This window comes from Zonotrichia leucophrys, chromosome 5 (genome assembly GCF_028769735.1).
Source record: "Zonotrichia leucophrys gambelii isolate GWCS_2022_RI chromosome 5, RI_Zleu_2.0, whole genome shotgun sequence".
In the NCBI taxonomy this organism is placed as follows: domain Eukaryota; kingdom Metazoa; phylum Chordata; class Aves; order Passeriformes; family Passerellidae; genus Zonotrichia; species Zonotrichia leucophrys.
In genome coordinates, this window is record NC_088175.1 from 54,313,340 (window position 1) to 54,601,697 (window position 288,358).

Sequence of the window (288,358 nt, forward strand, 5' to 3'; positions counted from 1 at the left end):
AAAAAACCACCAAAGATCAGTGCTTCACTCAGCAGCATCAATACACTCTTTTTTTCCAGACCAGGCACTGAAAAGCACCACTAACCTAATGGGTGGTTATATGTGCCTCCCCTGGTGCAAATATTTAATGATCTATAGTGATGCGTTTCCAAAATACTATTTTAGGCAGCTTTGTGGGAGACGTTCTGGGTACAGGAAGGCACCTTCATCTTCTGAGGCTGCAAATCTGAGAAAGTAGTCAACAAATGATGAAGATAAGGTCATATTTGGAATCAAGACAAAATGAAGAGTAAGAGGTAGTGCCTAAGGAAATGGCTGTTAAGCTATTTAGAGTGCTTTCAATTGACAGTGCTCATTTTTTATCGTCCTGACTTGAAAAAGCCAAATGACAAAAAGCTCATTTGAGTTAGTCAGTGAGAAATCACGGCTGAAGCACTCAGGACAGAAAATTCCAGTGTTTATTTTAGCCCAAATTAGTTTGAAGGACATCTGAGAGGTAAATGATCATCACAATACATCCCATAATGGATACTCTGCTCTGATTTATCTGTGGCATTCCCTGAACATTGGGAAAAAAAAGAGAAAAGAGTTTGGAGATTTGTGGTAACATTTTAAAAAGCAAGAGAAGAAAGCAGCTATTTTTCCTGGCTCACTTCAGCCAGTAAAGAACTGATATTATAAACATTGTGATAAATGAAAGCAAAGAATTAAATTTTGCCTAATACCTGGGTGGACTCCCATGTTATTTCACTAGGAAGACTGCTAGTAGGACAATACATTGTATGTAATATAAAAATGGAGCTACTGAATGCCTTTTGAATTTCCTGCTGGTAATTTTTATTGTCAAAACTTCACATACAACTTCCACTGAACAGCAGCAGAACATAGCTTTTAACTGGAATTGTTGAGTATGTGTTTAGCAAAGAGTGAGTAGTAAATTATTCTGCTTATTTATTATTCAGATTAAGTCTTCCAGAAACATTTCCTATTCTATTAATTAATAATTTGAAAGCTACTCAATGCAGAAAGCTGTGAAGAGACAGCTTTTTTAAATGTGATTGTTTCGTGTGCAGAATGCAAAATGAAATTGCAAAAGTGCACATTTTTTTACTGATATATAATCAAGTAGCCCTGCTATTCATGGCCTCTGCTGTGCATCTTCACCAGCTATTCCTACTTTGTTGTGGATACCCACTCTTTACAGAAGCCAGACTGAAAATAATCTAAATACTAACATAGTGAATTACATAATGCATCAAATATTTCATATTTCTCCACAGCCTGGCTGAAATACACGTGCAAAAGCTGGCAAATTAGCTAACATTGCTGTAGTTACAATAGCCTGAGGATATAAGCCAGGCAAGATTTATTGGGAGACATGATACCTTTTATTACATCAAGGGATGCAGCTGGGGAAAAAAAAAAAAAATGAAGACACAAAGAATAATTCTGAATTATTAGCGTGCATGCACATACGTGCACACAGGCCAAGCAGACAGAGTTTAAAAGCCACAGAACGTGGATCTGTGTGCAGATTTAGTCTTTTTTGTTGCTGCTGTAGCGCAGAATTCCCATATTTCAGAAATCTCTGAGACGGCAGTGCTACGTCAGATGGATTATAATCAGTTCTGGGAGAGCTGAGCTTCCTCAGCCCCCATGGGCAGCGCTGAGAATTAAAAGCCACAATCTGTCCAGCTCCCTCTGTTCGCCAGTTGTAATTAAATAGACCTTCAAAATCTGTATTTTCCCCACAATATTTTGCATACAATTAAGGTTCTTTTAAAATTAGTTTGTCAAAGCATGTTTGGCTTCTATTTATAGCAAGACAGGGTTCCCGTTTGTTTCTCTAAGTACCCAGGAGCTCACGCTGCAGACTGATGTTTGGGATTACAACAAACTGTTTGAAAATTGTAAGCTGGCAGTCATTCCTGACATTAAGACAAATGCACCAGAAGTACATTCTCCTCACTCTTTTCTGACAGAATAAAAGGTATGCCAACTTATAAATAAAAGATTTAACCATGCTTGCAATTGCAAAATTTATGACTGCTCCTGCAAGCGTGTGTGGTCCAGTGGAATTCAACTCCCTGAACCAATCTTTTACAAAAAAAACACAGTAAACTTACTTCAGGCAAGAGAGCTGGTTTTTTTTATTTATGAGCATATAGTTAATATTACAAGCAGCTGTGAAAAGGAAGAGAAAGGAAATCAGAGCACGTGAAGCATAGGGACATTTCCAAATAGGTAAGCACAAATCTCAAAAAGAGGCTTTTAAAATTCAATTGAAAGCCCATTCTATATTGGATACTATTCAGAAAACTTGCAGTGTTTGGATAAACACATTTTTACAACGCCAGTAACCTGGCATAATTGGATAGTTTATAGCCATCAACACTCTCCCATTCGGTTTCTAGATGCATCATTCTTGTGAGCCCTTTATGTGAATACAAAAGCAAGGGAATGATGTAAATCCCAGCAAGTCTGCCACAAGCTCTCAAGACACTGAGGGACTGGGGGAAGCTGCAGCAGGGGAGCCCCACAGATCTTAAAGCCTCCTGAGCACACTGCACCACCTAGAAGTGTTGAACTCCAGCCAAAAGGAAAATAAAACTGAAAGAGGCGCCAGATGGGGATGTTTGCAAACTATAGGCAGTTCTTTACTTAAAAATACAATTCCATGCAACGATTGCTCACCCTGAGGCTCTGGATCCAGCACAAACTGTCTGCATGCTGTTCTGTACTAAACCACTTTGTGACTTTTTTTCCGTGCGCATGTGAACTGCTCAAACCAGAGATCCATCACTGTAAATTCATGGTATGGAGCCATATTTCCTGAATAACTAATAACAAATTAACTCCTGAAAGCTGCGATGTTATGCTGAAACCAGCATAACATTCCATTCTCATGCAGTGCTGGCCTGTGCCCTCGACTCTGAGGCTGCAGAATTTCCCCCCACCCCACTGCCAGTGCTTCTTCAAGAGAATCCCATCTGATACAAGCAAAAGCAGCACTGCAGCAGCCAGCCCACATATGCCACAATCTGGACAAAAAAAGGGGAGTTTACAGCTATTCTACAGCATCAAGGATACTGCTGCACAGAATAGAAGTACATCATACTAGTCATTTACTTGTGTGCTTCTCTCTGAGCATAAATTGGCACTTGCTACCCAGAGGAATCACCCTAGGTGTTTTGGAGTAGATTGAAATTCCTTTCTAAGGATTAGTCTGTGCAAAAGTCCTGCTGGGCAAACTGATTTTTCCATGTGCATTTTTCCATTTTGCCTATATTCAGTTTGATTACAGAGGATTGGAAATTTCTCATGGGATGGTGCTCATTGAAAATAGGTAATTGGGATAGCACAACTTGAGAAGCTTTGGAGCAGTAAGAATAAAGGCAAATGTTCTGTTTGTACCACTAGCACTGTGAAATCTTTTCATGGCTTTTCAAGTTTATTAGCCTGGTGGTAGACAGAAAAACTAGGTAATTAGGTAGGTAAAAAAGACTCTCAAATGTACAATTGCATTCCTAATAACTGCAATGGAAACAAGTCCCATTATAGCACTCAGTGGTCTGTGGCATCTTTCACCCAAGGTGTATTTCACCCTCCACGTTTGTGACTGAAATGCAGTAACTGTGAAAAACACAACTGCTCAATAATGCCAAGAAACCAGGTAATGTTTAGAGGGAGGAAGGAAAATGGATTTCTGCTCATTTTAGTCGATGCCAGCTTCAAGAGAGAAATTATCCAGAGTTCCCTTTTACCAGACCGTGCAGCTGGGGCCACATTCCACGTCACCAAGAACTCTGTAGGATCTGTAATTACTGATCCACCAGGGTTAGCCAAGAGCTCTCTCTGCCCATGCCATACCAGCCCCTAATTGTTGTCACAAATGGTTCAAGGCAGCCTATGGGTGTGCATATCCCCATACAGAGTAACTGCAGTTACCCACATTCTTATTTAGCCTCAATTTGGGGCTGTGTTTGTGCCCTTAGTCCCAGCCCACCTGGGCAGATGCACTGAATGGCCTCACAACAGTCTGCTCAGCAGAGAGCCGGCACAAAAAACACAACACAAGGCCCTTTTTCTATGCAATGGATGGGTTTTAAGAGGCAGGGCTCTCAGTTCCTGTCCCTATCAGGAATTTCCCTCTCAGAAATTGCACCTGTTCCCATTTCAAAGTCAGGTAAACATAATTTGTGTATGGTTTCAGTCTTTTTGTACATTGGAGCAAAACAGAAAGGAAACAACAAAATCCATGAGCAGTAGCAACTGAGAAGCCACAATACCAGAGGTCCAGCGCCTCTTACCTCCCTCCTGGGACAAGGATCTGCCCATCCTAAACTGAAACAAGGCTTAGATCTCACAGCCAGGGTACACATTCAGCATAGACCATCCCTAAATCTTGCTGTCCCTTGGCTGTATATGCAAGAATTTGCTGTAATCCTGTTTAACTGCTGACAGTGCCTGGATCACATTCCTATTTTTTTTACACTTGGCAGAACTCTCTGCATGCGTTACAATATACAGAGGGCACAGGTTTGACCATCTGGCCATAGATGTCAAACTGAGACATTTTCCAGTGGCAGCATCTGGTTGTTCCACAAAAAGCAGTGCGTTTGCAGCTTTGGGCCTGTTACTCAGTAGGGCTACAGATGCATGATCTGGGCTACCAGGTCTCCTTGCATTGCTTCTTTATAAGTCACCTTTAACTCTGTATTTTATTTTATTTTTTCTGTTTGTGAGACTCTGGACTAGCATATTTGTTTTGTGAAGGTTTAATAAGGAGGCATGTGAAACATACATAGACCAAGAGGAAATATGTTGTCCTGCATGGAGGCAGGAACAGGCAGGCTGAGAGCCTAATCTATAATTAACAGGCCATCCTCCAGCTGTGTAGCAACAATGCCCCTTAGGAGCCAAGGACAATACATGTGGCAAAATGATAACATTCAGACTGATTACAAAGCTGTCTATGCCTTCTAATGCCTGGCACGTGCCAAACACGCATGAAATTGGAATATTTCCTTAGCAGGCATTTCCAGTAAAAGAAAACACGAAGCCTAGATTTAAAGACTGAACCCTCTTTCTGTAAAAATCTCTGCAGAAATGCCCCACAGGATTTGTTCCTCCATCCTGAGCCATTTCATTCAGTGTGACGTTAGTGAATCACTGATGTACTTCAGAGTTTGAAGGACCAGCAGCCAGACTGTACTGAAGGCCAGGGAGAAAGTCACAAAAAATAAGCTAGTGGCCAAATCTGATGTGTCACTTTCATGCCATGTGAGGCAGTGACATCTTTTTAAATCATCTCTCAGGCAGACACACAGAGATATTTTTTTCAGAGCATCTGAAAGAATATATGTAATACCTGTGCATGTATTAGAATATATGTAATACATGTATAGGTATTGTACATTTGTTAGCACTTACACAGACCATAATTCATGTTCTAACACAGCCCAAAATTCACATTTTAACACTGTCACACACAGATTCTCTGCTAACTCTGCCATGGCAGCACAGCATGACTGCAGGGATTGCTTACCTGGGACTATTCTCCAAATCAGCCCAGCTGGGTTCCTGGGCCTGGGACAATGACAGTGACAATGACAATGACAATGACAATTCCACAGGGACCGTACAGTCCTTCTGCCAGGGGCAGGAGTGCACAGAGCACACAGAGAAGTTGTGGCAGAACGTTTGGGTGTGATTCTCTCGTGTCCTGTGCAGAAAAGGGAATGATATTTCACTGTTAAACCAGCAGGCCTAAAAGATGCAGCAGTGTGCAGGCTCCCAAGTGTCAGGAATAAATATGTCCCATTGGAGGACCAGGCTGATTCAAGAGCAGAAAAGATCTCTCCCCCACGTACAGATGCTGCTTGTCCTCCGCTGCAGAGAATCACAGCAGGAATTTTATGTTTGAACATATGGACGAGTTAGTCATGCCCTATCTACTCAGAGAAACAAACAGAGCCAGGTTGGATAGCTTGCAGGGCAGAACAGCTTTTCTTTTTTCTTTTTTTTCCCTATAACCCAGTAAAAGGCCACAATGGTGGCACTGAATTTCTATTTTAATCAGTTAACAGAAACAGTTTCTGATTGTCTGGCCAACTGGGGGCTAGAGAGATGGAAAATTTTACCACATATTATCTATCGCTGAATGGATTCTGTCCTTTCCAGCCTTCCTCCTAAGACAAGTGTTTTGCTTTTTTTTCCCCAGGAAAGCACTCTGTAAGTTGAATATTTTTATGAAAAGACTGAAATGTTTTCAGCAGAAGCTCACATTTCAAACCATACAAATTCAGTGTGCACTGAGCCCTGACAGGTCAAAGGGAACAGATGAAATCCACTTGGTACAGCACTGCAAATGTTGTACACTGTGCACAGAAACGTGTGACCTTTTCCTGGATGGAGATAATTAATTTTGGAGATATGACAAAGCTTGGGGAATGGATTCAGTATAACAATGGCAGCACTGCTAAACAACAAGCTGACTTCTAAAGAAGAATTAAAGAAGTGGTTATCAATTATTCATGACAGCTTAACTTGTTTATATCCTTTCCAGGCAGCATAGTGCATCTGCTTTATTATTCATCATAAACTGGCACCAGGACCATTTCATCTGATACACTGACTTCCAAATGTGATAGTGCTAACCCCAGAGAGAGCACAGAGGCCACAAAATCCATTTCTTACATATGTGTCATGCCTAGAGTTCACTGTGTTTATTTGGAGGGGACTCTTTAATCTGGAGTCTCCTGTGAATGTCTTATTTTCTATTCACTTTCAGAGATTGGGTGCAGCATAACATGAAGCATACACTGAATGAAAATATGGAAAGTGTCTTGTCATGGAGGGGCTTTGAAAAATGTCAGTTTGAAAAGCTGTACAGCTGACGGCTCTGCAGGTCCAATGGACACACCCTTCCCAGACCTGCAGCTTGTCTGTCAGGAGATTTCCTGAACTAATTCTCAGAATAATGTGTCTCAAAAAACATCCTCTCTTCTTATGTACTTTTTTGTGCTTATGAGCTTACTTTCCCCCCCTGTAAGTTTACTAAGTTTATTTTTCTTAGATTCTCTGGCATGCATCAAGGGTAATTTTGAGACCATAAATTGGTTGGCAGAAATGAAAGTTAGAAATAGAAATGATAGAAATGATGAAATTTATTTTTGGGACTAGATTAGAGAGACACAAAAATCTATATACCTTTAGATCACCAATTAAAGTCCGAATATGTCTCTTTGGCTCAGTTCCTGAATGCAATTCTTAATTTTGAGTTTGTCCAGAGAAGTATTCTCAGACAGCTGTAAAGATTTAACAAATTTTCCCAGAAGCAGAAATCTCAAGACTCCCATGTAGAAAACTGAGAACACAACAGGCCTTGTTAGTCTTACCTTCAGACCAGGGTGATAGCAAGCAGACACAAATGACAAGAAAAAATCCAAGGTATTTTTTTTTCTTTTACCATATTTTGATTTTTCTTTAAAACTTTTTTTTTAAGTACCCCTTGCTTTTCAGCGTGACTGTGGAGCTCAGGCTTTGCCCGTCTTCCTCATTGTTACTGGAAATGTGAAAAAAAACCAGCACAATTTATCTCACCCATCCTCAGCAACTCCTTCAGGGCCTTTTCTGTCCCAGTTCCCCCAGTTCCTAGATGTTTTCCCATCTTTTAGGGTTTGGGCAGATTTAATTGGACACTTGCTAGCACAGCTCCATTCCGCTCAGCTCAAGTTTCTGCCGCCGTCGCCATCACCGGAATCTCTGAACGTGGCGTCAGCAAGCACTCAGAAATTCAGAGCAGGATCAGAGTTTTAGTTTGAAACAAGGAAACCAGAGAGTCCTGAACTCACCGAGCAGTCCCAGAGCACATCACCCTGCCACAAACTCTCTCCGTACCTGCCACTGACCCACGAACATTTGCATTATTCATTGTCGCTAAGCGTATTTCTTCCACCAGCTGGTGGAATTTAGTGAGTGCAGAGGGAGACTTACTTGCTAAATTTTAACAGCTTTCCCAGGTATGTACAGAGCCCTTCTTGGTTCCTTGCAACACTTCAGTACAGGTTATGAATCTATTTCTTCAGTGCAACAATAAATGAAACAACACTAGGTGATGAAATGTTACCTTGTCGTCTACCACCCCCCCCAAAAAAAGAAAGAAAACAACACAAATAAACAATAAAAAACCCTGAAAACATGACATCCTAGGCATTTAAAGTTCAAAAAGTATCTTTTCAGCTTTTCAGAAGTCATGCCTCACACCTAAAAGGCCCATTTCAAAAAGAAGCATAACGAAAAAACCACACCAGACATTCTCAACTGAAATGAGATGGGAAAATGTCATAATCATTTCCTGTAAATACTCTGAATTTAAAGCAATGTCATTTTGACTACTGCACTCCTGTGAATAGGTTTAATGAACATGAACATTCAAGCAAAACGAATTTTAGTGACAATATTCATGAGCAGATTCCACACTGGAAAACAAACCAAAAGCAGCAAAAATTTTAATGTTGGTTTATATAGAATTGCGTAATTCAAAGTTTGTTTAGTTCTGGGGATACAAATTGAAGTTTCAAGCTACTAGGACTTGTCTTTGATCAACAGAAGTGAGATTCTGAGTTCGGCAACAAACAAACAGAGCATTCAGAGTAACTGCAAGCGGTTGATTTTTATGCCAGACTACTTCATGATCCATGTCCAGATGGATTTCTCTGGATTATTTTAGTGGTTATAGGGGGCTTATAGAAAAGATGGGAACAAGCTTTTCAGTAGGGCCTGGAGCAACAGGGCAAGGGACAATGGTTTTTAATTTAAAAGAGGGTGTATTCAGACCAGATACAGGAAATCAGTTTTTTACACTGAGGGGGTTGAAACACTGGCACAGGTTACTCAGAGAAGTGGGGGAGCCCCATCCCTGGAAACACTCAAGGCCAGCTTGGAAGGGGCTCTGAGCAATCTCCTCTGGCTGAGGAGGTCCCTGCTCATTCCAGGGGCGTTTCACTAGCAGAGCTTTAAAGGTCCTTTCCAACTCAAAATATTCCATGATTCTACCATTTAACTAACTGTCTTGGGTTAGAAATGCAAGATGCGGCTGGGGGTGTGTATTCCTTCCCCATCTGTCAGAGCTGGGGCAGTTCTCTGCTGTTCATTGGGCAGTTTTTTCTTTATCTCTCCCACAGCCAATCCTCCCTCCAGGAGATCTCTGCTGTCCATGGGCCATTCATTATTAATTATCTTTGGTTAATGGCCACTGAGTGTCCCTGCAGGGCTGATCCAATCCCAGCATCCCATGGGGAGATGCTCCGCCCAGGGGAGGAGCCAAGCATTCCTACCTGGATCCAATCTGAGCTTTGGGACACCCCAGCAGCCTTTGCCCCCTGCATTGCCAGAGGAGCAGCTTTCTGCTGCCCTGCATGGCCAGAGGGAGCCCAGGCCCATCTGCAGCAGCCCTGGAGCTGCAGAGGAAAACTCCCCCCTTGTGCAGGATCCCTGCTGCAGCAGAGCCACAGCTGGCACTGCAGGAGGGCTGAGCCCCCATGGATGGGGCTGGGACACCCCCTGGCACACAGGGGGCAGGGACTGCTTTGGCTCTGGCAGGGCTGTTTTGTATTATTGCATTTGTATTATTAATTTTCCTTATATAGAACTGTTATTCCTACTCCCATGTCTTTGCCTGAGAGCCTCTTAATTTCAAAATTACAATAAGTCAGAGGGAGGTGGTTTACATTTTGTATTTCAAGAGAGGCTCCTGTCTTCCTTGAGAGAAACCTGTCCTTCCAAACCAAGACACTAACTCCAACAAGAAATCTACAGGAATAGAGTACAGCTTTATTTCCCTTTTATGATTTCATTCGTAGAGACAGTCCTGATGTGACAACTCATTTTTCCTGTTAGTCCTGGGCATCCTGGGCTCTTACTGGTCTCAGGGAGCTCAGGAATTCCCAGTTTGGGGTGGCACAGACCTAAAGCCTGGAAGAGCTTTCCCTCCACCTGGCTCCCTGGTGTTCTCCACCCCAAACCATGCTTCCCTCTGCGTGTTCTGTCCCCCTCAGAGGCTTTGGAATTGTGAGTTCCAGCCGAGTCTGCCTTGCAATTCCCAGGGCTTGGGAGCCGCCTAGTGGAGTCCTCTGTGAGTCCTGAAATTCTGCCAGTCCTCCTCCTTATCACTGCTGTGATAAATAAGTATGATTCGTGCTGATAAAAATTGAAACAGTAATCAATATTGATACAGTAATTAATATTTGAAAATAATAAAACAGTTAATAGTTAAAAGTTGTAATGCCAAAGAAGAAAAAAAAAAGAAGAGCTCCACCCACCCCCCCTTCCCAGCAGATGTTCTTAAAGACCACAAAAAAGAAACTGAAGATACAGTTGCTAAAAATGACTAAGAACCTAGTTAAGTCCAAAAAAATGCTAATTATAAGAAACTTATTGCTTTAATATGTAAATGCAAAAATACGTTAGTCTTAGCTTACATTGTACTAGCTTAGTGCACATGTATAACCCAAAAGTGAATTAAAAGACAACAAAAAAAACTACAAAGCCTTCATCAGTGACAACCCCCAAAAACTTGTACGACCACCAAACCAAGTAGCAGCGCATGCGTAGTAAAAGTAATAATGAAAACTAAAACAGAAAAGTGACGAACCAAAAATAAAAAGAAATAGTATTGACACATAACATATAAAAAGTGACTTTTATTTAGCAAGCTTCTACGTAAAGTAGCAAAAGTCAAGAACCCTGCCCTCCGTACCCCGCAGTTGTTTTTACTTATGCGCTATTATTTAAACCAAATTATCCCTTGTTCATATATTTTCTAAACTATTTAATTAAAATTATTACTACTTTTAATATTGTTTAACCTTTTTATAATAAAATAATTAAACAAACATAACACTGCACTGCTGGCTGATACCACTCCCAGCACTGTGTGAACCCACAAAATGGGAGGGTTTTGGGAAAGCTGCAAAAGGCAGGCCTCAGAGACAGCAGAACTGGGATTGGAGCTAAGCAGCAGCCATGAGATTGGTCAGCAGAAAAATTATTTAAAAAGTAGAAAAGCAAGGACAAATAGAACAATGGTCTGTGTATTAACGCTTGTCTAGAATAACTCTCTAAGCTACAGAAAAGTTTAAATAGCAAGATATTCAGAGTCCTCTGTGAGTCCCATAATTCTGCCAGACCTGCTCCTTATCACTGCATTGCTGGCTGATACCACTCCCAGCACTGCTTTTACAGCTGAGCACCACAGAAGGACTTCACTTGGACTTCATGTCTTGGTCTTTTCTACAGAAATGGGAGTCACTTTCTAAGGTATAAAACTGAAGGGAAAAAACAAAAAGAAAAACAAAAAGGCAGTGACTGAACTGGAATTAAGTGCTGATTTCCTACTGTGACAAAGATATTTTCTAACCTCCCAGATCTCAGCATTAGACCTGTGGCCAGTAGTAACAAGGAACTTGGTTCTGCAGACCCAAGTCCCAACAAAATTAGAAAATACAGAAGTAGACCATGACAGTCCCTATACTACTAATATAAAACACCAGTCTGATTCATCAACATCAAAATCTATGAAAATAGGCAGCTGTAAACTAAACAAAATTGCAATCACACACAAAGTCCCACATGAGCACACAAGCACTGGGATATCACTGATGCATCAGGATGAGCAGCAGTTATTCTGATGCAGGGGTGTATAAAATAAGTAGAAAGCTCTGAATCAGAATCTGATTTTTACTTTCCATCTGTGATTGCTTTGCATGCTGAGGTTAATTAAGGATGAAAAACATAATTAACCTTGTTTTAAGCCACGGTGTAGTTTGGGAGTAAAATCTGGTGTATTTGTGCACTACTTGGATCTAAGTGACAGGAGTTGGGACTTCCCACTTGTTTCCAGGGCTGTAATAACACAGGACAAGGCATTAGGACAGCATCCATGGCTCAGGACAAGCCAAGGAAAAAGCCAAGGAAAAAGCGTGAGGGAGCCCTGGGAGTCAGGGATGTTCCCAAAGCTCAAAATTAAAAAATGTCTTGTGATTCCTGTGAGGAGCTGAGAAACCAGAGTGGGACTGGAGGAAAAAGAACCTGATTTGTTGTGGCACATCTCTAGTTATCCCACCTGAAATGACAAAAAGGAACTGACTTATAAAAAAACCAAAACAACAAAACATAGAATACAATCATATGAGTGAAATAATATCTTAAGGAAATGTCATTCTTCCCCCAAATCAAGTACACACTATGAACTGATTTCAACATTGCTTTTAAAACACATAAAGCTCCATCCAGCTATCTGAAATCAAAACCACAAACACAGATGGAGCTGAAAATGCCTATTTTTCCTTTGAAAATATCTAACAGCTGTTAAAACAGACACCAAATGGTAAAAAGGTGGAAAAAATACAGCAAAGAAGCAGCATTGACAGGAAAAAGATAACATCTCAGCCAGGGAGAGGACAAGAACAGTGAAAAGGCATATTCACCTACATTTATACACTTGTTTCCTTTTAAAGTTTGAGAGGCCTCTCAAATCAAGGGAGTAATGGTTATGAGAAAAAGAGTTCCTTGAGTTAAAAGCAAAGTTTTTGCTCTGTTAGTGTGTGATATCCTGTGCACTGGGACCAATGTCTTCCCAGGCATGCCAAAAAATCCTGCTTTAAATCACCATCAGTCATACCTATAGATATAGATTAGCTCTAGATACAGATTAGATCTATAGATATAGATATAGATATAGATATAGATATAGATATAGATATAGATATAGATATAGATATAGATATAGATATAGATATAGATATAGATATAGATAGATATAGATTAGATATATTTGTTTATTATACAGATTATATATAGCTGGTATATAACTATAGATGGTTATAGATTAGATATAGATATATTTGGTTTTTATACAGATTATATATATAACTGGTATATAACTACAGATAGCTACAGATTAGATATAGATATATTTGTTTATTATACAGATTATATATAGCTGGAAAAAAACCCATTTCTGTGTATATCTAGGCTGAAGAGAAGTGGAAAACATACAACAAACAAAGCAAAATAAATGTAAAAACCCAACAAAGCTCAGGACTTTACCAGGTGCTGTGGCTTTCCCAGAATTGTGCACTGGGCATGGACCAGCATTGCCATTGCCACTGGATCATGGTTTAATAAAGATGGGAATGCCCCGTTTGTAGAAATCCTTGGAAGGGTTTCTAGGATGATTTGTAGGAATCCTTCTGGTCTTTCAGCTGTGGGTGATTCTAAGAAATGACTGAGCAGCTTCACAGAATCTAACTCCATGTGCAGTATGTTTAAGCTTATCAAGGGGGTACAGCAGTTCAAGATATTTTACCTTTTAGATTATTTTCCCTGCCTTAAGATAAAGGGAAGAAATTATATATCTGTATCTTGGCTTCTTAATATGCATTCATGAAAGGAAGTTTGTAATTTTGAATTCCACAACCTTCATCTCCCAGTCATTAGCTGGGACAGATGTGAGACTCAGAGAACAACTCTGAAGGGTTCCAGGTTCACCTCAGAGGTAAGAAAAGGGATTTATTTTCCTACATTGCTCTTCCCTGGTGTTGCAGCTGATTATTTTGTGGAAAAGAATTTCCATATATTCCACAGGACAGAATCAAGGAAATTCAGACTTCCCAAGGTGTCTGCCCTCAGGTCAAGCTCTCTGTCCCCTCAAGCAGGAGCTCTGGAGTAAACTGAAATGTCACTGGACTGAAAAATCAAATATTAAACTCTCTGTGCATCACTGACTGTGCCTGTAAATAGGAGCTGGCAAATTGTGTGCCCCTCTTAGGGTGAAGCAATACTGAAATACAGAATACTGCTGTGTGCACTGGGGTGAAATTTGCCTGCAAAGCACACATAAGCACCGTGCAAAAACCAAACACACAGAGGAAAAAATCTGCCTGCTGTGGCACACACACACACTCTCTTGAATTCTGCAATCTTCACACAAGGCAGTTAAAAAGAAAAAGAAAGCTTGGTAAATGTGGTGAAAAATTTAAAAAAAAACTGTAGAAAAAGAAAAATGGGAGGGGGAAAAGTGAAGAGGTGGAGAATTCTGAGAAACAGAGGCGTCCAGCTTGGCTTCAGATACAAAGGCAGCTTTTTAAGCTCCTAGCACATGGTTTTCTAGCAAATAGTGTTCGCATGGCCATGAGTTTTTCCAAACAAGGCATTCAGTCAGGAAAATTATGAAATCAAATAAATACAAATTGCCTCCAATGCAGTAGGCTCATGTAAGTTAATTACAATTAATTTTTAAGTCAGACTAAGTAGAATTATAATTCCAAAAAAAGATGTCTGTCATAAACTCCACTGAATGGACACAGAGCTGTGTTAAGAGTATTGTTTTCAGCTGGAAAAGTAGTGTCAAGAGAAAAAGGAGGAGGAACTTCTTTTAAAAACAGTTTTATGTCTGGTTTCCAGGGCCACTGTAAATAGGCTGAATAGTGGAAGTGAAATGAGTTGCTTTAGGTGGATTTACAGGCACAGACACCAAGCACCAGAGCTGCCTGTGTTCCACCCACTGTGAATCCACTCTGACCTGCAAAGAGCACACTCTGCAGGATTGGTCACACGGGAAAGCAGATGGGAGGAGAAAAGAGGGGAAAATAAATTACTTTTATTTGTATTATTTAATAAAATTTGGCCTACAGGCTGGATGTGACTCAGTGCTGAACATCTGGGATTGATCATAGGATCACAAACTGAGAAGTAGTCATCTGGCTCCTAGAAATAAACACGTTCAGTCCCTCTGCCACAACGTTACTTCCTTAATGATAGAATGCAACAGCCATTTTAAGTCCTTTTAATCTTTTCAGCCACCGTACTTTTTAACTTTTTAGTAATTTTTACTATTATTTTTTCGCTTGAGATGACGGTAAATTGCATTTGACCTTGGACTGGCAGCGTTTGGGATTGCCCACAGAACTGATTCACCACTTTCCTCCAAAAGCCTTCTGGTGCCATGGCAGCCTTGCAGGTCCATTTCTTGCTGGTTCCATCCCTCATGAGCATCCTGGGAGCAGCACAGTACGTGATGCAGGATGCAGCCCTGCTGAGCTACATTGACCAGCGTTTTCTGTCTCTGGAGGTATGTGCCTGATGAATCCTTCTGCAGCAAAAAGAGGCTTGAAAGTGTGTGGATGTTCTGGGGCCACGACAGCCTGTATGATATATCAAATCAGGAGGGTGAATTTCCAGCTTTGTCCAATGGATGAGTAAAATTGTGGCTAAAACTTTAACTGTAATGATCCCAACTCATCGCATCGTTTATTGCAGGATAAAATTTCATAATGTTATGTTTTTATTCTAATTTTTTTTTTAAATGGCATCATTGAATTTAGCTAAAAATGCAAATGTTTATACAGAACTGTCACAGACCATCCTAGGGAGCAGTATAAACATATTTTCACCTGTAGAAGTGCTGTCAAGTATTTGTTAGCAAGGAGATAGAAATTTATCAGGTATTTTTCTCCTGTGTGCACCTGGAAGGGCAGTTTAAGACACATTCATGCAAACCAGCAGTGTATCTGCACTTCAAATAAACCCTTAATATCAGAGAGACTGAAATGCAGTCCTTTCAATTCCTTGAATTCCTTTCAATTACTTATATAAATGTACCACTTCTTGCTTTTTTCCTACAGTAAAAAGCTACCAGTACTGCAAAATACCTCTTCAGTATTGGTGTGTTACCATCATATATTGTTTATTTTTAATTATTGACACGTCCCTGGCTCCTGGCTTACATTTTCAGACTCACAGAGAAGCTTTAACTTGCCTGATTTGATGTCCCTTTCCATACAAAGCCCTCACTAGTCTTATCTTCTCAACACTGAAGGATTAACCTGATATTCTCTTCCTACTGTGTAGATGGAGATTTACATTTTCTTTGCCACTCTAGGAGTAGCTTCACCTGGCAATTTCTATTCCTTTGGCACCCATTAAAAATGAGGTAACCTGTGGCATTTGGTGCAAGGGGCACAAAAGGAACAGGACAGAGAAGTGAGGCAGATACTGATGACAGCACTTGAAAGCATTTAAAATAAAGGTTTTGTAGAAAGCAATTAAGCAACTTCCTGGGGGCTTATGGTCTTGTATAAATGGGGGAGAGAGGAGGTGGCACAGAAAGCACAGCTCACAAAGCAAACCAGCCAAAGATCTGCTCAAATTCCTCCTCTTCCCAAAGTGGCAGCTGAACTACTATTTTCAGGATACCTGTGAAGCAGCTGCATTGCAACAGAGAAACATATTTCTTACCTTTGAAAACACTGATAATTTGAATTTAGGTGCAAAGAAGTAGGTTTTTTGCTTTCTATGTTTGGGGGTGGTTGTTCTTTGTTTTTTTTTGTTGTTGTTGTTTTGGGTTGAGTTTTTTTTTTTTTTTTTAATACAGCTAATAATTTGAGGGAAAAAAAAAACAAAACAAAAAAAAAGAAACAACACAAAACTTCCTCAACTATAGCATTTCAGTATTCTCATTTTCACCTTAAAATGGGTGAAAAATAGCCACACTAGATTCTGCCTTGGTCAGAAGAGGTGTATCCATGTGAAATGCTCATGGCTGTAGATTTCCTGCAGAAAACTCTTTGAGGCTGCTTCACCAGCACAACTTCTCCGAGGACTTTTCCTGGGGAAGGCAGTGAGAAGCACAGAGAGAAGAAGAGAAAACAATTCTTGTCTCTATTCCCTGCTCCTGTTGTTTTTGCACATGTGGAATGTGTTATGGAGATTGTTTACCCAAAGTGATTTGTTCATTGGACACTGGTGAAGGTTGTTTTGATTCCTTGGCCAATTGGGTCAAAGCCGTGTCATGGCTGTCTCCAGACAGACACAGGGTTTTCTTTAGTATAGTATCTCTTTAGTATGTAATTTAGTATAGTACTAGTGTAATATTATAGCTTAATAAAGCATTTGTTCAGCCTCCTGAACCACGGAGTCATAGCACGTGTTGGGGTCGTCCTGAAATGACGTGTCAAGTCAAAAAAAATGTGGATTTTTGTCCAGATTTTTGAATTCTGTGCCAGTCTGAGGTGTTCTCCTCACACAGACACCCTGGGCTGGAATAGGTGGGTGCAGGGCACTGGGAAGGAGGGAGCAGCAGGGTTGTGAAAGTGACCATGAGCGAGGTCGCGATGCGCGCAGAATACCCACGTCTGTTCTCTTCCCATGTTCTGGCTGAAGAGGAGGCTGGAGAAGTGCAGCCAAGACCTGCTGGAATACGTGGATGAGTTCAGGGAGCTCTCCAAGGCGGCGCTGGCCCGCCTGGCAAGGCTGAGCACCGACAAGGCTGAGCTCAAGGAGGAGGTGGAGAATCTGCTCACGAGGGTCGAGCGCGCCCAGAGGGACATCGACTATTTCGGATCCATCACGGATTCCAACGCCTGCGTGGAAGTGCACGAGGACCTGCTGAAACAGCAGCTGCTGGAAGAGGCAGAGGAGAAAAAGAGGCTTAAACTCATGCTTAACGCAAGTAAGAGCAGTTTGTTTTTCAGAGCTTCGGTGTGAGCAGTCCCACGTGCGCGTGCTGGCGCAGGGATAAGAGATTTTCATCCGCAAGGGGGTTTGGGCTGTGTAAATGCAAGACTTATAAAACCCATGTATATGCAAAAAAGGGACGGGAGAGGGAGGGAGGAAAATACAGTTCAAACATTTACTTTGCAGAAAGTCTACTGTGTATCAAATTAATTCTTTGGAAGCTACTTTTTTATTATAAAATAAGGTAAAATCCTCTGGAGGTGTGATGTTGCAAAGTCCCAGAAAAACACATTTCTGAGTACTGCAGCTGTACTAAGGAAGTAATAGTGGTCTTTGCTTTTTGGACTAGGCAGGGTCAAAACCTCAAGTCAAAAGTAAATTCATGGGTTAATAAACTACTTCATTTACTTCCACAATTTTTACCAGCTTTACTATCCTGCTCTGTCATCCTTCCTTTCCTTGTCCCCTCCTTCAATAAGAGAGCACACTGGCTTGGCTGTCAGCAAAGCTTAGTTCTGATTTGTAAATTTGGTGTTATGGTACCTAGCATGAAAAATACATGCACAATCTATAATTTTTTTAAAACAAATGACATTTCTTAATTATCTTTGCCTTAAGAGGTTTTGGTATGGATGTAAACTATATATTACAGACAAATTTAAAGAAGACTTTTCATAGTAGTAAGAAATGAAGAGTAAATAATAAGAAACACAAACTGAAATTTTTAAAAAGTGAGTGAAAGAACTTTAGCATCATCAATTATACAATTCCACTGACTTCAGCAGAATGAGGTTGATTTAATTTTACACAGAAATTTACAATTTCTGCTTAGACTTTTTAAACAAATCAGTATTAATGCAGATGCTTACAGAAGCAATCACCTATTCTGCTTCTGAGTCTCCTCATACTCCACAATTCAGTGCTCTGAATATCAATAGTTCTGCTTTCCATTTAGAGAACTTTTGAACATCAGGCATTTTTTTCAGAGAGGAAAAAAATTGGAGATTTTTAAATTGACTGCAGTTAAGGCACTTTGAAAATTGTACCTTTCTGAGAGTTTCAGAGGGGAAAAATTACTTTACATTTTCCTTTGTTGGAAATTATTACTTTTAACTTTATTGTAGCAGCTCATGGTAACTTTACTTTCAATTTGTTCTCTACTGTCAGTACTAGTCAGATGCTTTTCCCATTGAATTTGATGTCAAAAGTATTCCCTGTGCAGATTTTACAGCACTTAGAAAAAGTAGGAAGATCCTCAACTCTAGAAAACAGCAGCTCTGCTCCTGTGCTTTCATGTCTTAACCAGACTCTATGATTATTTTTGCTGAGTCACTTCAAAAATCTAGCAGAAAGGAGGGTTTTTAAGTCCAGCTTTGTTACTGTGTTTGGGTCAAGTTCACACAGAAAATAACAATCAGACAAAAATCTGGTTATTTCCCCTGCAGAGGAAGATGCTGCTAAGGCTGCCTAGGGTTTTTGATTCAGCACCTTAATTTTTTTTAATCTATCTGATCAATAAATGTTAGGTTTGAGAGAGCTGTTGTGGCTTGCTCAGGGAAGGCACTTCCAGAGTGAGGACTCCTCTGAAGGAAAAAAAAAAATCCACTTTGTAGCAGCAATATCCAAAAGCTTTGATTAGAGGGTATCAGTGCACACAAATTACATAAAGATTGCTTTCTACAGGCAACTGGAGTCTTGCCACTGACTTCAATAGGTTCCTATCAGGCCAAGCAGGGGGGCTGGTTTTGCTTTCTGCATTTCATCTGCTGCCAGAACATCCTGCCTTGGAGCTTTGTTTGTCCTGTTTGCTGAAATGGCTGCACTCCACCGAAAGCAATTCTTTCAACTTCAAATGCTGCACCCTGTAATTTATGAGTGCCTTTGGTAAACAAGCTTGGTTAATATGCTTTGCAATAGTTTTGTTGTTTTTTTTTTTTTTCCTGGAAAGGATGCTGCTTGATAAAGATCTCAGAGTCTAAATGCCTGCGTCCTCCCAGGCTTGGTGCTTTCTGGTCTGAAACCTCCCTGCAGAGGGCACAGGAAATGTGAAGGAGCCAGAGCTGTGACTTGAGGCCAGTTTTAACCCTACAGGGGGGTAAAAGCTGGGTGGTTCCACCAGCCACGCTCCTGGCACAGGAATTGGCAGCACAGACACCACACCAGCTCCTTCAAAGGCCGCCTCAGAGCACGCACACCCCTGCTCGTGTGATCTATATTCTGTTCTTGCTCCTTTCTGTGCAGGTGTTGGGAAGGTGAATGGGAAGATAGCCCAGTTTTTTGGCTTTCCGTTATGCTGAACTGGTTTTTCTTTCTTTTTATACTATAAATGCATAAAAAAGAGGCTATCTGAGGATAAGACCAGTCCTGAAACAAAAATACTATACATGTAGATAATGGATTTTAATTTGTATGCCTCCAACAAGAAATAAATCTGATTACTTTACTGTGTTGATCTAAACCAGAAGTCAGTTCTCTGAAGTAAAAATTACAGCCCTGTAAACAGGCAGACAAGAATAATCACAAAATCACTAACTGTGCTCTTGGTCTCCTCTCAGACACAAAAATATCCAAATGTTTTGGATAACACTGGTGTAATAGAACAAAACCAAACACTCTACAGGTAGATGAAGATACTACAGTTTTATTAGCAAGAATATATAATAATAATATCATAATATTATTCAAATATAATATATATTAATACAGATTATATATTAATATATTATTGTATAATCATTAGAGAGAATGGTATATATAATATATATTGTTATATTGTTATTTTATATAATATTATTCAAATATATTCGAATATACTATAATATTATTCAAATATATGATATATGATATATTATTGAATAATCACTATATAATATATTATTGTATAATATCTAGTATATATTATTATATTGATATTTTATATAAATAATATTCAAATATATTCAAATATACTATAATATTATTCAAATATATTATATATTATATATAATTGTATACTCATTATATAATATATTCTTATATAATATATAATATATATTATTATATTGATATTTTATAAAAATATTATTCAAATATACTCAAATATACTATAATATTATTCAAATATATTATATATTATTATATAATCATAATAGAATATATTATTATATAATATATAGTATATATTATTATATTGATATTTATATAAATTTTATGAAATATATTCACATATACTATAATATTACTCAAATATAATATATAAAACTATTCTCAGCACTACTTACCAGCGCCACACTGCTGACACCTTTACTGATACATTGACTCTTTTTTGAGTCAATCACCTTTACTGATATATTGATGAATTAAAAGGACTCTAAGTAATTCAAATGAAAGAAACTCGAAAATTTACAGATATTCTAATTTTATTTTTCTTTGCCTTTGGTTATTTCCTTGCAGGCTGTGACCACATGCTTGCAGGTATTAGGTCCCTGAAGGTGGTTAAGAAGACTGGAGGAAAGCACGGCTCTTGGATGAAAGACCCCGGCAAAAAGCACGCCAAGATTTATTTATTAAGCGGCTCTGTGAATAACGTGGTTTTGGAATTTGCGAATATCATGGCTTTCATGGAGAACAACCAGACTCTGAAGGCTCGCAGAGTGCCCTTGCCAGTGCCCTGGGAAGGAACTGGCCACGTCATCTACCAGGGCTTCCTCTTCTACCACAGGCACGGCTCCTTGAACGAGATCGTGAAGTTCCACCTCCAGAGAAGGAGCGTGGCTGACCAGATGCTGCTGCCAGGGGCTGGGAGGGTTCCTGCCTACCAGCTCTCTCCACAGACAAAGATAGACCTGGCTCTGGATGAGCAGGGGCTGTGGGCCCTCCACGCAGAGCCAGAGACCGGGGGGAACATTGTCCTCACCAAAATCAACCCCGTGGCCATGGCGGTGGAGCACAGCTGGGACACGCCGTGCAGCAGCAGGGATGCTGAGGCAGCTTTCATGGCCTGCAACACCCTGCACGTGGTCTACAACTCTCCTTCTGGGGGCTCCTCCCGCATCCAGTGCGTTTATGACGTTTTGGGGGCTCTGAATGCTCACACAAACCCAGGACTGCATTTCCCAAAACGCCAGGGTGGCCACTCCAGCGTGCACTACAATCCTAAAGAGAAGCAGCTCTTCGCTTGGGGTGATGGGTCCCAGATCATTTACAAACTTCACACAGAGAAGAAAGTTTAAAACATTCAGCAGCTTTTCAAGCAGCCCTAAAAGCCACCAGTCCCAGGTGAACACAGCCTTTTATGTGTATTAAAGTTGCATTATACCCAGCTGTTACAACTTTCATCCATTTTACGTAACTCAAGACTTATGTACCCCAGTAATCTTAAAGCCCAATAAAGAACATGTGAAGACTGAATGAATATAAATTACATGATGACTAAATGCCACACATACACAACCCCTCCTGCCACCCTACCCCCAAATTAAAGTCTAAGGTTAATTTGAAAAAAAAAAAAAATAGCCCATTTCTGACACCTTCTCTTCCTATTGAAACTATGTTTTCTGTTTCAATGCCATGGAAATCAAATCAGAAATCCTTCCTGTCCAAAACACAGTCTGACACCCTTTCCTAGTCTGAAGATCACTATAGAAAGCCTTTTAGTAAGCAGTATAAAATCACATGCTTCCAGAGAAATTAGATATCAGTTTTAACAGGAGAGGTTTATTTTACCACAAAGTGTAGGAATAGGCAGCCCCACAAACATGGCTTATATTTAACATAGAACTCTCATACATCACATCAAGGCTACTCCTGTTCATTGAACCTCTAGAGTGTTTCCATGAAAATTCCACACTTCCTATCCATATAGCTGTAGAGACCACTGTGGATCCTGCCAGTATATTAGCTGCAGCCAAATATTCACTTTTTTCAGCTTCAAGGCACCACTTTTCACTATTTTGGAGCATATCGCTGTTTGCGTGTCAGAAGGAATGTTCCTAGGTGAGCTCTTCTGGGTCACACACCACTTTGGAAGGTTTTACATGTCACTTTTTGTTGTTATTGTCACTAGGTCTCTTTCAGCATCTACTTGTGAGGCATTTGCCCCAATGTTTCAGCTCCTGTTGGTTACAGCAGAATCTTTCTCATCCCATCCTCCATCTCCAGGAAAAGGTGGCTCAGGTGAGCAGGGCATGGCACTGCTCAGTCCTGGGTTTGGGAATCACAGACAGGCTCTAGGTATTTTTGTTTCAAAAATAATGTTTAAAATGTTCAATAATGTTTTAAAAAAGGCTTTTAATGTTAAATACAGGTATAGATTGTGGTTTTTTATTTATTTTAACGACAGCTGCATGTCTAATAGCAAACAAACAAACACACAAAAAAAAAACTCTGAAAAACCACAAATAATGGTACTTGAAAAGCAGTCCACAGCTGTTGCTACAGAAAAACCCATTTTGTTCATTACACTGAGAGAGCTGTTGTTCTGTTTAAAAATAGCTTCCAGAGAACAGCCAGACATCAGGGAATGATTTTGAAAAGGAGTTCCAGAGCACAATTAGGAGTGTATAGACTGCTGGGCTGCACCAGTGACACTCTGCCTTTGTCACCCTGAGCAGGGCTAGTGAGTGGGGCACAGCAGACAGAGGGTGCACAGCCAGAGACACCCCCAGGCTGCCAGGGGCGTGGGCTGGCACTGTTTTCCTGGCTCAAAGGCACAATTTGGCCTTTTATTCCTCCTCTGTAAAATTACAAACATGTAAAGGCCTGAAAATGGTATCAGCCGCCTCTGTGAGAACTTTTACTGGAAATTACATGTAACTTCCTTTATTTAAGAAATAAAGTCTTTGGGTGCAAATGTGGATTGAATCTGCTTTTTAGAAGAGGGGTTCTTGGGATGTGCTTCGTGCACAGACAAAAAACAGCTTAAATCACTTAAATCAGCGTTGCTCACACTCTTCCTGGAGCACAACACAGTCCAGGCCACTGGTGCTGCAGCAGGGAACAAGCTGGGTTGAGGTAGCACATGAATTTTGTGGCTGTAGTGGCAGCAGCATCTCTGGGCTTACAGCACCGGTGGCAGGTGAGGGATTCACATCTGTGAATTTGGTCTGCTCTGCTGATCAGTGAACATTCTTGTAAGAAAAAGGTGGCAGGCACTCTCCTCCAGCTTCCTGGTAATCTCTGAAATATGTATGATGATTTCATTAATTTTCATAACATAGCACACAAGCAGATATTTTTGAGAATGTCAGAAGAGACATTTGGTTACCTCCCGGATGACAAAGGGAAAAAAAAAAAAATGACTGCCTGTTCAGAAAGAGAAAGGAAAGAATGACAAATAACTGAATAATCTGCTCCAAGACAGCATCTCCAAAAGGCAAGGACAAAGGACTGTCAGGAGGCAGGAGACAGCCATGACAAGACTGCAGGAAAGAGGGCATTGACTTCCAGTTCAGGTAGATGATACCATTGTTACCATGGAAATGGAATTGGTACAAGGGGACCAACACAGAGGAGTCTTCATCAGGAACAAAAAGCACAAATGAGTTTATGACCTCCACCTTCACCATCTAGATAACATCCATTACTCTCCTTGTTATCCAAGTCCCTTTATGCTACACTTTCTCCATGTGCTCGCTTTGCCTGAACCACTGTGCTCATTCCATGTGAACCACTGGCTTTTTGCTTTTTTGGGAATTCGATGCCCTGTGCTCTGACAGCAGGATCACCATCCTCCCAACAACAGCAGCCCTCCTCAGTGCTTGGGCTGTGCTGCAGGTCCCTCACCCCTCAGTGACACTGCTGTCATCTCATCCTTTTCCTGCCCCTTTCCATTGTGAGAGCAGGTGTCGCTGCACAGATGCTCCTCATTTCCCTGCCCTCCATTCCCTCTGCCATCTCTGCCCCAGAAAGGTGGCTCAGGTCAGAATAACCTGCAGTGATCATGTCCTGTTTGCACTTGGAGCTGTCAGAATTATCACAGACAGAAAAGTTTTCAGCTCTCTCGGTTTATTGACACCCACGTGATGAATTTGAGCTTTCTGACATCCATGTGCTTTCTTATTTGGATTTTGTGGATACCAAGGATCTGTGCCTGCTAAAAACAACTTAGCCAGTAGAGCAGAGTGTGCTGCTAGGAGCATGCCAGTTTAACTGGGTTTATTTTCACTGTGCCCATCGGAGATAAGCTTATTTGGCAGAAAATAATCCTCCTGTCTCTTTTTTCCTCTTCATTCCCACCTGCCAGAGTCTGGAGGATGAGAGCCCCTTTTAGCATTCACTCAAGCAGGCACCATTTCAGAAAAACACACACTATATGTTTGTGACAGCTGGGTTTATCACTAAAAAATGCAACTGTTGTCACCCTGCTCTGTTATGGTGCATGTTTTTCCCCCTGTGCTGTTTCCCACTCAGTTGCATGGAAGCTCAGCAAAGAAACTGCAGAATCAAAACCATTAAAATGCAGCTCACTCTCCCAATACTGAAGAAATAGCTCCTCCTGAAGGCAGAAATCAGGACCTGTGGCTTTTTGAGTTGTTTGAACTTTCCCTGGGTTTCCGTTGCATAGAGGAAAATAACATTTTATTACACTTCCACCAGATTGAGCCCTGAGCCAGAAAAAGGAATGTGCAGAATCCCAGAATGAACAAAGCTGGAAAAGATCTCTGAGATTATCGAGTCCAATCTGTGACCAGGTACCATGACACCTCCAGGGATGGTGACTCCACCACCTCCCTGGGCAGCCCGTTCCAATGTCCAAACACCTTTCTGCTGGTGACATTTGGATATTACTCAGTCTCCTTTCCTGATGTTCATACTGGCATGGGTATCATTTGTCTCAGAATTTAGTTTTGCAAAATACATCAAAAGCCCTTGTTATTTTAAATAACTTTTTAGAATAATTTCCAACAAGTAAAACCTTTATGTGGAAAAGGTTAATAAAAGGACCTTCTTAACTGCTCCCTGTGCCAGTGTCATATTTATTGCAGATAACCATCTGATGTTGCACTCATTTGCCTTGGAAATATGATTGGCATAAGTCGTTGAAAAATGGAACATTTTATAATTCTTTTATCTGGGTACCCTTGTCCTATATTTGTGATAGATGATGTTAGAAATAATATTTTCATGAGGATGTCCAAGTAAAAATCCCTTTAATAGAGGATTATTACACTACATTGTTCTGTGACCTCAAAGTTAGTCATAATTTTCTTATTCTTACTAAGGAAAATGAAAGAATCCAACATGTGAACACTAATTGCTAATGCAACGAGTTAGATCATGAACATCTTATACATTTTTCTATTATCCAATCCTTTGTTATAATTAATCTTCTATGTAGAATTTTTGGGAGCAGGGCTTAAATTTTGTACTTCTCACATAATTCCTGAAACCCTCTGTAATTATTAACAAATAACCAGACAGAATTAAGTGCTTTAGTGGACTTTTTAAATATAGGTTTTTCAGACTATTTAATTTAAGCACTACGTGTGCTTTATCAGAACATTTAATTTAAAAAGTGCATATGAACAATGGCTTTTTCTTCTAAAGGCCTTATAGTGCTGGCATTATCACTTCAGCTGAGGGTTAGAAGACAAAGTGTCAGCATCATTTTCTGTGCACATTCTCAGTTTGAAGCCAGTAGCTGTTCCATGCAGACGGATGGCTCTCCTCAGAGGAGCTGCAAAGATTTACTTTGGCCTTATGCTCACAGTGTGTTTTTCCAAAAGCATTTTTAATGTGTCTGCAAGCTGCATCCTGCTTTCATGCCAGCTCTCCAGTGCCACATGTACAGCTGTGTCTGGGTTTGAAAAGATAGGTGGCTGCTAAGGAAGGCAGCAACATTCCTTGCAATGGAAAATGAAAACCCCCTCCCTCTGAATTATCATAATTTTGAAACTAAGGGGCTCTCAGGCAAAGATATGGGAGTAGGAATAACAGGTCTATATAAGGAAAATTAATAATACAAATGCAATAATACAAAAATAAAAATAAAACACTGCCAGAGTGAGAGCAGGAGCTGCCCCCTGTGTGTCAGGGGGGTGTCCCAGCCCCATCCATGGGGGCTCAGCCCTCCTGCAGTGCCAGCTGTGGCTCTGCTGCAGCAGGGATCCTGCACAAGGGGGGAGTTTTCCTCTGCAGCTCCAGGGCTGCTGCAGATGGGCCTGGGCTCCCTCTGGCCATGCAGGGCAGCAGAAAGCTGCTCCTCTGGCAATGCAGGGGGCAAAGGCTGCTGGGGTGTCCCAAAGCTCAGATTGGATCCAGGCAGGAATGCTTGGCTCCTCCCCTGGGCGGAGCATCTCCCCATGAGATGCTGGGATTGGATCAGCCATGCAGGGACACTCAGTGGCCATTAACCAAAGATAATTAATAATGAATGGCCCATGGACAGCAGAGATCTCCTGGAGGGAGGATTGGCTGTGGGAGAGATAAAGAAAAAACTGCCCAATGAACAGCAGAGAACTGCCCCAGCTCTGACAGATGGAAACAGAACACACACCCCCAGCCACATCTTGTATCCTAAGACAAGCTTGTGAAAACAGCTTTGGCACAAAAGGTACAAAATCTGCTGTAAAGATTTAGCTCCTCTTTATACAGATCCCAAAAAAAATTAGGGAAATGTCTGAAATCAGACATTTCAGTCCAGGCAGCAATCACCTCTGAAGTGTGTGCAGAACTTGTATCACTGTGAAAAACACAACCTCCTGTGAGGGCTTCTAAAAAGTTATATTTCAGTAATCATTTTAGCAAAAAAAGGAATTTTGCTGCATGCTATGAATTGCTCGTTTACTCCCCCAGTTTGAGAGCTAGTCAGTACATCCAGAAAAAGAAGCATTTCCTATTCTGTTGTTTGACCATAAAATGAAAACATAAATTTTCAGGATTAATGCCAGCAGTAAAGTCAAAAATATATTGCTCCAAGTTTAAAGAACTTGCACTCAAACAAACTGAAACAACCTCCAGGCTACCCTGAACCTCCAGGCTACCCTGAATCCTTATTTTTCCCCCGTGGCATTGCTATCCTAAGAAAAACAACATATTCACATTCGTGTAGCATATTTGTTACCACTACATTCCTAGTCAGTCTGGTAAACAAATAACTTACTAAATTTCAAAGAAATGTGTAATTTGTGGTTGGGAATTATAGAATCATTAAGGCTGGAGAAGAGCTCCGAGGTCATCAAGCTTTGCCCGAACGCTGCCATTCCACAAATAAACCACAGCACTGAGTGCCAAGGCTCCTCCTCCTTTGAACACATCCAGCTCCACCAGCTCCCTGGGCAGCTCCCCCCAATGTTTAACCATTCTTTCAGTGAAGACATTTCTTCCTAATGTTCAACCGGAACCTCCTAGTCAGTCTGGTAAACAAATAACTTACTAAATTTCAAAGAAATGTATAGGTTGTGGTTGGGAATTACAGAATCACTAAGGCTGGAGAAGAGCCCCAAGGTCATCGAGTCCAACCTTTGCCCGAAAGCTGCATTCCACAAATAAACCACAGCACTGAGTGCCAAGGCTCCTCCTCCTCCTTTGAGCACCTCCAGCCCCACCAGCTCCCTGAGCAGCTCCCCCAATGTTTAACCATTCTTTCAGTGAAGACATTTCTTTCTAATGTTCAAGCTGAACCTCCCCAGGTGCCACTTGAGGCCATTCTCTCTTCTCCTCTTGCAGGTGACCTGGGGGAGAGGACGAGCCCACCTGGCTCCAGCCTCCTGTCAGGCACTTCTAGAGAGTGAGATCTCCCTGAGTGTTCTCTTTTCCAGGCTAAACACCTCCAGTTCCCTCAGCTGGACTCTCCAGACCCTTGCCCAGCTCTGCTGCCCTTCTCTGGACTTACCCCAATGCCCCTCCTGCAGTGAGGGGCCCAGAGCTTTAAATATACCCTTGGAATAAATCTTTTCCTCAGCAAGTTTTTACTTAAAACAATGTTTGTTTTACTAACCGATGGGTATGAAGATTGCACTTTTTTCTCTCCAGGCAATTCAAAATATGTTGGCAATGGTCATATGCTTGTCTGTGTTTTGATGTTTGAAAAACAGATGAGATCTAATCTTTTTATGAGAAAACATTTGAGTTCTCCCCACCCACCTGATAAACCTCCATAGGTTTATCAGCCAGAGCAAAGCACTGACATCCAGCTGGGACAATTAAGTTGCAGTTTTCTTACTAGATATGATTTTATTGACTCCCTCTAATGGAGGAAGAGGGCAAGGATTGTGCTGCTTATCGTGTCCACAAGCAAATTTTTGGTGAAGTATTTATATTTACATTGTCTGATATTACTCACAACACCAAATTAACTTCAGCACTGTAAATGTCAGTACCCACAAACACTGCTTTTCATTTCAGCCCTGTTTGTGTCCAAACTAAAAGAGTTTGTGGGGCTGTTTGGTGAGGACATACAACATCACATGACTGACTAGCCAGCAAAACAGCAAGGAATGCTCAAAAACAAGATGTGAATACTTTTTTGAAAAGGAATGTGATGTGTACACAGAAAGAGGATGTCTGATGATGCAAAAGCAAAGCAGAAGCTAAATTCCTTATTCATTCCATTACTTCAGGAAAACAAATATCCCATCTGTGCCCTGGGTAAAGCCGGTGGTTTAGGCACTCCTATGGTGAACTAGGCTTTAGGAACCAAGGAGATTTTTAAATGAGCCTGAAAAAAGTCAACATCTTCCTAAACAGTTCAGCTAAAAGTCCCAGAAGAAATCTTAAGATCTTAAGAGCAGGAAAAAAAAATCATTTACAATAGCAAAAACATGAAACACTTCTAAGGCTGAATCCATGAGCCACAATTCAGATGTGGATCAGAAAACCACTAAGTCTATAGTTATGACAGAAATGCAGCTCTTGTCATCCCAGCAAGTTTTTGATACTGAGGTGCTTCCTTTGGCTGGACATAAATTCACACCAGGAAGAAAATAATGGTGATTAAAAATATGCAAAAAAGTTCTAGTTCCATATCAAGAGCAGAGCACATGTGCTGCAACAAATATGAGAACCACAATCAAGATGACTGACCATCATTATTTCCTGTTCAGAGAGGGTTTTGTGGGAGCTAGGAACCCCTATTTCATAATATTACAAGTCAAAGACAGAGTATGATAAGAAGCTGCAAAGAATGAAATACTGCATTATGATAAATACATCTCAAATTTTAGATTGGATCTGTGTAAAGAAAATTAAACTGCAAATTACCTGAAAAGGCTTGCTCACTGCCCAAATGTCAGGATTTACAGCACTCATAAATATCTTTTTCTATGATTAATTGTGTTTTTCCTTGAGCTAACAGAAAGCATGGCAAAGCACAGAAGCAAAGTTTCGGTTTTCAAACAGAGACAAGTTTATTTAGAGGCTTATGTAGCTGCAATCAGCATGGAATCACAAGAGGATTCAGAGGTCATGGGCAGTGAAACACAGGTTTTCTCAGTCAGTCAGAACTGAGATCAAGCTGAAAACAACCCTTCTGAGAGAGCTCCTGCTGGAATTAACTTGGTTCCCCACCAGCTCCAGTCTCAAGTTGGCAAAATGTGCATGAAGGCTGTACAGCTTCTACCCCTAAGGTGTAGTCCAGTTTCTAAGCCAGTTAATTTTAAGAAAGTAAAAACGAATCAGGAGACAATTTCCTGGTTGCTTCTAAAATGTAATGAAAGTATAGTGACCAGGGTATGGGCAGGCATCTACAAAACATCAAAACATGTGTGGAGCCCAAAGGCAGGGCAGAAGGGAAGAAGCTCTTTAGACAAAAAAAAAACAAAACAAAACAAAAAAAAAACAATAACAACAACAAAAAACCCAAAAAATCCAAACCAAAAAAAACCCACCCAAACAGAAACCCAAAACAAAACCCCAAAACAAAACAAAAAAAAAAACCACAAAAACAACACCAACAAAAAAAAAAAAAAAAAAAACCACAAAAAAAGCCCCACAAACTCTAAGAGCAAAGAACTGCTGAAAACCTGCAATCTGTTGGATAAACAAAACAGGTCTTAGGTGCTCAAGTCTCAGAAAAACGCCAGTTATCTCTGAGGGTAGAGAGAGGAACAAAGGAAATGGGAAAATGGCTAAAATTCAGATTTCAGAGAGGCAAGAAGGGTTCCCTGACAGAAAACTTGTATTGTGCAAAAACCAGGCCACGTTTCCCCAGGGAACCTGTAAATCCAGGAGTTCCCACTGCTCTGTCACTCAGGGTCAATTACTCACAATTTCCAGGCCATGCAAGCTCTGGATAACCCACGTGGGTTATCAGCTGCTGGATCCAAGACAAGCCCTGGAGATCAGGACCTGCTGCTTTTCCCTGCCCTTGGCTTGGGGTTTTCAGTGGGATTTTTGCTGTAATGGACCTTAATGACTGCTCTGGGACTGACACTTAGGGTGTGAACCAGCAGAGACTCAGCTCTGCAGCTGGCCACTCTTTAATCTGCCCTGTGAGGTGAATTCCCATCTCAACAAACAGCAGAAAACAGCAGAGCAGAGCTGAGCTTGGGCATGTGAGCAAGCTCCTGAGCGTCAGCTGAGCCCCAGGAGCTGACCCTGTCTGCTCTGGCTCCTGTTGGGGTTAGATGAAAGGGGCTTAGGCTAATCTTGCCTCCTGAGAGCCGGGACAAGTCCCAGCCCACAGCTCATTCCTGCAGCTCGGCCAGCACAGGGCATTCTGTCCCGTCACAGCCGAGCCAGGGCTGCCCCCAGGGCTGCCCCAAAACCAAAAGAGAAGGCATGAGCTGCTGCAGCTGGGTGTGGGGCTGCGGGAAAAGGGCTGAGAGAGAGCCACCACCCCCCTGACACACAGAGAGGAGCAAGGAACCACGCCATCAGGGCAAGAGACCCAGCTGGTGCCCTGCCTCCAAGCTGGCAGGTAAGCTGAACTCAGATTCTCTGCTGTTATGGTCTCTCTTGATGTTTGAAGGGACAGGTTTTCATGTGGATTTTTTTTTTTTTTTTAATAAGAAATACCTTTAAAAAAAAACCTGACTAGATTTTCTGAAGAGAAATTGTGACAAAGATATCTTTTCAGCTTAATAACATCTTCTGTAGCTCACAAGCCTTTCTAGCATGCTTTTCTTTGTATTCCCCACGACGAATTCAGACATTTGTTGAATCCCCCAGCGGTGTGACTAAACAAATCCCACGACTGAACATCACCACGGAACACCAGCTTGCATGGGGCTGTGTTCTCCACACCAATACACTCAGCCACACAGGGTGTAAATCCTGCATCTCCTGATGGTGAGAGCAAATGCAGATGTTGGAAACAGCTGTGCCTGCCTGAAAAGCCTGCAGCTGCCCCCCACCAGCTCTTGGTTCACTGAGGCAGGTTTGCCAACCGCAGAATTTATAAAATTTTGTTTACCTGCTCCACCCCCAAACCTCTCAGGGTTTAAATCTCTCTTATCGAGTGACTTAAAGGCTGAACACGAGATGGCGCCAAGTCCTCGCAGCAGCACCACCTAAATTTGGATAATTCCACCTGCCTCAGGTGGAATTCCGGTTGCAGCGAGCAACCTCATTCATGGCTTGCTTAAATGTTTTTTAAAATGCTGAATGAAAGACGCAACAGGCTGCTGAAAGGCTTTATTTAAGGACTGCACGTGTCAATGAAGTATTCTGGGATAAAATGGGAGGATTGGGGGAAAAGCCCCAAACTGCTCAACAAATATAGTTCTCTCTGGCAAAACCATCCACGTATTGAGGAATTTTTTTAAATTGTATCATATCTGTCCTAGTAAGAAGGCCTCTCTATCATGTGTTCTGCTAAATGATGACAGAGGAAAAATAAAATTCTGGTTTCGTATCAAGGAGCTGTAGCTAATGTGCAAAATCTCATTATTCTAGTTTCTAAATGCAGAATTTCTACTTTTATGCAGGGGCAAAACATCTCTATTCAAGCTCTCAACTTGAATGTTTCAAAGTCTTTCCTCCAAATAGAACAAACCACAGGCATACCTTAACCAGTTAAAAAAAGAAATTTTTCAAAGGGTAAGAGAAGGTTGTGCCAGAGGAAATTGGTGACGTGACTGGCCACAAATCTCAGCTAAAGATAAAGCAGGCTGCACTTTCTAGTGAGACAGAATGGATTAGCTGCATGGAGTCCATGGGGAAGGATCCTCCAACAAATTATTTCCTGTCTGCAGCTAATTTATCCCCATTTACAGGAAGGGAAACCCCTGAGCATTTCAATGGGTCACTTTTTTCCAAGAAAAGAGATTTCACAGTATTGCAGCTTTCACCATCCTGCATCATGATGTTTATTTGTTGTTTTAACGCTGGTGTTTCCCAGCCTGCAGCCTATGAGGGCTGTGATTTTGGGGGAAGCAGTGCAACCATACTGTGGCTAACTTTTGTTGTAGTCTTGGAGAAAAGATTTCATAAAGAAGGATGTGAAATCTTGTGAGAATTCTTGAGCAAATTGCTACTAAAATATCTGAGTGGTTGGGACCGAATTCAGACTACTTTAGCTGCAACTAATTCACTCTCCTTCATAAACAGGAAAATTACAGCTTCATAAAAACCTTTCAGCAAATATAACAGCAATTTGGAACATACTGAAAAGTGATGTATAAAAAGATGATTTTTTTTTTAAATTTCCTGCCTTAGAACCATGAGTTTCTACCCAGGGAGCACAGCCATTTAGAGCCTTCATCTCAGAGTCTGTTTTGGCCCTTGCCCCTCAGGGACTGTGATCCATTTTGCCACTTTTCTGCACAATCCACTAACAGGGCAAGCAGCACAAGGAAAAAAACCCTGGATGCACCAGCCTAAGCACCACCCAGGCACAATTGCAGGGTCAGGAACCTGGCCTGAACTGAAACTCAGCATTGCCAAAGTGACCCAAAATGTGACTGCGGCGCTGAGGAAGAGAAACTCGGTCAGGCCTGCTCAGTAACTTTCAAGAACATAAGAATAAACCCTGGTGATTAAATCTCATCAGGATGAGCTGTGGGAGATCTCACAGAGAACTTTGTTTTTTGGGATGGAAACAATGAAGATGGTTGGTAAAGCCCCAGTGCTCTGCTTTGGGGCTCCTGACTTGTTTTTCTCGTGGGTCTTTTCCGAGAAGGATGATTCTGCTCTCCCTGAATAAACCCCATTGTTGCACAAGAGAGGCAAAGACTCAGCACAATGCCAGCTTTGTGACAGTCATGGGTCTGCACCGCTGCAGCAAAGACACCACTCTCATGGAAGGGGCACTTCTGGAATGGTAATTAGCCAAGAGGCCAGCACAGCTGAGGGAGTGCCCCTGGAACCCACTGCAATGGCAGAGGTGCAGAACTGACTCACTTATTACAATGATAACAAACAGGACAGACAGGACCAACGAGCTAAAGGGAGCCCAGAATCAAGATTCTCTCTGCTTTCTGGTGGTGCAGCAGTATTGAGTCAAACACTAAAGAAGCAGAGCTGTAAAATCATGAACCATGAACAGACAGGGGCTTGTGCTGTGTGCTCAGCCTCCCTCTGCCCCTGCCTGCTCTTCCCAAGGGAGTGGCAGTAATTGCCTCCTCATTCCAGGCCCTTCCCCTGCACTGGGGCAAGGCCCTGCTCGCCTTCCCAGCCCTGCCTGATGCTGCTTCTCCCAAAAACTGGAGAGCAGCATGTGCCAGCAGGGGCTTGGCACTTCCAGGGCACGAATAAACCGTGCAGGAGGAGCCCTGCGCCAATGAGGCTCACAGGTGCTGCTTCTGTCATGGGCAAAGCTGTCCACACACCTGTGCTGTGAGCTGGGAAAAAGGAGGGGAAACTGGGCTGCTTTCAACCAAGTTTTGCCCAGATTGTTCTAAATTCCACTGACTCAATACTCACCGCCCAATAATTTTTGGTGTCGGTGTTATGAGAGATGCAAATGTTATCAACCTGTGTCATTTTCACCGCTCCTCTGCGTGGCCTGTTTAAGAGGGCTACCTCAAAGTTGGGACAAAAGACAAGAAACATTCAAAAGCCAAATTAATACACAGCCCGTGGATCCTTGCCAGGTTAAATTACTCTTTGGCGTGTTCAGAGATGTTTCAAAGGCATTCTACTTCACTTCCCATTTTCTCTCTCTCCCCCACCTTGGGCATGTCTGCTCTCTATGTCCAATCCTCTATCTGGAATATCTGGTATGTGATTCATAGCCTTGGTGTTTTGTGTAAATTTAAAGCAAATCTGAAATAACATGCAATTAATTCTTCCCAAGGTCAGAGAGTGGCTCAGCTGGCAACAGGAACAAGTTTTAACACCCCAAATACACTGGAAGATTATTCTAGGCAAAAAGAGATTCTAAAACTGAGAAGTGTTGTAAGTGACAAAACTGCCTTAAAAAAACACATGTATTTTAGACATGCTTGAACTATTTAGGTAAAAGATACCATAATGCCAGAAAAAAGACAGCAAACTATAGTGGTCGAAATAAAACCAATCCACAAAGAGTGAAAAGTGTGTGTTAATTGCGTTGTATACCTGTCTGGAATCTCTTTATCTCACTTTTTGCTAAGCAGTTACTTTTGTTTAGCCAGCTCCACGGAAAACTGACATCCCCAGGGCTGTGCTAGGGCAGCACAGGTGACCCCTTCGCTTAACAGAAACCCTTTATCAGATTTTTGCTCATCCAGGCGCCCCAATGATCACCAGGGAACTCCCAATGACCAAAACCCACAGCACTTTTAGTATTTTCAGGAGTGATCCTGGAATCTCTGGAGACAGAAGAAAAGATACACTTCACGAGCGTGTTTTTGTTTAACGTTTGTGTACTTGCAGCCTTCCTGCACTTGAGATTTTTTTTTCAGTAAAAAAAAACTCATTAGATCGTTGACTCCTGCTCAAAAACCAGCCTCTAATGCTGATTTTTTTTTTTTTTTTGCAAGTAAATGCTGATATGAAACAGCTATAACAATATAAATATGCTGTTATTTCACTAAGAGACTTAGAGCCGGCAAGAAGTGCTTTAAGTAGAGAAACACCTGATTTTTTAAAAAATCTTTGGAGCAGTCGGTGTTTTCCTCGGTCAATGCCCGTGTTAACCTGGAAAAACTCCGGGGGACGGGAAAACGCACCAAAAAAAAAACAAAACCAAAAACAAACAAACAAAAAAAAAAACCCAACAAAAAAACCCCACTAAAATAATACTTTCGATTCCAGCAATAGCGAAGCTGTGCAGAGAATTCCCGGAGCGCAGGAATTCCCTGGAGCACCTGCCCGTGCCGGGGGGGGCGCAGCGCCGGGCGCCGTCACTCGGGGGCGGCCCCGAGCGCGGCCGGGAACGGGAACACCGGGATCGGGACTGGAAAGGGAGAAAAGGGAAAGAGACCGGGACTGGAAAGGGATCGGGACCGGGACTGGAAAGAGCGGGCCCGGCTGTCCCGAGTATCGCGACTGTCCCGGAGCTGCGGAGGCAGCGCCGGGCACGATTAAGAAAAGGACCAGGAGCAGGACAAGGACCAGGACCAAGAGCAGGAGCAGAACCAGAAGCAGGACAAGGACCAGGACCAAAAGCAGGACCAGAATCAGGACCAGGTGAAGGAGAAGGACACGGAGCAGGATCAGGACCAGGTCAGCGGGCCCGGGGTGTCCGAGCGCGGCCGCTCTCGGCGCTGCTGCCGCAGCCGCTCCTGTTGCTCTCCCCGCTCCATCCCATCTCATCCAAAAGCAGCGGGGCTTTTAAACAGACGCTGCTCCCGCGAGGTAAATATTTATCCTCCCGAGCTGCAGTTGGACTGGCAGGTCGGTAAATAAAGCGCTTTGTTGGCGGAGGGCAGGGGGTTCAGCGAGCTGATGACACCCAGCTGCAGCCCGGCTCTCTAAGGTGGGAGCCCTCCCCTTCCTCCCCTCCCCAGGCTTTGGCAATCAACTATAAAAAAGCGGTGAAAAGAGGTTGTTTGGAGGCTGTTTGGGACAAAGTAGCTGGGAGATGGAGCTGTCTGTTCAAGCAGCACAGAGATAAGGAAGGTAAGGGCATGTCAGTGATTCCCCAGTCCCGTGGGCTAGCGCTGCTCTGATAAAAACACCTCCTCCTAACATTTGCAAGAAGGATAAGGAACCACCCTGCTTCGTGCATCATCCTCTGCTCAGCTTTGCATGGGGCAGGGGAAGATGCTGAGGATCATTTTGGCAGGTCTGGATGGACGGGGGTGTAGGGCAATGCCTGCTTTTGAAGATTTGTGTGTACCACACTTTGTATTTCCATATCCAGAAAACATAGTTTGCAATTTCAGATTTTTAATTTTAAGGTTGTGGATGGAGGGGGTTCACTGAGGAGTGCTTCTCTGGGGTTATTTTGTTGGGCTTTTTACTAAAACGAATATATGAACAAGTGCATAAAAGACTTCTTTCTGAAATTGCTGTGGAAATGTGGAAAGAGCAGGTGGGAGGGCAAAGAAAGCAGAATTCCAGCTTTCCATGTTTATTTATTGACTTTGCCTGTGTTCCTGATTTTTACTTGCATCTGCTGTTTGAACTTTAAACCAATGAATCTTTAAGTTTCTCTCCATCTTTCTAATGGAGAAATACTTTGACTAAAACTCAGTACACCAGGAAAGTGCAAGGTCAGACTGGGACAACCATAAGCAAATAAGGGTTGTTGGTTTTTAGATGATACGGGTTTTCCATCCACTTGCTTCTAATTCCAGTTGAGAACAATTGTAAAGGCCTCTTGAACCTGAAGGAAACCCAGTGTAAGTTAAAGAGGGGTAGAACTCAAAAGCACCCAGTTTTGTCTTGAGGACAGGTATAGCTTGGTACAAGAATATGAGGGGAAAAAAAATATGTTATAATAATATCATTTATAATGTACAAAGTAATTTCAAGTCCCCAGTAACAAGACTTAAGCTGAGGGATAACTCAAGACTGGTCTCACCACTGACTGCTGAAGTTTTTTTCTACTGTAGAGACACATGACATGCCTGTAACTCTTCTGAGCTAATGTTAGCATTGGTTTTGAAAGCTTAAATACTTTATTTACCTGAGCCAGGTAGTAATCAAACATCCTGACAAAACATACAGCAGCTTATCTGTCGCCCATCTGTGGCTCTGCCCTATGGGAAGCCCAAATTAAAGGAAGGGGTAGGGACTGGGTTGATGTGTGTGGCTGGAACGTGGTAGGAATTGGGCTGGGAGTGTTGTTCCCTGATTCCAGCTTCCCTGGCTGCTTTCATCTCCTGTCCCAGGAAGCAGAGGGATTAGAGGGATGGTGCAGAGGGCACTTTCTGCTGCTGCCATCCCTGTTTCACCCCTATCCACATGCAGATAAACAGGGGAGACAGGAAGGAGGCGGGAAAGGAAAGGTGAGATAATAAGAGTTATCTTCCCCTCACTCCTCCTGTATCTGATCTCACTTCATCTTTCTTCATGTGGTATCAGCAGTGTGGAAAAGGGATCAGGGTGTGTGTGTGTGTCCAGCAAAGGGAGAATGTTTGGGTGTAGGCACAGACCACAGAAGTGCTCTCTGGGCTCTTGGATGCATTCTCCCATTTTCCTGTCATGCTTGTTACACTGGGCTTCTCCAGGCAGACCATGCAGGCAGCAAAATGCGGCTCCATGTGGCAGAGAGAGTTGGAATGGAGCATGGGCCGGGGACAGATGGACAAGAGTAGAATGGAGACCTCGACAATCACCTTCCTCAACACGCTGATTGTGTCAGCAAACAGGCAGGAAAGGCAGAGGGACAATGTCCTGTGAGTGCAAAAGAGGAGAAAATGAAAACAGAACAAGAGGCACTGAGCGCCATCCTTGTTATTCCGTGTGCAGCTCTGCCCCCAGCCCTCATTTACCTCGCTTGTTTCCTCTTTGCCGCTTTCTGGTCTCTCTCCTCAAAACAAACAAACTCCCACAGATCCGTACAAGGCACTCATCCCCAGACACTGCTTTCACTCTGGTGAGGCCACTCAGGGGCAGACCAGAAACTCAGCTGGTTTTCCCTGCAGCTAAGGATTTGTTTGAGCTCAGGCAGCCTTGACCTGGTAAGATTAGCAAAGGACTGTGTTCACACAGGTAAAGCAAAAAAATCCACCTTCCTCCTGCTCCCTTCCCCAGAAAAGGCATTTACAGCAATAGGAGGAAACCTCCTGCTTGCTTTAGAAGTCTATAATGTGATGATTTAGTTTGTCAAAGCGGGGAGTGATAAATAAGGAAATGTGTTTCATGATAATGATCGCGCAGCGTAGGTGCAAAATCATTGAATGTGCTGTACAAAGATTTGTGTGTTTTCCAGAAATACCCAAGGGTGTGGAAATAGCAATGCAGCAGAAGATGACAATGTTTAGGGCAGTGGATTAGGACTGTCAGAAGTCACTTTTCTATCAGTGAAGTTGCATCACTCCAGTCTCTGGTGATGTTTCTCATTCCTTTTGCCACCCTATTCCCAGAGATCACTTCAACCTCTCTGGATATAACCTTGAAAATCTCCTAAGCTACTCAGGAGGGTTTAGCAGCAGCGGATGTCCCTGGAGGGACACCTGATCAGTTACCAGGGTTCTGTGGATATGTATGAAATAACTTTGCTTCAGTCAATACCCTGAGAATTGGAAAGACTGAGCACTAAATTAGGTTCTTTAAATTATCCCCAGTTTGCTTTTGTCTGTGCAGTGCTATCAACTCACCTGTTGCTTTGAAGCTGAAGAAACTGAGAGTCCCCCTTTGCTCAATCTGTTCTTTGCCTTTGTCTAGGTACCAGCTCTGAGGTGATGTCTTTGATAACCTGTGGCAGGTTGAATTTCCTCCCTTCTTCTTTCTTCCACCTTTACAACATTTTAGCTCTTCTTTTACCCAGATGCACATTAAGCAACAAAATAAAGGTGCTTCTTTCTTGTAGCTAGATGCCTCTGCCTGCGTGTTTTAGTGTGACATTTTTATTTCAAGTCTCTCTGACCTTGTAACATTACAGTTACCTTTTTTGTTTCCATCTTCACGTGTTTATTTTCTATAAAACCATTTCTCAGTAGCACTTTGCTCTTATCTGGTAATTCATTGATGCAGAGAACAAAGCAGTTAAATTACAAAGATAATTTCTTTCTGAAGCCAACATAAAAAGTAAATCCTGGTGGCACTGTTGCCAGTCTAGGTCAATTTGTGTTTATAATGTGCACCTGCCAAGTTCCAGTGTAGTGGTTTAGAGGATTTTAAGCACAACCTGGATTTTGAACTCTAATTTGATAACCTGTACAGCAAGTTTTTATGGCTGTTTTGTGGTTCACTAGTATTTCTGCAAAACCTGTGACTGAAACTTGCTGAGGGGAAAGAGCTGTATATTTTCATAGAGATCAAAAAGTAAAATGTGGTATCTTCAAATGCCTAAACCAGGGCTTTATTTATCTGCCAGATCATCAACAAACAAATGAGGAACCATTAGTGGTTTTCTCAACTCTGTGTATGTGATATATAAAATACATTCTGTGTTTCTCTGTTTAGTCAGATTTTCCGGGTTAAATCTGAAGTAGCTGAAGATAAAAGTTGAGGATTGAATACAGGTTAAAATAGAGCATTTAATAGAGGGGTAAAGATAAGAAACCTGGTGTGACCAGACAGTGTAATTCAAGGAATGGTAAATAATGGATCTGACTTCCAAAAAGTTGCAAGTATAAACTGGTGATCGTATGAGAAGCCATTGGCATATCACCCAAGGAAATGGTGATAAATCGATGGTGGTTTCCTGAAGCAGATGTGAATTTGGAGAAAACAGATCAGCTGATTCTCCTTCAATGAAACCTCGCATTGGTTTGGAGGGCTGAAATCAGACTGAACACCAAAGTCAAGAAAAAGACAGGTCCAAAGGATGCCTCTGTTCCAAGCCTTGCTTATCCAGTGCTGACTGTGAGTGTTGTTGCCATTAGAGCAACAGAAAGTGTGTGAATATTCATAGGGAATGATTCACTCCCTGCTTAGGTCTTCATAGTGTTTAAGATCAACAGATTGTGTGCCAGGTAAAGTAATTAGTGAAGATAAATCTAAGCTGTTGCATTTTAATCTGGATTTCCATCACTTAGAGTATGGGAACTCCTGTTTTACCTTATCCTCCTCTGAAAACAAGTCTGGTTGGTCTCTGCATTCAGAGGTGACTTTGCTGGGGTTGCCTCCTTTCTTCTCTATGTTCTGCTCCTACAAAAAAAAAAGAAAAAAGGAATTTTGTAATTTTATTTCCAATTTGCACTATTTTCAACCCAAAGTTTATTTCAGAAACCTTATTTGGACAGGGGAAGATATTTGCCAAGAGTCTCTTGAATGTAGTGAATCATATTTTTATTCCTCTACAGGGCAGATGGTAGCATCTGCTTTAATAAAGCATAATCAGAACATCTTATTCTAATGGCATTGCAGTAAGATTTATGAGTGGTTTCTGGGATGATCATAAAATAATGAGCATAATCCAATCAGCTCCCAAACAGAAGAATTCTGAGGTCTCACTCCAGACAAAAAAAATAAAAATCTCTAGCAAACACCTTGGGGAGATAACCCATTTTGTGTGGATAGGTAGGAAACGAGCACATACCACTTAGGAAAGTAGGATATGTTATTTTCTTAAAGAGTGTTCATTACATCTGAAGAAAATAAAAATCAAAATTAGTGAAGTCAATGTTTTCTTTTCTTGAAGTAATCTTCTGTAAATAAAATAGAAGTATATGTGCAAAATATTTTAGTATTAGTAGAAATTATTTTAAACTTGAAAATTTGAGTCACGGGCATCATAAATTAACTAGTTATTGCATTAAAACATTCTTCAATTCAGAAAGGTGAATGCATACAAAATAGAAATTTTACCTGAAACTGTAAGTACAATTCTCAATCTGCTCTGGCAGACTTTGTATGTATCAAAAGAAAATTAAATTAGAACTTTTGTCACTAAAAGAAAGCTATTCTAACAAGCTTTTGTGCAAGAAGAAGGTCTTCTCTGTTGTGAAAAATACTGAATAACCATCAGTAGTTACCCACACTATGCCCAGTGCAGTGCGGGCAACATTTCATAATAATTGTAAATGAGACAAAGATTGGAAAACTATTTTAGGAATTGTGGTCCGAATCTGTTTTGCCTTGATTGCCTTCTTCATTTTAATTAGGAAACTTGGTAGCATCTTCAGTTTCCTCTGCAGGTTGTGAAGCACAGCTGGTTCTCATTTAACTGGCAAAAGGCAGATTTTAGAAACCTGCTTTTTTACTTTTTTTTTTTTTTTAGCATGAGGAGAGGAGTTTGTGTTCAGAGTAAATGGTTTGTTATAAAAGGAATTCAAAGTCTAAAATGCGGCTGGGATTCGCCAGCCATTTTTAGTTTTTATTTAATCAAAGCTTCTGATTATCCAGGACTAATTGCAAGTGGGAGTAGCAGCTGCTCACTTTCTTTGGAAACCCAGATTTGGGTACTTAGAAGAGCTTCCAAATTAGTAGAGACTGATAAAAGTACCATACCAAGCAGAATGTTCATAAATATCATTTCACTGTAAATGAATTTTATTTGCTTTCCTTAACTAACGAGTAAACAGAATTGTTACATGTTTACAGCACAGTATTAAAGCAAAACTACCCCTTATCAATAAACAGTAATAGAGGAAAAAAAAGTCTTCATGACAGAGCTGTATTTTAGTGTTTGCCAATATCACCATTTTCTTCTTTTCAAGTAGGAATGGATAGGATCTGTATTATTTTGGAATTAATGAAACTGTCTCGAATATTTCCACTTGGAGGTTTAAAAACAACTGAAAAGAAGACTAAATCTCTTATAATAGCAAACCAAATTTTCCTTGCAAATTTAATAGAAGAGTACAAAGATGCCACAATTACTGATATGGAAGCAGACTTTGATCCATTTTCTGGAAAATTAAATAAACTGAAGAAACTGATAGTGAATTCTGATTCCCTTTTCTCTCCTGAAATAGAAGCAAATGATAACATTATCCAACAGATGGTCATTTTGATACTTTAGTCGTTTGTCTGTATTTTGTTTTGATTTTGATGCAAGTGGCCCCAAATGCAAGAAACTTCTGACAAACTTTTCATGCAGGCAAATCAGCTGGTTGCTGTTAGGGATTAAAGGGCTTTGCAAGTCATTAGCCTGAAATAATTTCATTTTGTGGCTGTATTAATAAGCAGGTCAAATAAAGGCATTGCTATCAAGCATTAAAATTCATGATTAATTTATTACCTCAGGGAACTCCACAGGTGTATTCACAGACCAAATAAATAGTAGTACTTTCAAATAGTTCTTAAAATTTCAACCATATGAAAGAGTTCTTGGGACTGGAAGTAACATGCAGTAGAGTTTTAGTTAGAATTTGATTTTTTTTTGTTTTGGCAAATCCTTTTGTGTCATTGTTCATGTTCAAGTTGTTAAATACTTATCAAAATACTTATCTGGGAAGAAGTCATCCTGTGTGTGTTCATTATAATGGTTTAACTTGTGGATTTTTCATGCCCTAAAAGTAGTGGGAATTCAGAGAATAAAAGGTTTCCTTTAAACATACCCCAGTGATGGATGATGCTGACAGCACCCTGAACTTCAGCTGTAAATACGTATAGAAAACCCAGGAGAGCACTGAGTTGATGACCGGGTCTGTTCCTAGGTCCAGCTTTTGCATTCAGTTGATTTGCAAAACTTCCAAAATCTTTCTGTGTCTTAGCAAATCTGTGAGCCAAAATGACAGACCTGGAATATGGAAACTTTGGAGACTTGGAAGGGGAGGCTTGAAAGTTTTACTGAACAATCAGTCAATATCTGGAAATGGCACGTACTTCCAGAGTTTTGCCAATTCAAAAAGGCTTCCTGCTGCATGGAACTGGGGCTTTGCTTTTTCTTATCTCTTTCTCAGTCCCTCATCTCATGTATAACATACAAATAGAAATTTACATTGATTTGGCTTATCCTTGCTAAGATGATTCGACATGGAAACATATTCATTTTTCATTTGTGTAGAACTTGGAAAGAATCCCTGGAAATGGTTGGCAGACGCTGCATGATGGGCTCTGTGGGTGGAAAGAACTTGAGAACACCTCTCACAGCTGGTACTAAAAGGTGCAATATTTTACAGGACAATACAGGACTCTTTTGTGTCCTGTGCCACAAAAAGAAGCAGCACAGTGAGCACTTCAGGACTCTTTTTAAGCTGATAAAATCTTTTCCCCAGGCACTCAAAATTGTATATACAATTGTTTTTTTATTCTATTATTGCTTGTTTTACTTGTTGTGATAGAGTCAAAACAGTAGCAGTGCACAAAGATGAGTGTGAGACACAAGAGCTGTCACAGACATCTTTTAGGAAAAATCCTTTCCTTAGGATCTTTTTCTCCTGAGAAGCTGAGAGGCCTCAGGAACAAAATGTAAACATTGATTATCTGCTGCTGTGGAATGCAACAGGTGCATCTGTGATTGGTCTCATGTGGTTGTTTCTAATTAATGGCCAATCACAGTCAGCTGGCTCGGGCTCTCTGAGACAGAAGCTTTTGTTATCATTCCTTTTCTGTTCTTAGCTAGCCTTCTGGTGAAACCTTTTCTTCTATTCTTTTAGTATAGTTTTAATGTAATATATATCATAAAATGATAAATCAAGCCTTCTAAAACATGGAGTCAGATCCACATCTCTTCCCTCATCCAAGAACCCCTGTGAACAGCGTCACAAAGACCTGAGCACTTGGGTGGGTTTTCAGGGAGGGGACTCCCTTAGCAGCCTTCCCTGGGTAAATATGTGTTTCTGTGAGCAAACACAGCCTCCATCAAACAGGTCACTGAGGAGGCCTGGGTATCTTGTCACACATGAATTGTGGCTGCTCCCTTTCCCTCTAAAGTCAGCTTCTGGTTTCAGTGCATGCCTGATCTGTCTCCAGTCACCTTGGCATTCACTTTTCCTGCAGGATTCACTGGAAAAACAAGGATAAAGGGTGGTGCATTCTTCTTAACCACCTGCAATAATGATTCTTCAGCTGGGGGATGTTTTATGTTCCTCTCACCTCTGTGAATCTTCTAAGTATTAAATGTTGCTCTTGGATGTCCAGAGCCACTCTTCTGTCTGTCTTGCAGCATTACCTATCTATATAAAGCCCTTTTTTTCAAAGTTAGAAAATCATGTTACTCCATTAAGTATGGAAAGCAATTATGATGGGAGGCTGGGATTTAACTTTAGTGTTTTAGTGATTTAACTTTCTTAGTGTTGGCCAGTTCTGCAGGGAGTAAATTGTCCCACATTCTGAATAGTGGAGGAGCAAAACCAACAAAATATGTCATTTCAAACCAAGGTTTTACTTGCTGTGAACAATTTTTGCCTCTTGGTGTCCAGGTGTTGGAATGATGAGTTACTTGTCTGTGGAGTTGTCTTGTTAAAGTTTAGGGCTTGATGTGATCGATGATCTCAGACTTGGGGAGAATTTAACAAAGCTTGAGGAGAAGGATGTACCACTGAGAGTGGGCACAAACAATGCAGAATTTACAGGCCATGGGGACTTTGGGCACAATTCCCAAGATAAGGAAGAAAGTAGCAAAGCCAGCTCAGCAACTGGTGCAGCTGTGCTCTGTGTGTGGGCTGGTCTCTGGCCCACCAGGTGAAATAACCTATTTGGGGGCAACAGTTACACCTATTCTTGAGGCAGAGAAAAAGGAAAAACTTAAATATAGCTTTTTTTCCCGAGGATATTTTCAGTAATCTTCAGGAAGCAATCTATATGGGAATGTTTTGTTTATAAGCACAGGCATTGAACTGGCACAGCTGTTAAAATTTATATTTTTGTTGATGTGCTGAGTAATGTGGGATGTGGAGCTTTTCATAGTGATCCATTTGCTGTTCAGCGCTTTTAATCCAAGCGGATTCAATTTTGATGAATTTGCTGTTTCTAGCAGAAGTATGTTTTTCTTCTCATTGTTTCCCACAGACACTTTCCTCAAAATAGCTACTGAAGCTTCAATTTATACAGAAGTGCTTGATACTGTCAGTTCCTGTTAGGATGAATTCAACATATTTGTATCCACAGATGCAGGTTGGGTAGTATCAGAGCAGCCTAGTGACTGTTATTTATAAATTGCTGCACAGAATGTTTCAAAGGGGGAAAAATACTGATGTGAAAATGAATTTTGCAAAGTCAAAAAGTTGACTTTTTAGCACACATTCTCAGTCTTTGCATCTAAAGCTGAGTTTAGACTTCCCAAGAGCCTTCATGTCATGTTTGTAAAGCTGAGGGAAATTCAGGAGAGAGCTTTATAATCAGAGTAACCCAAGAGTAGATAGTTTTGAAATAATAGATATTCGTAAGAAATATTTTTCTTACATGTGTCTATGTTGAGCTGTTTTTCTGTGCAGTCTAACCCAGACCTCAGGGTTTTTTTTACCTTAGATATCTTGTGGATGAGAATTACCTCTCTGGATTGCAGGAAATCAGTTTTCTAGCTCACCAACCCTGCCCTTTGTTCTGAGGTTCTGCTGCAGAAAAACCCAACTGGGGTCCCTGTGCATCCACTGGTGCCAATTCCTTCCCTGATCCTCACCCTTCCCAGTGCCTGCCCATGTTAAGCAGAATTTAGTGCTCTCCATTCTTCTAAACCTCCCGAGTGAGTTATTTCTGTAAAGATTCGTGGCTTTTACATGGAAACGTCCACACCTCCACCTGTGACATCATTTGTCACAGACATCTTTTATGAAAAATCCTTTCTTTAGGATTTTTTTCTCCTGAGAAGCTGAGAGGCCTCAGGAACAAAATGTAAACATTGATTATCTGCTGCTGTGGAATGCAACAGGTGCATCTGTGATTGGTCTCATGTGGTTGTTTCTAATTAATGGCCAATCACAGTCAGCTGGCTCAGACAGAGAGCCAAGCCACAAACCTTTGCTATCATTCTTTTCTATTCTATTCTTAGCCAGCCTTCTGATGAAATCCTTTCTTCTATTCTTTTAGTATAGTTTTAATGTAATATATGTCATAAAATAATAAATCAAGCCTTCTGAAACATGGAGTCAGATCCTCGTCTCTTCCCTCATCCAAGATCCCCTGTGAACACGGTCACAGTCATTCTTTCGCATCTTTCTGAAAATCAGAAATGCCCTGCACCTTGAACAATTCCCGTGGCATTCCAGAGGCTCCATGGGCTCTGCCAGCTCCCTGAGCAGCGTTTGCTCCTTGTTGGCAAGGCTGCTGATTTCTACAATGATCCTAAGGAACCGCAGAAACAGAGAAGGTTGGTGTCGGAACTCAGTGCATCCCTCTGGGTGTCCAGAGTTGCCAGGACCCCATCAGGGGGCTCAGAAACCCTGGCACACAGCCCAGAACACCTGGAGATTTGATTATGACCTGTGGAGCAAATTACCAGCTTTGTATGAGGGCCTGAAAGCCACACAGGTTTGAATAGTGTAATAACAAAATTATCACAGGGTGAAAATGTAGATTTTAGGATTTTTGGTACATTGTTTATGGGAACAAGATGGAGGAATCTGGATGTGTTCAGCCTTTCTTCTTCTTGTTCTCCATTTTCTGCAGTGATGTTGGCACTTTGGGATTGGTTTAGAGTAGAAGTGCACTGTCTAACATGGGTGATAGGTGTTGGGAATTAAGTGTAAATACGTATTTTGTAGTATATATATACATATATATACATATATATACTATATATACACACACATATATATATACACTATATATATATATATATATATATATGTAGTGTATATATATGTAGTTTGTAGTATAAAAAGACAACACTGCCCTGGGGGCGGTCAGAGTGCCCGAGCAGATCTCGGCTGGGCAGAAAGAAAATTTAATAGATAAGAATTAATAAACGACTTAAGAATGAGAACTGAAGAGCTCTGACTCGTTCTTTGGAGCAGAGACACCCTGCAAATCTTGGGGCTGCAATTAACAACCAAATACCTGAGATGTTGGAAAATTGGGCCTCCTGCATTTCTTTGGGATACAAAATCTTCTGGCCCTGTGTTAGCACTGTTTAGTTTGTCTAAATTTATAGGATTTTTGCAGCGACTAGCTTTGAAAAATTTTGCTTATCGTATCTACCTAATCTCTCTCCATTGCTGTCAAGGATTTGTCCTCTGCTTTACTCCAGGGCACAGTTAATTTGTGCATTAGTTCTGTGTTTACTTTTATTGTAATTCCTCACCTTCCAATTTACTGGAGCATGAATTTACTTACATGATTTGGGGTGTGGGGGGAAGGTGTGGTCTGAGCAGTTTCCCAGGCATTGGAGCTGGATTTCAGCAACTTCAAAGATCTCCTTGAAATTCTGACCTTCATGGAAGCAAATTCAGAGCTGTGACCTTGAGGCCAGTGAGACGGGAAGGAAAAATAATAAAAAAACCCCCACAGTTTATTTTAAATGTTGAAATTTTGAGGATTTAACTTTTCTTAGTTGCAAAACTCTCTGAACTAGATATGGACTGCAATACCAAATCTGACTTTTGTATGTGTTTATTTTAAGAGCAGAAATGTTCATATTTTGGCTCAGAGACTTTTCTCGCATGTATTTTATCAGGTTCAGCTGAAATTTATATCCAAACTATTTATTCATTGTGTTGCCTTTTTTTTGTTTTAATTTTAACTAATTAGGTGACAGAAAAGTGAACTGAAGTAATTAGACTTTTTGGACTTTTCATATTTTGGCTCAGAGGCTTTCCTCTTGTGTATTTTATCAGGTAGTGTTTTGTTCAGCTGAAGTTTATATCCAAACTATTTATTCATTGTGTTCCTTTTTTTTTTAATTTTAACTAATCAGATGACAGAAAAAGTTAACTAAAATAATTAGACTTTTTGGGCTTAATACAGTAACATTTAACTCAATTTTGACCTCAAGATTTGCAAAGTCAGAAGCTATACCATTTTTCCTTTATACTGCGTGTAACACAGAAAACTTCAGATATCTGATAACATGAAAATAAACGATGAAGGACCTTTTTAAGCTTTTATGGACAAAGTTTAAAGCAGCACTGAGGGCTGAAGGGCTTCCTGCAGTTGCTGGAAGTGTTACAGAGAGGGGCTGAAGAGAGCTCACTTTGCACATGCCATTCCGCCAGCGTCAGCTCTTAATTGTAAGGATGAGACGTTGTGCAAACATGAGTCAGGAAATTTGGTTATGGTACCAGGAGGAGCTGTAACTCAATATCCATCAGCCCTGGGGAGGAGCTGCTGTGAGCTGATCTGTGTTTTGAAGCATCAAGTATCAGTCAGATCTAGCATTTTTTTTAAAAGAGGGCTTTATTTTTTTCCTTTGCCTTCTGTTGCCCCCTCAGAATCGAAATTCTGGCTTGTATTAGCAAACTTAATGGGTTTATTTTTGAAAAGAGATGTTTGGTTTTGACTTGGCCACTTCATAGTGCAGTGAGTTTAGCTGAGTATTTTAAATCAAATTATTTAGCACATCATGTGCAAGGGCATTATTGCTTTTGGCTTGTTGCTCTGACTTTCATCAGTAACACACAAATATGGCTTTTACAGTGCCAAGGAGCTTCACTTCAGGATATCCCCTCCTATAAGGATCGCCAGCAGCTTGTTGAATAGAGACTTCAGCAGTTCTGACCCTTACCTGAAATGATTTGCTATCAGATCTTTGTTCAACTTTGGCTAATTGATATTTCTCTTTAGAGCTGCCCATTCTGCCTTCCTGTGGGCACTTCACACTTTCCAGTTCAAAATAAGCTTGTGGGTTTTTTTTTTTTTTTGTGAATTTATAACTTTTGTACCTGATGGAGCCACGAGCTGGAGGGATGAATCAATGGCTGTGCTCCTGTCTGGATGCTGCACACAGTGTGGCTGGGGGAAAAGAAAGGGGAAAAAAGGATGGACAGGTTTCTGCATTCCAGGGCAGGAGTCCTCTTGCAGCTGAAGGAAAGTTTGGAGGACTTCTGAGCTTACCCAAGGCACTTGATATTTCATTATGCCATTAAGTGCAAAGCAATGTAATACTCAGATCTGAGTGTTTAAAGAGTTTACAAGCATGTACTTATTCATCCTAGGAATAAAAAGGTGGTGGTGGTTAATTGTTACATGTGTCAGCTGAATGTCTGTGGCCCACAAATCCCTCTCACAAGGTCTGGATTTCTGGAGTTTCTACCAAAAAGCACACCCCTTGCAGTTGATAAAGTTGATAACCTCATTGATATGAGCAACCTTGGGAAAACATCTGAGTTGCAGGAGTTCATGTTGTTCATATTCTTATCTCTGAGCAGCTGCTGGTTCAAGCCAGCCATGAAAGATTCTAATTTAATTAAGGCTTTTCATCGTTCTGAAGAGCATCTTGCTCGCAGTGAAGATGTCTGTTAAATATTATGTTCCTTTGGACACAGTTAATTGTAGCTTTGCATAGAGAATGTAGGCTAAGAAATTTGCAAGGGATATTGGCTCTGAGCACTATAGTTCTGCCAAAGATTTTTCATTTTATTTGGAATGCAAATCTCAGATTAGGACGTACCGTGCAAAACTATCTTAGCAAAATAAATTTCAGGAATTCAGACCAGTTTGCTCTGTCTGCACTTCCTGGAAGATGTCATTACTTGGGCAATTAGAAAAAACAGGGTTGCAATATCTCTGTGGGCTGGGCTCTAAATTAATGTGAGCATGTGGCTTAGAAGGGATGATAATAATTTAGTCTTATGTCTGCTTAACAGTAAAACTTCAGCTATTAATAGCAAGGAATTTTCACTGGTCAGGCAAAAAATTAAATTCTTTTCTTCCTAGAGACCTGAAAAGGTGAGTAACCTGGTTCTTGTATTTTGCTGGCATATGAATTAATCTAATAAATCCTGAAGGTTAGAATTTGCCCATATTGAAGCTTGTACTGTAATGTGAGAGGTTGCTTTTAAATATAGGTATATATTTACATAAGTAAATAAGTCATGGTGCTCTGCATATGTTGATGTCATTCAGGAATGAAAACTGTAAAAAAATATTTGTAATTAAAATACCAGCAAACAGATGGATCCTCTTTGAGGGGCTGTTACAAGTGTCTTGTTATTTAATAATATTTTTCTTAAATCCATAGTTAAAGATATTTCTATAGAATTAGATCAGAAATGGTGGCTGAAAGCCCAGGAGATCTAACAAGCTCTTTTCATAATACTCAGAGCAGCCAAACTGTAAGGAGGGAGTGTCTGGGAAAGTGAGACTTGCCTGGAGCACACACAACAGGTCTGTCTAGAAAAAGATGTCAAGCAAGTAATATTACATTATCTCTCTGGAGCAAAGAACATTGCTTTCATTAATAAATCCTTGTTTGATCAGCAGGTTTTGCTATGGCTTAATGCAGTTAGGCAGCAAAGCCTCAGTGGGTGCAGGTGAGAAAACAGGCTGTGGAGGAGATTGGAGATTCACTTCTGGTGGAGTTTTTCAGCAAAACTTCCTGGGTTTTGCCAAGGCTTTGGTGGGAGGCTTTTCCATCAGTGAATTTTCAAGTTTGTAATGCAGTGTGTCAGCATTTCCTGTGCCTTTGTCACCACGAGTGATGAAACACCACATCAGATGTTAACAAGAAATGTAGCCCTGCATTCCTTGTTCGAACAGCCAGGCGCTGCTCCGGTGCTGTGCTGCTTTTATCGCAGATAAAACCATGGAGTGCAACCTAGAATTAGAAATTCAGTGCTACATTTAGCGTTTTTCAGCCTTTTTCTGCCTTCTAACTGTGAGCCAGAGATCTGCTGCCCTGGTTTCCCCACGCAGCTGGTGGCCACGCATTCCTGGGGCAGTGGCACCGGAGCCTTGGTGCCCCTCTGGCACCTGTTGGCCACCTGCAGGTGGATTTCCTGTCCCTGAGGTGATCATTCCCCGTGGGATGGCTGCTTTGAACTAGAGGAAGCGCTGCCAGGAACAGCTGGGAGGGCTTTGGTGGCCTGTGATGTCTCAACAGGAGATGGAGGTCTCCCAAAAACCAGCAAGCGGGAGCAGCAAAATCGAGGGGAGTGTCTGGAAAGTGTGAAAGAAAGCACTCTGAAATTTTAACTTTATATCAGCTGACTTAATGACTTTCCAGATTATTCTGAGCACAGTTTATGTGATTTCCAGTGCCATTAAACGAAATATTTGGGTGACGTGTACTTTGGTTAAATTTAGCATCGCTTGTACTCAAGAGATTGTTTTGACAAAAAAAACTGAGGGACCAAAAGCCATGGATTCATTTCCATTAATCTGAGCCTTGGGTGACAGTGAGGATGAGGCATTCTCACGCTGCTCTTCAGATCAATGTGATGTGAGGTTAAATTGTGGCTTACCCACTGTGACAAGCTGTAAATGGCAGAGTTCAAATGAGAATGCTGCAGCTCCTGACTCATTCCTGCTTCTGTCTCTCTGGGTCCTGGGCTTATCTACATTAACTGGAATCAACACAGGATGCTGATAACACAGAGGTTCTTAATAAATTAGCTTTCTTTGAGAAAAACCCATGTCTCAGGATTCTTAGCTTCCAAAAGAAAATAATTTTGGTTGGATGGTACAAATGTCCATTGTAACATTTATTTCAATTCAAACCCACTTGAATTCTTAGCAGGAGTAATCCCATGATAAACACATATTTGTGGCATTTCAGTAGCATTGGAATCATGGGGCATTTACACCATTAGAGTCCAGCAGCACCAGCTCACAAGCAGGGACTCATTCTGGAAGGTTTTTCTCCTTTTTTTATTTTGTTATCCCCAGTGTCAGGTGGTAACATGAATGTATTTAATCCTGTTTTATAGCAGCAGCAGTAAATTCAGAGAACTCATACCTGGGGCATTCTTGTTATTTGAACAGAAAAAATGGGATTTTTGGTATCATGGAAGAGATGATGAAAAGACTGAATGGGAATATAGAAAGGAGGAGTAAAAATTATTTCAGAATTTTCTTTACTCTCAAAAATCAAAAAGCAGAATTTCTACAGATTTCTGCTTGTAGGAAAGATGTTCTGCCCCATGTCTTCATTCCTTCATTAAACCTTAGTCAATCCTCTTTTTTTCCCCACATAGGAAAAGGCTGAAATGCACTGAACTTTGAATCTAGGAAACCATTGTTAAGAATGAGGAGCGGGAGAATCTTGGGCTTCCAGTATTTGAAATTCTTCGAGATTTTTTTATTTGCATTTGACTCTTTTAGTAAAATCTCTTTAAAAAAATGAATCAGAACTCCCAAGTCATCTATCAAGAACAGGATTTTTTTTTTTTTTTAGTTTTCTTATTATTGGGCTGTATTTTTGTGTCACTAGGCTATATTACTGAGCTGTAGCATGGATTTTGTTTGTGTAGCCCAATGCATAATGTGACAGTGACATACATTTTGCCATCAGGCTATTTAGTGTAACACATGTGGTTTATTCTGTCTTTTCAGTAGAGGGAGGAAAGATCTGAAGAAATCCCAGAGGATGGCTTCTGATGCCAGTCATATGCTGGAAGCAGCTTTGGAGCAAATGGATGACATCATTGCAGGTACAACAATGCATTGTTTTGCACCACACTGTCTTGAGATTCAACTATGTCTGGTTTGCCTTTTAATAATTGTTCCCAATTTATCAGGTTCTCTGACATGCAGACTTCACTATTTACACTCTGGTTCAATAGCTTTGTGGAGAAAGCTGAAAGCAAAATAAAGGAAGTAAAATAAACCCTAAAATTTCCCCTCAGACAGGTGAACATTGAAGTAAGAGAGGTTTACTTTGCTTTAATGCTCTGTGGTAACTAAAGCACATCCTCAGCCATGTGGCAACATCCAAATGTTAGTTTTGTATTTCAATATGAGTTTAAAAAGTTTTCACCAAGTCTTCTGGCTAGCTGCATAATATGTAACTGCATCAGACACCTGCACATAGAGATATATAAAAACATGTAAAAACAAAAATATCCATAACTTTTATTATGCCCTGGGGTTTGTGCTCACACACCATGCAGCAGGAGCTCCTTAAAGGAGTGTCAGGGTAGGGCCATGATCTCACTTGTGCACAATGGGAAGAATTCACTAAAGCTTTATGAATCTAAATAGGGATTTATGGGCTCACCCGAGCTGAGCCTTCTTCCCTGGTGATGGAGTCAATGGCATTGACTGACAATGGCAATGCAGCACAATGCAGTTGTGCTGCTCCTTGATCTTCTCCCTGCTCTTCAAGGAAAGCTTTCTGTCCAGAGACTGATATGGGGCTTTAAATGCCACCATCAGGCTACATCACTAGGGTTTGGTTTGTTTTTTGCATCTTCATATGAGTCTTTATTTTACATGTGCAAGACTGCAGAGATACACAGAACTGTAAATATGAATTGGGGATCGATATAACTGAAGTGACTTTTCACACTGATGGAAAAAGTTCTAGGCAAAGAGAAAAAATCACACATATATTTCCTTGTCCTGAGTGCAAAACCTTGTTCTAACAAGATTTTAACCAACAGAAGTTCACTGGGATTTTATTTTCTCACACCTAACAAAACACCATAGACAGGGAAGAATTGACCTTACCTCAGATGTACAAGGAAAGAATAAGACAAGCAAGTCCCAAACCATAATTCATAAACCAGAGAACTGCAATACTTTTTGGCCACTGGGATGCCATGGGAGCTGTGCTCAGAAATCTCCTGCACACAAATGGAACTCAGTGTCTCTCTTGTGTGGTGATTTATACCCAACTCTGCACTCACTGGGGACATCATGGATGCACTGGTGGTTCCCCTCTTCAGAAAAAGCAATTTAAATAGAGTGGCTCTTTTTCAAAGAGTCACTCTATTTAAATTGATTTTCAGATTAGAGCCTTGTTTTTTTCCAGGAGCTGTAAGTCGTGAGGCTATGGCAATAGGTGTTTAGTGCTGGGTGTTTTTTCATGGTATGGAAAGATAGCCTCCTAATATGTGGTAGAACTGATTAAGCAGCAATATGTGACAGCCTAAGAAAATAAAATTTTTTCCTAAGTTTCATGTCAGAAAAACAATTGAAGCCAGAAAACAGCTTTTCTTTTGGTTCAGAGGTTGGTTGGTTGATTTTAATATTCTTTTCCCTGCTCCTTTTTCAGATTGTGCCATGCCATTTCAGGGATTAATCTTGATAAATAAGGAATAAAATTAAATTTTCCCAGGCTTTCAAGTGATGACATCACTTTTACCCCCATCACTTGGCTGTCTTGGTGGTGTAGAACACTAATGCAGATGTTGGAGGAGCTGTTCCCTGGAAATCAGCTGATCACAGCTGTTCTGTGCTGGTAAAGTAAAAAGATTCAGGCATAAATAAACTCCAGTGGGTTTATTTCCACAGTGGTCATGAGCAACCATTCCAGGAGAGTTGACTTTGTGGCTTTGCATTGCTTATATTTTCAGTCTGATGTCCACTGATAGGCATCATAACATTGAGAACAGGCTTTTATAAAATATCTAATGGGAGAAGAAGCAAAATAATTTCCCAGACAGGGCATATGTCAAGCCTCATGGATGTTAATTGAATGCCTCCCATATTATTTCAGTTTTATATCTGCCTGTACTAACAAAGAAACATATTGATTTGTTCCCATACTTAGGGAAAAACTCAGTTGTTTGGAAAGGTTGTTGACCGACTTCTTTATTATTTTCTCTTGCCAGGAATAGATAAAACTTTTTAAGACAGGTTAAGTCTGTTGTCATTCTCCTCTAGCCAATGTTCTGTGTGTTCCAGAACAATTTCTTGAATATTCTGGCATGACTGAAGGACCAAGCAGATCTGCTGGAGTCTATACTTGGATACAGCTGTTATCCCAATTTGTCTGAAACTGAGGCACAGAATGGTAATTTTGAGTTTGACTCTCCCTAATTCAATCCAGTAAGCTTCTGTATGCAATTTGGGCAGGGACTGGAAAACAGGAATGGTCTCTTGTCCTGTGTGGTGGTGAGAGAAAATACAAGGCAGAAAACTCATTTGAAAGGATGACTGTAATGCTGTGCTGAAACTTTCTAACTTCCTTTGGTTACAAGCACGCAGAAACATCAGAGCAGAACAGTGAATGTAGTAAAGAAGAAGCTGACAGCAATTAGGAATTATTCAAACAATATACACAATCACACAATACATATGAAATTAGACAATTATCAAGAATTAAAACACTGTGTGTCATCCCACAGTCTGCAACAGCTGATAAGCCTCCAATCAGTGGAGAATTGGGAAATTGTATCCAGATAATGATTCTCCAAGCTCACTTTAAAAACAGGTTCAGCTGTCGTATTGGTAAGATCAAATGGCCAAGCGAAAATTATTTGAATATTGTTTTTGATGCAGAAAACATTTGGGTTTGTTGTCAAACATCCCATCCAGGTAGAGCTTCAAACGTGGGAAAAATCATCTGTACAAATGTAGCTGCTCTTAGTGTTGACAGAAAAAAGCAAAAAGTCATTTTTTAAGAGCTTGTGCTATTTCAATTCACTGTATCCAGAATCTATGGACATCTCCAGGATTCAAAGACCTAAGTTTACCTAAGTAAATTTAGGTAGCTGATAAAAAAGACATCTTATTTTGCAATGAGGCATGAGTGAGTACTGGGAGAGCCACACACTTCTGTTGGCCTCAGAAACTTCATCTTTAGGCACAAAGTTAGGATTGCTCCCATTTTAGAGAACTGGGAAGCCCAGAGATGTATATTAACTTCTGAAGCTTGAGTATAAATGTATATGTACGCATGCAAAAAGGGAGCATCCTAGCTCTTTAATCAGCCCTTGTTTCTTTTATTAAGAATAAATTATTATTCTTATTATCAATAAAACATTGGATTGTGGCCATTTAGGGTAAGAACTGGGTATATGCAAATACATATCACAAGTATTTATGGATCTGCACTTTTAGCCTTCCAATTCTAGAAGTCCTGCCCTGTGGTGGTGTTCACAGGGGTCCCAGGATGAGGGAAGAGATGAGAACCTTGACTCCATGTTTCAGAAGGCTGATTGATTATTTTATGATATATTATATTAAAGAAAATGATATATTAAAACTATATTAAAGAATAGAAAGGATTTAATCAGAAGGTTAGCAAGGAATAGAAGGAATGATAATAAAATCTTGTGACTGCTCACAGCCTCGACACAGGTGGCTGCCATTGGTCAAGTAAGAACAATTTCACATTCCGGGTAAACAAATCTCTAAATCACATTACAAAGCAGCAAAACATGGAGAAGCTGAAGCTTCCCAGCTTCTCAGGAGAAAAGATCCTACCAAAAGGATTTTTCATGGAATATGTCTGTGGCACCACCCCTTGCTCCAGGAGGTAACATCTCTCCTGCGTGATTCTGATGAATCCAGCCAAGAAGTCTCACTGCAGCCTGTGCTCATTCTCAGGGCAGCACAAAACCTATTAGCATGAGGGAGGGTTGTGAGGCAAGATTAACAAATTGAATTTCACTGGGCCTGATCAAATTTGACAGATAGGTCAGTGCTCCCAAGTCTTTTATGCCTCGGTACATCTGTACTGATAACCCGCCCTCATGGCTATATAAATTAGGCACGCTAAATGATTAGCCTTATTTGACTAAAATAGCAAAAAGGGATAATGTGATTGTCAATGCACATCACTTAGCCATTAGCTGGAGTGACTTGCACTCCAAACAGAGGTTTCCTCTAAAAAAAAGCACCATCTATCAGATCCATCTACTCATTCTTCATTCAAGGTGCGTGACTTTGGTGTTGTTTCCCTCTGAGCTTTAACCAAGTCATTACTTCTCCTTTTATGCAGCTTGTACCCATTTATTAAGGTATGTTTCTTTATAGGACTGTAGATTTTGGTTATTTTTCTGTGCAATACATCATAACAAATTAATACAGTTTTTATTTTCCTAATATTTTATATCAAACTGCTTCTTGCCACCATCAATTTGTAATTCCATCATTTCCCTTTGTGATTAATGTAAAATCTAAAAACTCCCATCACAATATATAGTTTGCTACAGTCTCTTCTAATTTACCAAGTCATCAGTGTAATTACTGAGTTCCCTTTTAACCAGAGCTCCTGCAATTATTGCTCACTGGAAAATAATGAGAAAGCTAAGTGTGTAATGACATAGGTCTGTATCAGTGCTTCAGTATTAGCACAGAAAGATTAAAAAGCCAATACAATTAAAAAGTTGAGCAAGGAGTATTCATGTTTGAATTCCCTTCTCCTGAGCTGGCAGAATGTTGGTGTTCAGCTCATGGCTTTGGCTGCTGTGTTAGAAACCCAGCCTTGCTGGAAAAGGGGCCTCCAGAGCAAATTGTACTTCAATTTAAACAGGCTTTTAGTTCAAGTTTACTGTATTTTCCTCATGGGATTTACCAGCCAGAATTTGCAGGAGGAGCTGTTAGTGGGGATTATTAAATCACCTCTAATAAGTGATTAGAACTTGGTTTCTACACAAAAAAAAAGAGCACTGCCACTCACTTGAACTCCTTTGGATGGGCTTTAGGTTCCGTGGAACCAAGTTTTCACTGAGTTCCTAGATAAATAAAAGGAAATCACAGTATTTCCTGGTGACCTCGTCCTTCACCCCTGAACAGCCACATGTCACCACAGCATTCATTCAGTCTCACAGCACTTCAGCTGAGGAGGATGGACACCTCTGTTCTGCTTCAGGAGGGATTGAAATTGTTCAGACCAGACAGAGAGCATTAATCCTATTTTTGTGTGCTGGGGAGGTGCTGGTGGGTCTCATTTGAAGTCCATGCTGGGTGACATGCAGCTGATGGGCACAGCTGGGACTGTGCAGAATGGCTAGAAAATAGTTTCTATTTGTTCTTTTCAGTTTGTTCGCTTCCAAACACTTTTATATTTTTATCACTTAAGTCCTTCCTATTCAAGGTTCACAACCCTTTCAAACTCAAAGTTTGGTTTCTATAGTAAAGGTATGGTATAACTTATTAATAGGAATGTTTGGAATTTCCAAAGGTTCCTATTATAAAGTTATACCATATTTCCATGGCATAACTTTATAATAGGAATCTTTGGAATTTCAACTTCGGAGCATTGAACTGACTATTTAAAATAATGATAAGCACAACAGAACAATTTAAATACTAAGGAATTTCCTTCATTGTAGATCAAAGTAATTGGACAAACAGCAGTTGCAGTGGTTTTTCTTGCATTTTCTAAGTAAATTACAATTGTGTTAAAAGGCTGTGCTTCAGTTATGATTAGTGCATTTCCTTTTTATTTTCTGTTATTTTTCAATCAATGATTTAGGCTATTTTTTTCTGAACAAAATAATATGCCTAGAGCACTTATGTACATTGTTACTGCTATGCGTTAAGTAAGGTGAGCATTTGTGAAGTTATAATATTGTGGCTTTTTTAACCATTAACTACAGTGTGTTTATGCATAGATCTTACAGCAAGAGAGATATAAAAAAGGAAATTACATAGAAAATTACTTGAAACAAGGTCTTTGGTAGGGGAATACATAAATTCCTGTCATAAAAGTTCCAGAAAACTTTGTGTCAAGAATGATGGGGGCTTGAGGGGGAAGGAAAGATAAAAATTGTGTGTGACCTCTAAATATCCAGGATATTAAAGGAGGAAACAAAAAAGCTGAACACAATATTTATGGCTTATAATTTGTGGGGTTTTATTTACTTGCCACTTAAAATTTGTTTAAGGTGCTGACATTTATTTTCAGATACTTGACTTCAGAAAAGCTGATTAGTTAATTCCTCAGATATCAACAATAACCTATTCATAGCAAAAAATATTTTAAGCATTTAAAAATAGAGCAGTTCATTGTTTTTCTATTTACTCAATTCATAGCACAGAGAGACTCTTTCCTATAAATACTTCATTATTATCTAAAAAACAGGTGTTTAAAATTGTTTGCTGTAGGGTCCTTTGAAGGTCCAAGTCAAACTGATTTACTGATCTATTTGGTCTTTAAGTTCCCTTGCTAGTGTTTCTGCCTTTCCAGCAAAACCACAAAATTAGAATTTTTTTTGAAAATGGGAGTTAAAACTAATTCAAAATGGAAAAATTCTTACAGTTTAAAAATGCTACTTTAAATTTTTTTATTCCTGACAAGAGATAGGTTTCCTCTAGTAGAAAACAGCAGAAATGCTGTAGTGCCCTGGACACTTACACCAACTTACCAAACTGCAGCAATGCATCTGCAATTATACCAAATAAACTCCACACATCAGTGCTGTTTTTACTGAGTTTTGAGGAAGGACTGAAAAGAAAAAGAAACATAAATAGCTGCAGATACAACATGGGGCAAAGAGAGGCAGTTAAACCATGATGGCCAAAAGCCCATGGGACTGAAAATCTGAGACACAAAGGTCCTTTTGTAGTTTGTATGATGTGATCTGTCCTTCAGTACATGAGTGAGTCAGTTCTTTAACAGGCAAGTGGACAGATTGCTAAGGTTTAAATTTAAAGGAGTTTGGTATCATTAAATTCAAAATTGTATCTTGTCCACTTCTTACTTTAAGCTAATGAAATTGATTTGAGAGTCTTTTTAAAAGTGAAAGCTGTGTGATTTTAGTGAAACAAGATTCCTTCACTTCCTCACAAACTGAATGATCTTACTACTGCTTATTACAAACAATTACAGATTTTGTGCTAGAAACACTGTTTTACTTAGACTAATGGTTTCACTGGCCCTAAATACACTCCTTTTTTATGTGTAATTAAAAAAAAGAGAGAGAGAAAATCCTTGCAAGTATTTTTTATTCTTTAATAAATGTGTTGATCCTGCTTTTCCTGTGCAATGGAGACAGCCTCAAACCTCCATCACAGCTGCATAATCCATCCTCCTTTTTTTTCCACCAGGCTGCTTAGCTTGTGTTTCTGGGTAGGAGAGACTTTCTTTGTTGTAGCTGTGTGTGCAGTCCCTAAAAGTGCTGCACATCACAGCTCAGCGTCTGGAAGCTTGTAGGAGAGAAGTTCTGAGTAATTACACCTATAATTTGCATAAGAAATTATAGACAGTTCCTGGAAATTGTCTGAAAGATTCTGTGTGTGATTGTAGGCAGAGCTGAGCTGAAAATCATCTGAGCTGCATGAAGCTCTCATCTGAATGTGGTCATTAGTGTTTTTAGGCTTGGAAATTTTTTCCCAGGGCTTCCTGCTAATCCAGCTTAATAGTTACTTTTCCCTGTAGTTAAAGATCTAAAAGCAGAGATTTGAGGAGAAGTGAATATGAGCTGTGATTCCAAACACACCGTTTGTGATGTATTCTGCATCACAGGAGGGGAAGAAAGGGTTGTGTGAGCTCCCTCTTCACTCCTTCTGCAGGAGGCTTAGGATCCAGGAGGCTGAAATATGTCCTGTCCAGCCCTTACTGCCAGTTTGCATAAATTCACATTTTCAAGGCTGTCTTCATGAGGAAAAGAAAACTCTGCTTCAGAGAACATTGCACTGTGTAATCTTGATGGAGGGAGGAAGAACTTGGACAACCTAGATGATCACTGAGTAAAAATTCAGGTAAAAAAATGTGTTCTCTAGCAGTGTAATGATTGACTGAAAGGCCAGAGGAAAAGTATGTTTATAACTTTATTCTAACCACTCTTGGTCAGATGTCATATTGTTACTGATGAATATTTTCACCTTTATAGAAAGTCATCCTTATCCAGCATAGATGTAGGTTTTGGTGTTTGCTGGGGGGCTTTTGTTGTTTTCTGCTGATTTGTGATCTAAAGGAGCCGGCATTCTTAGGAAAAAACTCTTTTTAACCACTGATGGCTGAGTTATACATTACCTGGAATTTTTTTTTTTTTTCAAACTCAGCCAGTTTGAGAATAAAAAAGTTGAGATCAGAAGTTAGGACACAAGGGGAAGTGAGAAATCAGACACAACACCTACTGCTAGGAGAGATGGAAGCTGTGTGATGGATGAATGCACACAACATGGGCTGAGGAGAGGGGTTTTCAACCTGGCAGGGCTTTTTCCTCTCTCTTTACTTGTGCCTGGTAACTTATTTTTGGAAGCTACTGTTGGCAGTGCTGTTTTCTGAATAGGTTATGTATTTGCCCAAAAGGAATGTTTCTTTGAAGCCATTCTGCTAATTGCAAGGAACTCTGAGAGAAAAATGTGCTTGCACAGTCAGGGTGGGAGAAATGAGTAACTTAAAAGTTGTTTTGCTTGTTTCATGACTTATTTTATTCTTTCTGCCTGCATATATTGTAGGCAGAAATGTAATGCCTGCTTTAACCTCCTTCACTCACTGACTGTTTGGGGAGGAGAGGAGGGAGCTACTTGGAATGTCTCAGTTTCAACACTTTTCCTCCCTTTCTTTCTTTTTTTTCCTGCTCTTCTAAAGTGAACATTCATGATGAGCAATTGTGTTCCAGGAGTACGCTAGGGGAAACCATGGTTTTGGGTTTTGTATAAACTTCATGACAAAAGATTCCCCTGTGTCCTGTTTACCCCTGGAAAAAGAAGTGAGGTGCAGGAAGACTGTGACTTGCTCAAGAAAAAAAGTTTTAGTCCTTTTGCAAAAGTTCAAAACTTTAATAATTTTTCCTGAGTATTGATAAAATTCTGGTGTTTGAACTGCATTCTTCCCCTCTTCAGTTATTTATAATAAAGCTGCACAGATAAGACAGCTGTTACTGGTGGAGAATGCTAGTAACAAATAATGTTGTGTGGCATCTCCTTTTTATTTTCATTAATCTGCAAAAATACCCAAATTCTTACTGTCTGGTGCTAAAACTTCATCTGCTTTGCAGCACAATGATGCCAAGGTTTAAAGCAAGGCAAAGAAATACAATTATTTACTCCTACACACTTCTGTTTTCCAGGGGGTGTTCTTTTGGTGAGCAGTGCAATCCTACTTAATATGAAACTACATGGAAAGCAAATAAGAGAAGCAAGCCTGTGATTCATTTGAATTTTTAGCAGTAAATCAGGAAGTTTTCTGAATTAAAATGCTGAGTTGGGCTCTGTATTTCTGCATTTCTGTCCCTAGCACCAAGTGCATTATTTGTTGCATTCAGAGGAGTTCTCCATTTTCCATTGCAGCCAGGAGAATAAAAGGGACCACGTTAGCAAACCAGTTTTAAAGTAATTCGGCATTTTGCAAAACGTGAGGATGCAGAGAATTCTGCCGGTCTGAACTGTCCATTGAAGAGCTTGGGATAACTCAAGGATGCCTATGAAGCATGCCCAGTCTCAGGAAATCACAGAATTCCTGGCTGGCTCTGCCTGTGCTCCAGCACTTTAGAAATTTTACCCTTTATAAAATCAGTTTCCTAAACGTGGCAGTCCATGTGTGTGCATGTTGTTTTCCCTGGTATTTTGGTAGAGGCAAATCAAATGAGGGCACAATGAAATGTGTGAATATCACTGACAGTGTACAATTACAATATAATTAACATAATATAATTAATATAATAACACTCATAACACATAATATTATTATAATTAATATAATATCACTTACATTATGTAATATCAACTGAATTTTCCTGCATCACCTGGGATTGTTTGCTGTGGAAAGCAGATGCTGCCAGGAGGGTTGTAGTTATGATAATGCAAGGATTGAGGCAAGAGGTGATACACAGTGACTCACAGTGGTACATTTGATGGAGGTGTTTATCTACCTAGCACAATCATCTGAACTCCTGAACAACTGTTTTAAATTGTATTTAGCTTGGGTTTTTTGGTTTTTTTTTTCACTCCTGAAGTATTTGTTGTGGTTCTGTAAGTTTATGTGGTTTTGTTTGGATTGGGTGGTTTGGTTTTTTTTTTGTTTTTTTCTCTTGCCTATAAATAAAAAAATATTCATGAAACTAGCTTGAAAAAAATCTATAGCAGAATGCTCCTTTCAATTTCTCCCTTTCCATAAATATTCTAAATTGCCAGTTCATGGAAGGGGTGGCCAACACAGCTGATTATGAAATAGCTTTGAATCCTGCCTGATTTTCTAGGGTGGAAAGTGCTTGCTAAGCAAAAAGGAGATATTGGCATGGAGTTTCCCAAAAGAGAGAGAAATGGCACAATAACCAAGGAATCAGTGCTGCTGAAGAAGTCAGGGTCACGTTATCAGTTTGTGTGTGCTGAATGAAAAGATGGCATTGGTTATATGATCCAAATGGCCCCTTACTCAATTTGGAAATCTGCTCTTTTTAGTTTAATAGTTTAATATTAATCTGCATTAGAAGATACAGTAACAAGCTGTGGCCTGAGTTGCTGAGAGCATAGAAATACATTAGAAAATGTCATTTAGGGGTTATAGAAAATAAGCCCTGCAGAGCAGACAGTTGATCCTCCCCTGAAAAGGAAGTAATTCAGGAAGCCAAGGCTGGTTTACAGGGTGAGGTTGGCTCCTGTGGCAGCTTTGGAGCACCGGATATTGAAGAAACTTTATCTTGCACATGGTCTTGGCCAGAAATTAAGATGAGATCTTGCACTTGAGGTATTAAAATAAACTCATAAGCAGCAGAGGTCAACAGGATCAAACAGAATATTCTGGGTCAGGAAACAGATTAAGGTAATATGGAGTGCTCCAGTAGTGAAAATGACTGTTGCTTTACCAAAATAAAAAAAGAAAAATCCTACTACACAGCCTTGAAAATTTTCCAGGAAGAGATTTTCATTATTTAAAATTGTCAAAACATGGATTGTATGGTAGAATTCAAGCCACACAATTTTTTGCAAAGACATGACAGACTACTTTGGGTGATTGAAAGATTTCTTGAAGAAAACCTGGTTAAGGTTATTTTAATTTTCCCAAAAGCTGCGAGTAAAATTAAGCATTCATTAAATGAGAGACCAAGTATGGTCTTTGTTCAAAAACTGGTTGACGTGGGGAACAATATTAGCATTAAATTATCAATTAGCAGTTTGATTAAAAGCTACTTTAGTTATTTCTGTGTCCTAGGACCTCCAGTGTTGGTGTATTCCTGAGATGTGTATCAGGCTGCAGGTAAAATGAAACACTGGGTTCAAACACAGTTTGCAATGCCCAGATCATGGGAGATAAATGACCACAGCAGGCAAACTAACACTGATTAATGTGAGGTACTGTGCATTCAAGAAGAAAATCTGAATTCCTTATACATTTTGACATCATGTTAGATACATCTGCTCAGGGGAAAAATAAATTTAGAAGGTTATTGTCAAAGTTTTTTGTTCCCTTTATTACTAACACATAAACTATGTTAAATACAGGAGTAAAAAGAAGAATAGCAAGAAGATTATTAAAATCCCTTTGTGTGCATCAATTATGTAGTCTACTAATGAATACTAAATGCTATGTGGAGCCAGTACAATGTGAATAATCAAAAACCAAAAAAAATCTCCCATTACATCAAATAGGAAGGGAAATTGTGATTTTTTTTTTTTTTTTATGCCAGAGAGAACATGAGTGAAGACATGTGTACAATCTATTATACACATGAGGAAATGAATTGTAAATAAAAAGTTCTAAAAGTAGAGCAAATAGAAATTTTCTACCTTACTGCTTCTTAGCACTGACTTAAATTTTCCTGGTCCATGAATAGGATCTGGTTTGTGTTTCTGGCATAGGAAAGAAGCCTTGGCAGTTTCTCTGCTATTGCTGCTCACTGGAGATCAAAATGAATGCTGCTAGCCCTCTCTGTCAATTTTCTACCAGTCCTAAATGACCCAGAGAATTTGTCTCTAATATTTCTCAAGCAGATGGGTTTTCCTGAAAAAATTAATAAATTGGTAACTTACTCTGGTACAGTTTTGTCAGTCTGTTAAGCTGCTCACTGTAAAAAAAAAAATCAACAAAGTATCAATGGAAATGTGTTTAATTATGATTTTGAATATGCAGATGTGGTTTTGGTTTGCCTCAGTTATTCATGGTTGTTGTATCCAGTCTCAGCTAAATATTGTGTGAACTAGAAATATGTAAATGGGTGAAGTCTGTTTTATATTTGCCAGCTAACACAGAGATGGTGTTCACCACATAAATACACTTGTGCACACAAATTTCAGGAGCAAACCAAGGCCTTTTTTTTGTTTTGTTTTGGGTTTTTTTCTTTATTTAATGTGAGTGAAATTTGAAGGTGACATGGAAGATCATTAAGAAATATTATTAGCTTTTAATTTTAGGGAACTAAATTACATTTTCTTGTTTGAGATTGTGAAGGGTTCATTTAGAGCAGTTGCTCTGGTGTCCTGTGGCTGAGGAAAAACTGAAGGTTGATTTACCTGGTGAGAGGCACACAAAAGTGAATTTGGAGACTCCATTTATGGTAGGATGCCATCAGGTGTCTGGTCAGAATTTTTTAATCAGTCAACAGCTGGAGCAAGGATTTTTTTTTTCTGTATCAAGGAGCAACCAAGTCATTACCTATCAATGGGTACAGCCTGTAACTTTCAAGCTGGTATTACACTGTATTACATGAGGCCATGTAATATCACATGGCCCCATGTAATATTACATGGCCCCGTGTAATATTATGCGATAGCACATGGCGCCATGAAATATTACATAGGGCCATGTAATATTACGCCATATCACATGGCCCCATGTAATATTACATGGGCCTATGTAATATTACACCATATCACATGGGTCCATGCTGTATTACATGGGTCCATGTAATATTACACCATATCACAGGGGGCCATGTAATATTATGCCATATCACATGTGTCCATGCTATATTACATGGGGCATGTAATATTGCGCCATACCACATGGGGCCATGTAATACTGCGCCATATCACATGGCCCCATGTAATATTTCATTGCCCCATGTAATATTACACCGTATCACATGGGGCCATGTTATATTACATGGGGCATGTAATATTAAGCCATATCACATGGGGCCCTGCTATATTACATGGCCCCATGTAATATTACATGCCCCCGTATAATATTCCGCCTTATTACATGGCCCCATGTAATATTACGCCATTACACATGGCCCCATCCTATATTACATGGGGCCATGTAATATTGCGCTATATCAAATACAAAAAATGCGTTTTGTCCAGCAATGGTCATTTATGTTTTTCCAGATCTGGTGACATCATCTATTTTCGTCCCAGTTTTTTGTCAGACAGCTGCATCAGTCATTCATTTCTTTGCAGTGTGAGGCCTTTCAGTGGTGTAGCTGAGAAGTTAGTGACATCTCATGGCAGCTGTGGAAAACTACAGGTGATTTGGGATAAGCTTTGGGATTTATAATTTGGACATTGCAAACGTGATCTAGGTCAAAAATCTTTTTTGATATGCGTGTACAAACCTCTTGCATTTGGTTCTCCAGATTTCATGACTTCTCTAGAGACTAATTCAGGTATTTCTAAGCCTGAAATGAAGGTTTTCAGCCTGGAGTGAAACTTTTCACTCTCAAGTCCAAATATTGTAGCATGCGGTACCTATTAATTTGCCACCCACAAAGCAATTATATGACATTATTGCCTCTCCTCACTTTGTTTTTCTTTAGGCACAAAGTCAGCCACAGAGTATGCTAATGGTGGTTATGATATTGTGTCACCTGCTCCATCAGTGTACCTGGGCACATTTCAAATTCTGCACCTCCTGGAAGATCTGAAGATGGCCCTGGAGATGCTGGAGGACCCTCAGGAGAAAGAAGCTCTGAGGAACCAAATCCCAGGGGCCACAGCACTGTGTCTGAGGGAGTGGTTTGAGGAGAACCTGGTGAGTTGCTATTTCAGCTTTTCCATTTTGTCTGCAAACAGGGTTGGGTCAAGTATTCCCATGCTTAAATCATTTCCAAAAAACCTGAAATCTGCATACTTAGAGAACTGCAGGGGGTGGTGAGCAATAACAGCTGAGGATATAACTGCTTTAAGTACTGATTTCTAAAGCAATGCAGATAGAGGAGTCGAAGAAGTAGATAAAAGACCTTATTTTGTCCTTTGGGGGGAGCAGAGATAGTAAAAATGAAGTACAAAAAAAGTTGCCATTTCTGTGGTTGGTTTTTTTTTTTTTTTAATATTGTTTGCTTTATTTCACTTTTTGCTGGAGATAACAAATTTATAACTATTTACAAAACTTCTAACTTGTAAACTGTCAGTTTAGAATAGAGTGGCATTGTCTGTTGAAGGGACAGATCCAGACTGGATGATCCTCATTCCCTTTTCCTTGCTGCATTGCCCTTGTTGTCAGTATTACAAATCTCCAAACCATCCTGTACACCAGGCAGGGGGGTAAAAGCAGGAAAGCCTTGGATTCTGAAGGGGACACACATTCCTCTTGGGATAGATGGGGAATAAACCTCTGACTACACTGGAAAAGGCTGAGGTTTACCAGGTGAAGAGATAGACCTCAAAAGAAGAGACTCCCTGGGTGTAAAGGAAGAGAAACACAAGATTCCCCTTCCCCAAACCTGCCACTGCCAGCATTCTGCCCAAAGTTTATTTTAGTGTATTTCAATTGTTGTATTCAACTGAAAAGTTACATAAAAGATTGCTTAATATCAGTAGCAGTATTTGAATTGCAACCAACATTGTATGGGAAATGTATGCAGCAAACAGTGGAGGGTGAAATAATTCCTTTGAGGTTTTATTGTTTTGAGCTGTTACAGGTTAAATAGCAGCTGTAAACAGAGAGGGATTTTCTTTTGTGAGTGATTAATTCCACATCTGTTTACTTTTGGGGTCCATGCATCTTCCTTTGCAGCTGGAGAGCTGCTCTAGCATGTCACTGAATAGCTTCAGAGACTACAGCAATTGCTCTGTTTCTAACATTTTACTCAAATGGGCACCAAAAATATTCCCAACTTATCCTGATTAGGCACCCATTAGAAACTAAAGATACAAAAAGCCATTCCATGTTCTTAAAAGCAAATAAGTATGCTTCTTTCAAGAAAAGTGTGTTGTTCTCCTTCACTTCAGTGTGTGGTCGAAAATTGTATCAAAAAATCATTTCAGCTGCCATGGCTAATCAAGAATACAAACAGTATTCTTGTACAAACTGATTGTTTCTTGTACAAAGAAACAAATAGTTTCTTTGCTGTTTATAGATACTACACCTGGTCTCACCTGCCTTCAGGTCCATAGCACCAAACTCTGGAATTTATCAGGCATCAAATGTCACCAAGTGATGTTTCAGATTGATTTAATTTCTATTCTATTTTTTTTTAAACCAGTGGTAACTTTAATATTCTTTGCCCGGTCTGCTCTAGGTGTGAGTACCAAAGATGTGGAAAAATTTAGAGATGCCTAGAATAGGAAAACTTTAGGCCTCATGTTTCATACCTGATATTACCTTCCCTATTAACTCTTTGGAGAGCAGCTGCTAAATTCCTTTTTCTTATGTAGCCAAGAATGATTTGGTGTTTCCTCTAAGATCAAGGCACAACATCTGTTGAACTAAAGATGTTCTTTTTCAAAAGGCCTTTTTTTTGTTTGTTTTTTTCCCTGTTTCTGGGGTCTGGGATATATGAAAAATTCAGGTTCCTGAGTTTACAGAATAACTGGGCACAGTAACTGTTCTGTCCCTGCTTTGAGATAGATGAAATAGGTTTGACGAAGTTAGCACTGAATTTAGAAAGATTGTGTGTCTTGTGGAATGAGCATTTTATAGTTGCAATCTTTTGGCATACCTAAAATGGCAGAAAACGTGATTAATTATAGACTTTTAAGTACTTAGGAATTGTATTAAAAACTTTTACCTTGAAGAGAATGTCTGAAGTGTTTTACATGGCTTTATGATTGTAAATTCTTTGGCCTTAAAAATGACACAAAGACCTAGGGATTATCTGGGAGAGTTTGTACAAAACAAATTCGTGGATAGTATCCGTGTTTCTTGTTAAATATTTCAGTGTTGGCAGTGGCCATGTGACCTGTCACAAAGCAGATAGTAATTTCATCATTAAAAATTAACTGCTGCAGCTACAATTTGGCTTTGTGAGCTACAAAAGGATGTATTTAGTTACAGTTTCATAACTCTAAATGGATTTCCACACTGTTCATTCTGGGTTTTATTCTATCTACCTTTATGCAATCCTTTTTTGAGTAAAGAGGAACACTTGTGTTCTTACAATGGACCTTAAGCCTCATTTTGAGGATTGCAAAACCTGATCTTCCTCCTAGTGGAACATCTATACCTAAAGCAAGCACTCCATCTTGTAGCTTTTTAGAATGACCCTCAAAATGCCAATGCTTGAAAACTCATTAGTATTTTCCTGATTATTCAACGGTTTTTTGGAAGCCTAACTCTGAAAATATTTCTAAATATTCTCAATTGGAGGAAATGGAGAGAAGAGCAGAAGAAATAGTAGAGGAGCATGCTGTAGAGGCAATTTTTAATAAATGTGGTTTGCCTTATGATATGTGCTGTGCTTTGTTTCTTTTGAGGATCCGTTCTTTAGTGGTAAAACCAGAGACTTTTTAGCAAGAAACAGGAAAATTCTTTACAGTCTTGGTTGCTAATAGCTCATAATTAGTGTTCAAAAGAGATTGTTTCCACTGTGGGTTAAAATCAAGGAATATTTTTCCCCAGTATCTTAACAAAGACTTGAATGAAAACAGTCAGGCCCAGTTCTGAATTCTGACTCGATGGAGCTTGTGGAGTTTGGAAGTTGCTTCAAAGTTTTATTTTAAGCATGTGTTAAAGTGCTCTGCTGAAACATAATCACTGGCCTCTCTATTTCACTTTTGTCCAAGATTCATTTCACAGGATCACCCTTCCAGAGGAGAGGCAGAAAATGACTGAATTCAGGGCACTTCCAGGCACTTGAAAACAGGCTTTTATGAAAGTATCAATAGCATTTTTCAGCAACAGCTGAGTGGGAAGGGAATGTATTCTGAGCAACACCAGTTCCAGTCATTTATCTGCTGGGAGATCTGGCTGCAGAACTCAGCTGCTGGGAGTCCTGATGGAAATATTTATAGCTGCATCTCCCCACTGCCAAGAGATACCAACACATGTTGGATTGAAAAGGGAGCAGCAGAGCCTGCTTGGGACAGTGTGGAAAAGCAGTCACTCCATAAGCATTCGTGTTTATTTTTGCCAGCTTGAAACATTAGATGGGTTCTGTTTTCTGAGAAGGAGTCAGAGCTGAAAGCTGAATGTCCCAGTCCTCCCTCTCGGTGAACTGGTGATGCAAGGAAGGCCTGGACTGCAAAATCTGCTCCTCTCAGGGCTCCCCAGGTGTTTCAGAGCAATGCACAGGACACCAGAGCCAGCAGACAGGTGCCCTTCATGGGTTCAGAAGTTTAGGAAAACCAGAGAATGCCTTGGAGACAGTGGAACTGCTGGTGCACAGACCCAGGCCTGTGCCCTTCTAAACCAGGCCTGATTTTTCCAAAGTTCTGTGGTTGCTTTGCCTGGGAACCAACCCCATCACCTCTGGCCGCTCTCAGGAGAAGTAAGGTCTCCTCTACATGAAGAACTGATAGAAATTTAAAAGAGTTTTGCAGTGGATAGGACTGATTTAGATCTCTTTCTTAAAATGTCATTTTCCTTCACCTTTGTAAGGATCAGTAATGTTTAACAGAGCCACCTCAAACTACAGTGAGCAGAAGTGCTTAAACAGGATTGAGTTGTGGCCTGAGGCTGAAAGCACTCATGGAAGACAGGTGGTATTCCTGCTATAACAGGAATATCATAAATATTATAAAAAACTTTATTTTATGTTAGTTTTCCAAGATTTCAAGATTTTCTCCTGACATCTATGAAGTGCAATCCTCAGCTATGTGGCCTACCCACACCTTGATGCTGTCAGTGAAATACTCTGTATGAAGCCAGGATTTTGTGCAGAAATTGCAAGTTATCCTTCAAAAATACACTTTCTTCAGTTCCATTTGTACAAGTCTCATTCAGCTCTTGGCTTCAGTGCCTTCCTTTGCACTAAGTGGCTGAATATCCCATTAATTCATCTCTCCTTCTGTGCCTGATGCTATTCATGGAGTCCTTTTTCCATCTTACCTTCTGATCTCACCACAATCTCCAGCTGCATACTTTTCACTGATTTAAATGTTACACACAGTATTCATTTAACAAACATTGGTGTATAAATGCATTTTTCAAGTGGAGCTACAGGAAACATTGGAAAATGTTTTTCATAAAGTAATTAACAGAGGGATTGGTGAGAGGGAATTGTTTCCTTAAACAATGGTGTTGACAGAAAAGGTGTAGAGGTTACACAGAGAAACTGAAGACAAAATTTCATTTTAAAAATTCCCTGTATTGATTTGGAGGCATTATTTGCACAATAGAAGAAGGGCATAACTTTGAAGTATTTCTCTGTTTAAACCCTATTCACATTTCACACAATCTGGATGGATAGCCTAACCTGTTGAAACTTGGTAAATTTTACTGGTTATGACAAACATAGCAATATTGTATCCAAACAAAGTTATTTCATTCTCTTTTGGATTAGTATGCTAATAACAGGAAACTAAATATTTTTTCAGCTTTTGTGACCATTCTAAAATGAGAAAAAAAACCACTTATTTTGGCCAAATTTTCTAAACTTGTTGACATCCTGTTCTTTTCCAGAAGTTGGAAACAACAGGCTTAATTTTCCTCAGTAATAAAATGCTTAAGAAAAAAAAGGAAAAGAATATTTGTCTATTCCTTATCAGAAATAAGGGCTTTTAAAGATCTATCTGCAGTTTATTCTATTTTGGGGGTTTTTTTTACTATTTTTTCCATTCCGAAATTTAGAAAAGAAAAATCTGATGTGCCATCATAGAGAGGAGAGGCAAACTGTTACCTGGTATTGTATTGGTGTCTATGCAAATATTTGGTAAATATCCTGTTTCAAGTGTCTCACATCCCCATTTATTGCAGCTTTAGTAGTTTCAGCAGTGCTTTGAAGCATTTGAGACAGGAAACTAAACCTGACTTATTGTAATGTGTTGCGTGGTAGGAAGAAAATAAATATCTTTAATTATTTTCTTTACATACCAGTGTACTCTGCAAATAACTGGGGAAGTGCTCGTAGTGATATTGATGCTCTGTTAAATAGGAAATATTTTTTAAAATTTCTGTGTGAAAACAGAAATCAGGTTTCTTACATTAAAAAAGCCTGTCTAACCCTGAGCCAAGTCTGATTCTTGATTTTCATCATCAAGGCCTTAGGATTGAGTGTGTCTTATGCTGGGAAAGAATTATTTGTTTGTGCATCTGCAAAATGTTATTTCTTGTCTGTTTCCCAGGATACTGTTTATTTTTTTTAAATTATCACAAGCATAAGCAAAGCAAGCATGCTCATCTACAGAATGCAGTGTATTTTTTAAAATTTTGTTCCAAGAGTTTCTCCTTTCTCTGTCACGTAGACATTGTCAGTCAGTCACAATTAATACTCTAAGACAATTTTTCTTGCTGGAAATATTTCATCTAGATTCCTGAAGCCATTTATGCCATGAAAAAGGGATTTCTCCCTCCATTATCTTCTACATAAATGGCCTGAGTTTCTCTATACACAAGTATTCCCATATTTTCTCTCTCTTTTTTCACTCTGAAGCCCTCACATTTTTCTGAACCATGAGAATAACACATGTGAATTGGCACAGTGAAAACATTTTCCCATTTAAAATCTGATCATAATCCCTTTGTTTCCAAAGCAGCCCAGACATTAGGATTGGGGAGAAAAACAAAATTTTAAAAAAACATATGCAGAGGAAGATATGTAGGAAAAGTTGATAATGATATAATAATAATAATAATAATAATAATAATAATAATAATAATAATGTATTATATTGGTTTAATTATTATTATTGCCTAAATAATATTTAATTAATATTACTATTAATTCATTGTTGCTTAATAATATTAATTTAATAGTGTTAATATTATTAATTTAATAATATTGAATCCATTCTTAACAATTAACATAATAATTCTTGGGAATTAGTAAAATTTTTAGCATGGTCATGCTCACTGGGCTCCCCTGACGAGGCTGGGAGGATGCAAACCTGGACACTTCATTTCTTGGCCTAAGAGAGCAAGTGTAAGTTCTTTTAATGTTTTCAGGGGCTGATGGGATTTTAAAATTGAAACCAGAACAATCTAGAAATTATTGATGAAGAGGAAGACCTGGAAGACTGCTCTGACTCCTCCTATTCCTTTGCCCTTTAATTTCCCAGGAGATTCAGAGACAATAGAAGAACAAGATTGACCATTTGCATTTGTGCTGCACCAAAACCTACATCTTATCACAAATAAAATGTAAAATTGCTAAAACAGTGCTACTAAATATAATTTTGGTGTCCATAGGGCCCTTGCTGGGTGGGAGAAAGAGGAGGAAAAGTGGTGGAAAAGCTCTGTGCTTCTTCAGCTCAGTGTTGGTAGAAGAGGGAAAACACCAGACAGTGCCTTTCCCTCCACAGCTCTAACAGGATTTCTGGGTGTTTTCTTGTCGCTTAACAGTGGAATGGAGGAACATCAGTGTAGCTGATCATTTAAAGCATTTTTGCTCTCAGTTTCAAAGCTCTTGCAGCACGTTTGTTTGCTGTTTAAAAGAGACTGCAAGCCTTGCTTGAAGTGTTTGACGTGCTGGCTAAAAGCAATGGCTCACTTAGCTGAGTGGGCTTTGTTTTTTACTTTACAGCACAAAAATGTGAAATTGCTAAAAGTTCTTGGGCTGGCACCTTTGGTGTCCTGCAAATGGAGTTTTTAGTCCAATCAAGGCTGGCAGCAGTCAGCAGTTTGCTATGGAAGTAGGGAACTGGCAAATAAACCCTGATGGGTTATCATACAGCTTATGGAGCATGTAAACTTTGCTAACTTGAAATATTTTACTACCCTACATTGTATTGCCATAATGTGTGTGTGTTCTTTTACTTTTGGGGACAGCACTGGAGAAAACAGACAATTTGATGGGGTCAAGAGAGCAAAAGCTGGATCAGCCTCTCTCTAGGGTAACACTTGAGGGTGGTGGTTCTGTAGTGGAACTTTGTTTTTCTTTGTTTTTAGCTCTCCACTGAGCCAGAAATCGGTGCTCAGTGAAGAGCTACACACAGACCTGAATTTCCTGAAAATAAGAAAAACATACAGTGGTAACCTGATGAAGCAATGTTGAGAGTGCAATGTGTTTTCCTTATTTTCCCATTGCCCAGAGAAGCTAACCTGCTTTCCCAGTGAAATGGAAAAGCATTCTAAGCAAATCTGGGGCAATAGATTTGCATTCAGCTGGTTTCTGAGAGTTTGAGGCCAAAGCTCAAGCAGGATGTAAAGTTCAGAATGCAGGTGACAGGCTCCCAGAGAGCATGTGACTGTCTGGAATGTATGCTGTCAACATTCTGGCTGATAAGATGCAGAAAATTCAGACACTCACCTTTTAATCAGGAAGAATGACTCACAGAAACCAAGGCTCCTTCTCATGATCTCCAGCACGAGTGACAAGGTAGAAGTAAGGTATGTTGTCATTTTTAATATTTTTCAAAGGGGAAAAGGATGCAGGTGCCACACTGGGGCACTAGATAGTTCAGTAACACAGTTTTTCGGTAGTTTTAAAAATTAAAAACACAATCATTAGCTGATAAAGAGTTGTGGAATGTTTTAAGAGAGGCATTTCCTTCTTCCCTGAATAAGACTGAAATGGGAGTCTTGGAGCCCATGCTTTGAAATGGATGAAATGTGGAACTTTAAGGTACCATAGTGGTGGTATTATGGGATATGCAAGCTGTGAGATAAAGCTGGATGTATTTTCTAGTCTCCATAATTAGATAACAAGGTTTTTTTGGGGAAAAAATGCTTTATACTGTTGGGCATTCTTGTTCAATGTCAAGACAACCCCGATTCAGTCTCCAGCTTGTCAGCCATGACATGTCAGCTGTCATGCACAGGGAAATGTACTCTATTAAGTAATTTATTTTTATTTTTTAATGCACTGTTGATGATGCATTAAGATTTTCTTCTAGATAGTATTAGCTATTCAAGAATAACTCCTCTCATCCATTTTCAGACAGCATAAAATAAGTATATTCTATGCTCAGGGCAACCCAAGTCAGATCTGTCTTGTAGCATTGCTTTTGGAAACAGGCAGGTCTTTTGTCCTCACATTTGCTGGTGATTTTAGATATCCCAGCACCTTTAGAAGCCTTGTAGCAGTGACAGAAAAAATTGTCATGTTTTTCTTGTCATGTAACTTTAGGTAAGAACAGATAATAAGTGTATGAAGGGAACTGAAAGTCCAGGTTTATATCCTTCTCTCTTACCTTGTGTTGTAGGAGGCTCTCAAAAGAGCCCCATCGGGTTAAAAGGACCAAGAATAGTTGAAATATTAAAAACCCACATCCCCTTGAAGAAATTTTGTCACATATTTGTGGCTTTCCCAGTCTGGAGTGTGGGGGGGTGCCCAAGTGAGGCTGGTCCCTGTAGGAAAGGCCTTCTACAGCTTCAGACTTTGAGTCCTTTGTGTATAACATAAGTACCACAGGCAGCTTTGGCACTGGTTCTTCCCAGCTGCTGGTTGGTGGCTCCCTAAGCCCAGGGGGCAGTCTGGCTGTAGGAGCTGAAGGCAGCGAGGAGATAAGCAAACATTCTGAGATGATCACAAAGGTTCCATGGGGGCAGCGGCCTTTGGGCCTGAGGAGGCATTGCCCAAGCAGCTGTCCTTGTGTGTGTAACAATCAGCTGCCTGGTTTAAGGCCAAAGCCACTTTGAACTAGGGGGAGAAACAACACTGGAAACCAGAGTTTTATTGGGAAAAATGAGGAGTTATGGATAACTGCTGTGTGGAGGCACTAGAGGACACCGCAAAACCAGGCAACACTTTAAACTTCCCTTCTTGCCAGAGCGCTGCGTTGCACACGTATTTATCTTGGTGTTGCAAGTTTGAAAAGTTGCCATGCTGTGAGATTTCAGCTTCAGCAGGAGCAGACAAATATCTTGGAAGGGTATCATCATCTTCTGTTAGGATGGAAAATCGCCTCGCTGGCAATAGCAGTGTTTATGGGATCATTATCTTATTCACAGGATCGTCCTTGAATTCCTCCCCTTTTATAATGTCTTTTGAGAGGACAGGCAAGTAATTCAAAGAGCAGAACTTATTTTTAGGTTTAGTCTGAGCCTGAAATAAATTGAGAAGGCTGAATAGTGTTACGATAAACAGGGAGCAGAACAGAGACAGGAAATAGGGGGTCTTTGGTAATGAGTTCCAGTCACTCTTGAAACAGAAAGCCAGAGAAAGCACTACTTGAGAATAGTTTCTCAGTGACAGCTTAATAATTTTTAGCTTGTTATTCAGCATTAAAGGGGAACAGTTCCTGCAGATTGATGCTGTTCTCGAAAGATCCTTTTTTAAAGATCATTTAGCAAGTTATCTTTTTAAAGTTTTTAGGCTTGCATTGTTCTTGCTGCAAACCGATCTGCTGTTTAAAAAAACCAGATGTTTGGGGGGGGAGCCTGAAGTTTATACAGTTGTGTGTTATATATACATCTGTGAGAAGCCTTTGGGATAAGCCTTGTGGGACAGGGGCAGGGGATTCTGCTTAAAATATGACCAGGCACTGAAAATTTCAGAAGTTGAGGGTTGAAAGGGGAAGAAATCACAGCTACATCCTGTAGAACAAAGCAGAGCGCTTGCTTCCAAAAGTTTCTTTTAACCCTGGGAATGTGACTGCTGAGATGGGCCCAAAGCATGGATGGTGAGATTGATATTTACAAGCACTTCACGTGGCTAAAGAGGGTAAGTGATTCGCTGGGCTTTGTTTGCTCTTTCTAAATGCACATTTAGCAAAATCTCAGTGAGGATTCTCTGCTTGGCGAAAAGAAACTCATACAGTGCCTCAGACTTTAAATGGTGTGAGTTTCTTCATGAGAGGTGAATCAAAGACGTGCCTTGGTGTAGGAGGAGGAGGCTTAGGGAGGGGGGGGAGAAAATCAGCTGTCTTTGTCTTTAAAAATGAAACTCTAGGATCAAACTTTGAGCAAATGGCAATAGATTCTGGCAAGTGCTCGTGCCTTCCGGGGATTGCAGTGCAGCAAAACAAATCCTGCATGGTAACATCATATAGCAAAAGAGAGGAGAGGCTCTTGTTTACCATGTTGTGCTTTAAAGGGAAAAGTTTTCTGCACCAGATCTCCACTTAAGTGATTCTTCATCGGGGTAGCTGTGTGAGAGACCTCTCGGGATGCCTTTGTCTCGGGTAAAAATGGTGGTGGTTTTCTTCTGTGCCTGTTACTCTGCTAAAAGGATGGGGTTTGTTTTTTTAAAGGCAAGGCTGTTAATTTTGTAAATTTTGTTGATGAACTGCCCAGACATAGATTGACTGCATGAAATTGTCTTTGTCTTCCTTTTTTTAAAAGTAAGTTTGTGCAGTTCTCTCATCACGTTGAAAAAAATCACTTTGTTTTTGCCAGCTTTTACGGTTTTTTATGATCTGAGTATTTATTTTTCAGTCTTAGAAAAATCCATTAATGGGATATGACTAGATCCCTCAGAATAGGCTGTTTTTTAAAATTAGAATATGGATTTGTGTGTCATGAAAGAAGCACATTCTCTCCTTATGCTTTAAAAATCTGTTTTAACCTGTGTGTACTTTTCCTGCAAATTCTTGCCTGTCTATATATATGCACACATGAATACAAATGCTCTCTTGGGTTTTTACTAGCTGTATAAACACAAAATATCTGTCAATTCTAATGTGAAATGTGATTAGGAGCATTTCTTGTGGGTAGTTTCTTGAATAAGTGTAAAATACCAACGATGTGTCGGTCCTTAATAAGAGCCTGAGCATCCTGAAGTTAATTTACCAAATATTTGCATCAGATTCTGGAAATTTCACATTTTTGGAGGGGATTAAATGGGAAGTGAGTGGATTGTGAAGAGGCAACAGGAAGTAGCTGCTGGTAACATTATACTCTTAGTTTAACCTGTGCTCTGTGCAGTTAAAGCTAATTATATATTTTAAAACACGTATTTTGAGCTCACATATTAATTTGCTATTTAAATAAGATTATGGATACAGCGTGTCTGCCACTTCTGCTTCCAGAAATTTCATTTCTGTGAAGACATGTTTGCTAACAAAGAGGTTAACGAGGTCTGCTGCCCTCAGCTTGAGGGCTGTGCTCAGAAAGGACGCGGTGTTCAAACGGAGCACGAGGTTTTACAGGAATTAACAATGCTCCTGCTGTTGCTGCATGTAATTCCCTTTATGTCAGGTACATATCAATAGAGAATATCAATACTGCTGCTTTTCCTTGCAAGCCCTAATTTAAAGGGGTGAGCACATGGGAGGGAAAGGAGGAGGACTGAGACTGATCCTGCATTGTTCCCAGGAGGACTTTAAGCAGTCTGCTCCCAAATTCCTTTGACAAGTGATTTAGAAACCAAAAAAGTTGAAACAATCTAAGCTGCTTGATCAGTCCTCCCGTCCAAGAATCCCAATGTCTCACAGAGTCTGGCACTGACTGTTACAGCACATAAAGATTTCAGTTTCTGCAATCATAAACTGTTGCTTTTTGGCTGATAATAAAATTGTGAGTTGCTTTCAGAGTAACATGTGGCATTTAACAGAGAATAACTGCAGCAGACTTCCATAAAGCCTTGGTGAAGTATGCCAGAGCTGGCTCAAATTTCATCATTAGCAGAAATCACTTCAGAGACCCAGATGGGTTTTGATGTTGCAGGGGTTGGCTAGGCTGGGTTTGTGTGGTATCTGTGGCTTGGACTGGGTTAGGGCAGCAAACAAAAACCAAAATCACGAGATCCGGGCAGGCAAAACAACAGATACAACTGCTATTTTCAAGTGCTTATAATGGAGGGTCTGGTTTTAAGCAGAATTCTTGTATAATAATGTGTACAGTGGCATCTTGCAACGGCAGCAGGGGAAAAAATATTATTTAGATCGAACTGAAATAATGTGTCACCACTCTCCAGCTCTTTCCACTGGACTTTATTGGTGTCCACATGACCTGTGGAAATGCTGGGCCAAGAGTGGCCAGAGGGATTAACAAAGTGGTGGCAGGAAAACCTGAGAGCATGTGGACAAGGAGGGAGGGCAGGGGATGTTCCTTGTGTATAAACATCGTGCTTTTAAATTCACAAATCCCTTGTGTATAAACATTGTGCTTTTAAATTCACAAATCCCTTGTGTATAAAGATCGTGCTTTTAAATTCACAAATCCCTTGTGTATAAACATCTGGGGGAAAGGTTTTTGCAGGTAATTAATACTGGGTTCTTCCACAGGGCCTGAGTGTGGACCTGTTAAAAGTTTCATTTGCAAACTAAGGGACTTGAGATACCCCCACTACCTGGAAGTGTCTGGTTTTTAACAAAGATTCTTTTGTTCTCCCAATGGACTTGGCTTAGAGGGTTCACATACAATTTTGTGTCCTTCTGTTGCTTTATTCTTATCTCTCCACCCAACCTTAATTAGAAGACACCATTCCAGATAAACACCATACAACCTATATCTTGGTACATAGACAAGTATTTATAGCCCAAAATGATTAACATAAATGCTAATATTACCTGCAAGCTGTGTGGCTCAGAGCTGATGGCTGGCCTGAAATTGGTGTACATTGGTTTTATGCCTTTCTTTTTTTTCTGGATGAGATTCTTAACCTGTACTAGCAAAAGGTAGGGTGATCAAACCCATGATGTAGCCATTAAATTCAAGATATTGAGGGTGAATCTTGTGGCTTCTGTAAGGATATTTTCTTTTAAGACATGTAACTGTCTGGAGGAAAAAAATAGGTATTTAGAAAAATTATCCAGATAAAATAAAAATATTTGTTTAAAAATTCATTTGCTTTAAGGACTACCAAAATTTACCTAGCTCTGTCTTTGCTTAGTTTCAGACTATGCACTGTCAGCTTTTTTCAAGTGACTGCTACTTTCATTTAAGCAACCAGTAACAATGGCAAATAAAAAATCCTGCTGTTGATTTACTAATTGCCTTCAGATGAAAGGCAAGTGTTATAGATCCAGAAATTGTGTTCCAGCCCTCTCCTCCTCCTCTGAGGTAACTGAGGGAATGCACATACACTGAGATGGGTGTGTGTCTGAGGTAGCACTAACATGCCAAGAGATTAAATTTTTGCTTCGACAGTCGGATGCAAATAAAAATGTTTACTGTGTAAGCTGCTCACTCATCATAACACAACTCCTTGTGACTCAGACCATAATTCTAGTGACCAAAAAGAGTGCTTTCCACAGAGGTGGAAAGACCATGCACTTGTAAATATTGTCAGCTCCAAATAGGCTGGGGAGAGAATGCAATGTGCATTTTCTGGTGTTGGAATGCAGTGCATTTTTTGTGGTAAAGCTGACTGCCTGGACTCTGCTGGCCATCCTCCTTGTTTTCAGCTTCTAAACTACAACAAAAAGCAGCATATCAAGCATGTCCCTAATCTTCCTCATTAATACAAGTATTATCATTACCACAGGAATCCTATGCAAGTATCAGTGGAGCAGAAGGTGATCCATGTGGCTGAGGAAGAGAGGAGGGTTATGACATAATCTGTCTCCTCACAGAGGCAGGTGATGTGTTGAAAAAGCTCACAAATCACCACTTTAAGTGACTGCCAGGTTTCTTTTCCCAGCTCCTCCCCTCTCCACAGCCCAGGGTGAGATCCATGATGTTGGTGACAAATTTCTGAGTCACAACTTGCTGACCAGCCTCAGAAGTTGGAGGGGTTAGGGTTAAAATGAGCTGTGTTGGAGATTCTTGGTGCTGAAAAGGCACACTTGAGGAGAACATCAACCGACCAACATTTCTTGCCAGATCCTTTGGTACTTTTGCTGGTTATCCCCATTTAAAATCAAAGCTATTGAGTTGTTCTCCAAAGTCTGAAATTTTGTGTGTCACATGAGAAGGAAAATTCAAGCCCTTTTCTTGGAAGAGGACTCAGTAATGACTGGATCATGTAAGTGATACTTCGACCTTCCCAGCAACTTTCCAGCATTATTTTCATATTAAATCAGTGAGCCAAAGAGAGATTTGGAAAATAAAAACGAAGAAGCTAAAGCAGGTGATGGAATGCATTATGACCCCCCCCCAAAAAAAAAAAAAGAAGAAAGGTTTCTTTTTCTTTTCTTTCTCTAGAACTGGGAGTTACAGCTGATTTTGAATTGTTCCAGGAAACTTTTTAGGTTAATATCTCTTGCCATCTGATGGGCAGTAAAGTATATCCAAAATTCAGAATTTCTAAGGAGACTGTAATACAGGTGCTCCAAGAAATTCTTTGCAGCTCCTGGCTTCCCATGGCTGGGACAGGTCACTCTTCAATGGGTAAAACCACACTTCAGTGGGATGTCCTGGCACAGAGTGGTGGTGGATGGTGCCACATCCAGCTGGGGACTGTCACCAGGGGTGTTCTCCAGGGATCAGTGTTGGACCCAGCCCTGTTTGGTGCCTTTATTGATGATCTGGATGAGGGGATGGAGTGCACACACAGTAAGGACAAAGATAACACTGAGCTGGGTGGGAGTGTTGATCTGCTGTAGGGCAGGAAGGCCCTGCAGAGGGATCTGGACAGGCTGGAGAGATGGGCCAAGGCCAGTGGTATGAGATTCAACAAGGCCAGGTTCTGGATGCTGTCCTTGGCTCACAACAACCCTGTGGAGCACTACAGGCTGGGGACAGAATGGCTGGGCAGAGAAAAGGACCTTGAGGGTACTGGCTGAGAAGGACTGAACATGAGCCAGCTGTGCCCAGGGGGCCAAGAGGGCCAATGGCACCTGAAATATTGTCCCCAGCAGGCCAACGGCACAGAAATAGTGTCCCCAGCAGGCCAATGGCACCTGAAATATTGTCCTCAGCAGGCCAGTGGCACAGAAATATTGTCCCCAGCAGGCCAGGGCAGTGGCTGTCCCCTGTGCTGGGCACTGCTGAGGCCAGGCCTCGAGTGCCGTGTCCAGCTCTGGGCCCCTCAGTTCTGGAAGGACACTGAGGGGCTGCAGTGGAGCTGGGAGGGTCTGGAGGGTAAAAGCCCTGTGAGAAGCAGTTGAGGGAGCTGGGGATGTTCAGCCTGGAGCAAAGGAGGCTCAGAGGTGACCTTATCACTCTCTAGAACTGCCTGACCAAGAGGATGGAGCAAGGTGGGGATCAGCCTCTCCTCCCAGGCAACCAGGGACGGGATGACAGAAATGGCTGAAATAGTGCCATGAGAGGTTCAGATTGGATGGTAGGAAAAATTTCATCACAAAAAGGGTGTAGACCATGGGGACAGACTGCCCAGGGAAATGTTGGAGACACCATTGCTGGAAGAGTTTAAAAAATGTGTAGATGTGGTACTTGAGGACATGGTTTTATGGTGAAAATGGTGGTGGTGCTGCTTGGACTTGATAATCTTAAAACTCTTTTGCAGTCTTAAGAATTCTATGATTCCTGTAGGCAAAGTATTTATGGCATGCAACTGATTTTTTATCTGCAGTAGTACTGCCATCAGCATATTTTTGGCTACCTTGCCTTAGCATATCTCCCCTTCTACTTTGTTATCATAAACATTTCTATGTGTTTTGTGCAATCTCTCTCATTCTTTCATTGGAGGAGGCATAGTTAACATATTTGGTTTATAATTTGTCTAGCCCATGCAACAGTTTGGTCAGTAATACTGGATCTTCTGAAGTAACAACTTTGTAGGAAATCCTGCAAATTCAGCCTTTTAGACCTGTGTGACCACATGACCAGTGTTCATTTATTGTTTGGGAGTTCTTGGAGCAAGCTGTGGTCTTGTGTTTTTTGTGCTGTGGGTCCTGTATTTATTTTCTGCTGCTACATGTGACATCTTGCTCAGTTTCCTCTCAGTCCTGGCTCTCACAACTGCAGAATGCTCCCCAGCCATCCACAGATGGCCTTGGTTCATGTTACACTGTTTTATCTTGTCTTTATACATGACACAAAGAATCACCGAGGCTCAAACAACTGTTGTACATCAATCAGACACTTTTATTTAGCAGGTCATTTTTCTGTCTACTGTACCTTCCTGTGCTTATCTGAGGCCTTTCTGGCTGACCTCACACCTGCATATTTAGAGCCACTTCTGTGAGGTCCTGATCCCTAAAACTTGGTCAAAACCTTGTGACAAAAGTATATTTTGAGAAGAGTTAACAGGTTCATCTTTTGATGATGAGTGCTGGTCAGTGAGGTGTGGTATGAGCACATTCTGTTTGCTGTGTCCCTGCTGGCCCCTTAAACAGGCACAAAAGACCAAGATTATTGAATTTAGAGGTGATTCTAGTTAAGGGCCTTGCAGCTATGGTTAAAACATGAGCCAGATGCAGGGGAAAGAGTATAAATAATAGAATGCAAGTCAGCACAGACTTGCTCAAAGTTATACATTTAAGCAGAAACAAAGAGTAAAAGCAGAATGAAGAATGGGCTGGCAGCTAAATAAAAGCATTTTAAACGGATCTGGAAGTTATAGGTCCTAGGCTGAAAATATATGAATTTTACTGTATGTTTAATATGGAAATAAATATGACCCAGGAGTCTGTGAAAAGGTTTTACCACTCAAGCCAGTTTCAGCTGGAGTCCTGTGTCTCCTCTTAAGCCTTTAATTTCAGAAGAAGTTGGGAAATAGTCAATGAAGAGGAACCAAAAGAAAGCAACAAAACGAATCTTGGAAAATTAATATCTGAGGAAAAGACAGAAAAACTCATATTTTCTTTCACAGCATGAAGAAGAACCTGATAATTAGAGATGTAGAGATAATCTTCAAATATATAAAAAATCTCTGAAGTGAATGGAAGGACCTATGTTTTAGTTTATGGTGGTATGATAACCATGAAGTTGAAGAGATGATTCAGATTGAGCACAAAGAAAAATGCTCTCATGGTGGGTAGGGAAGAAGTAGATGGAGGAGCTGTGAGTTCCATCCCTGGGTGTCTTTAGAAGAAGACAAAACAAGAATATTGCAAATATTCATTAGCCCTAGGGCGAAATAGTGAACCAGAAGATCTCTTCAGACATCTTTCAGCCTCTGTTTTTTGGTGCCATAGTGATCTTCTCAATTTCTTTCAAAATAATCAGAGACAAGGGTGCTTGGTTTCTCTCAGCTTACAAAGGTGCCACACTTGTATTCATTGCCACACTTATATCTAGTTCAGCACTTTATGGCTTGAAAAGCGTCTTTTGATAGGATAAAAATTTGGTTTCTTGATTTGAGTTAACTAGCACCATGTTTATTTTCAGCTTTTGTTTTAGGTTTGGGCCTGTTGGCCTCAGTATAGATTAAGAAGCTATAAATATATTTAATTTAAAAAAAAAATCTGTTCACAAATGTTGAGTTGAAAAGAAAAGGCATCTGGGGAGGAGGATTATAATTGTATTGGTGCCATTGTGCAAGTAACTATAAATGAGCAGTCAGCTGCAGTGGAGGGGAGCTCCTTGGATTCCTGTGTGAGCTGAAAATCCCGGCTGAGGGTTGTGTTCCCTGGCAGAAATGCAGTGCCTGCAGTGGAGCTGGGAAATCATCCTCTGGGGGCTCAGGTTACTTTTGATGCTCTGAGCAAGCAGCTCCTTTCCCACAATGTTGCAGGATGAACTGAGGAGACTCTTCTAAACTTAAAGAAATCCACATATATTTTTTTAATAGTGGCTTTTCTATGTGAAATAATAAAATTCATTGGAAATGGGGTATAAGAGTTAAGGACAGGCCATATTTTAAAAGGTTTTGCTCCCTAGAGCCTTTTAGAAGTCCCTAAGTAATTGGGTGGCTAAAGTAGCTCCTGATAAGAATTTGATCCTTTAAATAAATTTTTAGTTGCCAACAAAAAACTTTTGTTGTAATTTCTAGGAATAATACACCTATAGCAATTTTTACCACTTGACAATAAATACAAGATTCATTACTGTGGAGAATAGATATTTCAAATCAAATGGGTTTTGTTTCAATAAGATGGTATTCTCCATTGAAATTACAACTTTCTAGAAAATATCAGTCATATTCATTTACCACTTTTGAATGCTGTAAATGAGAGAGTATTCAGAATACAGCTTAAAAAGGGTAGATTCTTAATGTACATTATTTTTTAATGTACATTACAGGCTTAATACACATGAAATAAACAGTTCTGATCTATAGACACATTTTTTCATATTTTTTGTCTTGTAAGAACTGCTTAATATACAAAACTTTTCTTAATTGTTGCTTGAAACTTTAACTGCAAAAATTCTCACAGCACTTTTTTTTCCCTCCCAGTCACAGGTGAACCATCATTCATCCAATAATGAAACTTATCAAGAAAGGCTGGCACGATTAGAAGGTGATAAAGAGTCCCTCATCCTTCAGGTATGTCCAAAAGAGAGAAGAATTTTGTCTGCATAATTGATATCCAGCACATGAAAGCTGAAGTGGCAGAATATTTTCTGTCAAACAAATGTTAGCAGCTCACCAAATGTAGCTGATATTTAACCAGGAATTAATTTGTAATCTGTATAATCCCTCTAAATGATTCCATGGTGGGGTAACCTGGTGGAGGAGAGGGGTGTAACAGCAGTAAAAGTGGGGAGGAGTCGCAAAGGGATTAAAAATAATTCTGTCCCAGGCTACAGCTGGGTTGGTGGTTCTCATTCTAGGTTTGCTAGCTTGTGCCAATTTTCTAGGTTCTGTATGCCACTGTTTTTTTTAAATGAACCAGAAGATCATTAAAAGGTAGGTAGATGGAATTGGCATTTCCAAGATGTTTACACCAAAATTGTTTACATCTTCTAAAAGCTTAAGGGAGAGGGAACAAGGACAGAAAATTTGACAGTAAAATGCATGCCTAAGCTTTTCCAGGTTTCCTGTTTCTCAGTTTACCAAGCCTTTTTTCAAACAGATCCTGTGTCCCATGTAAGTTCTCCTCCTGGAGAAAACACATGTTGCGCAACTTCAAAAAAAAATTATTTTTCTGTGTATTTTTGCTGGTACTAAACTGTACATTCCATGCTTTTTAAAAACCTGAAGCTGGAGATAATTTAAATGGCCCTTGCATATCCTTTCCCTTCATGCTTTCAAATGCATATTATAAGCACATTATATTTATATCACACAAAGCTGAAGTGTGTTGGGTAGGTGTTCTCCCTGCTTTCAGTCACAAGTTTCTGTAAACGTGTCTTGTCCTGTATGTTCTGCTCACACTTGTGTTCATTTACTGAGCAGAAACCTCGCTGCTGTTGTTAAATAAACAATAAATGCTTTGAGACACAAGCTTTGGCTTGGTAGGATTTTTTTTTTTCTCCATTGCTGTTAAACTAAATTGCTATCACCAAATTTAGGAAAAAAAACCCCACCTGACTGAAAAACAATCTTCTGGTTGGAATTTAAGGGTGTGCCACAAATTCTCTTTACAACTGATATTTATTAGAATATCTTTTATATTTATTTAGAACACCATTTATTAACCAAGTGGTTGTTAACACTAAAAATTTGATTCCATTAGTAAAAGCAAACAGCTTCTCACACTGCACATTCCTGTTTTGGATGCATGAGCGGCTCATGAGTGGAGGGACAGTGAGGGGGCCACATCCAGGTGTTCCATCCAGAGCTGAGGGTGGGACTGGTGCCCCTGTGAGGGTCTCCTTTGTTCCCCACATTTCTGGGCATCAGCTTTTGTGGGTCTGACAGGTCCCTGCAGGCTGTGCCAGGCTCTGCTCTTCTTCTCTTTGTCCTGCAGGTTTTCAGGAACCATTTTTTATCCACACAAACAGGTACCCAGGAGAGTAGCCAGCCCAATGCACAAAACACAGGGGTTTATGACACCTTTTGGGACCTGCCTTTTTCTTAGACCTGCCTAATTCTTAGAAGGAATTGACTAAAATCAGAACTGGAAAATGTCTCTCTTGCATTTTACTCCCATCACTTCCACCCCCCATCAAACCCCAAACAATACCCCCCTTCCAAACCCCATCAAACAATATTTATGCATTTTCATTTTCCTTTTCTCCTTTCCTTTCCTTTCCTTTCCTTTCCTTTCCTTTCCTTTCCTTTCCTTTCCTTTCCTTTCCTTTCCTTTCCTTTCCTTTCCTTTCCTTTCCTTTCCTTTCCTTTCCTCTCCTTTCCTTTCCTTTCCTTTCCTTTCCTTTCCTTTCCTTCCTTTCCTTTCCTTTCTTTCCTTTCCTTTCCTTTCCTTTCCTTTCCTTCCCTTCCCTTCCTTCCCTTTCCTTCCCTTCCCTTCCTTCCTTTCCCTTCCCTTCCCTTCCCTTCCCTTCCCTTCCCTTCCCTTCCCTTCCCTTCCCTTCCCTTCCCTCCCTCCCTCCCTCCCCTCCCCTCCCCTCCCCTCCCTCCCTCCCCTCCCCTCCCCTCCCCTCTCCTCCCTCTCCTCCCTTTCTCCCTTTCCTCCTTTTTCCTCTTTCCTTTCCTTTCCTTTCCTCTTTCCTTTCCTTTTTCCTTTCCTTGAAATTTCCTGATCTGGAGGGAATATGAGGCTGGGAGCACTCCAGCCTGGCCTCAGACTTTCAAACCTTCCTAACGCTCCATTTTTAGCTAAGTGCTCGATGCCCCTCACTTTTACAGAAAATATATTGCCTGCAGGCCGAGTCTTGCAGGTGTTGCAAGACTCCTAAGGCAAGATGGAATTTCCAGCTTAGCATAAACTGGGATTTTGTTCTGGGTTCCTTGAAGAGCCTGGCAGATATGATCCTGGAAAGAGGGGAAAATATGAGCTCCAAGTGGCTGATGTGCCTCTCAGCCCAGCTGCTGGAACACACAGCACATGCTTCCAAAGCTGCTAAGCTTTCACTAAATTCCTTTGCAGGTCACGTATAAGATCCAGAGCTTTCTTTCCATGTTACAATGGTATTTAAACCTAACCTGAAGCTCTAAGTAAAGCTGGTTTTCTTTCTCTGGAACTTGCATCACACTGAAGCAGAGAATTCAGTTTGTCTCTTCATGCCTTCTGGCCTCACATGGGGATTTTTGTGTATCATCCTTCATTTAATGGGAAGAAAACAAAGTAGATGAGCAAAAGATTTCCTTGGAGGGAGTCCTCCTGCCCCAGCTTGGATGTGTCCCCCTGCCATCTGCCTCCACCCACTCCTTCCTATCAACTCTCATCCTGTACTCTGAGCTACAGACAACTCCTTTAATAGAAAAAAAATAGTCTTTTCCTTTTCTTTCTTTTTTCTGTGATTTTTTTTTTCCCAGGCATGCTTGGCATTGTGTCAGCAGGTAAAAGAAAGAGACATCTCCCTTTGCAGCTTCCCTGAAGCGAACTCGATTGTTCATTGGGTTTTAGATATGCTGTGTAGTGGATATATCTTAAAAGTGTCACTTCCACATGCTGTACATTTTTGTTTTGTTTTATTAATAAAGCTGTTACACGGTCAGATGTGAGAGCATATATAAGTTTTTGTTAATGCATTTTCTTCAAAATGGAGTTTAAACACCTTGGGCTCCTTTGTTTGTTTTAGATAATATTTTTCTAGAATAATCAAGGCTTTTTTATAAATAAATAATCACAATGAATATACAGAGTGTATAGTCTCCTTAACATAAGATTTATCCCTGAGATTTTTCCATATCTTTTCAACATTAGCCTGGGTGCAGTTGTTTTTTTTTCTTTTTTGCTTTGCAAGATTTGGGTTCAGCTGCTGGGCTTTTTTTATTGCACACTCACTTCTCTGTACCACCATACCCACAGTTCTTTACCAGGATTGCTTATTGCTTCTTTTGCTGGGGTTCATTGTCTGTGTCTCCCTGCTTTTGCTTTCATGTTTTGGCTTGCCAAAGCCTGGGATTCTTTGTTGGAATAGAACTTTGCCACAGCTAAAAGTTTCCTTTCACTCATTGCATTCTTCATAGCTTCAGAACTCTTTATTGATAGGTAATCTATCAATAAAGTTTTGTTCTTGTAAAGAACAAAGAAGGGAAGTAATTGGTTGGGTTGGGAAGGAACAGTTTTCCTATTTATCTGTTTTAGGGAGTGAAATGCCAGCAGAACCAGAAATGGCGATGCACGCTCCAAAACCACATAAAACATTTCCAGTGTGCTCTGTTCTTGCTTGTTCCTTTCCAATTCTCCAGAGTTTTGCATGAAGGGACCCAGGCTACCTATAGGTAGCTTTCCACCTCTCCTTGAAATGCCCTTTCTTTTTTTATATCAAAACAAAACAGTTGCAGGGGAGGGGAGATGAGAGGGCGGGGTTGGAGTGAAATAGAGGTAAGACTGCAAAACTTCTCTCTTGGTAGAGCAGGTTGCTGCAGTGCACAAGAATATTAAAGCATTTGAGGGCTTTAAAAGGGGAACTTCTTGTCAAAACGTGCGTTTGGATGTTATATGCATAAGGTAATTGAAGCTTATTTCCAGTCAGTTCAGTAGCACTGTGCTTCTCCTCTCAAATTGCAGGTGAGTGTTCTCACAGACCAGGTGGAAGCTCAAGGAGAGAAAATCCGGGACTTAGAAATCTGTCTGGAGGGGCACCAGTTGAAGCTGAATGCTACAGAAGAAATGCTCCAACAGGTAAAAATCTGGATTGCAGACCTTCTCCAGAGGTCAGGTGAGCACACATGGTCAGCTTCTCTGCGTGTGTGACTGCCTTTGGCAACAGGATAAGACAGGGAAGGAAAAAAACGCTTTTTTCTTTGTTCTCCTCCTGCTTTGCACTCTCCCCTCCAAGAAATGTTTCTTTGTTTTCCTGTTGCAGAAAAGTTTTACTGGCTGGTTGCATAATGCTGTACGTGGCAGCATGTAAAATGAAACTATTGTGTCTTATTTGAGCTGTGCTTATTTGGACACGGCTGAGTAACTGGTTAGACAGGTTAAATGTATCTAATACATGTAGGAGTTATAGAATTAAGAGGTTTTATTTAAATTCCTTCTGTTTTCCTATGGCTTTGAAGTTGAACAAGCTGCAATTTGGAATGAATTACTGTATCAAGTTCTGTTCTATAATCATTTTTGCTTAACTTTGGAGCTTTCCCCTTAGTTTGAGATGAGAAAATCAATATATAAAGACATTTTTTTCTTTATTTGAATCAACAGTTTCAGGCTATGTGATTTAATTTGTGCTCTTTGATGTCCTTTGCTGAGGGAGCAGAGCAAATGATAAATTAAATACCTTACAGAACTTGCAGGTCTATTGGTGCCGAAGTTCTTTCCCTGTACAATTTTCTGTGGTTGTAGATGCAAATTATCCATTGCTAATGCAGTACATAGATACCAAAAATTAATTTGAAACTGTAAATAAGCCTCAAAAATCTATGCCAGAATTTTTAAGGATACTGTTCTCTATGAGCTTAGTTTTTCTCCCCACACAAATATTGTGTGTTATAAATTTGCTATTTTAGTTCATGTGAGATACACAAGCTTTTTATGAACTAATCATAGCTTTAAATGATTATAAGGATCCTTGTGTATATGTATGTAAACAGCAGCAGTTTCTATAAGATAAAATTGTATTCTAAACATTTTAAATTACAATTCTCTGAGCTTCTTGAAAAACCTTCCATCTCACACAGTCCAAAATGCTTCCAGCTGGGCAAGGTTGTATTCTGAGGGGACAGCTTTAAAAATGCAGTGAGCGCATGTATTTTCTAGAACTCAAAGAACAGTGATTATTTAAGTTATGAAAAACTGTTTTCACTCTCCAGGAAGGCATTCCCAACAGAGTGCAGAAGCTCCCTGTTCCAGTCTAAAGCTGGATCATTGTTCTGTGACTTCTGCTAAAACTTCTTGGTCTTTCTCTGATTTAAAATGTTTTTTGCCCAGATAGTCTTCTGAGGAAACTGTGAACTTAAAGCCTTATTTACCAGAACACTGAGGTGTCTGAAATTAGAATATAATGCTGCAGGAACATTGCCATTTCAGTGAAAATGTTTGCATCTGCCTGTCTGGCCTTAGGCACGTGCACAAATCGCTTACAAAGCTGATCCTAAAGTGATAAACTGCAAAAGGCTGTACCAAAGCTAAAGAAGTCAGAGAATCTCCAGATGCGTCTAAAATAAACCTTAAATCTAAATTTTGGGGTAACTTTTGAGCAGCTGGAGTTGTTGTTTCTCCCAGTAGACAGTGGGTTTTGGGAAACCCAAGTGGGATCTCTCAGCAGTCAGAGAAGTTGTACATTCATTGTCTCAGCAGAGGATCCTTTTTAATATCATTTATTTTGAAGGTTCTCTTCTCCATTCACTTCTCCGTTCCATCTTTTGTTGAAAAGTTTATCCTCTGTGGGGTTTGAGCTGAGATTTGGGCAGAAGAGAATGACCTGATGATGGGGTGATCATGACATTCATGTCAGATATGTGGCCAGTGGATGTTTCTGCAGATAATTTGTCAAACGTAGAGTGAGTGTGTGGTTTCAGGGGTTTCAATAGATGAATCAGTCAGATTTTGGGGAGATTTGGGTTCAGATCTTCTCAGCCAGCAGCTGCTGCTGGTGTCCTGCTTTTCAGAATGCTTTCTGTTACCCTCTTGAGAGGCAGTGTAGTCTAAATTCAGATTTATTTCATGGTTCTGCTTCCTTATTTACAATATATTTGAACTCCACTGATTTTTCCTTTGTGAACTTAAGTCAGCTGCTGCCTCTGAGTGGAAAATGAAACAATAAAGATAAAGCCCTGTCTTTTTAATTTCAAGAACTATAAAAAGAGTGACTCATAATTAATTCTGTGCAAAAAAAAGCTTCAATAAAAAAAACCTATAAACTTTAAGATAACCTAATGATGGTATCTGGAAGTTCCACAGCAGAAAGGGTATCTAATGCCACCCTGCAAAGTAGTTTTTGCTGAATCTGTGCTAGCAGAGACTTGTCAGGGTGGGGTTACTGGCAAAAAATCCTTCTGGCTTATGATTTATGCCCCGTTGTTTTGAACTCTGCTACAAAGCGATCGTGGAACCACTTCTGAAACAGCAACTGGAATAAAAGTTACACAAATAACATGAAGTGGCTGTTCAGCATTTTGGGTGGGTATCTTGAATGTGGAGTAGCAGCAGCAGAGGAGAAGGGAGGAAAGATTCTCTGTTCATCCTTCTCCCTCCTCCTGACCGTGTTGCTCCTGCCACTGATTTGAGCCTGCCGTGCACAGCAAACCTTCTCCTCCACCACTGGGAGAAAGCTGACCTGGGGTTTGGGAGGAAGGGGCTGTTTTTGTGATGGCTGAGCCAAACAGCTCACAGGGAAGGTCCAGGTGTGGCAGAAGGGCAATGGAGAGATGTGCTTTGTCCTCACTGAGATGCCCTGGTGTGCACAGATAATGTGACGCTTAAAGCATCAAACACAATGTTTCACTTCTGAAAGGACACTTTTTCCACCACAGGTCGTAATGAAGAAAAGTGTTTCTCCACCTTGAAGGTGTCTGGGTTTTCTTCCTTCAAGAAAATGAATCAGGCCTTTTCAAAACTCATGAAAGTCAATGGCAAAACCTTAATTCAGTCCTGAAGTGTAATTCAGGTTTGGGCCAGGAAACAAGGTCATCTTTGGTAACAGAAAATGTTCTGGAACATGGCTGGCAGCAAGGCACAAGTTTAATTTCATGGAATTACCTTCCAGTGGGGCGTCTGTGCTGCTGCTGAATGTGTGAAGGACATGGAAAGTCTGGCCTGTGTGAACAGCTACCTGCCTTTCCCCTTGGCTCATTGTAAAGGAGATGTCTAGAAGTAAAATTAAAAAAAAAAAACTTCCTAGAATTATCCTAGGAAAACAATTTATGCTGTGACAGCCCATTTCCAGTATATCAACTGGTTTAAATTGTAAAGTTACAGCAAGTTTGAGCAATGATGTGTGTCTTGTTGTAAGTTACTTTGTGGCATTACTAAGTACTTTCTTCCAGTCAAGTTTAAGAAAGAATATTTTTTTTCTTTTTTTTTTTGGGGGGAGACGAGAGAGAGCCTTGGGGGAATGTCCTATCAACGTGTTGTAGAGTTGGAAACAGAAGTAATTTTTGCTCTATAAAGGACAATTCTGGTCTGAGGGGCAGAGTCTTTCCTGTACCTGACCTGAACCAAATCCCAAATCCTAGATGTGGTCTGACCATGTCCTTTTGCCTTCCAAATAATTCCTGACACATTCCAGGGGACTCTTGTTGGAGAGTTTTGTTGTGTGAGCACGATTGTGTCTTCAATCAAGTGGATTCTCTTGAAAAGTACAAAGGATTTGGTTTTAGGATTCTTTGTGCCTTATGAAAAAATACACATAAAACCTGAAATGCTTGGGTGTAAACGAGAGTGGATCTCTGTTCTTGTGTCGGTTTATGGCCCACTCCTGTCTGGGTGCAAGGGCCAGAGGAAGGTGTGCCAGACAGCGGAGAACCTTTTTAAAAAAGTGGATTAAAAGCATGCAGGGAGGAGCTGTGTCAGAGCAGGAACTTGAATCCAGCCCTGTTCAGTGTGTACCTGCTCTGGTTCTGCAGCTGTCTCATGCTCAGGGGAGCCAGAATCCTGCCTTGCTTGCAGGGTATAAATCTGGCGTGTATCTGTTTGCTCCTCAGGAACTTTGCTGGCTGGCAAAGACCATTCCTTCAACTTTCAGTTGCCTGAGTTATCTGATCTTAGATGAATTTCAGCACTTGTTTATAGCATGCAGGAGCTTCTTGCCAGCAGCTGGCTTAGTGTTTCAGATTTTGAAGTGTGCTCTGTGCTGCTCTGGTTGAGCTCTGAGTTTTCAGAGCATGCTCTCAAGCTGTGCAGCTCTATCTCTCCAGGTGAGCCCTCCACTTTGCTCTTTTGGAGTTAACGTGGGCAGGATCCAAGGGAGAGCAGATCCAAGGGCTGGTCAAGTTGGCAGGGCTATGGGAAGCTCTGTCCTCTCCCTGCCTTAACCATATAATGGGCAAATGATGAATTGGAGGGCTGTAATTCCCTGCCTGCTGCTGCCTTGCACCATTTCATGGTGATTGCACACGTACATCGCTCTCAGCTGTGCTTCCAGCTAAGCAAATATCTTATTTCTGCCACAGCTGACACACAGCTCTTGAGAAGTGCAGCCCTCATTAGGGGGGCTTCTGGCTGCGTTTGGCTTCCCAGGTAGGTAGATTGGTCTGTCTGTCTGTCTCTCTCAAGGACTTTAATAAGGGTGAAAAGTAAGGGTTTTTTCAAATGTTGTTTGTAGGGTGTGCAAGAGCAAAATGGGATCTTAGAGGTGTTTTCTTTCCTCTCCTCACTTGACTAAAATCTTACGTATGGTTTCTCAATCAGTGTATGGCATGACTCTTTCCTCTGTTTTGTGGAGAGCTAAATATCCTGGAATTTTCTGTACTTGCAGCTGAGAGCCTGAAAAATTATAGTGTCTTCTTGTCAAGCTATTTCTGTCATGTTACATTTTATAAACTGTTTTATAAGAATTGTGTATTTCCAAGACAATTAAATGTGAGAGTGAGGTATACAGCACTGGCTGCAGCTTCATTGGGAATATTGGAAAGGTTGATGAAGTACTTTAGGAGTATACAGTGAGTTTTAAAAAGTGTGTTGTGTTTGGAAATAGTTTGCTACTCTTTGATCTGTCTGGTACACATATATCACCACTTCTGCATGCCTCCTCAATTTTTAAAGATAAAAGTTTAGTTTAGAAAAAGATCTTTAAGAAGGAAAATTACACTTACATTGTATAATGTATAGTACATTTGAAAACTAAACACAAATATCTTGTTTCTAAAGAAGACTCCCTAGGATATGTTCTATGTCTGTTCTATTTTTCAGCTAAGATCCTCCTAAAGCTGCTACAGCCTAAATTACCATTTTGCCTGCCTTATATTTTCTTTTTTTCTTTTTGCTTTCAAACCAATAACATAAATTTGTATTTTCCTTTCTTACAATTGCATATTTATTCTGGCTGAATTCAAGTTGCATCATACCGCTGAAATACACTATAATTTCTCTGTAACAAAATGGTTCACATTCTTAATGAGCTGTTCACTGTGAGCATCTGCTTGAAGATGAGAATAATTGCTTCCAGATGTTCCCGTTTCAAGAGGAGACATTTACTTTAAATGGCACTTGCTTTCAAAGCACAAGTTAGGTCCTCTGGATGCAAGAGCAATTGTCAGCTGTTTTAAATCAGTGGAGCTCCATTGAAAACAAACTACGGCTAGTTAGCTGCTTTGTCTGTTTTAAGTCACGAGATTAAAGCCAGTTTACTCCAGCTGAGAATCTGATTCCCCGGCTTCAACGCGAATTGTAAAATTGTGTTTGAGCTGATTAAAAGCAAAGCAAACCCAAGCAGCTGCTTTTAGTGCTTGCTTGGAGCAGGTAGTGCCTCCACGTTCACGTTCACTCATGAGAGGAGTGCGAGTGTGGATTGCTCTCCACTGCATAACTGAGGGTAATTTAGGGGTCTGTAGGAAAAATAAGAAGTAATGCCAGATGGTGCACTCAAAGGACAGATCTTTTGTTTAAAATCCCTAGAGGGATGCTGCGGCTCCTTGCCTTATTAAGAAATATTCCTCCCATATCATGGAACACCATGTCAGTGTCCAAAAAAATTCTAAATGTTGTTTTAGCTCAAGAGTGTATAGAGTCTGTCTATGGGGCCAGAGTTGCCTCATCCTGCTCTTCTTTCTGATGTTCAGTGGCTTTATTTCATATCAAAGCTCCCATTTTTAACTCTGCCTTAACCTGCAGCAGTCTGCTGTTTTAACAGCTGTGCAGAGCCTGTTCCAGTATGGACTGAGATGTGCCTCTGAAACTCCTGCAAATTCGTGGTTTTCTGGAAGACAGAGGAGTTATTTGTAATTACAATTGTAATTTGTAATCACCTGTGTAGAAAGCAGCTCCTCCTGGGATTTCATTAAGTGACTGTCTCTTAGAGTTTTTCAATTAAAAAAAGTCCATGCAATATCTTTTCCTGATTAGGGCTTGATTTATTTCATTCGGAGAAGACAAAAAAGAAAAAAGCCAAAACCACAAGGCTACATTTCTGTTTATTTTCCCATCCATCCACAAATATCATTGCCAATGTCAGCAGGAATGGGCATGGCATTGGGAATAGTGAGTGGCTTAGATAATTGGTGTTGCAATACAGATGCAAGTTTAGTACTATTTTTAATTTGTGCAATATTCCCCACCAGACTAAAATAACTTACATGTAGAGCAGATTTTGAAATGAACCTTGACTCTGTAATCTTTGAAATAACCTTTGTGGCTTCTCTAAGCCATGGCCTACAATGTACTGTGCAGTTTGGGGCAGAGGAACAGATGAGAAAAGGCTGCTGGACGTGGTGATTTCTGATCCCTCAATAACATCAGTACAGATTAAGTGTGGCAACTTCAATTAAATTACTGCCATGTAATTCAAAGCACAGTCTGCTGTGACTCCTCGGTGTGATTCATGTGATCAACACACTAATGAGATTTATGAATTATCAAAAAATCTTTTAACCATTTGGAAGCCTACATTCTTTTGTTAAAAATAAATTTCATGCTTGGGAAATAAATAATGAATTTTTCAATAAGGCTTAAACTCCCGATGGGACTTTTTTATTTTTGAAAACAGAGGTGACAGAGGCATTTGATGTATGTAATACACTCTGTTAAATTTTGGGTGGTTTCTTGCCTTGGCTTTCCTGAGAAATGAAACATTCAGTGAAGGTGTGAATGTTGACCGTTCTCCAAACACACTGATACGACTCCATCCAAAGCATGTGTACTCTGCAATCTGCAAAACAAACTTGGGGCACACAGGCAAAAGCCACGAGCAGTTATTTCTCCTTTACAGTGTTTCTTAGTTTGGACACTGCCTTTTAGACTCCAGCTGGGACATTTCTTTCACTGCAGTTCCCTCCACACTGGGCAGCCCTCAAAAGCCATCAGGTGCTACATGGTGTGAGTTGCTCTTTATTGGTGTGGAGGTGTTGCTTGCATTTGCTACTCAGTTTGGGGTTAAGGTGCTCATTCTGCAGTCCATCCTTTATTGGATAACACTTGACAGGAAGGTCTACAAGGTAATCCTGAAGCATAACTTTGGCTGATGAGTGTTTTAGGAAGACGCCAGCTCTTTTGTAATGTGCCATTATGGAGGTTTGGGTTTGTTCAGCCTCAGTATTGTTTTTGATCTCATGTCTAGCCCAAGGATTAACTTTGCCACACATTTGCCTGAAATAAGGACTGGGACACTGTGGTTTGGTGATTAACACAGAACGTTCAGATGAAAATAACTGCAGCACTTGAGAAACACACTGAGGTTCAAACTGAGGGTTTAATATGGGCCTGCCAATAAAACACAGGGCAGTCTGTCAGTGCTCACATAAATAACTGGGGGAACCTTTCTGCTTTGCTTTCAGGAGCTGCTAAGTCGCACATCGCTGGAGACTCAGAAATTAGATCTGATGGCTGAAGTTTCAGACCTGAAGATTAAGCTGGTTGGTATGGAAAAGGAGCAGAGTGAATATGAAGAGAAACAGAACAAAGCTGAGGTGAGTTTCGTTCATTAGTTGTTTGAATTTTTTTTCCATGTCTGTGGTGTGTTGTCACACACCTGAGCTTTTGGGCTGAAATCAGCAGGGATTGGGATTTCCCATGCCTGCAGCACAGCCTGTGTCACTGATCCCATGAATTCAGGATTATGCATTTCAGGATGCGGTTTCTTTTCCTCTCTCTCATTATACTTCAGAGGTTGCTGTTTGGCTTTCATCAAGGCAAGATTCCTTTCCAGAAGCATTTATTGCAGTGGGTGTTCACTTAACCCTTTCCTTTCCCTGGGAGCTGCACTGACATGGCTGTGCCAGGCCTTCCATCATTTTTGTGGCAGAAAAGATTGTCAGCTCAGTAGTGTCAGAGGTGTCACAAGCACTGAGATCAGGGATTTTAATGTATTTGTGGCACTTGGGAGGGCATTTGCCTCAAATGTGTCTTCTTTCCCCTTGTGGCTGCATAATAAATAGGACAAAAATATATCATGGGCTGGAGGCAATTTCAGCCCTTACTCCCTTTCAGATGTGGAGAGCTCTGGACATCAAAGGAGCTTTGGGTTTTGCTGTATTGGTTAAGAAAGAGAATATAAAACAGGGAATTCATCTGAGCAACATCCATGTCATGGTGGTGAGCAGCAGGTGGGAGCTGGGGAGGAAAGCAATCGTGGAAGAGAGAAATTCATACAAATGTGTTGCTCTACTCAGTGGTCCTGTAAGAGGACCAGCCAGCAGGAGAGGACTGCCTGGAAAGGAAGGATTGCTGAGTCTGAGATTGATACATTGCTAACTGGAAAAAGAAAAACAACAAAACCACACCAAACTTTGTTCCATATTGACTTAGGAGGATTTGAATTCCAGGCAGCATTAGGAACTGTTTGCTCTCCACAACTCTGCTAGTGGGATAGGTGATAACTTGATTACTATGCATCAGTACTTTTCCTGCAATGACGTAGCTCGTTTTGGGTGTGTTTTTCTTTCAAGTTATTTATTCTCTGAAGTTTTCTTTAGAGATTCAAAGATAACATAAAGAGAGCAATTTTGGGCAGAGCTTTCAAGCCGGAGAGGCACCAGCTGCTGTTTTTACCACCTGTGGCCCTCCTGGTGCTCTTTCAGACATAATTGCCAGTGCCTTGTGTACAGAGAGGGCCCGAGCACTCTCAAGCTACCTGAAAATCTGAGCAGGTCTGAGCAGCTACAGATGGCAGCCTCCCAGTGCCTCCCATGAATGTAGAATACAGGGCTGAGGATGCCTGAATTATTGCAGAGCCAGCCTGGCTCTTGGAAAGCAGCAAAGATTTTTGGGTGCATTTTTATGGTCAGGATTTTTGGGTGCATTTTTATGGTCAGGATTTTTCGAGTGCCTGGGAGGTCTGGTGCTGTGAGCTGTGCAATGCTGCAAGGTGTGTGCCCCCTTGGGTGGGAAAGGTGAGCTCCAGCAGCCTGGATGCCTTTGGTGGTGGTGCTGGTGGTGCAAAGTGATAGGACACGTTCCTGCTGAGATGGAAAAAAGGATTCTAATCTGATGGAAAAGTTGAGAATCCTTGTGTGGAGTGTGGGCTGAATTATTTACTACCCCAAAGTGTGATTGGGTTTCTGGCATGTTGAAAGTTGCAAACCTTTGTGTGTGCAAAGTAAGGAAAGGTGTGGGAAACAAACAGCATTTTTGGTTTGCTGGTTGAGTTACTTGTGTATTTATTTCAGATTCTCCTGAATAAGCATTAATCCCATTTATCATGGGTTGCTTTCAATCAAATTAGATGCTTAGTTGAATTCTAATGGTTTAACCCTATTTCTGCTCCTTTTCCTGTAAATTATACTAATTTTTCAATACAGACACGATTTCAAACATCAGAATGAAATTTATTAATGTTCTTTACATTATTAGATTACAGCTGCTTAAATTTGGTCATATTTTGAGTGTTTTCCTGTACTCTTTGCCTCCACTGCCCAACTACATCTTTCTGATGAAGAAACCACTTTGACAAAAACAGTCTACCTGTAGTTTGCTCTTGGTTTTGGCATCTGGTAGTCAAACCATTTTAAATAGCTTGTTCAGATACTTCCTGGCTGACCCTGCTATTTCTAAATATAATAATGGGGCTTTAAAAGTTTTAAATTAAATGTGGCATTGCAGGATCATTCAGCTGAACCATGTTTTCTCTCTCTTCTAATTTTGTGTCGGCTTATTTCACAGCAGCTGTTTCCAGTCACGTAGAATTTATCTATAGAATTATTTTTCTGGTTGGGCTGGGAGGAAAGAAAGCAAATTAAGACATGCATCCAAATGCGTGTGAGTTTTAATGTGTAAGATTGGTTTCACTTTATCTTGTGCAGCTGTCATTTAGGTTTGGTTTTACTGAGCAGCAAAGAGTTCATCAAGCATCTCTAGCCTCCTCTCACAGGTATTGATTTCACACTGAATGCCACTTGTCTCTGGCCCTTCAAAAGTACATACTAAATATAAAGTGCCATTTATTTATATATATATTACAGGTGGGCCAGGAGAATAGCTGCTTGTACATGAACTATCTCACTCCTGGCTTTGTCACTGTAATTCCTTTTCTGGGGAATAAAGTCCTACTTTTGACACAGTAATGCTGTGAAGGTTTCTGGACTCTCACCTGAAGGGGTTGTGTGGCTTTTCTCTTACCTGAGAAGCCTCAGAAATTTTGAAAATGTGTTTTTCTTAATGGAGCAAGGTATGAGGAAGCAGCATTGTCATAAGATTGGTGGCTGCCCAGACGTCTGCTCTACCTGAACGTGGACAGAAGAGACTTTCTGTCTGTCCTGCTTCTTCCTTTTGTAGCATGGGATAAGTCTTTGGGTTTGGCTGCAAGCTGCTGGCAAGTATTTTGTGTCTCTTGCAGCTTCTGAATTAAATATCTAGTGCGAAGCTACTTGCAATTCCAAAGAAACCTGAGTCAGTGAGGCACTGACTCCCTCTGGGGAGCCTGGTGTGCTGTCTCATCTGAATCAAGGTGGTGTAGTTAGTGTTGATGGATGTTCATGCTGGGAAAGAGCCTCAAAAAGGCCTTGAAACTGAAACAATTGGGAAGTCACAGCTGGATAAGGGTTTCTATTGTAAATCAAAGGCGACTCCGAGGACACGGAGAGAATGATGAGGAGGACTCTATGGATATTAGAAGGTTAATTAATGACTTTATTATACTATTCTCTATACATCTTATCTAAACTGAATCTGTTAAGCATTCACTCTGCACACAACTGCTCACTCTGTACTGAGCCTTGTGACTCTCAGCTGACACACACACACAGAGCTGGCCCTGAGGAAACAAAACATCTTCACTTTGGACAAACAATCTCTGTATTGCATTCTACTTTGGTACAGCACAGGTACAGTGAGTGATAAGGAATTGTGTTTTCTCTTTCTCTGAGGTTCAGAGAATGTGAATCTCAGAAATCTTTGGGAATAACTGTGCCATGCTTTTCTCTGTGAAGAGAACAAGGGATTTGGATGTGTGTGTCCTGCCAGTCCCCATCCCCAGCTGGTGCTGCTCTGGGAGGTACCTGATTGTGGAGAGGATGGTAAAAAAAACCACAAACCTAATCCTCATTTATGCCCATTAAAGGTTTGCTGGGTGAAAGAGGATGAGCATCAGACATTATGATCCTGATTGAGCATAATATGTATAAAGTAAAATGTATGTAATGGGGCTTTTCTGAATTTCATCTTAAACAGTGAGCTAGGAAATGCTCAAATGTGTGGAACTCTTTTGTATGAGTTAGGTGAATCTTTGTGGATGTTTAAAGTTGACTGTGGATGCTGTTACTGCCCTGTCCTTGCTGTTCCCTAGCTCTAAGACTCCTGATTTTACTGCACAGTTGAGGTTACAAGAGGATTGTTGGCAACTCTGATAAAGAAAATAATAAAAAAATTATTTACCACATCATCTGTTGTTCTGTCCACTGAAATATTTTTCTTCTCCTTTGGAAGATGGATTAAGCTCCTCAAATTTGTTCCACCTGAGAAGATTGAGAAACCACAAAACTTATGTTACTAGTGTCCATGAAAGCTAAGAGAAAGGCATTTCAGACTCATGATGCCTGAAAAAATGCTCAGTGCTATTTGCTACAGAGCTGGGGAATTTAGGTGAAATATCACATAGATTTTCATACTTTGGTTTGCTTTCTAAGCTGGATTTTTGTGTGTGTGTGTATCACTGATACACACAAATCCAAGAAGCTGACCAGCAGACTGGTGCACTTTCAAATAATTACTTTTTCTTCTTTGTCATTCTCCTGATTTCTCCTGATTCTATTGCTTAACTCCCCCAACTCAAGATCCTGCCCAGATAGAGAGAGAGGTAACGGAGTTATTTTTCTGCCTCGTGCTAGACCTGGAAACAGAATTACTTTGCTGGTTATTATATATTATTATTCTGTGTATAAATTATCAAAGAGCAGGCTATGGCCCCAGCTGAGCACTTTGCAGTTTCTTCCTCCTGGGTGATTTGGAAGGGTAAATGAATGCAATCAAGTCCCATTTCAGCAGAAGTGTACCTCTGAGCCAGCATTTATAATATGTTCCAAATGATCCCTCACATGACTGTGAAACTTTCCAAAAAAAGTTTCTGATCTTAACTTCAGAGTCAGAATCATGAATTAGTCTGGAACGTAGATTCTGTTCCATGTAAACTGTGGCTTTGTGCAATATTCCAGGTTTATACTCATTTACATCAACTTTATCAGAAAGGAAACACATAATCTGTCTTTTTTTAGTTTGCCTTTGATGTGCTTCACATATTTCTTTGTGCTGCAACTGTAGAAACGTATTCTTTGCATCACTTTTTTTTCTCACCTGTATTTTTTTTTGTCTTTTTTTTTTCTCCCTTTCCTCCCCTGTTTTCAGTCAGTAGTGAACCTGATCAGTGACCTACAGGAGCAGATGTGTAGACTGCAGCTGGAAATTAATAGTAGGATCCAAGAAAGAAAGTCTCAAGATAGGAAAGCAGACTTGACCCCTAATGGTGCTCAAAGTGGTGCAAGATCAGTAGAGCCCCTGGGCCAGAAGAATTGCTCTCGGTGTGAAGTACGAGAAGCTCCCCTTGGCAGAAGCCTCTGTATTGCCTCTTCTCCCTCCTGCAGAAACTAAATTCCACTAACCAGAGCTGCCTTGGGAATGTTTTGGCATTAATCTTTGTGGCTTTCATTAGCAAAGAGTGAGAGTGCCATAAAAAAACGACCAGAAAAAAAAAATCTCACCCCAGGCTCTCCACCCCAATTACTGGGACAAATTTGGTCACCATTGATCTGCTAAAGCACAGAAATCTGTAAAACCCCTTTCAGATTTTTGACAGTTTCCATTTCACTTGTAAGTCTGCAGTGCTGGTGTGGTGTGGGTTTTTTTGGATTTAGGGGTTGAGATTTGTCTGATTTTGTGCAGCATGCTGGCATGGTTTGTAGTTTGCTGCTTTTCCTCATGATGATGCCACCCCAGCTGTGCTTGATGGTGTGGCCTAACCAATCCTCTGAACACAGATTATTGATTCCTGGATATCTTAAAAGCTTAACACAGGTATCAAATAATCTCAGCTAAGATTCTCTGATATGTACCCTTTCTTTTTCTAATTAAAAGAGACATAATAAAAATCATCTGCTGGTACTTTTAAAATAGAAAATCCATCACAGTTTTGTTTATTCCCTGCCATTAGCAGGTACCAGAATTTACATAACAGATCCTGGTTGTGTTTGATGAAACATGTGTCACATGGCAAAACAAAAGGTACTTTGCATAAATGGCTTCATATCACTGAAGGTGGAATGATGCTAGCACACCTAGAAAGAAACATTTTAATACTTCATTTCAAATCAGGTTGTTGCCACATTTCTTTGGTTAAAATTTGCATGCCCAGAACTCATAAGTAATCTTCTTGTATTGTGAGGGAGTTTTTCAGTAATTTCTCTCATATTTTTATATTGTAAAAATAACCATTCTGTGCGTTACACATATTTTGAAAATAGTGCTGTTGTTTCTGGGCTTGTTTTTGTGCAGACCTGCTTAATGGACTATTGGAACTACAGGCTTTAGATTAGAGAAATAATCTAAAAATCAAATCTAGAAGTCATCCCAAATAAATCTTCGTGTAATCCAAGATGTTAGTGTGGTGCTTGATGTATGTACTGCACAGGAGTCTAAAATTGGGTTACTCCTTCAAACTGTTCCTTTCCTCAGTTTATTTTAAGACATTTTGTCTTGTTAGAGCTCCATCAAGGTTTTAATAATATTGTTCTTTAGTGAGTAAGATACAATTCTGTCAAGGACTGAGAGAAGGGACATTTAAGGGACAGCTTCCTAGAGCAGGTCACAGTTTTTAGTGTGGCAGTTCAGTGTTGAATACTGTGTGGTTCATGCATGATCTGTAATTCAGGATGGGGAAAAATTAATATCTGCCAGAAAAACCTTACCTTTAATTTCCTTCTTCCTCTGCAGGGTTTGCTACAGGAACTCAGACACCTCAAAATTAAAGTGGAAGAACTGGAAAACGAAAGAAATCAATATGAGTGGAAATTGAAAGCAACCAAAGTAAGCATAATCCCTGGCATTTTCCAATGACAGGCATGTATCAGCTGGGAGGGGATATGCTCCATTTCTCATCAATATCTACTTATCTGGCATTTACCTTGTGCAGGGTAGCTGTGAAGTCAAGTTTTCTTTAACCATCTTTGGAATCAATATCTTAGCTGGAAGGTGGTGTAGCTTTCTTTGTGCCTTTTGCTCCCTCCATGCAGTTTTCAGTCTGGTACTTCCTGCAGTTCTTATTTTAGGAAACCACAAAAGGCATTTTGACTTGCAAAGAGCTGCTCAGAGAAAATGCCTCTTTGAAGGCCTCCTAGCCTTGATTTGTGTAATGGTGACAGGCCTCTGTGGGATGTACTTTCCTGAGGAGGCATGCAAAGTTTGTTGGGTGTTTGCTTACTATGGAATTTACTTTCACAGACATTAAGCCCAAAATACACCATTAGATCATCTGCTTTGACTTTGTGTATATCACACTGCACAGCTGCCTTACACTTTTGTTGACCTTAAGTCCTGCATAGCTGTTGGATATAATCTGGAGAAACTTGACATGTCAAACATTTAATCGTTTTCCTCAGCAATTAATTTTTCTAGTGGAACATTCGTACTGTTTTTTCTAGTTTGAATTTTTAGCCCTTTTCCACTGGATTAAAAAGCACCCTACAATTTTTCCTTCTTGTGCTGCAATCACATCTCCTTTCATTTGTGTAATAATCCCTGTTGATATGAATGGCTGACTCTTGACTTGTGGTTGAATCTTGGAGAAACATTTCAAAATTATTAAACTGAATTTTCTATTCAATGCTTGATAGCTTGATCCAGACATGACAAACAGCTATTATTTGTATTAGCATTTCTTTCTTTTGAGAATTCTTGGATGAATAACAGAATGTTGCTGCCATGTCTTTTTTTCTCATTAAGATAATAGTTCTTCAATCCGTGAAAATGTTTTCTCTGACGTGGTGGAGATGAACAGGCTTTGGGAAAATATTTTCTCAAGCAGTGTGTGGCCAGCTGCCAAGACAGAAATTATGGAAAAAGTAGGAGCAGAAGGAAAATAGGAAAGAAGAATCATAAGACCCACTGAGGGAGAGAAGGTGCAGGACTGGAAAGGAAGAGAAGTACACGGAAAGAGAGAGGAAGCATAAAAATAATGAGAGATAACAGGAATTAGATATTAAGGGAAAAGAAAGCCTTTGAAAGAGCTCTGAGGCTGAGTAGACCAGGGGAGGCAAATCCAGATGTGGTATTAAGAGGTCTGCAGGCTTTTGTCTTCCTGTTGTTCCAGCTTCTTAGATGAGCGATTGGAATAAATCCATGGCTGGATATAAAAAGCATATTAGTCATTGGGAAGTGTAGGAGCCCTTCAGAGAGGCAGCAAGGCAGATTCTTCTATTCCACATGGGATTTTAGGCAGAGCATTGATGTTATCCTGCAATCCAACTGCTTGCTTCCTGGTGAAAATAAGTTTATTAATCCATGTTTCTCCCTGTTTGGATAATGTCCTTTGGTGGTTTGCATCTTTCCTGCTTTATTTTATTTTGAGAAAGTGCTCATGGGGTTTTTTGTCCTTTTTCTTTGCTTTTTTCTTCCCTTTTTCCCCACCCCTTTTTTTTTTTTCCTTTTGTCCTTCATCTGCAAGGAAGCTTTGTGTGCCTTTACAGGGGAAATGTAGAATGTTGACACACAATGATTTTGAGACCTCTGAAGACAACCTTATCAAACCGCTGACTTACCAAAATCTGCTGCCGGTAGTTTTTCTCAAAAACACAAAAACCAGATTAGAATGACAGCATTTCAAGCTGAACAATCACAGAATTCTTCTCCCTCTGTCTTGTTGAGCTTTTTCATGTGGGGTTTTCCATGCAAATCAGGTGGCAGCCCTAAAACTCCAGTAAATGTAAATGAATATGGTATTCTGTTGCATGTGTGTGGTGGTTTTCCAGGCCGTGCTTTCCTTCAACCCTAGTTGCTTTTTTGAGAAAAAATAATTTTGTTATCTTGCAGAGAAGGCTCAGTATTAATAGATTCTCAGTTATACTAATAGGTAGTAACTAGGATTAAAAATAAAAATAAATAATATAATAAATAAAATAGAAAACCACCAGTATCTGTTTAAAAATCCTTTGCTATCTTTTAGAGGTCTCCATGCAAAGTTTGAGTTCCCTATAATAGTAGCAGTAGTAGTAGTAGTAGTAGTTGGTGGTGGTGGTTGGTTGTTGTTGTTGTTGTTGTACCAACTTTGTAGCATTGAGAGCTTTCCAGAGTTCCCTTACCTACATAAATCCTTGGAAATGTTTGTCTGCCTTTTCCAAGAGCTAATTGCTTGGGGAAAATTGAGCTTCTGTAATAGCAATAGCAGCATAAACATGTACAGTTGTCCTGGTGTTTGTGAAATATCCCAAGCTGATGACTGACCTCAATCACAGCCTCACTCAGACATCTCCTCCTTCCTGGGAAAGACTCACAGACAGTGGGTGGGGAAGTTGTTCTGACTTTGCTGTGCTCTTTTCCAGGCTGAGATAGCCCAGCTCCAGGAGCAGCTGGCTCTCAAAGATGCAGAGATAGAACGTTTGCAGAGTCAGCTCTCCAGGACCTCCTCATACACTGAAGTGGCAGAAAGAGGTAAGAGGAGGGAAAACAAAATTAAAAATTCAGAACCCTACTTTAAGTTTGCTTTGGTAGCAGCCTGGACACTGGGTTGCAAAGAGATACAAAGAAATGCAAGGATGGACTTAAAGTTTATTATGGGAGGAAAAGCAATGTAAGCAATGTCAATTCATTCTATGTTCTGGTAGAGGAGAGGCCTTTAATGTGTGAAATTCCATTCCAGTCTAGAGGCGGCACAAATTGAAATAAGTATCCTCAGGACCCTGAAACTTTTTCTGTTGGTGTTTTATTTGTAATTGTAAAGACTCATAGTAGTTTATTTTTCAGGTATACCTTGAAAATTTCTTTGAAACCAGTTTCTGGTTTACAAGGGAAAAAAGGGTCATGGTAGTAGCTAAGCCTAATGTTTCAATGTCCAAACATCCTAAAAGAGTCATTGCTTCCTTTCTTCATGGCTGTGTCTCATTCAGGCTCCCTGTCCATGAAAGTTTGCATTTTCAGTGTCCCTGCCAGCCTGGGCAGGTGATATTGCAGGTTTCTGTTTGTCTCTGTTGACACAGGTCAATGGCATGACAAACCAGTTTGTTTAGCCTTTGGTCTCAACCAGTGGTGCCACAGCTCTGAAATATTCCCTCCCTGGGGCTCCTGCCAACTGCTGGGCCAGGAGAACATGGAATTAGGGAATGGAATATGGAATTAGGGAATTAGAATATGGAATTTTTCCTCTGCAGCACCAGCCATGCAGGAGTGTTTGTGTGCAGTTCAGCACAGGGCATCAGCTTTGCTGCTCTAACAGCTTCTGTGGGTGTTAACTGAGGCTTCCCAAGACTGCCCTGGCTGGGATGTGAATTTCCATGTGCTGTGCTTCCCCCTGCCCAGGGCTCCCCAGGAACCTCCTCTGGTTCATTCCAACAGAGTGACTTAACATCTCCTTGTGGTGATCTCACCCAGCTGCAGAGCTTGTGCATGTAGAGAGCTGCATGTCTAACCAGAAAATTAGTTTGTCTAACAGCAGTGCTTGGTAGAGGAACCCTTCTACTAATGGAAATATGTATCTTCTGCAGGATTCCCAAATAATTGAGGATATTTCAAAGGAAAGATAGTGGTATGACAGTAAATCTAGAGCTCAGCAGCGTTCAGGTTCTAGCAGTGTGGTGAAACTGTCCTTGATTCCAGAGGCAGAAGAATCAAACCCTCTACAAAATCTGTGGGCTCTGTTCAAGGAAAGCACTTAGACTGTATTTGAATGGAAACAGTAACAATCCTTCTAGAAACAACCAACCAAACAAAAATTACTGATCGATCAGAATTTCAGGTGGTCTTCTCAAATAAAGTTGAAAAAATGATGTGAATGTACTTGTAGTATGCTAGAATGCATATCCTAATTAAATTGCAGGATTGATCTAATGTGTGCTTTTTCTACATACTTTACTTGACTCTCACCACTTCCCATCGTAGAGGAAGTTTATAGGAGAAGGCTAAAAGAAAAACGTAAGCCTTGCAATTCCCTTTTGGCTTTACCTCACTGTTCCTTTCACACCAATGTTAACTCAGATGCCTCCTGCAGCAATAATTCCATGTTTGTTTAGATTTGGCTGTCTAATTGTAACACACATGAGACGCTGCTTTCACTGCCTGCAGCAAGCAGACAGCTCCTTTCCCTGCTCAGGGAGATTTCACTGCAGAAATAAAGGTCAGAGGTGCACAAATCAAATTGTTGGACTTCAAAGGGATGTTGTCAAGGTTAACAGAGCCAAAACCTAACAATTGCTGGCTTTTATTTGCACGTATGTAAACCCCATTTAATAACAGAAAAGACAGCTTTAATTTAAAGCCTTTCTCTTTGGAGGGGAGGATTTAGGCTTTTTTATTTTTTAAATCATTGCATCAAAAAAATCATTGCATTTTTTTTTAAAGTCGGAATAGATGTCCCCATACTTGATGATGTTAATGAATACTGGAAGTAAAATTTGCTTTAGTGTGCCTAAATCTACCTTGACACCAGTCCTTTTTGAAGTCTAACATTTATAAAAATAAATTAGTAGGACTGTGATTTTTTTAAAAAGTCTCCCAGTTGCTTGCCCACTGCCTGCTGGCTTTAGTTTTTGATTTGGCTGTGCCTGTGCATGTCCTGTGTCTCTTCTTTGAGAAAACACCTGTGAGGTTCATGTACATCTTTTAAACTTAATCATTGCAAGGTGTGCACTTTCCAGAATCCCTGCAATAAAAACTAATTACAGCTTTTTCAAATAGTTTAGCTATGACATTGTGTGTTCAACTTTCATTTGTAAAACCTTTTTTCACAGATGGCTCTTTGGCAATGTTGATTTTCTTTCCCCTCTCTCCCTTCCTGCATCCGTTTTCACGGTTTTTTGGGAACAGTTGTGTCTGGTGTAATGTCAAAGCATGAATAGCTGGAGGTGGGAGTTACAACACAGGAACTATCTCAGTTTCTGTCTCCATCACACTTGGTTTGCTCAGGAAGGTTTGCTGGGACTATTGTTGTAGGGAAAAATGAGAGAATTGGTTCAGCAAAGTTAGGATGTGATTGACAACTCATCAGTTTCATAGAGGGTGTTTTAATTGACTTGATTTTAACATCGCTGGTTAACCTCTATCACTAAGTTGTGTGTGAGGAAATTCTCCATTAGCTCCTGATGTAGATTTAAACCAAGTTGCCCATACTGACACATTTAAGTAAATAACATTTTACAGAATTTCCTTCTATCAAACCAGGTTTTTGTTATTTTTCATTCCCAAATTCTTGAATGTACTTTAGCTACTTCTCAGATGGAATATATTTTCAATCCTACTTTAAATTATTTCCTTAAGTATACAACAGCAAACACACTGTCATCTTTTTTGAAAAATGAGCTTCTGTGGTTTTTTTCTTTTCCATTGCTTGATTGTCATAGTTAAAAATAGTGTCATGTAGTCTTTTGTAAGCAAAACCAGGATGTTTGTGTTGTGCAATACTTTTTATAGTTCAGCTTCTGTAAAAATCTACACTAAATGTAGTTTAGTGGTGCACTGGCCACCCCACTGACATAGTTTTGGTTATTAGTAAGAACATAGGGAAAGCATCACAAAACATCTATTTCCAGTAAACAGAACAAACCTTTTTTCTCTTACAACATTTTAAAACATTTTCAGACCAAGAAGTTCAGAGGTTGAAGATAGGAATGGAGACATTATTGGCTGCAAATGAAGAAAAGGTGAGGAAATAATCCTTGTTCTATGTGCTAAGAATGAAATTATGGTTTTGAGTCTCTGAAGTGTTCCAAATAACACACTTTCTGTAAGGACTAAATGAGAAAGGGGATTCATTCTTCAGGAGACTGTCGTTTTTGTGGTAACAAATCAAGCCATGGGATTTTTTTGGATGCTGGCATGCCCATATATGATCACATAGACAATAATTTGCATCCCTGAAAAGTTCCTTTAGCAAGTAGGGAATCCAGACAGGGAAACATTAGTTCTGGAGAACATTAATGTAGCTCATAACATTTATTTCTCAAAAAAAGCTGTAATGTCATACTCCTCTGGTTTCCTTACAACTATAATTTCATATTGTCCAGCAAATATTGTGCACAAAGGCAAAAAACATTCCTTACAAGGCATGTGAAGGACTGAGCCTGTTTTCATTAAAATCACAGAGATGTAGTACAGTGTTTCTGCAGTTAAAAATGAGGGATTTAAAATGTAATTTAATTTATTTCATGTTTTCCACAGGACCGTCGGATAGAGGAGCTGACACTACTGCTAAGCCAGTACAGGAGGGTCAAGGACATCATGATTGCAGCTCATGGTAAAATGGCTTGGGAATAATTTCCTGCTTTTATTTTTAGTTTATGTGGTGTTTCCTGTGACCATTTTGACCTGTGACCACCAGCCATGTTTCACAGCATAAAATGATCCCAGAGAGGGAGAACTCATTTTCCTTCCACTGAGGAAAACCCTGACAACTGACTGACGAAGTGAAGGGAGACAACCCATCTTAATTGATCAGCATCGAACTCCAGTTTATTGATTCAATCAGTCACTTTTTATAACAGTGTTAATTAAGCTCATACATATTGCAAAATCCAAGCTCATCATAGGTCACAGATTTAAACATTAATCCCTCCTTTTGTTTTCAATACCTGCGGTTTGTTATTGAAACCAAGATTTGTGTTCTCACCCTGATATGAAAGGTTCTCAAAACCTACTTTTACTTTCCCATACTTTATCCAAGGACAAGGTATTTACTTGTTATTGAAGACAGGCTTGAGAACTCTTGCTGTTTACAGAAACATGCTTTGAGAATTTGCTCCTCACAGCTGCCTTTTACTTTTCCATCAGCTGTATATTTTCATGGCCTTTTTTCCTTCAAGCCATGTCTGAGCAAAATTCTCCAACAACTGACAAAAGGCAAAACTGAAAACCCACATTGCTTTGCTGCACACAGCTCTGTGGTTTTAACTTCAAAATCTGAGGAGGGGGGGAAATAAATCTGTGTCCTATTTCTCCTATACAGTGTAGGAAGTGGAATGGGTTTTAGGACTGTCTCATTTGAAGTTGCCACCACAATTTTCAGCACTGGATTGAATCTGGGATACTTGACCTGAAAGGACAGTTTTGTTCCATGCACACCATCACATTAACAAGCAATAACAATATTTTTAGGCCTTGCATGGCAGAATGGAAACTTGTGTTTAACACACAAAAATTTGGAATGAGAGTGAATGTAATTAACACACAAAATCGAGAATGAGAGTAAATCTCTCTCTGAACATTCATTAAGTAAATAAATAAAAAGAAGCAAGGAGCAAGCCACGATGCTCTGGATTGCTGAGCTGATACTGCAGAGAGCAAGCTTTACCTGTTTCTCTCCCTTCCTACTCTCCAATGCTTTCAGGCTCTCCTGTCTCTGGTGGCTGTGAAGAGGAACTTGAGGCAACTTTCAGGAAGTGGAATCTTCTGAATAACTCTCAAGGGGAATTACTGAAAACAGAGGTACAGGTGTTCTACAAGCAGGTTCTGCTGCACAGATGATTTTTTGCTGTTTGTTTCTCTGTAGTAATGTGGGTGAGGGCTCAGCCCTGGCAGAGTTTTTGTTTTTATTGGTATGGGCACAGCAGATTCAGCAGAAGACACCAAAGCCACAGTATTGAAACTCTTGTGTCTTCCCCAGGCCTCTGCAGGAGAGTTGTCACCAGCTGTGCTCCCCCCAGTGCCACACAAAAACATGGAAATCAGGCAAGACCTTTCTCTCTCCTGTGGTGCTAAATTGTATTATTTACACTGTTTAACTGTTGGCATCTTCTCTTGACTGTTCTTGGCTTTGCTGCAGTTTGGGGCACTTCTGAAAGCTGTGGTTGTTGTGGAGGTTGGCAATGCTTGGATGTTTAAGTTTTAAATTATAGGGATAATTCAGCATTTTTATATCTCATACATTATATAATATGTATTTTGAATATGAATTAATATATTCTTATTATAATGAATATAGTAGTATATTAATATTATATATAATGAATATATTAATATTATAAATATATTATATTTATGAAAATATATATACTATATGTTCTATTATATTATGCTATATATTTGTGTTTATATTTATTTATATAAAATATGTTTTTACATGTATGTCTATATATAATATTTTAATATATTTATATGTAAATTTATTTCTATTTAAAGTGGAAGCAGTCCAGTACCTTCAAGTAATTTAACCTCTCAGCAGGAAGACTCTTTGGAAGTCACAAATAGGTAAGAATAAGTAACTTTCATCAAAATGTGAAACAATCTGCCTTTCTAAAATCCCTAAAGGTTGCACATGGCTTGCAGAGTTATTGCTATGCTTGTTAAGAGTTCCTAAAATCATCCAGAGTAACAAGGCTGCAGCTGCCCACTGGGCCTGGCTGCCTTCCACTGCTGCCCAGAGGATGCCTTGCTGCTCTTTCTGCCTTCATCCATTGCTGTTCTCAAAGTCATGATTTTCAGACTAAAAGCACAATAAAATAAACAAGTGTCTTAATTCTGAGCTATGTTTCATGCAGACATTGTATGTCTTATTCACGAGACAGTGGTGAGATGCAAACAAACCGTGTTTTATTGACTGCTGCTTCTTTGCCTGTGCCTTTTTTAAGGGCTCCACAGAAAAAAAAGTCCAGTAGTTTAGAAGACTTGCAGAGTGAATCCTTGGAAAAGGTTGGTTCATTTGTAATCACAGCTTCTGGTGTTTAATGTCACAGCTAAAAGACAAAGATCAAGTGTAAACATTTGTTTTTGTTATGCACACATTAACTTTAGCCATCACTAACTCTGTATGTGAGGAAAGAGCCCTAAAACAGCTCAGGTTCTTTCCCCCCCCCATTTCTAAGCTGGTTGAAACACCCATGTGGACACACCTTCAAATTCAGTTTTTGCCCTGAGAGAAAAATATTTAAGTGAAATACGAGAAATAATGAGGAGTCATTTTGTTAAACTGCAGTATTATTTTGTTTATAGGGGGTTTTTTTTATTTATTTTACTTCCAAAACACCAAAAATATTAAGGCAGCTAATCCTGAAAGTAGCTAAATGTTGGGACTGGGTATTTCCACACAGGATTCCTCTTTGGGTGTGTGCATGTAGCAGTGTTTTCCCTGAGCTGATACAAAAGGCATTCCTGAAATTGGCAGCAGCAGGAGCACCTCAAGGGCTTTAATTCCACTCCAGAATAAATCTTCCCAGTTTGCAAAGTCTTGTTACATTGTGGTCCACAGTCTTGTTTTGTCATTATGTACACTGACATTTTTCTACGCTTTTTAAATTCTGCTTTGTGAGACTGTTGTTTTTTTCTGTACCCAAATTAGGCTTAATATCAGGTGACCTAGACCCAGTAATGCCATTGAAACCAGATACCAGTCAAATGATTGCTCCAGTTCTTACATTTTAAAAAATTTTTCTTAAATGCTTTCATATATTTCTTGAATTGTTGGAGATGGTAGTGACCAAGTAGAATGAATTTTGTGAAATTTGTGCTGCGTTGATTTGATTGCAGTCACACATGTGACAAATCAGAACTCACATTTCATTCCATGGAGAACTGATGAAGGTTTTCCTGTCATAACTTTTAGTTATTTTCTTGTCTTAAACCAAAAATCTGAATTTGTCTCTGTGATGTGCTGTGATAAGGCTGGACCTACACATTTGTGCTGGAGTTATTCTGCCTTGCTCAAAGCTCAAAGTCCCTGACCTAACTGTGGTGGAATTTTTATCGCTTGGTTTCTGTCAGAGCTCTTTATGATTTCAGCTGGATCCATACAGGATTGTGTGTATTATTTAATGTCACTTGTTTTCATATTGGTCTGTTAAACAGCTGTTGTGTTCCCAGCTCAAAGCAACTCTAAAGGGACCACCCAGAAACCTGAAAATAGCAAAATTCCTTTGATCACAACAGAATGTAAACAGGAATTTTGTAGAGTGGGGAATGAACAAACACAATTAGTATTAAATATTGGATTGAGATGAAATTAAGAGGTCCTTGTAATATATTGTCCATACATTAAGCACCGTCTCTATAGCAGTAAGACTACATTTGATGTTCCATGTATGTATGTTAATACTAACATTTGTCTGTTGCTTTTTTCCACAAAACTTTGAAATTGCCCTCCCTGAAACTCCATAGTATGTAGATGGAAAACCAGCACAGCCTGTTGTAGAACAAGAGGTATATTAACTGCATCCTTCCCTAACAATTCTCTGGTGTGGTGTGATGTGCTGTGATGGTATGGCTGGTTTGCATTTTATATTCCTTTTCTCTTCAAAATGTTTGCATAGTTCCAGTGCTGACAAACAACACAGGGGGTAAAGATTTGAGAGGGAAATGTTTTGGTGTTTTACTTTTTATCTAGAAACTTGTTACATGCAGCTGAGGTCAGTCAGTCTCAGAATGCACGCTGCTGATGTGAGACACAATTTCTCTACTCTTTTTGGTACAAGTCAGGATGTACTCCTGCAGCTGCCAAAAAGGAGCAGGAGTTGAAGACCTGAGCAATCTGGCCTGCATTTGCAGTATCCAAAGAATCCTCTAGGCCTTGGAATAAGAACAGATAAAGCAGTGGTTATCTCATAGAATTTTTAATGTATCATCCTTCACAGACAATGTTTTGAAAATATTTTGTTGGAGTGGGGTTACTGAATAGAAGCACGCTGTGCTTTCCTGCGTGCTAAATATGGTTTGCCTATTTCCAGTGCAAAGTTTTCCTGTGAAACCTCCATTCTGACACTGAAACATTTCCCAGTGGGAGTTTATTCCAAAACACATATTGGATGTACTCACCCTAATAATGGCAGCTGGAGCTGCAGGTTCACTGGTGTCTCAAAAAGCATCCCTGTCCTGCAGCTTTCACCCACAGGGTTGTTTTGTCCATCTTTTCCTCTGGATTCAGTGTTGAAGAAATCCCAACAGACCATTTCCAAAACTGTAGGCAAAAGTACTCCTGTGAAACATGTGCTCTGCCTGGAAAATTAACTTCTTAGGCTCAAAGCCATCAGATTTATGGGAACATTTCATCTACCCTTGTAAAAGGAGCAAGGTGCCCAAGTAGATATCACTTGAATGCAAGGAAAATTAGGTTCTGTGATAGAACTGGCAATTATATTTAGCTGTAATTCTTAAAAATAAAAAAATCACATTTACAATTCTGTCTCTGCAAAGAGATTTTTGTCCTTACAAAAGTTAAATTTCTGTACCCTACCTTTGACTTTGATTCTTTTACTGTAATTAACGGTGGTAGGAAATACGTTTGTGGAAATTTGAGGTGTACAAATACTTTTGGGTTGAATTCCAGTGAAATAAAATTGTGAGGCAGAAACAGAGAAAGTCTGGTGGAAAATGGGGGAGAAAAAATGATCTGAGAAGTAACTAAACACATTTTTGGTGCTATCAAAGTTGACCTTAAAAAGATCAAACAATTAATTAGTGACAGGGTCCTGGAGGAAAGGGAGACAGCTAGAAAAATTCTTATGGCAAAACCAGGTAATATTTAACATATATTTTAAAGCAAGGCAGAGTGGATGAAGTGGGAGGAGCAGATGAGGGAAGGCAGGGCTGTGTCATAGCTAGGAAACCGTCAGCTGCTGGATGGGTTTAAATTGAGTTGTCTGTAAGCAGGAACATGCAGGGAGTGGAGTCATTTTGTACCATACTTTTTTCTCAGCTTTAAGAACATTGTGTAGCAGATTGCAGACGCTGTGAGCAGTTTGAATTTTGTACTTATTTTATCTTTCCCTCTTTTAAAAACAACAGAGTAAGCCAGTGGGGAAAGGCAGCAAGTACCAGACGCTGCCAGGAAAGCTGCCCCGAGCCCTGCAGAACGGGGAGCAGGGAATGTACAGCTCCCCAGAGGGATGTGGCACCAGTGACAACGATGACAGCAGCGTCCCTGGCCTGAGTATGTACCTGTGCCTCCCCCAGAGGGAGCATCCAAACTGTTTGAGGGGCTGGGATGGCATGGGATGGGATCTGCTGTGCCAGAACATTGCACTGTGATGTTCGCGTGGCTCACTTAGGGAATGTCTGCTATCTGTCTTCTCTTCAACTTTCTTTTTTCTTCTCTTTCTTCTCTTCTCTTCTCTTCTCTTCTCTTCTCTTCTCTTCTCTTCTCTTCTCTTCTCTTCTCTTCTCTTCTCTTCTCTCTCTTCTCTTCTCTTCTCTTCTCTTCTCTTCTCTTCTCTTCTCTTCTCTTCTCTTCTCTTCTCTTCTCTCTCTTCTCTTCTTTCTCTTCTCTTCTCTTCTCTCTCTTCTCTTCTCTTCACTTTCTTCTCTTCCTTCTCTTCTCTTCTCTTCTCTTCTCTTCTCTTCTCTTCTCTCTCTTCCCCTTCCCCTTCCCCTTCCCCTTCCCCTTCCCCTTTCCCTTCCCTTTCCCTTTCCCCTTCCCTTTCCCCTTCCCTTTCCTTCCCTTCCCTTTCCCCTTTCCTTTCCCTTCTTTCACCAGAAATAGTTCCATAACTCATGGCAGAATGAGGGATGGGTTTAATTTCGAGGGTGGTTTTTTTTTTCTGTTGCACCTGACAATACCACTTGAAACTTCATAGTACAACCATCAAAAACATGAAAATTTTGGGTAAAAATCTCTCTATCAGCACTGTTGGTTGCTTAGCTGTGGGGGAACCACTAGTGAAAATTTAATTTACTACATGCAGAAAAACATCTGTGGACTCTAGAATTACAAATATATTTCCACTCCACAGCCCTGTGGAATCCTGAATTAATTTCTTTTCAGTGGCACCTTAAGCACAGATTTGTTGACAGAAAGGTGTTAAGAGCGAGGCACAGCACCAGGTATTTTTAGGACTGAAGGAGCACAAGACTAACCCTTGTGATTCTGAAGTCTTCCTGCACTTTAAAAGTTACAGCAGGTTTTTTTTGTTTGCCTGTAGTGGTTTTTTTCTTCGGTGGGGGTTGGTAAATTTTAAGGCCTCGTGGTCCCTAAAGCTGCTGGCACACTGCAGTTTCAGGGTTGCAATAGGTTTTGGTTGTTTAGGGGGTTTTAAAGAGCAACTTTGCAGGCGACGCATGAGCCATGCTGAAGTGTCTTTAACTGCAGGATTATCCAAGGGTGGGTGAGCTTGAAAAAGAAAATGTTCTTTTTCTGGAAACAAGCAATGGCTTCTTAAATACACCAAGTTAAGAGAATTTTTTTCTGCAGGCTGGTTTGTTTCTTGCATGTGCAGTGAATTCATTCCACCTCCAATTCTGTATTTCAGAGCAATTTTTTGATGCAATCTCAGCCACTCCTTCATTTCAGATACTCTGCAGCTTTGTAGAGCTCTGTAGACTTTGCTTAAAGAGTTGAAACTTTCCAAGAATAGTTAGGAAAGCCCAAACAGATCCATTTCCATCCCTACCTGTTTCAGATGATCTGTACAGAGTTCCTGGGGCTTGTGCACACCAATGCATATTCACTTCCATATATAACTGCTTCTTTTGCTTTTTGTTTCTGCTCTAAATGCTTAGCTTAACTACTTTGCCCTCCTGTAACTTTATTTTGCTGGTGTTTTGTATCTTCTTTGCTTCTCCATCTGGCTTTCTGCTTCTTGGGATGACTGAAGATCGCGGCAGGAGTGTCAGTGCACCCGTGCTAGGTACTGTACCCAAACAAGATGCAACTTCAACACTCAGTTTGCTGCTTACTTTGGTTTTTTTCCTTTCCCTCTCCCTTTCCCTGTGAAATACTAATCCCAGCTGGGCCCTCTAGACTGAACTCCTTACATGCAGTACTGAAATGAAGTAATAGCTCCTGCTGTGTGGCGTTCACATGGGGTTTCTTTTGATGGTCCTTATTCCTGGTTTCATTCTGTTTTTACTGAATTTAGAAAAATTCCCACTGATTTTGATGGAGGAGCTGAGGTATTAAGAGTAGGCAGGAAGACTTTAAATTAATTTAAATAACATAATTAAATAGAAAAGACTGAAATAACAGAATTATTCAACCCAATGTTTTATTTTTTTTTTTAATTTTAATCAAATGTCCAGCTGTTTTTTCACCTTCTGAGCATGTTTGGCTTTTTTAAAAAAATAATGATTTTATAGGTATCTCTACTTTCGTGTCATGTCCTGCATTTAAACATCAGCCTCCCAGACAACAGCTTTATCAATAATGAGTATAAAATGTGACTATAATGCTGTTCTTTACCCAGGGGAAACAGAGAACATGGATGGTACAGTGGTCTCAGATGACCTCTCACCTTCGGGAACAGATTCAGGTCCACAATCTCCATGGGCTCCAGAAAACAGAAAGAGTCCAAAAGGGATCAAGAAAATCTGGGGAAAGTAAGGTCTTTTTATTATTATTATTATTATTCACTGTCAAAGCATTTCAGCTGAGAATTATCTACAATCATCTATAGCAAGAATAAACTAAAATTTGGGGAGCAAAAACAGCTCTGGGATTGCACAGGCGTGTCCTTTTGTACACAGGGGGGTGGAAAAAATGTTGGGAGTGTTCACAGCATCATGCTGGTGAAAGAAATAAGGCACTGCTGTCATCTTAATGCTATTAATTTAGCATGCCAGCAGTTTTATTAGCCATGAAAAATTAAATTGTAGCAATTTTCTTATTATGAATGACACTAGGTAAAGAAAAGGGGGGAAACAGAACAGAAGGAGCACTGTGTCTGTTTGATCTGCTTCAGCAACAGCAGCCATTTCCAAGTCTGCATTATTAATTGGATCAAAGTGCTCTGTGGAGCTCCTTTATTTTCCCCCAGAGTTAGATCCAGACTGAATTTCCTAGAACTCCTTCAGCTGCCTCTGGAATCTGGCAATTGCGGTTCCCAGGGAGATGCCCCGAGCTGTCAGCTGTCCCTGTAGTTTCCATGCAGAACAAACCAATGCTCTGTCAGCAGCTAACAGTCCTGTCGTGGCGCTCTTGTCTTGCAAGAATTCGAAGGACTCAGTCAGGTAACTTCCCTGCAGACGACCTGGGGCTGGCAGAGTTCCGGAGGGGAGGTCTGCGGGCAACAGCTGGACCGCGCTTATCCCGATCCAAGGACACCAAAGGCCAGAAGAGGTAACAGCTCCTCCTCCCCTCCCTGCTGCTGTTCCATGTGCCCAACAGCCAATCCCTCCTCTTGGGGGCTTTGCCCAAGCGTTTCGGTCCACGTGGAATTCCACAACAGCTGGAAAGAATTTTTCCTGGTAGCAAAAATCCATCCCCTCAAGCCTGCGCCCCTCCAGCTGCAAGTTGCAGCTGCTTGGTGGAGCGTCAGAAATTTCACCTTGTTAAAGAGCAAGGATAATAATTACCTCCTCGTCTGCATAACGATGAGGATTCAGCAATCCTCTTTTCCCTCTTTCCAAGCAGAAGATGGAAAATTCTTATTTGCCCTGCAGCTGTTCACAGGTTGTGTCTGGGCTGCAAAAATTCCCAGGACACCTCAGAACACAGCACACCAACAGATCCGCTGCTGTGCTGCCCCCGGCACACCCTGAGCTTTCCAGTATGGACATTCCTTCTTTCCTTTAAGGTTTTCCCAATGTTTCTTGTGCTTTTCAGCGACCACAATGCCCCCTTTGCTCAGTGGAGCACTGAAAGAGTTTGTAACTGGCTGGAGGACTTTGGCCTGGGCCAGTACGTGATTTTTGCCCGGCAGTGGGTGACATCAGGCCACACGCTGTTAACTGCCACTCCTCAGGACATGGAAAAGGTAATCACTGCTGATTCTGTCCCATCAGGCCCCTCCAAACCATTGGCTCTACCTTTCTGAAATCCACAGTGTCAATTTTCAGAGTTACCTCACGTGAGGAGAGGAGCCAGAGGCAGGGCAAATTTTTGTTAATGTTTTTTTTTTTTGTTCCAGGAAATGGGAATAAAGCATCCACTGCACAGGAAGAAATTGGTTTTGGCCATTAAAGCTATAAATGCAAAGCAAGATGAGAAGTCTGCACAACTTGATCATATCTGGGTGACACGTAAGTGTTTGGACTCTCCCAGGTTTGGTTGGGAAGGAATTTCTCCCACCTCTGCCCTATGACAGGGCAGCCTGATTCATGTTTAAACACTTACCAAGCACCTTTTAAAAAGCACCAAGTTTCCCCATAGAAGATTTGAAGATTTTTGTGTTGTTCTTGACATCCAAACGTACAGCTTGTGTTGTGTTCTTCCATGGGCAGCCCTGTCAGACATCAGGAAATCAAATGGGTGGGCTCAGGCTGGGAAGGGCTCCACTGTGCTGCAGAAGATGTGCTCCATCAGGTGTTGTAAAATCAAATATCACAGGGCTGCTGCTGTGGGCAGAGCTGGTTGGTGGGAATTGCTTTGAGGCTTCCCTCAGGAAAGGGAACAGGTAGCATGAGCCACCTGAATGCCTCAAAAGATGCCAGGCAAGAGGGGAGAAGGGTTTTATCCTCACCAATCTGGATTTGGTTCCCCATTGCTCTCATATCTGCAGGGTGGCTTGATGACATTGGCTTGCCTCAGTACAAAGACCAGTTTCATGAATCCAGAGTAGATGGGAGGATGTTGCAGTACTTAACTGTGGTAAGTACAGTCCCTTTTCCTCAGTTTTCTGAATAAGCAAAAACCTTTAAATTTTTCCTTTGAATGTGAGCAGTTAAAAGTTTTTTACAAGACAGAGACAGTGCCAGCAATCTCCTTTGTGCTGCCTAGTGCATGGAATTTGTTCCTCAGGTCCATAAAAAAAGTCACAGGTTAGGGCTAACTTCTGCAAAGTCCTTCTTTCAATGTCATGTAGCAAACCACAATTAAAAGTAAAATTACCTGTTTTATGTGTAACCTCTGGAGCTCGTTGTTCTCCACACCAAGCTGGCAACAGTATTCAGCAAAGTAATAGCAGTGTCATGGTTTGAGCCTGGCACAGAGCCAGTGCCCCCCCATGAAAATGCCTCACCCTGGTGTCTGCTGTGAGATGTGACCAGGAATAAGCAAAACAGGCTCTAACTTAAACATAAAGACCACTTTATTACTTAAACTACAGGGAAATAGGGAGAGACTATAAGGAAAAAAGAAGAAAAAAGAATTGAAAACCTTACAAAAAAACCATTTTCCTCCTCCCCACCACCTGACTTTCCCAATCCAATACATTCTCTCAAAACAACTGCCCAGCCTTGGCCCCACACGTTAGTATACTCAAACTGCAGTTCATGAAGAGGAAAGGAGTCCTTCTCGTTCCATAGGCTTCTCGTGGAGACACACTGAGAACCTCGTGTGCTTCCCTGTCACTTCGGCACCGCCCGGGGAAAAAAAAAGTCCTTTTGCCGCTTGTGACATGTTCCTTCCATGCCCAGTGCTCTCACCACCGAGACATGGATCAGAGCTGCTTTTCGGGTTGTCTTTCAAGGATGCCTTGTCTCACTCCAAAAAGGCACAGTCTCTGCTTTTGGGACAACTGTCCCCCCCATATTTTTCCAACCCCCTGGGGCCGGGGGGTCCTCACAAATGAACCCTCCTGGTTTTGAGGCACTGCCTCCCCCTAAATGCAGTCTGTGTCACAGGAACAACTGAGTCCATGGCTACAAGAAAAAGTCCAGCCAAAAGGCCACTCCAAATCATCTCTCCCCATCCAATCATCTCCACAATCTCCGGGCCAAGTCATCTCATCTCTCATCTCCCTTCTTATTCAGCTTCGAGGAGGATTAGCATTTTTGTAAGGCCCCAATCATGCAAGAAAGGGTTAAAAGTTTTCAGTCTCTGTCTGTCCTGGGACGAGATGATACTCCCACACGTGCTGCTGCTGCGGCCGGCCGGGCACTCTCTCCCTCCCCCCTTCTCCTCCTGGCTGGCTGCCATCACATTCGGTGCCGCCGGCTCTCTCTCTCTCTCTCTCTCTCCGGGGGGGGGGGGGGGGGGGGCCTGGCTGCCCGAGGGCTCGATGTCTCTTGGGGCTCCTCCACCCTTCCATCCTTGGAGCCCCCCGAAGCCCCCTCAACCCCATCTCTGTCCAGGCCCCGGGCCTACCACGTGGCTGGCCCCTCCCCCGCCCAGCAGCAGCGGGCCGGGCGGGGGAGAGAGATCTGAACTCCTCGCCCGACGATGTCCAAAAGAGGAAGTGCCAGGGCAGTGCCCTGCTTTTAACCCCTGTGTATTCTCGGAGGTGTGTCCAAACCCCACTGGCTACACCAGGTGTCAGTATGAAACCCAAAACCTTCATTGGTTTGACCACAGCTTCCCAGAATTCCCACTTCTTCCTGGTCAAACCATGACAAGCAGAAAATCCAGTGATCTGTACAGCCCTGACCACATTCACAGCACACCATGAGCCACACACAGCCACTGTTTTCTTCCCATTTTCCTGCCCAAATCTGGATAATTAAGGCCTGGATTTGCCTTAACATGCTACACTTCTACCTCCATTTTTAGCCAGGTCTTGCTGGGGTGCAATTTTAAAAAAAAAACCAAAAACCAACAACAGAACCCCCTCCAAACTTCCACCCTAACAAAACCCAAACCTTCTTTAAAGTATAAACTTCCATCTTCCCTAAACCACAGTTACTGCAGTGTTATATAAAGCTGCACAGCAAATTTAAACTCTTTCTTCTTGGCGAGAATATTTGTTTTTGGTGTGTGTTCTGTGGCACCTAAATGTGGTGGCATTCTCCTTCACAGAATGACCTTCTCTTCCTGAAAGTCACCAGTCAGCTGCATCACCTGAGTATTAAATGTGCCATTCACGTGCTGCACGTCAACAGCTTCAATCCCCACTGTCTGCGCAGGAGGCCGGTTGAGGAGGTAAAAGAATGTTGAAATAAATTAATTTAAGCAAGTACAAATTACCTGGACCCAGCCAAAAGCAGTGTACAGTGATACAACAGAATTGTTGTTTCTAGGGACTTGCACCTAAAGCAGCAGTTATGCCACTTATTAGTTGAACCTCATGTGTTTATCTTCAGAAGTTACTTGCATAGTGGGAAAAAAGTTAATTCATCTTCCAAAGAATGATTTGGAATGATTTGTCTTCACCTGACCTAATTTTTAAAATCTGTAAGGTTTCACTCGATCAGCACGGTTTTTTATTAGAATTAAACACTGTCAATAACCCTGTTGTCAAACATTCCCTTTTTATCCCTGTAATCCCTGCTGTTGTACTTCCTGTTGTCAAACATTCTCTTTTTATCCCTGTAATCTGCAATCTCTGCTGTTGTACTTCCTGTTGTCAAACATTCCCTTTTTATCCCTGTAATCTGCAATCCCTGCTGTTGTACTTCCTGTTGTCAAACATTCCCCTTTTATCCCTGTAATCTGCAATCCCTGCTGTTGTACTTCCTGTTGTCAAACATTCCCTTTTTATCCCTGTAATCTGTAATCCCTGGTGTTGTACTTCCCGTTGTCAAACATTCCCTTTTTATCCCTGTAATCTGCAATCTCTGCTGTTGTACTTCCTGTTGTCAAACATTCCCTTTTTATCCCTGTAATCCCTGCTGTTATACTTCCTGATGCAACACACGGGGGTTTCACCAGTATGAGACCAGGTCTGCTGTCTCATCAGAGACTGCTTGAAAGGGGCCTGGAGAGAAACAATCCCTCAGCCAGGGAAAAACAATGCCCTTCAGGAAGAGGAGGGAGGCTGTTTTTAGCTGTGCACAATCAGTGCAGGCTGTGGTGTCATCACCTTTTGTGGTTCCTCCCACAGAACAACGTCTCTCCTTCCGACGTGGTGCAGTGGTCCAACCACAGGGTGATGGAATGGCTCAGATCAGTGGATCTGGCAGAATATGCACCCAACCTTCGGGGCAGCGGAGTGCACGGGGGCCTGATCGTAAGAATTTACCATTTCACTACTAAAAAATTGACTGTTAATGTTGAAAATTCAGGCTGTAATATAAACTATCCTTTGTGTGATGTTCATCAAGCTGAAAGAAGCAGGCACATCTGCAATGTGGCCGTGTGATCAGGCCTTCTAAGGAGCCTCTTTGTCTGATCCACCTATCTTCATTCCACAAAGGAAAGCTAAAATAAAAAAGGAGCAGCTAAAACACTTTCTGTAATCAAAGCTGAGCTCTGCACAAGTGTGTGACAGCAGCACAGAAAAGGAAACCTCAACTGTGCTGTGCAAAAGTTGCTTTTTGATAAAGCATCCCTGAGTGTTTCTTTGAGTGATTTACCAGAACTCTGAACCACCCTGAAATCACAGCAGTCAGGAACGACATTTTTTTAATTCAAAGCATTCAGAACTATTGGCAGCTGAGTAATGTCAGTGTTCTGAAATACCATGATTCTACTGCTGCAGAATTTTTGCAAAAATGCAATGGTAGGAATCCTACTAAGATTAAGTTTTTACCCTGAGCAGAGCAGAAAATTCTGAAAGGAAACATGTTCAACCCAAACAAATGTATGGTTTGATGATAAATATAAACACATATTGATGGGTTTGATAATAAATATAAACACATGTTGATGGCTTTTATAATAAATATAAACACATATATGCCTGATCACGCTCAGCATTTTTTTCTTGGCTCCTTTCAGGTATTTCCCATTCAAACCCCAGCATCATGAGTGAGCTATAAAAGGTCTAATGTGAGCAGGTACTTAGTGAGAAATCCCCTGCTAAGCACTGTAGTGGTTTTTTATTGCAAATATTTCTATAAAAAGTAAACATCCTGCCCTTTGTCCAGATCCTGGAACCTCGCTTCAACGGTGACACGCTGGCCATGCTCCTGAACATCCCACCCCAAAAGACCCTCCTGCGGCGCCACCTCACCACCAACTTTAACGTGTTAATTGGGCCAGAGGCACAGCAAGAAAAAAGAGAAACCATGGAGTCAGCAGCATACACACCTCTGACCACCACTGCCAAAGTTCGGGTAGGTACTGCTGTCAAAAAGGAGATGTCCCTGTCAGACTGCTCCACTCTGAATTACACAGAAAGTAAGGAACAAAGGTGGGTAGGGAGAGGTGAATTCTAGGAGTGCTACATTTCCCTTAATTTTAGATGCCAGACCTTTTGCTATGTACCTGTTTCAGTCAGGTCCTGAAAACAACCAAGCAATCTGTTCTGCCTTTCCTTAGAAGGAGCATCATGCAAATGCATTTAATATCCACTGGAACTCCAATTTGAGAACAAATGTAGTTAATTCAGAATCTACATTCTTGAATGAGCAGGGTATAGCAGTAATTGAAAAAGGGGAGGATTTTAAATGTTTACAGAACAACTTTACTTGTTTTACTCAAACTACTTGTGTTGACTCCTTATTTTAGCCAAAGAAACTTGGATTTTCGCATTTTGGAAACTTAAGGAAAAAGAAGTTTGACGAATCAACAGACTACATTTGTCCTATGGATACAAGCCCAGCTGCTACAAATGGTACTTCGAAAAACTACGGTGGCTACAAAGGACTTAGTCCTTTCACTGACAGGGAACTGGATCAGGTGGGACAGACAGACTGATGCCATGCTCATCTCATCCTCTCCATGCATTCCAAAGCTTGCAAATAACCAAATGTTCCCCTATAACAAACTCTTTGCTACATCCGCATGAACTCACAGAGAAAAGTATTGGCTGTGGACACTGGAAAGAGTTCCAGACTAAGAATGTTGGGGTTTTTTTAATCAACATCATAATAAGCTCATCCACCCTCAAGCCCTTTTTCAGGACTATGACACCTTTACACTCTGAAGATCGAGGTATTTTGTCAATCAAGGGTGTGCTTGCAGGAAACATAAGACTTTTGTACTTCTAGCTTTCATAATTTTAGTATGGCACGCTATTTTATTTTCATTATCTTTATGGGTGGTTTTTAATGTAATAAATTCATTTGGACAAACTTGTACAAAGCTATTGAGTTATATTAAAGTACAACTGGATTGTATTTTTTAACAGACAGTAATCAGAGAATCCAACTGAATTTTTCTTTCATGGTGTACAGTGGGGAGTAGTTCTGCTTAGATAATATACATGAAGACAATGCATCAGCAATGAACAAATAAACCAATAGTTAATTCACTTTTGTAATGTAGTAGTGAACTTGTGAATGAAACTGTCTAGACATCATACAAAGAAATGATGATAAAACCCATCAAATTTTATTTCAACTTTGCTGTTGTGTAAAGGGATGTAAACCCTGAAAAACGGAGCGCTCCTGGAGCCTTGTGTGAACTTCAGCAACACACAAGAGCCACACAGAGGCAGCTGGAGCAAACTGGCCTTTCTCCAGTGACATAGAAACAGTTTAAGCCTAATAAGAGAATGGTCACAACCTTGAAAAGACTAACTGTGCAGGTAATCTTTTCATTTGCATGGTTCAGTGCATCTAACATCCCATTTGTGTTCACTGGCTAACCGGGGTCTTTTTCCATGTACTGCTTCTAAACAGGAGAATCCCAAACCCTGACTATGAGTGTGGATGTCCACTTGCTCAGCTAGGGGTTGTGAGGGAATGCATTAACTTTGAGCCAAGAATTGCACTGTGCAGTTGTTCAAGTGTGACAGAAAGCCTGGATTTTTCTCTAGGAGCATGGTCTGTCTATTAAGCATGATTTCTGAGCAGGAAATCACAATGCCCTAGAACTGGTGACATTCCTATGAAAAAAGAGGTAGGATTGTATCAAGGACTTCTTGCCTGTGAAAGCCTACCAGAAATAAGTAGTGTCAGACCATTCAGAAATTATTTTTCACTGATAGTATCAGTTAAGCTTTTTCTTTTTTCTGTGAATTAAAGGACAAGTTTAATGGAATCAATGTCTCTTAATCAGGATCCAGTCTTCCTATCATTAAATGCATTTTCACATACCTTGTAGCAGAGAGGCATTTTTGTTAAAGAGCTATTCAACTTACCCCAACTTCATTTGTCCAGGCACAGATCCCTCCCAAAGCTGCATGTAGAGTGAATAAAATTGCACATGCTGTCTGATTTGAACTAGTTGCTGACTGCTTTTACAGATGGAACACTCAGAAGGCACAGTAATGCAAATAGGGGCTCTTTCCCAAGGCATAACCCACCTCACGGTGAGTACCAGTTCCTCTCTTGCTCCAAAGTCACCCTTGTGCTCTGCTAAAACTCACTGAAAGTTGGTCTTTGCTGGTGGTAATGAACAGTAAGTGGGTCTCTGTTCTTGTTAAGTATCTCTTTGCAGTCTGGTGGCACATTCAGTCAAAAAAAAAAAATCCCTGCTTTTAAATTGCTCTAGAAATTAAGCTTTATTTAGGCCTCTAAGTTTTCATGAACTCTGATGTCTCTGACAAAATGACAGATATTCATCCCCTTACATGAAAACAATTCTTCAAAGATTTTACAGGTAAGCACCACCTCAGTCACAGCAGCTAGGAACGAGGTACAGACTTTTGAAAATTTACATGAGCTAAAACTCTGTGCAAAACCAAACACCTCACTTCTGCTTCTTCATTCCACAGAAGCCAATGTATTAAAAAAAAAAAAAAAAGTGATTGGAGGACATAATAAAGAATTATGAAATATATTTGAGTTGCATGCCAGACACATAATCTCTACAAGTTTCCCCACACAAAAAAAATTTATTTAAAGTTGTATTGAAGAAATTCCTTTTGATTGTGTGTGGCTCTCACCTCCGGTGTTGTGAGCCTGCAGCTGGGTCTCTGGGAGCACAGGCCTCTCATCAAACCCCCTCAGTCCTTCCCATCTTGCTCTTTCAGACGTTGCTGAGCCAGGATGAAATGCTGAATGACAGCAGGTTTTTAACACCCACCTTTGAAGACTGGAGATGATGCTTGAGCAGGACCAAGATCACAGCTGGTACCTCACGCCTGCAGGAGTGGCCAGGAGCAGCTGGATGCCGTGGAGCAGGAAAGCTTTGCCTTTTTCTGCCACTGCCACCTCCCACCTAGCACTTCCTACTGTCAGTGTAGCCACAGCTTACAGGTAACTCTCCTCTGTGCTGTTTTCCCACATCATGTAACAGGAAACAGGAGTTGGGAGAGGAGGGGGACTCAGATCCAGAGTCTGGAAAGCCAAGACTTGGCAATGCTTCTTTCATTCACTTGACTTTTACATGCTATGGTGATGTACTGTTAGGTGAAAGACCTTTTGTAATTTTTTATTTTTCTAATTAACTTGTAGTGCAGGAATCATTAACACATAATTGTACCACTGGGGCTAATCAGAGCTGAATGTTGGTGAGAGCAGCAGCAATGGCTCACTCACCACTTCTGTGGTCGTGCCAGACTGGTCACCAGAAAGGATTTCAATCTCTCCTCCCTTTCACTGGCACCTGTCCTGCCCTCTCTTTATCCAAGTCAGTGCACTGCAGGATGGGAAGAATGGAACACAGTGCTGTGCATCCAGCCCTTGCTTTTATTAGGATGACAAGCTGCCTTGTTCACAAATCCTTACCTAAGGCAAAAACAACTGCAGCAGGAAATTGTAACTCTGAGACTACCAGGAAATTACCAGAACAAAACAAAGATTTATTTCTTTAAAACACCTGACAAAATAAATCTTTTACTGCTGTACTGGGCTAGACAAGACTGTATCAGAGGGAAGTATGGCCTCTCACTTTCTGAGGGGCCCAGGGTGAAATTGTCCCCTCTACAGCACCAATTACTTGTGGCATTTGTTTGCATGTACATCTCCTGTATCAATGAGCCATTAACAAGCTCTCTTAGTAAACAGATAAATGCCAGGAAAAAAATCTCCTGAATTGTAAGCTCCAGGGCTGGCCACAGGATGCAGCAAGGGCTCTTTGAGAACCACCTGGGGTGGTTTTTACACGTGAGCCACCCTGGTCCTCACTTCACCAGCCTCTCATGGCACACCTTGCACTGTATGGTCAGCTGGAAGAAGATAAACACGATTTGATTGTCCACAGGGGTAAAATCAAGGCAAATTCTTTTCAATCACTGCCAAGTGAAAAAAAGGAATATTCAGAAAAATGAGAAGTAAGTCTTTAAATCTTTCAAATTACTGATGTTTTTTAAATTACTGATGTTTAATAAAAGCTATGAAATGTACCAGTCTGGCAATGCAGTCAGTGCTAGTGAGCAGCTCAGGTACCATGGTCATTTAAAATACTTTGTCAGGTCAATTAGCCAACAGACTTATTACAGCACTGCAAATGGGATTGGCTGCTCCAGCTGCCCTGGGATATTCCAAACACAACACTTCCTATTTTCTTTCAATGCTGTATTTGCAACTCAGTGTGTTGTTGTGCTAACTTGGCTGTGAATAGTCAATCCACAAAACAGTTGATTCTTCTTTTAAATATATGTAGTAAGAAATCCTAATTAGCATAACACTGGTATAAATGCTTATTTTTTGACTGTTATGAATAAATTCTGAATGTTCCCCTCTCTTTTGCTGACTGTGGAATGATTTAACACAAATCCATGTGGATGACATTTCCTCTTTATTTTTTTCCCCCTCAGAATTAATATTTTATACTAATTCCAGAGGTAAGACTAAGTAACTCCCATACAATTCCAGATGACTTCACAACTTCTTAGTATTAAAACACACAATGTAATTATGAAGTTATAAACCATAGAAATTATATCAAGGTGTTAAAAAACACACACACACACAATTGCTGCATTTCACATCAACTGTTCCTGTAGAAAAAGATGCAGTACTTCCAAAAATGGTACCAGGTGCCATCAGTGTCAGTAAGCAAATGTGCTGCTCTTGGGATAGCCCAGCTTGTCCAGGTTGGGCTGACAGGCAAACTGAATCATTGGTGGGGGCCCACACATGAGAATGAGGGTCTCACTGCCAGGGGGAGGCAGGTGGGCTTTCAGCATGTCCGCAGTGACAAAGCCAGAGCTGTACTTCCAGTCTGCAACAAAGAAATGAATTCAGTCACTCCGAATCTCTGTACAGGCTGAAACCTCTTTAAACCTCATTAAGCAGCTGCAGAATCAAGTTATGGCACCATCACTGCAAGCCAGGAAAGGGTCAAATCTCTCAGCTCAAACCTAGTGATCCCCTTCCACAGGATAACAAGGATTTGATTGCTAAGATACGGAGATCTTGAAACAATAAATTATAAAATTTAAAAGAAATGAGCAGGTAGGAATAAAAAGGAAGAGTGAATCAGCTTTTCCAGTGAAGAGGGGTCACCCAGTGGCAGGGAGAGGAATTGAGACCTGTACTTTTTTTATTTTTTTGGGATGGAGTGGTGAGGTGACAAAGTTTAATGTCACCAAGAGCTCTGCCATGTCGTTTAGTGATAAGAGAAAACAAATTAAAAGAGGAAATGCTAAACTGTTTCAAGCAGTAGTATTATTGAATGCATTTGCCATTTGAAGTGAGGCAAGAAGGAAACTTGCTTTAATCCATACACATGGCAGCTGTTTCACCAGAATCTAATCTGGAGCTGCTGCAAAACAAAGATGTGCACATAATATTTACAGGTATTAAACAATTTAGTGCCAACAGCATGCTAACATAACCTCATTTGGGAGACAGCCCAAAACAGAGCTGAACTTTTGATGAAGACCCCTAGAAACTGAATACATGAAAAGATGCACTGAGTAACACATCTGACCCAAATTATGAGCTCCTACTTTTTAAGTCCCTGGCTTAGATCCCTTTTTAAAACAGGGTGTGGGGTAAGGTTTGTTTCAAAGTGTAAGACAAGAACACTTGACATTACTCTGCTGTCCCCCTGAGCACAAGTGGAGCTCTGACAGGGATAAGCAAAGGCATTTCCACGTGTCCCTACCTTTTGGAGGTCTGTCCAGGGTGTACCACAGCACAAACTGCTCAGGATGCCTCTTGGCAATGTCTTCCAGCTCAGCTCTCAGCAAGATATCGTTTTCTGTCTGCAAAATGAGAGTGCTGGTTAGGTCCAAACCATCCCAGGAGCCCTCTGCTGGGAGCTCACAACAAATGCAATGATAAAAACTATGTAAATCAATAAAGTAATTGGTATTTTGTCCCCTCCATGGCAGCTATCATCAATACAGGCTTCTGTAAAGAACAACAAATGTGAGACTTACAGCCACCTAAACACAGTCCTAAAGATGGCAATTAGAAGGACTTTTTAATCCAGGCTAAAATCACGAGCTGGATTTGTTCCTGACCCTGGCAAATGTCCCTGGGCCAGCATGGTGAAGGTTAGCTGTACAAAAAGATTAGTGGAAACAAATCCTGTTTCCTTGAAATCAGTGAAGGACTAAGGTGAGCAGAGGGATCAGGATCTGGTTGCTGTATTTACTCCCTAATGTAGGAATTCAGTGAAACTGTGAGGAGACAGCTCAGTGTGAAGGAGTATGAAACATGGGCCATCAGTTTAAAAAGCTCAGAGGCCAGCAAAACCAAGTAGGCTACTAAAGAAGAACAAACAGATGGCTCAGGACACTCACCTGGTTAGCAAAAAGGAGGTAACATTTTGTGGAGTCCTTAGGATCATTTGTGATCTGACGGATCAGCTGCAACATAGGAGTTATTCCTGTTAAAAACCAAAATGGTTAAAGTGGGTATTTCTGTCCATGGCCACAGTTTCACTGTTACTGCTGCCTCCCTTCAGTCTTCAATGGGATCTCAGTCTGCACAAGGTTACACACCTCAGGATTTCTAATCCACATGGAGTGCAGGGATTGGGGTTTCTATTCTGACAAACAGTTCCAGCACAAGCCCAGAATTCTTGTATGCAGTGCTGTTCTCTTCAGGATTCTCCATCACATAATTTTACCCCTCAAGACATTCTCTTAAAATTCTTTTTGTCACTGATGAAGTGAGTTCTCTGAGGTCACAAGGTAAATTAGGATTCAAACCCCCAGGTTGCCACTCCCCAGGACTGAGCTCAAACCACTGGAATGCCTCAGAGTTGCCACCATGAAAAGAAATTAATGAAAAGAAATGCAGGTGTAAATACTCTGGTAGTCCTCACATATACCCAAAAGGCATTTTCATTCTCTAGACATGATGGGATTAGTTTTACCTGTTCCTCCAGCTATCATCCCAAGGTGCTTTGCAAACTTCTTCTCTGCTTCAGACTTCTTATTAGGCTTGATAAGAAAGGTACCTAGAAGACATATTCCAAACCTATAGGTACATAAGCTTCCAAACAAACATGGACACAAATTCCATGGGAATAAATTAACACAGGTGATCAATTAAGAAAAAAAATAATATTCTGGAAATCCCTCCCTTCTGATGAGATGGAGTCACCAGGAGAGAGGTCAGAGAAGTGCTGAGCATTCTGAGGTGAGACTGAAGTGCACAGCTCCTCTCAGTCAAGATCGGTGCAAAATCTTTCATGTGTGTCCTACAAGAGGATTACTTCTCTGAGCTTATTTCCTCACACTCAACTCAGACCTGATTTTAATTATGAAATGGAGCTGGCTCTCAGTCAGCTGGTTATTCAGTAACAGCACAGAGATCCTCAGAGGACATTTTAGGCCACAACCCCACTTGCTTAAGAAGCATCTGGAGCATCTCCCTCCATATGTATAGCTGAAGTATTTTATTTCCAGTGCAGACTTCTCAGTCACATAATGCAAGAGCAATTTTTTTCAGATTTATAGTCCCAGGAGTGAGGCACTCATCAGTTATTCTGCACACAAAGTACTATTTCCCATCATACCAACTCTGACAGGCTCATGGTCAAGTCTAGGAAAGGTGATTTTTCCTCTTTTCCACTTAGAAAAATATTCTCTACAGCTTCTGAAAATAACCAATACCTCTCTTTTGCTCTCCCACCTTTGTGTCACAGTACCTGTCCCCTTATAGACCAGGAGTCCATTTGGCCCTCTGAAATCAATGGTATCTCCAATCTTCATGTTATCTAGATACTGGGACATCTTCCCACCTTCTGGAAACTTGGGGTTCACATTTTTGTGGTAGACCTGTAAGAACAATTATTTGCACATTATCAACCACTACCTTTGCTGCAGACAGTATCTGTAGAACATAATTCTGCAAGTCTGAAATTCAACACCTGAGAAATAAATCCAGGCAATTCTTTGCTCTCAGTTATCTCTTGAGCCTTGCAACAGGAGGCACCAAAAAAAGGAAAATGTGCTATTGGGCACATGTCCCTCTGCTCCCTGCAATCAGGCAGGGTAACAGGGATGGGTGGCAGGCAGATTATGCACTGCTGCTCTCATTTCACTATTATGCCACCCCATTTCTGTGGGTGCTCCTTCTGAAAACAGCACTGCTGCATCTTTTCCTCCTAAACCTTTCCTAGTCAGCCACACAACAAGCCATACAACAGCTCTTTCAGCTTTCAAAGCGTGTAAGAAGCATTAAGCAGCTCATAACAATTCACCACCCTTGTAACACGGAGAACAGAACATGCAAAAAAATATTTTAAAAAAAGCCTGGATTTTTGCCTAAGGACAAATGCTATCATAGAAGAGAATCAGGAAATCCAGAAGTGCTGGGATCAGATAATCCTGCATCCCCTGGCTTAAAGGATTTCCCTTGTGTGACTTGTTTTCTGCTTAGAGCTGTTTGCATTAAGCAGTAGCAGCAGCACAGGCATCTAGAGGGAGAGAGATCAGTATCCATGCACTGCTCAGTAAAAGATATTAGGGAAATTCCCAAAGTACTGCCAGGGGAGCAATTCTCTCCTCCCTCTGCTCTTCCTCTGCCATCCCTCAGTGCCACACAGCAGATACACAGGACACAACTTACTATTCAAGGGCAATGAGGTGTTTGCCATGCAGTCACCCTATTTGAAAAATAGGAGATTTGATGAAAACGGAATTTAATAAAATTTGAATTAAAGACAACGAAATTTGATTACTAAATCAAAACAAACTATTTCACTAAAATGAAGCGCTCGCCCTCCTTCCAGTTAGCAACTCATCTCTAATAAAGGAAACCAAAACTTACCTTTATAATTAAATCAACATAACCTTTTGCCTCATCACTGGAAACGGGGGTATAGGCTCGAACCACCAGATTCCCATCAATTTTTGCAGAAAGGTAAACATGCTGGCCTGGGGAGAAAGAATTACAATCTGATTATCTTTTTCACCCCTGGAGGACAAGAGAGACAGGCAGGTATTGTAACCTGCTTGTGTAACACATGCAATGACAGAGAAAATCTTTGCCATACAAATGCTGCACCAAACATTCAGTTTCTTCTCCTTTTTCAGCACAGAGCAGGCATCTCCCAGGAAGTAATGCAGTTTCAGGATCTCATTCATAAATTCCTAAGAATGAACCTGGATAAACACATGCACTGCAGAGCACATCTCAGCTGGTTTACCATTTGTCTAGTTGATTCCATTACTCTTTTCCACACAAGCCAGAAGAGAGTGTGGAGAAAATCAGGCAGCATGCAAGGACATGCTCAGAGCATGGAATGGGATGACCCTGACACCTGCCAGGCAGCTCAGGGAACTGCCAACCAGTGCACAACAAACAGAGCCACATCTGCACATCAGAGAGAGACTTTCCCCCACACAGATTTTCACTGATTCAAGGTCCAAGGTTCAGTGCTATCAGTGTTCCAGGGTACAGGAAAGAAGGCCAATCCTAGGCTGAAATTCATGCTGCAGAACTCCAGATAAAGGTGCATGGAAATGTGTGTAATTCAAAGGGAAGTGCATGCACAGGAAAGGCTCTGAATATTTCAGAGTTGCCCCCTTTCTCCTTTACAATTATCTGTATTTGCCAAAACCATGAGGGCAATTGCCAATAGACTGAGGGGACCAGATGGAAGTAAAATGCAAATAAGAAATATGAAAAGGCTTTGACATTTACTACTACCCCTGCTTATATCCTGACTGGTGACAAATTCCATCAGGCTCAGTTCCATCTCACTGCTCCGTTTCTGACCTACACCACACAACTGGACAAAGCACCCACAAAAGATCAGAAATACAAGCCCTCTAGGAAACCTGACATTTCTCTCTGAGACAGCAGCATTTGGATGCAGCTTTCAACTCTCTGCTTTGCTGAGCCTTAAATTCACAGTCAGAAGTCCAAGAACTGTGAGAAACCAGAAATACAAGTAATTGTTTACAGTACTTACCTACAGGTAATCCTAATACATGATTCGTTGAGGGTAGCCCGAATCTGAATTTCTTAGTATCGTGACTGATTTCCTAAAAAATCCGAGGTTAGAATGAGGTCAGTATCACCACTACTTTGAATTTCAAACTCTATTCAACACAATATGCTTCAGCAAGCCTGCTCTTTGTTAGCATGCAAGCCAGATGCTGGGGAAGGACACAGAAACAGCTTTGAAAAACAAAGTAGAAATAACCAGGAGTCTCAGAAGCAGTCCTTACTTCCACAAGGAGTGGCTTTTGCCTGCCTGCACAATCCCTACAGCCTCTTTACATAGATAAAACCAGGAAACTCTGTGCCCAAGGCCAGTGAGCACATTGCATGTTTGCAGACAAAGATCAGGCAACACAGCCGTGCAGCAGCTCCGGGCTGGCTTCTCACGGTGCACCCAGGCCAGGATCCGAGGGAGGAACACAGCCAGCATGCAAACATGCAAAGCAGCGGGAACCAGCAGCTCGCAGCACGCCATAAACGCTTTTACACACCCTGCTCTACCCTGGGGGCATCACAGCGTGGCTGCGGGGGGCACAGCCATCCTTGGACGGCTCCGCGCCCTGCTCTGGGGATTCGATCCCTGGGGTAGCCCAGGGCCAAGAGCCTCCCGGACCAGCGCATCCACTGCCCTCGGAGCCCCGACGCCCCACGTCCCCAGAGCCCCGGGCACCTCCTTGTCCAGCAGCCGCAGCGGGTACTTGGCCAGCGGGTCCTGCAGGGTGACGGGGCCGCTCGGCCTCCGCGCCGTCCCTCGGAGCAGCAGCAGCAGCAGCGCCGACGCCGCCACCACGGCCACGGCGATGGCCACAGGCGCTCCCTGGCAGGAGAAGAAGGGCAGGCGGTGAGGGCACGGCGGCCCTGAGGGGCACGGCACGGCTCTCCCCAGCCCCAGCCCTGCCCTTACCGCAAATGCCTCCATGGCGGCCTCGCCCGCAGCTCCTGCGGCACCGGGCCCGCTCAGATTCCGCCTCCTGATCCTTCCTCGGGTTCCTCCTCCCGGTTCCGCCTCCTGATCCTCCCTCGCCTTCCTCCTCCCGGTTCCGCCTCCCGATCCTTCCTCGCGTTCCTCCTCCTGATCCTTCCTCGCGTTTCCTCCGTTCCTCTCGGTTCTCTCCTGTTCGCTCCTGATCCTCCCTCGCCTTCCTCCTCCCGGTTTCTCCTCCCGGTTCCGCCTCCTGATCCTTCCTCGGGTTCCTCCTCCCGGTTCCTCCTCCCCGTTGCTCGTCCCGGGCCGTGAGGGGAGCCCCGCTCCGCCCTCAGCCCGGGCGGGTCAGGCTGCCCCGGGAGCAGCGTTCTCGGTGTCACAGAATCGATGAGATTGGGAAAGAGCTCTGGGATCGCCGAGGCCAAAGTGTGACCAGACACCGCCGTGTCAAGCAGCCCGTGGCACTGAGTGCCGTGTCCGGCCTTTCCTTAAACACCTCCGGGGACAGGGACCCCGCGGGCAGCCCGTTCCAGTGCTTCACAGTTCTTTCTGCCAAGAAATAGAAAAGGAGGGTGTGAAAAATGCATGTGTTTTATGATTGGCTTTTCGTAAATATTTAAATGAATATTGTATGTGTTGTCTTAGAAAGTAATGTATTAAGGCTCTTAAGTACTGTGTTAAATATAGTTTTAGGTTATAACATAATGTTAAAATAGAAACTATGCTATGTAAGATACTTTTTTCTAAAGAGAGGACTTGCAGTGAGATAGCAGCCACAGGACACCTGAATCTTTCAGAGAAAAAGAATTTATTGCCCCATTATCAGGAGAAATTAACTTCTTCCTGCCTCGCTCAGCCAGGACAACACCATCAGGATTCAGAGGAAGAAGCTGACACTGCCCAGACAGAATCCTGTGTTTGAATGGAATTTATGCATCATGGATGAGGTGTATGAATATGCAACAGGTTATTGTTTTTAAGGGTTAATCCTTTGTTAACGTGGGTCCTTTTTCGGGCTCATGCTGCCCAGAAAAAGGTACCTGGACTGTCTGTAACTCTTTGTATTTATTGTCTCATATTGTCCTAATTCAATTTGTCCAAATTGTTGTTACTCTAATTGTATTACTATTTTTATAACCATTTTATTACTATTAAACTTTTAAAATTTTAAAAACAAGTGATTGGCGTTTTTCACAGAGGGCAACAAAGTCAAGCAGGTCAGTTCAGATAAGAAATAGCAGTATTTCTGTGCACCCAACATGTGGCAATCAATGGGATTCCTAAATGAGAAATAAACCTGCCCTTGTGCCACTTCTGGAAAAGTGCAAGGGAGATAAAGTGAGGGTAAAAGAAAAACAGGGAAGATCCAATGAGAATGGGGTTCTTTTGTTCTCTTGGGCAGACACACAGTGGGACAAGGATCAGGAAAGAAATATGAACCCTGTTGAAAGTAATTTTTTATTATTTTTTTAAGATGTGTTTGTTGGTTTTTTTTTTTTAACTAGGAAAAACACAAAAGACCAACAACAAGCCACCAAGCAAAAAGTTAGTGCCATAACAATCAAATCAAAAGCAGACATTTTAAGATAGAATTTAAGATAAGAATTTTCATAAGAGGTACCAATTTATCGCTGGATTCAATATCATCACAGCTGACATCACCTGTAGTTCTTCCCACACAATTTTTGCTGTTCTGAACACATCTACTTGAAATCCTTGTCTTAAATTAATAAACAGATGAAAGTCACTGTGTTCCTGTCAAGCAAAACAGAATAGCAGCCAAGAGATAATCCACATCTGCTCCCAGCATAAACTGATACAGTCAGCTAATGGCAACTTCACCACAACCAAACATTTACAGGCTTCTATGATAAAAATTTACAAAGGATATTTTCCTTCTATTTCTCTCTAAAGATCTTTTCAGAGGGCTTAGCAAAGATAGAGCACACATACTCTATCAATAATGTAACACAGCTGTTAATCTGAGTCACTGAATCTCAATTTGCCCATAATCCTTCCACTGTTAAGTATTTTCATAGCTTCACAAAAAACCTCATGCTCAAGATTTTGTGGGCTTTTGCCTCAAACTTTACAGTGAAGAGAAGAAAGTGGTGAAATATGTTTACCTTATTCATTGGAGAATAAAATCAGTGAGATTATTGTTTTCCCAGCTACAGAATAAAACTGAAAGTTTATAAAAGCTAAAGAACTAAAGTTCAAAACTAATAAAATTTAAAAAGGGACGTTTGCTGTCATCAAATGCTTGTATGGGAAAAACTCTCTAAATATTTTTGCCATTAATATCAACAAAAACCAAGTGAGATATTTTTCCTTCTAGTTATTATCGGGACCATTGAGTCAAAGAAGGATTATTCTTTTACTACCTGTTGTACTATCCTACTAATCTAGTTTTAAACACTACAGCTGAGAGCAGAAGGGTCTGCAAAGCTAATTGGAGCCTGTCACCACAGATTTCTGCATAAGCAGCCTTTTGGACATTAATTAAACTGCTAGTTACAAGTTAATGCATAGATTAATTAGGATAGCTATCAGCTCTTGCATGCTCCCTTGGCCTGCAACACCTGTCTTTTCAAACACTTTTGTTTAAACACCAAACAATTTGTAAAACCAGAAACTGTCTTAAAAACATGCTGCAGTATTTTTAGAGTCTCCAGCACTTACATTCAAGAACATGCTTGGCTCATGTGGCTTATTTTCCCTCTTTTCCCTTCTAAAATGGATTAACAGAGTGTCAGAAGGCTGCAGATAACTCGTGACTGCTCCAACACACACGTGGAAAGCCAGAGTCTCAGTCCAGGTAAATCAGCAGTAAATTCCCCAGAGTAAGTATCAGCTACTCTGGAATCTGTTCATCAGTCCAAGAAACCTGCATGCTCCCACCAAATTTTGTTTTCAATTATATTTGTGCTTTGGGAATGTTTTACAATGGGATCCATCAGAGCTGTTCTTTTTACAGTCACACAATGAAAATGGGGAGCTCTGAAAAAAACAGAATAAAGCAGGGTAAACCCTGCAAAGACCATCAATGAAGACAGGCTATAAACTTGTCAAAGTGGACTCAGCTGCCACCAGTGTCAGTTCCTGCTCCTCTTCTTCCTCCCAACCCTGAGAAATGAAGGTGCAAAGCCACAGCAGGGAAAACATTCATCCACACATGAAATGCAGTAGAGAGTGGGATAATAATAATAATACAACTGGAAGAAATAAGATTTTCAGAAGTTACTGCTGATTTAAGTTTGTTTCTTTTTTGGGCATTCAGCTGGGGATATTTTAAACAACCAAGATCTCAGGGAGTGCTGGACACCCAAATATAAAAATGACACCCTGGAAAAGACCTCAAATTAATAATCTAACAAGAGCTAAAGTATTCATTTAATGGTTGTTTTTGTTGTTTTTTTTTCATACATACCACTACTATTAGTATTCTTCTTGACCCAGTCAAAAAAAAAAAACCCTAATATTGGTGAATTCTCCTGGGTAGCTCTTCCTTCCACATGCCAAGCCCCAGCCAGTGATTCCATGGAGAGTGTAAAACCCTGAGCTGTCTCCTGAAGGACAAACTAATGGGCCTCCACAATCACCCTGTGAAAAACGCCAATCACTTGTTTTTAAATTTTTTAAAGTTTAATAAAAATAATAAAATGGTTACGAAAATAGCAATATAATTGGAGTAATAATAATTTGGACAATTTGGATTAGGACAATATGAGACAATAAAACAAAGAGTTACAGACAGTCCAGGTACCTTTTTCTGGGCAAAATAAGCCCAGAAAAGGGACCCACGTTAACAGAGAATTAACCCTTAAAAGCAACAGCCTGTTGCATATTCATACACCTCATCCATGATGCATAAATTCCATTCAAACACAGGATTCTGTCTGGGCAGTGTCAGCTTCTTCCTCTGAATCCTCACAGCATCTTCAGAGCTGAGCAAAGCAGGAAGAAGTTCATTTCTTCTGATAACAGAGCAATAAATTCTTTTTTCTGAAAGATTCAGGTTTCCTGTGGCTGCTATCTCAGTGCGAGTCCTCTCTTTGAAAAATGTATCTTGCACAGCATAGTTTCTATTTTAACATTTTGTTATAACCTAAAACTATATTTAACACACTACTTAAGATAATCAATACAGCATAACTAACATAACATATATAATATTCATTTAAATATTTACGAAAAGCCAATCATAAAATACACATTTTTCACAACCCTGCACAAGGACAAAGGAACCTTGTCCCGAGCCAACATCACTCCTGATGTTTTTAAAATCTCAGTCCAGCAAGGAGAGGTCCCAGGTTCCCTTTCTGGAACTCACCTGGCCCAAGGGCAACTCCTTGCCTTCCTGCAGAGAGAATCCTGCACAGATCATGCCCAGGGTCACTTTCCTGGGAAGGTTTATGTAATATGTCAGGCCCCAGGATGGGGACTTCCAGCTGCTGCATTTTTTCCCCTTTTCTCTGTCTTGAGTTAAAAGCCATCATCCAGTAGAGGCATGAATGAGTGGTTCCAGAAGAAAGCTTTACCCCTCTCCTTTTCAAATGGTCTCAATCTAAATTACCTGATTTCTCTCCTCCCACCCATATATCTGTTTTGCAATAGATACAGCTGTGCTGTCCATTAGCCTGTACAAATGTGTTCTTTGGTTGCTGACATAGTTACAAAAGAAAACAAAAAATCCTGGAAGCAAAAAATATCAATAATATTAACTTTTAGACAAAGTACCTTGAAAATTGTATCCAGAGTGGGAAACATACGTAAAATGAAATCTAACGTTCTACAGCAGATAGAGAAGGAATTCATGTTTCTTGAGAGAAACACAAGAAAATAAGAATCACATCCTCATATGTGTGTGTTTATAAATACACACCTTTATATTACAAAGTAGTTTAAAATAATGCAGTATTAAAGACCAGCTCTAAATTTCCCCTGCAGTATATGAGAAGTAATTGCCTTGAGCTACAGGTTGAAAAATAAAGAAATTCAGTACTTTTTTTAATGAACTGAAAGCAGGATTAACATGCCATATCACTCCAACATCTATTGTTCAAGCAGAAAAATATTTCTAGTGTAAGTGGGTTTCACTTTTTTCCCCTTATGGTTTTCTTCATTACAGATTTCTTTCTCCCTCCTTTTTCACCCTGTTGGTTTTTCCTGGAAAGTTTTTTTTGTTGTTGTTGTTGTCTAGATCGGGATATGTGTAGCCATTTATTTCTGTTGAACAAATCTAAAACTTGAATGGACAGCCTGGCAACTGAGTATTTCCCTCCAAAGCCCATATTTCTGCTAGAGGATCTTCATAAAACTGAGCTAGAGAGTGAAAACTTTTTAACATGCCTGTTCTCCAAAAACTAACATACAGACAAAAGGACTGCTGTTCCAGCAGAGAATGTGGTATTTAAAACACAGCCACAACATGCCCAAGCAGCAAAGGCTGCATACCTGCTTCAGGTGCACCCCACCCTGTGACCACACACATCCTCGAGGGCTCCAGCACCTCCTCCCTGGATGGGGGTGAATTCCAATTCACACAGAATTGTGTGAATTCCAAGAGCTCAGCCAGGGCAGTGTCAGAGTTAAAGTTTGGGTGTATAAAATTCTGCTTGATTGACGTTTTCTAGGAAAGCAAAGACATTGACATTTTCTGAGAGACTTGGGAGTGTGAGGCTTTAAGTAGCTTTGGTTTTATAAATTTCCAAGATGCCTTAAGAAGGGAACGCATTTAAAAGCAGCTCCAGAAACCACCAGCTTTCTGATATTAACAAGTCAAGATTTTGCATCTGTGACATGGAACATGCAGAAAACTCTATCCAGCAAGGGTAGGAAGAGAGCCTTGCAAAAAACATTTATCCAGTGCGAGCCAAGTGGCAACTTGTGCCCCTCTCACTCACATCCTCTGGGATTCTGAGCTTTGGAGCCCAGTGAAGGCACAGATCTGTGCTGACAGGCACCCAAAAGCTGTTGTGTAAATGCAGATTAGGATCAGCGTTCAGGCTGCTGGATTGCTTCATCATGGGGAATTTGGGAATCTGCATTAAAAACTATTTTGAAAAAGCGCGCGGCTGTGACAGCCCATCCTTGGGCAAGGACTGCTCCCCCACAGATGTGCTCATCTGCAATTTGCACGCTGGGCTGCAAATTGTAAAGTGTGCAAAGGCCACGAGGAGGGCACAGCTTCTTCACCTCCAGTTTTCCCACTGAAGAGGCACCTGCGCTGATTTGAAGGCATTCCACAAGCATCCCCTGAAACAGAAAGCGCTGATGTTCCAAGGAGTCTTTAGAGGTTAGGTTAACACTGGGAGAAGTAAAGAACATTCCAGTTAAGGGCAACCCCACAGCTTTTCAAGCTCCCTTTTTCACTAAATCTTCCAATTTCTCTCATTTAATAGGATCCAAATGTTTAGACCACCATGAGGAGATGATCCTAGCAAAAACAGAGCTTCACCAAGATGAAAGCTAGCATTTACCTTCAGAAGTTTTGGCCTCAAACCTACAATGAACAGGGACTCATCCAGTTTTCTATAGACTACTAGAGGGGGAAAGGGCAGCTCTAAAATGCTGATTGTTATTTTCAATTACTCTGTAGTCTTTGCAATTGTTTTCACCGAGGGAAGTAGGTGTAAACTGACATACAAGCTGAATTGTTATTGGATAGCTGTACATCACTTAGCAATCTGAAGGAAACAAGAAAAATTAGGTTCTGCTAAAGTCAAAGCATGTAAATGTCACTGTGCATATTTTTATTTCCTCAAAATATCTTACTAAAAAAGTCTGGACCAACTGCAACCATTAGGTATTTTGAGAATTTATAGTCCAAAAGGTACTCTCTATTCCCATGAAGAAAGCATAACTGAGGTTGTCTTACCTGTTATAACCTTTATTTCTTCTTTAGTAACATTCATGTTTTCAAAATCTTCGTCTTTAGTTGAATTCAAAATATTTGAATCTAGCAAATGAGGGTTGTCAGTGTGTCTTGAGTAATATTTGTATTATAGAATAACTTTTATTTCCTTATTTGTTTTTGTAGAAGAAGCAGATTTCTCTTGTAGGGTTGTGTGCTATTACAGCATTAAAGTGCTATTTAAAGTGTGCCACAAACACAACTCCCAGCTTTTAGCCAGATTCATTGTTTGTCTTCACCATTCATTAGGTCTTTGTTTAATACCTGAAGAGGTTCACAATCCTTTTTTTTTTTCACTGAAATAATTTGTTAGATGAGAATCTCCTGGAGCAAAATAATTCTGAATATCCAGTGCACTGAAGAGGCCTTTGTGCTGCCCCGAGGAGGCATTTTCCCAAGTTTTTATTTAGTTTTCTGTTCCCTGTTAGATGAATCCTGCAAAGGTCTCTGTCTCATCAGGGTGGAAGACAACCAGCATCACAGCAGAGGAGCTGAAAATGGGGAAGCAAAGGCTCACTAAATAATTAACAGGTGCTTTTTAACCCTTCTCTCTTTCAACAGTGGGTGCACAATTTTCTGTATATTCCAGACAGGAAGGTAAAAAGCAACCATGAGGAAGAGATAGGCAGGCTGAGGCTGAAGGGCTGACCTGTTCCTGGCAGCTCAGAAGTTTCCTCATCAGAACAAGGAGTCTCTGGCATCATTTCACAACAATCTGTTGCAGCACCCACAAACTTCCTTACAAACGAAACACCCCAGCTATCTGATTTTCCCTAATCTAAGCACCAGCTTCAAGCAAGTGCTGAGAACAGTTTTTTGGGATAGGATTTCCTCTCATTCACTATGAGCCAAGTGGGAAAAAAAATTAAAAATTACATGAATGATGCTCTGGAGTGATGAACAGATTCTGAAAAGATGCCTTGGGTGCTTTGTGTGTGATCGTTCCTATAGACCCAAATTACTGTGCTATGTATTTTCTTCACTGGAACCAATTCAGAACTGCATTTCACACAGAATTTAAACACTCAAAAATTGTTCACTTCAATGTGGCTTTGCCTATCTAAGTTGAGAAGAATTAGCAAGACCTGCAAGCATTTTTCAAGGTACTGAAACTAGTACTGTAATATTACCTCAGACTCTACAAGCAAATTTACCTTGGTCAATAGGGCTAGTGAAAGTCATAAAATAAATAGAACATCCCCAAAATAAAAAATCAAAAGTCAAACCAATTTCCTCTTCTTTTCCCACATCTTCATACAGAGTCATGGCATCATAGGTCAAATCTTCACTCTCTTCTACTTCAAAAGACTGGTATGTAAGCTTTAAATTTAAAATTGAAAGAGTGAACCTTGTTTTGAAAGTCATATGGAAAAAATCCCAAGATCTGCAGGGTCTTTAGGATTGTGAGTGATTCCTGCAAGGTTTGGTTTCTGTGACATTCAGACCTCTCACAGGTGATACATAAATATTAAGTTTTCTAGAAGAATCTGTCATGATGAAATTTAACCCAGGAAATCCTATTTTACCTTAACCTAAAGGACAAACCTATCTGGGATGGATAGTGATTTCTCTTTCCTGCATCCAACAGCATCATTCATGCTCATGTTGCTTGATCTTGCACATTACTTGGTTTAAACTTACCAGGAAGAATATCTGGTGTAAGAGCTTTGTAGGTAATGGAAAATCTAGTTCCATAATCCTCATCATTAGGAACAAATTTCAGCCTTATGCTATTGGAGCCAATCAAAAGAGGTAATGCAAGATCTCCTCCACAGAATTTCCCTGAAACATAACATTAGAGAATAATCACTGTTCAAAGCCTTCAGTTACTTGAGAAAACTTGCATGTACCATTTTTAATACTTAGCTATCAAATTTTAGGATTAAAGGGAAATTTCCTATTCATCCTTCTACTTTCCTTATTAATCCATTAGCCCAGATAGATTCACGCTATTAAAAATTGAAAATCATTGACACCAGAAATGTGATGCAGTTCCCTACCAGGCATTTTCCAACCATTTCACCTCCCACCTCTTTTTCTTTTATTTCTTTTATTTATCCTGTGTCTCAATGTATCGATCAAGCAAGTGAAACAATCAGCCACCACCTCACTGGGTGCCCTTGCTGTTGGAATAAGGAGTGCTCTGACAGGTTATAGAGCTCAAAAATCTTTTCCAGCCTGAATGATTGTTTCAAAGAACGAGGGGACAAAAACTCACCCACAAGTCTGTCATCCTTTGAGCAGACTGATAAAGAATCATAGTCACAGAAAAAGGGGAAGAAACAAAGCCATGTGTAATTCCCTTCTGGCACAAATAGAGTCCATACACACAATCTGGAAGAAGAAATCAGTTCCCATTCATAAAAATGCAATCAAAACCTACACTTGCATGGGGAATATTCTCTGGGGGAAGACACTGTTTGCTCTGCTTACTGATGGTTTTGATAGAACTGTTCAGGCCTTCCAGGAAAATGTAATTCCCCTTCACTACTGCAGAGTTTTCCATCCTGAGCACTACAAAACGCTGTGAGTTAAATCGTAATGGAAGGAATTAGGTTTGACACATATGCAATCAGCTGTTCCACAAAAATCTCAAACATCTGGAGGATATTGTGAGACAGGGTTGCTGAGTTGCACTTTGTTTCTGCAGGCAGACTGATGCTGTGTTTTCTCTTTTCTTTTATTTGGAATTCTGGTAAATCAGCTTTAAACCCCATCCTCTGGGAGCAAGAATGAAGCCCTGCCAATGGACTCTCATTTTTTTGTAAATGGCAGTGCTTATTTCTTACCTTAAAGAAACTCTTGGCTACATGAAGATTTCAGCAGAAATAATTTTCAGTGAGGAAAAATGGATACCCCAGAGCATAACAAAAGTGTTCATGGCAGCCCATGTGAAATAATGCCCTTGGTTATGTTACAGCAGGAGACTTTTGCAACAGTTCAATGTGCTGCTAAAAATTACTTTAATAAAGGAAGCAGAAGCTTTCCTCTTTGGTCAAGTGTCAGCAGAAACCACAAAAATCATCTCCTCTTGCCCTTCCTTCTCCTGGCAAGGTAACCCAGTGAGAGCAGCATTTATCAACAACTCTGTAAACACAAACAAATTTAAGGAGGCAAGTACTTATTAGATTATTGCACCTGCAGCATCCTGGGAAGACCAACAAAAGCTGGCAAAAGTGTTTTCGAAAAGGTTTCCTCCTTTATAAATTCCAGCTATTTTGGGGAAGGCTTTTTATGCTTTAACGCAAATAAAATATATTGGGGGAAAGTAATGTACTCACCTGAGGGGCTTTTCACTTTCAGATCTAATGAAGGAGGGATAGGGAAGGGGGAGGAAAAAGAAGAATAAATTACTGCAGTTTCATGTTCACAATTTACTTCTGTCCATGTGAAATGGCACTGAGTCAACTCCCAGTGCTTTCTGGGGACACAGTGCCTACAATAAACTAGGGCTTAGAATCAAAACAAATTTGCAAGTTCAGGGAATGCTGACATTGAAATAAGCATTTCTGGAGTAGCCACCACCAGAAGGAACCATGCTTTGACAGGCCACCACTCAGTCTGAGCAGCACTTTTTCAGAAGCTAAACCCTTTTCATTTTTCTCTGACATTATGGGGGTTCCTTCTTTGAATCATCAATTGAAGATGGCTTCTAATAGGAAATTTTATTTTTCTCCTCCCATTTTCTTCTCTTCCCGTTGACTAAACCTCTTAAATAACCTTCCCTCAGTTTTTCAACTCTCTGTTTAAGTGTTGACACAGTCTTCAAATCCCTTTAAGGAAATTAGCCCAAACTAGAAGAAAATGTCAATTCAGTTTCTCATAACTCTCAGTAAAGCTCACCCCTGCCATTTATATCTCCAGCTCCATGACTTTGGCAGTGGTGCCTGATGGTCACACACTGCTCCTCACTACAGAGGGAATTCATGGCCTTTTGGGAAAAGCAAACAAAAGCACTTCTGAGCATGACTTGTCCCCATGTTGTTGTCAGATGAGTGATCCAACATGTTTTAGTTGAGAAAAATGGCGAGTGACTTCAAAGAAGTGCATATGAATCTGTGATACTTTCAACTGGTGAATTTCCACTTAAAAAAAAAAAGAAAAATTCCAATAAACATGCTAACTGGCTAGCTGCATAAAAGGATCATTCTTTAAAAAAAAAAAAAAAAAAAAGAAAAAGAAAAGGTCCAAGTAAGAGGTAAAGTGCATTTACAATGCTCTCAATTTGGTTTTGACAACTACCTGTCAGTAACACTCCAAGGGACTCTGAAATGCTGCAGTGCTTTGACAGGAAATCATGTAAGTGCTGTATCCTGAGAAAAGATAAAATTAAATAAAATGCTCCAAGACAGAGGATTTGCCACAAGCATTACTGCAGGGACTTCGTTACCAGCACAGCAGCATGCTGAGGTCTGGGAATATTCCCAGGGATCCTCTGTTGTAATGTTTGTTCTTCTCACCCCCTCTCCAGCTGCAGGCACATCCCATCCCCAGGAGATGACACCAGCAAGGCTCCGGCCCCCAGGCTTGCCTTGACAAAAAGGGGTCTACCAGCAAAATCCCAGGAGCCAGCCCTTGTATGGCTGAGGAAGCCTTAAAGAGCTTGTTGGGGTGTCTTTTGTGCCTTACTGAGAACCTGCAACAGAGGGGACAATGGGTTTTAAAAGAGCTGTAAAGACACACATTTTTGGGGTGTTTAGTCAGGATTGTCAAGAAGGGGAGAGAGATTAATTTCCTCATGGGTTCATCTCTGATGTGCTTGAGCATGTAAAAAAGGAGTGAGGAACAATCACTTAATCTTTATCCCACTTTTTTTCCTTCCTGTAATCCAATTCTTTCCAACATTAATTAATTTATCAAGTGTTCTTAAGTTAGAAAGCCCTAAGCATTATTGCAGTGGGGTACATTGCAAAATTGCTCTCAGGAACCTGTCCTACAACCCATACAATAATTAAAAAGGAATCATGTCATTAAGTGCGTTGCCCCATAGGGGACTTTTGAAAGAATTCCCACATCCAAACCTCCCAGTTTAGAGTGAATTTGTTTACTTTGTTTACAGTGCCAGCTGTGGCTCTGCTGCAGCAGGGATCCTGCACAAGGGGGGAGTTTTCCTCTGCAGCTCCAGGGCTGCTGCAGATGGGCCTGGGCTCCCTCTGGCCATGCAGGGCAGCAGAAAGCTGCTCCTCTGGCAATGCAGGGGGCAAAGGCTGCTGGGGTGTCCCAAAGCTCAGATTGGATCCAGGTAGGAATGCTTGGCTCCTCCCCTGGGCGGAGCATCTCCCCATGGGATGCTGGGATTGGATCAGCCCTGCAGGGACACTCAGTGGCCATTAACCAAAGATAATTAATAATGAATGGCCCATGGACAGCAGAGATCTCCTGCAGGGAGGATTGGCTGTGGGAGAGATAAAGAAAAAACTGCCCAATGAACAGGAGAGAACTGCCCCAGCTCTGACAGATGGAAACAGAACACACACCTCCATTTCCAGCCCAACACACCAAATTTAATAGAGCATGGTTCTTCCACACATCGTCACTGAAGTCTTTGCTGTAAAATACTGAAACCTCTCTGCAACTTTTTTTTTTGAGGCAAAATGAAATTACCATGGCATGCTTTGCTTGCAACTTACCCAGGCAGATCTACACATGGAAATAGAGCTCACATGGAGTGAATATCAGGTGCTATTTGCCCCAACAATTTCTACAGCTTTTTGAGGAGGCAAAACTTTATACTGCCTGCAAACTTTATACTTAGCCAATATTACAGACCTGAGAAACACACCACAAGTTTATAATGTTGTTGGCAGCATGCTCAGTGTTTTATTTTTTGGCCAAAGGCTTCCCAATAACTATCCCCCCAATCCACTATCAGTGACCAGCTTAACAATCATTTATGTGTTTATGCAATTCTAGTTTTTCATTCTTTCCCCTGCCAGTCAAAGGATAACAAACCCCTGCTTTTATTCTGAATATGCAGTTTTATAAGAATTGAATATAAACCCTGTCGTAGAAACTTTGAATTGCAGTTGGTTTGGGTTTTTTTCTGGCACAGATGCAGAAATTATTGAGTGCAGTTTTCCTACTAGTCCTGAGGTAATCTCCATTTCTGCCACTTCTGAAACCCGTGTGACCAACATGATTCCAGCACTAATCAAAAACTTTTTTAAAGCTGCATTTCTTCTGGGATTCATTTGTATTTTACAGGGACAAAACAAACCCTCCAGACCCCTAAACCAGTTCCATGTACAGCAGAGCTCTGAGCTCACCCACCACAACAGGAGGGCATAAAAACAAGAATAAACAATCCCTGTGGTTATGAGTGATGATACACGAGCCACTGATGTGGAATAGAAGATGGAGAAACAATGGGCAGATGGAGAAACAATCCAAATTGTATACTTTCTCACAAAACTCCTAAGTTTACAGTTTGGTCACAAGAAACAAACACAGTGCTCATTGGAATAGGCACTTGCAGGTTTCTCTATTTATCCTTTCTTTCTTGGTTTCTTTGTCAACGACCTTGGTAGGAAATTCTTTTGGAGTAAACATGGATCCTCTTATCAAACTTCTCTCTGGCTCACAGCAGTCACTGTAAAACCTCCTCCACAATTCCCCTTTTTTTTGTATTTTAGCCACAAACACAACTGCAAAGGACTTTGCAGGGCCCTTGCCAAAATCCAAGCAGACAGGGGAGACACAAAACGATGAAGACAACCAGCAGCAAAATCACCAACCCAGCTTCCAACAGACCACAGGCAAGGGTCAAATCCACCACAGCACCACTGATCTCCTTTGCTCAGAATCCCAGTGCAGAGCTGGCTCTGTGTCCCAAAGCTTTGCAGCGAGAAAAACAAAGCCATGGAATCACTAACTGTCCCAAACTGTTTTAGCAGGCAGAGCCTGTTCCTGCTGGCCCCAAAATAATGGCAGATTAATAAAACATTAATCAATGTTAGTCAGCCTGGGCTGTCCCTGCTTTTGCTGTGCACTGGGAGAATGAAATGCTCGTAAAACCAAAGTGTGCTCAGCGCTGTAGAAATCAGTAGGAAAAAAAACAAGATTTAAATGGGATTGGTTTTTTGGGGTTTGGGTTTTTTTTTTTGTTTTTGTGCTTTGGTTTTTTTAAATACAATGAGCTGTGCTTTCGAGGGTCACATCCTAACAGTTTGCAAGGTCACTGCAGGAAAACTGGAAAACCTCTAAGCTCAATAAAATTCATGGTGTCATATTCTAAACAAGACACAATGTCTTGAAATATGAGACTTGATAAATCTTATAATTCATGCACTAATCTTCTGAATACAATTGTTCTTAACTGAAAACAGATTCGTTTTAACATGGAATTAATGTATTTATGTTTGGATAGTTGAGCAGGAATTTTGATTTTCCAACAAACTTATTTTTCAGCAGTTTTAATCTATTATAATTCCAATTACTCCAAGTTTGCTGTAACAACAACAAAAAAAATCAAATCTAATTCTCAAGGTAAGCCCATTATTCCCTGCCTTTTCCCCAAAAGCTTATGAAAGATCCTGAATGGCACCAGCAAAACACTCACCTCAGTTTTATTATGCTTTAAAAGCCACCATCCACCCTCACATTGAGGGAGGACAGCTTGGCATTCACCTTTTTTAGTCAGAACCTTCATGTTACTTCAAAGACCAATAAATTGAAAAGCTGAGGGAATTAAGGATTCTCAGTTCTTAAAATCACAACATTAAATACCTCTGCAATTCCCAACCATGTTTTTTCTCTCTCCCTCTGTGCAAATAAAGTCACATATCGAAGCCAAACCATGCTACAGCTTCACTTGGGATTCGTGGGTTTGGGATTCATGTACTTTTTTTGGACCATCAGAGGTCACTGATAAATATACCTGACTTGCAAAAGACAAACTACAAGATTTCAGCTCAATATTCCCACGTGAATCCTAGTTAATCCTGGTCTTCTAGTTCAGGATTATAGCTAAGTTTGGGTGAAAACTGCAAAAAAAGACCTACAAACAAAAAGTTTGCATTGCTCGCTGTGCTATCAATTCATTTTCCAGAAAATATCACATCCACAATTTTTCAGTCACCCAACCAAGCCTTTTATGGGGAGCAGATTGTTTGTCTGAAAATTTAGAAAATAAGTATTTATAAAAAGGTCAGAGACAAAAGCCAAAAGCCAGTATAATTTTGAACCTATGCGATTCCATCTATTAATAAAAACAGTGCTGACAGGTGCCTGTTTCTCTACCAAAGGCAAACTGACAGCCAAAAACCACCAGGCAAATCCTTCCCAAGTGATCCAAATCATCTGATGAGGGTTCTGGCAGTGCTTGCTGATCCCTGATGGCTTTAAACCACCCCAAAATTAGGCTGCTACCAAGAGGGCATTCTGCTCATTGCCCTCATGCCACACTCAGCCCTGGCCAGGCTCTGTGGAGACCTGGGCTGGTTTTATGGAGCTGGATTTGCTCTTGTAGCAGGATTGGTTTCTTGACCAAAGCTTTTTGCCAAAAATTGAATGCCAGTGACGATGCAAAGGAATGAATACATACCCTAGACAGAACCCAGCCTGTTCCTTTCCACGTGTCACTCACAATTTAAAGCATCAAAATCCATCATGAAATTCAGCTGGGCTGTTCTAGACACAGCCCTGTCCTCAGAGCAGATCCAGAATTTTCAGTTCTGTTCCAAGCTTGTGCTCCAAGCTCCTGCTCCTGGTGAATGAGTCTCAGCCAAGCATCCTGAAATGTTGAGGTACCACCTCTCACACTCCAGGCATGACGAAATCCCAGTTTTCCTCAGGGCTGAAGATCCCCAAAGGGCAGAGCAGCTTTGTGGGCTTTCAGCAGCACAGCAGGAGTTGAAAGTCACCCAGTAACTCTGGGGTTTGAAGAGGAAAAGTTGCTGTCAGCCCTGCAGAGCTTGGTGTGCTCTGTATCCTCCCAAGTGTTAGTGAGCCCCTCAGCTCAGGCTGCCCTGGATGCAGAGGGGAGGCTTTGAAAACTTCCTCCCTCACTGTTCCCATCTCAGCCACCCCAAACTGAAAAGGATGAGGGTTCTTGCCCTGAGTGGTGTTTTATTGCCTCCAATCAGCTCCAGCAAGCACGCAGAGGGAGCAGCAAAGCTGAAGGGTTGGATCTTGATAATGTTTTCACCTCACCCTCCTAAATTCTCCAGCTGGCCCATCAGGGCACAGAACAAAGTGCACAACAGCAAGAATGCCCAAAGGAGCGCTTGCGGCAAGAAGAACCCACAGAAACCCCCCCAGAACATTTGTTCTTTAATTCAGGATTTTGGATATGCATCAAGATCTGTTTGAGTCTCCTGGGCAATGAAAAAGGAGCACAATTTTAACACAAAATGCATTTTTTCATCCTGCAATGCTCAATAGTTGATGTACCAGCCAAAAGTCTCTGGTGACCAGGAATTGAAAGAAACAGCAGCTGCTGGCCTTTTCCCACTTTTCACTGCAGCTGCATTTTTCCATTTTCCAGTAAATGAGAATTACAGATACAGGCTCAGTTACTTACACCTGTGATGAGCAATTTTCCTTTTTGCAGCTAAGTCTCCTCCCAGACAGAATTTTTACCTTTCCAAGCAAACAAGACCAAAACCAAACAAGGCCAACAAAAGCAGAAACACTGCAGGCTATGGAGAGCACAATGCATTGATATCAGCCAAAGCTTCCCTTGGGTGGAGCCCAGCCTTACACTGGTTAATTAGGAAAGGACAAATGAAGGAAGAGAGAGGGAACAAGATTGTGCTTAGCTTAAGTATTTGCCCTGAATATCTCAAAATGCTTTGTAAGGACAGATCAATACTAATTGATATGTCCTTATTTCTGCTAATATTTGGCATATGGATTAAACAAATCAGCAGAAGTCAGAAGCAGGTTGGTCACTTAACTCCCAGCTTAGTTCCCTTGGGAATGTTTTGTGAAATGCAAAAGTCTTAATAGCACAGTGGCAGCTGCTCAAGGTAAACAGAAACCAAAAATAAAAAATCCAGTGCATCACCTGATTTTTGGAGAGCACAGTGGATACATTTCAATACTTTTAACATGGGTAAAGATTTACAGTATTACAGAATGTGCTCAAAATACAGAAAACGCCATCTCAGGCAGGCAGCAGTGAGATGAATCCTTGCAGATTTTTTCAGAAACATACTAAAATAAAATAAAATATATAAAATAAAAATAGACTAAAAATAAAAAATAAAATAAAAATAAAATAAAAAATAAAATAAAAAATAAAATAAAAAATAAAATAAAAAATAAAATAAAAAATAAAATAAAAAATAAAATAAAAAATAAAATAAAAAATAAAATTAAAAAAATAAAAAAAAGAGTTTTACATCAGCCTGGCTATACTGTCAGTCGTGTCTGCATTTCACATCACATCAAGACCAGGAGGTGAAAGGAGAGAACTGCAGGTGGCTCCAGGTATCCCTGCCCAGCCTGGTTCACATCTCCCTGCCTTGCTGGGAGATAGAGCTGAGCCCAAAGAGTAGGAAGAGATGGATGACCTGTCAAACAAGCTTTAAAGTCCATGAGAAGGAAGTCCAGGAGTAATCCATGTATTTGCTCCTGATCAGCCAAGTGAGAGCAGCTTCCCCTTTTACAGGAGTCTGTTTTGCTCTATTCCAGGCTGGGTCTCCATGGCTAAACCACTCATTTTCAATCACACAATCAAATGCAACCAAGAGCAGGTTCACAGCCCTCAAACCAGAAAGGAGGAAAGAACAAAGTCAAGAAGTATCATGCTCATAAAGTTATTTATGTTGTGCCAAAACTGTGGAAAGGTGGATTTAAAACTCTTCAAATTTGGGGTATTTTCAAGCTGAAAACTAGGGAGTGTGTTGGGATTGTAAAAGACTTCCAGGTACACAGTTCCCAGTTTTAAACATGGAGATGGAGACACAGAACAAGAGAGACGGAGGGGGGAACTGCAAAAAAGTTAAAATCAGAACTTTGTCTCCTGCTCCTGATGCTCCCAGAGCAATGTGAGACTGTGGGGAGCACAAGGAGCAAGCCATTCCAGAGAGATGGGGAAAGCCGGGCCAGACAGGATAAATGAACAAGGATGGGATATTTCCTCATTTCCAATTAAAATGCAGGCAGCAGCAGGATCTCCTGCGCTGACATTTGTCCTGCTGGTGGGATACACCCTCAGTAACCAGCGCTGGGAAAGGCAGCAGCCCTGTTCTGTCCCAGCTCTGCCATCAGATGGCAGAACAGCACCAGCTCTGCCACCGATGCGTGGATTAACTTCCCATGGTCTGCTTCAGTAACAGCCAGCTGTAAAAATCAACATAAAAATTGATCGTTTCCCATAAAAATAAATATTTTCGATAAAAATGTATTGTTTCCCTTGGCACTGCAAGGCAAAACCCATTCAAACACAGTGAGATGTTTAAAGCCTGGTCAGAAGGTTTCGTTCACCCTCCTTTCAGGGCTCTGTAGAAATTCATTTCAGCCTGGTTTTTGTGCTTGCAGAGAAAGCTTAAGGAAAGCTGAGGCACCTGCAAAATTCTCTGACCATAATGAGGAGCCACATGAGGCACATCAGTGATACACAGCCAGCACACATCTGGCTGCAGGGGTTTTGTTTTTGCCTGGTTTTGCCCATTTTGTGGCCATTCTCAATGAGGTGAGGGCGCAAGGGGCAGGAATTTCAAACCCTTTCTGTCCCACAGCAAACCTGAGCAGGATTCACCCTTGTGGATGCACTGACACAAAGTCATCTGGGTTTCAGCTGACTTAGAATTCTCCAGCTGGACCCATATTCCTATTTTTCCACTTTCATCACCAGACTCCTGATCACAAGCAGATTCTGCCACAGGAGACTTATGGCTGAGGTATTGCCAGCAATGAAACTCTGTTTTTTTTTCCTTTAGAGAACAGACTTTGTGCTACAGTAAATGCCACAGCAGGACGAGCAAGGGGAAGTAGAAAATGTTGGTCTTGAAGCCAAGGGGATTCCCTGTCTCTGCAACCGTCGGTGTAGCTGTAAATAATGAGGAGGAAATGAGAACTCTGCCTTAAAAATATTCAGTACTTTGAATATGCAAGCATGACTGAAAAAAGAATTGGGAAGGGAAGAGGCAAAAAACAATAGCAAAAATGCTGAATAGTGGAGCTACAAAAAAAAACCTGAAACACCCTTGTATTGTTTGTAAGAAATGTGATCATGCAAGCTGTGAAGCAGAGTCGTGGATGTGCAGCCATCCCAGCACACGCCTGCCTTGGAAGGGATGAATTTCAGCTGTCTCAGCAATATTTGGCAAAGCTGGGAGAGCTTAAGGGTGCAGGTTCCTCCTGTCAGGCCTGCAGGGACAGGGCAGGGCCAGGCCCCAGCTGCACGTTGCAACAAAACCACCGCAGAAGAGACTTAAAAGCTTAAAGAAGATGGAGCCAAAGGAGTTCCAGGGTGAAACTGCAGTGGGTGGAAAAGTGAACTGTGCCACTGCCTGAGTCTCTTGAGCAATCCAGCCAAGGGCTGCAGGCCTCTGAGGAACATCACGGCACCACAGAAACCACACCATGCTCAGAGACAGGAAGGCCTTGGCCTCTCACCAGCAGATGTGAGGCGTTCACACCATCAGCAGCAGCTGAAACCATCAGATTCTTTGCAATGGATTCCTCCTAAGGCAGGCAGGTGAGCTCCAATGCCAGCCCTCTCTCTTGGGGACACTCATTCCTGCCAGAGTGGCACGGGGAGATTTGGCCACCACGTTCATTCCTGCCCCAAAAACACCAAGGTGAACTCAACCAAGGCAGGCACAGTGTTCAGGTAAACTGGACAAGCTTTGCTCTCAGTTTGGTGTGAACAGGAGGCAGAATTGCACCACTACAAATTCTGTGCAAGCTCAAGACTTCGTGGCCATGGGGGTGGTGAACAGCCCTGTGCTGATGGTGCAAGAGCTCTGGCCAGTTCTGAAAAAAATCAAAAAGCCCAAAAAGGCCAGCCACACAACAAAGTAGACAGCAAATACTAACTCCCTGCAGAAAAAAACAGCTGAAACACACTGAACAGCAGCGTTTCTTTCACAACTTTGTGCACAATGCAACCCTTTTTATGCAGGAAAGTGCCATGTCAAGCCCTCAGAGCTGCAGCTCACAAATACTGCAGAATTTTGTGTCACTCTGTGCTGGTTTATACTGAATTAGCACACACCACTTTCTGCCCTGTTCCTTACCCTAATGTAATATGTATGGGGTTCCATCACTAATTCATGGTTTAGGAACTCTCTGCTTTCTCTAGAGCAAGGGTCAGGGGTAAACTGTAGTTTTTGGTATCTTTTCATGCAAAAAAAAACAAAAAAAACAAAACCAAACAACCAAACCAAAACAAAAGCCTCAGCACAGAAAGCCTGAGTTGGTACATTTGTGTCTGGGCAGGTGGATGAGTGGAAAGGGGGTAGGAGAGAAAAACAGTACAGCAAACTTCAGTGAGGCACATCCTTACCTCCAGAGTAATCTACCACAAAAAAAAAAAAAAAAAAGAAAAAAAAAAGAAAAAAAATACATAAACAAAATTCAAATTTTCACACTCCAGTATTTCTACCTGCAATGCTAGATGTTCTCTGTGGGCTTAGCAGGGTCTTTGGCAACAGGAGAGCCAAGCCAAACATTCCTGCAGCTTCAGGGCCCCTCTGAGCCTGCAGGAAAAGGATGCTGAGCTCAGAACTGCGAGGGGTTAATCTCCAATATTGCCATTGTGACAGCAGGAGAGAGGAGGCAGGGAAGGAGTGGTTACTGCCTAGGTGTGCTCGGGGTGAGTCACTTTTCAAACAGCAGAGTCAGTCACAGGCTGCAGGGCCCCAGAGCCCTCCCACAGGCCGGGATTCACCACTGAGCTCAGGAAGATTCTGGTCACAGCCTGATTTTCTGAGCCTTTGTCACTTGTGTGCTGTGTCCAGGCAAGGCTCTCCTGCCCAGACTGAGTTAAACATAAAATTGACACACACAGAGCAACTGTCTGGACTTAATGAAAGTGGGAAAACCTCAATAAAGAATCTGAGTTTTAATTTTAAGCTAATTTAACTTTAGCTTAAAACTTCTCAAACTTGAAATTTTATTTTTTTTCGTTATACTCATTCGTTCCTCGCTCTGAAATCCCCCGTACAAGATTCTGTTATTAAAGTGATACAATTAAATAAACAAAACTAGGATTTTGCATCACTTAGTGGTGCATGAGTGGCCACTGCAAAGGTTAGAATAGCAGAAAGGCTGAAATCATTAAAAAAAAGAAAGACAAAAAAAAAAATCAGTTCAGAACCCCTGAGATGCCACTCTTCTGTTGCCTATTTTACAGATATTTTTGACCATCTGGACACTCAAAAACTTCAGTAAGTACAACTGCAGCTGAGGTGCTACAGAGGAGTTACACACGAGTTTGAGAAGTCCAGCTGAGGCTCAATGATCTTGACTTCTTGGCCAGGGCAATGAGACCACAGGAAGCTCCATTTTGCCATAATTTGATTGCTGTGGGCACTCAGACATTCCAGCAAGCTCTGCAGACTTCACTCGTGCAAAGTTCTCTCCTACAGAGAGCTTATGAGCAAAAAGTGCAGCTTTTGGAATTAAAGCCTAAATTAAATCATCTGCTGCTGTGTAGCTTTAATTGGCCAAACCTCAAATGGCAGCTGAGCTGGGTGGTTTGCCTGTTTAGACACCTTTTTTTCCTTTCAGGAAACTTCCCTTGAACCAGAACGCTCCTCATACCCAACAAAATGTGGAATGTAGCAGCTCACAAGGGTGAAAGAAAGGTTTGGATTGAGAGGGAGCTCAGGGATGATCCCACTCCACCAATTTGCTCAAATTTGACCAAATTTGCTCAAAATTGACTCAAGGCCATCCAGCCTGGCCTTGAGTCAGTGGCAGAAGATGGTTTTGCCATTCAAATTCCCCTTGGCACAACATGTGTTCCCACAGGAGATCCCCTTTACTGCTTCCCTCACGCTCCTAATAATAATAATAATAATAATAATAATAATAATAATAATAATAATAATAATAATAACAATAGTAATAATAATAATAATAACAATAGTAATAATAATAACAATAGTAATAATTCAGTTTCCAGGAGCAGGCACCACCAGCAGAGCCCCCTGCCCATCACTGCTCACCCAAAGCTCTGCCCACTGTGGGGACACCTCCTCTTTTGGCTCACCCTCCCCGTGCCAATGAGTTGTCACTCCATAAAAAACCACACCACAGCAACAGCATCTGCAATATTCCTGTGAACAGGGTACCAGCACATTCCCTCGACCGCTGCTTAGCGCTGCATTCCAGCTGGCTTTAAAAATTAACTCTAGAGCAGAGCTGTGGGAAAAGGGAGACTAAAAGGCGTTTTTATCCCCTCCAATGTGTGCAGTTACAAGGTCCCAGGCTGTTTTCATTAACTGGCAGGAGGAGAGTGCCTGTCGTGCAATGCAACTGAAGCTGCTCCTGTACTTTCACCTCTCCATTTCTTGCTGCCTGCTCAAGCATGTGCAAAAAGCGCTTTTAAGCTCTGACACTGCCTCTCTCAGCAAAATCATTTTCCAATTTTCCAAGCTTTCAACCCCAACAGGAAAGAAACTACAGCCCACATCTCTTACTGCAGCCACAAAAAAGGCTCTTATGGCGTAATTTTTAATTTTTCACTCTTTGCTAATCCTTTCTATTCACAACTCAATTGCCCTGGAGCAGAACTTATTGACAACTTGTGCTCTCTGTTAGTAACTAAACCAGCCCAGGGCTGTAAGGCTCCAAAGTGCATTCAGTCCTCCTGGTAAGGGTGAAATGGAGCTCCAGCTCCTTGGAGCAGTGCAAATCCTCTTGTTCACCTTGCACTGCTTGTGCTTTAAAGATGAAATTTAAAAATTTAAGCTTTTGCTACAAAGATGGACATTGGAAACACTCATGCATTTGTGTATGCGTGTATATGTATATATATACACACACACATATATATATAGGTGTGTGTGTACTCATATATGCTTGTAAAACTTACACCCAAAAAAGAGAAAATTATGTAATTTAGAGGGCATGGTTTTTATTTGGAAGTTGGCACTAGCATTTTAATCTGCTATTTAACAATGAGTTAGAAAATATTTAATTTTAATACAGGCTAAATATCACAATGTATCATGTAGTCTGCAAACTGTTAAACTTCAATGAGTGTGAAAATTATTGCCTGTATAGATTGTTTTCTCAAGTACTTTTAAAGCACAACACTGGTAGCAGGCAGCACTTACAAACAGTCCCCTGAGGCAAAACTCTGCTGAAGAAGTTAATTACCAGGTGAGACTGACCTGGGCTCTGCTTCTCAGCTCCCAACAAACAACTGTTCTTCAGTCCTTCTTCTCCAAGGAAAAAGAAGTGAAAGCACAGCAGTGTCAGAAAATCTGAGTCTGAGTGCATATCAAGGGTAATTGCATGTCACTTCCTCAAAATAGTGAATATCGCTTTTCTAGTAAGCTTAATAAATGCTCAAAGCTTAATAAACAGCTCCAAGTGTTAGTGCACTGAAATCCAAGCAGAGCCTAACAACCCACATCACGTGTATGCAAATTATTTTAGCCCAAAGACATCCCAGACAGTGGCCAGGAGTCTGTTGTTCAGAACCTGCAATACACTCAAATTTCACTCACAGCCTTTGTGCCTTTTATCTTCCCCCAGATTGTTCATTTTGGCAGAAGAGAATTCAACAGCCTGAGACATCACCCCACAGCAATTTTACATTTAACTAAAACCAATTCCTGCAGGAGCAAAGATCAGTGTTTGCAATAGTTCATTAAAGTGTTTACTTCCCAACCACAATCTCGAGGGCAGTTACAATTTCCACCCTAAAGAAAAGGACAGCAGTAAAAAGATTTTAAGAGCAGTGATTTTCCATCTACCTTCCTTTTTAACTTTCCTTTTCCACTCTTCTTCCAGCCAGATGCAAATACTCCCAACAAGCTCTGCAAGTTTCATTTAATGCATTTGTATAAAATCAGACACTTTTTTACCACTGTCCCATTCCTTTAAGCACAAGTGTTTCTGGCTATCATAAGGCACCAGGGCAGAAGGCTTTAGGCAAAGCCTCAAGCAGCAATTTCTGCAAAAAGGCTGAAATTTTTCCTCCCATCTTCCAGCATCTCCCACCTGCATTCTGTGTCCGTCTCCATCTCTGCCTGACTTCCTACGGGATCCTGTGAAACTGCTGCTGCTGCTGGAGGGAGCCAGCAGCACTTTCTGAGAAGATGCAGCAGCCACCAGCTCCCAAAAGGCCAGAATGGAACAGGAGACACGCTGGGCAGCAGGAACCCTCAGTTTCAGGTGGTGGCAGCCCTTCCTTCAGCATCACTTGAGGCACAGCTGAACTCCTCCTGGCTCTGCTCTAAAGCCCCAGGCAGTTACTGTGCAACACCTGTGCCTTTTGGCAGCACCACCTGCTAATAATTACCTGTCCTAAACTCTCCCACCCGGGCTTCTAAAAATAACAAAGTGATCTCAACGCAGGAGCCAGCCCGTGTGGCATAGGTGGGGAGAGGAATTAAGAGAAAGGTGACCTGCACAAAGATTTCATGCTTTCATCATCCCTCGGGATGCAAGTCATCATCTTCACTTGTCAGGTTTCAACAGCTTTATGACAGCAAATGCAAAAAACATTTCAGTGTGGTGGCAACAACCCCTCAGGATTATGAAGGGTGTTACTGGGAGTGTGCAGGTGTCACTGGCTTTCCACTTGGAAAGTGGAAAAACACTCCAGAGTTTTTCTGGCTCTGAAGTGCCTGAGGAGATGGCTCCTTCATGCAAGTTATCTTACCATGCCACCACACTCCCAGCTTAACCCCAAAAGAAGCCTGCCAGAAAAGGGTTCATTGCTAAACCTGCATGCCAAGCACCTGGAAAGCTCCCACAAGTGAGAGGAGCTTCTTTTTCCAAGTTGTTCATTCGGCTTTCATGACAGCAACACTGATCACTGCTGGCTCCCAGGATAACAACATTTAAACAAGACAGAAAGCAAAACCCCCAAGTTTTCACCAGGATGGCTAAAGTGGCAAGACTGCATGAGTTTGAAACGAAGTAAAACAAGAAGTGCCAAGAAGAACTGGCAGATGTTTTTGCACTTAGTTTACAAGCAAAGTTATTTGATAGGTGTTAGGACAACCTTTAAAGAGAAAATCACCAATTGCTTCCTTATTCTGTGTCTCTGAGTTTTCAGAGCATTTCTCTTTTTACCAAGCCATATTAAAAATATTTCAGCTCATTAATTCAGACAAAACCAGTATTTTCTACCAGCAGATTCACTCCTATCAGTACTTCCCCTGCAGTCATGGCAGACACTGATAAATCAAACAGGGAGACCACTTAACCCTTGCAAACATGGAACTGCTCTCTGTCTCTCTAACCAGAGGACTGCTACAAAAAAGCCTTCACAGAACAGAAGTCCCTGCAGTATCTTCAGTATGTCCCATGGAATTTCAAGTCTCATTTCCTGCTGTTCGGACTCCTGAAATGCAGGAAGCAGCAAAGCAGCAGCTGCTCTATCCAAAGGGGACTTTCTGGGCTAAGTGCAGCACATTCCTATTAAAAATGGATAGACTTGGTTTTCAATTATGGGAGTTACCTTGCATGCATCTCTTTCCAAATCAAATATTTATCAGAGGAAAACCACGGGTGTCACTGACAAGGAGAGATTAGCTGTGACTTAAAACCACACACCTGGATTGAAAAGTGGTGAGACATGCTCTGCTTGCTAAATAACCTTAAAAATGCATGTGTGTTAGCCCAGGCAAATTAGAAGCCTTTCATTTGTTTCCAAGAAGTAGAATTTTAAAATAATAAAACTCCAAAGTGGCATTTTCCCTACAGTGCCTGGCATTAGTGAAGCTTTTACAGCCAAGAGCATCCAATCTTTTTGTCTCAAGTCAGCTGAGTGGGTGGCAAGAGCAGAGGCACCAATGGCAGCACCTGGGGTGGGCAAGGAAAACAAAGGAGCCAAGAGTTTTGAAGAGTTGGTTCACTCCATAAAATACATCAGTACCAGGACTTACTGAAGCATATTTAAATCCAGAGCTCAGGTTTTCCTTTTTGAAAAGCTTCCTCAGCAATAGGACATGGAACCCAAGGCCTGAGCAGGGAAGCTGCCTAGTGGATTGTCGGTGTTGCAAAGTGAAACAGAGGAAAAAGGTGATTATTGTGAGTCCCTCATAAATCTGGCCTGAAGTTCCCTTGAATCCTTCCCTTAGTTACTAAGCACAAGATTCTGAACCTATGTGCCTCATGCAGGTTTCTGACCTAATCTGGGAGAACCTTTATGAAACAGGAAAGGTAAGACAGATTTCAAAGATGGAGGCAAAAAAACCCCAACCAGTCTCTCTCAAAGTAAAGGTGATTTCACACAGCTGGAGAATACATGAGAACAAATATTAGCCATATTCAGCCTCCTTCTCCCTTAATTTAACCATTTCCTTTTGTTTCCACAGGTCTCTCCCACCCCACAATGTGACTGCTTTTGCAAAGTCTCTGCTTATTTTAAGCATTTGCCTTATGATTCTGAATCATACTGAGAAAGCTGTATACTAGAGGAAGTCAAGTCTCCTGGCTTTAGATTCTTGAATTCCACCCAAGTAGGTGCCTAAAACAGCAAGCACAACTATTTGTGTCCTGGACATCCAGTTCTGGGATAATTTCATCAGGAATGAAGGAAAGGATGAGCAGCTGAGTTTCATAAAGATAAAAATAATTCAATTCTATTATGCCATCTTGAATATGGATTAAGGCTGACATACAAAAGTTAACAGTGTCTAAGTACTGAATAATTTTCACAGAGGTGGCAAATCAGATGTTTGCTGATGAACACAGGAACAGCAGAGCTCCTTTCTGCTGCTGGTGGATTGGACTGCTGTTCCTACACAAAGGACACAACAGGAACTCCTACCAGAAGGGGCAAGGGCAATTTAAGATCTGATGCTCACTCTACACCCCAGAACATTGTAACTAAGTGGTGATTTTCGTTTCTCAACTTCTAAGGATCTATAGCAAGTTTCCTTATTTACCATATGTTCTTGAAGAAGTAAAAGGGGCCTTTCTTCTCCACGTCAGGCCACGAATTTTCCAAAAGTGAGAGTGGCTACAGAATGACAATCCTCACAGGTCTAGCAGTTCAATCAGAGTGATATTAAAGGCTTATGGTAACAATCCCAAGACTTGAGGTTAATGCCTGTAACTGAATCAAGAAGTAAAAAGTCCCATTCACCCTACCTAGGGCCCATGGCTCCAAGCATTCCAGAGCATTGGTGAGTTGGAACTTGTGCTTTCACCAATTAGCCACAGTTCTTCTTGCTTCCCATAGAAAGAATAAAAGCTGCTCGGAGCTGTCACTGCTCCATATTCCAGAAGAGACAGTTGCATAATTACTAATTACTAATTACCTATCAGTGAGTCACACTAGCTGTGGAGCAGGGAAAGCCAAGGCTCCTGCACTGAAGAGAAGCACTGGGATAACACGAAGCAGAAAAGCATTTATAAATATCTTGGAAGTGAAGCGGGGTTAAATTTAGTTTGAGATGGCAGAGCAGCAGCTCAGTTACACAACCTTTAACTGGAAGTGCTCTGCAGGCAGAAAGGAGGCCAGAGCTGCCTGAGGGGCTGAGCAATGCTCCACAAGAGAGGAAGGAAACCGGGAACTGAAAGTGCCAAGTGAGACCTGTGCTTCTACATTTATGATGGTAGGGCACTTCTTGAAAATCAGAGCTGACAATTGCCAGCAGCTCCACTGCTTCTGGAGATTTACCCAAACACACAGCCAGCGTCTCCAGGCCAGACAAAAACTGCTCGTGCTTCAGCACAGATTGACAAACAAAAATACACTTCAGTGCATTGCTCCAGAGCAGGGATTCTTTGCGGGCTTTTCTTCATTTCTGCTTTCAGCTCTGCTCAACAGGCTGGGAAATATCTACAGTTATGGGAAGTTTTACTTCCCAGCTCAATGCTGGGTGTTTCTCAATCCAAGTTACCTTTACAAACCTGTTCTTTGCTTCTCAACATCACAGGATTTAACACTGTACTATAAAGAAAGAGCAAAATGTTTAACAGCACAAGACATGGGACAGCATCTTAAAACGTTTTTGCTCTTTGCTTCCAAGTTTGAGATCAACAAAAACAATCTTGGTTTGGTTTTTTAGTCATAAAGGAAAGGTTAAGCTTAAAGCTGGCAGACCCCAAACCACAGCTTGCAGAGTTTTAGGATTGTATTATTGACAAAAAAGAGGAAGAATCTGTGAAAAATGAATATTCCAACAGATAAAAAACAAAAACCCACAGCATTTTGGTGATGCACTGACTTAATGCTACCTTTCCCTCCCTCACCACGAAATGCAGATGCCATAAATAACTGAAGTTCCTTGAAATGTTAATCCTAAAGCTTCTGCAAAACCACAGTACCGTTTTTAAACCATATGAAAATGCAGATGGGTTCATGCTATTGAAGTAAATGTGAAACTAACAGTACAAATGAACAAGCAATGACAGCAAGGGGAAAAGAGGCTGACACACAAACAGTCACCATGAGCAGGAACACCTCACCATGTGTTCTGATGAAGGATTAGATCCTGGGGGTTTGGTGGACTTTCTGGGGTTTAGGTTTTGGTTTGTGATTGTGAAGTTTCTCTGGTTTTTCAGTTTTGCTTTTTTCAAAATGCTCATGAATCAGTAACTTGATTTTCATAGTTCTCACAAAGGAAAAGAGCATGTTCATGTATATTGAGGTGGCATTTAAATTATCTTGGTATTTTCCACAAATTAGACTAAACAATATAAAAAGATACAATGAACACTGTAACAACACTTTCAAGGGATTTGTTTATTTTTGGTTTACAAACAAAGGCACCCAATATTTCTGTTTATGTCATATAAAAGCTCACAGATTTAGCATTTGTTTCCAAACATCTGTTCCTACAGCAGAGAAAAACATTACAGGAAAATGTCTTTTTTTTTTTTCCTGGTCCCCAATTTAAATACCAGTAACAGTTCAGTGATAATGTTGTTTCAGTCTGCTCCTCTTCCTATTAACCAGCTGATAACCCTCCTGTAGCTTGCTAGTCAAAACACTGAGTCTGCCTTCGTGGACCAAAATATAGTTCCAGTATATTCCTGACCAACATCCTTTATGTGCAACCACTGGTGTGAAGAACTGCAGGAGGACAGGGCTCCCATATGGAAAAAATCCAATAGTTCCAGGTAGAATTTCACAGACTGACCACAGGAAGTGACAAAACCAGCAGAAAAAATGTGACATTGAATCTACTGTCAGTTCAACAAGATGACTGATGAATTGGTGTAAAATACCAATAGGGCACAGAACAGTCTCCAAAGAGGGGAAAAAATGGATTTCTAAATTGGCAAATGTTTAGTGTAGAGGTTAAATAAGCTTAGGCTTAAAGTAATCCCTCTCTTTGTTATTTATCCAAAAGACTAAATTTCTAAGCAGTGTCTTGGACCAGAAGTAATGGGTTCATTGGCTCCATAGTTCATCTCAGTGTTAACAAATCAAGGTTACAAGTATCATGTTATAATGTTCATATATTACGTTTATAGTTAGAAACAACCAAAATTCCTAAGTGGATTGTTTCACAGAATAACTTTCAGAGTATGATGAAGTTACCTTTAGCAAACTTCAGCTACGTGCCAACATGGGACAAGGGGTGTCAGTGGACTGGAGGCCCCTCTGAATAAAGTCTAGAATTCAGGAATGCTTAAGGATACTTTCAGTCTAGTGAGATACTTGGGGAGGCAGCTAAAATGTCATACACTTACTGTATCTGTTAAAGTGTAACATCTCCAAGCACAGAAGCCTTAATTGATTTCAGCCACACTCAGAGGTCTCTCACACAAGGTGTGGTCCTGGACCATTTAGGCTTTTCATCACTAGCTTTGTATATACACCAGGAATTTAAAAAAGGAATTACAGCTTAACTACTTACTACAGAATATTTAGCTTCAACAAGGAAGCCATTATCTTTTCAAAATGAGATATACACCTGCAGGAAAGGTGCTCTCTTTAAAGTAAGAGTTTTTAGAAGAATAGCAAAATAAGTTCTTTACAAATTTAATTCAATAGGACAAAAAACTACCAAGGGCAAGTAAAATGTAGTTCTTGTGTAATTAAGTCATTATTTGCCTTTCCAGGCAGATTCAAGAACAAATTCATCAGTACAAACTGATTTGAATGAACAAACACTGGGCAAGGGTACTGGTCAGTGCATGAATTAGAGGAACACTACAGTGTTCTCACATCTGTGCAACCAAAATTTAAAGGGATCTTCATGTATTGCCTTGGATTAAAGAAAGGATTCAATCTTTTCCTACAACTTTCCATTTTTCCAAATGTCTTCCCTACTGAAACAAAGTAACATGCAGGAAAAAACCCAGATTTCTTCAGGTTTAAACCTAATAATTTAAGTTGTAAGATAGATGGAAGAACTGTTAACATCTCTTCATTTTGGAGCAAGGTGCATCTTACTCTGCTTGCCCGGTGAAATAAGGTTTTACTAGGACAGGGATGAAAAAGTGTGCTTGTGCATTGGTGTTGACCATGCATCGAATTTAACAGCTCAGAGATTTGGAAAAAAATATTAATTCTTGATGTATTTGCTAACATTGCTTACAACTTAAAAACAGGTGTATCTCTTAATGAAAGTCTACAGCTTGTCCTGCTACTATTACCAGCAATATAAATAGCAACCAAGCATAATAAATTCCTTTTCATTACATTTACCCTTTGAAGTCAGAAGTGCTAGCTCTGTGTTCTCAATAAAAAAAAATAAATCATTAAAAAGAAGACAGTCAATGAGTTTATTTACCCCTCTCTAGGTAACACTTCCTTTTATGTGCTCAATGCAAGGATCAATTCTGCTTTCAGAGTAGCAAATTGTTCATGCCGACACAAATGCAAGTTGGGCACAGCCAGGTTCAAGCACAGAACCGAATCACAAAGTGCATTCTGAAGCCCAGATCTACAAAAGGCCTTTCAGTAAATAAGGAAGGTTGGTTCATTTTTTAATTTCTTTTTTTTCTTTTAAAACAAAGGAGGCACCCTCGTTGCATCCCTACTTTGAGGGGAAGGGAAGAAGTGGCAAAACCTAAAGACAAATTACAAACGTTCTCAATTATTTTATTTCAGGAGATCCAGAGTCATTTGTACACTTTTGCAACTTGCAAAACCCTTCGTAATTTAGAAGAATTCAAATAAATAGGTCTACAGCAACTAGTATCTACTATGCCAATATTTATCTTGCTCAATGTGGAATAAAACTTAAAAAGAAAAAAAATCATGTTAAGGCAGATTCCAATCAAACACGTTCCAAATTGCACAGTTATGTTGGTCAGTGGTCTAATATGTCTTCCCCAGGTCAAAGAGTTAGAGTTATCTAAATGCTTTTCTAAGCCAATTCAGTGTGGCACTTGCCCTTGTTATTTGCTCCTTTTCCAGGAAGATACACAGCTAACATTACAAATACCATACCTCTTATTTCTCACCTCAATTAAAAATGAAATTATGCTTCACGAAATGTGAGATGACTACATGTTACAGGGTTTGTGCAGTTAGACCACCATATGCATAGATGTCCTAATGCTAAATTCTCTTCCTCAGTATCTCATTGTGCTGGAGGCTCTGAAGTAGGAGAGGAACTTGTAACACAGACTAACCACAAAGTACCAGATGTTTCTGGCCATTTGTGACCTCGCGATGAAGATGCGCCAGATCAGGATCACCAGGATCGTGTTGAAGCCGTAGCGAATGTTCCTCAACCTGGGGAGAAACAAAAGCCATCACAAAGGGCCAGCCTGCAAAGACTCTGAGGGAAAAGAACACCCTAAAAATTAATTTCTGGTGTAGAATACAACTTGTTTATCTGTTCATCTCAAGATACATTACGAGGAATGAGAGAAGTGAATAACAGAGAAGGCTTTTCACTGCTGAAAATATAACTGTAACCTGTTGCTCACCACATGTACTTCTGCTTTAAAATATAAATTTTATATATATATATAAAATTTATATTATTGCTATTATATATAAATTATATATATAATTTATATTCAAGAGCTGCTTGATGGAAACCTCCTAAAGCCAACATCACAGTGGTAACTTACCTATAGAAGGCTGCCAACCAAAAAATATTTAACACTCTGAACTTCCCCTTTCTCCACCATCTATTTAAAACTTAAATATGTAAAAATAACTGTAACTGCCACTGATAACAATAACCCAAAAAAACCCCAAAACGCCTCACCCCATTGTAAGAACTCATCAAATTTTCCAGATATTTCCACCCTCTTCACTGCAATTTCAAACTCCTTCCTTCTCAAGGAGCTACATTTAAAGTGCAGGATAAACTAAGTGACCTTTTAGAGCACTGTGCTTTTTAGCAATCTTCTCACCTGTAGAGATGGAAACGTCAAGAAAAACAGCACCCAGAATTTGCTCAGATTACTTAGAGCAATCTCTTTGGCTCAGTAGATCATGACAATTTATATTTTAAAGGCAGCTCTTTTCAGGGAAATCTTGCAAAACCTTGAAATCTTTATCCTTTATCTTGTTTACAGGTAAGGCTGGGTTCCTTTACAAATCTTATTTACAGAGAAAACCAGCTTAAATCTGTGTTACAAAAGCAATACTTTTCCACTTGAGGAACAAATCTACCCAGTGGTTCCCTAGAGAAAAATGTCACCTGAGCTGCCAAATCTGGTTAATTCTGAGGCAGCAGACTGCAAGTTCAGATTAGAGTTAAGAACTAGATGGTAATAAAAGAGACCAAATTAATACCTCAGAGCAAATGTAAGTCAGAATCTAAACCTCTTGCTAAACAATCCACTTACAAACTTTAGAGCTGGGGGCAACCAGAGGCTGCTCTAATACAAGATTATTTCTCGAGTCATTTTCACTATGATCCTTTGCACAAAGAACAGCAGCTATGTGATAATTTCTATTCACTTTTCAATGGCATCTAAAGAGAAATTTAATAAACCACCCAAACAAAACAACCCAGAAGGGACACTTGTTTAGCTATTTCCACAATTATCACAGATCCTATCTTTCAGAAGTATATTTGTCATTTTAACATAGACCAAACCCTTCCACAGCTGCAAATCCTTGTCTTTAGAATGACAACAACCTGGAGTCACAAATCACAACATGGATTGTTTCTCTTTGTACTATCAGGCTTGCAGACATGATGTAGCATTGCAGAACAAGATGATTTTTATTTCACTTTTAAAAAAGAGAAATCAAAGACTACAGCTGCCTTGATGAATCAGCCAAGAACAAAACATGGACAATTGTGCTTATAAAAGTCTGGACAGTACCAACCCATCCAAATGGCAGGAATTAAGTCACAGAGAAAAGGCCAAAGGAGGTCATCCTAGAGCACCAACAAAGTGTCCTGCTCTGAAGTGCAGAGTTTTGCCTGTTTATTTACCTGCCTCAAAAGATCACATTCCCAGAACAGCTATTGTTCTATTCAACTCCCCAAAGAAGCCACTCTGACCTGTGTAGCCACGAACCTTTGACCTTCCAAAAGATGCTTGGGTAAAATCAAAAACCTGAATTACAGTATCCACACCAGTGATCCCAGACTGATACTGTAACTATTAATTTTGGGGAGCAACTCAGGAACAACACATGTTTTTGAAAATGCTTCAGACCACTGGACTGGAACAGAAGAATTGTGGAGAACCTAAACAGTTGCTATGAAGAACAATTAAGTCATGACATGGAAAAGCAAATCTATGCAGGGCATAGAAAATATAAAATTAGACTTTAGGAAAAAAATTAGGATTATACTTACTTATTTAAGTGTTTCCTAGCTGCAGGGAGGCCTGACATTTCTTCATTCAGCACGTATTTCTTTGTTCCCAGGCAGTAATTTTCCATATACTCTGCCCAGTGTAGTTGTCGAACATCAAAATTAAATGTCTGCATAAGAGAAAAGCTTTCACTGTTAGCTGCCTAAAAATTCACCCCTATATCATTTAAATGAAAATAAATGTCTTTATTCCAGATAAATCCAATTTGCCTTTGACACAAGAAGGTTTTCCTATCCTTAATCCTAGAGACAGTCCAGATTTAGGTTCCATTTCTGATTCAACCACCAGCTTGTGACATAATCTCTTCCAAATTTCAATCACTTCATGCCTTATTTTCCCTCCACTTCTCAGTTTTCCCACTTCAACTGTCTGTAAGGAATTCCATTCTAAAAATAACTATTTCCTAGTAGGTTATTTATTTTTAAGCAACAAAATTATTCTAATATGCTCTAAAATAAACACTGCTCTGTGCCAAGTTCACTGTTTGGTAAGTGCAGGGTGCTGTTAGCTATGCTTAGAGTTGTACAGTTATATTTTAAATACTGTTACATTTTAAATATATTTAAATGCAGATTTACATCTAAATGCCTTCTTTAGCAGAAAAGATCACCATGATGAATTTGATTCACAAGTTTTAATGATGTATTGATTTCTTTGTCTCAAGATTCTACAGTAACAGTGTTTAAATCCCAACAAAATGCAGCAATTTGAAAATACTAACAGCTCAAATTGTCTGGCATTTTGGTTTTCAAGTTTTTCCTAAACTCGAGTTGCTAGGAGGAGGCAAGAGGACAGGAAGGAGTAGAAATACCATCCACACAAAAATCACCAAAAGCTATTTTATTTCCTCCATTTAGACAGCTTACTTAGGAATCTGGCAGCTTTTCTGGAATGTAACTACTGGAAAACACTTCAGCAGCAAAGACATCTCAAGAATGACAAAATTGTTCCAAATGCATAAGGGAATCTGAGCTTTTAGAACTTTAACTGGTAATTTTTATTCTGCTGAATACTAACCAACAAAGTCATAGCAGAAGGGAAGTTGAAATTCAGTTGGGGCACCTGAGCCATTGCTGGTGGAGGAGGTAGGGAAAATTTGGAGTAAAATTAAACCTGGGAAGAAACAACTTTTCCTCCTTCCTCAACAAACTGTCATCCTCGTGCCCTCCTTCATCTCCTCTTGTCACTGATGTAGCTTTTCCCACAGGCCTGGCTCATGTGAAAGGATCTGCCAGGAACTGCAGCATGAGCTCCTCCCAGCCCAGCTGCACTTTCCTTCCATCAGCTCCTTATTGTGCCTTGCACTGCTGAGCTGCTGCCCCCTCTCAGCCCCCACAGCCACTTGCCTTTTTGTCTTCAGGGCTCAGCTGGTTCATCAGCATGGTCATGTTCTCAGTGTTCCAGGTCCAAGAATTGCTGGTAAAGTACTCTAAAAACATCATGGACTTATGAAGACGTGTTATCGTCTTCATCATCCTGCAACCCGAGGCATGGAGCAGACATGTTACAGGGGTAAAGGGTAGTTCAAACAAGTGAAATAGGCAACAACATTTTGTACCCTCCAACCCCCTACTCCACCTCCAAAAATCCCATCTTGCCTAAAGCAAGATGTACCTAAAGCATATTATATTACATCAATAGGATATTTCTGCATAGTATTGAAGTGAAATTTGGCTGTTCAATCTCTGCATAAACCAGAAATTGTCACAATCCTTTTTTTCCCAATCCTGCTTCCCAGTGGAATTGTAAATTAACATTTTTTTTCTTTTTTATTAGGGGAAACAATATGTTGTCTTCTGCTGGTAACGCTTAGTTTGGGACAGGGAGATGGAAGCCTTTTGCCTTCAGCACACTGGAATGTTGAGCTGTACTCAGGAGTCTGGCTTGACAGAAGTCTCAGATTGCACAGAGCACAATGTCTGTGCAGGACCTTCCCTCACACAAGGGAGGAAGCTGCCCTGATCTTCCTGCACATTGTGCAAGACCACATCTCTGTGACAGAACAGCGGTTTTTGTCATGGTTACTAAGACATCAAGGCTTAAAACCACCAGCAGCAAAGGGCAGGAAAATATTTAAGGGCACAGACAGATCATGTTCTATGCTACTTCAAAATATGCAGAAATACCTTCCATCATCCTTTATTATGCAGAGGAAGAAACTCTATAAAATCATCACTTGGAATACAGAGAAATTATGTTATAAGGATCAATTTGGGCAAGTTTCTCTTTGATCATACAATCCAAAGTGGGCCAAAAAAAAAAAAAGTATGAATCATCCAGCCTCTCACATGCAAAGCTTCCACATTTGTGACAAGAAAATTGTTTCAAGGGTCTCAGTGCTAGAGATGGCCACTCAATTTTAAGAAGTACTAACTAGTACCACGTGGCCTAATGCTAATAAATTCCTGCTCTGGGTGCTTAAGGTATTTCCATCTCACAGAAATGGAAAACTGCTTCCAATTTGATCCTTATAGCAGGACATGGATCATTTCAAGCACAACAGTAAGGGGGGAGGCAAAGAAAGCGAAACCCACTACTAACAGGAAATGGTTTTCTGAAGGTAGATTTTGCCAAGAAAGATCACAGAAGCAATAAAAACAAACTTATTTTTCTCTGAAAGCTGCAATGCATTTGATGCACTCATACTTGTTGAAGGGATGTAGTACATTGTCCCAGAAACTCTTCTAAAGAGTATTTTGCATTGCATTAATGTCCCTTACTAGCAGCTGGCATCTCAGTATCTAAAACATTAAAATTTCCTCTTTTTCTTCTCACAGAATGGAATGGAGCAACACAAACCACAGAGACTACTGAAAAATGTAATCTCTAAAGCACAAAAAGCATATCTTTTTTTTTTAAACCTCATAGAAATATATCTACTAATTCAGAACTGACTTCAAGTGTTAGACCAGCAGCTGATTTTATTACTGAGCACCTCTAGGAGCTTTCAAACACCTGCTTAGATTTTCACCAGTTGGGCAAGGTGACACCAGTGAGGACTGAGTTGAACTGGAGCTCCCCTGATGCAGAAATAATTGGGAATATAAACTCTGCATCCAAAACATATCCTGTGCAACCAAGACTACACCGAACCAAAAAAAAAGGAATGTATGTTAGTTATGTCAAAAAATTAGGAAAATAACTCAAAACTTGGAAAGCAAAGATCTCACTGGTCAGACAAGCCAAAAAGACCTCAGAGCTTGGATAAAATTAGTGCCAAACAGCATTTAAGCCTTTTTGCAGAGCTCAGTCCACTGACAGCATGAAGATTATTTAACCTGACTTGCCCTTTTGAACCTTCCCAGTCTGTGCCCTTATGCTAAGCTGGACAAGCAGCTGAATTTTAGAGAGCTTTGGCTGCTACTGTTCAAAAACCTTGTGCCTCTGCAAAATACTAACTGAGCAATTGAATATCTGATTAGATAAGTGCATATTTTGAACTTGTTTCTGGACACTGACATTGGTTTTCATTCTTTTCTAAAAAAAAAAAAAAAAACTAACTAAATTTAAACTAATGCAAAACTCTGCTGGGATTCTTTTTGCCTCTGCTCATGGATATGACTTTAGAGCTTAGCTAAGCTGATTACAGAAAAAAAAAAAAGCTTAAAAGAGGGTTTTTTTCCCTCCCTCTCTCCAACTCAAATTGGATTTAGCAGCTGACCATAGAACCAGCTGATTCAACTCATCAAGGAAATATTTTTCTTTGTAGGGTTAATTTCTCTACCAGCCCAAAGAATCCAGTTCTGCACATTATCTCAGCTGCTTGATAAATGACAAAGCTGGAGGAAGTGGACCAAGTTTCTCTGTGACACTTTGCTGGCTTGCACTAAATCAACAGGAAACCTCACTTCTGTTTGAGGGGAGGAAAAAGCAGCCTGGTGACATTGAGAGATGTCAGCAATGAGTGGCCTTTGGTGGACACTGGTGTGGCTCAGCAGACTGAGCTGGAACTGCAATGGCAGCACACCTGACTCAAAACCCAGCACCAAGACACACAACGGAACTTTCTCCCTCACGTTTTGAAGGTTGGTTATTCCAAAAACAGCCATTGGACACAAGTCATAAATACCAACACCAAATATAACCAGTCAGTACAAGACCAAGCATTGCCTCACAGCTTCTTCATCAGCTGAGGACAGAAAAAAGCCAGCCCTGTGACCATCTCACAGACCTGAGCAGCCAGTCTGGCTGACTTGCACCCAGATTCAAGGTGGAATTTTGCCTCCTGCTTTTGCAGTCCTGACTGCCATCAAGACCAAGCACATTGCAACAGTTTGAGAAGCACATGACAGGAATTAAAAGTTTAAGCAAGTTAATTCAATTAACCATAAGTTAGGTGGGCTTGTTTCTGTATCAGACAATTCAAAGTGACCTGGCTTAAGGCTATAACTGCAATTTGAAGAAGTCTTGCACACAACTTATTGTCTCCATGTTAAAACAGTCCTGAAGTGAATCTACAGGCTGCCAGTCTGCAAGTCTCTGCAGAAGCATTACAGATAATTACTTTCTTTTAAAGACTCCTCTAAAAAACACAGAACAAGCTTTTAGATTTGTCTTTGTTCAGATTTTCACCAGGCTGTAAATTTTGAACTGTAAGACACACTACTGAATTCTTATCTTTTCTTTCCAGCAGCTCTGTGGTTGCTTTAAGCACACAATTTAAGCACTGTGAAGGTATAAAAATGTATTGATCTATTTAACATGATTTGCTTCTAATTCATTTCTGGTTTGTAAGACAGTAATTACATGAAAGATGCTTCCAGTTTTAAGAAGCTTTAAATTGAAATGACAAGATGTAAAAAGACCTAATTTCATACCTCACTCCATATATCAGCCACACCTTTCCTTTAGCTTTCTAAGAAGCAGTAACAGAAGAATTGCTGAAGAAATCTCTGAGCTACAATTTTAAATATTTCACGTCACATGCTATTTTCTCAGAGCAACTGGGAAGATCTGCTTGGTGTGCACTTTTAAAGGCTTTAACATTTGAAATATACCAAACTGCTTTTAAAAAACACACAGGTCTGTCATGCTAAGCACTATGGAAAGCCAGAGGAGCAAACTATGCTTTGTATTAAAGATAACTAGACAACTAGTAAGCTCTGCTATGCAACTACCAACAACACTACCTTTAAACTTCAATGCTAAGGTTTATTACCACTAGTTACAGAATTGCACAATGCTAGAGCATTATTTAGTATAAAATATGAAATCTTCATTATGCCAGTCCTTTTTGTACATGTTCTTTCTATACAAATTTGGAAGAAATACTACGTAGGTTATTTCTTCCTTCCCTTACCTTTTAATACTATCAGAGAATCGTTTAATTCAAGAACCTTCAACTAGATGCAAAAACAGCAAAAATATTTCCATTTTATCAAAAACATTGCTTCCACAAGTGAGGTGCAAAAAATTGACTCCCCATTGCAGAAAGATTACAATAGATAAATGCTTTGAAAATAGGAAGATTTTTTGTTTTAATTTTTATTATTACTAACATAATCATTTAATTCTGAAGGATCCTAGACCTGATCTATTTCTAGCTTCTTCCTTTTCTTCTACTTGATAAAATTTTTCATGTGATTGCAGTACAATATCCTGATGGTATGACAAGAGCACAGTGATTTCATTACTTATTTTTCTTGTAGAGACTTCAGTGTACTCAGCACAGAGAGGGCAAGCACCCACCCATGCAAAGGCAGGTTAGCAAAGTATTTGTATTTTCTTGTGCTCATTTTATTACATTTTTACTTATTTGCATTATTACTGTTGTTCTGCTAAATCACAGTGGAAAAGGTCACATTTTTAATTATGCCAGCCCTTCTTCATAGGAAACCCATCCAATCACTGTTATAGTAAGCTAAGTAGGAATATTCATATTAGTAAACATCTCTTTTTTATTCTGTAAGGTATTAATGTCACCAATTGCACCAGTAGTGACAAAAGTCCTAAATTCCATCTTCAGACATCAAGTAAGAACTCCAGGAAAAGCAAAAACAAGAATCAACACTCAATTCATATGTTAGAATATAAAACCTAAGCTAAATACTCTAAACTGCATGATTATTCACAGCCTCATTTTACTCCCACTGGTCAAATACTCAGCAGACCAGCTGCCTTTCAAAGCCTGACAAGATTCTGGCAGCACTCCTTCCCAGCCATGCAGAAGACAGGACATTGGCATTTATAGCATAACTATTTTAATGAGGGATGAAGTTTTCATATCTGTCAGGAAATTTCTATCAATTCTTATTAAAAATAATTTTAAAAATGCAAGAGAACCTGGAAGCTAGGATGTTTTATATACAATACCTTCTTTAGAGTTGAAAGTCTTTAAACTTTTTAATGTGGGAAGATTATTGTACAGACTGCCACTGCTGCTGCTTTAAGAATTACACTGTTGCAGCTGAGAGGTTTTCCCCTACAAACCATTTACACAGCTCCTTTCTACTCATCCAGGGCTGTAAAGACAGACCTAGACTACAGGACAACAAATGGATACCATTTGTATCAATACACTGTCATTACAGTGGAGGTTTTATAGTCTGAAGGCAAATGCTTATGAAAATGTAACACAAGAAATTAGTTAAGGCCACGTGGCTTTGCAAATCTGACACAAATTGAAGTGGCACCTTATATAGCTTCTACATGATTTAGTTTAGCCTAGTATTTTCACCACTTTAGTTAGCCAAATACTAGCCTAAATATTATAAACTGAATGGAATGTTGAGATGATACAAACCAACGTACCAGGTCAATTTGTATCATCTACAGGAATAATCTGCAATGAAAAGACCAGTCCCCCATTCCATTTTCAGTTTATAAAAGCAACAACAACCTTAACACAAGCCACCTCCTAGAGTTTAATGACTGACTAGGATTCTGATCCAAGACATCCCTTGGACAGCATTGCTAGGCCAGTCATTAAACTCTTCCAAATGCAGCCACTGGATTCTTATTGCTTAGTTAGTAAACCTAGATAGTGCCCAGGCCATGTCTTCTGTACAAGTCTCCACCACCTTATGGGCAAGATATTTTTAGCTCTGTCCCTCTTACCATGGTTTCCGACCTGTCAACATGAGCAAAACATCAAAGAAGAAAAACACTAAAAAGTTCTCTGCACACCGGCAGTAAAACAAGAGGGGGTTGTAGGAAAAAGTAAAGGCAGGTTCTCTCGCTACTTTTTCTAGTGGATATTTCTTGTAATTCTTACTCATGATGTTTTCTGTAGGAAAAAATAAGGATCAACATATTTTTAGTATTTATTTTCCAAGAATAAACATCACTTCTATATCTTTTAATTTTCTTGACTACTCAAACCCCCAGACTATCCAAGATCTATCTCATTTTTGCTAGAAAGTTCAAAGCCACTTTGAATTCCAGGACCTGTTCTCAGGAAAAAAGGTTGAGTTTTAGTCACAAAACATTCATGGGGAAAAAAAAATACCAAAAAAGTTAAAATCAACACACAACACAAGCGTAAGCATAGCTTCATTTAAAAGTCAGAGGAACAAACAAGGCAGAGCCAGTCACCATTACCTTGGGCTTCTTCCAGTAATCCTGAGGTAGGTATCATACAGGAATGCTGGGGCCTTATGGCTTACAGCAATCCAGTAATGATATAAAAGGTGATTGGAAGTTAGATTTACATTGGGCCGTCTGAAGGCCTGTTCGAGAGGGTTCCTCTTGAAAGTGGAAATTACATGGTATTCTGAGAAAGAAAAGTTGCACAACAGCTTCGATAATCACTATGTCAAATGTAATGCTTTTCTAAGTACATGACAGGGTACAGCATCAACAGGAGGGTCTTATTGAAATAACCACCCTAACTCTTCTACAATGCACAGTTATAAGCTTTTAACTTCAAATACTCTTGAACTGGTTCTCATTATAATCAAGAGATGGTTTATGCCCTCATCTTAATATTTCACTGCAGCTTCTCTCTTTCTGTTCCCTACCTTAGAAGTTGGTAGTTTCAAACACTGACAACAATTTCAGTTTATACAGCAAGTAAAGCTATTTAAATAGTTATCTATATTTCATGAAGAGGGTTATTCTGATCACTTGTGTAAAGAATTTTACAACAGATTGAGGACTCTGCAGTCATCTGAAGCGATTTGAAATTATATTTTCAACCAATTTATCCAAATTTGGGCATTAAGAAAAAAGCAATTAGGGTGGGACTCCATGAGAAAGTCTTGATAACACCTGTAAATTCAGTACATAACAGATATTGCAGGATCAGGGTTTTTAAAAGTTATGTGGAAATTCACCTCTCCTTTAAATCTCCTCTTATAACTTTATGCTGTTGTTTATAGACAGCACTTAAATACCTTGATTCACTTGGGATATAAGTGAAGTCAGCAATTCTCAAAGTTTAATTGAAGCAATAATGTTTGCAACTACAAATCCAGTAAAATGGGCAAAAGCAAGGAAAATGGATTTAAGTATTGAGGTTAGCTGAAAGAAAAAAATAATCTGAGTTTCAGAACTCAATTTCTAAGAAAACTGAAAACTAATAAATGGTTTTACTATGCCAAACAGCCTGCATTGCTCTTAACAACATTCACTGTTACAAAGCTGTTGGCCTGTGGGTTACATCTTAGTCAGGATATCTTAGAGTTGAAAACAAGTGGCCATATTTCCTTAAAGGCTACTCTTCCCTGTGCATGAATTGTTCAAGTGTCATGCAACAATCTGAATATTAAAAAAGCCACCTCAACCAACAATCCAAACACAAAGAGCTACACAAGGGCAAAACTATTACCAGACCTCTCAATTATGCAGATGTACAAAACATTTAATTGTGGGCTGCTTATTCATAAGTTTTTTCATATGTATTTATTGATGTTGGCATTACAGCCAGCATCACTGCTGCTCCTCTCCACACACTACCTGCACTCTGTGGATTAGGTCATGGCAGCAGCAAACAGAAAAATCAGTTCTCCCATAGTTTAAGTTAATAATGGAATAATAGTAACAAAGAAAAATACCAATAAGAACTAAATGAAATGCTGCAGGGGGAGGGGGGGAAGAATTAACAGTGGAAGCTAATGTGAAAGCACAGTTCACTGCAAAATTGAGAGGTATGGCTAAAATACCAGTTTCAAAAATAAAAATGCATTATGGTTTACTGATTATAACCTGTTTGATTTTCTTTTTGTATTAAGGTTAATGAGAAAAAAGAAACATGGCCTACCAACTTCACTCCAGTGGAAAGGATTGGTGCCACCTGTTGTACAGTTATACACCATGACTTTTTTTGGTCTGGGGAAAAAAAAGATAAAAGAGCAAGTTAGAAGAAAAACAACCTTTTGAAAATACAAACAGAACAGATGCCCAAAATTATGCTTCCCCTCAACAGCATCATTTCTATAAAGCAGAAAGCACAGTCTCATGGTGGATTTTTTGCTTTAGCATCTTCCAGTATTTTTCTCCTTCTTTAAATATCTTTATTATTATTTCAGAGAAGGCATCACCTATACTACTACAGCTTATATTGATTACAAACAAGAGAGAATTTTCAGACATATCTTTATAATATCAGTAGGTGATATCTTCCTCTGGCATAAGCAAGTTACCCTTTGAGACACTAAGCTGTCCTGAGGGAACAGCAGGACACTGATGAGGATTTCAATCCAAGACTGCTTTACTAAACACACAATATCATTTCCAAATATTCAGTGCTCTCTTTTGTCACTATTTATACCTGTTAATTGCAGAATACCAGGCTGCTGCAAGTGTGGTATTGACAACAACATCTATTGGGACAAGATCTGCTAATGCATCGTTGCAAGCTCTCATCGTTCGAAGAATTCCTTTTCCTGCCTTGAAGAACAAAACAACAAAGAGAGACAGAAGACCCAGCAGTAAAACATATGAAGCTTTTCTGCCTCCCAAAAGGAGGGGGAAAATTAAGTATATTCATTACTTACAGCAATGAAGAGACCACTAGGTCCATTGAAGTTATCAATCCAGCCCTATTGGGAAGGGGGAGAGGGAAAGGATTTGGTTAGAGCATACTGAAGTCAGCAGCTGCAAGTGAAAATCCGAGCAGTTTCTATACAGGTAAAGGGGTGGAGGAAAAGGAGACCAAAGAGGAGAAAGATTTTTAATTCCATGTTGCTAAATAAAGTTTTTCCATAGCAAATTCTGATGATGTAACAAGTGCTATGACTCAGACAAGAGATCTACAGGTAGGACACCATGGTTCTTCACAGAAAGATGTTTATCTACTTATTAGTGAATGAACTGCAATTACCCATAAAAATATTCAAGTTTACAAGTCTTTTTAGACTAGCAACTCAGGTGTTTTTCATTTTTCAACCAAAACACATTCTTGCTCAGTTTTGATGACAGTATTTAGACTCGTTATACTGTTATCAGTCATCCAGAAGCAACCAAGACACAACTTCACGGTCCAAGAGATTTTCCTCTACAAAGTTCACTGGATAAAGAGGCTCCCAGCGTGTACTACAGTCTACAGCAAGATGGCCAGGTGACAGCTCAGGGACTTACAGGAAAAGGCTCCTTCCAGCTGGCACCAATGATGGACGGCCTTACAATGGCAAGGTTTAAATTTGCACCTTCCTGCTGCACCACGGATTCAGCTAAGGCTTTTGTGTATGTGTAGGTATTAGGTCTTTTGCCTAACAGTTTAGGAGTAATATCGTTGACTAGGTCATCATCCATCCACCTAAAGAAACAAAACAAGAAGTAAGTGTAAATTACTGCATGCTGCTTCACTGGGGAGGTGGGGTGTGAAATGGTGTAGTTACCATGACTATTTTTTCCTCATTTAAACAAAAAGAGACACACACCTAAGCAAAAACAATTTTCTCAGAAAAATGAAGGATTGCATGTTCAGTGACCATCAAAAGAAGCATACTGGCATTTGTTTTTTGCCCTGAGAATTCATTTGTAACACACCAACTACAGAGCAAGCAGGACACTCATTTACAATAATCCAAATTCTCAAAGATGGAATGCAGACACAGCATATTAGTCTTTGGAACACAGGCTCACTGCATTATCTACAAAGTGATATCACTGCAAGGGAGTCCCAGCTGCATTACCAGCATCCCCTCCACCTTTGTGGTGGTGAGCAATCATATACCACTCCTGAAGCAAGCTGGTCAGTGTTTCTCCCTTTAAATTAATCAAATCTTGCAATTTCATCTTGCTTCCCAGTTCCTATTAAAAACCTAATAACCTTCAGTCACAGCACACAAATAAGCTGTGCCCCTGCAACTACTGCTGCTTTGGTGATCTTCACTGCAAAACAGGACTTGAATTTTATTTGCTTTGGTCTCTTAGTCACAGAAATGGAATTTATTGTTTTTCACCAATGTCATGTTCCAAAGTAGACACACACCAGACTCCTTTCATGATGTGAACAGGGTAGGAAGAGGGGTAGTGAAGGCTAGGGATCACTTTTATAACTTCACAAAAGCCTCCCCTCAGGAGTTCTAAAGCACACACAGCTGTCTTAGCCCACAACAAACAGTTTAAGTTACATTTGTCTCTTCACAAGTCAGATATTTAAAAATATGACTGTTTTGCAATCCCTCATTTTCTAAGTGTATTTAAAATCGATGTTATAAGAAAGGGCTGGCTCAATGTGCATTCCAGGTGGTAGCTCACTTGGTTTTAATGTTAGCATTCTTCCACCTAAAACCACAAGTTAAAGTAGGTATTTTAATTTTTAATTCGTTTTTTTCAGTTTCGTATTTCTCTTCCAAGAGGTGATATTTTGTACAAAAGGTAAGAATGAAGAGACTGATGTAGAGTTACATTACACTTATCCCACATTGTCACCTGTTTCAGAGTTTGACAGCTACTAAGTAAGACCTCAGGACAGTTAATATACACAAAAAAAGTACCAAATGAGTCATTTTTCCAACCCATAATGCCCAATCCAAGACTTAAAGCTACAGAAAACAGATTTTTAATGTCTGGACTCTCAATATACCTAACAGAACCACTTCTACAATAAGTAATATTATTTGAGCATCTCAGTCTCCTCTTGCCATGGCATTTAGGTGGATGTAGTAGAGACAGCTGTTTAAGGCACCTCAGCTTTATCTTTTCCTTCACAGTGCTGGTACCAGCACAAGTTATCAGCATCTCCTGATTCAGCCAATCATTCAGCTTATGAAAATGTAACTGTAAATGAAAGACTGGCACTCTCAGCACAGAGGAGGCACCATGTGAGCATCCCTCTCCTTCAGTACCCCTCCACACCCAGCTCAGCTTAAAGAAACCACAAACCTTAACCCATGTCCCTTACAGAGAAGGGGAGTGTCAGACATGCTGTCAGATCTATGGGACAGCATAAGATGACTCTTCATCTTTACAGCTCCTAACCATTTTTTGATACTTCAATTGTCACGGACATCTTTTCATAAAAATCCTTTCTTTAGGATTTTCCCTTCTGGGAAGCTGAGGCCCCAAAAAAGAATGTGAACAATGGTTATCTGCTGCTGTGGAATGCAACAGGTGCACCTGTGATTGGCCCATGTTGGATGTGTATAATTAATGGCCAATCAAGGACCGAGCTCTCTCTGGGACAGAGTCAGAGAGAGCTCCTTTGTTATTCATTCCTTTTCTATTCTTAGCTTAGCTAGCCTTCTGAGAACTTTCTCTCTATTCTTTTTAGCATAGTCATAATGTAATATATATCATAAAATAATAAATCAAGCCTTCTGAACATGAAGTCAACATTTTTGTCTCTCCCTTCATCCTGAAAACCCTTGTGACCACTGTGACATTCAATAGCAGGAAGAAAAAGGATACAGATTATCCAAATAAATTCATAAAACATAACACATACTCAAGGGAATCTATCAGTTTCTTAGGATCCACAGGAGGTGGGTACACGACTTCCTCGATCTGTTTCCGATTGCAATAGGCATAGGCAGTGGAAACGTGTGTGAACACCTCCAGATTCTTCATTCGTTGTGCCATGGACAGGAGCTGTTGTGTGGCAACCACATTTAACTGCACCGCATCTCTATTGATTCAACAGAAATGTCATTAGCAGAAAGCAAGACAAAAACAAGCAAAAATAAAATTCATTCCTAAAGGCCTCATTGGTGGGTATATAAAGCGTCCCTGAATTCTCCAACCAACCCCAAAAAAACAGCTTTGATACTTCCCTAATTTTCTGCTTAGAATAACATACCACAGTCCTAATCTAGAACACCTCCCAATGTTCAGAATAATGCTCCTTGCACCCTTTTCTTTCCAACTTCTTTTGATTTCCTCAATCTAAATCCCAATTGTACGTTTTCCAAAAAACATAAAGGAAATTATGCAACAACACCAAGCTTCCATAAGATGCACCTCTGAACTTCCAAGTTCAAGTTGAGAGAGGTCAACAACTTGGAGGCTTAGTGGGCCAGTAAGTTAGAGACTGGCATCTTCTTGTAGGATACCAAAAGGCTCCATGCAGGATGGAAGGAAGGGGAAAAAAAAAAGGCAAACCACCAAGAAGCACCTCTCCATTCCAGCTCCAGCACTGCTCATTCCTGTGTTTAAGGACACCAGAGCAGAGTAGGTGTATCTCTACAGCTCCCAGCAGATAACAGCTTGCTGACCAACTCCTATGATTATTTTATAGTTTACATCTTCTCTCCAGCCTACAGACTTGCTGTGGGCACCAGCTCCCTTGTACACAGAGTACTATCAAGTTTCAAGAGCACAGCTAAGCAACACTTTAAAGTCTTAAACACTTAAACACTTAAAAGTCTTTGCAAAAAAAGTGTTACATTAAAAGCAACAACAAACTCGGTATTCCCCCAAACAATCACTGATTTTCTGAATGCTTTATCTCACATTATTACTGAAATGGGGGACAGGAAAGGAGCATTATCCCAAAGCAATTAACATCAATGGTAACTAATTAGTTTGCTACCTCTTTCAACAAGTCAAAAGAGCTCATAATCCCAGCTGTGTGCACCACTTCTTGTTTTCATCTCTCTCCCTGTGCATCTACTTCTCCCCACTTCCTTCCAAAGCAAACCTCCATTATTAAGAAGGGACTTTTAAAAAAACAGGAAGAAAAGCTGAGCTGTATTCTCCTGTTTTTCTTATCAGGTAAGAGAGAAAGCACTAGAACCTCCCACACACAACTTTCCTCTGAAAATGTGCGTTCCTTTTCTAACAAGGCAGGCCAAAGGAATAGTTTGTGCTTACACCAGGAGGAAAACTGGCATTACTAGAGAGAACAGTAGATGTAGCTACAGGTTATTTGTAGCCTTTCTACCCTATTTGCAACACTGGGCAGACACTTGATTCACCCCCTCCCTTTGAGCACCATTGGTTTATCAGACCAGGGTAAACAGAATTTTAGACTCACCTTAGTTGTTCATTGAATCTGACTGTAGCAGCACAATGAAATATAATATTAATGCATTCTATAAGTTCTTCCTTGATTGGTTTACTAAGATCCAGTTCAGGCTGTGAAAGTTCACTCTCAACTACTATTATTTTTTCTTTGAAGTCTTGTTGCTCTTCTCTCAATCTGTCAAAGAGCTGTCAAAAATAACAGGACTATAAACTCAGTGAAGGTAAGAGAAACAATTCATTTAAGTGAAGAAAAATCCCACATTCTTTGTCTATGCCTTCTAACTTCTCAAGATCATCAGGAAGTTAGAACAGTGCATTAGCAATACCGTAAGAACATGTTACAGACTTCTCATAAACTATATTTTTTGTTTCCAACACAAGGAAAGGGAACAGTCTACCCACTTCCCAAGCTTGATAATAGCTATTCAAATTCTTATATAAGTCATGTTGGACTTTAGGTTTAGAAATCTTGCATTAAGATTTACAAATTTCAAGTGATTTAAGAAACACCACGCTTAAATTATGCCAGTCTTGGAGAACCACATTAGAACATCTGATTAAGCTTAATCAAATTGGTGTTCAATTCCCCCTGAAAAAAATCTCATCCAAATGATATTCCATCAAGAATTCTTCTCATAAATAGCTGTGTTCTAGCCAGGTGGCTTAACACACGGATCAAAATTCTTGCCTCATCTTATTTACACTCATTAGTATGCAAGCTCTCCTGAGCCACACAGTAGTGAGGCAATAAAACACCCTTGAAAGTTGCAGAAGAGCAGACCCTTCTTTACTGTCCAGGGGCCAATATCTTAAAACTGCTTCAACACCAGTCAATTATACTGTATTAAAACCATGGCAGTACTCTCTTTTTCCTGCCCAAGCATGTGGTTATACCAAATACAAATAGTCAAAGACATTTCCTTAAAGAATGACATTAATTAATTTTAAACTATAAATTAAGTCACCTAATGGTGCAGTTTCACAACACTTTAGGCAATATAAGCTTGCATTTCTACCACAGAGACTGCTCTATAATTTCTTTATTCCTGTTGCTTCTTTGACACTGGCAAGAGCAAGAAGCCCCAGAGCTGTGTGACCTAAAAAAGGTCCAGCTCTTTTTTTAGAGATGTTTATTCAGCCCAAACATGAGCTACTGCAACTCCTTGTGTGGCCACCTCAAGTAGCAGTGCTAATTCTACATGAGAACATGGTACATCTCCACTTTGAGGCTTGACTGCATTTTGCAAACATGAAGCTTCACTTTATAGGACAAAGTTGCCAAGACAGCATTTAAAGCCTCTGCAACTCTTATGGGTACAACAAACACTTCTTACCTGAGGGCAGAAACTTTGTGTGATTTTGAAAAATAAGCCTACTATGTTTTTGGTTGGAATGATGGCACCTTCCTCTGGGGAGCTGAAGCAACTGCCTGTTAACCACATTTATGTGTGATATTGCCTTATAACAGAAAAGCAGTACCATGGATGAGCTCTTCAAGAGCCAGTTTTTATTTTTCATACATCCATCACACCTGTTATATCCCTTTTCACAACCATAGTCATTATTCCCACACACCCCTTACTAGCACTGCCACCAGGACTAAGGAGAAGAAATACCTTGACTGCATGCAATACACATGGCAAATCAGCAGAGGAATTAGATACCTGAAGTCCAAAGAAAGTAGAAACCTCAACACTGTTTTGCTATTTGTAGCCCAGTTTATTTCACATTTATTTTATTTATCACCATGTTCACCCAATTAGACTTCAAACTCTTCAAGAAACAGAACATTGAAAGACCTCCACAACACTTAATGAGTCCTAAATTGTGAAGAACTACTGGCAGTGCCCTTGCAACTGGACAGCTTAAGACAATAGATCTTAAAGTTTTCATAGACTTTTTGGAAGAATCTTGATGACACCAAAGCCATTTAGACAATGGACTTTCAATCTTATCTAATAATTTGATAAAGACAGAACAAACATCTGGCCTGATTCTACATCTCTGCACAGATGAGCAACTCCACCCCTGCACGTTCCTGCCTCAAGCAGTAACAGGACTTCTGCTGGGAACCTGCTCCAGCAATAAGTGCTCACCAAGACTCAAAGCACATCAGATTTTTATCTCAATGGGAGCTAGAACAGACTACAAGCAGACTTTGACTCAAATTTAAAAGCCTTTTACAACAGGTTTCCTAAAAGCCATACTGAGCCTTACAGCTTACCAAAGCTGAAATCAGTCCACACTAGTGCTACTTCTCTGTCTGCCCAAATGCTCCCCATCTGTTTTGGGGTAATAGTGTATACAAAAAGTGGATTGAGAAATGTTTCCTTTTGCATCTCAGAGCTTAGCCTGGAGATCTTTTCTTTGTTTCAGGGCAGCAACAAACTGAAGGTTTTGTGTAGAGAGAACATGCAACTGAATTTTAAGACAGAACCCCACTGTAACTCATTCTGTTTTATGACATTGCACAAGACTACAGGAAGATGCTTTTTGAGCAATGAAATACAGTTTTTTGACTGGTTGCAGAAAATAATTAACTAGGGAAGAGCCATCCTCATATCTGCTATAATCCCAGCTAGTCAGAGTTGTAGAAATCCACTGCTGTACTTTAAACAACTTACCCCTAAGTGCATTCATAGCTCCTTATTGATTGCCCTCTAGCACCTTCTAAGGACACAATTTCTGCAGACTACATTGTATCTCAATGAAAAAATTAAACTGCTGACACCTGTGTTTCAGAAGAGAAAGGCCCAGATAGAAATAAACAAACTCTGCTTTAGCAAAATTCATGCTAGAAATCTCTCCTCATCCTTCCCATCATGAACAGGATACTCTCTAAGGAGAAAAATGGGCAACAGAGATGGATAATTCTACACTTAGTAAGAAAGGTCAGCCTAGCTCACCAAAATATCAAGGTAATGAGTCTCTTCAGGAGCCAAGCATTTCACCCAGCTTGCACAGAAAATCCTTCAGAGAGCCACTTGGAGAATTCCACAGCACAGACCTTCAGTGCCTTTCTAGCTGTCCCAGGCTGACCAATCTGCTAAGCCAAACATTTCTGTTCCACTTACAAATCTAAGTTCCCGTTGAGATGACACATTCTTATTTACTGCTAGATCCAGTAGCACATTCCAGAAAAAAAGAGAAGGCACAAGGTGAAAAAGTGACTTGCTTGAAATCTTTAAGAGTCTCAAACTGTCTTACAACTCCCAGTCCACTGCCTCTTGTACTTGATTTTATATTCTCTAACAAGCTCTGAAAGAGATTTTTACTTCTCATTTCTGCATTACAGCTGAACATCCTTCTCCTGAATTAAATACAGGATAATTTTCAACTACTGGCTTTGTTAGAGACCAACATCTTGAAGCAGCTATAGAAGCACTGCCAGGTCTTAGATTTTGTATTTCTGTTAGAACAACAACAACAAAAAAAATTAACAATAACATTTTGCTTTAGACAGACTGAAGTTGTTCTCAAAATGAAATGAGAACATCATAATGAAGGACAAAAATGAACTTTGTGAGCATATGACACATACCTTAGAGCTGGTAATCTCTTCTATTCGTGCTTCAGCTGTCTGTTTTGCTTTTTTTCTTACCAGTACATACACTGCCTTCACTTTAGGACAGGATCTGAGCAGCTTTTCCAAAAGCACTTTTCCCACAAAGCCTGTAGCTCCTGTCAGGAGGATGTTTTTTCCTTCATAGAATTCAGGAATGGAAACCATTGTGACCTTCACAAAAGATAAAATCAAAAAGTATGTTAAAGAACTTACAGATTCCAGATTTGCAGAAGACTGAATAATCATATCTGTGCTGTTTATACCTGAAAGAAATGCTTAACAGATTTTTTTACCTATACCCAGTACTCGAAGTCATCTTTTTTCACAACATTCTGAAAGATTCCCACAGGGTCACTGCAGTCATCCCAGATCTTGCAAACTGCTCCTGTTAACAGTGTTTTAAAGACTGAGATATCCACTCAGCCAGGAAAATAGCCCAACTTCAGTCTGGCTTTGCCTCTGTGTGCACAGTCCTTTACCACTCCAAGGGGCTGCTGCATGTGAACTAGAGGTTGCATCATTAAAATGTAATCACAAATGGATTCTTCAAACCCACTGACAGAAGACAGGGAGCCAAGCATCCCAATTGCTGCAATTTTGACAGTGCCAGCAGAGCCCTCTGTCACTGTTAGGATGAGCCTCCCTACCAATTAAACTAAACCAGAGAGAAGGTTGAGTTAGTTGTTTGGAATGGGATCTGATGGTTTTACACTGATTACAAAAAACCCATACAGATTCACAGATAAGAGTTTTCCAACTGCTTCATCCATGAAGTCATTTGGAAGGAAAAAAAACCAAACAATAAAGTCATTAGAATTCTCAACAAACTAAGATGTAACCACAAATACACCTCCTAATAAAATGAAGGGTAAGGGATTATTACTCAAATTCAGCACAAAGCTAGAAAGTGCTTTGGGTTTTGCTTCAGTTAGTAAGTTAACCTTGAGAGTCATGATTCTTTTCCCCTCCCTTTATCAGCCTCTTGGAAATGATATCATTTTTGCTAAGAGAAACTGAAATTCTTTTTGAGGACAAATATGGTATGTCTCACAATAAAGTGAGAACATGGCCTTTAGGATCAGTCACAGTGCATCATCCAGAGCTGCCATTCTTAAAATCATCTTTACTGTGACCTTAACCAGTTTACTTTCACTAGATAAGATGGTAGCATTATGATACACTTCCACCACATTTTACCAATCTTTCTGATTAGACTCATCAAAATCCTGAGCTGATGCAGTGATGTAGTAATTATAGTCCTATACAGCAGTTCCATGCAAATTGCCACAACCAAAACACTCCCACAAAGGGACCACGGAGAGTAACAGAATGTTCTGAGCTGGAAGGGACCCACAGGAATCATCCAGCTCTCAAGTGAGTGGCCCATAAGGGGATTGACCCCACAGCCTTGGTGTTATCAGCATCACACTGACCAGCTGAGCTCATCTGAGGGATAGAGTCCATAAAACCATGGAACTAAAAAAAAAAACCCCACAGAACTGAGAATCTTTAAACACAGATGGAATGCTTCTTAGGCAAATAAGGATTACAACACTGAATACCTTAACAGGGTGAGAACCTTTCTACACCTGCCACCCAGGAATAAAGGTGCAAAGAACTGAACTCAGTTCTTTCAAGACAGCAAGATCCTGCAAGCAGGGTCTTACCAGGGAATGCACAGAATGTATGTTAGGAGTGAACATCTAATTTGTCCTTTTTGCTTGAAAAGTAAGTAAATATTTTTGGAACACCTCTTTGTCAGGTACCCACCAGATCAAAGCAATTGTGCTCTGTTTTTCATGTGCTCATATCTCAACAGACTCTGAATAAGTTCCAAATGATTACTTGCTAGAAATGAGTTACTACCTACAAGTCTGGGTACCAAGTGCTATGTCAGATACTCCAAATCCTTCTTTTGACTCCCCTCTTTGAGAAGTGAAGCATCTAACAGCAGAGAGTAGGATACAGCAGCAAGTTTAGAGCAGAGCAAGCACTACTATTTCCACTAACCACAGTACATCACCTGGAATTGTTTCTTTGAAGGTCAAGAGAAAAAGCTATTTACATTAAAACACTTCCACCACACAATTAAGAGACTCTAATGCAAATCTGAAAGCACAGCTCCTGCCACAAAGCATGGAGTGCAAGACACAGCATGCTTATGAGTCATTTTTCCCTGTTCAGTTAAGGTACAGGCCTGCTGTCTTTACCATGGCTCAAAGTCACAGTTAATGCTCTTCAGGTATGTCTTCCCCATAACTTTTGTTTTCCTGGTCTTTGTGTACACCACTCACTTCCTCCTAAAGATCTGCATGATCACTCCCATGTAAAGGACAGGATTTCAGTTCCCTCAAAGAGGGAGGCAAAAACTCATGCAATCATTACTGCAGCAATTTTGTCACTAAGAATCAGTTTTGTTATGGTTCCTACATACCCTTCTTACTAATTTACCTAACTAGCCATAATTTCTATTTTTTACACTTTGAGACCCTATGAGAGTATCTAATGCTATCCATTCACCTGTCCTTCCTCAAAGAAAGGTTTAATCCTGCCTCTGACACAATGCAAACCTGCTTACATGGGCAGAGTCTTTGGCTACATCTACACAGAACCTTGGACAATACCCAGTACATGGCTATGGTCCAACACCTGCTTCTGAAAGCCATGAAAGCAATGAAAAGTTATGCTGTCAGTGGAAATACCTGTGTTGCTGTAGTCCAGCCTTTTAAGTGACTGCAAAATCTGACAAATATTTAAGCTCAGTGATGTAAAGAAAACTGGCACAAAATAGGTCAAAGTTTCCTGCTTCAATCATTTCTGATCATATTCCTTTGTGTAAGAGGCTGAAATCAGAATACCAGACCTACAAAACATCAACATCCAGAGCTATGATGAACCACAACGATGAAAGGGGTTCAATTAAAAAACCAGGACTATGCACAAATACATTCACACTTGGGAGGCAGCAACACTTATATGTTTACAGGCTAATTTTTTGGTTTTTTTAATGGATTGAGAAATATTTCCTTTAAGAAACTGTCAATCCCATTTCTCTGGTTCTCCAGCAACCAGACTTTGGTAGACCTTATTCATAGCAACTCCCCACACTGAGATTGTCTTCTACTTCCATTACTCTGGAAGACTCCAGCTAGAAAACATAACTGGTGACTTTTTCAGAAGTACACATTGTTGTCAACATTACAGCAATAAACACAGGGACTGTGAGGGAACTGCCTAAAAGCACCAAATTGGATTTAAAGGGTAAAAACCATGCATGGAATCTAGGTGTGAATGATCCAAGTCTGAATCCAGCAGCCTATGCTTTGCTAGGTTAGAAAGAAAGGTTATCTCAAGCACAGGGAAAGGAAAGAATGTTCCCATTCTCCACCTACCTTTCCCTGCCTTCTCCGAGAATGTATGTCCACATGCCAGTGAGCACAGCACTGCTGGCAACTCCTCATCTCTAACTCACAAGCTATAAAATATTACTTTTTAAAGTTCTTTACAGCAGCAAATTACTGAAGAATCACAGGATTGATAGGGTTGGAAGAACTATTTTATTAATTCTGTTTTTAAATAAAACAGTCAAGAAATACAGGAATAGTAGGAATGTAGTTCCTATCAGAAATTTAGTTTAGTCTCCAACACATAACAAGCTGGTACAAGTGCAAAAAATATATCTACCTTGCAAGGTACCACAGCAAAAACAAATTTAGCATGTTAAGGTTGTTAAGTGTCAGCAATCACTTTATCTATCTGGTTTAGAGCACATATGGTTTGTTTACAATATCTGTTAACAAGCAATACATATTGTCACCAGTTACCCAATCATCTGTTAACACCTACCTCTTCAAACACACACAGAGAATTCCTACCAAACATAAAATTGTCTAATCCACACTGTGGGATATCTAAAACCCTGTATTATAAACACCTTTTTGAGCTAATAAGCAATACAAGTCTAGAAAAAAGAAATTTGATAGTTGAAAGGCTTAATGAGAGTTCTGTAAAGAATTCACACTCTAGAAGAGAAATGCTCAAAACCCCCACATTACCCTGAGGTATAAACAGCCTTTGCTAGAGGAATCTTACTTGAAGCTGCTACAGGGATCCTTCTGAATTCCCAGGTTCAGGGCTAAGCCCACGGTGACACTTTGTAGATATGCTTGTATGAAGGATGCTGCCCTCTGATAAGTGAAGAGTTCATAAGCACTTCAGGAAAAAAAAAAGAAAAACCACCAGCAAACCAACACTCCAGGATCCTAGCCAACATTCCCCATCTTGCAAAAAATTCTCGTGTCCAAGGCTGAGCAAGTGCTTTTATGGAGCAAACAACAGCAGCTCTGTTTGCCTCCAGAGCTACTGCAGCAACATTGAACTCCCAGCTTCAGAGGGCTCTGACTCTCAAAACAAGGACAATTCTGTTTTTAACAGGAAAATGATCAGTTCCCAGATTTGTCCAAACACAGATCAAGATGCTTAAAGATGTGCTTTCCAAGTGCCAGGAAAGCCTGCTGCTGCAGTTCCACTAAATGTTTAAATGCTAAATCCAGCAGCCAGACAGTGTGCATGTGTGTCCTTGTTAGAGATTAAATGCTCTGTCTTCTGGTTTATCACTGACAAACATTAGGTCAACAGCATGCTCCCTCCAAATTCAATCCTATCAAGATTATTGCTCACAGGAAATGGAAAATGTGCATTTCCCAACCTCTCAAACATCAGCAACAAAACACAAAGTTCTGCAAAAACACAGCCCAACAAATCAATTTGCCCCTTCCCTCCGACAGCTTGAACCCAACACTAGCAGGAGTAAAAAGCAGAAAAAGTAAGGTGGTAGAAGTATTTTGTTTAGGTATATTCAGAAGATGAAATTTGTCCAGACATCAAATCTGAGTGCACCAAGTGTGTTTAAATACCACACACACTCCCCACTAGACAAAAATCATTACAGAAGTCCCACATACAGAGCTCCAATTGCCACATTACAAGGACACCATCACAAGCCAAAAAAAAATAAAAAATCTGGGAACTGGAAAGATTGGAGAGACTCGGGCAACAAAAGAAGTAATATTTAACTCATCTAAACAAGGTTACTGCCAGAAAGACAAGTCTGGGTCATGTCATATTATATCATATCATCATGTCTCAGTTCATCTGTGCCTTGTTGCCACAAAAGCAAATCAATGAATGCTATCAGCAGAATGCCCACATTTTCAAGCACCACAAGGGCCAATGACCTACCCTATGTGGCCAATACCCAGGCAGCATATCTCCAAAGGATACAGTCTGTTTGCCTTTGTGGTCCAAGGTTATAGCCATTGGGAAACCTTATCTGTGAAAGATACTGCTTTAAAGGATGAGTAGACTGTAAACTGCTTTGGGTGCAGGTTAACCCTAAAGCATACCTATTCCAAACTTCCCAATCACATGGAAGATGTGGGATTCTTCCCTCAGCTAGCAGAAGGACAGATTTATCCATGTTTTGGATTTCACCAGCATTCTTATCTACTCTCTGCAAGTTCATTTTCTTTACTAGCTGTAAGCCAGGGACCAAGAAAATGTAACACACCTCTAGGAGCTGGAAAACATAGTGGCAGGCTTGAAAGCTAATTAGAACAACTAAGTTTGGAAGAATTATCAAAATAGGCCCACTAATCCAACATCAACTAGCCAGTCTTTGGGTAATATGCCAGAGCTCAAGTGTCTCACGACACACTTTCCACACAATAATGGGGATGGATTCAGGGTAATACTGTGTTCTCTACATGTGAAATACAACAAAACTAAATCAATCTGAAGGACCAGGCCCAAAACTGCAGCATGGATAAACGCCACCAGAAGTCCCAAAACTCTATGGCAAACTTGTGGCTGACACCCAGTGATTTAAGAGAATTTCTGACTCAGTGATTTAAGAGAATTTCTGAAAAATAATAAGGCATTTCAAACTAGTTGAACATCTTCAGGATTGAAGACTAGAAAGAAACTTCCCAACTGCCAATGAAAAGATTTGTCCTCTTTAAATCATTTATCTAATGAAACACAATACCAGTTCGAGTAACCAATCTAGTTAGGTCAAAGTTTACATAGCTGAGTGTATAGCTCTGTGTACAAAAATAAAGTAGACTTGCTTTTCAAACAGTTCTCCTCACTATTCTTAACCACTGAAATATGCTAGATACTGAAAGTATGCCCTAGAATGTGTGCTCCTCAAGCTACATTCCTCCTGGATACATTACTACCTCTGGCAGCACATGCATTCAAGGGAAGGAGCATTATTAAATTGAATTAGGTGAGACTTAGCTAATACTGCATATGATCTCTTGAACAGCACTACAGACCATTAATATCAAAATTCACGTTGATAGCAGACACAGAAGTAGTTCTGTCACTTTCTTTTAGATGACAATGACAAAACCCAAGTACAGTATTCACTCAATTGCTTTGGGAAGGTGGTGAATTGGGACCAACCAACCCATGGCCACCCAATAACTTACCAGCAGAATTCAGCCCAACTCATCAACTGCTTCACCAAAGACACCCTTGTGAAATGAGATACTCTGAAGTGAGGGCTGTGCTCACAGCCATGGAGTGTTTAACCTCTTTTAGTCCTTTACTCTTACAGAGCAGAACCGGATTTCAATGTGGGCCACTGTTGAGTTGATCTCAGCAGAACTCTCCAGAGCTATTCAATGCCTGTGGTTACACAGATATTTCTCAAGCATGTGTTCACACACCTTCCTTCAGCCAAAGTTCTGATTGTACTACAAATTTCCACTTACTTGTGCCTATACTCAGAGGGATTCTGTACCAGATGACTTTGTAATTACTTCTTGGTAAGTAATCTGTTCACAAAGTACATACTAGGGAAGTCCCTTGCTTTGCTGTAAATATGTTTCTTTTACAGACAGTCCCTCCTGCAAAAATTAATTGGAACAAAGTAGGAGGTTTTTACAATCCCTTTATAATTAGGTTATAAGTTGACATTTTTCTAAATTGTTTACTGTTGGAGTCTAGTCATCAAGTGCACAGTGAAGAGGGAAAAAAAAGAAAAAAAAAAGTCTCTTTTGGCATAGTTAAACTCATTTCTCAAAATTGCACAGAAGGCAGAGATCAGGTCAGAAATTAAGCTATTCCAGAAAAGCATATCCCACATAAGAACATTAACTGTACTCCATCACCAGTTAATGTGAAAACATGTTTAACACACATGCAGGGAGAATCTTAAACAAATTATAGGAAATCAAGAGACAGGCAAATTCAAGATTTGGTGAACAGAAGCTGAGTTCCAGATCATTTTATCTAATTTAATTGGAAATCTGCATTAGAATCTCATTTGCACTTTTGGTTATGAAAAGGATTACAAGATAAAGCCTCACTGTTTATCAGAGTAGTTGCATAAATCATGGCTCTGACTTTGCATATATCATTACTCTTGAATTAACCCCTACAGGAGAACAGAGCCTGTCTGAAGGACACATCTACAACACAATGGGCAGAGCAGCACTCACAGCTGACTCTCCATCACTCAGTTTTTACTCACTGCCTTAGCAAAACAGGCCACAGGCATCACTTCAGCCTTCAGAGGAACCTGAAGGTGGAATATATCCACCTGATATCCAGCCCTGATTCTCATGGAACATTGCTGCAGCTACCACTGTGATACTGTCATTTTGCTGGGAGGGGAAAGCCAAAAATCAAGTAAATACAAGGGGGTGGGGGAACACACAACATTCAAGTGCTCAGCAGTTTGTCAAGTTTCAGTGATAAGAGACTTACAGTCTCTTTGTTTCAGGGTTAACTCCTTAATCTTGGTAATTAAAACCCAGATCCACCTTTTCATATATTGATCAGACAAGACAAGGATAACTACCCAAAACCTGCACCTGCAATTACATTCTGTTCAAACTTATTATTCACAAAGCAATTACAATTGGAATACTTAATCAAGAACAAAAAGCCCAGCTCTTATTCTTCTCATGTTTTAAATTACACAGAGGGCCTGAATCATGTTTTACGATAGACATTACACATTGAATTTAAAGTCCTAGGAAACAACACTTCCAGATTCCTCCCATACTTTTCCAAATCTCTTACAATTAAATGGTATTTTCTCTTCTATTATGTTCCTGCAGAAATTCACAATAATTCTTTTGAAACCTAAAAATTACTCATTTATCTGACAAGTGCTCTACCAAGTCCTATTTGAAACAATCACCTTCTAAAGGAAAAAAAACCACACTAGTTTACCCTTCCTTTGTTCCAATACATGTGGAACAAACAACAACAAAAAAATAAAAGCCTATTTCCACCATTTTCTTCCCTTTAAAAGTGACTTAAACAGACACTCAAAGCAAGTTGTACCAAGAGATTGCCTACCTGTCTTCCAAACAGGATGCTGGCAGCCTCCCTCCTCCTCCTCCTCCTGTTCAGGATGGCAGATACTGATCCTGTGCGGCGCCAAGAGCTCCAATCTTAACTCCTATTTATGCTAATGGATGTCCTGTCCTATCAATTAAGCCTCTTGCACAAGGGGCTCTACAAATTTACAAACATCAGGCTGAACAATGGCGCAGAAAGGTGTGAGGTCCTGTGTGCACACAGATGCCAACACCAACATCTGCTAAAAGCACGGCCTTTGTCACCACAGCGAGGGCACAAAGGGACAGGTGACATCTCTGGGGTCCCCACTACAGGACAGAGCTCAACAGAAACACAGTGCTCACTACAAAACACTCACAAGACCAAAAAAAACCCAACCAACCAAACAAAAAAACCCTGAATACTCAAATGTTTACATAATGCAAGTGCTCCACAGCACCTACCAAACTAGCCAAGCACAACTCTTGCTGATATTGGCTCCTTTTCAGAATTTTTAGCTTGCCACTCAGCAGCTCAGCTTCCTGCACACAAGTAGCAAGCAAACTACACGGAACATCCTCAAACACTGAATATTTTGTGACAAAAAACCAAACAGACACAACTTCCGGCTGAAGAAGCCAACCAAGCCTGAAGTCACTGCAACAATTCATGTCTCCAACAACACCCAGGACCTTCTTCACTCACTTCAACCTTCCACATGGCTCTAAAACCATTTTAGTTTGTGGTGCATCCCCTTCCTAGCACCGGAAACAATAACCCTTGTGAGGAACTGGGAGCTCCTCCAAGAGCTAGAACTGAAAACAGGAAGAGGACAGTAAACTCTTCACTTTGTAGCAGCCAGAAGTAGATTCAGTTTGGCCTTTTGGTATGGATGGCTACAGTTTTGCTTCAATGTTAAATTTTATCAACAAGTATCAGCAGCTAACAACTAAGATATGGACAGGCTGGGTTATTCTGGAACTATTAAAAAAAAAACAAACATTTATCCTGTCCAAAACTTACAGCCACGTTTAATTTAGAACAACTCCCCCAACGTGCTTTCATTGTTAAAATTGTGTCTAGTAAAGCTTCACTATACCTACAGCCCAGCAATAAAGACCAAGTACTTGCAGTAAAAAATGTAGAGAGAGATCTAGATCTGTCATTACTTTATAGCTCCGCAAGAGGTAGAGGTTAAAAAAAAACCATAAAAACATAACCCATAAAATTAATCTTTCCTATCCATCTATAGGTTTTTGATGGGGAAATGGCTGAAATTTAAGGCGCCGATATATGAGTGGAGAGTGAAAAACAAGGTAGAGAAGCTGAAGATCCTAGAAATCTACGATATACCTAGTATATAATTTCCAAATTGCTGAAATAATGGTATCTCATTTAAGAAGCACAGACGTGATACACAAATTGGGGATCAAGAAATACTGGCCTGCTCCAGTACAGATGGATGTCACAGATAGTAAAACTCCTACATGCTCCACTTCTTAATTATTACCGAAAGAGTTATTAAAATATTTAAAAAAAAAAAAAAAGCTCCAGTTGCTAGAGCCTTGAAGTAGGTTAAATGAAATTAAAGGTTTCTATTTTCATGGGAATCAAGCTGGTTTCGATTACAAGCTCGCTATCAACCACTGTATCCCTGCACTCAGCTACACATTAAACTTCACTCAGGGAAGCGCTTTGGAGGACCCGGCGGTTCCCGCTCCGAGGAGGACGGCGAGCCTCGCCCGGGGCCCGGCCGGAGGAAGGGCTCCGCGGTTCCCGATGGAGGGAGCGCTCCCGGCGCACGGAGCCGCGGGGCTGGGGCACGGCCCATCCCGGCTCTCCCGCACGCTCCCGCCGCTCTGAGAGCCAGAGGGACCGTGGCCTTCCCTGCGAGCCCATTCCGTGCGCCGGCCCCGCGGCACGGGCTGTGCCCGAGGGGAGCCGCCGGGCGCTGCGGCCGCGGCCAGCGGCAGCGCCGGGCAGGCAGGGCCGGGGCGGATGGTGGTACCCAGGCCCGGGCCCTGCGGCGGGCGGAGCGGGGGCTTTCGGCCTCGCCCACGCTCCCCGCTTCGCTGAGCATCGACCGCGGCCGCCGCGCTCCGCCGGCCCGGCCGCCACCACGACGCGCCCCGGAGCTCCGCGGCGCCCCCCATCCATTCACCTATCCATCCATCCATCCCTCCCTCCTTGCCGGAAAGGCGCGGCCGCCCCCTCCCCCAAGACCCCCCTCCCGGTCCGCGGGCGGGGTCGGCGCGGCCCGGCGCGGCTGCCGGTACCTGCTGCGGGCGGTGGCGGCGCGGCCCCGGCGCTGCCCGGCCCCGGCTGTGCCCGCCCGGCGCTCGCCGCCCCGAGGGTCCCGCACGGCGGCACCGCACGGCCGCTCCCGTTGGCCGCTGCGCGCGCGCTCCCCGCGCGCCCATTGGCCGCTCGCGCCGCCGCTCGCGGGACAGGGAGGGCGCGGATTGGCGGGCGCCTTTGGCCCCGCCCCCAGCGGCGCCGCGCGCGGGGGGCCGCGCGCTCCCCCCTCGCACCCACACGCAGCCGCACGCACCGAGGGTCACACACACAGACAGACACAGGGACACACACTGGGGATCACATACACAGACAGACACACGGACACACACCGAGAGTAATACACACAGACAGACACACAGACACACACCGAGGGTCACACACACAGAGGGTCATACACACAGACAGACACACCGAGGGTTATCCACACAGACACACACAGGCACACACAGAGGGTCGCACTCACAGACACACACACACATAGACACACACAGAGAGTCACACACACAGTCACACACACAGATGCACACACACAGACACAGACACGCACACTCACAGAGGGAGAGATGCACAGTGCACACAGAGGATCACACACACTCACACTCACACACACACATACACACTCACAGAGGGTCAGAGCACCCGGGGCTGCCGGAGCCCACAGGGCAAAGGCGGCACGACCCCGTACCAATGGCCGAGAATCGAGGAACCGTGGAGTGGTGGAACCACCAAGGCTGGGAGAGGCCTTTGAGAACACCAAGCCCAGCCACCAAGCCCTCACTGCTGCTGCAACCCCCAAAGCGCTGAGCTCAATTTTGGGATTATCAGATTGCCATTGATAGGCGCCGTATTTGTGTGCAAAAGTCACTGCGCTCCACTTGCCTCACTGTTTGTTACCAAATAGTGCAACGTGATGTTCTGGTGCTGTGCTGCCATGATGCCATGCCCTGCCACCATATGCCATTGGTTTCACAACTAAATATTGCATAGATGGACATGCATCAGCTGAACAAAAAAAAAAAAAAACAAAAAAAAAAAAAGAAGAGGCATTTAAAATTAGGAAACACCCTTTATAAACTCGTGTAACCTGTACTATCCAGATTACTGTACAAATAAGGTATTATATGAGAATTGTTGTAAGCACAGTCTTGGCTTATGCAAGGGCAGGTTGGTTTTTCAGAATGATTTGAGGGCCATGAGAATGAGAGCTCTGCTCACATCCTCCACAGCAGCCCAGTGATTATTTTATACTTATTTTTAGATATGTATTCTCATGATTTTTTCACTCCAGAGTAGTTACTCCTGGTACCTAGGTACTTCTTGACAGAGTATTTAGAATCACATAACTGCAAACTCCTCATCATAACTGTCTAGTGGACAGTTTTTCACAGACTGTCCCTTGGAAAACACCTGCTCACTGAAGCTGGGACATCATCCAATCATTCAGTCATAGGAAAACTAGCTCAGGCAGACAGAGATTAGAGTCTGAATCTCCCACAGTCCTGACAAAAAGTTTTACCATTTCGTTGTACCCTGCTACACACCAAGGGTCCCTTTTTTGTTGTATGGAAACCCTCACATGGGGTAGGCAGCCCTACAGACTGTGGGATGAGGCTTTTCCATTTCAGATTACCAAGAAAAGATTAGTCCATTGCAGGCACAGAATTGCAGTCAGTGCACATGAACTCTTAAGAAAAAAATTTAAAAAAAACCCCTCTAGTTGGAATATGTAAATTAAAGTTTCTCAGATTACTACAGCAGTTAAATTTAGGTAAATTTTACAGAAGTCACTCAGTAAAATGTGTCTGTGACCCCAAATGAAAGTCGTGGGGAATATCCCAGCAATATTTCAGTGTGGGAACAACAGTGTCATTTGTCCAGTCTGGTTTTTGAAAACAGCTAAAAATGGTGGTGGTTTCAAATTTGTCTCTAATAAATACCATGTCCTCTGATCATTGTAGTCCATTAATAAATTATAATGCAGTGACAGTGGATTAACTGATGTTCTCAGTATAAATTATTATTAATATTATTAATAACAATAATAATAAAGCAAATCAGATTTTTTCCAAGATTACTCTTTTAAAGTAACAATTAATTTATCTCTCCTAAATTATTTATCATCAGGAAAATGTCACAGTGACATTGTATCATGATGCATTTGCATTTTAATGTAGTAACATATGGTTACTTCTCAAAGAACCTACCAAACTGGTTATTCAAGGTAGCATTGTGAATTTTTCATTGCAGGAAAGAGAAGATATCAACACCAATGTGGCCTAGTCTGGGAACACTGAATAAATTATTAAAAAAAAAACCCAACCCAACCCTATTTGAAACTCTATTACCCAGCACAGAGATAGCGTGACATAAGGTTGTGGGAATCCATAGGTAAATAACTGCAAGTGCTTGCAAGGCAAAATCTTGGTTTGTTACCCATGAGAATGAGACAAACCCCTAAATGCTCACTATCGGGGGGGAAAAAAGATATCTGGATTGTATCTTTAAATTGATCCACTTCTCTACCCAATGCCAGCAGGTTGCTTCATTCACAGGAACCTTTTGGAGCTTTGCAGACTGCTTCATTATATCTCTCCAATTTTAAGCAAGGCCAACAATTGTAACAATTTTGTGTCCTTTATTGACAGCTCATAGAAATGTTTAATTTTGCACCCCCTACCTGGACAAGGTTCCCCAATCTCCTTCCCTGGACACTGACAGAGGTGTGAGAGGATGAGCACCAGACTCAAGCCACCAAGTATCAGCAGGACTTACAGCTGCACTACAGGGCACAGTGTTCATATGGAAACTTGGTTTTTCTGTGCATAACTTCACTTTTTACAAATATATACACTAGGTGCCTATGCATACACTGTTTACCTCAGGAACAGAGCTGCTTTTATGCAAACTGCAGTTGTGTTTCTTTGTTTCAGTCGCCTGTGGGCGCACCATGAAGTGTTTTGCATAAACCAAGGCACATTTTTACCCCGGCCTAGCTACTTGTGAAGGCCACAGGGATGCTCACTTCAATTCCTTGCTAAATGCAACCCATCTAATTAAGACATTTGCCAAGAGAAATGTCACTTTCTGTGCTGCCAGAGTAAAGGGCACAGGCAGGTTCTGTTCGGCGAGCTTGGACTCCTGTAATATTTCATCTGTGCTCACGCTGGAAGGGGCTAACAGCCACATGGACAGAAGGGGTTAATAAAGGATGCATTTGTGATGCAATGAGCATTGGCAGCTCTTGTCTCCATGTTGCACAGTCATATAGGCTGGAATTTGCAAACTTACTGAGAAAGGAACCATCCTACAGGAGCTCAGAACCTGCTTCAGTATGAGCAGTAACTAACACAGTCAAAGCTTGTTTGTTTTCTAATTTGAAGTACTATGGTTCAAAGATAAGGGTCTGACCAAAACTAGTTCAACCAGTTTAGGAAAAGAGCAGGAACTTATTTTTAGCTGTGGAATAAAGCTAGTTGGTGCATTTAAAGATATCTTTGGATTCAAAACAGGGCAAACACCTCATGAAGGAAAATTTGTGATTTTACTCTCCAAAGAGTCGATACAGTTTTTTGTCAAGTGACTCTTTTGTCTTTTACTAATGAATTAACTGATTGAGGATATTTATTTAGTGATCTGAGTGGGTTTTAAATTCTACCCTGAATATACTGCTTGTTAGATATCAGTGTACAAACAGGATGGGTAACAAATACATTGTTTGCAATTGAATGCATTCTGCTACCTTTTCTATGCTTTCCATCATAATGTGCTAATTCTTTAGAGTTTGGGAATGGCTGTGAGGATTATGATGTATATTCAGTAAAAATTACTGAATCAGAATGGAATGGACCTCTGCAGCTTGTCTAGCCCACCCTCTCTGCAGGTTCATCAGAGCTGCATCCAGCTGGGCATTGAGCATCCAAGAACAGAAACTCTACACCCACTCTGGGCAGCCTGTGCCAGTGTTTGACCTCCTTTGCAATAATAAAAAAAGGGTTTTCTTTTGTTTGAGTGGAAATTCCATATTTCTGTTTGTAGCCTCCTATCCTATCACTGGACGCTGCTGAGAAAAGTGTGTCTCTGCTGTCCCTTGCCCAGGGATTACCCACACAGCTCACAGTCAGTGCTGGCCCCTGCATCCCCAGGGCCTCTCCACAAAGCTGCTCTCCACCACTCTGTCCCCAGTCTGTACTGGGGCATTGGGGTTTTCCACCCCAGTGCAGGGCTTTGCATGCCTTTTGTTGAACTTTACAAGTTTCCTGTTGGCTGATTGTTATCTTTTCCTGCATGACTAAACACAAACATTATTTCTACTTTCGCGTCCTTGCCACGTCACTTACAGGCAGCAGAAATACCCGCCACGAGATCTGAATATGAAACTTCATTTCATTCTTCTTATTTTGAAAAAACTAATTAAAACACCTCTTAACTGTACTGGCCACTGTGCCAAGCCCTGCCATTTTTATTTATGTTTGATATTTCCTCCTTTCTTTTTCATTGCCTTTTGGCGTATCAATACACTTAATTATAGTTTAGTACACTGAGTATATTGATAAATGTGTGGGTGGTAGAAACAGTTGCTAGGAAAGGCTGACATCCATCAGGAGTGCTGCAGGGGGAAGGGAACCTTCAGAGGAACGATGGAGGTTTAGTTATAACTTGATCCTGTGAGCCTTGGCTCATTAATGCATTAAAAAAATGGGGCTCTCTGGGTCATATGACTAAAATAAAACAGTTTACAAAGAAAAACTTTTGTACAGAATAGACTTCTTGAAAGAACCTTCAGAGGCATTGAAGATGCAAAAGTTATTGCTCAATTATTTTCAGCAGACTGGCTGAAAAAAAAATAGCGAGGTATCTCTGTGAGGAGCAGAGAATTAAAGGGAACCGAATGGGCTCGTGGTGCTCAGCTGCCCCAGGCAGGGACTCACAGAAGCCCCTTTGTAAAATGACCAGGTGTGATCTTTCACACAGCTGTGCTTTGCTGCCTCTAACCTCCCTTTAATTGTCCTTCAGCTCTCAGACTGAACGTGTTTGCCAATACACACCTTTGTTTCCCTGCCAGCACCCGCCTTTTAAGCCAACAAACCACTCCTGCAGTGATACATTTGTAGGGAGCAATCTTACCCCATTTCAGCTTTCCTTTCACAGGACTAGAAGAACCGTGATCTGCAAGTTTTCTCTTGTGTAGAGAATCTCTTATCTATTCCAGGTGCCCATCTTTGCATATTTTTCAGATTAAATTTGTAATTTTATACAATATTCCAGGTAAAGGTTCACTGAGATCTTACATGGCAAAAAATATTTTCATGTCTCTACTGAAATCAGATCTCTCGATGGCAACTTGGGCTTATATTTGTTTTGGCATAGCTGCCTCATGCCAGCAGTTCACAAAAAGTGTGATTTTGAAGAGTATATTTTGAGTTCCTCTTCTGTCATGTCAAACTGAGGTTCTAGCACATAGTGGTGCTATTTGTTCCCAAACACAAAACTGCACATTTGTATAAAAATAAAATTTCTTCTCATTTCTAGCAATCTAAGCCACAGGCTCTTTTAGTATTAATTCTAATTGGTAGTCATTAATTATTTATGTTACAAGTGTTTCTTCACTTTATCAGTGAATTTTCATTATCATGTATCCAACAGTAACATTGCTTGCAGCTATTTCCTTTTATGTCAGCTCATTTCACGCTTCACTTTGCCTCTTTTTTCTATTTATTAGTTTTCCACATCAAAATGTTGGGAGCTACTTTTTTCTTATGCTTTGTAACTACATAATATACCCCAAGTTCTGATACTTTTGAATTCATGGTCAGCTCTCCCTTCTATTTCTGTTTTAGTTACCCTTTTCTTACATAAGTTGCATTATTTATCCTCAAGATGACAGACAATCACACCTGGCTCCCAAAAACAAGGGTGATCATTTCTCCCTCTGGGTAACTACCTAAACTTTACAAGCTTCTTACTGCCCATGATGATTGCTTCACAATTTTTCCTGATGTTCTAATAATCAGTTTAATAATATACTTTCATATAAGCAGAACATCCCACCTCAATGGTGTTTTCTCCAAAGACTTTCTCTTGAGCTGTCTGATTGTGCAGGTTCAGACTTATGAATGTATTTCTCATGCTTGCTCTGTTCGAAGGAAGCCATTTCATGCTTTCACCTGTGAAGCAATCCCTTCTTCAGACATAATCACTGTTTCAAAAGTCTGGAGTTCGTTGGTGGTTACTGTACTGTTTATCCTTTTGGTGATGTTGCATTGTACTCCTTGTGACTTGGCGTGACAAGGGCAGATCAGAAGCCTGAAGCAATCAGGGGTGAGGGCCCTCCTCACCAAAGGAGGATGCACAAGAGAGACCAGGGCGCTGTTGTGTTGTCTGGGGTCTCCATCCCCATCTCGAGGATGGAGAGCAGCACTGCAAGAGCTGGGACAGAGTTATGTGGGCCTTGATCAGATGAGAGGGATGGGTGAAGCCAGGTCCTGAAGATGATGATCCACATCACAGTGATGAGTTACCTTTGTGCCTTTGGAGAGCAGGCAATTGGGTTCACTCATTTTTTGTAGCCTGCATTGGATGAAAAGTGGATGAAGAGAAAATCCTGCTTGTTCTGCTGAGCCCAGGGACAGACTTGGTGAGACAAGGTGTATTGTGACTGCTGGCCACCAGTTTGCTCATGCAGTGCCACTGCCCGTGCCAACCCTGCCTGCTGGGATAGCTCAGAGAGCTGTTCCTTTGTCATCAGGAAAGTTACTTCTCCACAGCCCTGTACTAATTGCTGCTTCTAATTGCCCCATGCTTTCCACCCTAGAGTAATTTCAAAAAGTGTTACGCTTCTTTTGGTTTTACTCAGGTGGCCCAAGGAGCTGCTGATCCTGGTTGTAGTAAGGACAAAGTTAAATCTCTTGCAGAGTTTTCTGTGTTTTTCTGTTTTCTGAACTTGGAAAGATAGCTCGAGATGGCAAAAGCAAGTAGATAAAAAGCCAAGAAAGAAAAGTAATTAAAAAAAGAGAGGGGGAAAGGCAACAGAAAGTAGGGCAGGGAAGGATTTCAAACACAAAGATGTGTAGGTGGATGAGGAACAGCTGAAGACTGGCCATCACCAGCAAATGGAGTTGTAAAAACACTTGACTCGAAATAATTTGTGATGTGCCTTTGACTTTTTGGACTGTGGAGACAGAGAAGGTGTTTAGAAAACCCACTAGACATGGAAAGGGAGAATCATGTAAACTTTCCTTTATTTTGAGTATGAATCATTGAATGGATAAGGAAAAAATACATCTTCTCTCATAGCTGCACCGTCAACACTCAATTGATACAGTTATCTACAGAAGAAAGTTTTGTTATTCTTCATCAAGGTTTCCAGGCTGCCATAGCACAAACAGCCTGTAAGAAACAGCCTCAGACTCATGGCAAATTGCAGCTTCAAAGGTGAACAAGAACAAGATCCCTGCTGAAGACAAGATCCCTGGTTGTGTGTTAACCATGTGTTAGCATGTTGAAGTATGGAAAAATGCAAATCCTACCTTAGGAAACGACATCATGACAAAGCAAGTGTTGTGCTAAGTGATTCCTGTTGTGCCTGTGGAGGGGTTGCTCTGCCAGCATCTCTGGCCAGGGCCTGGAAACTGTCCCTAAAAATCTGCAGCAGATATAGCAGCACAAAGAAGAAAGGATCACTCTGGTGTATGCTTACCTTCTGGCTCTTAGGCACAGTCCCAGGACCCATTCTGAGATTGTTTTCTTTATTTACTTTATTTATTATCTAGAATCTCATGTGAGCCATTGAATGATATAACCTGGGATGTGATTTGAAATTTAAAATTAGTAAAATAGTTGTAGCAGTAGGAAAAAGACTATGCTCAGAAACTCTGGATCTTCATCTAAGTAACTTATTTACTTAAAGAGACCCACAAGTCAGCAAAAGCAAAACAAAATAGTGAAGGCCCACAAACAGGATTAGTACCTGTAATTAACTCATATGTGGCATTTTACTTTATGCCAGTGGTTGTACAGAGCAGAGTCCACACATGGTTTAAGATGCTACTGCAGTTCCAACAAATATTTGACATTGATTTGGAGCCATCAACCTTAGTGCCATTTGCAGTTTCCAGAAAATTTGTTGATGACATGTGAGTAGCACTGGAAGACAGAAGTTGGGTAGCAAGGAGAGCAACACCCTGCCTTTGTTTCTTACACTCTGCTTCCTTAAGCATCTGCTATTGGCCACAATTGGGGTAGCATTGAGAAAAGAAAATATTGGCTCATTTGCCAGTCATTATCTTCACTAATATCACAGAGCAGATCTACAATGGTTGGGCAATGTACTGTCTTTATGGGGTATGGTTGCAAGATGCCACTGATGTCAAGACACCCCAGATAAGATTAATATCTCATCAACCAATGAACTGTATGAATTCCAACACTGAAAAAGGCTTTGTCCAGATAGGTTACACTCAGCGGAACCACTATTCGAGAACTGTTACAATTCACCTTAGAATTATCCCTGTTAGAACAGAAAATAATATTCTTGGCCACATAGTAAATTCAAACTCTGCCAAGTGCACTGTTGTAACACTCACTGCCATGAAATTATTTCTTTAAGACACTTGAATTTACAGTCTGTGATTTAATAGCAGCTGTAATGTCACTACAATATTGCTGCAACCTCCAACGGGGCTTGACAACTAAGGCAGAGCAATCAGGTCTTCAGGGTCCCGAGGATACAGCCTTTTGGGGCAGAATTTAAGGACATGTTGGACACCTGTCAGGTGTTTCTGGCCCCAGCATTCAGTCCTAATCAGCCAGCAGGGTGTTCAGAAATGCCAAACACTGTAACAAACCCACAGTAGCTGTGGCACTTCCCAGAGGGGTCAAATCTAACGTGCTTTCACCGCAGCTATTGCCTGCAAATGCTCAACAACCCAGCAAACTCCATGTGCTGGAGTTAGAAAAAACACCTGCTCTGCCCATGAAGAATATGTAGAGGTTGTGTACTGCAGCCTGAGTACGTCAGCCTTGCTGTTTAAGCACCAATTCAGTGGTTATGCACAGCATCCAAAGATCCCTCACCTAAAATATCAGCCCAAATGCAATAGTCCTTACTCCAACAGACTGACCCAGCAGCAACTCTGAGCTGCGATCTCATTTTGGAGCAGCCTAAATATCCAGTAATACGGTGATTAAGGTGCCAGCAGGGGTGTTGTCAGGCCTGATTTCAGTCTTCAGTCGAGATGATGAGTGGCTTTAGTGCTAATTCCTTGTCCCATTGTCCATGAGAGTGACCTTGCCAGCAGGCTGCCATGCACCCAGCGTGCCAGTCTTCTGGAACCTCTCACTGCACTGTTTGCCTCTATACAAGAAATTCGTCAGAGCAGGGATGTGGATGAGAAGGCAGAATGTGGATTAGAAAACACTTCTTCTAACCAGGATTCCTCTAGGAGAGAAAACCAATCCCACTCTGCTAAGGAGAGCAGCACCTTTCTGCTCTTTGGGGTGTCAATTACATTTATCTCTGTTCTTGGCAGGAGCAGCCGGTGGGATTAAAGTTGAAGGCATTGCTTAGAGAGGCAGGGCTTGCAATCAGGAGCTGAGGCAGGCAGGGGCCTGAAAGGCAACGCTTCTGTAAACCTCATTCAGATCCATTTGGTGAGCTTTGAGGCTCAGCAGCAGAAGAAATCAAACTGGGCATTTCTTCTGTGGAACTGTTTAATAGCTGCTCTTATTCGACACTGGGTCAGTATCCCTGGTCTTTGGCCATACTGGAATTTTTTTTTCTTTTTCTTTATTGCTGCTTAACTCAGGACATTTTTTTTTCCCCAAAAGTCTTACGGCATAAAACATATTTATTACACATTATTTTGTACTTGAGTTTTTTCTGTCAAACCCTGGTTTCTGTGACAGGATATCAGCTGCATTTAGCTTAACTATTTCCATTAGTTAAACATCTTCGTATTTCTTGGAGTTTCATAGAAATGAAAGCTGTAGCACTTGGATTCACTAACTTTACCTGAAGGGCAGCAGTCCATTTTGTAGATAAAATGTGAAATAAATCAAGCCTGCATATTGTCTCAAAAAGGCTGAAGCTTTTCTTTAATTTCCTCCATGTCTCATTCAATTTCTTCATTCCCTTATCTTCTCTTTGTCCTACTAAACTAGGTGCTACAACCTCTTGGAATCTTTTAAAATCACAGAGAAAATTTTATTGGAAGGGACCTCATCTGGTTTGAGACCCCCCGAAAGCAGAAGCAACCCCAAGCTTTGACCAACTTCAAAAAATCTGTTTTCTGTGGCTGCAAACCCCCCTCCTTCTGCTACTCTGATTTACACTGATCCCATCTATTGTTTCTGTAAATGCTAATGCATGAGAAAGGAGCTGTGGTTGTTTGGGCATTAAGTAGACACTGCAAGCACAGAGCCCAAATGTTTGGTTTTGTTCTTTGCCTCGGTGTGTAGGTGGTGAGTTCTGATGAGCTTCTGTGAGCACAGGCTCGTGTACAACCATACCACTGTGGCTTCTGGAATTTCTAAGCCCTAAGTTACAATGCAGGTAAGAGCATGCAGCACTAACTTAGGACAAAATATATTACAGAGATATTGAAATGAATACCCAATCCAAGCATTACAAAACAAGAAAGCTCAGAAAAATAGAGAAGCAATGTCCTGATAGACCAACACAGCTCTGGGTGTCAGTGGTGACACCAGGCAGAAATCAGGGGAGTGGCAGTAAAGACACTTCAGCGTTTGGGATCTCTGGTTAAGTTCCATGGTGAAGCATGAAATGCCTCTGTCTGCTACATCACTGATGGGAGGAAGATAAGGCTGCAGACAGTTCTCAAAGCATGACCTGGTGGCTTTGTTGCTAGGGTCAAATGCTTGTCAGAGTTAGGGCACCATCAGCCAGCTGTGTGGGGAGCCACAGGCACAGCAATGTCTGCTTCCTTCCCTTAGGAATGCCACTAAACAGCACTGTGCCTCCAGTCTGAGGCCCAGGCAGAGCTGTGCTCTTCCCACTGCTCTTCTAAGAGCCCTTTGCCCACTGCAGGACTGTCCCTGTCCCTGTCCCTGTCCCTGTCCCTGTCCCTGTCCCTGTCCCTGGGGTGCCTGCTCAGGGACCCCTCACCGAGACCCCTGGGCAGGCTCCAGCAGGGGAAAGGCTCAGGGGAGAGCAGAGTGGAGCAGAGCAGAGCAGCCTAACCTGTAATGTGTTCTAGACCACCTGGCAGGCTGAAGAAGCCTCATCTCTCATCACCCAAGTAATTAGTTTGAGTGCAGTGCCGCGAGGGTGCAGCGACACCGACTCCAGTCCCGGGGTTAGCACAGCTGGCTGGGCTATCCGATAGCTCAGACTCTGCAGCACACACAGACAAGTACCTTCTAAGGGATGCTGGCCTAGTTATCTCTCCTCACAGTTTTTAACTCAAAGGAGTGCCTTTTTTTTCTGGAAGTCTGAAAAAAAACCAGTTTTATCTGTCTTTTGATTGTAAATGCTGCAGCAGAAACAGTCAAGAATTGAAAGCCTGTGTCCGGACAAAGTCACATTTTCTCTTCAATATGACGGAATCTAGGGAAAAAATCAGGTAATGAAAGTTTAGTCATGGAGCTAAGTAACAGTGATAGGCTTTCTCCACTGGTCAAGCTGCTGGAGGGTTTGGCTGCTCTTCAGTATCCCCATCCATGGGGATGGAAGGTCTGGGAATGCCTTTGGACCCATCAGCACAGATGTGAGATTGCAGCTCTCTTTAGCTTCTCTGTCTGTGCAGTCAGTGGGCAGGAGCTCTGAGCTCCACCACATGCACATCTTCAAGACATCTGGAACAGTCTCCTTGGCTTTTCCCCCATGTGTTTTTTAACACTTTCATTCCTATGTATCAGCTCTTTCAAAATTTTTTTGACTAATTTTGTTGTCCAGAACAGTTATGAAAGCCTACTTCTAGTCTCATGTACCCAAAATTGTACAAAGATATAAAGAGAAAACCTGTGTTTATTCTTCTTTCCTTATTTAAACATGTGAGACCATCTTTTAACATGATAGAGCTTATTTTTAACCCTGCTCTAATGCAAAACACAGTGAGTTTCTGTTAGATGACTTCAGCTTCATCAGGCTGAAAAATGTTTGTGTGTTGGTTAGGGTTATTTTCATTTTAGCTTTCACCTATCATATGCAACATACAGTTTTACCCATCTTCTCTTTCATGTAGCTCTTTAATCTTCTTTTGGGACAACTTGCAGTTGCTCTTTATCCCAGACATACTGGGACAATATTTCTTCATGAGTGCTCCCTGTTGCCATCCAGTCAAACATGCTATTGCTCGTTGTTATTGTTATGTTATTTTTTGGGCAGGCTAATCTTGGTCATAATTTATGTTTAGGGCCACAGCTTATCTCTTCACCAAATGCATTTGGTTTTGAAGTTCTGCAAGGGTTTACCCTGTTGCAGGGCATTCATTTTAGAAGGTCTGCCTTGCTGGGCTTGGCTGTATTCACCCTTTTGGTGCAACAGGAGTTTTCTGCTGCAGGCTGCTGGGTTTGATTAGTGCAGCCCTGCCCCTTAGCACCAAGTCAGCCTCACTTGGCAGTGTTTTCCAGGTTACCCAAATGACCAACACCCAACCCTCACAACTTCATTTACTCCAGTCTCTGGAATAATCCCACCACACCCATCAGCATCCTCTGTCCTTTCCTGAGCTGCCACCCTCAGGTTCTCTGGGATCTTATGTTATTCCAGAGCTGTGTCTGTCTGAATTTCATAGATTCTTGCATACTGGAGGCTGATTATTGCAGGGCTTTCTCCACAATACTGTGTTGTTTATAAACCCACTGCATTTGCAGGTCCTGAACCCTTTCTGACTGTGGTTTCCTCATGATGGGCAATATGGGATTCAGGGCCTGTCCTTTCTACCTTTCTACCTTTCTAGTAGTGGGAGACTTGGTCTTGGATGCAATTTAAAGTTATAAAATCCCAGCTGAATGCTGAAGAGTTCATATTTCAAGTAATAAAATATTCATTTGTTCCCACTGACATTTTAAAATGCATTAGAGAAGCATTTATGCTGATTCCCCCATTTGTTAAAACTTGTGTCTAGAAAACCCCCATCTGGATCATATTTACTCTGATTTCTTCTTTTAAAACTTTCACAGTGATGGCTCACCTGAGTGAAATGAAAATGCTGTGTTTTGAAACTGATTGTGATAGTGAAAATTTGATTTGAAAGTGTAAAATTGTTGTTGGAATACTCCAGATGGCTGCTGATGTTAAATAAAGCACTACTGCCTTGAAACAGAGAATCTTGTTCTTTGAGTGAGACAGATGCTTCAGAAAGTTGTTACTTGGCACACTTTGGTAAATATTAAAGAGATAATTTTGGGTGAAACCAGTAATTTTGTTGATAGAAATATCTCAAAAAATACAGAATTAATCATTGTAGAGTGGAGTTCTCTAGAAGGAAAACTCCAATTATGAATTCTTTCATAATTCTTAATAAACAAAAGAAAAAGCTCAATAAAATAGCTGATCTAATTTTCTTGTAAAATCCATTAGGATTTTAATCCTTTAGGAAAATGTCGTGGGTCAGGATGTATTTTCTTGCTAATGGTTTCGTGATGGAATCAGCACAGCACACTCTGAGGGAAATGCAGAGAAGTTGCTTTTAGGTGTGAGAAAGAAAACTTCGAGAGAAATTCTCAGTGTTGCCAGGTACAGAAGGAAGGTGTACAAATGTAACTGCCACAGAGTGCTCTGGGGAGAACAATTGATACAGGAAGCTCTAAACAATAACAGAGCCCACAGAGCTGCTGGAACTTGGGGGGTTTTAGGTATTTCTAGTTGTTCTGTGAGGATGAGGCAGTTTTTGGTTCACAGAATGTTTCCTCTGTGTTTAAGCCCTGCTGTGAGGGAAGAAGTGACAATGTTAGGGAGGACTCAGATCCTTGTTTTCCTGGCAGGCTTGAAATGTTAGAAAATAAGAGTAAGCTGATTATTTCTGCCAGGAAGAAAAAGATAAATATCAAAACTGAGTCAGAAAGGATCCTATATGCCACATCCAAAGCTGTGTTGCAGAGTCTGAACTGAAGGTAATCCAAGAGCCAACTTTGGAGCTTCACTAAGATTTGCTCACAGTGTGCTAGAACTCAGCTCTTTGCTTTCTGATGCCTGCAAGCCCACTTTCCTAATAAGAGCTGCAGACTAATTTCATAACTTGGAGGCTGATGGCATGTGACTTTTAGGTTCCCAAGACAAATGAAATGAAATCAGGCTCAGAATGAGCAGTTTTGCTCACAGATCCCTTTCTGCTGTGCCATGGCACTGGCTGATACAAACAAGGCCACAGTCACAGATGTGAGTGTGTTTGTGTTTGTGTACAATCCCACTTGCCATCTCTGCTCATTCAATAGTAAAGGTGAATACTCACTGGAAGACAAGTGGAAAAGTATGAAATTCCTTTTCTGAGCGTGCTGGTTTGCTCACATTGAAGGAATGGGCTGGACAGGATCACAGGTTGAGGAGAGTGTGCTTCATTGCAATGGCCAGCACATACCTGCTTGCAAATCTTTATCCTTTCTGGTGGATTTGGGTCCTTGGACTCAACAACATGAGGTTCATATTTCAGTTTTACTGGTAGTAAAGCTGAGGTACAGGAAATTTCACAGCTGAAGACTAAGCAGCCTGGGAAGAATAAGATTCAGGCTGCTAAACCCACAGCTGCTGCTCTTCTTTCTAAGCCAAACTGAATCTGACTCTGTCCTACATACATATAAAAACATTAGAGCGTTAGGTTTACCTAAAGGCTTTAGCTAATGGAGCCATGAATCCTGAAAAGCTGAAAACATGGAAAGGCTGCAGCTGAAAGTCCTACAGCCTTGGAGGGAAGTTGTATTTAGAAGAAAGAAATGTGTGTAGCATACTTATTCAAGAATTGCAGTAGTTTAAGGACTCTTTCGTAGAGGTAGTGGGGCACTTGAGTTGGTTCTGCTCTGTGGAATCAAAACTGTCCTTGTGTCCTCTCACACAAGACATGTATTTTTTGTTTGCCTCAGTCTGAAAGGTGACTCTTGTTGAAAACATTTATTGTCTCCCAGCAAACAGTGACAGTGCTGGGCAGGTTTTGCCCAGAGAGCAGAAAAGTAGCTGAAATGTCAGTTTTCTTTAATTCATTTTGCTCCATCCAATTTATTGTGGACAAGAAGTTGTATACTTAATAAAGCCATCCACTTAAGGGAATATCATGTCATATTTGTGATGAGCCACCCACAAGTAGAGCAAAGTGCATGTGTGAGATTGTTACTGATGAAAAAAATTGATGTTTATGACAATCAAGGATGTCTGTGCTATGTACTGACCCTAGAAAACAGAATCCACTGAAATGGATGCCCCAATATTTGTCAGAGTCATGCTAAACTAAGGTTATGCTTCTCAGGGAAACAATGAAGCTCATTCTTAGAAAGGAGGAAAGAAATGTCATTCAATTCACAAAGCTGACTCAGAAAATGACTGTGCATGTCATAAAGCATGTTCATGCAATTCTTGACATGGTTTACAGGCCTCAGCTCCTTCATTCCCACTGCCTTCAAACCACCTCATTAGCCTAACAGCAGTTCAGCACCAGAAACTGCCCCTGGCAGCACCAACCGCAGTGCCCTGACCCAGAGAAAGGTGCACATGGTGCACAATGTGATCCCTCAAGGCAAGGAGCTGCAGGAGCAGCTCCAGCTGAGCTCTGCTCATTAGTGCTTTCTGCCTGCGTGTGGCAGAGGCGCACAGACCCCGTGTTTGCTGCGCCTTAAACCTGCAAGTCATCATTCCCCCTGTCTGTGTGAGCTCTGGGCTTGCTCCTGTGCCACAGGGAGGGGATTGCAGCTCTGTGCCTGTCAGTGTGGGGAGAGAGAGAGTGCAAGGGCAGCTGCACAGCCTTCCCTCTCCTGGCATTCCACTCTCACCTCTGCTCCCTTTCTCCTGCTCTCTCCCCCTGCACAATGAGTGCGATCTGCCACCTCAGTTCTACATGCACGGAAAGCTATTGAACCATTTCTGAAAGAGAAATTTAATTTCTGTTATTGAGGATACTGCAATACATTGCTGCAAATAGTGTGGATAAACCTCCTAGGCAGAGGCATAGAGTTAGGGTGGCTTGGTTTATTGTTGAATAGAGGGTGGGTTGGGATGAGTAGGAAAATTCTGGCAACTACTTTTGTGCTGGAGTGGAGTAAGGCGGATACGGGGGTTGGCCCTTCTATTGCGGCTGGGAGTCATGGGTGGACTAAAGATATGCTAAAGATATTCCTGTTAAAAAAAAAAATCTAATCAGTACCTCTTATTCCTAGTGAAGTTTTATAAAAAAAAAATAAATTAGTTAATGAGATCTGTAATTCTACAGATGAGACTATATGAGGAGTGGAAATGTTTCAATAGACCTGTACCTTCCATTTGATTTTTCTTTTCAAACAAAGAATTCAGGATAGTAGTTGCTCCAACATCAAAGTCACCGCTGAATATTAATATTGGAACATGGATTTTCACAATTCTGTGTGCACCAATTTCCTGATGTGTTTGACTTCTGAAAGATGAAAAAGATTTGATGTCATGATTTAAGATGTCTTTTATCTTTGCAAGAACCATACAAGTTTTTCTTGTGCCAGAACTTTGTCTGGGGCTTTGCTGGGAATGCTTTCACAATTCTACTATGTTGAGGTGATTTAGTGTTTTGAATTATTTCAGGCAGAAGAGGTTGAAATTGATGATTTTGATCCAGCTCAGGATATCCTACAATGATTCCATGATTTTCTGTAAAGTGATTGATTTGAAAAGTGGCTAGTGGAGCAGATACTGGAGAACAGAAGTTAAATTATTCCTGAGGTCAGGTCACACAGCAAAAAATTCAATCCTAGAGCCATAGGGAACATATATTCCTGAGCATTCTCTTTGTACAGCTTTATTCACCAGCAGTGTCATGCAGAGTAAGAAGAGCAGCTCGTGAGCCTGGATTTCTCACAAAGGAAATAACATTTCATACAGTATTTTCTAGAATCTCTCACAATCTTCAAGTTTCATCTTTCTTTTCTTTATTAACCAGGGTTAGCACAGACTGCAGTCTCTGTTGCTTTTGTTCAATGCATTTGTGTATTAAAGGTAAAGGGCACAGTAAATGCCAGCTTTGTATAATTCACAGCTCTGATCTTGTGCTGCCTGAAAACAAATAGACTCTTTTTGTGTGGGAACAGTGACAGCCACATCCTGGTCTTCATCATAAGCAATTGAGTGTTCTTTTTTACCTAGAACTGGAACAGAAGCTTAAATCCAGGAAAAGAAGCAAAGGAATAAAGAATGGTGTGTCTCAATAGGGCTTAGTCTGATGCTGGCCTAGAAGGAAAGGAACCAGGTGAAATCTGCGAGGAAAGGAACCAGAGGAGCCCTGCATAATTGTCTATTATGCCCTGCATAATTATGCCCTGCATAATTATGTCTATTTTTTGCTGGGAGGGCAAAAAAAAGTTTAGGATGGATATTAAGTAACTACAAAAACTAGGCAAAACTTCTCACTCTGTAAGAGTCATTTCAGTTTCAGAGTCATCAGCAAGACAGTGCTGGCCTCCAAAAGGTTCCTCTGTTTCAATGTTAACCAAAATGCTCCTGTGTGTGTCACAGCTGCACGTGGCAGAGGAATTAGGGAGCAAATGGTGGGACTGAGAGAGCCTCTCACTGGTGAAGGACACCTGGAAAGGAATGTGCACGAGTGAGGTGGCCTGCTTGTTGAAAATAGAACAGGGTCCAGAAGAATTCACATCGTTTATAAATGATGTAAAAACTTGCCTCCTGCTCAAACACAATGCGCATGGTGAGAAATCTCTGAGACACATAAATCACCTCTACTTTCTGCCATAATGCTTGCATCATGTGAAGGGCAATGTTGAGTAGAAATATGCACAAACCACACAGGGAACAGTGGGCTTTGCCCTTACAGTAAAACATTGAGCTTCACAGCTAAACCCCTTTGCCTTTATTTTCCATTTTGTAATGCTGGGTGATCACCCATTTGGAATGATGTTATTTAACCATAAAGATATTATTTGACAAAGGACTTGAATTTTTTCAGACTTTTTACCTTTTTTATGAAGTATTGTGTTACTTTAGTGCTGGTTTTCCTAGAATTAAAAACCCTTCCTCAAGCCGTGTGGGGGACACCAGTGATCTGAAACTACCATATGGCACACTTGTATGCATTCCAGCAAGTTTTTTTCCTTGCTTTTTTGAAAATGTTGACAATTTTGACTTTGAGGGAAATGTTTAGCTATTTTTCATTAGTTTTGAGAGTTGTGATAAAAAGCTGTTTCATCTCAACGTGACAGCACCATCTAGAGGCAAATTACATAAACTGTAGCATAAACCTGTGCTAACTCCTTAGGTAATCATGTTTTCCTTCAGAATTCTAGGGGCTTTCAGAATTATGTTCAATAAACTTTTAATAAATATTCCCAAATTGACAAACACTCTCACACAATTACAATGCTGTTTGAGGTTTGCAGTTAGCCAGTTACCTACAGCTATCCAGGCAGAGAAAGGATCATTTCAGCTTGGTGGGTTCATCCACACCAGCTAGAATGATTGGCCCAAGCCATCCTGGCATCAATAGGAACATCTGAAGAGATTTTTTTAAGCTGCCAGGCCATGGTGAAGCTCCTGCCACAAGGCCTTCACCATGCTTCTTTATTCAGTAGCTGGAGTATTTAATGAAGCTTTTTTGCTTTTGCAGCTTCACCTAGCTGTGCAGAGATGCCTTAGGTACACATTTTATGGCATTACAGTCTGCTTTATAAACTCAGTGTTCCCACTGATAGTGATGCAGCAATTCTCAGAGGTTTTGAAGATTCCTTTAAATAAGGAGGATGAATTATTGAGCCTCTTGTTTCCATCCTCTGCGTGTCAGTATCTCCTTTTCTGCCATCACAAAGTAATGTAGTAATCCTAAGGTAGAAAAGATCTTAATATGATTATTAAAGTATTTACACTTTGTACTTCTAGTGCTTCCTAAGTGTTTGCTAAGGAGGATAAGATCTAAGTGGTCATGGATTTCTTTTTCTCTTAGGTTTTGTGCCTGGAAATCCTGTGACCTGCACACAGCACCTGCAGAGGATTGAAGATGTAGCTCAATATGTGGCTAAACTGGATTTAACTTCCTGTGCTAGGAACAAACATCACCTGACAAATGTCACAACATGCACTTGTCCCCACTCCTGGTAATTCCAGCAGAGAACAAAATTAACTTTGAATGTTGCAGGAGATTTAGGCCTTTTCTGGGATGGCAGTTGAAATTTGCTTAAAGGATAATTCCAGGTCTGAAGGATAATTCGAGGTTTGAAGGATAATTTCAGGTCTGAGGATACCAGAAGATGACTGAAAGCAAGGGTCTCCAGTACAAAACAGATTGGAAGGGACTGTTTCAAGAGCAGGCAGTGACAGAACAAGAAGGGAATGGCTTCAAACTGAAAGAGAGTAGGTTCTGATTAGATATTACAAAGAAATTCCTTGCTGGGAGGGTGACGAGGCACTGGCACAGGCTGCCCAGAGGAGTTGGTGCTGCCTCATCCCTGGAAATGTTCAAGGCCGGGCTGGATGAGGCTCTGAGCAGCCTGGTCTGGTGGAAGGTGGAACTGGATGAGCTTTAAGGCCCATTCCAGCCCAGGGCACTCTGTGATTTTCCAAGGATCAGATTTTATCCCTGAGGATATCTGTGGCTCTCCACAGGGAAACCAACATAAAAGTTTGTCATGGTTTCACCCCAGCTGGCAGCCCAGCCCCACACAGCTCCTTGCTCACTCCCACACCAGTGGGACTGGGGGGAGGAAATCAGAAGGGTAAAAGATACAAAAATCATGGGCTGAGATAAGGACACTTTAATGGGGAAAGGAACAGCCATGCACACAAAGCAAAGCAAAACAGAGAATTATTCCCTGCTTCCCATGGACAGGCTGGAGTTCGGCCTTCTCCAGGAGATCAAGACTCTGTCATGAGTAAAGGTGACTTGGGAAGGACAAACACCATCATCCCAAATACCCCCTTTTCCTTACTCTTCCCCCCACTTTATCCACTGCCCATGACACCACATGGTCTGGAATGTCCCTGTGGTCAGTGGGGTCCCCTGTCCTGGCTGTGTCCCCTCCCAGGCACCCCCAGCTCCCTCACCATGGGGCTCACAGACAGCAGAGAAGGCCTTGGCTCTGTGCAACAGCCACAGCAAAAACATCTCTGTGTGATCAGCCCTGTGTTCAGCACAAATCCAAACACAGCTCCACAGCAGCCACTGCAAAGAACATTAACTCTAGATGAACTAAAATTTTATTCTTATTGGGAAACAAAAAACTGTCAGGGTATTTGTTTTCTGCATGCCTTGGGTTTTAGGGGATGGTTTTTCTACTGGAACTAAGGAGGAACTAAGAAGAAAGTGGGAAAATTAACATAGATCAGTGGCTCTCAAGTTTTCTGCATTGGATCAAATTATATAGCTCAAGTCATAAGAAAGTGGAGAAAAAAACATTTTCAAAAGCTTGTCAATTGTATTCTTTAAAAGTATTAAAAGTTATATTTTCACAAAAACCACGTGACAGTTGTGAATTAGGAACAGTTTGGCACAATCTGTTTCAGACTGAACAGATCTTTGGACATTGCTGATTTCTGAGGTTAAGGCTTCACTACTGCATCAGAATCCTGATGTAAGTGCCATTGTGTAAGGCACTGTGTGAATCACTACCACTGCATCTTGCTCCTTACATCTGATTTCTCTCAAACACTTACACAATTTTCATATAGGTCCAGTTTCTGCTGTTTTTTTCTGTCCAGGAATCTGTCAGTCTTTGCTCTGCAGCTGATTAGAAATACTCCTGTGCCTGCTTAGTGCAGCTCAGTATTTGTGGTAGTGACCAGCTGGGAGGAGAAACCAACAGGGAGGTGGTAACATCCCAAAGCACTCTTTCTAAATCCGTAGGAGTTCACCTGTCAGCCCTTCAATTGAACAAGAGATCAGCCACATCCCAGTCCAGATTGAGCCTTTGTGCAACCACAGCTCATTGGCTCCATCAGGATTCCTGCAGGGTGAACCTGGCCCAGTTTCCCTTTGTTGTCACAGTGGCTGTGGGAAGGTTCTGTCACACCTGGGCTGCACCAAAGGCAGCGAGGGCAGCAGGCTGAGGGGTGACCCCACCTGCAGGGCTGCATCCATAAATCAAACCTTAAATCTGGGCTCCCAGGCTGAGGGGTGACCCCACCTGCAGGGCTGCATCCATAAATCAAACCTTAAATCTGGGCTCCCAGGCTGAGGGGTGACCCCACCTGCAGGGCTGCTCCAGTACCTGAAGGGAGCCTGCAAGAAAGGTGGGGAAAGAATATTTACAGGACACAGGGAATGGCTTCAAACTGGAAAAGGGGCAGGGTTTGATTTGGTATTAGGGAGAAATTCCTGCCTGTGAGGGTGGTGAGGCACTGGCACAGGTTCCCCACAGAAGCTGGTGCTGCCCATCCTTGGAAGTGCTCAGGAACAGGTTGGGTGGGGCACAGAGCAACCTGTGATAGCAGAAAGTGTCACTGTCCTTGGCTCTTGGATTAGAGACCTTTACAAGTCCCTTCCAACCCAATCCATACTACGATTCTATAATTCTATACTCTGTATTATTTGAGCAAATTGTTCAGATTCTTTTTTTTCTTAGGAATAGGGTTTTGGGCTGTTTTGTTCTCACAAATGTGGGAGATTTGTTTATCAACCACATGAATAAGGAACCCAATATTACTAGTGTCAGTAGCAGAAGCAAACCCATTCATTGTGCACCTGCTGGTCCTCCGTACCCAGGAGAGGGCAGCAGTAAGAGAAAAATATCTTTGTCATGTATTCTAGAATTGAAGAATACCCATGTAAAGCTGATAGGCAATTTCCCCTCAAGATTCTTACCATTCTTCCTCATTTCCCAGCAAGTAAACCCCTGTCCTTGTTAGTAGTGGGATTCTTGTAATTTTTATTGTGGATGTCATCAAAAGAAACAACCATTGAAAAGAAGGTCCCTAGGCCAAACATCAGTTAAACCCGAAGTTCCAGAACTTATGTCTAAGAGTTAGAGGAAGTTTCTTAGAAACCCATGGCCTCCCTAAAATGTCACCAGCTCCTCAGGGACACAATTTACAGGCCTTTTATTAAATTTAAACTTGTGTGGTTTTGAACAATGTGAGCCCATTGACGACGTCAGTACACTCACATCATATATCAGGATTTAATAAAAAACTTCCTTTGCTGAGGCTGAGCTTCCTGCTGTGCACCCCTGCCTCTGCAGCATTTAAAGAACTGTCTTTACTAGGGAATGCCTGCTCTCCTCCCAAAACAGAAAGCTGGGAATTTGATCTGTGGGCCAGATTCCCCTTCTGGGATCACTGGCACAGAGAACATTTCCCAGCAAGAGCGTTTGGCTTGTGGGAGCAGTGGAACCTCACACAAGAGTCTGCTTAAAACTACCAATAAAAAACCCCAACACCCTGGCAGTCTGGTTTCAAGAACCACCCAGGAAAATCTGGTCCATTGAATTTACACCGAAGGAAGCCACTTTTGGTCAGCAAACAGTTATTGAACATTTCAGGCACAGTGTGCATACACTGAGCAAAGAGAGCAGCATTACAAAGGGCTGCTTCTCCTTGCTGCGTGTGTGATTCGGTGTGATAAATACAAACCGCACCTCCTCCCGCATAATCTTTTGTCCTTTTGCTTTGTTTTTCTGGTTCTGAAAGAGATATCTGGAAAAATCAATTAGATGTACAGATGTAATGATAAGATGAGGCAAGAAAAGGGCATGGTAGGCAAAAAAAGACCTTTGTGATACCTCCACCTAAGCAGATCCACCCTTGATTGCAAATATTCATGACTAATGGCATCATTTTAATTATAATGGAGCACTTGTTGTTGAGATGTTGCTAATACATCAGATTTTCCAAAGCTTTTGCGTCCAAATGTTTTGCCAGTGCTTGCTGAAACTCCTTGAGCTGCAGTAGTTTTCTATGAAACTTGTCAAAGCCAACTTACAGCCAAAGTAATACATGATAAAAATCCTAAATGAGGTAAAACACATTGATGGAAAAGCTGTTTAATTGCACAAGTGTTCTTTACATAAATACTTTCACGTAAAATTTTTTTCCATGTCTGGATTCCTTTTCTGATGAAAACAGAAAGTGAGGGAACAAAATCCCTGAGGGAAACTCATGCACGGGTGGATGATACCTCTTGACAAGTGATATTCTTAGGAATACAGAAATTTATAAATCAGGTCATATTCAAGATCCTTCTTCTCTGTCTGCCACTTATTAGCATGTTCAAATAATTGTGAGAGATGAGTGAGGCAGAAACTCCTTTGTTTATGTTGGTTATTCTTGCAGTGGTTTCCATTTTAATTATTCAGGCAACCAATGTACCTAAATAAATCTGAGTGTTGTATAACACACCAGATTACCCAAAGAGCCTTTTTCAAAGAGAGATGCAACCTGCTCACTGTCCCCTGGAACAGAGGTTATTTCTATTCTACGTATTGACTATTTCAGGAGCCAGCCGGCCATTCTCGGCCACAGGCCCCCGGACACAAACCTCGGCCCTTTTCCCTGGCAACAAACTCACTCCGCTTCAGAATCGACGCCGAGATTGCAGGAGCCACTTGGCACTGTCAAACCAGCCTGATTCTGCACTGGTGCCAGCTTGGGTCTGGGAACCATCCTGCTTATTGTGGAATTTCAGGAGCCAGCCGGCCGCTCCGGCCACAGGCCCCAAACACTAACCACAGCCCTTTTCCCTGGCAAACAAAACTCACCTGCCTCGGTTCTTGATGGCAGATTGCAGGAGCCACTTGGCACTGTCAAACCAGCCTGAGTTGGCACTGGTGCCAGCTTGGGTCTGGGAAGCATCCTGCACAATGCAGAATTTCAGGAGCCAGCCGGCCACTCTGGGCCACAGGCCTCTGAAGCTGGGCTTCAGTGCTAGGCAGATCACAGACGGAGAAGAATGAAACATTAGTGAGTGGTGTCATTCCTTTTGGATCCTGACTGTGCAAAACTGAAAGCTTAGGACACTGCCTAGAGCTGAGAAGGAAAGAGCCCATAGCAGGTGTGTGCTTGCAGTTTTATGAGTGCAGTTGAAATTGTAGGCAGCAAGATGTTCCTTAGCTGGCACTTTTGTTAGCTCCATTTGTGACAGCGTTCACAGGGGTTTTCAGGTGAGGGAAGAGACGAGAATGCTGACTCTATGTTCAGAAGGCTTGATTTATTATTTTATCATAAATATTACATTAAAACTATACTAAAAAGAATGGAAGGAAAAGTTTCATCTCAGAAGGCTAGCTAAGCTAAGAATAGAAAGAAAAAGAATGCTAACAAAGGCAGCTGCCTCAGACTCCCTCTCCAAGTCACCTCTGCTGTGATTGTCCATTAATTAGAAACAAGTAGATGAGACCAACCACAGATGGACCTGTTGCATTCCACAGCAGCAGATAACCATTGTTTACATTTTGTTCCTGAAGCCTCTCAGATTCTCAGGAAGAAAAAATCCCAAGAAAAGGATTTTCACAAAAAGATGTCTGCGACACCGTTTTTGCCTGAAGTTTTCACGTTTGCTAGCGGGCTCTGAGACTGAAAAGACTGCAAGAGAGTTCTCTCACAATAAAAAAGGAAACTTTTTTTTTTTTTTTAAAGTATTACAACAGTGAAAAGCCACTGCTGTCTTTCATAGTCTGTTGGAGAATTTTGCTCAGACATGGCTTGAAGGAAAAAGGGCCATGAAAATATACAGCCGATGGAAGGCACGTTTTTATAAACAGCAGAGTTCTCAGGCAGTTTTCTCATAACAGGTGAACATTCTATCTTTGGCTGTTTTGGGAAAGTAAAAGTAGGTTTTGAGAACCTTTCATATCAGGGTGAGAACACAAATCTTGGTTTCAATAACAAACCACAGGTATTGAAAACAAAAGGAGGGATTAATGTTTAATCTGCGACCTATGATGAGCTCGGATTTTGTAATATGTATGAGCTTAATTAACACTGTTATAAAAAGTGACTGATTGAATCAATAAATCGGAGTTCGATGCTGATCAATTAGGATGGGTCGTCTCCGTTCACTTCAATTATAGTCCTTTTGCTGATTCTGGTGCTGTGTTGAATGCCTCAGACACAGAGCCACTCATCCAGCATGTGCTTTGCTCCTGCCACATTTTGCTGACAAAGCTCCAAGGAGAGCTTGGACTCTGCAGAAAACACACGAGTGTACCTAGAGCTGAGGAAAAACCGTGCACAAAACACAGTAGTTCTGTAGAGTAGACGTGCTGAGAAGCAGCAAAGCTGAATGCCACAGCTGGGCTTCAGTGCTGTCCAGATCACCTACGGAGAAGAATTAAGCTTCCATGTGTGAGCCTTCTCTCTTGCCCTTCTGTTTGGATCCTGACTGTGTGAAACTGAAAGCTTAGGACGATACCCAGGGCTGAGAAGGAAAGTGCCCATAGCAGGCGTGTGCTCGGAGTTTAATGGGTGTCGCAGACATCTTTTTCACTAAAAATCTTTTCTTTAGGATTTTCCCTTCTGGGAAGCTGAGGCCCCAGAAAAAGAATGTAAACAATGGTTATCTGCTGCTGTGGAATGCAACAGGTGCACCTGTGATTGGCCCATGTTGGATGTGTATAATTAATGGGCAATCAAGGACTGAGCTCTCTCTGGGACAGAGTGGGAGAGAGCTCCTTTGTTATCATTCTTTTTTTTTCTCTATTCTTAGCTTAGCTAGCCTTCTGAGAACTTTTCCTTCTATTTCTTTTTAGTATAGTTATAATGTAGTATATATATATATATTATAAAATAATAAATCAAGCTTTCTGATCATGAAATCAACATTCTCGCCCCTCTCTTCCCCTGCAAACCCTTGTGAGCACGGTCACAAATGGGTGCAGTTGAAACTGTAGGCAGCAAGCATCTTTGTCAGCTGGCACTTTTGTGAGCTCTGTTTTTGCCCGATATCTTCAAGTGTGTTAGCAGACTTGGGGTGAAAAGCTTTGTTAAGGTAAAGGAGTTCATTTTTTTCTTTGCATGTGGTGTAAAGAAGAGTATGCATTTAGAAGGGGAAGAACAGAGAAGCATTTTTTTCTGCACAGTAGATTTGAGAGCTGAGACGTTTGCAACTGGGCTCTGCACTCGGTGTGTTTCCGAGCTGGGCTGGCTGTGTTTCTCTCATTTAAGAGCAGACAGTGCCATCGTGTGTTTCTTTTTGACAAGCGCTGACAGTGCCCAGGAAAAAGGCAAGCACTTCCCTGTTTCTTTACTTGAGTTTCAGTTTTTGTCTTTGCCTCTCCTGAACAGTCATGGGTTTCCCTGACTATGAAATTCCAGTATGAAGTTTTATAATGAAATGGGGAGAATTTAAGGATTTGTTTAGCATAAAGTGTAGCATCACCTTTATTAGATTGATCTCAGAAATTACACATTTAGTTACTTTTTACTGTAACTAATAACACTTGTGCTTTTCACATTACTTTATTTTGATTTCTATGGTGGCAAATTCTAATCAGTAGTCAGTTTTATTATTGTTGACTCCTGAGGAAGGGACTTAGCTGTATAAAACCTGTATAAAAAGTTGTTATATAAAAAAATCACATCATGCTTTACAACATTGCTTGACTAGTTCTTGTATTTCATATTTGTCAAGATTTCTGCCATCATCTTCATTGTGTTTCCATTGCAATGCTCAAAGACAGCTATTCCATTTCTGGCCTAGAGCCTTAATTATATTTAGGCCTTGAGCCAGAGATAAGCCCATGCTAACAAAATGTTTGTGTGTATCTTGGAAACATAATTAGAATGGTCTTAACGGAGTTCATGTATTACATGTCATACAGACAAAACCAGCAGCCTTCTTCCCCAGAGCAAGTAATAACCCTTATCTGATTCATTCTCCAAAGAACTGCCAGATCCAAGAGCTATTTGATAACCAGTGAAATGGATTTTGCTGACAAAAGTAATTAACAAGTTTCCAATCCAATAAAAATATTTAGTGTGTGTACCTAAAAATCAATGGGACAATTCCTCTGTTGTAAACAGATGTTTGCTGGATTGAGGCTCCAAAGCTCAATGTATGTGGCGTGAAAGGTGTGGATATTGCTATGAATTACACAGGGGAAAAGTATTAATATTTAAGTCTTAATGGCCATATTAACTCTGTCTTCATGTGCAGATATACTTACATATTTTGATTGTTCTTGATGGTAGCATAAGTATATATTGATAATAATCTGTAAAATCGTGGAAATTCCATCATTAAGCTATTTTTTCTGGTTTTGTTGGAAAAAAATACTTCATTGTCTGTGGAGGCTGTGGTGACTCACAGTGTGGTTTAGTGTGTAGTTCTGACACACTGTGGTTACAAATGTCACTTGCAGAGAGTTTCTTCTCCAAGCAGCTACAGAAAGGGGCAAGACTTTATGGACGATTCTTGCTAAATGCTGCTTTTCCATTTTTTTTAGTTGGAATAACGCTGATGGATGGACATGATAAAGGGGAGAGAATGCTCCAATGCATTCGTCAAGTTTTCTGTTCATTAAAGCAGACAGAGAAAAAAGAATCAATTGAATGTTATCTCATCATCACCAAATGGGAAGTAGCACATGAGAGAAAAAGGTGGACCATAATCATATAGCCTACTCTTGGTTTTGAGTATTAAATGATGGAGAGATGGCAGAAGGGAGAAGAATGTAAGAGGAGTTTTATATTAATTTTGCCAAAAATAGATAAAATTTAGGCTACTTGGTAAGAAGCATTTACCATTAACATGGATGAAAGGCCTTAAGTACAAATACAGGTTCTTGTAACATATTTGGGTTTTGCTTTTCTTTGTTTTCCAACAAACATTCTTATTGTTATCCATTCCCAAAATTTTCAATTTTTTTTTTCTTTTAGCTTGCCCAGACCTGTCTTAGGAGTGATTTTAGTGAAATCAATACACTAAGTCATAATCTTACAATAGCTGTATAGATATTTGTGCTTCTATTTGTCAGGTTCAGAGAGTTCAACTTAAGCAACAGGTGTAGGGGAAAAAAAAGATCCTATGCCTCATAATCATATAGGATGTATAGGAAACTCTTTGACAAAGTAACACAATATTGATGCTGCTTTTTTTCACTGTTTTATTCCATCTAACTAAAGAAATTCACATGGTTTGTAGTGAATATTTTTAAAAGGTAAAAGTACAATTCTTTCAGTACTGACTAAAATTTCCTAATGTTGCATAAAAAATAGGTTGCTCAAACAGATTGCTCTTTTCTCTGCTTTGGTAAATCTTTGGAATGGAATACATATGGCTATGGTTTTTGCATTAAAATGGAGATATATATGTAGATGTATATATGCTCAATCTGCTGGAACAGCTTTCAAAGAAAATTGTGCCTGTTCTTTTTTAAATATAAAAATTGAATTATGTTTCCTTTTGATTTGAAGAAATTAGTGCTGCGCCAGTTGTCATAGAAACTGCAAATTAGAACAGTGTGTTGAAGATAACCATCAGTAGAAATTCTGAATATTGAATAGAATTTTCTTAAGTTTCTACCTGAATCTGTCAAGTATAGCAGCAGCAAGTTGATAGTTACTTAAGGCTTAATGGTAGCAATGGTTACTACTTAAGTAAAAGGCTACTCTGCATTTTCTGTCTACCTTCTATCAAACAAATACTGAATTATGTTTTCTGCCATTGAAAAAATCACTCTGATTTGTAACAGAGTACAGTTTATGCCCTCCAAACCAGAGAAAGATAGAAGTTGAAGATATTCTCCTACAGTTAGATGAAAATATTTGTTATGAGCATATGGCCTTATCTTTATATATGAAGTATAAAAATTGGGGTTTAAAATTCTATGCTGAGTATCTACATAGGCTCCAAAAATGTCCTAGCTGTCTGTAAAATATGCAAACAAGAATATTATCAGATCTGTAGCTCTAAATAATACAATTACAGACACTGATGAAGTAATTGGGTATGAAATTAGTGATTATATGATTGTGTGGAATTGTCTGATCTGATTTGCATGCTTGTCTGTTAAGAATTATGCATTTGAATAAAGCTTGGTAAATAATTCACACTTTATCCTATAGCTAGTTATTGTAACCTCATTTTTCTTGGTCTGCACTTGGCAGAAGTGCAGTATTTCCCTGAAATTAGCAATTTTTCAATAGCAATTACCTATATCAAGGATTAAGGTCTGATTTTTAAACTTTTCAATGTATAGCAACTACCATTCAATACCTGAAAAGTTTTAGTTAATTCTAATTGGTCAAACAAACCTCCTCCTTTTTCTCCTTTTCTCACCTGATTAAAACAATGCTTGGGTATAGAGTATTGGTGTGAGAACATGCTTTAAAACAGGCTTTCTGCCTGTTTTTAATATGCTCCCCTTGCCTCTAAATCACAGCCTTTGCTGTCCTGGAGTCAAAACAATTCATAGTGGAGAGTGGAAGTAAAGATCAGCAGCTTGGTTATTTGCCACAGGAAGTAAATGAAAATGAGTAAGGTGAAAATTAGTACTGCGAAAATGTTTTTATGGGTTTAACAGCAGAATTTGGCTCCAGGTAAATAATTAGATACCAGTGGGACTCATGGTATTTTAAGACATCTACTGCTGTAGATTGGGCAATTACTGGCAATTAATTGCAGAAACCACAGTGAATCTATTAATAATGCATAGGTTTGGCTACTGAGGTTTGCCACCAAAAGAGAAATCTGAATGAGGCAGTGCACTAGCAAAATGAAGGGAAGTGTGTGCAAGGCTCCTCCATGTGTATGTTTGCTATTCCCATCAGAATCTTGGGCCAGAACTAAAGGAACGCTGAATATTTCATAAAGGATCATATATCAGTTCCCAAAGGCTTGGAATGTGGAAACCAGACAGCCTTTTGGGAGCCTCAGTGCACAGGGGCCTTAAACTTTTGAAAGCAGTCGCAGAAATTTGGATTGCTCTCTTGAGTACTGTCAACATTTAATAACAAGGAAATAATGATAATTATTATATTAATTAAAATATATATAATTATTATATTAATATAAAATATATAATTAATAAAATTATTATATTAATTAAAATATATAATAATAATTAATAACAAGGAAATGCCAAAATAGAATTTGGTGGCAGGCAAGTGAGTATCACAATATTAATTTGATAGTCTATGAAAACACTGTATAATCTTTCCATTTTGGAATTCTGTATTTGTTGGTTTATATGCCAGAAAGGATATGTGTCCCCACAAGTTGTAGGATGTTTAAAAGACAGCAGATGGAGTTGCAATAATTTTCCTAATTCACAATGAAAAATGTTTAACACTATTCTTATGGTATTTCTTTGCTGGGAGACATATTTCAAGGGGAATCAGCATTCAAACAAAATCAACATTTTCTTGATGAAATGCATGGTAGCTTTAAAGAAAAATAAGGATTAAAAAACCTCAAAAACTAAAAAAATGGGCAAGTTTTGAAATAACTTTCTATCTCAAAGAGGAGAGGAAGGAATTATCCCAGTGAAATCTTCAATTTTGCTGTTGCAGTTCAAAGAATGAAGAGACCAAAGAGCTCTTTACTGTGTATCAAAGGATTGACAGCTTGGAGTTCAGACAGATCTGATCTAAGATTAATAAATATGCAAATGCTCAATCTTGAAAAAAACCCTTATAGAATCCAATCTTTAGCTTATGAAAATGAATGTTTGTTTGAAATGACTGGGGTATTTCAGCTTCATAAAGTGTCACATTGTAAAATTTGTTGAACTCAGACCACGTCAGGCTGCTGCAATCAGAAGATATTTCAGCAAACTCCAAATTACAAATACACACTCTTCTTGAGACAAGGAACCATTAGGAATATCAAGTGGAAAAAGAGGAGGTCAAAAAGATGCAAAGTGCCACTTATTTATGGCACATGATATTTTTGAAGCTGTGGCCTCACTTATTTCTCTTCACAAGTACTGCAGGTCACCCCTTCACGTTCTGAACAAGAAAAGAATGGGACTTAGCATTTGCTAAATGCTCTAGAACTGCAAATGGCTTTTCAAATGCTACACTGAGTCACACCAATCCCCTTTAATGTCAAATATTTGTTTATTGTGACCTCATTTTTTGCAAGTGGGTTCAGTCATTCTTCAAGGGAGAATGACCTGGCCAAAGTCACAGTGAGACAGGCTTAGCAGCTGGTCTGCAGGCCAAACAACTGAGCTAGCAGAAGAAGAAATTGATAAAATATGGGTTTATCCATAGCACAGAAGAAAGCAAGGCTGTTAGCATGGAAACCAATAAAACAGACACACAAGTGTATTTGCAATTAGAGCATAGGTGCCTTAGTGAGCAGCATATGTGGCTTAATAATTTGTTGTAAACTCTTGCCAATTAATTCTTGACGTTAATTGCTTTGTACCAATAAAATACAATAAGCTATTGCTTTGTCCAATTAATATAATGAACTGCTTTGATGTAACTAATGACTTAAGATCATGCTTTGTTAGGGGCATAAAACTTAAGAACAGCTTGTAATAAAAGAGAAGCCATTGCTGTGGCTGCACAAGTGTGTGTGTTTGTCCTGTGTCCATCTCTACCCCAACAAGCACAGTGCCAATTTTCAGCTCACCTTTGCTAGGATGATGCTCAAAGCTATATAAAATGGGGATGTCTTTTATGTCATAAAAATCTTATGCAAAATAACACAGAAACTTAATTTGCCTTTTACACTTACCTTAAAATAAAGTATCAGATGTCAGTCATCCATAACTAAATGTGGTGGGTTTTGCTTTTGAATAAAAATGGTTCTATTTTTGAAGAAAGATGTCATGTATTTTGAAAATATCTCCAAGCATTTTGTTGTCATAGCTCTTTAGCTTAAAAATAGACATTTCATTACCAGATTTTATCAGCTCTCCAGGCTGCAGTCAGGAAGTTCAGCAGAATGCAGCTGACAGTTACAGGTACTTTTTCTGGAGGGAATGTTCTCTACCTGTGGGCTTCATCTCAAGGTGTCATTCCAGGAATTTCTTTAAATTTATGAAGTGTTTTAATAGTTTATGCCCTGGTTTTCTCCCAGCTTGCACTCTTTCCTGTAATATAGGGGCAGGATGATGTATTTTGAGTATGGAGCATGCACAGTGCAAGAAGATTTTTATAAATCTTAAAATGTTAACAATATGGTTGTGAAATTTTTTTGGTTTTGTTTTTTGTTTTGAATTCCCATAGAACAGAAGATTTAATTCCTTTTATCATTTTCAGAGGGAGGAAATACTTTCAATCTTCCCACTTTAGTATAGTGGGGTCTCGTTCAAAATTTGGAGAGGTTTTATTTGAAATTTTTATGAAAGCTCACAATGTTTCTCTAAGTTCTTCATGTAGGTTTTATTATCAATGGATGTCTAATACTTTGTATATGTTGCCTTTTTATGAAGTCACTGGAGGGAAAAAGATGTATATACTGTCAGTGATAGTCTGCCATGTTTAGATTTGAATTTGTATCTTGAAAGGAAGGGCAAAGGGTGAAAAATCAATTTGTGGACCTTTTCACTGAGAAAATACTGCAGAGAAATGATTTCACTGTTGTCCATTGCTCATGAAGTGAAGCAGCTTAAAGAAATCTTTACAACCAAGGGAATCTTAAACCCAGTAAAGCAGGAAGCTGTGAAGCCATCCCTAGGTTAGAAAGGGAGGTTTCTAAAATTGGATTATTATTTAAACAAGTGTGCTTTAAGTCAGCAGTTGGATACTTCTTCTGAGTTCATGCATTTTGGTTAAAAAATGTAAAAATTGTCCCTCCTCATTGAAGTAACTGCTGATGTTGTAGGTTCAAGGTTTTAAGAAACAGCATTTTTGTTGACATCTTTTTTGCCTTTTTTGGTTTTGCAAAAACATGCACCAATGTTTTAGCAAATATTAAGTTCCTGTTAAAAAATATTCTGTCTTCTTCACTCCAGAAATACACATAAGAAACCAACCCCACACAGCTGCCTATGTGCCCCATAGAGAGATCATTTGAGTTCTGTTAGTTTGGATAGAATTGGTTAGAAACAAGGCTGGCTTTCTGCTTGTCTTTCCTTGATCTCTGAGGAAAAAATTGTGTATGCAGAGAAGCATTTTAAATTGTAAATTATTTCAGGTTTTCAACTGACTGGTTTGATATTTGATATCCTGTCATGATTCAAAGATGAGAGGATTAGGTTGAGCAAACCTTTCTTTTAGCAGCAGGTAAGCAGATAAGCAGTACAGTAAAGTAAGATGGGTACTGCAACTTAAGTAGGATTTTGTATTGGGTGAAATGATTTTTTCACAGTTACTCAATTTGAGATGCAGATCAGAAAAACAGGAGACGAATATAAGGATTTTTCTGTTTATGAAAAAACCTTTTTCTTCAATGTACGCATTTGAAATTTAACATGGATTTTGAATAAATAGGCATGCAAATGCTTTATCATAAGTAGAAAACTTGTGAAAATGCAATCCTAAGCCCATATTTTGAGTGTGCTAACCTAAAGGACACAATATAAATAAAAACTGAAATATTCCCTATAGCTGAGGGGATAAGAGACACCCAATAATCTTCCAGCAGGGCACAAAATTTGCAGAGACTGTGGGACAAAGCCAAACCTCCACAGATGATGTTCATGGAGAGACTAAACCAATTGGGTCAGGCTATTTCCAATATGGTAAAGGGAATGTGAAATTGGGGAGGAAATGGTGGAAATGGCTCTGAGCATGAAGAAATAAGGAAGAGAAGCCAAGCTTAACCAATGGCCACTCTCAGCCTTTGAAAAGTCCTTTTTGTAGAATGTGAACACACTGCCTGGAGAGGAGGTGCCACGAGAATTGTGGACATGAGTTGTAAAGAGGGTTTCCTTGACTTGGTCTAGATGTGTTCAGAATATTTCCTGTGAACTTTTTAATTCTTTTCCTGCGGCCTCTTAATGAAAGATGTTAATATTAAGATTTTAACAATTTTCTTTTTTAATATATTATTAATTGAAAATGCATATTCACAGTATCCCAGCATCCAGAGGTTCTCTGATTCGATGACAGTCAATTTTTTTTTAATGTGATTGTGACAAACTTTGATACCAGTTATTTTCATTTATTATTCAATAGCAAGCTTTTCTAGACTTTTTGTAAGTTAAAAAAAAAAAAAAGAAGAAAGACAACAACAACAAAACCACAAAAAAAATAAGAAAGGGATTTTCATTAAATCACATTTCACTTCTTGTAGTGAGATTGCTACACTGTATCACTCTTTATCTGCCCATTGAGACTGACTGATCCCACATTTAACATCCTTAAACTCTGTCATTCATTCTCAGTGAGCTTGGGATAGAACCTTAATTGCTAAAGCAACAAACCTTGGAAGCCTTCACAGCCAGTAATGAAATTCGCAAGGACGGGACTGGTTTGTCAGCATGAAGTGGCTTGGTGCCCCTTCTAATAATTGTAAATAATATCAGACTTTCCACCTATAGTTTAATTATGCGTTTTATATTACCATAGTTATATCTGTCATATTGTTATATCTGTGTAAACTTGTTGGTCTTAGAACTAAATTTAATTTGTTTATATTTTCCTTCTATTCTATTTATTTCAATAAATTGTGAAACCTGAGCCTAATCAGCCACCAGGCATTCAGTTCAACTGCACTTAATTTCTTGAGCAGAGCAAGCAGCCTATGATATCTGATAGGCCAAAATAGACATTTTATTAGTTTACATTTTGAATGCAGAGAGGATAAATAATTATAAATGCACTACAGTATGAAATGTCTAACTAAAAGGGTAGTTTCATGAAAAATATTGGAAGAGGCAATCTAATATATGTGCAAATGTATTCCAAGATCTGGATTTGGTTTTGTGTGCTTTAAAGGGGTGAGGAGTTGAAAGAGAAAGCAGTAAGAATTGTTCCATACTTGCTTCCCTTTTCCTTCTACTTGAGTAATGAAAACAGAACATATTCAGATCTGAGGAATGTTTTGACAATCATATAAATGCAACCAACATAAGGAAAAACTTGTCTCTGAGAAACAAGCTTCTGTTTATTTTTCTCAAACTGCTCCGCATACTAGCACAATACAAAATATGAGATTATTTGTTCCAGGAAATGTAGAGGAGTTTTTGCGATCAAATCTGTGCAAAACATATTATTTTAAGATAAATATATCAGATAGCTTACCCTGCTGGCCTTTATAGCTTTTAATAATTTTATATCCATCTCCCTGTTCCAACTTCTAGAAATTTACTTCAGGCTGTCATGACATTTCGATATCTGATGATCACAATATGATTGGTGCTGGTTTTAAGGAAGAACTCTTTCAGTATTCCAATTTCCTTAGTTTGTGACAAAGGCTTAAAATAAAACATACTAAAACGTCCCTTAACTTCCACTCTTACTGTAAAAGCTGCTGCATTCTTTGTGTCTCAGTAGAAGTATATGTAATCCCACAAGTCATTATGTACATATATATTTTCATACATTTAAGTAAATTATATTTGCTCCAGTGGGCCATTACATGCGTCAGACTGTTTGACTTCTGTAAAAGTCTTTGTAGGACTTTGTTCAGCTCTTGGTGAACACTTTATCATGTGGTTCTCATTAAAATAAGTGGACTCATTGAAATAATTTTAATTTCAGTGTAATTTAAATAGAATTGGGACGGGGTATCTTGGGATCCCAAGAGATAATAATGGACTGCATTTCAAAATCCTGCCCTGGAATCTTCATTGCAGAAGAAATTGTGTTACATCTGCTCTGACATAGTCCTGAACACAAGTGTGTATGCATAGAATTACAGCGAGAAGCTGAAAATTCATCTGCCAAAGCTGAAATTGCATCTAGAAAATTGGAGGGGATGGAGGGCACCTGAAGGCCTCCATTCAGCAGTGGTGATTCCAGTCATCAGCATCCATTGAGTCAACATTAACTCCTAAATATTCTCAGCTCTTTGGGTGCTAGATTAACACCTTGTGTTGCTTGGTGCTGCAGCACAGTGACTTACATTCCCCCTGTGTTGCAGGTACATTTCACTTGGCCTGAATTAAATGATCTTGAACCTGACTGCATCAAAATTTTGAATACTCATGCCATAATTATGTCTGGATCTAATTAAACTAGCTCAACTTTTTATATTCTCAATGAAGTAACAATATTGCTCCCCATCTGTGATTTGTTTTATGCGTAAATTTCACACATTTCTAGGTGGATTAAATAAATTGCAAAGATTAAAATAACAAACCTGAATCCCACTACTGTAGATTGTGGTACTATAGGAAAATTTCCAGAAGATGAGAGGAAAAACAGAGTAAGTAGAATCAGAAAAAATATCTTATAACTGGATTGACAAGTCAGATGTCATCCTTATGGTAAAGCTGATATTTTAACAACAGGCTCCCAGTGGGATGTTTGCCATATGTGAGGAAAGCATTATTCATATTTTAGAGAACATTTTTTCTCCTGATCAAGGGTGATGTTGGTGGAGACAGGAGATGAAACATTACCCAGAGCTGGCATGGTTGGCGCTATCTCCAGTGCATAAAACATAGGATTACACTGAACTCCAAAACTTTCTCTCTAAGGAAAGCCCTTGTCAAAATGAGCATAAAGAACAGTAACTAGAAGTGTTTATAATTTCATAAGAATCTAAGGAGAGACTAGGTTTTGGTCTGGCTCATTTTACTGTTTTAAGTTGCCCAATCTGTGCCTCAGATTGTAAAAGGAGGATTTCACTATCCATTGCATGGGGACCCAGGGTTAAGTAATTTATTCAGTATTTTGCATAGTTTAGTGTAACATAAATGCCAGCTGCATTTCAGGCCTTGTGTTGGCAGAATCTGTTAGGCCCTGACTTGTGAGAATTTTGCAGAAGGTAGTAAAAGATAGTAAGAATCCCTGCGTTGTGTGGTCTTTAGTGAAATTGGTCTAGAAAAGACATGAAGGAACTACATAACTTATTCCTTTTCCCTAGGATGAGACATACTATTCTTACAGATTTTTGACAAATCTGGTTTTCTCTGCAAATGGAGAATCACAGTTTTGCTGGGCAATGTTCTAATACTTCCCCAGTCTTTCTATCACTGAGTTTTATATACAGCCTGGTTTTAAAAACTCACCTCCCCTTTCCTGGATCTGAAACCTTCTTTTCTATCTCAGCCCCACACAGAGGTTTGTTAATTTCTTAATTTGAAACCTTGCCTTCTCTAATTCTTTCATTTTTGGACTGTTGAAAGCCCATTGCCTTTGTGTTTCCATATGTCATGCACTGTCTCCTCTTAGGATTCCAGTGCTCACATTTCTATTTTTTGGCTTTCCAAAGGAGACATTTTACTGTGAGAAGCTGGGTGGATTTTTGCTGGCTTTGTTTGCTGCTACAATAAAGACCTGCTTAAAGTTACTGTAGAGGGGTGCACATTCCATAAGCTGTGGCAATGATTAGTAAAGGAAATGTGACTGAAGTGGCTGAATCCTTTAGTGGATTCCCTTCCACATTTTACAGAATTTTATTGCTTCTATTGTTTTGAATTCTCCATTTAAAAATAAAAACTAATATTCTATTTTAGATATTCTGTTCAAAGGCTCTGAGCTTTTATTTCTGTGTAATATGCCTATTATGTGATACTCTGAACGTTATGAACTCCTCTTTCATTCTCTTAAAAGCAATTCCCTTTTTAATCTCTCATAATCTCACATCTTTCTTCCTAGATAGCTGGAAGAATTTTTACTGTGCAATGTCTCCCTGGGCAGAGTATTTGATATTAGAGATGGATTTGATAATTCTTCCCAGCGTGCCACAACCAGTGTGCCTCCATTTAACTCTCCTACTTGTTTAACTAAATCTTCTGGTTGGAATGTGTTTGCTTTTCCCCAGGTTTGACTTTAGCAAGCAAGTTTGTGAGATTACCTGGGGAAACCAAATGCGAATGTGCTGAAGCGTTTAAGAGGTAATCATACCTCAAAGGGGTAAAATCCCTCCTTCCCCCACAAATCTCCAAGAAGGCTTGCAGATTGATAGCAATGAAAAAACTGGGGCATCTGTAAAGTGGGAACTTCTAAACAGCTTTGACAACATCCTGAACTGAGTGTTCAGATGTCTAGGAACTGCAGTGCATTGTCACTGAGTGTGAAATGTTTTTCTGCAGTGTCAAAATTCAGGATATACCTGTACATTCAATCTTTATTTAGGTTTTTGCTTAGACAAAATTCATAATAGAATGCAGGAACCACACTCAGTCAGCAGGGCAGCCAAGAGCACAGAGCCAGGGATGAGCTCAGGCTGCTGTATCAGTGTGTCTGCTGGCACTGCACTCCAAGGAATGTTCAGGGAGCTTTTCCCAGCAGATAACCACAGACCACTTCTTTACTTGTTGGAGATTTTTTCAGAAATGGCTTAGAAGGCAGCTGTGAGGAGCAAATTCTCACAGCCTGTTTCTGTAAACAGTAGAAGTTCTCAGGTTGTTTTTAATTACAAGTAAAAGTGACAAACATGAAGGCCTTGAGAACCTTGCATATCAGAGTTCTCAGGCAGCTTTCTCATAACAAGTAGATATTCTATCTTTGGCTGTTTTGGGAAAGTAAAAGTAAGTTTTGAGAACACAAATCTTGGTATTGGAAACAAAAGGAGGGGTTGGTGTGTTATCTCTGACCTATTGTGAGCTCGGGTTTTGCAATATGCATGAACTTAATTAACACGGTTATAAAAAGTGACTGATTGAGTGAATAAATGGAGTCAGATGCTGAACCAACAAAGGTGGGTCTTCTCCCTCCACTTCAATACTTACTCTTACAACAAATCAGTGGGAGAGAAATAAAATGCCCTTCATGTTCACAGCCCTGCAGTATGTGTTGTTTTGATGTTGTCTTTAACTGTTCCAACATCTATGCTAATGCTTCCATCTCTGAATACTTCACTACTTCCAAAGGAAACTTCTTTTCAAGTTGGAGTTTATAAAAAACAGCCTCAATGGTGGAGGGGACCATTGTTTTTGTGATGAATAGCATTTCTGACATTGCAAGATTTTGGATGTCAGAAATTGCATTGTCTTCCCTCCTTGATTTTTAGTCTTTGTTTTTGTCACCCTGCAATTAAAGGAAAATAAAAAATGGTAACAGGCTGGATGAGAGCAGTAGATGTTTCACTCTTTACCTGTGTTATTTTATTCTTGAGTTTCTTTTGATTCTTCAGTGGATACTGATGGAGGTGTCAAATGTTTTGGAAATTTATGTAGATTAGAGACATAACACAAGGGGTGCCCACAATGTAATATTCAAGAAATTCCTCCTTCTCTTCACTGTTAAACAGTCTTATTTAACTGGTGAGACTGTGTTGTAGTGTCAAAGAGACTCTTCTGAAGAGATATTTAAGATTACTAAACTATGTATTATATCATCAAATTGACTTTATGTTTTAAAGCAGAAAATAAATTCAGTTAGAGAAGTAATTAACCATTTTCTCATCAGACATTTTAAATTATGTTGTGGCTGATGTTCAACCTATTTGAGTTTGTGCTTGTTTGGATTTTTTTTCCTTTTTTACAAGAGCTATTCCATAAAATAGAGTTACTTCTGGACATCTATATGCTTATACAGTTTGTTGCTTTTATTAATTTCCAAGAGTAAAGACTCTATTGATCAACAGAAAGAACAGGTTTATAATAGTTGTAAATTTTTTCCACTTGATGAAATGTATTTTTTGTCAATGCACATCTCTTGGCAGCTGAAAGTAGCTTCCATTCAGAAGAGCATATGCTCTCCTGATCTGACCTAAAATATCTTATGTTTCTATTCTATGATTTTGAGTGTCCTGCTGAGTGTCCCTGACAAATGCTATTGGCTTTTTACTTACGTGCTCTATCTGTTGAACCTATTGGCTGGTTTGATGTGAAGTTTAAGGACACAGATAAAATTATTTGTCATTTAAGTTCGTTTAATTTCCAAAAAATTCAATGTTTTCATAGAAACGCCTTCAGAACTGAGAGCAGATAGTTCTTTTGAAAGCAGCCCGTGTTCTGGAGGGAAGGTGTGGAGGATGGCAGGTGTCAGTGGGCTCTGAAGATTGAAGAGTGCCTGCTGGACAAGGGAACCACTTTAGACCTTTGCTATGGTAATTTACTGCTATTGTGGGGTTTTTTTTAGCTGGATGTCTCAAAACTCCAGCCAGGTCAGGGGTCTGCATAGGTAGACATTTATAAGGAAGAGTTTTCAGTCTTCAACAGACAGAAGTCTAAAGCACTAGACAGAGCAGGTAAATGAAACCAAGAGGTGGAAGAAGTGGAGGAAGAGAACAAGTGGAAGAAATAGCTGCACATTTTGACATCATCAAATAGCATTCACTGATATATCACTATATCTGACTTCTACAGTGCTGCATGTTCAGTGTAGGCAGTTTGAATCTCTTCAGCCAGCAATAAAAAATTCACGTGGCATCTTTTGCTGGATAGCATCCTTCAGCATTACACTTGGAAAAATTGCTTTGTTCTTAGTGCCAGCATAAGTTGCTGATATTTGAAAAAGCAGTGATTGTGGAATTTTTTAGCACTAGCTTTTGATTTACCTGAGAAATGTCAGCTTGTGTTCAGGAAGAGGAACTGTTTTCAGCTGAATTTGCAGTTCTGCTTTTAATGTAGCACAATATTGTTGCAGGATACTGGATCCATGCTAAAGTTAAAGGTTTCCATAGTAAAAAATAAGAAAAAGATCTGAACCACAGACAAAAATTTTCTATTGAATGAGTTGTTATTGCAGATAACCAAAGAGCTGCACATTTGTCTGATGGTAAGAACACAGCAGAATGGTAGAGACTACGGTGTTGAGCCAATGTAGCATAACAATATGCAATAGCCCAAGTTAGGAGGTGATTGTGCCCAAGGAAGTCCTCTGGAATTTAGAATGCTGTTTAAATTGAAGAAGAACTCTTTTATAAGAAAGCCATGTTTATATATAGATGTTAGGTATTATATCTATAATTACAGCCTTATATTACTGAATATTTAACCAGCTGCAGTAATGTCAGAGAAAGCTGGCACTAGACTTGCTCTGGAGGTGTCTTTTATTCCTCTCTCTGTTGACTAAAGATGGACATTTCTCCCCTAAGCAAGAACATCCAGCTTAGGCTACATATTTATATTCTAGGTGTCAGAAGGTTCTTCAAAGGAATGCTTCCCTCAAACTTTGTAGTTAAAATGTAAGAATATCAGGAATTACCTTCAGCTGAATTCATAAATTGGGTTTTTTTAATGAAGCAGAAAGTGTCAAATCCTTAGGCATTCTGTGATTGCTTTATCCATACACTAGACCTAGAGCAAAGTCTGAGTAAGCAGCCCAATGAGCTCTGGTCCATTAGGTTTGCCTTTAAAACCATGAATAAAAATCTGCCTGGAGAGCAGATATTCCTGTTTGTGAATTTTTACTTTCAGGAGCAGTTTGTGTTGGGTCTGCAGCTGTTGCCCATGGGCACATAGGATTCCAGGAATGTTCATCTTGTCTTATCCTGGTTGTAAGCCTTGCCTAGGGATTCAGTAGAATAGTATCTCTTTTCTAGGCTTAGTTCTTCGTGTTATACCATGTTGTTTTGGAATTTGTCTTCAACCTTTCACCTTTGAGCCCTATTTAATAAAAGTTGCTGCATTTCTTCCCATTTTCATAGGTGCCCATGTCTCACATCCTACATACAAAAGAGTCATTGGCCTTCTAGGTCTGAATCTTTGCCTTAAACTCCTTTCCAAGTTATGAATTATTGCTCCTTCTTGGTGTTATACATGCTGATATTTTTTGGTTGTTGGTTGATCAGTAACCTGTTTAATATCTCTTCATCTTGCCAACAGCTGCCCTCTTGATCTGAACTCATACTTTGCTTTATTCTTTCCTGGAGCCTGCAGAATATTCTCAGATCCCCAAAGCAGGCAGGAATTGCTCAATCTGCTTGATTCATCCCATTCAGAAAAAGACATCATGAAGGCAGTATTTTTTTTTTTTGTGGTCAAGTTAAAAAGTATCAAGGGTGGGGAAATCTTCCTCATGGTTTACATTCTTTACCAGTATTAAATGAGACTCATTTTCACTTTCTCACACACCAATATTCATAAACAAGCAGTTGTGTTGTTTCAATATATATAAAAATGATTCTTTAATATCCTGCCATGATAAAAGGACTATTTCAGAAGTCATTAGTTTGTTGTGTTTTTTTTTCTTCTGAAAACTGTGTAATCTGGCACGTTCCTCTCCTTCCCTGAATCATTATGAATTTAGAAGCTTTTTTAGCAGTGGATGAATGTGTCACTGTCTGTTATACATCCCCTATTTATTCAGTTAAAATTTTAAAAGCTGCTGTAATGAGAAGATGTTTCTGTAGTTTTGTATTTACTGGGCTTGATTTCTGAAGTGTAGGATGCCAGAATTAATTTGTAATTTTTTTTTTTACCTATTGCTACTCATTATTACTACATACTATTTTTCCTTATTATTTCTTCCACTAATTCAGTGAAAACACTATCAGCAGTGGATGCTTTTATTATTTCTGATCATTCTAGAATGTCATTGAAGCTGCATTTCCTGTAGATAATTAATTGGAAAATAGCTATTTGTTCCTGCCCTCTAGAAATGTCAGTGTTAAAGAACTCATTAAAGTATTAGATTGAGCTTTGTAGGGATGTGTTTTTAAAAATGAATTTTTCTGCCCCTATTTTACCAATCTTCCTTTCAGTTGGTGTAATTTCCTTCATATATATTTGTATCCTAAATATTTCCTGACAGTATTTTTTATTTTATTACTCATCACTTTTTCCAACAATAATGAAAATTCTGGATTTTGTGTGTTACTTCCTATTGCTTTATCACTGATTTTATTTCAACACTTTCATGGTATTTTTCCTGTTACCATGTTTGTCATCTTCAAAGCTGTTCTTTGCAACTGCCTGGAATTCCTGTACATTGTTTTCCTCTCAAATTCCTACTGCCTATTTTTTGGGCTGTTGTTGACAGGAATGGAATCTGCCTCTCTGTTCCCTTTCAAGATTCTCGGTAGCACATTTGTATCCTGAGTCAATAATTAATTACGGTGGGATTTTTGAGGATTCTTGTTCATGCTTGTGAAATTTTTTTATCAGAGATTGTTTTGCATAAGAATAACTTCAGGTACCAAAACAAATCCCTTGTATTTTGCTCTAATGCATTATGAAGAACCTTACTCCATCATTTTCACAAACAAAACTTTATTTTTTTTCAATGTAGTCACTTGGAGCAATTCCTGTGATGTATCTTGGGCACGTTCACTACATTGATTCAAGATTTCTAGAACACATTATCATGTACAGAGAATACTTAATGGGTAGCACAAAATTCTTCACTATAGAGCTTATCCCTCTAGTCATTCCTGCCTTCCTAACTGATAATTCACTAATTTTGAGAGCTTCAATTTAGTTTTTCTTGGCCTTGAACATTTCCAGGGATGAGGCTTCCACAGCTTCTCTGGGCAGCCTGTGCCTCATGAACCTCACAGTAAATAATTGTTTTTTCCTATTCTCCAATCTAAGCCTACTCTCTCTTAGTCTGAAGCCATTCCCTCTTATCCTATGTAATTTCAGGGCTTTCAGAAGTTCACAAACTTTTAGTTAGGATCCATACAAAAATGTGGCAATTCAATTAGAAATGTAGCCAGAGGAGTAAGAGCCAGGACAGGGAAGTAAAGCCCAATTTCTGCAGCTATTTCTTCACACACACATCCTCATGCATGTGCTGGAATTCATGGAGGTTATTGAGATTGTGTGGATACAACAGCAACATTCTCCAGAGACTTCCCTGATTCAGATGTTCAGAGCAAAATTATGCATGTGTGCATTTCTTGTTCGAGCTAGAAAACTAAATACAAATCCAACCCTTGCTAATTCAGATTCAAATCAAGCAATGCAAACTCAGTTGAATGAGTTTCCATATAATTAGCTTTATCTGTGAGGCTGTAGAGTAACACAACTTTTTTGTGTTTACTTAACACTAAAATATATCTGCTTGATACCCAAGAGTAGTTATGTGGTTTCAAAATGAATAGAGATAACCTAATTTTACAGAAATCATTCTGTGTTAGTTCTGTTTTGTGCAAGATGGAAAATGGTGATGTTAATAAAAATGCATCAATGTCAAGCAGTATTTCTGTATAATTTTATGGAAATCATTTCCTCAATACAAATACATTTGTAACTGAGGTGTATGCAAGGGAACAACTTTTATTTTGTCCTTTACTAGGTAAGTTTATATATGTATGAAACACATTGCTCCGATTAGACCTTACTGGTTACTTTTTACCACCAAGAATTTATTTCAGTTTTACACTTTTTACGCTTGCCCATGTCAGGGTGTGGGTTTCGAATTAGATGATCTCTAAGGTCCCTTCCAACCAAAAATATTTGATGACTCTGTGGTTTTCTTTAGGCCCAGATATGTTACATAAAAATATCCAGCCTTGTCAGTCCTGTATCCTTTCCATGCTGCAGAAATATTGAGATTAATTGGCCCACCCCCTGCATGTGTTTGGCTTTGCTGGAAGTTTCATGGTTTTCCAGACATACATTTTTACCTCCTGGATGATGTCCTTTTTTTTTTATTTTATTGTTGTTGTTACTTTTTTGTAATTTTTTTCTATGACAGTTTTCTATATGGATTTTTACAGCAGGACACTGGTTTAACTCAAATTATATCTAAGCATGTAGTAAGCTTCTGATTCTCTGGAATAGCTCAAAAATGATTATGCTAAATGATAAAATCATTAGGTTGTGAATAATTTAAATTTTATGCAATGGTTATAGACAGTGGTTATTTTAATCACTGAAGTGTAAGAAACATCTGACTGACTATATTTAAACCCACATTTAAATATTTTCTACAAGGATACATAGGCATGTCTCAAGGTTTCTTTTTGCTAGATTTTTTTTTGATGATGCAAGTAATAAGTAGTCATAATTTTCATCAACATTTCAGTCATTTTTATAGAAAAAACCATAAAAAATATGTAGATTTATGAAGTGCTCTGCATGAAAAATAGGACAATAGAAAAGATGGACATTAGGTAAGGGGAGTGGGTATCTTGGAGTGAATGAACTATTTGCTATTTGTACTGAGCCTTTGCTGCTGTTTGTGTAGCAATGAAAGAATTTGATCTCAGGACTTATACATTTATTTCAACAAAAAATATCAGAGGTGTTAGAAAGCCCTCCAAATTCTACAGCAAAAAAGGAGGAGTCAAAACAGGCCATAAATAAATATCAGTTCCAAATAATTTTACCCCACTGGATCCTGAGCAGAAGAATGGTGTGGGAGCAAGCTTAGCATCCAACAGAGCTCACATTAAATTCCCAACCAGAGCAGAAAATTCCTGCATGAATTCCTTCATTCCTTGGATGAATCTTTTAATCTGTGGTGCTTCTATGTCCTCTCACAAAAGGAGTGCAGGGATTCTCTCTCTCACAATTTGCTTTCCAGTGGGGGATCTGCCCCTTGCCCCTGGGCAGCATTTGGCACAATGATGCTCTGAGAAAGTTTCCGTGTCCCCTTCAAGCCCAAAGACATTTCCCTCATCATGTTCTTGATGGAAAAATCCATTGAGATTCAACTTAGCAGTGAGACTTCAGAGCCTTACTAAGGATTGGTGCACCATGAAGGTTTTTCCACATAAATATATGCATGTCTGTGTTCCTTGCATTGCTTGCAAACTGTTTTGGCGCACAGGCTCTGGACAGATATGACACCATTGTTCTTGCTGATAGCCAGGAGCTATCAAAAATGCTTTTCTCAGTGGCTTGATGAAATGACAGATAGTGAGAAGGTAAATCTGAGAAAGGGACTATATCTGAAAATCTGATTTTTTTTATTCACAGCAGTTATCAATTGCTATAATAAAAGATACTGCTTTTCCTAAAGACTCTTGCCTAATATTACTAGGTGTTCTAAACAAACAAACAAAAAAACCCCACAAAACCCCAAACAACAACAAAAAAATTTGGACAGCATCTTTTTTTGGTGAACTTGTCATAAAAGCAGAAATAGTGCTTTCCCAGAAACAGTTTGCCATGCCAACAACATGAACCAGGTTAAGAAAAGAACGATAGGTTATCAAATGATCTCTTTCCACAGCAATGACTTCATGCTGATGCATTACAATATCATAACAGTACTCATCACTCACTGAAGCATGCTATGAAATACGAGGTAGATCAGAAATAAAAAACACCTCTGACCTTGTTTTCTCTGCTGTGAGGGGAAAGAAAAGCCTCATCTCTAGCCTGGTCAGAATTGATCACAAAATCAGGATGCTCACAGCCTCAGGTTGGAAAGGCCTCAGTGTCTCAGCCTACAAACTCCTGTATAATAAATTTGAGCATGGAGTTCACATCCTGTTTCTCAGGACCTCATCCAGTCAGGTCCTGAAGGTCTCCAAGAATGGAGAGTGGCCCCCTCTTCCAGAGCATGACTGTCCTTTTGTCTTACAGGGCCAATTCCTTCTACCTCAAGTCTCTGCTCTAGACATATTCCACATCTTTTGGAGATCAGAGATCCCTCCACAGAATCACAGAGTGATTTGGGCTGGAAGAACCTGGGTTTAAAGTTGTGAGTGTTGGGTAAACTCAGACACTGGAAACCCAGTTTGCAGTTTGTTAGTTTAAGGTATTATTCCAACACAGGAGCCACCCTTCAGGTGTAAGAAAGCACCAGGATTTATTCAGGTCCTATGGAAGCAAGGGAAAGCGATTTGTCCAGCAGCTTCTGTCAGCCTGAAGAGCTATAGTGGACAATTTCTGCTTTTGAAATCTGTCCCCAGTGTTCCTTAAGTCTCCAGAGATACACCAAGGAGAGGCAATCACCAACTATTCTTCTCTTTTTTAAATTTTGTTTTTTAAAGTCCAGAGGAAAGTTAATTACACCCCAGTGTACTGTTACATAAAACCACCCAAACCAAGTGCAACTACTGTTGGGGAAAAAAAAAAAAAATAAAATCCAGCCATAACTCTGCTCTGGAGCCAAACAAGAAAGATTTCTCACCTGCATGTCAAGATTTCTGATGTCCCCAGAAGCCACCTAGCCCTAAAGTAGAGAGCACTAGCTAAGGAACAGATATGTGAAGGCACAGCTCCCTTGCACTTGGAGGGGCTTCCAGCACTACTGGGAAATATTTCTGTGATGAAAACAAGCCTGAGGAGGCCACAAAATGAGTCCTTGGCTGGGATCTTGGTCAGATTGCTTTAATTTAAAGGTCTCAGCTGCAAATGACCGAGAACCACCAGAGCAGCTTTTGAAGCAGAGAGAGAGGGATGGTAAATTACAGTAAAGAGGCACAGTGAGAGGAAACAGCGCAGCAGCAAAGAGAAACGTCCAGGAGCTGCTCTGCCCCACTCGTGCCAGCAGAGAGCAGTGGCAGAATGGGAATGGATCCTGCCTGGGTGCACCAGCACATCCCACTCCATGTGCTGGCTGATCTCACACTGCGTGTGCAGGGCTGCCTCTCCACCTCCTCTCATCGCATCCTTCCACTGCAGGGCAAATTCTCATAAAGTTGATGTTAAGTGAGCTGAAAGATGACAAAAAAGGTGTGTTTCCTGCACCAAATTTGAAGCACCGCTTTAGCAACGTAGAGCTTTTTTATGGCATAGACCGCACTTACTTTCTGTGATGTAGGTCCTATTTGGATGATCGTATTTCAAGGTGTTGCAAATTCGAAGGCAGGTTTTAATTCTGTGTTTTGAGGGTTTACCCGGGATATTTAATTTAAGAGGATATTGAATTTTAAAAGGTGCCAGCTGTTCCTCAACAGTTAAATCTGTTCAGAAGTATAAAACTTAGACAATGTCAGCATAAAAATATGCCACATGTTTTGAAACATGTCTGATGGCACTGACATTGTGTGCTTGTTATTTTCAGAGCTTAGGTGCTGGACACCCTGGGTCACTCCTGAATCATCATTCCATTGAGAAGGAATATCCCAGCAGAGAACTGACTGTTCTCCATGATACATACAGAGAGAATTTCATCTAAATTTGGTCAAGTAATTTCCTTCTTTCATTTTGCATGTGTGAGTGTCCTGGTTTGAAAGGAAGTGAGTTTTTTTGGCAGTTATTTCATGAGTTATTTTGGGAGTTATTTCATGAGTTGTTTCACTCTCTGGAGATGCAATCTGCATTTCTACTTATCTCCATTATCACAATATGGGTGTACCTTGTTTTTTCCTTTCTGAGCTTTTCTGTTCATTCCCAACTATGAAAGCATAGCACCCTCACATAATCTGTAAATAATTGTGCATCAAATTCTATTATTCAATTAGAATATATGTTACAATGTTTCTAGGAATAAAACACTTCTCTAGTGAGGCGAACATTTTTTATTGCCCTTACAAGGAAAATGTTCTTACTAAAAATCAATATGCATATATAAAAATGCAGTAGAACAGTGTAACATATGTAAGGTATGTTTGTACTTTTGTGCCTTTAAATCTAGAAAAGTTGTTTTTCATGCTAAGATTGTCTTGTTTCACATGTGTGTGTCTATATGACTGAAAGAGCATTGAAAGGCCACTCATTTGTGAGCGTAGCAGGTCTGCTGCTGGCACAGAAAGCTGTTCCACAGAAGGGGTTTGGGAATCACTGGCTGCTCATACAAATTCATGTTGTCAGTCTGGCAGTGAAAGACAGCTGTGCAGAGCAGGGGCTGCTACCAGGGCTGGCAGGCAGCATCTGGCCCTCTGCTCAACAACATATCGTCCGAGCACATTCAGCTGGAAGCCAGAAATGGGATTTCTTGTGCTGTGCTCTGAGTTAAACCTCAGGTGGTCAGAATGGTCACAGTCATAACTTGTGCCAGGCAATTGATGGCTGAATAAAAGGTGAATATTGCTTTGAGATGTGCTGACAGAATTAATATTATAGTTATACACTTCTACATTTACCATTACGTTAACAGTGACAATGGCAGAATTGTAAGTGGGAGATTATAAAGCTGAGAACCAAATAAAGCCATGTGCTTTGAGTGAGTTATTTAAGGGGGTTTTTTTTTGTTTGTTTGTTTTTTGTATGTACCATTGCATTTTTAAGTGGAGATATAAGCTGCTAGAATATATTCTGATCATCAGTAAGCTGCATTTATCCAGAATAACTACAGGAGTTAATATTGATAAACATCACATTTTGGCCCATAAACCTGGCATGACATTTTCAGTGGAGCTATTTGACTTCCCTTTTAGTAATTGCTTATTTTGAACCTGAGAGGCAGCTTGGTAAATATATAAAAATTAAGACCTGTATCCTTGATAGATTTTGGTGGTTAAAATCATAAGAGTGATCTGTTGTTGGCTGAAATATTTAAACCAGTAGCACTCAATACTGGTATTCTGTATTGGCTACTGGTACTGGTATTCCAGAAATGCCTTCTGCAGAGCTGGCCTTGCCTTCAGGCAGAGATATGGGCTTGGTGATGAAATCGATTCCTGACCATTTAGTCATGATCCATTGCCTTCTTGTCTTCCCTGCAACGGCAGAAATGTGTGCTTGCTGCTGCTCCTGACTAGGAGCACAGATGTGTTTCAAGAAGATTGGATCTGGTATTCTGTGAAATATCACAGCAACGAAAAAATCAGAACTGCCTCTAAAAGAAATAATAATGTCCCTGGTTACTGCATCTTTACTTACAGATGTGGGATAGCCTCCAGTAATAGAAGCTTCCTTTGGGACTCGCTTGAGTCTCAAACCAGTATTTTAAAGTTTTGAGTAATGTGATCTCACTATTAATCCTGTGATCTGAAAACTCTGCCCTTTTCAGGTACCACAGGCTGGACACCCAGAAAATTATTGATTCATAACTCATACATTTTGGAAGGGATACTCTTTTGAAAACTGATTTAGAGCTAACATGAGGAAAAAATGAGTTAGTGTTTTGATGAAATTTGAAGTTTTGAAAAACTTGAAAGTTTCTTTGAACTTTGAGGCCCTTGTTGCCCTGATGTGTGCTGTGGATGAGGCTAATGATACGTGGATTTAATGTAATGTGTCTGAGATTTTGGGTTTAGCATTAGGTGGAAGACTTATGCATGTAAGATGGTCATGTATGGTCTTATTACACTTTAAAATTCAGTATGCTTTCAGTTGTTTGAAAAACATGATGAGAACTGGCAAAGGAAAAAATTGGAAACAACAGTGAATTAATGTGTGTGTGTCCAAATGAAAACACATATGTCACTTCAGTAAATAACTACTAGTGCATTAACATTTGTAACACTCTACAAAAAGCATTAATTAATTTTGGTTTACTGTCTGGGAAAAATGTAAAGAAAATCTCATAGCTGCTTTTGTGTGCATACAATTAGATATGTGCAAAATGCAGTCATTCGATTTTCAGCAAGTGATTGAGAATGTCAGCTGAGTCAGCACAGACTGAAAGAATAATTACTATACGTCAGGGATATGTACCCTATAGATAAGATAATACTTTTAATGAACTAAACTCCCCCAGAATACCTTACAGAATGCCAAGTTTAAATGGGGTGTTCCAAAAGCTAGTCAGAAGGCAGGACAGTTACCTGGATGCACCTTGTGTGGCAGGTAAATTTCTTTCTGGCTAATATTGGCTACTCTAAAACACTTTGTGGCTAATAAGAAAAGCATTCATGTAGCAGAGGGATTCAGGAGAGGATAAACAGCATAAACAAGGAGCTATTTTCTAAAAATCATCCTGGTACTTGTCGCAGACATCTTTTTCACTAAAAATCCTTCTTTCTTTAGGATTTTCCCTTCTGGGAAGCTGAGGCCCCAGAAAAAGAACATAAACAATGGTTATCTGCTGCTGTGGAATGCAACAGGTGGATTTTTGATTGGGCCATCTTGGATGTTTATAATTAATGGCCAATCAAGACAGAACTATCTCGGACAGAGTCTGAGAGCTACCTTTGTTATCATTCTTTTCTTTTCTGTTCTTAGCTCAGCTAGCCTTCTGAGGAAACCTTTTCCTTTCTATTTCTTTTCAGTATAGTTATAGTTTATATATAGTTATAATTCTTTTTAGTATAGTTATAATACTAGTTTTAGTATAGTTATAATAGTTATAATATATAAATATAATTCTTTTTAGTATAGTTATATTTTTTAGTTATAACTAAAATTTCTTTTTAATATTGTTTTAACTTTTATAGTTATAAAGTTAGTATAGTTATTATAATATATAATTTATACAAATATAAATTTTTATATATAATATATTTATATAATATAAAAATATATTAGAGTATATAAAATATATTATATAAATATATAATATATACTATATAAAATATAAAATATTTATTTATGTATATAAATATATAATATATAAAATATATATTTTTTATATATATATATAATAAAATAATAAATCAAGCCTTCTGAACATGGAGTCAACATTCTCGTCTCTCAGGTTTTCACCTGAAAACCCTGTGACCACGGTCACAGATAAGTTTTTGAATTTAGTCCAATCCTGTTAATGAAGACAGTGTCTTGCAGTACTTTGGAATAAAGCAATATGAAAACTCAAATTGTATCAATTAAAAGCCTGTATTGAATACAATAAGCTAATGCAGAGTTAATATATTTTTGAGGTAAGCGACTTCACTCAACATATGTAAAATGAAATGGTGAGAAAAATTTCAGTTTGAATGCTCTTTCCAAAATTTCCAGTGTGGCTAGAGCTAGTTGTGTACATGGTTACTAAGAGATAGTAGAGGTCTGTCCTCTGTTATTTTGAGGGATATTTTGTGTAATGGATTTGTCCAAGTGGAGAGGAAATGATAATTACAGGATGAGGAAAAGGCAAAGAGATGGTGCCAGTAGCACAAGGAAACATTAAAACCTGTGACTGCACAGCATGGCTGTTGTGACTTCATGCTCTGCTACATCACGGCTGAGGTATGTTGGTAATTAATACCCTTGTTCCTAGAAAACTGCATAAAGACTGCAGTACAGTACTGCATAAAGTTTTGTACCATTTACTTGTTCAAAGGAAGGAATTCTGAGAACAGTAACTAAAAATGCACAATAAAAGGTAACATTTAGTGAAAAATGCTTCTACTGGTTCCCTTTCACGATCCCTCTGAGGGAAGTGAGATTTCTGAGCTCTAATGTGTGATGTAAATGACATGCAAAGTCTGGAACACGTTCATGAGCTTTATTCCCACACTCACCACTGATCCTGTAAAGGTTATTTTTCCCAGCAAGGTTACTTCCGTCCAGCAAAGAGAAAAGCCCCTTTTAAAAATAAAAAATAAGAAGAAAATAAAAATCAGTGAACTGGGAGTTTACCACTGCTGATAATGACTGTGTGTGACTACAGAAACTTTCCTGTTACACTCCATCTGCAGAGCAGCCCTTAAACCTCTGTCTATCCAGTTTTTCTCTTTTTTATCTGGTTTTTTGGCTTCTTACTTTCCTTGAAATGGGTCCTTAGGATTCCATTGGCATTCAAAGTAATGATGTGGTGAACTTTCAGCATCTCCACATTGTGCAACCCTGGGACAGATCTGCACACTTCACCGTGTGTTTGTCCATTAATGACACTGGGCTGTATCACTCTTATCAGAAGAAACAGGATGAGGGAATGCCTGTTAACCAAACAAAAGCACAGTATCAAACAGAACAGCTCTCTGAGAAAAAAAGCATTTGGCAAACCAAAGGAAAGCATGGAATTCATAGTAAATACAGCATATGCTTCTCTGCAATAAATTAGCATAAGCATAGTCTATTTGCATTCCACTTTGTGTTATTGTAGCTGTGTGAACTATTATGCAGGAAAAGACAGCACAATCTTGCTGCAGACTGAACTAAACCAAGCATTTACTTTGGCTGCTTGGACAAAAAAAAGATGCTAGATTTTCCCAGTGCATTTTCAGAGTTTATTTCTATGAGGGTTTTGGTTTTGTTTGGGTTTTTTTTTTTTGGCTTTTGTTGTTGTTTTTATTCATTAATGTCAGTGCTGGTACTGGACATGGCAGTTTATTGTCACAGAAAAATAGCCTGAGCACCTTGCAGTCCAGAGGCCACAGTGATGGATTAGAGTTTAGGAGTCTTGGGATTTTTGTAACCACTCATCTGCTGTTTGGCTTCTGTCTCTCCCGTTTTCTGCACAATTTTGCTAATTCAGAAGAGTGAGGACTGTGTTCTGCAAGGTGTTCATGTGCTACACAGCTTCTACAAGGCCATGCTCATCTTGGTTGTAACATCAGTGCAATGAAATAAACAGCAAACAATTCAGCAGTCTATTCAGCAGTTAACCAAAGTAGAGGATGAGTAGCTAATGCTGGTTTTTCTAGTCTTCATCATGCTGTAAAACCTGGCACACCACTCTTCTGACTAGTTAGATGCTCCAAGTTTAGTAAGTCTGATCACTATTGAGGTCCAAGTTAAAAGTTTTACTTGCAGATTCTTGGACAATCTTGCTTTCTGTTGTTTAAATGTTTATCATTCAAATGGCCTATGAAATAAAAATGTAGATATTTGAATGTACCTTCACCTTAACCCACAGGGAAGAAAAATGGGGAAATCAGACAGGAAAACATGATTTTACAATTTGTGACTTGAGACAAAGAGCCCAGAGACCTCAACTAGTGTAGTAATTGTGTAAATATTTGGAGAAAATAGTGTAATATTGTGTCTTTTCATGCCACATGTCTGCAAAAATTCCCATTAGCTCAGTAATCATAAAAATAAATGCAGTGTTGTCATTGTTTAGCAAACTTTACTATCTGTAATGGCTAGACAGTGCCACAAATTTTATTTGAGGTAGCATTCTTCGCACAGTGCATAAAAACATTTCCATTAAAGCTAAAGATGAGCTACCGTGAACTCAATTTTAAAAGGCAGGTTACAGTTTATACTAAATCCTTCTGGTTTTACACTTTATTGTTTTTCATTTCTAGGGATCTGACATAGGCAGAAGCTTCCTGCTTTAGGAAATCTTGATGGAATTGTTCCAGATCTACCTGTGCAGCTTCAAATGCATTTGTTTTCTTTCTAACTGATTTTAAGACCAGACAACAAAGAGCTGAGCCAAGCAAGTAGAAAGCAAACTGAGGGCTGTGGCTGGGTGTCCAAATGTGCAAAAAAAATTAAGAAATACTTTCTTAAAAACTTAGGTCATAGTTAGACAACATTTTTTCTGTGTTAAATTTCTGTATTTGGTAGACCCTGCAAGAGTACATTAAGATGTAAGGATGCGAGGAAGTTAAAAGTTTGTCTTAGAATGGATGAAGTAATATGTGTTATACATTCAAATACAATGATTTGTTCATCTAATAAAATCATTTGACAAAAATTCACCCTAATGCAGTATTCAAATTTTTCAGTGTGCAAGCCTCTGAAATTTTTTCACCTATGGTCTGAGTCCTGATTAATTAAATCTTATTGACCTGAGCTTTTTTCCTTCGATAATATGTCTTGTGGACATGAAAAATAGTCCATGGATTCTCAAATATCTGCAGGTTACAGGTTTTCAACATCTTTGTTGATTTTTAAAAAAGCACTTGGGAAAGAAATTTGTGATTTGAATAAGGATAAATTTTTCTGGGTGTTACCCTTTGGTGATCATTGCTGTTACCTCTGACCATGCTAAGTGGAAGCAAATCTGGATCTAAACTCCATGATCCAGAAGGATCTCCCTCTTATGAGTGGGAAAGTATTAATTCTTGTCTAGACAACTAGAACAGTGAAAATTTATTCCCTTCTCCCTGTTCCCATCCTTTCCTTACAACTAGCAGGATTTACACGTGTGTATTGACAACTGTCTCTTTCTGAAGAGCAGATTAGCATGATAGATCCCAGATCATCAGAACCCTGAATCCAACCCAGTTATCTTCCCTTTTTTTATCTTTCAAAATATTGCATGTTGCAGCTGGAATAACTGTGGGAACCCAGGGCATCCCTCTGGCTATTCTGAGCAGCCCAGACCCTGCCAGGGATCTCAGAGCCCCTGGCACAGGCCCCCAAGATGCCCCTGTGGGTTTGATTATAACCCATGGAGCAAGTTACCAACCTTAGATGAAGATCTGCAAGCCGTGACAAATTAAGTAGAATGATAGTGAATTTATCACGAGGTGAAAAAGTAAATTTTGGGGTTTTTAGAATCAGGGGGAAAGATGGAGGAATCTGGGTATGTCCAGCCTTTCTCCTTTTTCTTCTTGGCCTCCATCTTCTGCTGTGTGCTGGCACTTTTGGATTGGTTTAGAGTAGAAGCTCACTGTCTAACATAGGTGATAGGTATTGGGAAGGAATTGTAAACATTGTACACGTAATTTTTAGTATAAAGACATAACACCACCCCAGGGGCAGGCAGAGTGCCTTGGGCTGTCTTGCTGAATGGACCTCAGCTGGACAGAAGAAAATATTTTACAGAAAAGGAACAATAAACAACCTTGAGACTGAGAAACGAAGAGCCCTGACTCCTTCTTTGAGTGCCAGGCTGGGAAAAGAGACTTTCTAAATTTTCTTGGGGTCGCTGTGACCAGCGAGAGATCCCTAGAGCTAATAAAGCCCAGGGTAAGGAAGCAAAAAAGGCCTTTGCAGAATATCCACAGGTGCTTAATGCAGCTGTGTGGTGATGTGGGCAGGGTCCAAGGGCACTCATGGGGACAGTCCAGGTTCCTGTGTCCCCAGAGGCAGGGGCTGAACAGTGCCATGGGGCAGGACAAAGATCAGGGATTCAATGGGGGAGCAGGGAGGGAGGGACACAGGAACAAGGGAAGGAGCCAGTGGGTACAAACAGCTTTTGAGGGAAGCTCCTTGTGTCTCTAACCCAAGGAATACTCCTCAGGGTCCCTACTGTATTTGCACAGTGCCCAGATGAAGGAAGGAATGATGAATCTGACTCCATGTTCTCAGAAGCCTAATCTATTATTTTATGATACTGTATTATATTGAAGAATACTAAAGACTACAAGAAAGATACTTACAGAAGGCTAAAAAGATAATTATGAAACTTTATAACTCTTATAAGCGTTAAAATTATTAACTCTTTCCAGAGCCCCGGCACAGCTTGGCCCTGATTGACCAAAGAGTGAAAACAACTCACAGCAGAATCCAATGAAACAATCACCTGTGGGTAAACAATCTCCAAACACATTCCACATGTGAGCACAACACAGGAGAAGCAAATGAGATAAGAATTGTTTTCCTTTCTCTCTAAGGTTTCCCAGGAGAAGAATCCTAGGCAAAGGGATTTTTCAGAGAATGTGAATGTCACAGACATCCCCACAATTGCATCCAGGAGGTATTTCAGGATACTTCTCACATACTTCCTTGGTACTGATACACTTTGAATTATTACAGTGCATTTTGAATTATCTCTGTGGAAGGGGAGAAGGAATCAGATGAAGTGCTTTACTGCTGGAAGCAGTTTGTTGGCGTATCTTTATGGATATCATTTGCAGAGGTGAGCAGGCCCCATTTCTCTCTTTATTCTCTGTTCTTGAGCTGCAATGGATTCACTGTATTTTTGAAGAAGGCCCAGATGAGTTTCTCTTTGATGATCAGCCAGCCACCATCTATCTGTGAGTTTCAAAAAACAGCAAAACTAAGCTGATGCTTCAAATGCTGCACAGGGCCTTTTGTTCTATCTCCTTTCTTATTTATTACCATCAGCTACCTTGGGGAGACAGGAAGAGCAAGAACCCAGCTGGATACCAGTTGTGCTGGATCTTAGCAAAGTGAAGGATAAAACCATAGAACTTCAAACGGACCAAAACATTCTCTAGCTGAAGAGTGGGTGGGGAGGTCTAACCTACTCAGAACATCTGAGCTGTTCTCTTACAGCTTCTCTGTGCCTCTGTTTCTGTACTGGTTTTAATTGATAGATACTAGAGGAATATGAAGATTATTCAGTGTTTCTAAAAAGCTTTGAAGATTAAAAAAGATGCCCCTGTAGAGCTGTCAGTGCTTTCAGCAGGGCTGAAAAGCTTGCTGGTTTATTTTGCTGGTAGTTAGAATAAATTTTGCTGCTCACTGGAGAAAAAAGTTGTATTTCCCCACTGTTGATGGGCTGCATTGTCCTGTGAGGCTTGCACCAGAGCAGGTGTGTGGTGTTTTCAAGGTCCCCCAGGCAGAGGAGGAATTGAGAATCTGACTCCATGTTTTTGAAGGATTATATTATATTATATTGTAGTATAGTATAGTAATTGTATAGTATAGTATATTACAGTATGTTATATTATTGTATATCATATAGTATATATTATATATTCTATTTTATATTACATATTATATTTTATATTAGTATATAAAATAATATAATATAAATATTATTTAATATAATATATATATTATATTATATTATATTATATTATATTATATTATATTATATTATATTATATCATAATCAGACAGAAGGCTAAAAAGATAATAATGAAAAGTCGACTCTCCAGAGCCCCTACACAGCTGGATGGTGATTGGCCATTCAGTGAAAACAACTCACATGAAACAAATCAAACAACCACCTGTTGGATAAACAGTCTCCAAACACATTCCAAAACAGGGAGAAGCAAATGAGATAATATTGTTTTCCTTTTTCTCTGAGGCTTCTCAACTTCCCAGGAGAAGAAATCCATGTACAAACTCTTGTCCTATCAGGTATGACTTTGGAGAAGAGACCAACACCCACCTCACCACAAGTTCTCATAGCGCATGATCAGACCTATCCTGAGCTACATTTTCTCCAGACTAAACATCCCCAGTGGGCAATGGTGAATATTCCATCTATTTTGAGCCTTTCTGTGTGGAAAATAGAAAAAGTAAATTCTTGTTGCCTGTTCTTATGTTTCTGCATCGGCTGCAGTATAAATCCTTATTTAGAAGCTAAGTATTGAAGAGACACTGGCTTTTAACACAGGTCTCTGCAGAACTGCAGAGATGCAATAAAGCAATGGGCAGCATTTATTCCACTCTACACCATTTCTATTCAGCAAAGTATCAGAACCTCTTTTTTAAGAGTAATGTGATGTTTTGGGGTGTGAGTAATAGTCCCACATAAAAACATGCATTAACCATCAGTTATCTTACAAGGGGAGAATAAAGTTGATATCCATTAGTATATTAGCTTGTTGGCTGTAATAGCAAATAATTATTCATTATTGCAATCTCTTCTTGACATTTCTGCTGCTGGAATTTTTAGAAATACAAAATGTTCTCAGGTATTAGAAATCTATTGATGGATGTTCAGTTGGTATCAAGCCCTCAGAGCAAGCTGGTTCTGCTGGACTGCTGCCTAGTTAATCTGTGATTAATGAATGCTTCCATTTTGTATAGGAATATGGGAGCCTGTGTTCTTGGCATTGTTGAAGTATGTAAATGTCTTCCTCAGATAAAACATGACAGACAACACCTAAAATACAAGTGCTTTGTTCTGCTACCTGTCAGATCAAGGGAAAGGTTTGCATTCTTAATGCTATGAATTTAATTGGAAGAGGAAATGAGCTGGCAAATGCTCTGTATTCTGTTCTTTTAGTGGCATCCTCTCAAGTAATTTTGCATACTGAAGGGCAAAACCAGCAGATGAGATGCATTGATGTCCTTAAATATAATGCATTTCTAAATAAAGACCTGTAAACCCATTAAAGTAAACACTTTATATACCTTCTTTAAAAAAATAAAAAAGCAGATGACCTTATCAGGTATTTTGCTAAAGGTCTGGCTGGATGTCTGAAACTTTAGAAACAATGGTCTAAAAATCTAATTACTCTGAGTGAGTGAAGTCCTGAGTGGTGATAAGTGCTGGAAAGGTCCTTTGGAATTAATGGGAATTGTAGGAACTTCACAATTCCTAGAACTTGCCCCAGTGCCCATAGAAAAGGCCTCTTTTAATTGTTGGTAATTAAAAGGTTATTCTCGTAATGGAACAGCAAGCTGCACTTGCACTGTGCTGCAGTCATTACTTTGTAATTATTTCTTCTTTAGGGTTTTCAGAAGTGGCTCTTGAAGCTGAAAGCTGCAGCCTACAACACATCCAGTGTTTTGGATACCTACTGTAATGAAAGCTCAGATGAGTGTAAGGTCAGTCTCTCCACAGTACATTCTAATTATATTTCTACTTTCCTTCAGAAAGCAGATCACATCTGGCCCAAAGACAGAAGCCCATTGTGGCAGGCGTGGAAGAGAATAGGTGTTGTTTTCTACTTCCCATCTCGGAGAGATAATGAGATGGAAAATTAGTTCTCTTCCACTCTTTGCTAATCTTCCATCTGTTATTGTGTTTGTGTACAACTGGATACAAAAGCTAATCACAAACTTCTGTTTAAAACAGTTTTTTGTTGGCTCCCACATCAACTTTGGCTGATACAGACAAGGTTGTTGAAGCAGAAATGTTGCACAGCAGTGTGTGGAACATTGCTCAACTGTATGTGCAAGACAGGGTTAATCATATTTGCTGTTGGATCCTGGCAAACCAGGGCAAAAACAGGATGTGCTCCAGACTTTTCACTTAGTAATATGTGTCAAAATGTGAGAGTGAAGGGAACAAATCTGCATAAAGTCTTGGCTCCTTTAAAGTGCCCAGAATTTCAGAAGAACAGAATCTCACTACAGCATTTTCAAAGAAATTGAAATTACTGCAAGGGGAATTGACAACTATGGAGGAAACAGTCAATGCCTGTGTGGAAAGTGTTCCTGATTCTGTCATTCATTCATTTTTGTTTTGTGTCTCAATAGCACCAAAGGGAGTAATTTCTCTCTTGAGCTGTTGGTCAGAAAAGCCAAGTGAACTTCCAAAAACCATCTTAGGATGAGCAGCGTTGCCATAAAGATGCAACAGCCACACCATGATGGGATATTTGCTCATAAGGGATGAAGAATATGAGAGAGGTCTGTAAGAGCCTGGGAAGCAACACTGGGTTGGGTGACAAGAACCCCAAGAGAATAAATCATAAACTGTTCTTCTGGACAGCAAAACTTACGGTAATCTGTTCTTGTCCATTCTGCCCTAGGGTCCTCAAGGTGCTGTATGCTAGGCAGTTAAAAATATTGTATTTCTGAACAGACTGCCCTGTGTCACTGTAAAATGTCTCCACCTGAATCATGAAAAGGCAAACTCTCAGTGGAGATCCACCCTGAAAGTGAAAGAACCCAAAGTGAGAAAAAAGTTACATGGGAGGAATCCAGGATGAATGGATCAAAAGATGTGGCAAAAAATAAAAGGAGTTGTGGTATTCTATGGCTCTTTGAGGCAGGCAGTTGCATGAACTGTAACAACAAAATACTGATTTAATGAGTTTTGTGAACGATTGATGCTCTGGAGGGCTGTGATTTTTTTTTCCCCTTTTACTTTGTGTAAACATACTCCAGGAAGCCTAATTGAAGCGTGTGAATAGTTCCATTGAAAGTAATAAGATTAATCATGCTGGAAGCAAAAAACATTGTTAAGTATCTTCCTAAACAATGGCTCAGGCTTCCTTAGGGCCCTTCCATTGTTGTAGTACCTCCAGTGGAAAAAAATCTGCACAGCAACCTACTGAGATGATAAATCCTGTTTCTTCCCAAGAATGTTGTCTGTAATTTCCCTGAATGTCAAAACTTTGTCAGCATTTTCAGTTTTATTTTTCAGTAGAGCCATCTTCTCCATAATGTTGTCCATATTTTTAAATCAATTTCAAAGCTTGTAAGAATGTTTTATAGATAAATCATTGGTTATTTACAGGTAACAGTAAAAACCAGTGTAGAATATATATGAATATCAGGACACAGAGATATAAGTAAAATGGATATGTTGCTGTCTGTTAGCTGGGAAGGTAAACCCTTTACTCATTTTATTTAAGTTTTTATTTTCTCTGCCTTTCATTCTAGGATGTATGTGACTATAAGACGTTTCCTGTCCTTTTCCATCTGTGAGCAATGTGCATGAGGGAGGAGATGGTTCATTCTGCAAAGAACACTTTCTTTGGGGAAATGCCACAGCATCCCTTGTGCTGATATGGAGCCCATGAGCTCCAGGGTGCAGATAACACTGAAAATCACCAGGCTGGGTACTCTGACTGTGGCCATCCCCTTTCAAATCTGAGTTTTGTTTTCCTGAGCAGATTTTTCTATGAATACCATACACCATTAGATTTGACGTGGAAAAATAACAGCTCCTGGTCCTAGCACGTCTGCTGGGTTTTCAAGAGCAAACACACATGTCAAAATGAAATCCCAGGTTTTAGAGGAGCAGGAAGGTGCATCAACTTAACTCTATCTTTGGAGCCAACGAGGTGTGGATATTTTAGGAAGCCTTCCTGACCTGATGGCTCGTGAGGCCCAAAAACAAAAACTGGGGGTAAGGAAAGGGCATAAAGTATTGAAAAGTGGTACCACAGGTTGGAAGATGTCTTTCTGATTCTGGGAACTTTTATGCACAGATATTTTCTGTTGCAAAGAAGCACATTAATAAGAGATAAAATTGTAAACACTTGTCCTGAAAACTGTGCAAACCAGGCTTAAGCTGGAGCATGTATATTCTTTTTAGATTAACTTTGGGTTAAAGGGAAAGGAAAGCTGGTAGCCGGTTTGTAATTTGCATTTTTGGCAGCTTCACACACGAGTTCCAGTCTGTGCCCTGGGCTGAGCTCTCCAAAGACAGACTGAAGACAGTCACAGTTTGTGATTCATTTCACGACACGTGAAAAATTTCCTGATGCTGGTTGTGCTTCAGAGTTTCTGTCTCTCACAGCCTGCCCATATTAAGCACAGGATCTAAGCGGCTCACAGGCAGTGGATGAGCAATTAATTTTCAGTCTGAAGTAGTAATGGTGTGGGAGAGAAAGAATGCAATTTGCAGCAAGGGTTTTAATGCAATCCTGAGAATATTAAATAGAAGTTTTGTTTTATTTGGCACTTTCAGTGGTCTCCCAGTGGAAGACAAATGTTCATAATTCAGTAAGGCAGTTGATCACCAGTGAGAAGAGCCAGTGGAATAATTAAAGCATATGAAAAAATGTTATTAAAGAGGAAGTATTCCAGGAGCTCAATCTACCTAATCTATCAAATCTAAGGTGAAAGGGTGGTTGCAGTAGATATTATATGAGAAATATAATTTATATGTCCTCATAACTAATGACAAATACAATTTTCCTACAGAGAGCTTTCTGAAATCTATCAGATGAAAAGAAAGCAAGTTTTGATGTTTGAAATTTATAAACTTGAGAGACAGGGGGTTAAATATTTTTTAAAAATTGTCCCCCCACTTGCTAGCAAGCCATGGATTATGTCTTGCTGGACACGTCTTAAATCAAGAACAGACATTGCTTCATAAAATATGAATTGCTGGAATGACTTGTGCCTTTGACTCTCTCATGGCTTTTTCAGTTTTGTGCTACAAGAAAGTGTGTGCTATACATTGGTTGCAATGGTTTTGGATGTGGGCTAATGGCCTTTAATGCATGCTTGTTTTCCCCTTAGGACCTACTGGAATTGTGAAAGTCCATTTATAGAAAGAAATAGCGAAAGCATCCCTTTTCCTACTTAGGAACATTAATTTAAAGTGTGTTAAACTTTTGCATATTGTTTACAAATTGAGTTCCATAAAACATCCTGGAAATGACAGTGATTGAGAGGAAGCAACACACACACAATTAATACTGACTGAATTGCTAATTACAGGATTGACATCTCATTTGCCATGAGATGCTGCAGGTCTTTTGCAAAAAGAGCTGGCAGTATTGTCAGGTTATTTTGCCTTTTCCTTCAGCTGGTATTTTGATGTCCTGTAGTTAAAATTCAACTGAAGATTGATTCTCATCTTGTAAAATTCTCTTGCAATGTGAGAAAGGCCTTAAGAGGAAAAGCAAAGTTGTTACCACTCCCCAAGAATTAACTTTCTCCTGAGACTTTCTCCTACCAAATATAAATTGTGCTACACTCTTCTTATTTGTTTTATTAGTTACACCAGCTTTCTCACCCTTTCTGCAGAAAAAGTAAATAGTGCTGTTACAGAGAAAGGTTATACAGGCTTAAAAAGAAAGTTCATTTGAAATAGTACATTTTATCAAGGAAACCTTTGTGGCTGGAAAAAGTAAGCTCAGCAGTTATGCTGAGGAGTGAACCTTAAACTGAACTTTAAACCAAATGCTGGGGTTCACAGAAATGGGCTGGCCAGAGGCAATTTGACAGATTTGTGTTAATCTGGTCACCTTGACCTGGCCCCATGGGCACAGAGATGAGTGGGGCTCTTCCATGACCAGGGCAGGATTATGTGTTACAGGGCGAGTAGGGTTTGAAAGGATTTTAAAGTAAATGGTCTGGCATAAAAGGGAGCAGCAGGAGAGAAACAGACAATGGCAGCATCAACACTGACAATGGAAAAAAATGGAGCCAGAAGCTGCAGGGTACAAAAAAAGTGACTCTCTGGGGTGTTCCCAGTGCTGCAGAGTTGCCACTATTTCTTCCCTGCCTTAATGAATAGGGAAGCCAGTGAGATGTATCCCCAGCACTGCTCCAGGTTTTGCCTCAGGCTTTCTCAGCAGAAGAAGCAGAAACTCAAGTTTTGTAAGGAAAAAGTCTTTGGGCTCAGGTGATTTCAGAGGCACGGGCACACCCTTTGATACGATTCCACCCTTCATCTGTTAACATAATTAATTTACAAGAGTGATGTATGAAGTGTGCTCCCTGTGGCCTATGGAGAGGATCAAAAATGGGCTCAGCCAAACCCAGCAGAGTTCAGAAATACCTACAAGTCTGAAAGATGAGAAAAGCCAAGTGGAAGCACAGAGGAGGCTGAGCTATGAATGGACATTCTAGGGCAGAAAAACTTCCTCTGGGAATAGCAGTGTGCAGAGGAGACCTCTGCATTCCCCCAGGCACTCTGCACATCAGCCCTGCCTGTCATGAAGAAGATTCAAACATGGCTTTTAATTAGAAGCCTTGCAAATGAAAATGAATTTTTTTTTTTCAAGAAGTAAAAATAAGCAGCTGCATTGGCATTTGAACGGCCTGAGACATTTAGCTGCAAAAGCAGCCCTAAGTGTACACACCCAGTAGAAGAGACTTAAAGACATGCTTTCTTTTTGCTCTTTTTTGGGTGCTTGTAGCATTACAGACAATCTTGCAGAAGGATGGTCTTTGCTTGGTCTGCATCCTCATCATAGCCAGTTAGGTGGGATGAATGAGCGGCCTCACAACTAGGCAAAAAAAAACCCCAAAATCTTTAATATTGAGGTTTTATAATTGGTGTTTTAGAAGCTATTGTCCTGTTTTCTGTGACAGAATCTTAGAAACTCCCAAGAATTTTGAAATTGGAAAGTAACTTATACTGTTTTTGAGAATTGAAGTAAGAACTGTGTCTGACAGCTGTGATCCTTTACTGGTCCTCATAATAAAATATGGTATGACAGGAGTGCTAAGTGCCTTCAGCTTAGCAAATGGACCTCTAATTCCTTTTTCAAAAGTATCTAGTTCACTCATTTTGACAGCTAAAATGTGAGAATAGCTAGCAGGACATGTACCCATATGATTAAAAAACGCTCTAGTTTCCCTAATAACCAAGATCTACCAGAAGGAGAAGGTTCCCTGTATTTTCCTGTATCCATCAGTTCTTCTACTGTTCTGATACAGAGCATAAGGAATGGAAATGCCATAGTGCTCCATCAGTTTTATAGATTACCATTTCCTCCCATGCCTGACACAGACAATAGGGATTTACTAATGGCAGAGGAGGAAATACAGCACTCAGAGGTCCAGAAGAGTTTTTTATTAATTTTGTTTATTAATTTTATTAATTCTTACTCAACCTTCTGTCCAGCCCCTCCCCAGGTGAAGTCCTGTGGACTATGGCTTTACACGCAAGGCAGGAGGATAATGTACTTCTCTTTGCTGACTAAGGTCCTGGATATTTTTAATTTAAAAATATTCATTTATTAATGTTTTATATTTATAAATATTTATATTATTATATTTATTAATATTTATATTAATAATTAATTATTTTTTTAACATGATAGATGGACACGTACCAGCCAAAGCAGAGTACATCAGCTCTACTTCCCCTACATTAGTGCTGCTGAATGCACCAAAGCCTGCCCTGGAAATCACCTCTTTTCTTGTTCATACTTGCACAATCATGTCATTCCTTCTGTCCCTGTAGGGGATAAGTATTTTGTGGCAGATTAGCTAATTAAGCATTAGGCAGATGACCTGCTTAATAAGTTATTAATAAAATAAGTCTGTGGTTGGCAATATTTATGCAAGCACAGTATGGGTTTATGATAGCAAAAGTGCCTGGCAGTGTCCTGGTGTGAGGAAGGTTGCTGTAAGTGATTGAAGGAGGTGGAAGAGGTGATGTTGAAAAGTAGAACTGGTTTTCTGGCCTGAAAGCAAACACATCTCCATCCCACAGAAGTGAGATGCTTTTTTCAGCAAGCACCAGCAGACTGAATGATAAAGTTTTCCTGGCAAAGGCAGTTGATTATGCTGATAAAAGGAACTTAAATAAAGCACTATTAATAATGAAAAAAGCTTCACAGAGAATTGTGGGTGACTTGCAATAACACATGTGTAAGTGATCTTTCTTCTGGTTATTTTTGTGAAGTACTTGTATGCATTATGTGTACATTAGATTATTAATGTATGCATTACACATTGTCTTCAGAGGCTTGATTTTCCTAAGAGTCATATGAGAATATCTGCAGTTTTAAATGAAATTATTGAGTAAAATGGATGAAGCCAAATGTGGTTTTGTGTTTGGAAGACGATTAAAGTATGAATCAAGAGAACTAACAGTTTTCTCTGTTCTCTTTGGAGAGGATAAGAACCTGTTTCCTGCTACATGGCTCATGTTTGAGGTCAGTGAAGGACACAAGGAGTTTTTACCTGAGTGACTATAAACCCAGTGGAACCTGTATTCCATGGATTTCTCTCATTGCCAGGTGGATCCAGTCTGCAACCATCATGTCAGCCAGCACTGACACAAATTGCAGCAAACAAATTCATTGCAAGGCCCTCAGCTGGTGAGATCTCTCTACTCTAATCCTTCCTTCTCTTTCTTTTCCCCAAGAAAAATGTTTCCTTAAGTGATATTTTCATGCTTTTATGCTGCCATCCTACTAAAGATAATGATAACCAAGATGGCTACATGCCTGCTTTCCCTTGCCCCCAAATTGTTCTAAAACAAACCATAGAGATTTACATTTATAAACTCTAATCATTCAGGGTTGTTTCACTCTAATCCACCCCAAGGGATCCATTACTAAAACCTGGGTTGCTCTCACCTTTATGGGGTTGGAACACCCTGTTCAGTTGCCTCCTTTTAATTTTTCTTGCGAATACAGATCTCGTTTTTGTGTGTGCTTAATTACTGGCACTGTGCAGAACCATAAGAGGCAACAAGGCACCTTGCAATACCTCATCCATACTCACAGGAGGATGGATGGATGGATGGATGGATGGATGGATGGATGGATGGATGGATGGATGGATGGATGGATGGATGGAAAGCAGGGGTGATGTTCAAGGAACCAGGACGTTTGGCATTGTGTTGGATCATGACACTGCTTGAAATAAACACCCTTCTTCACTTTTTGTTAGAAATAATTGCCTCTGAGAAAAAAAACCAAAAAACAACGTATTTTATGGGAATTTAAAGATATTAATAAAATTTAAATGATTAAACATTAAATGTTACTGCAATCAGCAGATAATTATTTATTAATAATATTTAAATATAGTTATAAAATTATCTCAATTATTTTATAACATTTAGTTAATGATTTAATGGTCACATGCACTTTCTAAAAGGATATTTCTGATTAGACTCTTCCAAAAGGTCATTTTTAATAGGAGACCTTCCTGTGCCTCAGAGAACATGCAGAAGTTTCCAAAGCTTTAAAATTTACTGGGCAAAACCTTCTAGGATGACAAAGAGTGTCCATCACCTGATGTGCTCCATCACCAACCACACTTTCTGTTCCAGGATCAGGATTAGGGCCCAGTATACAAGGATGATGGGTTTCTATGATGGGCAATAAATAATGCATCAGGTTCCAGCTCCAAACTTCAAACTCTCCTCATACTTGAAGGAATGACTGTTGAGATCCATATGCCAATGAAAAATGGACACACTGGTTAACTGATTTACTCCTGAAGATATTTTCCTTATTCATAGTATGTAATAGAAGATAAATGAGGAACGCCACACTTTGTCAAGCAGGATTAAAACACATGTTAATCTAGCTGAGAGTTTTAGGGATGCAATTTTAAAATAGTTATTTCAGTATTTTATCATTTTCCTATTCGGTGCTTTGATTTGCCTACCAGGTTTGTACTTTATTTGGTTCTCTTTAACAGGTTTTCAGTGTATAGCTTTGATCTGGAATAACTAGGACAGAGGAGGGTTTTTAGCAATTCTTTTCTTACATGGTAAATGGCATTTCTTCACAGATATGATAGGCATCGATATATGAGAAACCATTTTTATTGGGTCTAGTCACATAACAGATGTGGAAGTACAAGTACTCAAACTCCATAAATTATGGAGATACAAGGGCTAAATTTCCTTTACTGAGAATGTCTGTTTTGGATGGGAATAGCAAATGAGGCAGGGCAGCTTTCAGGAAAATGTACTTATCTGTGTGCTGTGCATGGTTAAGTGGCCTGTATTTGAGGACTGGCCTGTATTTGATTCCCATCGACCTCAGTGAGCCAAAAATACATAATTCAGTGTTTTGCTGAACTGGGCCCAGCTTCATTTGACTCCAGGTGTCTGTGTAGTTTATAACTTACTGCTGATATCACAAGGAATAAGAAGACAACTTTTTTTTTAATCTGAACTATACTATATTTGGTTATGAGACCTTTTCATTGGAAAGCTAAAGTTGAGAGGAACACAAGATACTCCCAGTAAAATGAAAGTAGGTCCTAAAGAACCCAGTATCATTCCTTGTTTGTATATGGAAGACCAAGAACATTTCAAAATTTAAAAACTAATTCTAAGGGCAGAAAATAGATATTTTCGTTTTTTCTTTCCTACGGTGCTAGTTCATATAGAGAGCAAAATTGCTGTGGGAACAGAAACCTTGCCTGCATATAAAAGTAAATACCTTTGCAACCCTGTAAATGGATTTTTCAGAAATGGAGAAACAGTCAGAGCATACTTTCTCTAACAATTCCCAGTTTGATGCTTAGCTAGGCCATTACACTGTATTTAAAGGGTCATGATTAAAATAATATCTGAAAAGAAGTGAAGAGTAGAATATTTCCTAAGGGAAGTGTCATTTCAACATTACTTTCAGCCAGAACTAACGAAAAAATCCAAGCATCAAAATATTTTGCTGAATTGAAAGGCTCAGAAAAATCTCAGATTGATAGTGTAAGAATAAAACCCTCTGATTTAAAATGTTTTAAATGGTTTAAGTGGTTTAAGTTAGTGTCTCCACAGGGCTGAGTGGGAACTTCAGGTTTGGGCATTCAGCCTCTTTGGTTGGGCCATTTGCTCAAGACCTGGGCTCGATGGTCCCTGGGGCTGCCTCCCACCTTAGGATGTTCTGTGATTCTGCTTTGTCACCATGATATTTTCTGAAAAATCCTCTTTGCCCACGATTTTCTCCTGGGAAGCTGAGAAACCCCAGAGAGGAATGAAAACAATAATTATCTGATTGCTGCTCCTGTGTTTGCTGCTTTGGAATGTGGCTTGGGCATTGTTTGCCAACAGGTGAATGTTGGATTGGTTCCATGTGAATTGCTTTTAATTAATCACCGATCAAAGCCAGCTGTGAGTGACTGTCTGAGGAGTCATGGGTTTTTATGATTCATTATTGTTAAACCTTCTGATGTATCTTTCTGTTTTCTTTAGTATAGTTTTAGTATAGCATGTAATGTAATATAATGTAATGCAATATAATATAATGCAATATAATATAATATAATGTAATGCAATGTAATGCAATATAATGCAATAAAATGCAATATAATATAATGCAAAATATGATATAATATAATATAATATAATATAATATAATATAATATAATATAATATAATATAATATAATATAATATAATATAATATAATATAATATAATATAATATAATATAATATATCAGCCTTCTGAGAACTTGGAGTCAGATTCTCATCTTTCACCTTACCTGGGGAGTGCCTTTGAGGGTGCCAGGCCATCCCTGCAGCTTCCCCTAAACCCCCATGGAGTCACACCTCCACCTTGTGCTGCCTTACAAATTTCTCATTCACCAGAATGAGTAATAAAAACCCATGACTCCTCAGAGAGTCACTCACAGATGGCTTTGATTGGGAAAAATATTGATAACAAATAGGAGATGCTGCAGGGTTGTGCTTTTCTCTCCCCCTTTGCAAAGAAAAATAGATGTTTTGTAGCATTTCATGTCACATTGCTTGTTTCCCCAGTCCATTTGTTTTTGCAGCCATGCAAACTGTTCAATTGTTACCTGCATAGCTGTAGAACATTATTTCATGTGGTCCTGTAAAGAAACAGTAAGGATTATAGGTACAGCCTCTCACAATTCTCTGTTAATGGAAATAAACCTATAGTTTAGTGTATTTCTCTATCTCCAAACTTCTCCCAGCCTTTCCAGTGAGGGTGAGTTAGTGCTGGCATTCTTCAGCTCTTTGTATTGTCACTAAATCAGATCTGGGGGAGAGACTTTTCCCAGAGAGGGTGGAAGCTGGAAGCTCTCAGGCTGGCATTGTGGCCTCAGGAATTGGGCAGGAGCACTCTGCAATGTAAGAGCCTGAATGAGGGATGCAGGACTCCAGGGGCTCTCCAAAATGCAGTTTATTCCACCCAAGAACATTACAGCAGTCCAGGGTGGTGGGTGACAGAGCTGTGCCCACAGCTGTCAGCTCCAGCTGCAGGCAGGCCTGGAGCCCCTTTGGTTTTGGTTACAGTGCATTATAGACTTATCTTTAGGTTACAATGCATTATAGACTTTTCTTTGCTGAGCATCTTCATACAGTAGAACCAATCTATACCTTAACTATTATCTATAGCCTATCATAACTACTGTAATTACCATATTCATGTTACTGTTCTCCAATCACTAAAAGTCAGTACATTACAGTTTAAGCTAGGAGTTGTTTTTCAGTTTTCTTGCAGTGGAAAATTCTGAGACCTTTTTCCTATTTACCACTTTGCTGGCTTGTTTGCCTGTGCTCTCTTCCTGCTTGGTAAAAACATCTTGTTTGAGGTGGGTTTATCCTTTGCTCTAAGCCATAAAAACCCCTTCTGACTAACACACCCTTTGCCTCCTTGGTTATCCAGTGTGACTGGCTCAGCAATTCTTTTCTTCTATATCAGAACTTGCTTCCATCTCTATTCCTTCATCAGACTTCACATTTAAAAATCTTCCTGCCAAGCGCACATATCTGTGAGGCTTCCTTGTCAAACTTTCATCCTTCCCAACACTGCAATAACACATTCTGGGCACAAATTGGGCTGCAGCTTTTACAGTCCCTTGGCACACCAACGTTTTCAAGCTGGGGGCCCAGGGAGATGCCCAGATGCAGACTTGGGGCAGAGCAGCAAGTGGGGATGAAGCCCTGGTGGAGCTGAGCAGGAATTCTGTCCTGGATTCTGTGGGAGGCCCTCAGAGCTGACCTGAGCCTTGTTGTGCTGCCTTGGGGTCATTTCCCCTTCAGCAGGGACACTGCCTTCGGAGGGAGATAACTATTTTTATGGGGACTTCTATTAAAAGCCAAATGGTTGCTTTCTGTATATTTTAAATTTCAGGGCCTTTGGGTTGATGTTTCTCTAGCACCCATCAAACAGTGTTCCAGTATAGTCACATAAAGCCATTCCTGCAAAAAGTCACTCTATCAGGTTTTTTTTCCCTCTGGTTCTCAAGTTACTTTAATGTTTGCTGCTGCTGACAAATTACTTTTTAGCTTGATTTAAATGTACATTCCTATTTTTGCTGAATCATGTAAATGTGACCATACATTTAATCTAAACCATTCATTTATTTGAATTATTTCATTTTTATTCTAGTTCTTCTTGGTACATGCTTCGTAGTTCTGAATGCATTTAAGAAAACTAGCACTTATTTTGATAGATTTGAAGCTGAAATTTTCTGCCCTACAAGACCGTTCTGTAATTCCCCAAGAGAATGAGCTGGGTTCTGGGTATTCTGTTTAGTTCTGTGGAGGGCTTTTTCTATTATTATTTCTACTTCTATTTTTCTATATCAACTACAGCAGGTTCTGCAGATTCTGCTCAAACACAGTTTTATTCATATGATTGGCTTCAACAAAAATGTTTGTCATGGACTGGACTGTATATTTCTCAGCTCAAATAACTACTGAAAAGCCTGTGTAAAAGGAGCCATTTATAAAACTCAAAACCCAAACCAAAAAAACAAAAAAAAATCTATCACATTTTAGCATTTAGTTAATAGAACATGTAAGAAAGTGTCACACTCAATGTCCCAAATATGAAATTCCTATCTCACTTGAATTTGCCTTAGCTTCAGTTATTGATTGATATATTTTGCTTTGACTTTTATTTTTACCTAAGAGTCAAAGCATCTCGTCCTCAGGACGGGATAACAAAGGAATTTGTTACCCTGAGCAAATGGAACAAATTGTTCATTGAACACCTTAGTAAAAGTTGCATCCATCCTCTCCATCACCTCCTCTTAGGATTGGATTGTGTAAAGTGTAATTTCCCCAAGTTGATTCCACCATGGCAAAAGACCAAAAAAGAGGTTAAGATGTAAGCCTGATTAGCTTTCACTTTTAATTAAATTAATTTTTTTATGCACTGGTGGTACTCATAGTTTCTTATATACTCTTGCATAGATATTTTACGCTATTCTTTGAAGGCCTCATAAAAAATTCAGCACACAGAAAGATATACTGTAATTTCTGAGAGAAGTTCCAGAGAATGTGAATGGAAATCTTTCTAGATGAACATGCATGATTAAGGCATCACTTGTATTTTGAAAAAGTGTGTCACAAGCAAAAGACAAGAAACATTGCAGCGTAAATGAAACTTTGTCATAATATCATAAAGAAATTACAATGTCTAAGAAAAGAGCCCATAACAAGAAGATTTCATAAATATTTACCATGTGGGATTTCTCACTATTTAAGAAAAGCTGTTCATGATTATATAAAATGCAAGCTTTGATACTTCAAGAAGGATTGCAGTAGTTTTGAATGAAAAAAACAGAGTTCTGAGAGCAGTTTAGAATGGGACGCGTTCATTTTTTTAAATAGAAAGACAAAAATTCTTCCTCTCTCCAAAATATCTTTGGCAAGATCCTGCCAAATGTTTTTCAGGGGTACTTGAGTACTGCTCTGTAGAAATGGAATCTCCATCATGGACAACACTCTGCCTTCTTTTCTGAAAGGCACACTCCAAAATTCTGACTCTAAAGCAGGAGAATATAATGGCCCACAGAGACTTTATGAGGATGGACAGCTGCTTCTGTTGACACAGGGAAAAAGTTCCTTGAGCCACTCAATTTGCTCTTGGCAGATTTCCAGTTGGTGCTGTGTGGCTTCGACTGTAAGGCTGCACTAGGAATATTTATTTTTAACATTCCAGGTAGAATAATGAATGAGTCTGCAGTAAATTTGGCACAACATGCCTTTAATCTGATGATGTATGATGGGAAGACTGCTGCATCTGTGATGTTAAAAAATTTCTGTGTATCTGTGTTAAAAAATTTCTCTGCTACTTGGCTGGTTTTATCTCATCTTTGTAGAAGGAAAAAATTAATAAAGTTAAAGATGTGCCGTCATGTTTATTCACCCAGCAGTCTTAGCTTCTGCTTGTGAATTTCACACATTCTGTGATTTTTTTTTTATTCTTCTTTTACTGCTACAGAATGATTCTGATTCTTATGCAATTACTGATTTCAAAGGAAGCTGTCCTGCAGTGGGGAAGTTGTGTTGCTGGAAGAAGTCCTTGAGCAGTGTGTCAGGATTTGTATGTACCTGTTTTGCATTTTGTAGCATTGTGGTATTAATGCTCTGAATAATATGTGGATGATTATTATGTGGATCATTGGCAGGGTGCAAGGTTTACTGCTCCTCTCATGCATTACCTTAAAACTGGGAATCATTCTTTCATTTTTATAGTAAACCTATTATGAGCTTATATAATACTACATTTTTAGTCAGCAGGGCTTCAGGTGATGCTCCAGCTCAGAGGTAAAGGATTGCTTTGGCTTAACTAATATTTTCCCAAAGCTTCTATTAATGTGTTTACTTAAAGCTATGGTCACACTAAGAACCAAATTACAGGCTGCATGCAGACTCTTGATAAGGAATCAGGGAAAATCTATATCAGGAAGATCAAAAAGCTCCTGAAGTTAATTATAAATTAGCACTGAAGAGTAGCTGCCAAAGCACTTTAATTATTAGTGGAGGTTAACCAACCCTGGTATGATCTTGTGTGTTGGTTAAGTTTACACCTGAGATCTTTCATTGTGTTCATTTACACCTAAGATAACTGAAGGATGAATGACTTCCAGTCTAAAAGAAGACACTGGAGATGTCATTTCCATAGAAAGGTTTTACATTTTTAGATGTTGTTTACATCATAGTACCTTCTACATTGAGGGCAATTAGAAAACCCCGTTAAAATAAGATGTAGGATTGATAAGTAAAACTGAATTTCACTGTTAAGATATTTTTTTCCATGCTGAGATCAGTAAAGAACCTAAAACTTTATCATTGATTTACTTTCAAAGCTGACACCTATGAGAGCACAGTGTGTCTCTGCTTTAGAATACATCTGGTCAAGAAATAAGTATTTATTTGATGACTTTTTGTCACCTGCATTTTCTAAAACATGCTTTCTTTCAATTTGAAAAGTATAATTTTATACTCGTGATAAATGAATTATTCAAAGAGAATTATTTAGTTGATTCATATGAGATTATTTTCTTGCTTATGAATCAGCAAGTAAGTTCTAATTAGAGCCAATGGAAAAACTTTTAACAATTCAAAAGTTCATTTACTCTGTTCTCTACCACTGCTGGTCCCTGTGGTTTCATTGAAACTATTGCAGTTTTTTAAAAACTAGAGTTGTGCACATTCATGTAGAAATTCTCAGTCCTGGGTTTATGCCAAATCTCCTGTGTAATTGGAAAAAAAGACTTTTGCAGCAGTTCTTTATATATTTGAAGGTTGTTATTGTATATTCCATAACATGTTTTCTGTAGGTGAAACAATGCCAGATCTTTCAGGTTTTCCCCACAGAATGTGGTCAGATTTTGTTGTATTTGCAGGGCTCCCAGACAAAGGGAGGAATGATGAATCTGACTCCATGTTCTCAGAAGACTAATTTATTATTTTATGATACTATATTATATTAAAGAATGCTATACTAAACTATACTGCAGAATAGAGAAAGGATACTTACTGAATGCTAAAAAGATGATAATGAAAAACTTGTGACTCTTTCCAGAGTCCTGACACAGCTTGGCCCTGATTGGCCAATGAGTGAAAACAACTCACAGCAGAATCCAATGGAACAATCACCTGTGGGTGAACAATCTCCAAACACATTCCACAAAAGCAAAACACAGGAGAAGCAAATGAGATAAAAATTGGTTTCCTTTTCTTTGAGGCTTCTCAGCTTCCCAGGAGAAGAATCCTGGGCAAATGGATTTTTCCAGAAAATATGACTGTGATAAGATGGTTTATGATTATCCATGCAACTATCTTTGATCCCCAAGGGATCTGCCTGAAAAAAACATTAATACACAACAAATGCATCCAGAACTAGACAAGACAGAGGCACCAATGAAGAAGAGCATGATGAGTGTGTGCAGTAGAGTTAGAATGTATAAATAAGTGCAGAATGTAAATAATGAAGGGCTTCTGCTCAATCATAATGGTTAGTCTTACAGGAGTTCTGTTTTCCTGCAGACTCCAATGATTGCAGAATGAAAATTTGAGAATTTGAGAATTTTTATATCATTGTGTCTCACAGTAGTTATTTCCAGATTTCTTTGGGAAAGCTTGACAAAAGTATATCCCCTTAAATGAAATTATCACATGAAAAGGGAAACAAACTCTCAAATTATACATCTGCAGCAAAGTTGGGGGCCGTCTTCTTCAGTATGAAATCAAGCTGCATCATGACTAATAGGCTCTTACAGTAATAATTGATTTAGAATATTCAATTGAAATTAGACACATGATTATATTAAAAAATAGCTGAACCAGAATGTGCTTACTTCTATGCCATTCTTGATCTTTGGCTCTCTCTTTATTATCCCACTACTACCTGAATATAGTGAAAATTGTTTACTTCCATTGAAAAATCAGCTGTGCAAGCAACAGAACCCCGTTGGAAATATTGTGATGGAAGAGAGAAACTTGGCCAGTGCAACAGCACATTGATCTTCAGCTGCAAGGTGGGAGGTTTTCAAGTCTCTCTATAAACAATGCACTGGAATGGGTCATAGAATAAACCATTGATAGTGGGTTAACTCCAATGCAAGAATACATAATGCAGCTGCCACAATATTCTGTGTTTAGGGATGGCTAGATGGCCAAAAATGTATTCTTGGGGCTAATACTGAAAATGTTTTTTTATCAATTTCTGTTGAACCAGTTATACACATGTTAAAAAGTGTGATAACTCTAGTCATTGCTTTAATATCACTTCCTGTCTGTTGCTTGCAAGAGCAGTGAAGATAAATCTGCTAAGTGCCCACCTGCTTCTTTTCTGGATAATTTTCAATGTTCTCACTTGGAGGCATCGGACTGCAAAAGTGCTGCAGGGAGGAAAAGGCTGTCTACCTAACCCTAACCCTAACCCTAACCCTGTTTTGATTACAGCCAACGTGAAAACTGATGCTTCCTCAAGTGTATGAAGCTGAGCTACCTCCTATTTACACAAAATGGAGTAACTCCAGCTAAGTCAGTGGCAACAGTCCAGAGCCACACCAAAATCAGAGAACTTCAGCAGTGCATTCTTCCTTTCATCAGTCCATGGGGGCCATCCTGGACAAAACTCACAATGGAAGCTAAATTCATCAATGTTTCAAGCAGAAAATGTACTGGCATCTGCCTGTCTTTCAAGCTCAGATTAATTTGGCTGTGTGTCAGCTGGTTCACAAAAAAGATGTTCCAATTTGCGGGTTCTTGCAATTGAAAATTAAGCAAAAAAATATCCTGAGGAGTGTTTTTAGTATTCCCAATGTGCCTCTAAATTTCTGTGTGTCTTTGATATCCTCAGGCAATATTTGTGTCATTGATTTCTTTCTGAGGCTTAATCTGCATTTTAAGGTGCCTTATGATTATCTCAGAAGTACAGGTGTGGAATTTTCTAAAAAAAAATTAAAACAAGATGTTTCTGAGGCACAGGATGAGCTGGTTATGGTATAAAAAGCCCTACTGTATCAAGCTTTTACTGCCTACTGTTTTCTGTCCTCTCTATTCCTAAATCCTATAAATTTTCCAACTCTAAGTGGTGTTTACTGGAGGGATTATTTCAGTCAGATCCTTATGCATGTTTCTCTACCCAATGGCCAACTTTATGTGCCAGATACATTGGTTTCATTCTCAACGTGTTCCAAGTCTTTCTGCTTGCTTTTCAGGATGACTTGGTAGATGAAGTCTGTGTGCTTCAGTGATAATCCTGGAATTTGTTACTGGTTTTTCTTTTCTTTTTCTCTTAAATTATATTTAATTCTTTTGTTGGCAACTTTTTTCTTTAGCTTTTGGAAACCTGTCTATAAACAAATTAGGGGGAACCAATTTTGCTGCAACTGGATTAGGAACCTTGGACACAGCATCAATTACATCACATTTGAAATAATAAATCCATTTTCTTATTTCCTTCCACATATTAATGAGAGATGCACAAAGAAATTAATTTTTTAACATTTGAAGGACTATTCCATTAGTTTTTTCATTTAGATTGATTTTTGTTTTTTTCATTTAAGAAAGAATGTACCTTTTTATAAAAAACCCTTTGGTCTGAGTTGTTCAAGTGTGAGTAAACATGATTCAGTTTTATGTAACATGGCCTATTAGTTATGCTCATGCTAGGGAGCTTTTAGCCTTTAAGAATAGCATGTTGCTTTTAAAATTAATTTGTAATTTATATAATATTTGCCAATGTAGCGTGCGTTGTGTGACATATAAAAATCATGTTGCAACTGTCTGGAAAAACTCAAGAGACCTTTGTTGACAGATGCACAGCTTGAACCTAAGTTGCCAAATGTACCTGCAGTGTCTGGTACCTGGTAACTCAGGACATCCTTTGCAATTAGATAGGTAAATTTAATTCTTTTGCTCTACTGTACATGTGATGAAAGCTGATGTATTGGAATTAAAGGTAATTGCTCAGAAATCTTGAGGGTCTTGGGGTGTTTTTCCTCCCTTTTTAAAGCTTCACAGAAGGATGATTTAAAAGAAGCTATGGTGTTTGCAAGCAATGATCTACTAGGAGGTTTGGTGGCATTTGAGGCATTATCAGGATGTATTGTGTTCTCAGTAAGAATTGACTTGTGTGAATCATAAAGACAAATGGATTTCTTGAAACTAGGCAACTTTCCCTTACATCATTCCAGCACCATTACTTGCAGGGTGTCCAGTCATGTAATGGAAGCCATTTGCAGAGAGAAATAATTTCAAGAGTCCCCCCCAAAATACTTCAGGATCTAGGAGAAAAGGAGAAACCCCAAGTTGATACTTTTGTAAGCAATTTACAAATTGATTAATATACAGCACTTTGGGGAAAAAAAGAGTGTCACTATATCTGGCTTGTCTCGTTCTTTCACAGAAATTTGGTCCTTGTGGGCCTTTCAGAGGGTGCCCTTCCATGGTAACCCTGGTATGTGGTATTTGCTGGGTCCCCAGGACGAAGGAGGAATTGAGAATCTGACTCCATGTTCTCAGAAGGCATGTTATGTTATGTTATGTTATGTTATGTTATGTTATATGTTATAGTATATTAACTACACTAAAGAATAGAGAAAGGATACAGACAAAAGGCTTAACAAGAATGATAATGAAAACTCATGACCTTCTCCAGAGTCCCAACACAGCTTAATGACTGTGATTGGTCATTAAGTAAAAACAATTCACATGTAGGATAAACAATCTCCAAACCACATTCCAAAGCAGCAAACACAGGAGAAGCAAATGAGATAATTATTGTTCTCCTTTTTCTCTGAGGCTTCTCAGCTTCCCAGGAGAAGAAATCCTGGCAAAGGGATTTTTCCAGAAAATGTGACAGTGACACTGATACTCAAAGTTTGTTAGCTCCAGTAATTATCCACAGGGATGGAATCCAGAGCTGGGGCAGAGCTGCAGAACTGAGCAATGTTCACTCCTTACATGTGGCTTTTCAATTGTAACTGGGGGCTTCCAGGTCAATGTTCCCTGCCATATTTATATTGACTATCTTGAGGTGCTGTGGGTCTTGAGAGATGGGAGCATTGGGTGTAAATCCTGAGTGAAGAAGGTTGAAAACTGAAAACAGATTTTATTTATTTGTTTTTAAAGCTATCAGAGTCAAAGAATTGAAATGGTTATGTGTGGTTGACAAGCAGGAAGGCAGGAAAGCAAAAGATGGAATTGCGGTGTCTTGGCCCCATGACTGTTGCACAAACTCCTTGACCAGACTGTGTCAAAGCAGATTAATCCAGTAATAACTACAAATCCAGTCGTTATCAGCCCCAGTTGTAAGCAGGCAGTTGTGTAAGTGCTACATGGGGTACTGCCAGCAGGACTCCAGTTCAGACCCTTCTGTGGGCAAGAATTCAGTCAGGCACATTTTGATTTGAAAGCAGAGGGCAGGCTCAGCTGGTTCCCTTGTCTTTCATACCAATTTAACACCGCCTTTCCATTGCTCCCTCCACTTCCCTCCCATTTCTTCATTTCTCCAGCCTGGCACTCTGTCAGGGTTTCCTTAACTGGCCAGGAAATGAAATGGTACCATGGCATTGGCTCTCTTTGCACCACTTGGCTGAAGAGGGGTACCAACATTGTGCTGCATTTGGGTCTCACTGCTGGGCAAATTATGAAAGAATCAGTGCAGATTTTAATTTTAAACAAGTCCTTTCTGTACTGCTAGATATTACTTATAAAAACATCCCATAATTTTTTGATGAAAATAGATTATACTGGCTTTTGCTTTCCTTTAAAAGATAAAATATGTCATGGTTTCTGGGGTCATGTTTTTCCATTTGCTTTGAAACAGAAGGGACTTTGCCTTGCAAATGGCATTCAAACATAGCCCATTCTCTTTTAAATTTTTTTTTTATTTCTTTCTTTTTCAGTATTTTCTCTCCCTTGTGTTCAGCTTTGCTAAGGGCTGTTCAAGTGACAGTCAATTATTAGGCTACACTGGAAAACTACTTGCTACTTGTACAGGACTCCTGCACCCCTCTGCTCCAGGGATAAGAATTGTTGGTCTATAAACACTTTGCCCTTTGAGGTTCATTTCAGAGTACATTTGATTTTCTACAGCCCTCTGTGCTCTCTCATTCTGGTGAGATGTAGAATGACTGACTCTAATGTGCTGGACAGGTAAGATCATAGCCCTGATGAGGAGAAACTCTTATTCACTTTACAAAATCGTGGAGCAGGTGACAGAGAATGTTTCCAGGAGTGAAAATTTAGGAAATGGGGAAAGACTGTGATAGTGCCTAGTCTCTGTCTGCCCTTGCCTTGTAAATTTGTGTGTCAGATGTAGGGTGCATTAATAGAGTGAGAATTTTACATGAGTTCTGCATCCCCTGGAGAAGATTTCAAGTCATAATTGGAGGCAGCCTGAATAAATATGAATCAGTAATGAGAGACAAAAGACCAGAATCCATTCAGATCCATTCAGCTCCCAAGTGGGAAGGAGTGAGCAGCTCTTGGCAGAACACCAGTGGGGCACTTGCTGCCCCCCTTGTGGCTGCTGGTGCTTGTTTCTCCACATCACAAAATCCTAGCAGAGTGGGCAATGAGAACACTGCTGGAGCTTAAGCTCAAAATCTGTCTTTGCCCTGAGAACCAAATTTTGTTGTTTATGCCTCTGATATTTAATGTCTCGCCCCTGATTAAATTTGACCTAGTGAAACAAAGGTTTATGCTTTTCCTACTGTTCTCTCACAGCCATGGAATCTGAATTGTAGTATAAATGATATTTTAAGTATTTGAGTGGTGGTTGTTTTTCTAATAGAGGCATGAGAATCCCTGCCTGCCTGTTAGATTTTAGTTGTTCTGCAGCTGCAGCGAGCTGTGTGAGTAACAATTCTTTAACCAAATAATAGTCTCCATCCACTTCCCCTTCAAACAATCCCTTGTAAAAGGGAGGAACTTCTTTTACCCCCAGAATCCTTTCCAGGGTTGGGAGTAAAGTCAAAGGTCAGTGTTGAAATAAATTTAAAAGTTATATGTTTCATGTGCTTCTTTCTGGGATGCAGAAAACTTCTAGTTTTCTATAGTATGATTACTTCCCAAAGCATAAATAAATAGGACAGATTAGCCTTGCTTGTTGTTAGCAAGATCAGTCAGACCTTAATGGACTGTTGCATAGAAATTGGCCTTTGAAGAATTCTCTCACAGCTGCTAGTGAGATAGATAAAAAATCCCAAAATTTACTTGAAATTATTTGAACCTCTCCATACCTTATGTAAATAAGATTCTGTTATCTTATAAAATGAGGTTTAAAAAAAAAAAATTGAATCCAAATCAGATTGGTTCATAGGCTGTGGCTCAGTACATCCTACCTGATCCAATTGTGAGATAAATGGAAAGATGTAGGCTCGGCTTCTACTCTGAAATCACAAATGTTACTGCCACTAATGAGAACAAACCCCTGAATTGCTTTTAAGTACTCCAGAAAGCAAAAGTTACTTACTGCAGCTGACTACTTTGCACAATTAGTGGATCCTCATCCTAAGATAATGGCACTTACCTGCCAACACAGAGTCAATTAACAGCTCTGAAGATTTCACAAGACAGCAGTAATTTCTGTCACCATGGGGACATTAGTACACTTCAGAACTAAAAGGGACCTGAAGGAATGTGGCTGTTAGTAAATGCCCACATTTTTGTGCGCTCAAAGTCAGTTTCATGTGGGTTGATCCCGCTGCATAAATGCAGCTATGCATTCATAATGAGCATCATGTTCCATTTGATGATGTCAGTGCCAATCCAGGAAGATTACACTGAGGTGATGCAAGAATCCTCTGTTGACTGAAGTTAATGGGACTTGCTTTTCAAGCATTTAAATGAAGAGGTAGTGCTGGGTTCAGAGTCCTTAGATAACTGGAATCTATTAATGTTAACACAGTGGGATTACCAAACAAAGAGAGGCAGAAGGGTAATTCTGGTGCAGGCAGCTGGAGAGAGGACTCCTTTCCCCCTTTTCCCAGCACATGAAAAAATTAGTAACTTGTCACCATGATATTTTCTGAAAAATCCCTTCACCAGGATTTTTTTTCTCCTGAGAAGCTGAGAAGCCTCAGAAAAGAAACGCAAACAATAATTATCTGATTGCTTGGAATGTGGTCTGGAAGTTGCTCACCAACAGATGCATCTTGGATTGGTTCACCTTGTGAATTGTTTTTACTTAATAACCAATCCCAGTCCAGCTGTGTCACTCTCTGGTCAGTTATGGGGTTTTTTTATTCATTCTTGTCCAGCCTTCTGATGTCTCCTTTCTCTTTCTTTAGTACAGTTTTAGTCTATAATCGCTGATATTATATGATATTATATAATTAATATAATATAATTGATATGGTATGATATCATATAATATGATATGGTATATGATGTAATATAATATAATATAATATAATATAATATAATATAATATAATATAATATAATATAATATAATACAATATAATATAAATAATATATCAGCCTTCTGAGAACTTGGAGTCAATTCTCATTCTCATCTCTCACCTCATCCTGGGACCCACAACACCATTAATTAATTAATAACCACAAAATGCAGCCAGCAGATGTCCTGCATTTTCATGCTGGAGGCAGAAACAGTTGCTTCAAAATAGATGTGTAGAAGTGAGGATCAAGAGTGGAAATTTCTTTAGAAACTGCTGTGAGATTTTAATCCCCTTCCATGAGAATTTTAGCTCTGTCATGAGATAGCTGTAGGCCACAGGACACACACCAGAAAGAACAGAATAGTTCTCAATGCCATGGGGATCAGTTGTGAGAAACTCAATGGTAATTTCTTTCCTCTTTTTTTTGTTTCAGAGTGTGTGAGGTGTCCTTTCAGGCCCTGTGGAAAAGCAGCATTGCATTCTGCTGCTTTCTATTCAGGTACTCTGAATCACAGCAGGAGGAATCTGATTGAGATACAGATGGTTGTGTATCTGAGACTGAAACAGAAAAAATATAGAATATGTAGGATATTGCAAGTTTTTCTTTGATTAAAGGACACGCATGTCCACATTAATTAAAAAATCAACCACTTACACTTTTATTTTTCTCAGGTGCCATCTTTGCTTTCGTTGCTAAGGACACAACAAATCAATCCTAATTAGAAACCTAATTGAACGGTCCAAGGAGTAATCAATATTAAACCAAATGTTTCCAATGATGATCTGTCAGTTTTCTTTTTAGGCTGCTGCCAAAGTCATATCTTTAATTGCTTCTTTTAAATTGATTTCTACAAAGATCTTTCAGCTGGATTTTAAACCAGCACCTAGTGGACTATATAGGTTCATCATAAATCAGTAGCCTCATTATGAATTTGAAAGTCAAATGACTAGGTGACATCTAGTAAATTAATGAGAACTAATAGGTGGAAAAATATTATTTAAATATTTATAAAATCCCCACCACTCTCAGCTAAATCCCAAACTCTCTGCAACAGCATTTCCACTGACATATATCAGCTGATTTATGACAGCTAAGGATCTTATGCTTACAGGAGGAGGCAAATTATGACTTTTCCTTTTTTGTTCTAAATAATTTACACTAACGTGTGAATAAAAGAGAGTATGAGAAACACTGTAGTAATCAAGAATTGAAAGAATGATGCTTTTCTGTCTCAACAGCAGTGGCAGCAAAGAGCCAGCATAAAAACCCAGGGTATTTAAAGCTGTGCATTGCTGGGACAAATCCTTTCAGTTTGAAGAAAATTATTGGAAAATTCCATAAGAATTTCAAGCTTTCCGATGAAAATATAAATTAATTTTTTCAAAATAAGTATTCAGCTGAACTTTTTTTCTTAATTTCTCTGAAGCCAAATGTGTGGCAGATCCTGACACCTCTGTTACAGGGGGAAACAATAAATCAATGTGTTGTGGGGCAAAGAAATGCAACAACACTCTCTTCCCCCTCCACCGAAAATCAAGTTCTAAACTTTGGAAATGTTCATATGTATATATCCACTAACAAAATTTCAATGTGATATGAAGAGACCCATTTCTGACTGTTTAAAGTTTGAGTTTTCCTAGAGGATTGTCAGTGAAAAGTTACACAGGTATGTTCTTTGGGACCTTAACTGATTACATCTTTAATCTTTGCAAAAATACAGTGAGTTTTATAAAATAACTTATGAAGTCTAAGAACAAAACAAAAAAAATAGGATTTTTAAAAAATAAAGTCCCTTCTCAAGGAACAGGGAGGATGAAAGTCTGCAAAGCTTTCAATATGTTTTGAGAAAAAGGAAAAAAAAATTAAGTCACATATGTTGAGAGTAATGGAGATGTGCTTGACATCCGCAAAGAAAGAGTGCAAATGCCCAAAATTTTGCTGATACATCAAGCAAAATCTCTGTGCAGGGAAAATAAATTGGTCTCCAAGTGAAAAAATGTAATTTTGGAAAATGAATTTGCATTCATTTAATAGCCCTGTAGCTTATGTGCAGTAAAATCAAACCAAAACCAAAAAACAAACTTAAAAAATCCAAACAAACCCAACTTCAGGGAAACTATAATTATTCACCTATATACCTTTTGTTTTGCTTGGTTTGCTTTGTTGCTAAATACTTGTCCTGGACACTCCATGTAAGTATTCTGATATAAACATGTCTGGTAAATTAATGTGTATTAATTATTATATTATATTACATTACATTACATTACATTACATTATATTATATTATATTATATTATATTATATTATATTATATTATATTATATTATATTATATTATATTATATTATATTATATTATATTATATTATATTATAACTGGAAGTTTTCAGTTATGCCTTCCAGCTGGAAATATTTAAATTATTTGGTATCAGGGAACCATTCACCTTCAGTCATTCTCCACACATGCCCTCTATTCCTGTGATTTGTTTATTGTTTATTCTGATGTGTTACCCTGCACTGTAAATATATACATCTTGATTTGTCAAGTGTCTTGGTAGCTAATATGCTGCTATACCTGGGAGAGACATTTTCATAAACAAATATTTACAGCATATCTTATATTTGCCTATATCATGACATAAAAACACTTTATTTGCTTAAATTCTGTTCAGAATACATCCACTAGGACAGCAGTTTTTTTAAAGAAATGCATCTGGGGAAATAAGGGCCTAAAATATACAAAGCTGAAATATTTTTTTTGTTGTTTTTTATTGTGTTTATTTTCATCTCTGCATTAACAAAGTGAAGCAGATGGTTGTCTGTCATCTTCCTTTTTAATATATTTTTTTACACACATCTATGCCAGCTTCAGAGAGATAATTGTGAAAAGGCTTTGTCTTACAAAGCAAGTCTTTTCAAGTATAAATTGATTTTGAATATCCTCGGGTGACACAATCACAGATGGCACTTTCTTGAAGGGTTCAAGGCAGCTTTTAACCATCAGGGGAATGGAGTTTTTTAATGAATCTTGAGTAGTGAGAGCTAATGTATCTTTTGAAAACTATGTGGCTGAAATAGATTGTGCTTCTATGAAGTGATTTATGATTTTTCAGAACTTTTACATTTAAAAAAAAATTTAAAAACCCAAACAAAAAGCCCAAAACAGCAAAAAACCTCAAATCCCTGCAAAGGATAACCAAGGCCCAAAGCCCCACCCTTTCCCTAATACTCCTGAATCATTGGTATTCCACTAAAGAAACATTGCTTGAATGAAATTTAAGTAAGATCTTACCCCCAAATGAATGTATTAGATGTTAATTACTAAACTTCAGTCTCCTTTAATCTACAGTGGTTTTATTTACTTATGATTAAATTGATTATTTACTTAACGTGAAGGATTTGTGAGCCTAAAATATTTTTTTCCAGCTTCATTAGTTGGCTTAATGAAAGACACTCTGCTTTTCTGCATCCATCACTCCTCATTAAAGTTATTTGTTTAGTTCAGATAGCTGAGAGGTGCCTAGAGAGAACAATCAGTCCTGGCCAAAGAAAAATCTGAATCTGTGACCCTAAACTTGGGAGATAGGAATCCCTCGGAAGTAAATCAAGCCTCTCTACAGTGGTCATTTGCTAGGCAGAACAAATTTTAAACAGTACATTTTTGAGAAATATATATTTTTTTTCAGAAATGACTGGTTTTGCTAGTTTGGGTTGGTTTATATTAAAAAAAAAAAAAGACAGGACAGTGATTGCTCTTAGAAACAATTAAGCATCTGCTTTGCTCCATTTATTTCCTCTTGGAAGGACAGGTGAGAAGGAAATCAAAGCCTCCTAAAGGTATTTCAGATTGGCCATCCAAAGTCATGAATAGTTGCTGAAAAGGACATGTTTTGTTACCGTGTTTCATTTCAGTTATTCAGCGTTTACAGATTAAATCCCAGATATCCCCATGTACCCAGGGTCTGCTCCTAGTAGTTTCTATTTCCACACAGTGGTAGAAAGAGAGAACATAATTTATTTTTCAATGAGAAATACCCTGAAGTAATATAAATAAAAATGACATTGAGAATATTAGATTGGAGAATTTAGTGAGCTCTAGCTTTTCAGAGCAGGGATTCATTTACTTGCCACATAGTTCTAAGAGCTTCTGAGTTATCAGCACTTAGATTTTGGCACATTTCTTTTGGTATCATATCATTTCTTCACATGCTAAATAAAGCATTTCAGAGTTTGGCTTAGTGTTCCTAAGTATAGAGTTGCATTAAACTGCAGTGTTTGAAGTACAGTGGGCATCAAATTCATCAAGAATTCTCTCTTGCACTTGTTATCAAATTTCAGTGATCACATTTAAGCATTTAAAAAGGTTAAATGATACAAGTTCCGAATAAAATCAGAACGTTGATTAATACTTAATGTTTTCTAATCTCTGGCTTTTCTGTAAATCAATATGACTCTTGAAGAGACCATATTTAATATGTGAGAAGTACCTTAGCTCATAGGGTTATATCTCTACAGAGACAAGCTTACTTTTCATAATTCAGAGTAACCTCAGTGGAATATGATGTCAAATAGAATCTCATTTCTTATTTACAGTATCTAAACTTTTAAATACATCCATGAGCAGAGCAAAAGGCAATGTATACTGCATGAAAGATTTCTTCAGACAGTTCTGTGCCAGCATCATATGAAACTCTCTTAACATATTCATGAGGTCTGAACACCACAGTAATCTTACCTTGTGTTACTGGTTTAATAACAGTGTTCACTTTTAAAGTTAATTTCACTTTAACCTTTCTTTTTTATTATTAAATAGAGTTTATTTAAAACCAGCCTGTGAAAATAATAGTGTATACACATTTCTGGCATATCTTATTTGCATAGAAATAAAAGATTAGACAGAAGTAACTATTAGTTGCCTATCTTCAGTGTGCTAGAGCTGAAGAGAGGAAATTGCCATTCTGTTGTATTGCAAGGTGCTTTGTGACTTTCAAGTGTTAGTTTTCTGTCTTGAAATCTATCTAAATAAAGGGGAAATAAAATTGGATGGGCGAAATCCTGAATGTAGTTACACAGAAGATCAGGAAAAGATAGACAGCTTTTTATCAGAGAGAAGATTTTTCACAAGTATCAAGTATCAGACCTCCTATTTCTCAAATCTAACTCTTAGTCTTCAAGGGAGATTTACAAAGTGCTTTTAAGGTCCAAGATGTAAACTAGATGTTACTCTTCAAATTGTCTTTTGATATTTGCACTGCCTGATGTGGGATGGTATTTCTTCATACAGATTACTTTGGCTGTATGAGCTTTATTGCTTTGTGGAAAAATATTAACTTTTTTCTAATGTTTAACATTTTCTATTAAGAATCTATTTCTAAGCAAAGTTCATATTTATTCATCAGCAGATTGTAAAGATAATTTCCTGTCAAATCTTCTTCCCACAGAACATGGTTTAGCTCTTCCTGTGTTTTAACATTCAGAGGTCCACTTTGTTTTCAAAAGAGGTTAGACTTTGATTATTAGTGCACACTTATGAGGCTGAAATAATACTGAAACATTTCTGCCAACCTGGAAATTATGAGTGGAAGCAAACAATAAAACCCTCTGTGTATATTTTAGTAATGTGCACGTAAGGAAAAGCAATTTCATGCTGGGCCATGAAATTTATGGAATCCTCCTTTATGGAACTCACCCTATATCCAGCTCAGGACTTCTGTCACCATTTAGAGAACATCCTGCAGGTTGTCTTGTGCATTTTCCATTGCTAGTATTCTTCTCTTGAATATTGCACTGAATTTTCAAAAGCCTAAAATTTGCTTGAATTTCAAAATAAAATATCTGAACTTTTGAAATGCTGTCTCTGCTTTCCTAGTTGCCATTTATATGCAGAAGTTATATATGGGGTTGATATGCAGAGTATCTATTCAGTACAAAGTGAATTAGGAGCTGGTTCTAGCGAGGAGGGGATGAAGAGGTTTGATAAAAAAATCATCAGCAGAGTACAACATTTATTGTGAGCATGTTTTTAAAGAGTTTATTTCCCTGGATGCATGTCTTTAAATGTGGAGGCAAATTTTGTTGAATATGAGATAAATTTTGGGTTAAAAAAAATTGTATTTCCTGCAAACAAGTGCAAACAAGACCTGTGGTCTTGTTCCTTTTCCAGTAAACCATCTGCTGCCCTCCAACGAATCTCTCATTAACACACTGTATTTCCACTGGAGAAGGAGCAATGAATGGCACTGTGATCAATTTATATCAGTCATTCAAAACAATTTTATTTTTACTACCAATACCAACTTGCCCATCGTTTTAGTTTAAAACATGTATTTAAATCTCCGACAAAACCTTCAAGTGAATTTGGAGTCCTGTGTATTTTGCAATCCCACCTAAGGCAATGTCATTTGTAATGATTCTGAGACTCACTTATTTTCTCAGCCTTCTCCAGGCTGCTTAAAGGAGGAAGGGAGATCTTTAGCACTGTCAGAGAGGGGTCCTGCTCTCCTGTAGCCACAGGAGCCTTATATGGTGTGGAAGATGCCATTTTATAGATTTGAATTTTGTATTTTTTGTTTTAATCTCAGTGTGATGATTCACCCCAGCCAGCAGCTAAGCACCACATTTCCCCGCCCTGTGACAAAACTTCTGTTGAGGTAAAAGCTTTAATGAAGAAGGAGGGAGGAAAAAACCTCCCAAGATAACAATGTGAGACCCAGTCATTCAGCTCCATCATGTAGTACAAACTCAGATGAGTCCCACAGGAAGTCTTCAGCAGTGGAATAACAGGGCATGGATGGATGGTCAGTCCAAAAGGGGATGAAGCTCGTGTTCTTCAAGTCAAGGCACTTTCAGGGCTTGCACCACATCTGTTCTTCCCGGTGTTCTTGTCAAGCAGAAAATACAGTATTGATATTTTCTCTATTAAGCTGCTTGTTTTCTAGTAGAAAACAAGGAGAAAGGAAACTTCTGTGTCCCTTTGCTTGTAATTTCATTCTATTAAACAAGACTGTTTAAGGGAAAAAAAGCCATGAACTGTGCCTCATAATCTAAAATCACTGATGCCAGCAGTTTCCAAATCGTTGCTCTGATTGTGGTTTAGTTTAATAAGTAGGTTATTTGACTGCATGTGGAGGGAAGCATTGCAAGACAAGTTACCAAGCTAAGAAATAAGAATTATTTTCTCCAGTTCCTTTTTGCATGTTGTTGTTATAATTCAATCACCAGAGCATATTATTTGGAATATATTTCTAATAGACTGTAGTGTCTGTCTCTGTTTCTCTCACTGCATACCTGTCTTGTAAAGCATTCTGAGGTCTGCTCGTGTGTTACTGTTATTCATTATCTTTGAATTGTTCCCAGTGAATTCTACCTGGATGTTTTCAGTCAGTTTTCCACAGAGTTTGGCCACTGCAGAGTGCCAGTGGGAATCTTCTGGAAGATCTTCCCTCTGTTCACACAATCCTGATATCAGATAGTCCAATGCTCTTGGTGCAACCAAATATCCATTGTCTTTCCTCAGGAATGGGCTGTGGGATTTGGTCAGAAATGCTCATTAGTATTGCTGAGGCATTCAGTCCTTAAGCTGTTACAACAGGGTCACTGGACTCTTATCTTTGTTGTATTCATGTAACAGATCTAAAGTCATACCCTTGGCTGAAATATCAACCCTCACAGAAATTTCTGTTGTAAAGACCCACAGGTCTACTTGTTTACAGGTTTACTTGTTCTAAATTAAAGATTTTTTTCTATTCTAGACTGTGAATAAAACAATAAGTCTCGAAAAACAGTCACTGAATGTGTTTTTAATTATTATTATTTAGGCTCAGGCTATCCTCCAGAAAGGGCTTAAACTGAATTAACCTTCTCTACCAACAGTAACTCAAGTAATTTGAGTAATTGCATAGATGCTTTTCACAGTCACCCACTCCAAGATGAAAAGGTTCAGCCTTCTGTGTATGATATTGTATCAGCCATCATGTGTAAAATGTACATGAATTTGATATGGAATCTAATAAAAAGAGTTTAATAAAAATAAAGTTTCTTCACTGGCCTATTTCTGAAGGCTTGGCCGAGAAAATTTTGAGGGAAATGCAACTGTAGAATTGTTTTGCATTTTCTCCAGAGATCTGCCCTTTTGTTTCTTCCTTCTTGCTCTTTTGTACCATGCTTATTGCACAGAAATCTTATGCTGTGAAAAATAGCTTTTAATTATCTTGTTGTGTGGAAGCTGCTTCTTGGAAATGGATGGTGCAATGAGTGCTAATATTTAATTTCTTGTGATCTGAGTGGAAAACTTAGGTGAAAATATAAAGGGAAGGTTGCTGGCTGGAT

The 288,358-nt window shown here is 40.0% G+C and overlaps 5 protein-coding genes across 23 annotated transcripts; 2 read left to right on the forward strand and 3 right to left on the reverse strand.

Annotated features, from left to right (window-relative positions):
- The first annotated feature begins 13,303 nt into the window (after positions 1-13,303).
- On the forward strand, positions 13,304-23,330 carry OLFML1 (olfactomedin like 1). Of its 2 annotated transcripts, XM_064714159.1 has the most exons (4): positions 13,304-13,561; positions 14,918-15,136; positions 17,227-17,515; positions 20,953-23,330. In XM_064714159.1, the coding sequence occupies exons 2-4, from the start codon at positions 15,011-15,013 to the stop codon at positions 21,729-21,731; spliced, it is 1,194 nt and encodes a 397-aa protein (XP_064570229.1). In that variant the 5' UTR covers positions 13,304-13,561; positions 14,918-15,010; the 3' UTR covers positions 21,732-23,330. The 2 variants fall into 2 exon arrangements, with proteins under 2 accessions (XP_064570229.1, XP_064570228.1); XM_064714158.1 differs by lacking the exon at positions 13,304-13,561 and having other exon boundaries at positions 14,681-15,136.
- A 12,376-nt stretch (positions 23,331-35,706) lies between these two features.
- Positions 35,707-129,361, forward strand: PPFIBP2 (PPFIA binding protein 2). 17 transcript variants are annotated; one of them, XR_010440653.1, is made up of 29 exons: positions 35,707-36,159; positions 52,732-52,829; positions 66,717-66,931; positions 85,344-85,433; positions 89,470-89,583; positions 97,332-97,463; positions 103,912-104,004; positions 106,515-106,623; positions 108,067-108,099; positions 109,762-109,823; positions 110,341-110,416; positions 111,506-111,603; positions 111,782-111,846; positions 112,297-112,365; positions 112,746-112,806; positions 114,268-114,309; positions 115,891-116,035; positions 117,696-117,728; positions 118,284-118,416; positions 119,027-119,155; positions 119,642-119,792; positions 119,946-120,057; positions 120,537-120,625; positions 122,711-122,833; positions 123,735-123,860; positions 124,720-124,908; positions 125,303-125,473; positions 126,898-127,049; positions 127,713-127,792. XR_010440653.1 is itself a non-coding variant. In XM_064715688.1 (29 exons), the coding sequence occupies exons 2-29, from the start codon at positions 52,766-52,768 to the stop codon at positions 127,782-127,784; spliced, it is 2,862 nt and encodes a 953-aa protein (XP_064571758.1). In that variant the 5' UTR covers positions 35,707-36,159; positions 52,732-52,765; the 3' UTR covers positions 127,785-129,361. The 17 variants fall into 17 exon arrangements, 16 of the variants coding, with proteins under 16 accessions (XP_064571758.1, XP_064571759.1, XP_064571762.1 ...); XM_064715688.1 differs by having other exon boundaries at positions 126,984-127,049; positions 127,713-129,361; XM_064715689.1 differs by having other exon boundaries at positions 35,707-36,027; positions 126,984-127,049; positions 127,713-129,361.
- Positions 129,362-129,404: 43 nt separating this feature from the next.
- On the reverse strand, positions 129,405-136,086 carry LOC135449129 (NADH-cytochrome b5 reductase 2). The gene is made up of 9 exons (XM_064715705.1): positions 135,941-136,086; positions 135,707-135,853; positions 135,005-135,077; positions 133,858-133,964; positions 132,734-132,863; positions 131,957-132,040; positions 131,379-131,464; positions 130,736-130,835; positions 129,405-129,847 (listed from the first exon to the last, which is right to left on the reverse strand). The coding sequence occupies exons 1-9, from the start codon at positions 135,953-135,955 to the stop codon at positions 129,675-129,677; spliced, it is 915 nt and encodes a 304-aa protein (XP_064571775.1). The 5' UTR covers positions 135,956-136,086; the 3' UTR covers positions 129,405-129,674.
- A 5,471-nt stretch (positions 136,087-141,557) lies between these two features.
- OVCH2 (ovochymase 2) lies at positions 141,558-160,211 on the reverse strand. Of its 2 annotated transcripts, XM_064714510.1 has the most exons (8): positions 160,005-160,211; positions 147,120-147,190; positions 146,159-146,182; positions 145,311-145,401; positions 145,096-145,211; positions 144,519-144,659; positions 142,842-143,368; positions 141,558-141,593 (listed from the first exon to the last, which is right to left on the reverse strand). In XM_064714510.1, exons 1-7 carry the CDS (start codon positions 160,025-160,027, stop codon positions 143,355-143,357), a joined length of 480 nt encoding a protein of 159 aa, XP_064570580.1. In that variant the 5' UTR covers positions 160,028-160,211; the 3' UTR covers positions 141,558-141,593; positions 142,842-143,354. The 2 variants fall into 2 exon arrangements, with proteins under 2 accessions (XP_064570580.1, XP_064570579.1); XM_064714509.1 differs by lacking the exons at positions 141,558-141,593; positions 142,842-143,368 and adding an exon at positions 143,761-143,962.
- Positions 160,212-167,002: 6,791 nt separating this feature from the next.
- FAR1 (fatty acyl-CoA reductase 1) lies at positions 167,003-198,348 on the reverse strand. Its single transcript, XM_064715706.1, has 12 exons — positions 198,264-198,348; positions 187,606-187,800; positions 184,075-184,250; positions 182,548-182,727; positions 180,234-180,411; positions 179,651-179,695; positions 179,425-179,543; positions 178,915-178,982; positions 177,255-177,426; positions 171,062-171,191; positions 169,697-169,824; positions 167,003-167,658 (listed from the first exon to the last, which is right to left on the reverse strand). Exons 2-12 carry the CDS (start codon positions 187,792-187,794, stop codon positions 167,496-167,498), a joined length of 1,548 nt encoding a protein of 515 aa, XP_064571776.1. The 5' UTR covers positions 187,795-187,800; positions 198,264-198,348; the 3' UTR covers positions 167,003-167,495.
- Between the last annotated feature and the right edge of the window lie 90,010 nt (positions 198,349-288,358).

Coding starts and splice junctions, on each gene's coding strand:
- OLFML1 (XM_064714159.1), top strand. CDS start 15,011: ATGGCAGCCTTGCAGGTCCATTTCTTGCTGGTTCCATCCCTCATGAGC. Junction 15,137..17,226: donor AGCGTTTTCTGTCTCTGGAG/GTATGTGCCTGA, acceptor TTCTGGCTGAAG/AGGAGGCTGGAGAAGTGCAG. Junction 17,516..20,952: donor TAAACTCATGCTTAACGCAA/GTAAGAGCAGTT, acceptor ATTTCCTTGCAG/GCTGTGACCACATGCTTGCA.
- PPFIBP2 (XM_064715688.1), top strand. CDS start 52,766: ATGGCTTCTGATGCCAGTCATATGCTGGAAGCAGCTTTGGAGCAAATG. Junction 52,830..66,716: donor AATGGATGACATCATTGCAG/GTACAACAATGC, acceptor GTTTTTCTTTAG/GCACAAAGTCAGCCACAGAG. Junction 106,624..108,066: donor CACTGAAGTGGCAGAAAGAG/GTAAGAGGAGGG, acceptor TTCCCATCGTAG/AGGAAGTTTATAGGAGAAGG.
- LOC135449129 (XM_064715705.1), bottom strand. Junction 132,041..132,733: donor CCTGGTCTATAAGGGGACAG/GTACTGTGACAC, acceptor TATGTCTTCTAG/GTACCTTTCTTATCAAGCCT. Junction 130,836..131,378: donor ACCTCCTTTTTGCTAACCAG/GTGAGTGTCCTG, acceptor CTCATTTTGCAG/ACAGAAAACGATATCTTGCT.
- OVCH2 (XM_064714509.1), bottom strand. CDS start 160,027: ATGGAGACGGACACAGAATGCAG. Junction 145,402..146,158: donor GAAAGTGAAAAGCCCCTCAG/GTGAGTACATTA, acceptor TTTAACTCACAG/CGTTTTGTAGTGCTCAGGAT. Junction 145,212..145,310: donor CAGTTCTATCAAAACCATCA/GTAAGCAGAGCA, acceptor TTCTTCTTCCAG/ATTGTGTGTATGGACTCTAT.
- FAR1 (XM_064715706.1), bottom strand. CDS start 187,794: ATGGTTTCCATTCCTGAATTCTATGAAGGAAAAAACATCCTCCTGACA. Junction 179,696..180,233: donor GCTGGAAGGAGCCTTTTCCT/GTAAGTCCCTGA, acceptor CCTTCCCAATAG/GGCTGGATTGATAACTTCAA. Junction 179,544..179,650: donor CTAGTGGTCTCTTCATTGCT/GTAAGTAATGAA, acceptor TTGTTCTTCAAG/GCAGGAAAAGGAATTCTTCG.